General features: G+C 42.2%; 13 protein-coding genes across 34 annotated transcripts; 5 read left to right on the forward strand and 8 right to left on the reverse strand.

Annotated features, from left to right (window-relative positions):
- Positions 1-9,411: 9,411 nt before the first annotated feature.
- Positions 9,412-12,166, reverse strand: chst2b (carbohydrate (N-acetylglucosamine-6-O) sulfotransferase 2b). Its single transcript, XM_080049910.1, has one exon. The coding sequence runs from the start codon at positions 11,575-11,577 to the stop codon at positions 10,180-10,182; it is 1,398 nt and encodes a 465-aa protein (XP_079906036.1). The 5' UTR covers positions 11,578-12,166; the 3' UTR covers positions 9,412-10,179.
- Positions 12,167-15,681: 3,515 nt separating this feature from the next.
- On the forward strand, positions 15,682-30,503 carry trpc1 (transient receptor potential cation channel, subfamily C, member 1; the record flags this gene model as incomplete). The annotated part of the gene is made up of 13 exons (XM_080050163.1): positions 15,682-15,862; positions 16,902-17,056; positions 17,255-17,356; positions 17,496-17,698; positions 18,609-18,740; positions 18,907-19,102; positions 20,397-20,733; positions 22,972-23,111; positions 24,159-24,308; positions 28,894-29,078; positions 29,377-29,578; positions 29,935-30,129; positions 30,276-30,503. The coding sequence occupies exons 1-13, from the start codon at positions 15,697-15,699 to the stop codon at positions 30,501-30,503; spliced, it is 2,391 nt and encodes a 796-aa protein (XP_079906289.1). The 5' UTR covers positions 15,682-15,696.
- Positions 30,504-31,119: 616 nt separating this feature from the next.
- Positions 31,120-40,738, reverse strand: pcolce2b (procollagen C-endopeptidase enhancer 2b). 2 transcript variants are annotated; one of them, XM_080049858.1, is made up of 9 exons: positions 40,535-40,738; positions 40,111-40,219; positions 39,360-39,615; positions 37,979-38,103; positions 36,837-36,973; positions 36,584-36,747; positions 35,528-35,611; positions 32,935-33,102; positions 31,120-32,554 (listed from the first exon to the last, which is right to left on the reverse strand). In XM_080049858.1, the coding sequence occupies exons 1-9, from the start codon at positions 40,669-40,671 to the stop codon at positions 32,424-32,426; spliced, it is 1,311 nt and encodes a 436-aa protein (XP_079905984.1). In that variant the 5' UTR covers positions 40,672-40,738; the 3' UTR covers positions 31,120-32,423. The 2 variants fall into 2 exon arrangements, with proteins under 2 accessions (XP_079905984.1, XP_079905983.1); XM_080049857.1 differs by having other exon boundaries at positions 31,120-32,578.
- A 1,179-nt stretch (positions 40,739-41,917) lies between these two features.
- On the forward strand, positions 41,918-51,013 carry u2surp (U2 snRNP-associated SURP domain containing). Of its 4 annotated transcripts, none has more exons than XM_080050332.1 (26): positions 41,918-41,963; positions 42,798-42,896; positions 43,025-43,139; positions 43,271-43,398; positions 43,499-43,572; positions 43,726-43,814; positions 43,971-44,006; positions 44,116-44,198; positions 44,362-44,527; positions 44,623-44,834; positions 45,241-45,284; positions 46,887-46,991; positions 47,096-47,162; positions 47,309-47,472; positions 47,631-47,793; positions 47,896-47,975; positions 48,077-48,164; positions 48,271-48,408; positions 48,534-48,723; positions 48,847-48,927; positions 49,037-49,088; positions 49,538-49,685; positions 49,803-49,913; positions 50,007-50,134; positions 50,230-50,412; positions 50,537-51,013. In XM_080050332.1, the coding sequence occupies exons 1-26, from the start codon at positions 41,919-41,921 to the stop codon at positions 50,670-50,672; spliced, it is 2,925 nt and encodes a 974-aa protein (XP_079906458.1). In that variant the 5' UTR covers position 41,918; the 3' UTR covers positions 50,673-51,013. The 4 variants fall into 4 exon arrangements, with proteins under 4 accessions (XP_079906458.1, XP_079906459.1, XP_079906460.1 ...); XM_080050333.1 differs by having other exon boundaries at positions 43,726-43,793; XM_080050334.1 differs by lacking the exon at positions 43,971-44,006.
- A 58-nt stretch (positions 51,014-51,071) lies between these two features.
- On the reverse strand, positions 51,072-67,091 carry acad11 (acyl-CoA dehydrogenase family, member 11). 3 transcript variants are annotated; one of them, XM_080050338.1, is made up of 20 exons: positions 66,802-67,091; positions 66,574-66,673; positions 66,164-66,289; positions 65,703-65,864; positions 65,437-65,601; positions 65,207-65,348; positions 64,944-65,065; positions 64,630-64,736; positions 64,044-64,155; positions 63,522-63,599; positions 63,014-63,152; positions 62,557-62,664; positions 61,639-61,737; positions 53,464-53,533; positions 52,733-52,818; positions 52,532-52,603; positions 52,109-52,263; positions 51,835-51,951; positions 51,456-51,565; positions 51,072-51,373 (listed from the first exon to the last, which is right to left on the reverse strand). In XM_080050338.1, the coding sequence occupies exons 1-20, from the start codon at positions 66,921-66,923 to the stop codon at positions 51,259-51,261; spliced, it is 2,307 nt and encodes a 768-aa protein (XP_079906464.1). In that variant the 5' UTR covers positions 66,924-67,091; the 3' UTR covers positions 51,072-51,258. The 3 variants fall into 3 exon arrangements, with proteins under 3 accessions (XP_079906464.1, XP_079906463.1, XP_079906462.1); XM_080050337.1 differs by having other exon boundaries at positions 64,944-65,068; XM_080050336.1 differs by having other exon boundaries at positions 64,944-65,071.
- Positions 55,393-58,745, forward strand: ackr4b (atypical chemokine receptor 4b). Its single transcript, XM_080050339.1, has 2 exons — positions 55,393-55,500; positions 57,508-58,745. The coding sequence occupies exons 1-2, from the start codon at positions 55,498-55,500 to the stop codon at positions 58,627-58,629; spliced, it is 1,125 nt and encodes a 374-aa protein (XP_079906465.1). The 5' UTR covers positions 55,393-55,497; the 3' UTR covers positions 58,630-58,745.
- Positions 67,092-67,240: 149 nt separating the features above from the next.
- Positions 67,241-70,663, forward strand: uba5 (ubiquitin-like modifier activating enzyme 5). The gene is made up of 12 exons (XM_080050535.1): positions 67,241-67,554; positions 67,707-67,752; positions 68,184-68,273; positions 68,387-68,496; positions 68,594-68,680; positions 68,772-68,856; positions 68,954-69,058; positions 69,210-69,337; positions 69,432-69,567; positions 69,705-69,783; positions 69,889-69,995; positions 70,134-70,663. The coding sequence occupies exons 1-12, from the start codon at positions 67,382-67,384 to the stop codon at positions 70,209-70,211; spliced, it is 1,224 nt and encodes a 407-aa protein (XP_079906661.1). The 5' UTR covers positions 67,241-67,381; the 3' UTR covers positions 70,212-70,663.
- Positions 70,664-70,856: 193 nt separating this feature from the next.
- Positions 70,857-80,791, reverse strand: nphp3 (nephronophthisis 3). 2 transcript variants are annotated; one of them, XM_080050532.1, is made up of 28 exons: positions 80,772-80,791; positions 79,725-80,115; positions 79,453-79,578; positions 79,198-79,348; positions 78,917-79,069; positions 78,655-78,788; positions 78,104-78,264; positions 77,834-77,987; positions 77,513-77,587; positions 77,210-77,380; positions 77,010-77,113; positions 76,776-76,890; positions 76,534-76,677; positions 76,306-76,403; positions 76,045-76,147; positions 75,831-75,913; positions 75,302-75,437; positions 74,795-74,959; positions 74,565-74,659; positions 74,323-74,445; positions 74,033-74,222; positions 73,639-73,880; positions 73,326-73,401; positions 73,036-73,163; positions 72,623-72,863; positions 72,387-72,512; positions 72,129-72,241; positions 70,857-72,022 (listed from the first exon to the last, which is right to left on the reverse strand). In XM_080050532.1, exons 2-28 carry the CDS (start codon positions 80,046-80,048, stop codon positions 71,854-71,856), a joined length of 3,900 nt encoding a protein of 1,299 aa, XP_079906658.1. In that variant the 5' UTR covers positions 80,049-80,115; positions 80,772-80,791; the 3' UTR covers positions 70,857-71,853. The 2 variants fall into 2 exon arrangements, with proteins under 2 accessions (XP_079906658.1, XP_079906657.1); XM_080050531.1 differs by having other exon boundaries at positions 72,129-72,244.
- A 1,404-nt stretch (positions 80,792-82,195) lies between these two features.
- LOC307267683 (uracil nucleotide/cysteinyl leukotriene receptor) lies at positions 82,196-84,345 on the reverse strand (the record flags this gene model as incomplete). The annotated part of the gene is made up of 2 exons (XM_080050066.1): positions 84,211-84,345; positions 82,196-83,156 (listed from the first exon to the last, which is right to left on the reverse strand). Exon 2 carries the CDS (start codon positions 83,129-83,131, stop codon positions 82,196-82,198), a length of 936 nt encoding a protein of 311 aa, XP_079906192.1. The 5' UTR covers positions 83,132-83,156; positions 84,211-84,345.
- A 138-nt stretch (positions 84,346-84,483) lies between these two features.
- kiaa1217 (KIAA1217 ortholog) lies at positions 84,484-192,227 on the reverse strand. 12 transcript variants are annotated; one of them, XM_080050376.1, is made up of 21 exons: positions 191,848-192,227; positions 130,279-130,565; positions 113,663-113,852; positions 110,463-110,661; positions 108,853-108,946; positions 103,688-104,544; positions 102,177-102,281; positions 101,620-101,669; positions 99,851-99,990; positions 99,561-99,736; positions 97,584-97,714; positions 96,862-97,009; positions 95,288-95,783; positions 94,695-94,896; positions 94,288-94,577; positions 93,461-93,616; positions 93,048-93,170; positions 89,682-89,762; positions 87,960-89,579; positions 87,279-87,410; positions 84,484-86,181 (listed from the first exon to the last, which is right to left on the reverse strand). In XM_080050376.1, the coding sequence occupies exons 1-21, from the start codon at positions 191,915-191,917 to the stop codon at positions 85,633-85,635; spliced, it is 6,096 nt and encodes a 2,031-aa protein (XP_079906502.1). In that variant the 5' UTR covers positions 191,918-192,227; the 3' UTR covers positions 84,484-85,632. The 12 variants fall into 12 exon arrangements, with proteins under 12 accessions (XP_079906502.1, XP_079906496.1, XP_079906495.1 ...); XM_080050370.1 differs by lacking the exon at positions 191,848-192,227 and adding an exon at positions 171,650-172,653 and having other exon boundaries at positions 89,682-89,759; XM_080050369.1 differs by lacking the exon at positions 191,848-192,227 and adding an exon at positions 171,650-172,653 and having other exon boundaries at positions 89,475-89,579.
- Positions 192,228-193,307: 1,080 nt separating this feature from the next.
- On the reverse strand, positions 193,308-195,676 carry otud1 (OTU deubiquitinase 1). Its single transcript, XM_080049870.1, has one exon. The coding sequence runs from the start codon at positions 195,464-195,466 to the stop codon at positions 194,099-194,101; it is 1,368 nt and encodes a 455-aa protein (XP_079905996.1). The 5' UTR covers positions 195,467-195,676; the 3' UTR covers positions 193,308-194,098.
- Positions 195,677-198,445: 2,769 nt separating this feature from the next.
- On the forward strand, positions 198,446-203,505 carry tgif1 (TGFB-induced factor homeobox 1). The gene is made up of 3 exons (XM_080050671.1): positions 198,446-198,717; positions 200,831-201,060; positions 201,852-203,505. The coding sequence occupies exons 1-3, from the start codon at positions 198,702-198,704 to the stop codon at positions 202,509-202,511; spliced, it is 906 nt and encodes a 301-aa protein (XP_079906797.1). The 5' UTR covers positions 198,446-198,701; the 3' UTR covers positions 202,512-203,505.
- Positions 203,506-204,764: 1,259 nt separating this feature from the next.
- Positions 204,765-248,609, reverse strand: dlgap1b (discs, large homolog-associated protein 1b; the record flags this gene model as incomplete). 4 transcript variants are annotated; one of them, XM_080050658.1, is made up of 10 exons in its annotated part: positions 204,765-207,529; positions 208,104-208,256; positions 209,127-209,218; positions 210,543-210,967; positions 214,729-214,808; positions 215,328-215,713; positions 237,391-237,646; positions 239,931-240,108; positions 245,230-245,444; positions 247,668-248,609. In XM_080050658.1, the coding sequence occupies 10 exons, from the start codon at positions 248,607-248,609 to the stop codon at positions 207,314-207,316; spliced, it is 2,943 nt and encodes a 980-aa protein (XP_079906784.1). In that variant the 3' UTR covers positions 204,765-207,313. The 4 variants fall into 4 exon arrangements, with proteins under 4 accessions (XP_079906784.1, XP_079906781.1, XP_079906783.1 ...); XM_080050655.1 differs by having other exon boundaries at positions 247,533-248,609; XM_080050657.1 differs by having other exon boundaries at positions 214,729-214,796; positions 215,316-215,713; positions 247,533-248,609.
- Between the last annotated feature and the right edge of the window lie 39,749 nt (positions 248,610-288,358).

A 288,358-nucleotide genomic window follows, 5' to 3' on the forward strand; every position in this document is an offset into this window, starting at 1 on the left:
TTCCCAGGGCCCCCAGTTTAATATTCTGTTAACACACATTACTTATTTATGTCGACAAAGACTCGTTTTCCCTGGGCACTATGTTCAACTCCATGCCATGTTAATTGAACATACCGATACATATATAACTTATCTCATAACTTGTTGGTATGATCCTCACAGTTAAGTGAATGAACTGCAAATGGAGAGAAGGGCCACATTTCACAAAGGAGTGACGGAAGAAGTAAGGAGGGAACCCACAGTCCCCATACATTGTATTTTCATATTTTTAAATATAGAGAGGTGCGAACATACGACCCTGGGAAAATAGGGAGAGGAATATAGCATTATGCAACAAAATTAATGTCAAAACCCTGTATAAATCTGTTTAGACATATAAGATATTAGTATGTGTATTACAGTTCTGGAGACTGTGATTACAGCCTCAGGTCTTTCTGGTTATTTCTACATTTACAGTACTTGATTTAGGATTAGAATTTTTTTTTAGTTAATTTTTAAATCTTATTCAAATTTAATTGGGAACATTTTGTGAACAGCTATCTATCTTCGTGCACCGTTCATTCACTTACAATGTCAAACGTTGTGAAATATTCTGGGAGAAAGGGCTTCTTCATTGTTCCTTTGCGTCCTCGCAAGTCTCAATGTCCCTGCTTCTGCTGAAAAGCCTCCTCACAACATGATGCAGCCACCACCTCCATTTTTCACAGAATGGTGTTATATGAGTTATAAACTCTGCCAAGTTTCCACCAGATACTAGGCTTCACACTACAGCTGATAAGATTTAAGCTCATCTTTGAAAATAATTGAAAAATATGTTCATATTTTTGGTTTTATATTTTGCTTAAATTAAAATGTATTTGTGAGGGAAACACTCCAGTGGTTTACATTAAAGATTGTTGGTTTCTTATCAGAGCCCATTTTCAATTCAGGCTATTAATCCACAAAATGCAGAGAAGGACCCAATTTTAATATCTTGTGAAATCCCTTCAGAGCTGCGGAACTGGATATAGCCTAACTAAATATCCTCACTGGTGCCTTTTATTTTTTATTACATGCTTTGCTGTTTGCTTTGCAGCTCCTGAGCACATTAAATCAAGCACTACTTTTCACAGAACAGACTGCTAGTTCTAGTTAATTAATGCCTAAAAGAAATTAGGAACACTTACTCTTTGCAGAAACATATTCTTAGTTAAACATTCAATGCAGTTTCAAACTGCTTACAGTGTTGTTTTCTGTCAATATATCTGATGCTACTTCAAAAATTATTTGAATCCAGTTTGCAGCAGAAGGTATAATATCACAGAAACTGTATGTCAACGTTATTCACACAAACACACACACACACACACACACACACACACACACACACACACACACACACACTGAATGACAGGAATTGAAAAACCATGTAGCCATTTGAGAGGCAGATTCTTCTTGACATTTGGGCATATTTGCTTTGCCTGTAGTTTAATGAGAAGGTTGTTTCCACATCTCATTTCCGCGCACTACATCTACAACATTAGCTTGACATAAATGCTGAAAACAGGGGGATAAAGGTAGCCGGAATCTGTATGAATGTAACAAGGTTTGGCTTAGCAATACTTAAGGTTTCATTGCTTTCAACAGAACATTGCGATCATCACCTCAGTAATTACATAAAGTGTACCTTTAGCCCCTTGCTATAGTTTAAATGTCTACATAATGGGGTGAATTTCTACATTGGACAGAATGTGTTTATGCATGTAAATGTGAGAGGGATGGAGGGGGGGGGTGATAAGAGAAGCCAGACGCAGGATGAAGGGCTCAGTCCTGGCCAATGTTTCTTATTGAGGGAGGGGGAGAGAGAGAAAGCTATAATAAAGAGGCTTTGATGTGGACCAGGTGAGAGGAGCCGCGGCCTGGATCCTGCTGCCAGGTAATTGAGCTTGGACTTGGCATGCTGCTGCTCATCTTTAAGGCATACTGCACCTCTGCTTGCTTAAACAGTTCCCCCTGTTAGCCCGGCTTTAAGGCTCATTAGGACAAACGGTTTACCCTTAAGCACTGATTTTTGACGGACATCAAAGCCCATTTGATCTTTGCTGCTGTTTGCAGACTGTGGTTTTCAGGGCTGGCAAAACCCATGTTTTTGTTTTGACTCTGGCATCTCAGAGGCCACCCGTGCTTGAGAAACCCAGGGTGGTTGCATGTATACTATTGGACTGGTATCTGCAGGAGTCTGTGGCGTGACGTTGGAGTTAAATCTCTCCATGTCACATTTTTATAGTATTATAGATACACCACAGTAGCTATAGGCATAAACAAACATGTTCATACCTTCTATGCCCACGGTGATTGGCTGAGAGAGAATGAGTCCCTAAGAGTGATTTTATGATAGAAACACTGTGGGAGATATCCATATCGTGTCGCTGTATTAAAGTAAAGAGTTTTTAAATACAATTAATGACAAGTGACACTGATTTAACATGAAACCAAGATACTGCAGGGTTTCCCACACATTCGTTCACAATTAGCCTACAATAGCGGCACATAGGCCTATTCGTTTTAAATTTTACAATGATTTGAATTGGAAAAAATATCCTCACTGAAGAGCTGGACTTTCACTGTATTTCTCTCAACGGCGGACCATGCAGCAATCGCCAGACAGCGACAAACTGGGAAATTCACCATTTAGAAACAACAGCCGGCGAAATCGTAAAGTGCATGCAGAAGGAAAAAGGCGAGACACGCAACTACTGTATACAGTAGCGGGCTGTGGAACGGACGAGATGCTGCGAAGCGCCACATATAGGCCTTCTCTAGTAGGAAATTAAACCCAAACGTGACACCAACAGTATTACTTTCAGTGCATCGTAAACCGACAGCAACTGCAGGAAACGGAGCTTAATTAATATATTTTTTTTATAGAAATATAATAAATATGTCTATACTTTCCAAATATAGCTTTACTAAGATCATTAAACCCTCACAGTTATTAAAGGTACCTTTTATAAAGCTCACTATCATTAAATCTCTCCAAAACACCATCAAATGATTGTCTGTGACTTGTTCTAAACACTTGAATGTAACTCTGATCAAATACAACATATAATTCATATTCAATAGTTAACATTCAAATGACAGATAGAACCAGTTTGATTAAAACACAGTCTGGGGGTCAGAAGTTAGGACCCTTAAGGCCAGGACACACCGGCCCAATAATCGCCGTCGTAGAGTCGGGAGGGGGCGGGGACACGAATCTGTTTGGTGTGTGCCGTGAAATCGGTCGTCATAGATGTCGTCGGGCTTCTTTTGAGCCGATTGAACATGTTCAATCTGTCAATCGGGCAGTCTTTCAGTTGGAGCAATTTGATTTGTGGAGGGCTAGCGAATCAGTGAAGCCCGGAAGTGAGGCGGGTAGCACAAACAGCTAACAACAGTTTGTGTTTGTTTGTTTCGTTCAGCGAGTACTCACATGCATCAACCCTTGTTGACTGCTCGACACCATGCTCGACACTCTCTGCTAAAAATGGTGCTCTTTATGGTCCATAAATATAAATACGTATTTCTATCTATGTTTATGGTCTAGAGAGCCGTCCCATCATTTCCGGCTTCCGTATTTTTTCGGGCCACAATACAGATTAGCGCCGCCTGCTGTTATGGAGACATTACGTCCCGCGCAAGCGCAGAGCGTACGGAAAGTCAGCAGTCGGTTTGGTGTGTTCTTTGTACTTTTTCGGCCGCGACGGGAAGACTGGAGCTCCCTGAATCGGCTGTCTCCATTTTCGGGTAGTCAGCTAGTGTCTGGGGGTCAGAGCAAAGGACAATCAGAACCAGCTAGAACAGCCTGGGACTCAGAACACAGGACTGTCTTTTTCCATCTTTTGAGTCTTTGATTTATATTTTTCTGCATTTGTTTTATTGGGATCATTCATTGAATAAAGACATATTACTTAGGGTCTATTGATGTTAAATGTCACTCTCCTGTCCCCCACATGCATACGTGCCAAACCATGCCCTTGCTGACACCCCTTCAACCATTCAACCCCCACCTCCAGCCCGCATTGTCTTTTGTCTTATTCAAACTAGTCTCCTTGCTACCTCAAATATAATGGATTCATTAAAAGAGGGCACAGACACTGTTTCACTTTACCCCACATCATTTGTCTCATTTTACCCCACTGCCTCAATTTGAGAAAAAACTACCTCTCAGCAATTCAGGCTAATCTTCAGTTAGCATCATCACATGGTTTCATATGTTGGTAGTTACAACATCACCATGAGGTCCTCTCCTTCCTGGCCAAGGGGAAATGAGAGGGCCTTGAAAACATAAATCTCACATGACCAAAATGTGTTCCGTTGCCTAGATACAGGGGGTGTCTCACATTACCCTATGTCTCACATTCCCCCGTTCTCCCCTACTATTAAAACAGCTAACGGTAGTTTATCTTAGATTAGATTATTTCATTGGTTATATTTAGTTTGTTAAATGTGAAAAAAATGTAAAAAGCCTTAAATTGGGATTTTACAGGAGGTTAGTAACCAGACTTTATTAGCCTAGTGCAGTGGCTTCCTGGAGTTTACCCTGGGTTTTCTGGCAACCAGATGAATGCATAATGATACATATCATATTGATCTTCTCATCTTTGCAAGAATGGGGAATAAGTGGGCACTATCCAAAATTATTAAGTACAAATATACCTCTAGCTTCTCATTATGAAAACTGTGATGAAGAATAGTAGTGGAGTAAATGTACCCACTTACTTTCTACTTACTTTCCCTCCACTGATAAAAGGTCAGGAAAAGGTTACATGAGGGAAGGGAGTGAGCTAACCGCAATGGAGGCTGAAGCGGCAGATTTGCTTCCAACCCCCACACAGCTACTCAGCACCTTTTCCCACACACACACACAACCACACAACCCAAAACCATTGTGGAGCAGTCTAGCAGTTCTAATTACCATCCCTGTCTAGTATTATGCCAGCGCCTAACAGGAGGACAACGCGCCAACATGAAGGCAACTCACTCCTGTAGGTCCCAAGTCATTATCCTCCCCACCCCCCCTTCCCTTTTTTCTACCTCCTAATCCCCAGCCCCCTTTCCTCTCCTTCTCTCCCTCATTTGAGACATTTCTAAATAAATCCTGTTAGCTGGCAGAATTGTGCGCATAATTCCCACCTCTTGCATATTGCTGATAACTGCACCTCTTGTTCAAGAATTGGCTCCAAATAACATATTAGATCAGTTTCCTCTTCTTTAGTTTTGTTGGTGTTCACACCAGCTGATTGTGTACTCGCCTGCCCCCCTCTAGTCTCACATTGTTCATTATAGGCTATGAGGTACAAAGGTCGCTTTGCTCCTGAAATTATAGAATGGTGAGGCCTTGTTTTGTCTTTTCTCCCAGGCACAAGGGGAGCAAAGTAGGAACACCTGCAGAAGGTGCAATTATTAATCAGATATTTTCTTTGTTCTCTATAACAGACTTGCTTTTAGTTACAATCAGGTGTCGGCTGTAATCAAGCCACTGTTTGCAGAAATCTGACCTTAAAGCAGGTCTTAGAGGGTGTGAAATGTGTCATCATCAAGTGACTACTTTCCATCACAAGAGTTTATTGAGCACACAACACCTCCAGAGGAGTTTTAAGACTTAACATGTAACATCCTACATGGGGAATTATCCCATACTATTGCCATCAACACTAATCAGAAATGTGCTTGCCTTTACCGCCTTATATCAATACATTTTCAAACCCGTTCTGACCTTGCCTCTGGTTTCAGTCAGGCCCAAAAAGACCCAAAGGTCTTTTTGTTGCATATTTTATTTTAGGGCTTTTATTACTTAAGACGACTACCCAGCCGACAAGAGCTGGTACGTGTACATTTTAAAAACGCTTACCACTACGCAGTCTGGAACTAAAATAGTACAAACACCTAAAGCCTGAATGACTAATATCCAGCTCTCTGCAATTTGTTATGTTAAAAAATGGAAAGCCACTGGCTCTGAATAACTGTATGCTGACAATGGCCTTTAAAGGGAAGTAGTATACGTGTAATATAACGGCACAGATGTTTACAATTTTTCCATTACATTATGTGGATTCAGTGCAGTGATGACAGGAATGTGAAAATGGCTGTGTCATTGTTCCAGCTCTCACTGCACTGTGCCTGGTGGAAGTGAAGCCGTCTCTTTTTTTTTGCTTGCATAGTAAAAAAAAAATGGGAAAAAAAAGAACTTGAAGTCTGGTGAGAAACAGAGTAGTTGAGTGACGTGTTGACTGATGCATATCACAGCGTGTGTTTGCACATGCATTTTGGAGATGACAAGGATCTTTCAGCAGAGAACCAGAACTGGCGTCTGAACAGTGTGTTCAAGAAAATAAAGCAAACGTTCCCGTTTCTTATGTGTAATTTCTGCGGAAAAATTACTCGCTTGAGCGTGTCTATGACCCATGATGAACATACTTAATTATGGTAATACAACTAAGATGTTATACCTTGATCTCCTGAGCCGTTGTGAACCCCCTAAAATACGGCAGTTAAGCAGTGCAATTACTCATTTTCACAAATAATTGCAAAATGTGCCCCTAGTGGGATGTACTTTGGTTCTGCTAAAATGATTAGAATTATGACTTGGTGGCATCAGGCCAAAATGGGATAGGGCTAAAAAAAACAAAGCAAACATTTTCCTCTCTTCTGTTTACCTTCATGGACACTTCCACACCTTTGCCAGCATGCCTTAACAAGGATCACATATATCTAAAGCCAATGCTGACACATTATGGACCTCCATTAACCCACTCACTGCCCCTGTGGTGCGGGGTATTTGCCAGACTCTTCGACAGGCCCCATGGGCAGGAGGTAAGACTTCCATTGTGTTGCTACATACTGGGCATATCTTCAGAGAATATGTGAGGAAATTAAACTATCAAGTATTATTTCCCGCTTGCCATTCAGGAAAAAGAGCAGCTGTGTGAGACTGAGCCAGACGACGACACGTTCCATGTGGTGAAAACAGAGCGCCAGCTTGTATCTGTGGGAGGAGCCTCTGGATCAGAGCACCAGGAAGAAGACCTGCTGGAGGGAGACCTGGGCCTTGGCACCGCTGCAGCTCTGGCCAGGGAGGCATGAAGCTCCAGGAGTCACTGCTTACCCCAAATGATTAGCCCCACTGCTGTCAGGCTAAGGCCCTGCTGTCCTCAGGCAAAGGCCTTGCCTCCCACACACAATGGGGTCAGCGGCCAGGGCATCTGAGAGTAGTCACAGTTACAAGAGCTCCCTGAAGGTTCATGCAACCCAACCCAACCCCCCCACCTCCCCGTGCCGACACAAAATATAAAGAAAAATTATCTGAAGGGGGCAAACAAACTGCTACAATGTCCATTTCTCTTTCTGTTTCTCCATTTCTGTTATTTTTCACAGCTTGTTTTTGCTCCAGCCTCAAAAATTGAATAGCTGAAAAAGAAACGGTCTACACAACCGGCAGTAAAACAGAAACTGGCCTTTATGCGCACGCAGGACATATCTCGCTCTGAGCAAAATTATAGTGCGACAGGCTTTGGGGAAAGGGCAGCAACATGTTAAGTCACACATTCATCTGCAGTTTGGCAGGCGCATGCTCATTTGGTCACATAACATGTCGTTTCCCGGCTTTAGGGAGAATTTGCTCAATACCATCTACTGTGCATGAAAGCTACTCATTTTCCTTTAATCAGCTGGATTTTGTTTGTGACGACATTCCTTTGCTTAAAGTTTTATTGCACTGTTATTTCTTCTGCAATCCTGTTAACTCATTCAAAACGTATTGCACTGAATGCGGCCCCCTCCCTCACGTCTTGCTCATCATTCTGCAGCAGGCTAGAATACCTCTAAGTATATTAACAGCATTAGGGAAAAGAGACCATCCAGCATTTGAAACTTCTTAATAGATTGCACTTTGCTGCTCTCTGAGCGCATCATTATAAATCTCAGGAACCCCTTTGTCCCTTGTGGTGTGAAGCAGTTTGTTGTGTAATGCACAAATCCAATCTGTGAAGATTAGGCTTTGTGATTATGCACACTGTTTCTCTCTCATATTGAGAAAGCCATTGTCATTGAACTAAGGGCTCTCCATCTTGTGCTGTGAACGCATGGGCGCATCTACGGAATGCTCCTCTGTTTCAGTTCTCAATTGTAGCAAAAGAAAACTCTCCTTTGTTTGCAGCGATGTTTCAATTCAGCCTTTGACCATTCAGCCTTTAGTTCTGTATCAACACAATGAACTGTTTTTTAAAAATCTAATTCAAAGTGTAATAAATGTATTATTAAATTCTAGTTTTAGTGTTATTTGCTGTACATAACCCAATGCACTGTATTACATTTGGCCAAGTCTCTTTCCACATGACTGTTCCTACTGATGCAAACCTCATTTATGAATGTTTTCATTGAGAATTCTCATTGACACTAGTTACAGCATCGACCTCGGTGCGATGAAGAACCTGCTCATAACAAGGTAATGTACACCATTTTACGTGTATTCTTGTCAGAGAAAGACACTGCCTCTTGAGCTTTCCAAGTGTCACTTTTGAGTACTTTGAGCATCAAGAACCGAATGTAACTGGGCTGATTAATGAAGTCAACTTATAACCTCAACAAATCACTTCAAAATGTTGATGGAGTAAAGGGTGGAATCAGTTTTGTTTTGGTTTTCATTGAATGTCCCTTTTATCTTATACAGATTTATACACTATTAATAATTGTGTATTTCTCTTTTTTGAGGAATTACTCTAAAGTCACTGTTAAAACGACTTCTACCGACTAAGGGATACAGTATTTTTGACTTACAAATAACCTTTTTAAGATACATACTTAGAGGTACTCTGGATTTGTTGGCCATTACTAAAGTTCTGGAGCAAGTTTTTAGCCATGGGTTCCCAATTTGTTTGTTCTCTTGCAAGAGGATAGACAGACATGTGAGGATAGACACACACATTTGAATGACGCGATACACACCTCTGCTAATGGTTTTCATAATATTCATCTGTTCTATAGGTTGAAGTTCTATGTTAACAGAAACTTTGCCTGCAAGGAACCTCCACAGGGCACTTTTAAGTTATGTAGCAAAATAGCAACAATTGTTTGAGAATATTCCAGCACAATGGTTCTCATATGGGTGGTGCATGATGCACTGAACAAATATTGCCTTAAATTACCTCATTATTAAGAACAAAATTTGAATTAATATTTTATTTTCATCTTTAGGGAGCCCTTGCCTCATGCCCCAGACATTGAGAACCATTCGTCTATAGTGCTTTTGTTTTCTATCGTGATTTTTTTCCCACACAAGTACAAAAAGTCAAGGCGGTTCAACACAGACGCATAAACATGTCTTGTTAACTGTGAACTTTACTCAATGCAATATTTCCCAGATCATGTGTTCTTATAAGAGCAAGCAATTGTAAACATTTAAAATGGTAGAACAGACCCCTTACACCGACATCCAGAGAAACTTTCCAACTCAGGAGCCACTCAACAACAGTGCATGATGCCTTCCTACAAGAATTTAGTGACAAAAACCAAAACAATCCTTTTTGTCTTCCTATCGACTGTAGAAATAGCACTATACTGCTGTTCTGATGTGGCCTACTCATCACACCTCTACCTATGGCACATCAACAAACCAATTTATTGATTGATTGTCCCTGACTTCAACCAGATCTTACAAATAAACATTAGCAATGAGATTTTTTTTTCTTAAATCAGTTGTCCTTATTTTTTTTTCTTTCATCCACTATTTTCACTTGTGTACAGACAGTATGGAGACTGAAAATATGATATTTTTTTGTACGGTTGTTGAACATTCAAAAATAACCCCAAAACATCCACTTTGTAGTGTCATCATAACAAGATACATGAATTTTACAGTTGTTGTTCATTTGTTCCCCTATCATTGCGGCTTCACTAATTAAGTCATTGTCCATTGACTTGGCATTGTCAAAAACATCCAATATTCCAGTACAAAAGGAGTGGTCCCTTCAAATACCACTGCAATTCAACTGAGGGGGGAGGGGGGACGTGATGATACATTCCAGATGTGGCCAGTGGAGCTCCTCCAACACTGATTTAAAGTAAAGCTTTAATTCCACAATAAGAGGAAACGGCACTCGTTGCAAAACAAATGAAGAACATTAAATTAAAAGGTCTTTGGTGGAGGTGAGAAGGTTTTCACAGTTTGGAGTGTGTCAGTAGTGATTTGCCCAAGTCCTTGGCCTCTCCGGCTGTTCTGACTCTTTCGTACCCCAGAACAGACATGGCGTGGTGGCAGTAGTCCTCCACTTGTTTGATCTGTTGGATGCTGAGCACTGTTCTCCATGCACTAGCAGCTTGTGTGGCATTCCTGGACGAGACTAAGAAAGGCTTGGAGGAGGAGCTGGAGCCGCTGGTCATGTTCAGCGCAAACGTCTCGATGTCGTGGTTGCCGGTGAGGTTGGCGAAGCGGTAGATGTTCCTCAAGATCTTCACAGGGTTCTCCACCAGGTCCTCGTAGCGCACGGCCATGTACTTCCCCTTCAGCCACCTGGGCGGGTTTAAGGCAGTCCTCAAAGTCCTGGAGGTGCGGTCGCAGATCACCTCCATGGCTCCTATGGAGTGGTAGTCCGAGCCGTCCTTCTTGTTGGCTTTGTGGCCGGGATCCACGAAAGGCATCCGGCGAAGTTTAGGGTCCCTGCTGCGGACCACCTGTAAGTTCTCCCGTATCAGGCCGTGTCTGGATTTGATCCTGGAGTTGGCCACCGCCCGCGGGTCTCTGACCAGGTGTACCACTTTCAGATCCAATGACGGATCCTCCATGAGCGGGGCCAGCACGTTGACGTCCAAAATGCGGACCCCTTTAATGACTATGGTGCTATATTTGAGGCACTCCTCCTCCAACAGTCTAAGGCTTTGCGGGGGGCACTTTTTACACACCTTATCATCCACCATCCCCACCACCTCTTTCCTGTAGGCTGAGCAGAGGGGGTAGGAGCACACCACTTTGTTCAGGTTGGCTCCAAATAGTCCCAGTGAGGTGAAATTCTTGCCCCCGGGGCTGTTGTAAAGTTGGAAAACGGACAGGTCGCAGCGGTACAGGGAGCTCAGCATGTCCCTGGCTGCTCCTTGGAGAGACACGGCGTCTCCAGGGTACAGTTTCTGCCAGATGTGCCACATGGGCTCATACAAGAAGAAGACTTCTGGATGTTGGTTGAAAAGTTCCCCGAAGAAGGAGGAGCCAGACCTCCAGGTGGTCAGCACATAGATGAGCTGTCTCCTTTTGGCCAGCGACGGCCTGTACAGGAAGCGAATGTCCGACCTGCCCTGGTATGTGGTGCTCCTCATCTGGTGATTGCACTGCTGTGGCTCCTTAGTCCATTTGTAATTAGCCAAGTTGAGCATGGTGAGCACCAACAGTAAGAAATAGGCCATAAATAACACAATCCTCTTCCTGCGGAGGACTTTCATCACGATCCCAGGCTGTGCTATTATCTTGGTATGATTCCTGTAGGTTTTAAGCTTCCTCCCAAAGCCAGCATCCTTCTCCCAAGGCGCTGTCAACTTCAGTGGTTGATGATATTGTTTGCCTCTCATCTGTGCCCTATAGGAGAGTGGCTCTCACCACTGGACACAGCTCCTACCACATTGTTTGTGCGAACAACACACAAAAAATGTAAACAGCCTATACTGGGGATTGATAGGCTACCCAGGTGAATGCGAGCTTATTGGGTGATGATGTTATTCACCACCAATTTCTAAATCCACAACGCGTTTTCACTGCACTGCGCAATGTTCTTCATAGGAACGACGAGGGATGAGGGGGGACGATTAAGTTGTCCATGGCGAGCGTTGCAGTGATTCTGTGGGTGGCCCCGCGATCAAAACAGAAAGGAGGAAGCCTTCATCACTGGAACAACAGACGCCCTGTTTGTCTCTGTTCCCTGTGCGCAGTTATCATCTGAGGCATCCTCCTTATAGAACGCAGCCCGCTATGGCTGGAGGAGCGTAGACAATAAACACCGTCACGAACTGGCGCGACCCGCTGCAGCTCCTCCGATCACTCCGAATCTAATATCAAGAACGAAGGAAGCGAACAGACGATTTTATCCACAGTTTAAAAAGGCGTTTGCTTGAAAGGTTTCCACCCCTCGTTCGTCCTGCTCCGCTGCTCGTCCAACTATTAGAAAACTGGACCATTTCAATCAGAAGCAAGGGGGTTTTGAAGACCCGCCCATGGAGGGAGTTCATTGGTTTGCGTCGTTGCGTCCGTGCGTCAGCGAGCCACGCCATTGGTCGAGTTGTGCGTCCGTCCCGTCCAACCCGGCTCTCCACACACACACACACACACACACACACACACACACACACACACACACACACACACATCGCAGCAATGGTAGACTGTGGGAAATGATGCTATAGTCTTGGTCAAAGGAGAGGGTCCACCTCACTATCTGCATCCTTGTAGCTACGCTCCACCCTTCATTATTTTTAAAGACTCACAGCTGCACACTACACCCACTGCAAGTATCTTTACAGGATGTTTAATGTTCGCCTTTCTTACAATTGTGAAGTGTCACAACCTCACCCAACCCTACAGACAAAAACACTGTCTCTTGCTCAGTTTTCAAGTTTTCTATTACGAGGCCCTTGCTTATAAAGCCAGTATTGTGTATGTATAGAAGCATATGTGCATGGCTAGAGAGAAAGATCAATATTTCAAATTAAGTGTATTTGTTTTTCCCACTACAGCCTCAAGAGGGTAGCCCAGGTCTATCAGAAAAGACAGCTCCCGCCCCTTTAAGGAAGAGAATCCTATTATTAATTAAGAGTAAAGGAACACATACACACATTGCAGCCATATGGTCCTGTTGGAGCACCACAGGGACAACATTTTGAGGAAAAGACTAAGTAGCCTGTAACAGGAGGTCTAAAAGAAAATCGCTTAGTTATTTTTTCTTATATTTATTTTCTTCATTGAATGAACATTGACAGACACTTTTTTCAAGATGAGTCATCTAACCATCTGGCATCTTGACAGCTGCTGAAAATAGCACAAAACAATGAAGGGACAGGCAGTTGGGGCCTTTTGACCCCTGAAGCGAACTCTTTAGGGCTATCATATCCACATTGGGATTTGATGGTAGTGTTTGGTGGATATATTCTGACCTTAATGTATTTCCAAATCATTTATTTTGCTATTTATAGGCGTCATTGGTCTGTTTGTATATTGTGGCAAAACGAAATGATTACAGTATTGCCTTGTTCTAACTAGTATGGATATAATTAAGCTGTGTGTGCTAAAAGTGCTTTTGAGAAAAAGGTTGTATTATTAGACGATAGAGCGAGTATTTGCTCTCCAGGCTCTGCTGTTAAGTGTGTGGAGATCTTTGCTATCCCATTGGTGCTCATTTTGATGTTCTCATCCATTGCGGATGGTCACAGCACAAAACCTTTGTGCACACTGCCCTCTGCTGGAGCCAAATGTTTCTCACTCAAGACAAAGAAATATAACCTTTTTGTCTCTTGTTTACACCCCAGAATTATTGACACAGGACCGCAGATATTTTTACATAACAAACAAATTCACACATCATGCATGTAAATGATCTATTTTATGAACATTAGGGCTCATGCTGACTGTTTTTCTGTCACATTTTTTCTATATTCCTCTCCTAAACTGTCTTCTTCAGTTTGGGTCTTACTGAAAACCTGATGATGTTGTACAGTATATCACCAAATAACAGTGTGTGTGTGTATCCCATCATGTTCTCTTTGTTTCTCCTCTACTTTAGTTAAGTCTGGCTCAATAGGAACATGCATTGACTAATAATAAAGTGCAGCTACGAGACCCCGTGTCTCCACTCCCAATCATAATTGCTCAGAAGTGAGGTGGATGGGTTAGAGAAGCTCATTTTTTACAATGATCATAAAAATTTAACAGCTCCTCTGTGCATGTTTAGTACCAGGGGCCACGTTTTAACTCCCCATGCACTATTTGCAGCTTTTCTCCAAACTCAGAATGGCTTTATAATATTCTGTACGGGCCTATTTTCTTTCTTTTTTTAAGGTGGATGAGGAGTCAATGCGTGCAATTACAGTGTACGCCTGTATGTGGTATAGTAAAATCCTATCAAATAATTCCGACTGTGTAATTGTAATGCAGATTTTGATTGGCATTTCTGATTACATGTTGTTCAGACTTTAAAAATAAACTTATGAGAAAAATGCTCTTGCCTTGGCTATTTTATTCATACAATTCCTCATAGACATTTTTGACATGTCAACAGTAAAAAAAAAAAGCACTGGTGCTAGTAGTGAAACTATTGATGGATTGAGTTTCTCAGGGCCCCATGGTATTATCAGTGCTGGCCTGCCCACTCTTTAATGCGATCGAGCCATTGTTAATGCTATTAGTTACACCTTTTGCTTATACTGTGACAGGACAATATGTCTTCTGTGACAAAAGGGTTATAACTCTCAGCTGATTTCTTACCATTTTCATTTTCATTATATGGCTTCATTGCCTCCCAGTACGGAAGGTTAAAAAAAAACAGAAAACAATAATTGGAGCTCATATTAAACAATTTTATTTATATAGGCCTGTTATAACATCAGATTAACAATCTCAATAACCTCAACCTTTTTCTCAAATGTGAACTGCACAGTGACTTTACTTTTCTGTGTTAAACCATTATCTGTTTCCCTGCTTTGCTGCCGTTATTTACATATGTTTTCCGGGTCTGTGACAATGTGTTACGTGCTGACTGGAAAGGCCTGAGATCGGGAGGACAGCTGTGGTTATCTCACAGCCTGTGATACTGACTATACACAGACCTGCATATCTATAGCCCCCCCCCCCCTTCTCTCTCTCTAGCCATTATCCATTTGCTATAAATCTCGACTATGCATGCCAAACAGATCAATTACATAGACATGCTCATAGCTACTACAGCAGGAGGTCGTCTGATAGTAGTCCACTAAACAGAGGCATGCACATCACTGCTAAAATATGAATTCCACCTATGTCTAATGCTTTGGTATACAATATATGGTTTTCAGTTCACATGAAAGAGCCAAGCTTAGGCTACTTAGGTTTATACAAATCTTATCTGCATGAAATATGTGCATGACATTCAGGAGTGTGCATGTTGCATGAAGAATGCTTGAGCAGACACAGAATATTTTGAATGCATACACACTCACTGAGATAAGAGCATGGGCTACAAAGCTGCACTAAATAGCCCTGTTACGTAATCAGTGAGCCGCTTTGCCCCTGCGAAATGAACGAGCCGGTGGAGAGGGGGTGCGCGTGCTGGCATGCGCAGTTGTCGCCTCGTCAGCAGCATCAGGACCAGAAAGATCCTAAGAGGAGACTGCGATGCGAGAAGATGGTGCATGTAAACACACCGAGGGAGGTGACGTTTCGTCGGACTGCAGTCGCCGCTCGCGTCCATGAAGCCCAAGTTTGAAGCCATTTAGTGAGGGGGAAATATAGACGAAAGAAGGTGATTTTTATTTTCATAATTTTTTTTAGCCAACAGAGGCGCGCAAACGGACAGAGATGCGACGGCACTTGGTGTTTTGGTTTAGTCTCATGACGACGCTGTAAGACTCTTATGAACAACAACATCAACAAAAGAATAAGAAGCAGTCCTCCGATGTCAACATATGACGGTCTTTCCTGTGTAATGGTCGCTTGTGTCTAGTGGGATGCACATCAGTGTTTGTCCGTACTCGCTCTCCGTCGTAATGGCAGCTCTGTACCAGGGCACGGACGCCTCCTCTCCGGATAAATTTCTGGCCTTGAAAGACGTGAGAGAAGTGAAAGAGGAAACGACGCTGGATGAGAAGCTCTTCTTGCTGGCATGCGAGAAAGGTTTGTTGATAAACCCCTTTTTTGTTTTTGTTTTGAATACTTATAATGCGTTTAAGGTCACAGAAAAGCTCATGTTATATTGTTCAACATTGATCAGATGTAGGTATGTTATCAGCTGACAGAATACACCATGACTAATAGCTTGATAGGTTTCCAACAGGGTCAATGCAGTAGGGCAAACTGTACAGTCACACACACACACACACACACACACACACACACACACACACACACACACACACACACACACACACACACACACACACACACACACACACACACACACACACCACATACCTCTCACAGCTGCCTACATGTTGGCCTCTGTTGAAATTTGCCCATGAGGCGTTGAGATATATCTGCTCCATCTGAAAGTTCCTCTCCCTGCTCAGCTGACTTTCCACAGCCTCCAACAAAGATACAAATAAAAAACGAAAGGAGAGAAGCTGAAGAGAAGCTGCATACAATAGCAAGCGTAAAAAAGTGTGCAAAGAGGCCACTCAGATGGGAGGAGAGTGTTTCATTGATATGTTCAGAACATTCAAACAAGCCGGTTTTGGGGGGGGGGGGAGTTTGAGGTGCATGGGACAACTGCCAGTGTGTCCATTCCATATAAAGTCTCTCTAAACATGGCCCTGCAACAGAAATTGTCCTTTGAGGGAGATGTTATTGTTACACACACGGCTGAGGTTAAGGGAGGATGGCTGGAGCTTGTCTGTTTCGAGTCTGAAGCTGCTGTGTGTGTGTGTGTGTGTGTGTGTGTGTGTGTGTGTGTGTGTGTGTGTGTGTGTGTGTGTGTGTGTGTGTGTGTGTGTGTGTGTGTGTGTGTGTGTGTGTGTGTGTGTGTGTGTGTGTGTGTGTGTGTGTGTGTGTGTGTGTGTGTGTGTGTGTGTGTGTGTGTGTGTGTGTGTGTGTGTGTGTGTGTGTGTGTGTGTGTGTGTGTGTGTGTGATAATCCTTCATCATTGTCTCTACAGATCTGTAGAGGCAATCCAAAAATGGATTCCTAACCTGCGATTCTGCTTTATTATATTCCTTAGGTGACTACTATATGGTGAAGAAGCTGCTGGAGGAGAACCGACATGGCGAGCTCAACATTAACTGCATAGACGTGCTGGGCCGAGATGCCGTCACCATCGCCATCGAGAACGAGAACCTAGACATCCTGCAGCTGCTACTGGAGCACGGCTGCCAGGTAGTAAAACACACACACACACACACCCACACACACACACACACACACACACACACACACACACACACACACACATATACATACACATACACATTCGGGGACAAAACAACAAGTGCCCAAAGCCTCTCTTACTTTCTAGGTTATTATTTGTCTAATCTTAGTGTTGCTGTGTGTTTGATTCTTTTCCCCTGCGTTTAGGCGACAGATGCCTTGCTGGTGGCCATAGACTCGGAGGTGGTGGGAGCTGTGGACATTCTCCTCAACCACAGGCCGAGGCGATCGTCCAAGCCCTCCATTGCTGTAAGTCTCCCCTCATTACATGCTAATTGTAAATCCTCTTTCAAGAAAAAAAAACACTTGTCACAAATTAAACTTCTCTCAGCTTTTTCATCCGTATATTTCTAACTTTTGTTTCTCTTTCCTTTTCCTTTTGTCTTAGAAACTGATGCAGCGGATTCAGAACCCCGAGTATTCCACCACTATGGACGTGGCTCCCGTCATCCTGGCCGCCCACAGGAACAACTACGAGATCCTGACCATGCTGTTGAAACAGGACATCTCGCTCCCCCGGCCCCATGCCGTGGGCTGCGAGTGCACGCTCTGCAACGCCAAAAACAAGAAGGACAGCTTACGACATTCCAGGTACACACTCCAGGGCCAGAAAATATGGAATAGTATAAACCTTTGTCGTCTCACCCACAGATTGGCTGCGTTATACGCTCCCGTTGACCCAAACAAGGAGAATAGTGTTGCACTGAATTACTATACTGGAATGGTCTACATCACGTTTGTCCTTCTCTATGATGCCTGTGTTATTTTACGGGACGATTGTTTTTGGCTTTGCTCTGGTATGCGGGAGCTTTAAAAGCAGCCATGAATCAGTTGGTCTGTCAAGTGAAGTGTTCAGCAAAGGGTTCCTGTGAAATATTGCAGAGCCTTGTTTGGATGATAGCATCGGCTTGAAAATGTCACCTTTAAGCATATGGGGGAAAGAAAAAAAATGTAAATCACATTGGTCGGCTTTGAGTGAATGCCTTGATGGTGTTTTTGACAGCAGCTTACAGTCCTGTCATCCACAGACTCCATCAGAGGACTCCTAACGTTCTACTGTATGTTATTACCAAGCTCTGCTTATCCAGCTATAGACTGCCATTCAGGTTTTTAATACAGTATAAAATCCCTATCCCTATAAACTTTAATTTAAGGAGAAGCTGGACAAAACAGCAACAATTCCCCTTTGAAAGTAGCGATTCTTGTTTTTTCTGACAGCATCTTAGACTTGAATATGAGATGTTGCTGTGCTCCACTGCTGGCTGGCCATTTGTGTTCTCTGTGCAGCAGGGCAGTGCAGCTTCCCACACAGTTAGCTAAATGAATCAGTCGGCAGCTCGGCTGGCAAACAACATAGGATGTCAAAGCAGGTGGACATGAAAGAGCCACAGTGGAAGGCTGAATGTTTATTTCTAGATATTCATCTCTTTGTTTGGCTTATTCCTTCACATTTCCACCCCCCTTATCTCCCCTTGCTTTTATACCTCTTGCCCCGGCTCAGGTTCCGCCTGGACATCTACCGCTGCCTGGCCAGCCCCTCTCTGATCATGCTGACGGAGGAAGATCCCATACTCAGAGCCTTTGAGCTGAGTACTGATCTCAGAGAGCTCAGCCTGGTTGAGGTGGAGTTCAGGTATGATTACTATTGGCCGTCTGCCCATCATATCGGTGCAGGTTCATCTCATTTATTTGCACTTAAAGACAGAAAAAAAGGTGTTTCACCTTCACAAACACATGTACATGGAAGTTATGGAATCGTAAACTTCCATCTGATTGGATCCGATTTTTCGTCTTTTCAGGAATGACTATGAGGCGCTGGCAAAGCAGTGCAAGATGTTTGCCAAGGACCTGCTGGCTCAGGCTCGAAACTCTCGAGAGCTAGAGGTGATCCTAAACCACACATCCAATGAGGATCATGTCAACAAGAGAGGCTTAATGGAGGAGCGCATGAACCTCAGTCGACTCAAGCTCGCCATCAAGTACAACCAAAAAGAGGTGAGATGGGCAAAGTCGGCAGCTTCAACAACAAAAGACAATCTGCAGATTAAAGGTGGAGTCAGTGATTCTGGAGAATGCTTGTTGTCAAAATCTGTGAATATCTCTCCTGGAAAAAATCCAGTTTAAATTCACCGCCTAGGCTCTGTAAAATGGTGTGTCAACAAAGTGTATGTAAACAAAGGGGTCCCACTGTTACTAGTAATATGCCCATTTACAGAGCCTTGACTGTGTACTAACACTGGATTTTTTTTCATCCTACAAACAGTATGTACAGGTAGCGGCAGCGTAGATATCCACTGATTTTGACAAAAAGTGATTTTGACAACAAGCATTCTCCAGAATCGCCGATTCCACCTCTAAGTGCGTTGAGGAAATTATTTGACATATTACTCGATGATTCAGTACAAAAAGATTTCCACAGATTAGTCGAGAGAAGACAATAACACTGTCTGATATTAATGACCTCCTATTTACTGTACAGTTTACCGTGTCAGACTTGTTTGCTCCAGCACGCCATGTGCTTGTCTTTGTGAAATATGACTTTGGCAGGATAAAGTACTTCCTCCAGGCAACAGCAGTCAAAGACAAACTAAAGCTGGACGTTTGATGCTGTAGGGAAATGTACAGCCTGGGATGGCTCAGTGTGAAGAGTTTGACTTATATATCAGAGTGCAGCTAGCAGCATACCGGTTGTTTCCTGCTGGAGCAATAACACGGCTGAGGTCCTTCTTAATGCTGCACATTAGAGAACTACTCCCTAACTCACCACTAATTTATGGTTTGTGGTTGGGTTTTTATTGCACTGAGAGCATCGATGCGTTTATAGCAGGGTCACTTTATTTTTTCATCTTTTCTCTCATCCAGTCCAATGCTTTGCAAGAAAGCAAATGAGCCTTAATTCCAACAATGTTGAACTATTCCTTTAAAGTAATGATTAAATATTATGCAAATGTTTAGGTTCAAAATTGTAATTTGGGTTTCTACTAGAAACTGTTTTCATGTGGTGGTGTCCAGAAATCCTATTTCTCACGGTGCCATTGCTGCACTCTTCAGCCTCTTCACGAGTTGCTCCGTTTTAGAGCCTGTGGCTTCTCCCCAAATGATGTCATACGTGGGGGGTTGGGTCTGACTGGTGTTTTTTGGACACAGGTTTTCAGAAAAATGGATGAAAAAAATTAATTGGTTGTTTTAATACATTACATTTTTTTTTAAATGAATTTCAACTGATTTCATGGATTCTTCGGATTCTATTCTAACGTCTTCCTCTTTTGAATGCGACCCCTCCTTGTAGTTTGTGGCTCAGTCCAACTGTCAACAGTTCCTCAACACGGTGTGGTTTGGAGAGACGGCCAGCTACCGGCGTAAACACACCTGTCTGAAGATGGCCACGGTGCTGAGCGTGGCTATGCTCTGGCCTCTGCTCTCTGTCTGCTATCTGCTGGTGCCGCGCTCCCGCGTGGGCCAGATCATACACACGCCCTTTGTCAAGTTCATCATCCACAGCGCCTCCTACTTCACCTTTCTGCTGCTGCTCAACCTCTACTCCCTGGTCTACAACGAGGGCAAGAAAAACACAATGGGCCCTGCACTGGAGATGATAGACTACCTGCTCATCCTCTGGATAATAGGTCAGTTTATTATTATTTATTTTTTTCAATCGTTTTACCCCCGCCTCAATTCATCTTTCAATCAATAAACATTATACGGATGTATGCTTGCAATGTCTAAAGTGGTATATGCTTGCAATCATGATATATAATTCAGTGCTTAGAGAATAATATAAAAGCCATTCATCTCCTAATGGACACACATTAGAACTGAAAACAAGCATAGGACTTCAATCATACCAGGCAGAATTGAATAGAATAACATGGCATATAGTGGACTGAAAACAAGAGATTGCTGTAATGGTCTGGCTAAAGTCCAGTATCCTGTATCTTTAATCCTATCAGGCCTCGCATGACAAACAGCTGTTTCTATACCAAACGACAGAAAGCCTGGCTTGACTGGATTCAATCTGTCAGTCCTGCTTTTCTAATTGAGCTCTACAGAAAGGAATTGAGCTTCTTCTTCTTCTGTCTCCCCCGTGGCACGCCTGAGTGCTGGTATATCGCCGGACTCGTCCCGCCATGCATGCAAACAACGCATTCGCTCAAAGACAAACACGTGTGGGCCATGTTTGTTTCGGATGATGCTGGATAGTGACAGTTAGAAATTGACCCTCTCTCTCTCTCTCTCTCTCTCTATCTATCTATCTATCTATCTGTCTCTCCGGGGAGAGGCCGTTCTACCTTCCTCTTCTGCCAAGAAACCATTAGCATGATCATTCAATCGCTTTAATGGCCCTGCCTTCTCAGCTGGGTTATTTGTCTCCCATGGTTGCAGCCTCCTTACCCGTCTCCAACAGACACAAAGCATCGGTCTAGGTTTTCATAGCTTTCGTCGCCGAGTTGATAGAACGTCCCAATAACTGCACCTGACAGGCTTTAAAATAACATAGAAGCAATTAACTTCTTTTTTTCAATGAAGATCGTGGGGGAAATTTGCCATTAATTCTGTATATTGCAGGAGTGAGATCAGTAGTATTAGACATTAAGCAAAATGTGAAATGGATTTTTCCCCATGGGCCGGGAAAGCCCACTAGAGGGGGAAAGATTCCTTAAGCTCAGCAATAGAGCAACATCAAAGATCCCTTTTAATAACTTAAGCATTTTTTATTTATTTATTTTTCTGCAAAAAGTGACTGAGTGATGGGGATTTTACTCTACGGGGGCTGTGCAGCATCAACAAACCACACTAGATGAGTTACATCACAAGAAATTTGATTTCTATGGCCTATGTCATCATGATGTGTAACGGAGCTGTTGGAGTAGCTACTGCGTGTCTGCAGACAGCACAAGTCAAACAGCAGCAGCATTTCATTCGTTTCGCTTTCCATTGTTCTCTCTTTCTCTATGCTACACCTCCTCCCTCCCTTTCTCTCATCTCTCTACTGTTCTCTCCATCCTGCTACTCCCCTGAGCCACATGCCTCACACTAATGGGGGAATCAGATGCTGAGAGAGAGAGAGAGAGAGAGAGAGAGAGTGTGGCTGTCTGTCTGTCTGTCTGTCTCTCTGTCTGTCTGTCTGTCTGTCTGTCTGGCTCTGTGCTTTGAGTTCGCCATTCAGACTCAAATACAAACATTCCGCAGTAAAAATACAAGATCCCACTAACCAGACAAAAATGTATAGCTTTTTTATCCAGAGGCAGATACAATTCATGTGTTAAACATCATCTAAAGGGATTTATGTGCCATAGCATTTCACCTCTATGTTACTTTCTGTCAAAACCATGACAACTATGTATAATAACTTGTGAATCGGGGAATAGACAATGTGTTACTCTTCCTTGACTTGCAGCTGCAGCAGTCAATCTTTCAGTCCTAATTGTTATTACCCCTATAATACATCAACAGAATGGATGAAATTCCACTTGGGCACCAAAAGACAGATGCCCATCTTTGTCAAGTTTCTGTACAGCTCCGTTAATCCCAAAAATGACACATTTTTAGTACATCAATCTCTCATTTATGCGTCCCATACGTTCCTGTTTCCCCCTAGGCTCCCTCTGCCAGATGACTTGTGGCTAAATCTGGAAGCTTTTTTATTTAAAATGTTGGGACGACAAAACGTTTTCCATTGGTTTGTGTTAAATGTGTGTGTGTGTGTGTGTGTGTGTGTGTGTGTGTGTGTGTGTGTGTGTGTGTGTGTGTGTGTGTGTGTGTGTGTGTGTGTGTGTGTGTGTGTGTGTGTGTGTGTGTGTGTGTGTGTGTGTGTGTGTGTGTGTGTGTGTGTGTGTGTGTGTGTGTGTGATGCTCTCCTGTAGGAATGGTGTGGTCTGATGTGAAGCGCCTGTGGTACGAGGGTCTGGAAGACTTCCTGGACGAGTCTAGGAACCAGCTGAGTTTTGTGATGAATTCCCTTTACCTCGCCACCTTTGCGCTCAAGATAGTCGCTCATAGCAAGGTATGCATACTTTAAGCACACTCTTTAGGTTTAGATATTCTTTGGTACTGTTGGATTTAAGATTAAACCATTGCTAAACACCTGATTCAGGGATTTTATTCATTTTGGTCGAAATTCCAATTTCTTTTGGGCAAACATTTGATGTTCATCATTCAGTGTAACAACGTCCCTACAAAAACCCCACACAATGTTTTCAGTTGTTCTGATTGATTAGAGTGCAGCTCAAGATGAAGCTGGCAAAAGCTGCACCGGGAATTACTGTATCTGCGGTGACTGAACTCGAGGTGTGATTTTTCCCACCTTAAAAAGACTGATGGAAGATTGAGGGGAGCTGCCAATCAAACACAGTCTGTACATGTCCACACACCCGTGAGAAAGAGGTCTAATAAGGACAAAAAACAGTGAAATATGCAGTGTGGGTGGACCATCAGTATGTACTGTAGGTTCATGAAATATGCAGAGAAAACAGTCTGTTACTCCACTTTACATCACCAACTTAAGCTTCAATAACCCAATATATCTCTAAGTAGAACCAAATATATATAAAAAAAAAAAAAGTAGCTTGGATCTGCCCAAAGGTAACTTTTTTTTAATGAATAAATGAAAAGAATCTGCTTAAAACTCATTAAATAATTATTCATACCTCATATGTTTAATCGGAAAATTTAGAAATAACATGTTTGTGATTTATGTGCCGCTGCTAGCTGTTTTCCCCTCTTTATGCTAAACTAAACTGACCGTATGCTGGCTCAAATGTTTAATTGTTTTATTTTTTAATGAAAATGATTTGAAAATGTTCAGAAGTGTTCGTTCTGAAGAAAGCAATATGTGTTAAAAAAAAATCTGCCAGTCTTGCTTGGGTTCTCCAGGGGCAGGATTTAAATCACATTCTCAAAATTGGGAACCTCAGTATGGTCTGCTACTTCTACCATGACAGAAATACCAAACAATGCTAAGCCAACATGACCTTTAATAAGAGATTATTTAGTATCGCATTAGACTGATTCAGTGCCTGTGTATCTGTGTGTGTTTGGCAATTTTTTTTAGTTCAAGAATGTGGAGGACACAGAGAGAAAGAACTGGGACGCCTTCCACCCCATCTTGGTGGCAGAGGGCCTGTTTGCCTTTGCCAACATTCTAAGTTACCTGCGACTCTTCTTCATGTACACCACCAGCTCCATACTGGGGCCCCTACAGGTAAGAACTCAGTGGTGGCACACAGTTAAAGTAGTTGCGAGCTCAGTTGACATTTTTAGAGTTTAAACTTCCTAGTGGAGCAAGACAAAAATGATCAAATTCTTCCAAAACTGCTTCCTTTTACTCTCAATCTCTCTAACGCCTCCACACACACACACACACACACACACACACACACACACACACACACACACACACACACACACACACACACACACACACACACACACACACACACACATGTACCACCCACTCTCTTCCTCTCTCAAGGACGAACCCACACTAAACATTACACCAGCTGTGCTAAGCTGTACCATAACCATCATCATAAGCATTAAGTATAAGTGCAGTGACGTGAGGCAGCAGACGGATGTGTTCTGCTGTGATAATACGCTCGCAATAAAAGCCAAAACACAATGTCATGAAGCTCGGCAGCTTAGTTTTCTTATATGCGTCAACAAATTGCGATCAACGTTTCCATCATCGGCATAAACAGCACCCCCTTCAGTTTACACAAAAAATTATTGCTCAGGCTAACTTCAGTTCAGGCTCCTCCAGCGTTATATTTAAAGCTGGAGGAGCTGACTCTGTACACCCACAGCACGTTTTCATTGGATGGATTTCTCTCACAATTTGGCACATACAGCATGTCTGATCCATTGCCATCCTTTCTAACAGCAAGTCTGGCTGCATGGGAAATGAAGTAGCAAAAAGGGAAAAGTTTACGGTCATTGCGCATAGTGGCAGTTGAATTTTTGGGGTTTATTTTAACTCTGTTTGTTTAAACTTTTCTAAATCCTGCAAAAGCGGAATTGGTTTGGCTCGATTAACCTTCAGTCTAAGCTGGCAGTGTCATTCAGAATTAGCAGACATTTTCTTATTCTCTAATTTTCTCTCTTTCTCAAATTCTTTTCACGTTTATGGAAATGCTAAGCAGTGTAGTTGTACTGGTCTGCTTTATGCTTCCAAATAAATACATTTGGTAAAAAGCAAAACTTTAAAGGCAGTCCCTAAGACTGGCTCATTTAAAAGTGCCTAAATATCTGTATGTGAACCTGGGTGTCATGTTTTAAACATTGCATTTGATCATAAACGAACATTTAACTATTGTAAGCTTGTTTAATACTTCACTACATGACATTATCTGTGCCATTTCCTAAACATGGCTGTTACGAATGTTTAGGTTTTGTTAGCTTTTTTCTGATCACTAGATTCACTATCTACCTGGTTGACATTTAAATATGCCGGTGAAAAAACCCATAGCTGCTTGGGTTCCTCTCTTTATACCAAGCAATTTCAGGTGCACATCCCAAAAATGTAACCGATAAACTTTGTAAAAAACTATTATTCAAAATACTGTTATGTCATTGGTTTTTTTTCCCACCGTCCTACACAAGCCAAAAATCTGGTTTGCACATTTTTCTACTGAGGCTCTTCAACAATGCTGTCCCTTTTATCGCATCATGATGTTGTGTATCCTGGAGCCAGCTGGCAGAGAGAGATTGTAAAAGAACCCAGCCAACGTCTTTCTTTGTGCTGGCAGAAATTCACTTTTCGCCTTGTGAGTGACTTTATAACATAAAGTTCTCTTTGGGATTGCAGTGAGCCCAGTGTATTTGTAGGGATGCCTTCCTGTCATTAAGCCGAAGGGGACATTGTTTAATGTGAATTTATTAAACAGTGATTGTGCCCCTGTATGTCATAAATCAGTAGCCTGGCACCGCCCGCCTACTACTTCCGCTCAATTTTCATTTCCCTTCAGTAGTCAGTCTGGGTGTGCAGTATATTCTTAGGTTTTCTCCGGACAGATTTCTGCCGGTCCAATCAGCGAACAGAAGGAGTGGCTCAGAAGCCGGCGCATGACATGGTTGGTTGGCAGATCCAGAGTGGCACTGGGCAGATCCAATAGTTTTAAACTTCAACAGACACCCGCCTTCAAGTGAGTTAACGTTTGTCAATTGAGCGATTCCAGACCTTCTGTACAAATGAAATGAAGTACGATGGTCTGGTAGAACCAGGCTAATAAATTAGCACATTTTCAGCAACAATCTCCTCCACCTTTCTTCCTCCATCGCTCTTGTGTACTCTCTCCCCTTTTCTCTGTCAGCCCGCTCACTGTGACATAACTGTCTGGAACTAGCAAGATGGAAAAAAAAAATATTAGCTTTGGAAATAGATGCGGCTGTGTGCTCACGCCCGTGCTCGCACTCACGTGGCAGACACACCTCCCTACTAATGCGTTGCACACGCGCCCACACATTTCCACATGCTCGTGTTTTGTGAGCGTGCAATTTGGTTGCACTCAGACGAGCTCCTGCTCACTCAAACACGCACGCGCACGCGCACACACACACACACACACACACACACACACACACACACACACACACACACACACACACACACACACACACACATACGCACGCACACACACACACACACACATGGAAACAGGCAGTGAGGCAGTGCTACGTGGGTTTACCGTAATGCAAGTTTCACTGATTCCATACTTCCTGTTAAGGGCCAGGTCACGTTTCAGCCGGGGGAGTGCCCCCTACCGAGGTTGGAAAGAGTGACTGAGAGTGTGAGTGTGTGTCTGTGTGCGCCCACTATCATCACTGTGGATACAATGGGCTCACTCATGGCCCAGACTTAACCTCACTGACAGTATTAGTAACTGATGACGCACCAGGAGGCATGTATGAGTGCGTGTGAGAGAAAAAGACATGCTGTGTCCCAGTGCCGTGCTGCATACAAATTCTAATCAACTTCTGAGCATTTATCGTACAGTGCGTCCACACTGCAAAAGTGTAAAATACCTTATTTAACTTAACACTAAATTTGCTTGACTTGTAAGTGTGTTACAAGTCTTGTGGTGTTGGTGTATGCTATCATACCACAATGCATTGCAAAAAGAGCCTCACAGCTGGGATAAATTCAAAACAAATTGAGAGAGTTTTAGGAACATCTTGCTAAACAAAAACTTAGATCAATATAAAATCTGTTTGCCTTCTGGTCGCTGAATTGTGTGGGAAATCAGTCGGTTTAGTTGTAGAAAATATAACATTATAAAAGCAGAAATTGGAAATGTATGTAAAAAAATATATTTTTTTTAAATGCTGGAAGTACATTGTTCCATGACATTGGTGCACATTTTCTGTTATTCCTTGTTAGAATACAATACTAAAGTATATCATTTCTTAAAACAGCCATACCAGTACTGCATACTTACTGTATATGCTTTATTGGGGTTATGTAGAGCTTTGTTTGTTTGCGTGTATATTTATGGATTTGAGGTACCTCAAATACCCTCCCCCTCCACTGGAGGTTAAGAGCTCCTGACCTGCTGCATTCCTGCTCTGCTTGTACAGTAACCACGCTATCCTACCTGTCAGGCTGGGAGAGCAGAGGAACACACTCAGCTCCAAAATCAGATGTGTACAAAGTGGATTCAGACTTGACAAGATAATGAATCGCCCAAATAGACGAGCCCTTCTCCTCAAACAAGATGCCTTGGGTTTGAGTGCAAACACCCCCGGTCGCCATTCACCTTGAGGTGCAAGGAAAGCGATCATCCGTCACACTGTACACTGTGTGCATGTTTGTGTTCTGCAAGGGGCCAGCTTGTACTGGCCTGTTTGAGAATCTATAGGTGCTAGTAAACAGATAAGCCACTCAGGTCTATAAAAAGTCAGTTTCCAAATGGCTGAAGAAGACTTTCTCTGTCTTGGAGGGCTCTTTTTGGCTCCTGTGTTTGTCTGTCCTCCCTTGGGTAGGGTGAGGGCGCTACAACTGCCACAACATGTTGCTTTTTCCACTTTCTCAAATAACTGCTAAATAAAAACAGAGGGGCGCATACGCTACAAGTGGTTAGAAAGTTTACTTATACCAAAGTGTTGCAAAAATACCAAAATATCACACTCATGTAGAAATACAGCAAAAATGTTTAAATTAATTTAAAAGTAAAGACCATAAAATGTAACTAATTCTGGTCTAAAAAATTATACACAGTACTTAATGCCAAATGTACTAGAGATAAGATTTTTTTTTAAATACCAGGTAACCTTACCTGAATCATTGTTATTCTACAAAACCATTTCATTGTGTATGTTTCCCACACACTTTTAAAAGTAAGAGAGGAATTTATATTGCACCTTGTATCCTGTCTGAAATGTTATTCTTTAATTAAGTCTATGACAAACCTTAAGTGAAATAAAAATTGTAATTGGATAACTGCCAGGCTACACTAATATTGCTTTGCTGTTAGCAGTCTAAAAGGCTGCTAATCTAAGCTAAAATGAACTAGTGGAAACTACAATTAAACAGACTAAAACAATAAATGTTGTATTATATTATTTTTTTTTCTTTATAAGCCTACAAGAAGAATTTGTAACATCAACTCTGCAAACCAAGTTGCCAAGACATCCATGCATGCTATACATTTACCGTATAAACGTCTCTATCAATGATCTATCACATTTTGTAAGGATAAGACAAACATCCTGACAAACTGACTATGATCATAATTTGAATGTCTACTTGCCTCGATCAGATCATTAACTGACTAATATGAATATGTCCCCAGATCTCCATGGGTCAGATGCTGCAGGAGTTTGGAAAGTTTTTGGGCCTCTTCCTTCTGGTGTTATTCTCCTTCACCATTGGACTGACCCAGCTTTATGGAAAGGACAGGAAAAACCCAGACAAAGACCCACCCAAGGACTGTGAGGGCATCTTCTGCCAGCAACAGAGCAATGATGCATTCCACACGTACGGTCCAACCTTAATCTGTCATTTTGGGACGTCGATGGTGACATTGATAAATGTTCAGAATGCTTGTTGGGAGATCTTAAGAGATTATATATGGGTCTTGTAAAATACAGCTGTTATAATTATATAGGATTTATTTCTGATTTATAATTTAAATGCAACGAATCATGGTATTGCTGTAAATAAGAAGTAATTATGAAAAGAAAATTGTTATATTTTTAAATATATCTCACAGATATGTTGCCTAAGCCATCTGACATCTTCCAATTTACCAACCCTAACCCTTCCATTTCAATAGGTTTATGGGGACCTGCTATGCCCTATTCTGGTACATCTTCTCCCTGGCACACGTTGCACTGTTCGTCACCCGCATCACCTACACAGAGGAGCTGCGCTCTTTCGTGGGTGCCATGATCATAGGCACCTACAACATTGTGGTTGTTATTGTGCTGACCAAGCTGCTGGTGGCCATGCTCCATAAAAGCTTCAGACAGATTGCTGTAAGTATAAAAAGCCTTTGGCACAGGATGTTTCTCATTGCTGTCGAGGGCAATTTCAGTTCAGCTCGGAACCCCAAGCTGCAACCGTTTAAATGTACTGTTAAGATAAGATTTAGTTTTTTGATTTCTCAAATTCACCCTGAAATGTGACACAGGTGTAACATTTTCTTTACGTTGGAACCCAGCTGCACATGTTTATATTTCCTTTGAACGGCTATTTGATTTTGATTATGCTAGTCCATAAAAAATCCGGTTTTGCATTTGTAGAATTCCTCTCTAAACGGAGAACAGTGTGAAAGCTAATTTTCACATTCCTGTGCTTTCATGCTCTCTGTTGTTCTTTTTGGCTCCCGTAGAATCACGAGGATCAGGAGTGGAAGTTTGCCCGGGCCAAACTGTGGCTCAGCTATTTTGACGACAAGTGCACCATGCCTCCGCCGTTCAATATCCTTCCCTCTCCAAAGACTGTGTGCTACCTGGTGACCAGCATGAGCAAGTGGATCTGTTCGCACACCTCAAAGGGCAAAGTGAAAAGACAGAACAGCCTCAAGGTTAGACAAATCATTTTCATGCGAAGATTGCCACTCTTAGGAAGGTTAAATCTAGGGTTAAAACCAACTCCCTAATCTTGATCAAAATGGCCGCCAGTGGCTTTCTTCTTCCAGTCTTGTCATTGATCTGAATCTCTTCCCTCCAGGAGTGGAAAAACCTGAAGCAGAAGCGTGACGAGAACTACCAGAAGATCATGTGTTGTCTGGTCCACCGATACCTGACCTCCACGCGGCAGAAGATGCAGAGCACGGACCAGGCCACGGTTGAAAATCTGAACGACTTGCGCCAAGACCTCTCCAAGTTCCGCAACGAGATGAGGGACCTGCTGGGCTTCCGGACCTCCAAATATGCCATGTTCTACCCAAGGAGCTAAAGGAAAAGAAAGACTAAGATATCTCTTCCCATCCCCCCCACCCACTCCAATGTCCTCTTGACAAAACCTCTGCTTCTTTTCGTTTATCTGGGATGCCGCGTGACCCGAGCATGTGCAAAAAGAAAACTCTCTGCTCTTTTGAATCACAGAGGCAGACTTTAAACCTGGAACTTAACTAGAAAACTACAGTATATATTCTCCACCAAAGCCTCCAGACTCAGGCCCCCATATGTATTATTCAGCTATACAACCTTTTTGTAAATAAAGAAAGCCATTGTTTTCAACAGAAAGACTAATAAAGATTTATGGAAAAAAAGTTACCTTTTAATGGCCATAAGAGCTGATTTTGCAGAGTTAAAAAAATGCTGCTTTTGAGATTATAAGTGAGTTGTTGTTTTTCTCTCCCTGAAAACAGAACTTTCCAGTGTTCTGCCAACTGCCCAGCGGTCCATTTCCACGTGAGAGTCACATAACACACACCTGATCCATTATCATGCCTAGCCGAGCATGGACCACTTGACCGCTTTCCAAAGAGCAATCCAAATATTAGTTAGTCATTCTTTGGTTTCCGGATGAAAGCTCGTGCTCAAAGAAGGACAAAAAAAGGAGGAAAATGTTAAAGTAAAGGAGTTTTATTTGGGCAGATGAAAACAATAAAATATAAATAATATTCACAGACTTTTATTATGAAAATATTTTTCATTTTAATACCTCCTACCATTAAAAAAACATTGGAAGTATAATAATGAATGCTGATGCTGGCACATGCCATCCGTAAACAAACTGAAGGTAAGAGCTTAAGCTAGGTAGGTTCTCATTTGTTCGACATAAAACCAGCATAAAAATCTCTACGCAAAAAAAAAAGAATCATATTAAATATTGCACTTTTTCTTTATCACCACTTAAAATCTTCCAAAATTTAGAAATGACAGACTATTCTCCCAGACAGATATATGTGTTATTGTTTTCTATATTGCTTGTATATAGTTCAGTTTGCTCCACAGCCTCAAAGGGAAAACACCAAAAAGTAGAATGTAGAAAATTCATAGCGCAATTATAGGATGTCAGAACAGATGTGCACTCTTGAATATTTTAAACATTCTTATTATTGCTTTCCTTATAAAACATTGTCTCTATGATTTGCTATAAGTCAATCTCCTGGTCTACTGTTACTGGCTACATTTGAATTCCCTACTAAGGTTATGACAGGAATGTGAAGAGGCAAGGGGTGAGAATAGGCGTTGAAAATTCATCAAATTCTGTTGATGAATCTGAGGTTGCCATAAGTGACCTGTCTTTTAATAGAAGACAGAGTGGGATTACTTAAAGGTGAATTATGCCGTTTCAGGGGAGGGGGATTTGTTTACATTTGCAGAGCCTGCAGTCACTTTACAAAACCTTTTTTCTATAGCCTACATGGAATTCTTAATATTGAATACTTCTATCATCATAAATCAAAACAAAGTAATGGCACCTGGAACCAAACATAGGACTAGAATATGTTCGTAAACTAAACTGTGGGCCCTGCTGCTGTAAACAACCAAAGTGAAACAGTAACTTTTAAGGTTGCTTCTAACTTTGTTCCACGGATCCAATTTTCCTGTGAGAAAATGTTGTTTAATCAGTTATGAGAATATACCTTATTACCAAATATTCACTTCTCTGACACACCAAAAGTTACATAGTGCACCTTTAATGTCTTATTGTTTAGTCCCGAAACATGTGATGTGCAAATTTAAAAAGCTAGCCCCTTATGGAATCATGCAGATCATGTTTTGAGATGGCTAACCCTGAATCCACATTCTGTTTTCTTTGCTTTGTGGAGATGGAGGTCGTTTTTCTGCGTACAGGTTTTCCATCCGTGTAGGAGCTCCTGTCACAGCTGTCTAATGGAGCTCCTCAGAGCTACTACAGTTCTGTTCAGCAGCGCTTGTTCTGCAGAACGTTGAGTCCTTTCTGGTTCTTTGTCTTGAACGCCATGACAAAGTGGTGTGGGGCGATTTTCCCCCGCCCGTCCTCGTCCACATGGCCCATGAAGATGTAGTTCAAGCCTGGTGAGGTCACACAAAAAACACCTGAATGCAGTGGCGGAAACGGCAGAGACATTCAGGGAGGCCACACATCAGAATCTCCGCACGGCAGGTCTGTATACCATATGTTTATATGCCTGCATGCATATAAACATATTCAATTGTGACTGTTTGGACAGTGAGTTCTGCCGCTCACCTCACACTTTTTGGGGGCAAGATCTATCAACTGAGCACGACGGCACAGCAAATATATAGGAGGCAAACTCAGAGCCATAGGTTATTCAAAAACAGTCAACCAGGAAGTGATTATTGGTCAATGTTGTGGTATAGTGAATTAAATGTTAAAAAAACATATTCCCAAGGACATTGAGCCAATCTTACTTCCCCGTCAGTGAACTCACCTCTCCTGATAAATGGACACTTCTTGCACAGGATGATGATCTTGGTGCTCATGGTCTTTCCCGCCTGCTGGATGGCCAAGCTGCCTTCTTTATAAACGTTGATGATAGAGATGGTGGCGTACATACTTCCTCCTTTCATCGTCGCAGTAATGACAGTCCCGGTTATCACTGTCATTGACACAGGTCAGAAGAAAATAAGAGTGCACATTAAGTACTGAAAATTACACTAGTAAAAGTAAAATAATATATGTGTGATCCCTAGCATTCAAAGTTAACAAAGCCTGCACACAATACTTCACTTTTTGATTCCTATAAACATAATAATCACTACTTTGGCAAGTGCTGTTCATGGGCTGGGGTTAGAACAAAAGCCATAGATCTAAACACGGTGACAGCTGCAGCAGCAGCAGTATAATGATACTTTGGAAAACCAACAGATTAAAAGAAGATGCCTGTGCTTAGTGTGTTAGCCAGCTGCTAACATCTGCTAATTAGCACTAAGCAACAAACTGATGGTAAATTGACAGAATATCACAAGTTTGCATTAGCAAAGACTGTATAAAGGTGTTTAGCCATAAACCATAGACAGACTAAGAAATGTTGACCTTTGGTGATGGTGCTACATGGAAAGTCTTATTCATAATGAAGGGGGCATTAATGTCAGTACCAAATGTCATGTCAGTCTTTGTGAGACATGGGAACCTTTTTATTTTAATGATCACTTGTCTGGTAGATCTTGAGATATTTCACAGGACAAGCAAAAACTTTGACCTGCTAATGGCAGATTAAAGGCAATCCGGCTAATAGTATGTTGAGATATGGCAGTCTGGACCAAAGGGGTGGACTGACAGCGCCAGCCCATTTCAAGCCATGCTTAAAATGTCAAGTGTGGCACTTTGGTCTATGATACTGCAGTCGGGCGTAAAGATAAGTCTCTGTCAGCATATAACTTAGAAATGTACTGTACAGCCAATAGGTACAACGTGGGGAATTTACAGCAAGTGTTTCAACATCAGAGGAAAAAGGGGGAGCCTGCTTCACATCGGGGGATTTAAAACCTGTAGTAAAAGAAAATCTTTTTTTTATCATCATCATAAATTACCCAAATGTGAACAATGTGTGTCCTGCTACTTTCCAACTGTTGTCCATTAAGTGCAGCAGGTCTGTTGAGATGTCATGATGAATTAACAGCGTAGCATCTCAGCATTTCCTTTCAAGCTTTCAAAACTCCAACCCCCCCCCACCCTTTGACCTTTCTACGGTTCCCCTCATCCATCCATGAGATAATCCAAACCTCATCAAGGGTATCATTTACTGTCATTATAAAACGTTCAAAGAAAGGCTGCGGGATATGGCCCTGTCTGTGAAGAGGTCAGGTAAAATGAGTGACAGCATGATTGTCCAGAAGACAGCTCAAACATTGAGCATTTGATTCAGTTGAACAGAGGTGTTAAAAAAAATTGAAATCATCTGAAAGGTTAATTGACCAGAATACAGATTTGCTTCCTACTGTCTCTTACAGTTCTTTGTTGTGTGTGTTATATTGCTAAAAACAAATGTGGAAAATGTGCAGGGTAACGTTTCAGTCATTTCCTGTTTAGTCTGACCAGGTCTCCAAAAAGCACAATAAGTAATCTAGTTTTCTTTGTTTGAAGTTGCTTCCCATAGAAAGAGAGCCGACATTTAGCGGTGGCCGCAGAGTGATAGTGGAATCGAGTCTCATCCAGAATGAGCAAGACTGTTTACGCTGATGGAACCAATATGTCTGGACTTCACATGCTGCCTGTTTCATTTCCTGACAGGGACGAGTGTAGCCAGAGGACCGCCCGTTTCAGTAGCCTGCTACATAAACTCAGTGAACTGTTTTTGACAATACAAAGTGCATATACGTCACTAGATTAGACCAAACTGGCAGCTAGGGACTTCAAGTGTTGATTCGAAAAACTGTTTCCCAGTCTAATGTCTCGCCACTTCATTAAATAAAATTGTGTCACCACATAACACAGGCGATATCCCCCCCCCCCCCCCCACAAGAGTCACCACCAATGTGTCTTGACTTTTCCTCAGTTCCTGCTGAAAATCCAAGTGAACTCTTTGAAATGCCAATCTAACACATGTGGTAAACATCTCAGAGAGGGAAACATCAGAGGGCGGGAGTGTGGCAAACAGAGGCTGAGTCTGAATCACCACATTTGTGTACCAACGGTTTACCCACAGTCGAGGCTGTGTGTGTGTGTGTGTGTGTGTGTGTGTGTGTGTGTGTGTGTGTTTACCCTGGAGGTAACTGTGTCCTACTGTATGAACTACTTCACTTGCTGACGGGCTATCAAGGAAGTCTTTGAGATGCGCGGTGAGAAATCAGAGGAGCAAAGGGTAGTGACATGATCTGGACTGTAAACTGCTTCTAAGGAGATATTTGGCTTCCGATGCTGATGTGAGCTGTGTTGACTTAAATCTTCTAAGTATCAGTGCTATGCAGGTTTGAACATTTTTAGGATTAGTATGACAGTAATAACCCGAGCAAAGCCAGAAAGTGACGCTCAATGCAGTTTACGTGTTTCAAACAAATTGCAATAAGCAATAACGTTCTTACCGAAATTGCTGGAGCAGTAACTGGCCTCGAGCGTTCCTCGTCTTTTACATTTTTGCTGGCACAGGGCTACAGAGTACTTAAGAGCTGCGGAGACAAACACCCAAACACAAACACACATACATAAGAACAATTCCAACTCTGTAATTTTGCCTGTCAGTGATGCAGACGTGTAAGTTATAGATGCATCTGTTCCCACTGTGGTTTGTTTACAGTATGTTCTCAGTGTCTCCGAAATGAATGGCTGTCAGCCTCAGAGACAATGTGCAGTGTGTAAATTAACTAGATCGAGTGACAAGTGAACATCTGTTTCGTGAGTCGTGGGATTGTAAAGAGTCTATGTAGGAATGAACCAAGACAATACAAGCTGTCTAAATATTGTCTTTTTACTGGCGAGGGGAAGGTCGGGAACGATACGCCAACCAGAGAGCATTATCACAGTATGACATCATGCCGGGGGAGGCGCCAAAATAACCTGGATTGACTTTGGGGGAAAAAACAACAGTGATTGGGAATGGAAGTTTGAGTTTGAAAAATGAGCTATGGTTGTGGGGGCAGACACATGCCCTCGCTGTATAACTTAACTTGCATACGTACGGTTTTGCACACAAGAAATGTGAGGATTAGACTACATTTAAGCACAAGCTGTGTCTTCATTCGAACTGTGAAGATCTACTGATTAGTTTGACCTTTTTTGCTTTTACGGACCACTTGGATCCATTGAAAACAGAGTATTTGTTATTGTGTTATTCTCATTTACTGTAAAGCAACTCTGATTCAGATTTCTTAACCACAGACAGTGTGCAGATGACTCTTCGAGGAGTGAACTCTTTACTCACTCAAGCAGTACACTTCACTTACACACTGAAACTTTTTTTTTCTTGCCAGGATCTGTTATCAGAAGCAGATTGCAGATTCTCCCGTCCGTGTTTAATGGTAAAAGATAAACCCCACATGTTCGCAAGACAATCCTATAGTCCGAAGCCAGTGTGTGTCGCATAGCTACATCAACCAATACAGATGTTTGGAGGCTTTTATTGGATAAAAGTTGCTACCTACGTATTGGCCTGGTGGTGACTGGCTGTGTGGTAGTGGTGGGTGGTACGGTGGTGGTGGGAAATTTCTTTGGTCTGAACTTGTAGTGTCCAATGAAGCCGTCTGCGGTGAGACTGAGATCAGACAGGAACTGGATCAGGAGCTGGTTCCCGTCTGAGAACACAGGCCTGCGGAGGAGACGCAGACAGGGGTGTAAAAAAGAGAGGGACTCACATGATCGACATTTTGGTGAAACTTGAAAGCTTGAGTCACCTACGCTGGGGGGCTGTCTCCACAGTATTTGCCGATCCTCTTGGCGTCGTTGATTTCCGGCCCGTTGAAAATGGAGACGTGGTCGTAGCGGCAGTAGTTGTCCCTTTCCACGTCAAACTTCTCAAACTTGATTTCGATAATCTGAGGCAGAAGACAAATGGTGAGGAAACTGCTCTTATAATCAAGCAAAAGCTTGCAATGAGACTATCAGGGCAGGCCGTTTGATTCGAAGGGTATATCATTGGTCGGATGATGTCATCATCTTGTTCCACACCCAATGCACATTAAGACATCACAAGAAAATAGATTACTCCACTGATTTAGCATTGTACTACCATAACAATGCTTAAATCAATGCAGGGAAACCCGAGACATCACCCCTTTTTCCCACACATTCCTCTTCCTCACCAAAACCTGAAGACTACTTCACCCACCAACCCAACCGCCAATCAACAATTTGGTTAGAGATTCAGGGTTGCTGGTGGCCAATGTGGCCAATGTCGCCTCGAGCCTGTAGCTTTAGGCAAAAATTAGAAACTACAGAAATCTGGAAAGCTCACTTATTTCTAACTCCACATCCCCAGATTGTTAACAGATAGGCTCTTCAACAGGCCAATTTCCCTATCTGTTTTACATTAAAAGTGACTGCGAGGAACTTTCAGCTTTTATTGATTCTAGTGGTCCCTTTGGAAAAAAAGTGGTAGTGTTGTTTTTACAAGACCAGCGCGCCTGCTGTCAAAATATATTTGCTAGTGCGTACCGATGGCGAGTGCATTTGTTTTGGAAGTGAGTGAAAGAGAGACCGCAGAATGCACTGCGATGAGGTTATGTATTGATGTGACTGTCAGATTAATAATGGCAATATGATGATGGTGAAGTAAAGTAAACTTTAGACTAAGTACCGTTCAAGAAACACAAGCGTTTCTGGTCTCCCTGGCATAAATAGTTTCATATTGGTTGGCGGGTAATTTGACCAGAGCAAAGGCATAAATATTATCTACAATATATAACAATAGAGTTATTTTCACTGATTGCTGTCACGGGTAATTAATCATCAGAGGGAACAATTAGACGGGTTCATAAACATTTAAAAGTTCTTCGTAGTCACTTGAACACATAAAACCAATTCATTTTGAACATTCTGACCTGGTTCTTTGGTGCAACTATGTGCCAGGAGCAGGTGACCCCGGCTGGGTAGTCCTTTTCAGGCCAGTTGGGTGTTTTGAAGGTCCCTGAGGGTTTGTCCAATCGGCCTCCACAGTACTGTTCCCCTGCGGCGTACAGATTCAAAATTAATCGTGGGTAGACCTCATGAAATAATATGCAAAAATAACGATCCATTATGTCCAAGTCTTATTCATTATTTCATCTATAGGCAGGAGCATAATATGATCCCGCAATCAACCACTTTCCTTCTGTGATGGAAGCTCTCATCGGCTTTGTCATTAAAAAAGTGAGTCACTCATCAGTCCTGTTTAGTGGACAGTTTAGAAAGAAAACAACAACATGCTTCTGACTTTGTCGAGCATCTGGGAAACATCAGCTGGATAACCGCACAAGCTGTTCGGACTGTCAAAGGACTGTGTTTTTCTTTGTAATGTACACTCTGATTGATGCTTTCTTCCCCACATGTCTAAAGAAGAAGTGCAATTAAGCACACTTGACAATAATCAAAAGGACATGTTGCGCTGTGAACTTCTGGCAACACTCAAAAGCAGAATGGAAACAGTTTATCTGACTGCCTCCATCCATTGTGTAAGGGTCAGAGGGGCAGGTTAATACACATTGCCCTTTACAGCTGTCATCTCTCTTTTTTGGGTACAGAGAACCAACCATTAAAATTCCAGGAAAAAAACACAGCAGATGAGATTCTTCAGGAAGAGGGCTCACTTAACTCTAAGTGATACTTCTGACCTGCACCTTCTACTCAAGTGGTCAAAAGAAGAAGAAAAACGTCTGTAAGAAATTCCACATCACACTGCGAGAAGTGTTAAGATATTCCTCCCTTTTTGTCCACACGCCGGGAACCTTAATACCCATAGTAGCCTTGCCTCAGAACATATGAAACCCCCAAAAGGTCACTGGTTTTTATACCTCTGTTTTACTGTGTGTCTGCATGGCTTGGAAGTGATTCACGCTATTATCCAAATGAACTCCACTTAAGGAGGTGCATTTTTTCCTCTCCCAGTCTGGGCATTGTGGTATACAGTATCATGCAATGATACCTCACTAAAGCCACTCGTGTTAAAGAGGCCTTGCTAATTTGCTTTTTAAAAGACTGACCGTCTGCCCAAACAAACACGCTCCCAGGGCCAGTATCAGATTCCTTTATGGGCTGGTGAAGTCATGGAAGGCTGAGGCACAGTCCCACGTGGCTGCATTACATGCTTGGGTAGCGGCAAGATATTCTCCACACAGCTGCTGCTACCCTTTTTGCCTGACAGGCATACATAGGGCAGCGACATCAAGAGCAAGCATGCCAAAAACTATTCTCCATTCCCCTTCTTCTTTCCATGTTTTTGCCTACCTCTCTCGTGTGGATGGGCTGCAGAGAAAACAGCCAGGAAGCCACTCCCGGCAGTGTTGGCATCAGACACCATCTGCATGAGCATCTTGTTGCCCGTGGAAACCAGTGCTCCAGGCTTGAAGGTCCCGCAGAAGCGACCCAGCCTCTGCCCGCTGGCGTGGCCGCTGTAAACGTCCACATAGTCGTAGCGGCACAGGTTGTCGTTCTCCAGGTCAATGGAGCGGAATGACAGGACCACCACCTTTCCCTCAGGGACCTGAAGTTGGGGAATTTCCAGAGGGGCATTTTAATTTCACAGAGTTATCTTTATTACTGCAGTGCAATAAAGTAGCTATTTGCCCCCAAGGGTATAAGAAGATTTTAGCTTGTTACTTTAATGAGATCCAGTAAAAATAATAACAATGTTTTCCAGATGTGATTGCAGACACTAAGAATATATTTTTAAACAGAGAGTCTGACTTGGTCCAGACATACTATTAGCTTGACTGTAACAGTACAAATATACAGTAATGTAAAGGAGCCAGTCAGCAAAAAAACTGACTGGATGCTGGATGTGGTTAAGTATTTCATTTTTAGAATGAAATTAGGAGTTTGGGGTTAGTGAAAGAGTATCATATTATTATATTGTAGGACAGCTTGTTTGATGTGTTTTTCATTTAAAATGCATCAATGTTATCATTATCTTTATCCAAGCCCAGACTATGGTTGGAAAGCAAAAACATCTGAATATGTATGAAATTGGGTAACTCACTGTGATTCTCCACACACATTTGGTATTTGGAGGGTAAACTCCTGGGTAGCCCTGGCTCCCGATTACCCCAGATTCCCCAGTGATGTTTCCTCCGCACGTGAAGGTTGGTCTGATGAGAAGAGGAGGGGGAGAGAGAGAGACAGAGAATGTTTTTCTGAAATAAAAAATCAAATGCTGATGCTGTATAAACTTCAAAAATTTATAACTACACTTTAAAGACAGCCCTGCGATGGATTTAACACATATTTATTCCAATGCGCCATATGTCTGCTGCCTGCATCAATACTGCGTAGTATACTCTGAATAAAACTCTACTCCACTCATTGACACTAGTCGGATATATAAGACCCTTGACACCTTGCTCACTCATAAGGCTTTCAAAAAAAATAAAAATAAAAAATAAAAGTGTTAAAAAAAAACGTACCTCCGCTGAGACTGCGCACAGACATCTGTTAAGAACAGTAGACTCCATGCGCAAAAAATACTGCATGTTCTCCACATAGTTGGGTTAACGGAGCCGGTGGCGCTTCGCCTGTTTTCGCCCCGTGGCATGAATGGCATTGTGTTCAAGCAGCTCACACGGTGTGGAAAAGTGCTACCCAGGAGTTCCTGCGGGAGTTTCAGTGACTGCAAGCTGGAGCAGATGAATATAGCGTTTGTTCTGCGTAGTAGGAGGGACTGAGCACTGGCGGCTGCTGCCCCCCCCCCCCCCCCCAAAAAAAAAGTAGGGAAAAAAGAAGTGCAGGGAGGGTGAAGGTCTCACATTATGAGTGACTTATTAGTTGTATGTGACCTGAAAAGAGGTGGCAACTTGACCCACGCCAGGAGTCCCCCATGAATGGTTTGAAATCCAGTAGGCTATATGGACATTATAGCCTATGGCAGAGGATGGATATATAGCCTACCAAAGATCACACAACTCAGCTAGATACATCATAATCAGAATCAGAATCAGAATCAGAAAGGATTTTATTGCCAAGAAGGGTTTTACACCAACAAGGAATTTGTCTTGGTGAATAAGGTGCATACAGATAGACAATAAACAATGAACGAACAGTGACTGTAATATATACAATATAACACAATATATAAACAAGTGATAAGTTAAAATAGTATAAAATAGAATAAAAACTAAGGTAGGCTACATATAGGCCTACTTAAAATTTGGGCATAGGCCTATAGGCTTCTGACCAGAGGTGTAGTAGCCTACCAGACATAGCCTGTGTTACTAACATGAATGTACCCAAGTTGACAAATCATTAAAAACAAGTGTTTAAAATCTCATTTTAAATCACCGTTGGCTGTGGCTTGTCACATTCATTCACAGGGAAGAACGGATTGACTACCACGCACTATGCTACCAACAGAGATAGAATGAGAGCAAGAGCACCATCTACTGGAGTAAATACGGTAGGCTTACCTGCTTGTAATTTAGTAGTTAAATATTCCGTATTTTTAATTTAACTGTACAAAATAAATAACTGCATATTTAGTCAGACTTTTCGTTGTTTGTGAAGCTAATACAAATCATTAGGCCTAGGCCTACATGAACAACACCGTTGAAAAGAGTGTTTTAATCGAAGACATAAAACGAAATATTTTGTTTTCGTCTTTCGCAATTATTGCAAAAGTCACACATGGCCCCAGCACTGGTTTTATTTGCATGTAAATATCTAAATATGCCAACAAAAGAACAGAGGATATAAGTTTAGTCATCGCTGATTCAGTGATCGACTGTGTCGCCTGGAGCTTCACATTTGCCGCTATCTTCTAAATCGACGCTCGATTTTGTTTTAGTTCCAGAAAAGATGGCGGACCGAACGCCTGGTGGCTCTCAAAAAGCTAGCGCTAAGGTGAATTTAATGTCTTTACTAGCGTTATCTAGGTCTTATCTGTTGCAATGAAAATAACGTAAATAATAGTGTGTCCGAACAACCATAGCCATTTTAATATTTGCAGCCCCCAGGAGACCGAGGTTACAAGTGTGCGCAACGTTAGTTAGCAAACTCCTAACGCGCGGAAGCTAACCTTCGCCTCCCTGGCTACACTGGCTAATTTATTCGAGCTAAGCTAACGGGTTAGCCACCGCCAACAGGAACAGTCAAAACAGTTAACGCAGAAAAGGGCATTGTTCTCACAGCTAACACGCTGGTATCGACATGTAAAGTATTGAGAACACATTTTCGTTGATATGTTTGTTTTGTAGAAGATGTAACTTCAGTATATTCATACTGGGGCCTAACATATTTCAGCCTTAGCTCCTTGCAACAGTCATGCGCCGCGAAATGCACTCAGTCTGAGGTGCTGCTGCAGATACCAGCCAGCTCGTAAGGCCTCTGGCTAATATTGTTCAGTTGTAGCTTCTGGCTAATATTGTTCAGTTGTAGCTTCTCCCTGATGCCCATCTGCGACAAAGTAGAAAACATGCAACAGATGCAACTTACAGAAAAGCCATCCATGTTTTTGTAGATGAACTACGAGTGGATACTTTGTGTGTTAACGGTATCGATCCTCTTTAGCTAAACTAGCTGTCTCTTGAGCAATCACCTGAATAATAATATGCTCAGACTGGAGCAGTAGTGGTCTCTGTGATGGCTTAGTGTGTTACATGAACACCAACTTCGAGTTATGTCGCTCGATTGTGAGATATCTGTTGAAAGCCAACCATGCTGTGTTTACATCGACAGGCGCTGCTTGAGAGCAAACTGAAGTCGTTCAGCATTGGCAAAATGGCAGTGGGGAAGAGGACGCTAAGCAAGAAGGAACAAGATGAAATAAAGAAAAAAGTAAGTCATGGCTATTTGACTTCCATTTAGAGAATATCTGTATTAACTGGGCATACCTTTTGTACAGATGCCCCTCTGTAATTTGATATGTATTATTTATTTTCTTTGGATCTGATTTCTCTGTTCAGGAGGATGAGCGGGCAGCAGCAGAGATTTATGAGGAGTTTCTTGCCGCTTTTGAAGGAGGAGGGGACGGCAAAGTGAAGGCCTTCGTTCGTGGTGGTATCGCAAATGCAACAAAAGGTACACCATTTCCATTATTATTCATGTATTTTCCTAAATGGATCGCATGATGTGTTGTGTTTAAGGCACATTTGAAATGCTATTGTAATTTATTGTGAAATTAAGCAAAAATGCACTCATTCTCTTTTCAGAGGAGACAGAAGCTGATGATAAGAAAGGGAAGTTGTACAAGCCCAAGTCACGTTTTGAGACCCCAGCAAAAAGCAACTTCTTGCCTTTGGACACCCCACCTCAGTTTTTAGCATTGGACAAAAGACATGTAAGTACAATCACACTCAACAAGAAGCCCATATTTTCACTGCTGTAATAAATACTGCTGTTTTTACTGTGCTGACAATATTTCCACATCTTTATTACAGTCGTCTTTGAAGAAAAATACTGAAAAGGAAAAGAAGAAGAGCAACTTGGAGCTATTCAAAGAAGAACTTAAGCAGTAAGTTTCAACACAGAAATCTAATATTGAAATTGTTAAAGGGTGGTGGAAATGAGTTGTTTTCTGGGTAAATGTTGTGGTTCTGAAAGAACCAAGCTATTAGTGAATTGAACCTAGGTCGTACTTAATTGTACTTTATGCTGTTTCCTGCAGAATACAGGAGGAACGGGATGAAAGGCACAAGCTGAAAGGACGCGTCAGTAGATTTGAACCCCTTACAGGTGCGGATGGAAGACGCTCGTGTAAGTGTCTTCAGGTTGCATGTCTGTGTGTCCCTTGTACTAACTTGGTCTGAAATGGCCCTTTCCCGCACGCCTTACTCAATTGCCCCCACACCCGCCCCCAATATCCACCTTTGCCCTGAAACAAAATTTATACTGCTTTTCTGCTTCTTTTAGCGGATGGTTCCTCAAGAAGAAACCGTCCGTCCAGTGGTAATTTTGACCTAATATAGTGGCTGTGAATATGTTCATCATGCTGAGAAAAACAGGTTGTCCTGTCAGACAGCAGTAGGAAATCCTGTTCTCTTTTCTGTCTCTGCAGTTCTGGATGATTGTGCACCAGGCTCCCACGACGTTGGCGACCCGTCCACTACTAACTTGTATCTGGGAAACATCAATCCTCAGGTGGGTCTTCATCCAAACATTCATGAAATGGAAAAGTAAGACACCGAAGACCTGATTGAGATGACTTTTCTGTGAACAGGAGGTCTTGATGTGACCCTGATCACTTTGCTCATGGCTGACTCTAAATTCCAAGTGTCAATGTGCTTTTTTTAAAATGTTGTAGATGAATGAAGAGATGCTGTGTCAAGAGTTTGGCCGCTATGGCCCACTGGCCAGTGTGAAGATCATGTGGCCAAGGACAGATGAGGAAAGGGCTCGGGAGAGGAACTGTGGCTTTGTGGCCTTCATGAATAGGAGGGATGCTGAGCGTGCACTCAAGAACCTAAATGGTACAAAATGCTATTTATTTAAATTTTATATTTTTATGTATATATATATATTTTTTTTTCAGTCATTAATGTATATATTTTTATTCCTGTCACAGGAAAGATGATAATGAACTTTGAGATGAAATTAGGATGGGGCAAAGGTGTGCCCATTCCCCCCCACCCCATCTACATCCCTCCTTCCATGATGGAGCACACACTCCCCCCGCCTCCCTCCGGCCTACCCTTCAACGCACAGCCCCGCGAGAGGCTAAAGAACCCCAATGCTCCCATGCTTCCTCCACCCAAAAACAAGGAGGAGTTTGAGAAGGTAACTCAGCATGTCAGTTTAGGATTTTTAAATGGTAGTTGGCAGTGTTTTGTTAAGTCAGCTGGTAAGATGTTAGCCCTCATACTATGCAGTCAGCACAGGTTTTAATCAAGTTTCTAAAAGTGATAGTTTGTCTTATTGACTGAATTACATTAATTTTGAACTGTATATAATTGTGGGTAAAATGAATTGTTAGCATGTGGGAAAATGCTCAGTATTGCAGAGAGGTGTTTATGGTTAATGAATACAGTGTCAGGGGTGTTTGGCCTTTTTAGTAAAACTGAAAGCAGTAAAGGAAAGTTGTTGTCTATTTGCACTATTAAATGCATTTTTTATATTTTTCACTTGTTGCCTTTTAACAATACTCACATTCTATGTCTATTATCTGATGTGACTTCATATACAGACTCTGTCGCAAGCCATAGTCAAAGTGGTTATCCCAACAGAAAGGTACATGTTTTTCTTTTTTTAAATTGGTGTACAAACGTAGACAAAAAAAAACATCCCTTAATGAAGCTAAAAGTTTGATCACTTGATCACTGCATGCTACAGGGGCTGGTCAGTAAGGGTGAGCAATGGTTGAGGCTATTGTACAGTCCCATCATACCGGTAGATAGAATCATAACGACTGACATGTTTGTTTTATACCTTGCTCTTTAACACTCCACCATCATGCATATTTCCTTTAAAAACATGTAGAAAAAACATAATTTTACTGCTTATTTATATTCAATGTGCTGCTTAGAGCCAATCATCACAATTTAAGACTATCAAAGTTCCACTCATACATAATTAAATTATTTTAATTATCTTTATTTTTTATTTTTTATTTTTTACTTTAGTGATATGTTACTCTGCCGCATACATTTGACTGATTCTAGATCTGTAGTTGTGAAATCCTGCTCTCTGGCCATTGCTCACTCAGACCGTCTACCTCCTTGGCCTCTGTCACTCTATTGGGCGCTCAGTAAATCTGGCCCCTGCCAACCAATCCAATCCAAACCTGCCACTACTAGTTTAGATATGACCTTTGACATTGGCCTTGGTGAGCAGCACAAGTTGAACTGTCTGCAGCAGCGAGGGACCTGAAAAGCCTCATGGGATGGATTGGGAAAGTATACTGAATTTTACCCCGCCATTGGTACGATCGGCTCCAATACAAGTAAATGTGATCTGTGTTGTCAAATGAAAGACATCCTTTGTCTTGTTGGCCACTTTAGGCAAATTGTATGTAGCCCTCACCATGTATCTCCCCCAAATTATCACTGAAGAACTTAAGCGGTCCCATTTGCACTGTATTCAGTCATTACCAACTCCACCAGTAGATAACATGTTTATAGCCTATTTAGCCCAACAATCCTATACTGCTTTGGTTCTTCCTGATTTCACATTAGCCAGGAGATGAGTGGGAGTTGAACGCACTGTACTGATGACTTTTCAGTTAATACAGTGTCTTTCAATGTCCCGCTCTTACTTTTCAAAGTTCTTCAGCTTCAATCTTTGTGACATTTTAATCTGAAGAAGATTTCAAAGAAAGGGTCCAGGCAGTGCAGTGCAATTTAATTAAAACAGTTTGCACTGCGGCCTTTAAGAATACGGGCATGAACACGTAACAATTTACACAAAATTTAAAAATAAACTAGTAACCTTATTAGTTGATTTTTTTTTTTTTTAGTTCATTAAGTAATATGAATGTTTAATTGTAACAGTTACTGTTATCTAAAGTTTTTGGCAGCATATATGTATTGATGTCTTATATAGGCCCAGAGGCATAGTCATAGTCATTTAATTAATGCTTGGTCACGTGACACTCATTGACAGTTGTCTCTATTGAGATTTCTCACATTCTTCAGAGTACATTGGTAATACATAGTTATTATTGTAAATATTTGAGTCATTTAAGTGACATCTTATGTCAGCTACATTAGAGCAGGTAGTAACAACAGTCCCAGAGTGTAATACCGCCAAGCATAAATTAAACAGACAGGCTTTTTGTAGTGGTCAAGTCTGGCCAGTCTGAATCTGTTTGCTTTAACTGTGTTTTTCTTGTAGGAATTTGCTCTCCCTCATCCACCGAATGATCGAGTTTGTGGTGCGTGAAGGCCCAATGTTTGAAGCCATGATCATGAACAGAGAGATCAACAACCCCATGTACAGGTCAGTGCCAAGTGCACATCGGTTAAGGATCACCATTTATCATTTTATTAAGTTTTGTGTTTTAAATGATGATGTGTATTCTCATGTTTGATGTCTTCTTCCAGGTTTCTATTTGAGAACCAGAGTCCAGCACATGTATACTACCGGTGGAAACTCTACACCATATTACAGGTTTGTTTTCTGTGTTGAAAAGTTATTGGAGTACAACGATGGCACACTATTGCAGTGGATCAGATTTGAATTGAATAAAAACCTAAACTTCTGTCCAGTGCAGCAGGCTTAGTTTTGACATTATCTGTAAATTCTTTCTTGCTCAGGGTGAAGCACCAGTCAAATGGAAGACAGAGGACTTTAGGATGTTTAAGAACGGCTCTTTGTGGCGTCCGCCTCCTCTTAATCCATACCTCCATGGTCCCTATGACGACGGGGAGGAAGAAGAGGAAGAGGAAGACGGCTCCAGGAAAGGCAATTTGAAAGAAGAGTAAGACCATTTCTTTATGAATTTTGGAATAGAATTCATATCAACGTTAAGGCATAAACTGTATCACCTCTTTATTCATCCAACTGTGTTAAAATTCCGTGCTATAAGTTAACCTGCAGTTCAATGTATTTACACTATATAATATGTAATCTCTGTAGTGAGCGAGACAAACTAGAAGAGATGCTGCGTGGTATGACTCCCAGGAGGGCAGACATAGCAGAAGCCATGTTGTTCTGTCTGGGCCGCGCTGAAGCAGCTGAAGAGATTGTGGAGTGTATCACAGAGTCTCTCTCCATCCTCAAGACCCCTCTCCCCAAGAAGGCAAGATATTACTACGCTCACAATCTGCCAAGGAAATGACCAAAAAGTCAAATTTTGTGCCAGACATTCTAAGAAATTGAATTCATATTTTTTTCATTTCAGATTGCAAGGCTGTATCTAGTTTCTGACGTGCTGTACAACTCTTCTGCCAAAGTAACCAATGCGTCTTACTACAGAAAATTGTAAGTTTATTATTGGTACACAAACACTGTCAATTTAAGATTTATATTATCCGAGTCACTGTTTCCAATTTACATTAATTCTCAAACCGTCCTCTCCACAGTTTTGAGGCAAAGCTCTGCCAGATATTTTCCGACCTCAACGCTACATACAAAGCGATACAGGGCCATCTTCAGTCTGAGAACTTTAAGGTACTAAACATCTAAATCACACTAAGAAAAGTAAACACTTCAACAATCACTTTCTCACCTACAGTCAGTAACCCAACCATCCTGGTCTTGTTTTCTTCTGTGGCAGCAACGAGTAATGTCCTGTTTCCGGGCGTGGGAGGACTGGGCTGTGTACCCGGACCCTTTCCTTATCAAGCTGCAGAACATCTTCCTTGGCTTAGTGAATCTTGCTGTAGAGAAGGAACCCGTGGTCCTCATTGTGGAGGTAAATGATGCAGCCATACTTAACCATTGTAATATCTTGTACAATAATTTTTTTTATATTAGCTTGACTTTCAAAAGCGGTTACTAATGCCTAGCTGGAATTTGTCTGTCCTGTCTTTGGTCCAGCCTGAGCCAGCAGAAGACATTGATGGGGCTCCGATAGGGGAGTACGTAGATGGCTGTCCGCTGGAGGATGTGGATGGGGTGCCGATAGACGCAGGGCCCATTGACGGGGCCCCTATTGACGGAGCCCCCCTGGATGACCTAGATGGTGTTCCCATCAAGCCCATGGAAGAAGACATAGATGGAATACCTTGTAAGTGACTTTGCATGGGTTGACGATTTGAGATGGTTTTAAACGATGATCCCGCTCCAAAGGTTCTACTGTATGCAGCTTTTCGCACAGTTACTCAATTTCTTATTTTCCTGGTTTTTAAAGTGGATCAGTCCAAGGAAGCAGCCTTCAAGGTAGCACCCTCCAAATGGGAAGCAGTGGATGAGTCAGAGTTGGAATCTCAAGGTGAGACCTCTTTTAAATGGTATAAATGTAAAGTTTGAATAAATTCGGCACATAAGTTCTGTTCAATGCATTCTTACTTTCATGGATGTTTTATTGTTTTGCTTCTTAGCTGTGACAACTTCAAAATGGGAGGTCTTTGAGCAGCCAGGAGAAACAAAGAAGTGAGTGTTGTGTGCACACTCTCTTTCGTTGATAATGCTCCGTTGTATTCTGTAATGCAGGGGTCACCAACCTTTTTGAACCTGAGGGCTACTTCATGGGTACTGAGTCATACGAAGGGCACCCAGTTTGATACACTCTTCTGAAACAACACATTTGCTCAGTTTGCCTTTAGTTATATATTATTATTATTAATGATTAATGATACTCATCTATGTGAAGACACTGATCATATTAAAGATTTCTCACAATAATTATCAACAATAACTTAAAAAAGGTAGGAAACTTTATAAGATTATTATACTATTTTTAGAACAGGCCTGAGGGCGCCTCATATGGTCCCTGCGGGCTACCTGGTGCCCGCGGGCACTGTGTTGGTGACCCCTGCTGTAATGTATATGCATTGGTGCTATCTTAACCCTTTTATATTAAACTGTTTCTATGTCTGAAGGAATGAGGATGACAGTGATGACGAGGACAGGAGCCCTCGCTCAGACGATAATCAGAGCTACTCCAACCCCATCAGAGATGACTCTGATATTAAGGGCAGGATGTCTGAAATGAACGAGGAGAAACGCACCAAGCTCAGAGAGATAGAGGTACTTAATAACTACTATCACACACTCCCACATTCTACATGCACTAGCAATAGGTGACTACATTGAAGGAAATTAAATTAATTGTTGACTATTTTCACTGTTTCATTGAACACCCAGGTTAAGGTCATGAAGTTCCAAGATGAGCTGGAGTCTGGGAAAAGGCCCAAGAAGTCTGGGCAGAGTATTCAGGAGCAGGTGGAGCATTACAGAGACAAACTACTACAAAAGGTATTGAAGGAGTTTTTGAGGATATTCACCTTTAGATATCATCAAATTGAAATTCAGGATTGGAGTCATTCATTGTGTTCCTTTTTACTGCAGGAAAAAGAAAAGGAGAAACTGGAACGGGAGAAAGAGAGGGAGAAGAAAGAGAAGGAGAAAGCTGAGTCACGGTTAAAAGAATTGAAGAAGGAAAAAGAGAAGGATGACACACCAACCAGGAAAGAGAGGTGAGGAACAATAGGCGGTGTTGCATCTGGTTCAATAAAAGGTGTAGTTCTAGTACTTCATAAAACAGTGACATATTTTGCCCTCTGGTTAATAGGAAGCGACGTCACAGTAATTCACCCAGCCCCACGCGGAGCAGCAGACGAGGTCGCTCACCGTCGCCTCGTTCAGAGCGCTCAGAAAGATCAGAGCGCTCCGACCGCTCATACTCTAAAGACGTCATTTCCCGATCTGCCCATAAAGACTCGCCGCGAACCAGCACCAAAAAATCATCCAAGAGGTAAGGCTATCTGTCCAGTACTTATAACGCTGTAAGCGCTGCTTTTTACCGTACAATCACTATTTCTCGAATATGGGCACATTTAGAAGTGTTAAAAATATCGTTTTCCCCCCCCCTGCACTAGATCGCCCTCACCTCGCACACCCAAACGATCCAAGAGGTCGCGCTCCAGGACGCCCAAGAAATCTGCTAAGAAGTCCCGCTCTAAATCACGGTCACCTCACCGGTCTCACAAAAAATCAAAGAAGAGCAAACACTGACGTCTTTATTTTCCTTTCAACCTCCAAACCAGCCTCCCTCCCTCCCCAGTCTTCCCTTTTCTGCACCGTGTTGTATAAAAGAATGACTGAATGATTTGGCAGCAGAAGATCTCTGCCTAAACGTTTATATATAGATACTGAAGAGTGGAGGGTGTTGCATGAGTTTCCATCTGGTGTATCAAATGGATGGAGCCATTGCTGTTTTATATTGTACAAAAAAATAATGTGCTTATGTGTCCTGATTCCCAAATCACCTCCCAATGGAAATCATCCATGTGGTAGACCACTCCCATAAAGAGTGTGATGACAATAGTCATATTCATGCTGTCATTTTCTGTTTTTGTAGTTCACATTAAAAGGAATTCCTAATAAACAAGGGTCATTTTTAATTCAAATGTGTACAATCAATCTTTTAATGGAATTATGTTCAGTCATATCTACAGCTACAGTAATATAAATCATTTATTTACATGTAGTTTTGGTAGCAAAATCTCACAAAATGCTGATTAGAAATTGCTTCCCACCTAGCAATTAGTTAATGGGAAGTGAAACTAGTGTTTAAGGCAGTTAAGTGAAGTCCACTATTTCAGAGCTTGGCCTGTGCCTTCCTTAGCTGATCCCTCAGTTCAAGATGAGCAATGGAAGACAGGTGCACCTCATCGGGCCCATCAGCAATGCGTAGAGTCCGCACGTATGAATACCTGAGGAAGAATCGTCGTATAGGCATCAGGAAGGAGATTAATTTAATGTTCCTTTTATTCATGTGTTAAAAAACAAACTTACATTTGTGCTAGTGGGACGTCTCCAGACACACCTGCCCCTCCATACACCTGTATGGCACAGTCCACCACCTTACAGGACATCCTGGCTGCTGCCACCTTGATCATTGCAATCTAGGAAGCAGACCAGCAACAGTTAAAAAAAAGTTCTAAATCCATACCACATACATTCTAAGTGGGTATGCTTATAAATTTTTTTCTGTTATTGGTAGGACAAGTAGGGTATACTTTTATATGGGTGTAAATCTATTTTTTGGATACTAACTTCAAAAACCTTACACTATTAAGTTAAGTATGTAGTATTTTTACTGTTGAAAACTAGTATGATTTGAGACACAGCATGTAACTAATCTAACTATGTCCAAAACTGACTGAAGTTTCACCTGTTTGCGAGCCACCCGGCTGCCCAGTGTATCCAGGGCGTGAGCAGCATGCAGAGTCAGCAGGCGAGTCTGTTCTATCATGAGACGACAATCTGCAATCCAGTGAGCAACAACTTCCTACACACACAACAGAGGACGGAGATCATGACTTCTCAAGTTGTAGCTACAACATCTCTCCACTAGGTGTCAACAGCAGGCTAGAGCTCAACACGTGCTTCGGTACACTCGCCCTGAAAAATAAAATGTAAGGAATCTGGGGTCAATATTCACGTACATGTTGGTACAGTTTCTTTCCAAATGTACTCCTGGAGGCGGCACGCTGACAGAGCAGCTCCAGTGCGAACTCTGCCAGACCCACAGCTCTCATACAGTGGTGCAGCCTGCCCGGCCCAAGGCGACCCTGGGCTATCTCAAATCCCCTGCCCTCTCCTGGAAACAATAACACAGGTGGGACACAACACAGACACAACACAGGAAGAGATACCATGAATTCTCACAGAAGGGAGATTATTATTATCTTTGACTTTGTGAGCTCAAACATAATTGTCAAACCAATATCACTTTCAAAACATAATAAAAGGAATGATAAGGATTAATATATTTGTATGACTTAATAGGGGTTGCGTGCTTCTTAAGAACACTAAGTGTGAGTAAATATGTGAAAGGCGGAAACAGACACCAATACGTTTTCTCTTACCCAGGATAATGTAGGAGGAAGGGACCTGCACATTTTCAAAGTGCACTTCAAAGTGGCCACCATGGATGGCGTCTGAGTACAGAAACAAAACAGAAATGTTCAGGAAAGCTCATTTGTCATGAATGTTTGCATGCTAAAAATACATTCATAAAATACATGGAAAAAACATTCACACATGAAAATGTAATGACATAATCCTACCATCCTGTCCAAACACAGTGAGCGGTCGGACGAGCTTTACACCTGGTGTGTCCATAGGGACGAGGATCATACTGTGTTGGCCATGCCTAAGAAAAAAGTAAATAACCAAAGTTTACACCAACAACAATTTGACTGTTTTCCTTACATCTAAAATTCCACAACCACCATGTAAAATAGTGTCATGCTGCCAGTGAGAATGCCTTTAATTTGACTCCCTTTTGCAAACAAGATTGGGTGTGTACTGACAGAACAAGGATAAAGTGTATTACATATCTTGGGTGTGGGACATTTTTTATTGTTTTGTTTAGTTTTCCTTTCATGAACATCTTAAATGTTGTCACTATTGAGCGTTATATTACAAGATTGTTTCCAATTACACACAAACCACAAGATTTAGGTGGGAACAACTGCCAGCCAGATAAACCTGATACGTTTTTATGTCATGTGAATCAGGCCGCTAGACAGGGGAGTTAAGATTCAGGTGCATTCTGGGAAAGTACGCCCTGTTACCTAGCCAAAGTCCATTTCAATCATAATAGTAGTGCAGAGGATGACGAATCAGAAAAATAGCATGAGGTGCAAAAGCCACACTGACAAGCACAAAGTCATTCAAATATAATATGCATAGAAACAGGAGTGAAACATTCATTTTTTAAAAATATATACTTCCACTCACTACAATAGGAAAAAGACGTGTCAATATTATTCATAACACCAACTATTTTACTGACCTGCTGCCGGCATGCTGAGAACCGCTCCTGCACATCACAATGGCCACCTTGCATTTAGGATTGCCGGCCCCTGGTGGAAAACAGTCAGAGCAGCTGTGGTTCATTTGTATTCATGCTTTGTTGCAGTCTGGTGGTGTGACAAACAATGGGACTAGCAACTTTTCACTGTCCAACTCTGTCCTTGGCCACTCCACGACCTGCTTCGGAAAACCATGTGTGTGTGTGTGTGTGTGTCGTTTACTTAGAAGTGCTAAACATGGATGTGACCAGTAACTGAGTTATGTCACGAAAATGGCCAACTGAGAAAGCCATGGGACGATTAACATTTCCTGATGTCGATTTGAGTAACATTTAATTTGTCATATCGCCATCTTGTATGTTTGGGAGAAACTAAACTTGATTATTTGCTGTTGAAATGCTTATTTTAGGGCAGTAAAAACATACAAAACACCCACTAGAGGGCAACATAATATAGATACTTTTTTACACAAACTCATAACAGTGAAAACAAAGTGATGATGAGAAATGTTTGATGACAACATAGTTAAGAGTGGCCATGAGTGATACTGACCAAATTCAAAAAAATATTTGGAATTTCCCTGGTTGGGAGTCTTCTTTCAGACAAACTGTCTCCCTTGCGGCCCTGGATCCCTAGGGCGCACAGATTGACCAATAGTCTGCCTTCCTGTCTATACTCCTGTCCCAAGTGGCAAACCTGTCCACGGAGGACTGGACACATGGACACCAGGCAGCAACAGACGTGCCATCAACGGTCTGAATATTCACAGCATGAGTGCATTGTGGACTATCGTACAAACACAATCTGACAGATGTTTAGTGTTTCAACACAGGCTCTGATTGCAGAAATCTAAACAGACACATGCAATGATTATGCTCGCACTGTAACTAAGTACAAAAAAATTAACACCAGACTCCACTCAACAAAAAAAACAAAAAACAGACACATTTCTAAGGAAAGCCCGTTTGGCTCGGGGGCAGGTTGGGTTTCCCCGTGAGTCTTGTGATCCATAATACAAGGTGAGCACTGCTGGCATGTGACAGTCGTGCCCAAACATGTCCCATCACCTCTGGAATGAAAAATAAACCTTCCCAACCCAGCAACGCGTCCTCCTGAGAATTGACATTCCACATCTTTTGTTATGAGGCTTTTTTCAACTTTCATGTCAGTATGACAAACGTGAATAAACAAATGCTGAATGTTAAAAAAAGAAATAAGAATAATTTGTATATTTTCTGTTCCCAATTCCATTTGCATTGTTGATTTTTAATGAATTGATTTATCAACAGACACATAAAGAGGGACAGAGAGGGATTAAAAAACAAGGACAGAGAGGGATTAAAAAACAATTTTTGAGGAAGCTGAAATTCCAGTCGTGAAAAACCAAAAGGAAACCCAAACCGTTCATAAATTACAAGTTAAAAGTATTTCGCGCAGAAAGCTTTCATTAAGTCCAGTGATTTATTGCTTCTGTGACTGAGGTTGTTAAACAATGTTTACAACACAATGTAATAAACCAATAACTGATCCCAGGAAAACCACAATAAGCTGTGTAAATAGTGCAATGTGGTATGTTATTTATTTTATATCCTAATTTTTTTCTTAAAATAAACAGAGGGCAGCCACCAAGACACTCCTTCTTTGAGAGATTAAGTTCACAACTTATATGAAGTTGAAAAATGGCTTCTCTTTAAACACATATTCTTTGCACAGTACTGCATACAAAGACAGTAAGGAATTTTTATTTATCTGTTTATCCTACAATAACACACACACACACACACACACACACACACACACACACGGACACACACACACGCACGCATGGAGAGCTACGTGGAAAAGAGAGTGTGTCAGCAGGGCAGGGAGTGGGGCGGGCTGAGGCACACCAACAGTCACTTCAGTCCTGTGGTGCATACAGCATTTCTCCACAGGATTCATAGAAACTGTTAGGTGTGTGATTTAAGAAGGATTTATATCGTCAACTGCTCAAATCCCACACAAGGAACAGACACATGGTAAGACCTTTATGTCAACTCTACCTACCACTTCATTTAAGATTTTGTGACTTTTTACTACTACCAAACAGGTATTTGAATGTTTTCATTCTACAAAAATGAATTGCATATGGAGTACTGTTTGGACCTAACATGTTATGCTATTCTATTTGTTTTTATTGTTAACTTGAAGTCAATCAACAAGCTCAGTGCATTTTACATTTCCTAACTGCACCATGATTTATACTGAAATGTGTTGTACTTTGTTTTTCCTGATAGTCAGAGGTTCACTTACTGTAAGAGTGAGTGGAACAGTCAAAGTCCTGCCCAGAGGATCTTTTATGACATTATTAAAACAAGAGTGAGGTAATGATAACAAGCTAAACTTAGTCTGTTCCCTTCGGTTTGCCTGTTTACAGTCATCTCTGCAGAGTCTCTCTAAAACATGTGACATATATGACTAAAGCTTGTCATCATTATTCATATTTAAATTATTATTATACTAATTGTTATCATTATGAGTAATTTTGGTGTAGTAATTAACCAAGGCTTTGTCTTTATATGTAATAGGAGAATTCAAAATGATTTGTTTTTTTGATGTTAAAAGTAATTTTTTTAATTTTTACATCAGTAATGTTTAAACAAACAGCAGTGAAACAAGGCTATATTTAATTATGATCCATTACTGACAAAAAAGTATTACTAGTACTACTACTATTAGTAGTAGTAAAAGTATTACTATTCATTGCATTATTAAACTATTAAATAAATACCCAAATATACATATCTTGGCCTTCAACTAGATTTTATCTCAAATTAGCTTGTGATGACCAAACCACCACATTTAATTACATAAAAACACGTATAAACCTATTACGCTGCACTAACCGATGAAGCAATGCTATTGACAGCACTGGAATTCTTGGCATTTTTGTGCATGTTCCGATGAACATCTGTTTAACTACCTTCTGCTTCTCCCATACCGGGGATAATTATCCATTATATAAAAAACTTGGACACTTTTCATAAACAGCTGTTGTAATCTTAGCAGTGACAGTGATTTAAAAAAAAATATGCCACGCATGATATTCTGATTCTCACTCAGCCATATCTTTATGTGAACTTCCAACCAAAACTATCAACTCAGTTTGTTCAAGTTTAGGAGATATTTTTCAAAGCAACAAGAATGATCTGTGCTTTAGATGAGAGCCAGAAAGAGTCACTGCGTACCCCCACGTACAACACCACCATGTTTTCACAAAAGCTCATAAGACAGGACATCTCCATTTGGAGGGAACAACTGGGGATGAAAGTGTACTTCAAGGGGATGTCCTGTGAAGCCAGTCAATACCCCATAGAGTAAAAGCAACATCCTGGGTTTGAATATGTCAAGAGACCTTGTTTGCTATTTCGTGTCATCCTCTTCCCTCCCTCAACACATTTCCTGTCGTTCCCCACTTTGACCAAATCCTACAGACAAATTTACATGTATCATTGAAAGAAGGAAAATACATTGGAAGTGTATCTATACAGAGAAAAAGCACTACCCATAATACTTAGTAGATGTTATCAGTTTTTAAGTGCAGCTGTTATGCATTTGGGACAGCTTTACTGATCTTTTTACATATAAAATAAAATAATTTAATAAAAAGCTATTGTGATTAAAGAAGTAGTGAACCAAATGCTGCCATTTCTTAGTCCATACATCACTTAGTATCCAACAGAATACAAACGGTAATTAGTTGCAAGTCTCCTGTCCGCTTTTTTCCCTTTGTGTTCACTGGGGTTATTCAAGCCCACACACAGTTCAGACAGACAGGGCTTAAGCCATTAGGGAAACCATGCAGGACAGATTCCTTAGTTTGATACAATGCAGAAAGAGCTCCTTTTTCCTGTTTCTGGTGAAAAGCAGCTAATGGTTAACAACTGCACTCCATTTCTAATTGCACAACAGTGCTGTGTATAAGAGGGTCATTTGTGTGTTATTTAAATTCTCTAAATTGTTCTATGTTTTGTTTTTTTGTACAGAAAAGAATGGATGAGTTCTATTATCCCGACGATATGGACGCCAGCTTCAATGAGAGTTACGAATACGAATACGACTATGAACACAGCGTTTGTGACAAGGAGGCAGTGCGCTCCTTTGCCGGCGTCTTCCTGCCAGTGATCTATGGCCTGGCTCTGGTGCTGGGCCTGGCTGGTAACGCTCTGGTGGTGGTGGTCTACGTGTCAAAGCTGCGCCTACGGACCCTGACCGACATGTGCATCCTCCACCTGGCCGTGTCCGACCTGCTGCTGCTCTTCACTCTGCCGTTCTGGGCCGCCGACGCCGTCCACGGCTGGAAGCTGGGCCCGGCCGCCTGCAAGCTCACCTCCTTCCTCTACAGCACCAACTTCAGCTGTGGCATGCTGCTGCTGGCCTGCATCAGCGTGGATCGCTACCGGGCCGTAGCCCAACTACCAGGGGGAAGCACATGTCTCCAGGGAAGGAGGCGCTGGCTCCTGGTGTGCGCGGTGCTCTGGGCTGTAGCCGGCTTCCTCGGCCTTCCTGAACTGGTCTTCTCTACGGTGAAGCATTCCCATCACAGGACGGCCTGTACGTCTGTTTACCCAGCCAGCATGGGCCGACCTGCCAAAGCCTCTCTGGAGCTGCTGGAGGTGACCCTTAGGTTCCTGCTGCCTCTGTTGGTCATGGTGGTGTGCTACTGTCGGGTGGGCCGGGCGCTGAGCCGGGCGGACGGCTTGCGGAGGGACAGGAAGTGGCGTGCCTTGAGGGTCTTGCTGGCTGTGGTGGCTGTGTTCCTACTCACCCAGCTGCCCTACACCGTGGTCAAACTGTGTCGAGCAATGGACACCATCTACCACCTGGTGACCGACTGCGAGGTCAGCAAGGGCCTGGATCGGGCTATGCAAGTGACGGAGAGCCTGGCGCTGACCCACGCCTGCATCAACCCCGTCCTCTACGCCTTCATAGGGTCCTCCTTTAGGGGACACGTCCTCAAGGCCGCAAAGCATCTCGGGCAGCGCCTCGGGAGACACCCAAGACATGTCAACGAGGAGCCAGCAGTGGAGATTGCACTCAAAACGTGCACTCAAACGCAATCCCAGTCTGGTTCAGAAGACCAAGCCACCAGCACCTTTACTATTTAAGACTCAAAACGTGTATCTATTGTTCCTGTAAACAACTTTACAAAAATTATATTTCTATGTATATATATTTTCACATCGTGCAAGATAGACATCATTAACCAGAAATATTGATTCTTAGGTGTCATAAATATGTGTGTACAGTTAAGTGATATGCACTAAGCAAAGTATTTTGTATAACTTATGTTTTTTGTTAAATAAAAGAATAAAGATTTTTAAAAGACCAACATATGTTGCAATTATGCAGTTGAAGCTCAAGAGGCTCTGAGGGCTTCTACAACAAAACCAATTCAATTCAACAGTCTGCCTTTCACGAGATCATCTGCATCTTGTTTGAATACATCCCGTGCCTTTGGGTGGGGAAAAGTGTCGGCTAGATTGAACAGTGGGTAACCCATTAAGGCGAAAAAACATTTGGCAAACAAACACAGAGCAGCAAACAGCAGGAATGACCGCTCCGTGCCATAAACATGGGAAGCGGCATGTTCCTTAGAAGAGCCAAAAGCGTAACTGGTGTTTTTCTTTCTACCTTGGAAGAATAAATGGTTTGTAGTGGAGCACAATTCAGAATTCTATTTAACTAACTTAACTCCATTACTTTAATCAAGCTGGTACACACTGCAGCTATGACAAAACATCCCGACCAGATCCAACACAGATAACTCATAAAGATGTTTAGAGGTAAAACCTTTCGTTGTTTACCATTTTTTCCATCTGCAGTACACGTTAGTCATCCTCTTTCCACTGTAACAGCTTGGATGCGTGTCTGACTAGAGACAATAGTTTAGGCTACAGTTTCAATAGTCTCCAAGTACAGTTAGGTTGCATGTTGCAAAACTAAACAAAAGGTAAACACACAGGATGCTTTCATTTGAGCATAACCTTTCATAGTTGTGTCTCAATAAGCCATTGTGGAATTCTGCATCTACAATCTGCCTTTCATTTAAATGTATGGGCGGACCCAGATGTACATCAGGCTTTTCTTACAGAGTAAAGGAACAAGTCATTTGTTTTCAGACATTTTGTGTCCTAACATTATGGACTGTAACACCAAATCATGTCGTTGTTTGACTTAAGGATCCTAACTTGACCTGAAGGGAATCAAAACATAATGACTCGTATGATGATTCAATTCCACCAGCATTTATAATGTTAAACACCCGTACAGTCGCCTTCGCTTGCGTGAGTGTTTATGCAAATACAAAAGGCCTATGGCTTTAGGATACAAGAATGCAGGTCTGGGAATCATTTTGGTACATTATCATGCCCATGGGACAGTGCTACATAGATCCAACGTCACAGTGACTGATCGGCAACATCCACAGACCCGCCCATCTAGCTACTCAACCAAGAAGAACATAAGAAGAAAGAAAGAAGAAAACGCCATCTTTCTGGAGTGCATGTGGATTACAATGTGATTATTTCCAGTAGGTTTAACTTCAGTTTGGAAGGTAAGTCCATAATAGGTAGCGGTCATTCAAAAACAAGCCAAAGTTGAAACTGCTATTGTGTAATCATAATGAAATACAGCAAAGAAGTGTTACATTTCAGTCCTCTATTGTGCAAAAATAAACAAATCCACAGATCCTCCTTTAGGGGACAAGTTGGCCGACAACTTATTATGACACACCCATGATGTCAGCCACACTAAATACGATACCATTAGCAACACAACATCCTTTCACCCAATTAACACAACATTGTCTAAATTTACTTTCCCTTTTGTTGTTATGACAACCTCTGTTGTTATGACTCGTTGCATAGCTTAAAAGCACTATTCACTCTTGAATGGTTTGCCACAAACGCACCTACAGGTCATAGAATGTATGGTAGTTGCTATCAACCTATCAGCAGAGAGATATATTCATTCAGGAATGTGTTCTCTGAACCCCAGAGGATTTTGTCTACTGATGGAAATTTCCCTTCCAGGAAATAGAAAAACAGTAAGGGAGCTAATGACCTATCAAAACACTATAAACCTTTATGACAGGTAGGACCATGCACTAAACAAAAACAATAATTTTTAAATGGAAATTCTGCTCGTTTTCGGTGAACCAAAACGCTTCAAATTTTCGAGGGCAACTAGTATAATGTGCAGTTTTGAAAAAAACAACAAGCCACCGTTTTCCTTCAAACTGGAAGTCAAAACCTCAGACCGCATCTGTCTCAGAGGAAACATCTGGAATATCTTTTGGTTCTGTGATTGAGGAGGTGTCCAACAAACATCTAAAAACCCTAATATGAGTTGAGGACATAAAGAAATAACTGTTTCTTAAATCCTAAAGACTTAATTCATAGTTTATATTGTTGAACTAAAAAGTATTTATAGTGGTAATCAAAGTTTGAGGTCATAGCACTATAAACCAGTAACATACTGACTCACACACGAATCACAGATAAGTCTTAATGTCTCAATTCAGTGTAGCGTCAACAGTTTGGAGGCATTTACAGTTACACTAACATGTATACAATGGGCATTTAGTGATCTTTGTCACCTTGAATCATCACACTGACTCCAAGTTGTGTTTTGAAACCATGCCCTTTTACTGGTCCAACCGGCTGGCAAACTGAAGCCACTCTTAAAAATATTTTCCAGAATGAAATGGATTTTGTATTTTTAGCTGGAAACCATGTTGTATAATACTACTTGTATGAGTCATCACCACTGCTTCTTTGTTGTCCATATGTTAGCAGTTTGGGTAAGTATTTATCTCTATCGTGCTTTGTTACGGTAACATCTTGATTACATCTAAAATATCTTGAGTACTTAATGGGCAGTAACTTTATTTCAGTTCGACCCTTTTAAAAACATTCTTTGATTTAAGGGGACTTGCTGACTTAATTGATGATTTAAAGCAAGGAAAACAAGACAGATATACACCACTCCCTGCTGTGTGTTGACTTGTGTCTAATGGCATATTTGGTACTAAATGGAGCAGAAAACTATTCATTGCTCTTGGTGGGATAAAATAAATCTTCTTATATAAATATTAGAAATGGAAATGGACATACCACTGCTCCACCATTTCTTTCCATTTATGACGTAGTTGTCCTCATCCCTGCAAAGAGTGCACTCCATGTTGGTTGCATCACTGGAGGCCACATCGGGCTCTGTGGATGGGAGCACAGGTTATCTTAAAAATCACAAAAAATTATATTCTAAATTATCTAAAAGATAATAAAAAAATTAAATAAATAAGACTGAACTTAAGTCTGTAATAAGTTGCACATCTCCAGTCCCCTGCATTTGCTTTTAGTTCTAACTTTTTCCAAAATTCCAGCCCAAACCACAAGCAGAGGCATTTTCATACTTGAACTTTACAAAAACAATTACATCCAAAAACGTCAAAAGTACCCATTGTTTCTCTTCAAAAGCTAGAGGTTTCTGTTTCTTATAATTCAACCAAACTGGGGACAAAAAACAGCCTGAAACACCTCTTATTAACATCTGTTATTACGAAAAACCATAGGGGAGGTTCACACCCACTGTAATCATCGCTGGCAACCTAATGTCGCTGTTTCCAAGCAATGTGGACAGCAGAGGAGAGAACACAGGGAGATATTACTCATAGAGAGCTAGTGTTTGCTGTTGGAATGTAGAATTTCCAAACAAATAGTTTTTTACAGTAGTTGGTAGCAGCCGGGCAGCAGTCTAACCTGTCTCATTTAACACCAGAACCATCAAATGGAATGTTTGGCAGAAAACCTCAGCAAATATTTGAGTTCTGAACATAAGCAGGACATTTGCTCTTGGATTATTACAGCAAGTGTTCCAAGAAGCTCCCTAAATAATTTTATTTCTTCATTTACAAGCCCTACACTTTCATCACTTACGTATATCTCCACTGCTTCTAGAGAATGTGGTGTGTTTACTTTGTCCAGTATTTGGTATGCTCAGTAACATACAGCATGAAGCACATATTTAAATACCTGTCATACAGAAACAGGAGCGGATCTCTCCTCTGAGCAGAGGCTCCAGCCATTTCTTCTTCTGCTCCTCACTGCCAAACATGTGGAGCACCTCCATATTGCCTGTGTCTGTGGCGAAACACCATATCACAAACACAGACACACACAGTAAGTTTGAAAATAAAATGTCCTCCAGGACTTGAATTACAATGTTTTACCTGATTTGACAAAAACAAAAATCTTAAAAAACGTCAGTTTGGGGTATTTGTATGTTCAAAAAATCCAAAATGAATGGTTATGATAAAAAGTTGCCATTGGATAGGATTTTACCTGACTATGCAAGATATTATGCAGAACATGAGGAAATGTAATCTATGTTGAATCTACAGTATATAAAGTGCAAGGTCATGTTTTAAGTATTACATTGTCTATGGCCTCTTAATGATGTCTAAATCTAACACCATGTGGGATGTTTTACCAGGAGCCTGGCAGTTGAAGACTTCGGGGGCAAAGAGGCAGCGTCCAGTTTCCTCTGCAATATAAGCGTAGTCCAACTGACTGAGACCACTAACTGCAGGCAGGAACAGGTTCCAAAGCCCTGCCTCCCTGGCTTTCACCTGGGGACACACACATATACACACATTATTCGGAAATACAAAGTTTTTATGTACTGAAAAGAAAACTGAACGCTTGTTTAATAAATAGATGGATTTGGAATGGATTCTTTGTTTATTGAAACTTGAAATGATGGACTGCAATGTGTGGCTGACTCAGAAGGGAGGAGCCCTGTATAAACATGTTTTAAACAAACTTGGCCTTTGAAAATGATGGATAGATGTTTTGAAGTAGCACTTTATTGAAGTTATTTTATGGATGCTTTTCTTTTGCTCTGTATTGTTGGTTGTATATGCTTTTGAAAAGGAAATGTAGCCACCAAATTAAATAAAAAAAAAACATTTAAAAAAATATTTTAATTTTTTACATACCTTTAGTTCTTCTATTATTTGGGGTGTGTGCCACCTCTGTGGAGACTGAGCATGTTGGGAGTAGTACTCTGCGACTTTCTGGAGAAAACCATTTTTGACACGATTGTTAACATTGAACCATTTTCTTTTGAAGTCTATACTCACGTAATTACTGAGAAGCTGTACCATAAAAAATAGATAGTCTTCCTACTTTACAGTGTGTCAATGTAGTTATTTCTGCAGTTGTTTTCTATAGGAGGAACACATTGGTATACACAATCTGTCTCAAACAGGATTTAGAAACGCAGCTATTTATCTGCTGCACTGCATTAAGACTGATATGATGCCCTGCCAATGTTGATGATTCTGCTTGCAATATAATTTCTGTTATCAATAGACTCCTTGTGCTTTCGCTGGAATGAGTGATTCCTGACTGCATGAATGATTTGGTGTGCTGTGACAAATCCGTTCATGTGCAAGTTAAAAGTCCATCGGGGCAAAACAAATGTCTCTTTTGTGTCTCTGGCGCCTCTTGGCACTGACCTCCTGAGCAGGAAGCACGTATTGTCCCATGAAGTCTTTGACCTGTTGGAGAACGGCCTGGCCTTTAGCTGTCTGCAGAAACAGACTGTCTTCTGTCAGACATGGGACAGACCTGGAAAGAAAACACACCTCACAAGTCAACAGAGAATATTAGAAGCAGCAGCTGGATGCCAAATTCCCATTTATGCTGGCTACAGTTGAGTCAGCAGGTGGAATTAATCTTGTTACTTGTAGACAATAACATTGAGTTTGGACACTTTTCTATTCTATTCTATTCTATACTATGAATGCTGACTATATCAAGTTATTATTCATTATATTAGCACATATCAATAACATTAATAGCTGCAAAACAGTCAATGACTTTCAAAAACTTCTATCAACGTCAGTGGTCATCTGTGACAACTTCTGGATAGAACGACACCAGCAAAGTACATTTGAGTCAGAGAGCCATTGACATCAAAGAACCAACACAAACATCCACTCAGAAGTAACTGTCGAGTCACTGTGTTTTTCCAACGTCCCATGTTAAAAACCTCCAAAAATATATTCTCATGTAGCTTTAGTAGCCTTTACTTGAACCAACCTCTGTGCAAGCTGCAAGGCAACCTTAGCCAAGGGCTCCACACAGTGGCCGAACTCAGCAGCATTGGGAGCACTGGCATTACCCATCAGGTGGCGTGCATAGACCCCCTGATGGATAATAAAGGTGAATAAAAGGAAATTGACAAATATTAGATTCAAATCTACACAGTGTAATTAACCAGCAATAGCAATCCAATATTAGACATTTTAAGTATCCCAACTTGGGAGGATCTTATACCGCAGTTAGAATTTCAAATCTGTATTTCACTAATACATTTGTTGTAAAACTTGTTATGTATAAGTGTATGTACAGACCTGGGCAATCCCTGCCATTTTAAAGACAGACAGTGCCATGTAGAAATTCAACTGTGGCAAAGCAGATGGAATTCCCCGGCACTGGCAGTATATAGAGATCAAGTCATCAACAGTTGGGATACCTTCTCCTCAGCAGCAGAGACAAGGCGACATAAAAGGTACAAAAATTAATGGGATAGAGACCAAGTTAAGACAATGTATGTTGTAAATTTACAGTAAGAACACAATGCTATTCAGAGTTGATCATTCTTTGCCATTATTACCTTCTATCCCTTTTAAGCTACTAATTGTGCTCATGACATTGAAGCTCTTGGGCAAGTTGTGAGGCATGAGGAAGTAAGCCAAATCAGCAAAGGGCTGCCCAGTGGTAGACAGTTCCCAGTCCAAAACTGCTATCACACGTGCCTAATGACATTAAAAGCACTCTGTAAAGCGCCACAGCCACGTGAAGCATATAGATAATAATTATAATTTTTTGAAAAGACGTACGTACCTCTGTCGGATGGAATATCAAGTTGTCCAATCGGAAATCTCCATGGACAAGCGTCACCTGGTTATCGTCGGCTGGCAAATTACTCATCAACCACTCAGACAGTTCATTCATGGCAGGGATGTCTCTGTGGGCCGCTGCAGTGTACTGCTTTGTCCAGGTGGACACCTTTATACAAGGGGAAAAAACACTTCGGAATGCTACAGAAGTAAATGTGTAGAACATGGGTATTGTTATTTTGATTAAACGGTTGCTGTGTGTTATCTCACTTGTCTCTTGCAGTAGCCTGATCCTTTCCCGTACCCTTGAAGGTTCAGTGATGCAAGGTCCAGTGTGTGTAGCTTTGCCAACACTTCCGCTGCAGCCACATAGAGAGCCGTTTTCTCTGCTGCACTCACTCCAGGGAGACGCAAATCCCTAAATATACGCCCCTGTAATAGGAACGGATAAACAAGAGGATCCGTCAAAATATGTATATTTTCATTTAGCAATTATCTGTTTGAAAAGTACATGTTTAGAACCTTGGCATAAGTTAGCGTGTGTGTGTGTGTGTGTGTGTGTGTGTGTGTGTGTGTGTGTGTGTGTGTGTGTGTGTGTGTGTGTGTCCACAAGCACACACACAGGTGAGTCCAATCTGATCTTTTTATCATTAGAATATAGAGTAAAGGTCAAGCAAATAGATGCCAGGACTTTATACTCATGTGAAATTTGGCCTTGCAAGCTCACATACCTTCACATGCTCCATCAGGTAGAACTCTGTTCCAATGACTTCAGCATCAGAGCAGTGCAAGACAGGCTGAGGTACAGGGAAGCAGGCAGAGAACAGGGCCATCTGCACCCGATACTCCCTGTCCATCTGAATACAGAGTCACAAAGATCCACCATTCTTTACTTAAAGATCACCCATACACTAACACTAGGCCTAAAGATATTCTCTTCACACCTTCATACTTTCGGAACAAGTTAAATTTATTAAATAACTATACCAAATTACATAGGCCTACTTCCATTCTTTGAAGGAAACTTTTTTTTTACATTGTTTTTAGAAAGCTGTAGATTTAATTAAAATGTATTAACTCAACAGTGCTGAAAAATAAAAACAGAAGAACAGAAAAAAACATACATTTTACCAAACCTCACCTTGTGAGCCCCTGGCAGCAGCTGTCCTGGGGGTTTCTTCCTGAGGACATAGCTTCTACGTGGTGTTTGAATCAGGAAGGTTGGGTTGGACTGACCAGCACTGGTAAAAGAGACAACAGGCAAAGCTTTTTAGCTCGTTATATGTTGACACTTCTTGTACAACATTAGCTTCCAGAGAAACTGTAAAAACAAACGAAACAAAACAAAAATAAAAGCTATACGGCATACCTATACTGTCTGACAGTGAGTGTGTCATTATTTGACACCAGTGACTTGACAGACAGATATCGCTGAAGTCTGCCAACGTCGAATTCATGTTGCTTTCGAACAGGAGTTGTCTGCTCTTCCATGTCTTCTTAGACGAGTAAATTAATAATTACCAGGTGCATTCTGTTGTTTTACCACTTTTGATAGTGGTGGGAGCGTTTTACGGCTGCGCACACCAACGTAACATCCTCAATAAAAAACAAACAATTATATTTATCGTAATTTATCTTACAGAAATGCAGCAGTTTGAATACTCAATTAAAGGAAATATTCTACGGTCGACTCAAATCACCGAAAGACGTGTGAAACAGAAAAAATACTCCTATAATAATGTAGGAACATATCGATGTGTGTGTTCCGTTTTCCGCACGGACAATGTTTACAGGAACACACATCCTGACAGCTGATGTTAGTTGTGAAGACGTGTACTTCTGAACACATTTAGCCGTCTACATTAGTTTCTCGGTCAGCGCATTCCTTTACAACGTTATATTTCGTCCGCATTGTTTGGGGATATATATTTTTTGACCACGCAGCATAAATGGCGACGGTGGAGGAGCTGAAGTTGCGCGTGAGAGAGTTGGAAAATGAATTGATAAAGTGTAAGCAGAAGCAGCATTGTTCCGCTGCGGAGGATGCTGCTCAAAGCAGCGAACTTCACAGACCCAAAATTGACAAAATGAGCTCCGAGGTTGTGGATTCCAACCCGTACAGGTTATTATTATAATTTATTTTTTTATTGAGTCTTTCGCCTGATTTTTCAGGGCTGTTCATAGCGCTGACTGAGAGGCGACGCCTTATGACTCACTCATCCCATATGGTGCTATTTCATTGGTCAACATCTCAGCTGTGTTTTTATTTTTCAGTCGTCTGATGGCTTTGAAGAGAATGGGCATCGTGGAAGAATATGAGGTATGCTCTGCTGTTTTGCAATGTAGTACTGTATCTGGGTATGTGCTTGAAGAAACCATAATAATAGGCCTATTCTTAATAAGAAATACTCAAGGTTTGGAAATAACTGAAATTGTTCTTAAAGCCATATATAAAAAAATGTCCCATAGTTGTCAACTGCTTTATGCATTTTACTTGGCTGTGTCTTAATTTATGTTTATTATGTTGGAACTCGGAAGTTTTTCTTCAAAATACTTTTTTGCAATTAATTTAAAAAAAACTTGAACTTCCCTAATTCTTGATTAAAGACATTGATAAAGTTAATTCCAAAGATGGCCATATAATCACACTGACAAAATAGGTTTTGTATATGTATAGCTCACAAATCCTCTAATGTATGGATGGTTTTATCACTGGGAAGGATAGATAATCATCTTCAAATTTCTTGACAGAAAATCCGGACATTCACAGTGGCTGTGGTTGGTGTTGGGGGAGTTGGCAGTGTGACGGCTGAAATGCTCACTAGATGTGGCATTGGTAAGGTAATGCCAAACGTTTTACTCTTACTCTTACATTGTGTTCTACATGTCCACCTTGTTCAGAAGACTGTCTGCCTGTGCTCACGCTGATCTCGTCTACGCTTGCTCCATCACAGCTGCTGCTCTTTGACTACGACAAAGTGGAGCTGGCCAATATGAACAGGCTGTTCTTCCAGCCTCACCAGGCAGGCCTCAGTAAAGTGGAAGCAGCAGAACACACACTCAGGTATACTGTTGTTTATAGTATTCTACGTTTCCCCCTAAAAGAAAGAGAGAGACATTTGGTATCTTTTTGCTTACATGTTCCTCAATTTGTTCAACAGGAGCATCAACCCAGATGTGACATTTGAGACCCATAACTACAATATCACCACAATGGACAATTTTACACATTTTATGGAGCGCATCAGGTGGGTATTCCTCCTTACCTTGTTCTAGATTTACTTTTCTCTCTCCTCAGTGTTACATACCTTCATAACAAATTCTCCTGTGTCTTCTCAGTCACGGGGCGCTAGAGGAAGGGAAGCCGGTGGATTTGATCCTGTGCTGTGTGGACAACTTTGAGGCCAGAATGGCCATTAATACAGTAAGTGCATCACTGTCCCACCAAATGGGCGTTGGGCGGTTCATGTTATACACTGTGCTTAGTACATATTGTAATAATTGTGTCTTGTTTGTCTTAGGCCTGCAATGAACTGGGTCAGATCTGGATGGAGTCTGGCGTCAGTGAGAACGCGGTGTCAGGACACATCCAGCTCATCATTCCTGGAGAGACGGCGTGCTTCGCTGTATGTCCACACACAAATAACATCCTTTGCTGACCCTTTCAAATTTGACCTTTTTTGCACTGAAAATATGACTAAAATACTTTAGCAACATTGCCATGTAAGGGGGGAACACGTGTTTAAATTTGAATGCAGTGTCATATCCTTTTGTCAGTGTGCTCCTCCTCTGGTGGTGGCGGCCAACATCGATGAGAAGACCCTGAAAAGGGAGGGGGTTTGTGCTGCAAGCTTACCAACAACAATGGGCGTGGTCGCAGGCCTTCTGGTGCAAAATGTCCTCAAGTAAGTTACCCAATATTTATAGGAAATGGGACATCTAAAGGTGTGAGATTTTACATATTATATATAAATATTTTATAAACTATTTTGTTTTCAGGTATTTGTTAAAGTTTGGCACCGTCAGTTATTACCTTGGCTACAACGCCATGCAGGACTTCTTCCCCACCATGCACATGAAAGCCAACAACCAGTGTAATGACCGCTACTGCAGGAGTCAACAGGAGGAGTACAAGGTGTGTGCTTGCTATTTTGTTTTTCAATTATTAGGATGTAGGATCCCCAAAATCATCATTGCAAAAAAATTATTTGTATATGGTGCTGTGCCAGTTTGGAAAGCTAATGGTATCTGTCTGTGAATGTTTCCCGTCAGAAGAGAGAAGCGGAGCGGCCAAAGGTTGAAGTTGTACAGGAAGTGGAGGAGGAGGTGGTACACGAGGACAACAACTGGGGTGAGCAACAAAAAACAACTCCGGCTAACAGTGTCAGATCTACAATAGCTAGCTGGGATTTGTCACTGTTTTCAACATATTAACTCACATGATTCTGCTGTGCAGGTATTGAACTAGTATCAGAGGTGACTGACGCAGAGTTAAAGGCTGCATCGGGCGCCATGCCTGACCTCCCAGAAGGCATCACTGTGGCTTACACCATTCCAGCTGAGGTGAAATATTTAAATATGACTTTATTGTTGATCATGATGCTGAGGAAATTAGACAGCATTAATGTAACGTATAGACTCTTATTTTGAAAATATGTTTTGTTGACTGGCTTTTATTTTTCTTTCTTGTGTTTGAACCAGAGTGCACCAAGTGGGGATACAGTGGATGATACGGAACAGAGTCTAGCGGACCTGATGGCTCAGATGAGAAAGTTGTAGGCAAAATCTGAAGAAGCATTTCTGCTATTCAGATAAGACTCACATTTTCTCATGTGTCTATTCTATTGCTTTTCTTTGATAACAAGCATCCTTATGAAAAGACCAATTAATATCGAATAAACAATCAATTCTTCTAACGGCTAAAGAGAGAAAATGCATGTTAAAGTGCTGCTGATGGCATTTTGCTCAACACGCAAAATAAATAAATAAGATGCAGATGCAGTCTGATGTGTAATTTGCTGACACATTGACATGTTTAGCACTTACGAATTGGTAGTGTCTCTGATGAAATGTCTATAAACCCAGAGACTGTAACTGTTAGTGCATTAACATGTATTAGTGTGTATTTCTACGGTTTTGATTAGTGAATGAGGGTCCTTACCTTTTGAAATGTATCTGCTCTGCCATTCACTCAGCTTTAAGGAAACATGCTGCAACAATACTGAAAAACAATATGTAAGTTGTCTCAATAAAGTATTTATTAGATGGAATGCAATTTCGATATATTTGAAGTGACTTTTGTTGTTGCTCTGTACACATTTTACATTTAACATTAATACATGAGTATATAAAAATACTTAGAAATATATTTGGCAATAAGATAATAGTTTTTTGTACTATGTATTTTTTGAAATGACATACATTCACTGAGACAAAAAACCTAGAAACCATCATGGGTTTAGCTGATCCCTTGAAATACTTTACGCAAATGACATTTAGTTTTGCATAGACACAGCATCAAGTCAGTACCAGAGGGGATTCTTTCATTAAACATATAATCTAGGCTTGTATTTGTACACTTCTTCTTATGTTCTATATTTTCGGATTACATACTTAATACCAGTTGGTAAATACTTGGACTGTAAACAAACAATATAACAGCATTTACACGTACCATTAAAAAAAAAAGTATATTAAGAATATAATTTTATGTGTGCACATTCATTTTACTAAGTACCTCTTTAAAATCCTTCATTCAAAGCAACAGGAATGTCTTACTTGGTAACAAAAAACACACTTAAAAAAACAGCATGTTTAGACTAGAGTTATTGAAATGTTTTACAGTTAATACATTTACACTTATTCATTTAAAATCAAACAAAGAATAATTCATTGGGTTTATCCCATATTCACAAAAGATGAACGTTTGTGGAGAAAGTGCATAGAGTCGTATCAACTGAATGTGTGTTATTAATCATGTTTTATGGGTTATGATATACTTCACCCACATGGCAATCCTTGGCAGCAAATTAATCTTTGCTGGTGTTTTGATGATATACACTTTAAAGCCATGTAAACGGGAAGTGTTTTGAGGCTGAAACATAAGAGTTCCAGGCCCATAAAAAAATAATGATTTAACAGAACTTCAAAAAGGTTCTCACAAAAATGACTAGGTTAGAAATATTAATAAATACTTGGCAAAATACGCCGGTTTCACAGACTAATATTTGGCAGACTTCATAATCATAAGTGGAAGACACAGCATATTCAACAACACCCTAAAACCTCCCTGTAGACATCAATCACAGTACTGAGCAGGAGGGTTCCCTTTTTGATGAAAACTGTGGGGTCTGACATTTTTTGTTTTTCTATGCTAGTTAACAGTCTTCATTGTTTGGTGGTACAAAGTGGCTGAACAGAGTCACCTCATGGCGTTTGGAAGGGGAGCAGGTCCCCTCAGACTGAATGTGTCCCCACCAGAGGAGTGGCGGGACGGGGCGTTCCCGCACACCAACGATGGCTCGGCCTCCTTTATCTCCATTGCACGCTTGTAAAGCTCTGCTGCCTTCTCAAAGTCACCCTCTTCATAGCTTTTGGCAGAAGAAATAAAAAAAACAAGGAGAAAAATTATTTTTTCAAATATAATAAAACTTTCATGATTAAACCACATGTCAAATGTAACCTCAACTACTGTACCTTAGCACAGCCAGGTTTTTTAGGGTCTCTCCGACCCGTGGGTGTGAGCGCCCCAGACTGTCCTCATACACTTTCAGGGCTCGTTCATAAAGAGGCAAGGCATCACTGTGATTCTTCTGCCAAAGACAGAGAAACTCACAGTTAGCTTTACTCATTACAGCAATTCAAATAAAAAACTATTATTTTATAAATAGTTCTAAAGAAATATAAAAGTCAGGAATACGTGATACAGACTTAATAAAGCATGAACATTCTCACTAGTTGGCAGTAGAGTACAGCCAGGTTGACCAGCGCTGTTGCCACACTCGGGTGTTTGGGCCCAAAACTTTTTTCCCTGATATCCAGAGACAGCTCATACAGTGGCACAGCCTTTTCCAGCTTCCCCTATACAACGCAAACAAACAAACACACACACACCTTCAAATCAGATCCCTTAACCAAAGACAAACTAAGAATAGGCTTTTCAACAGGAAAAATATTAAGGTGTTTCTGACCCTGCGTTTATAGAGCATGGCCAGGTGTTTGAGTGTGTATGCCAGTGAGGGGTGATCCGGGGACAGGGCTCTCTTGCGGATGTCCAGCGCCCTCTCGTACATGTCCTCGGCCGTCTCGTACTCCCTCCTCTCTGTGTGCAGTGCAGCCAGGTTGTTGAGGGACTGAGCGCAGTCCGGGTGATCTGGACCCAGCACACGCTGACGCATCTCCAGCGACCGCGTCAAGAATATCTTGGCTGCACTGGAGAGGGAAAGGAAAAGGGATTTTAGATATTTTGACAAACAAATAAGGAGAAAAAGAAAAAAATAAATGTTGTGCAATTTGAGGTAGACCGGTATAAAATATTTAATGTTGATGATGCAGAGAGTGTTACGTGTCTGTGTGCATGCCAGCTGCAACACGTGTGCCTTACTCCAGGTTGTTTTGGAGGTAGTACAGAACTCCCAGTTCATTTAGTGTCTTGGAACAGTCTGCCGTGTCTTTTCCCAGAGTCAGCTCTTCAAGCTGTAGAGCTCTGCGCCTCAACAAAGTGAAGCCGTACTAAAGAGAGGAGGAGACAAAAGGCATACAACTGATGAAGTGAGTTTGACTTAAGCCTTAAACAATACAATAATAAAAAAAAATGCATCAACAGGAGTCAGCCCTAGTGACTCCTGCACTGATAAGGCCGCCAAGCACTTTAATCTGCGTGACTTTACTTACCATATGACCTTTTTGGCGAGCGTTCTTCTGACGTATCTTCACAGACGTCTTCCTGAGCTTTTCTGCTTGTTCATACCTGATTGTAAAAACACCAGGTGCAAGCCATTACATGTGTAGTTTAAGTGTTACTCGGTGTTTTAGTAAATCTTAACTTTTAATGAGATCACAAAAAGATCATCGACACATGTAAAATAAAAAATAAAAAAACTTCTTTGTTAACGCATTGCTTGGCAGCTACATCAAATAAACTATACCACATCAAAACAATTCTAAATAACATTTTGTGTGCAGAGACCGAGAGAGAACCATTTACTTGTTTTGTTTCTGGTAGAGCATGGCAAGTGACTCCAGCTCTCGGGCCACGCTGGCGTGCTCAGCTCCATAGGCGTTCTCACTTATCTCCAGGGCCTGCTTGTACAGCTGCTCCGCGTTGCCATACTTCTTCCACTGAACATAAACCCCGGCCAGTTGGTGCAGGGAGCGGGCTACGCTGGGATGGTCCGGGTCCAAGGCTGTCTCCCTTATCTCAAGAGACCTTTGTAAAGGCGCTACGGCCTAGAAACACACACGGACCAAATAAACATATAATGTATCATTGGTTATATGTGCACTTTCCTATAAGGAAACGTGATAACGCTATGTATGAAAGCAAATGAACCATACAAGGAAAGGCAAAAATATGTTATTTTTTTGTTATGAATACTCACTTGACTGGGGAGGCCAAGGTCTTTGAGGAAACGTCCCAAGGTCTCATACAGGTTTGCCAGCTTGGTCATGCTGTCTTCATTATCACAGCTCTTTTCATAGTGTTTCAATGAGTCAAAATACTCAGTGGCCATGGAGCTTTTGTCTTTGCCCACATATTGCCAATAGGCTAGCAGCTCAGAGAAGTGACCCCTAGGAAAAGAAAACAACAAACACCTGTTAAGACAATGGCTAAATAAAACAGGTGGCCTTTGTAATTACAGCGTGTGTGTGTAATGTGCATGTTCTGTACCTCTTGTAGAGGTTTTGGGAGACAAAGAGGTTCAATAAGCTAAGTTGGAGTTTAGTCCTGTCCTCCTGCTGCTGGAGCAGCCAGGGCAGCTCATCCGCGACACGCCAAGTCACACGATCCTGGCTACACACACACACACACACACACACAGACGCACACACACACACACGAGACAGAAGAATGTGAGTTGTGTTGACAGAAGAATGTGAGTTGTGTTGTATAATGAAAATATGACTACCCACCTGAGTTGCTGACTAAAGTAATGTATGAGTTTCTCTCTGTAAGCAGCAGAGTTGCTTCCTCCACCCAGGAACTCCAACCTCACAGCTTCCCTAGCCTGAAATACAAACACACAGACAATAAGTCAATTTTTTTCTTTATCATAATAAATGCAACGTAATTTGATGTATTTTCTTTTTTGCGCTTTTTAATATTCTGATTTTTAATATTCTGCTGGCAAAAGTCCAACTACCTGCAGGTGTTGAAACCTGATGAGCCCACATCGGATGGCAACAATGCAGAGTCTGTTCAGATGGTAAAGCAGAGAGGACAGGACTGGCAACCCCACTTCTGGGAAAAGGTCTAGTAGCTCTGGTTCACTCACTCCATTATGGCTGGCACATACAAGGCACAATATCTAAGGATAGACAAAAAGTAAAACAAACACATAATTCTCTGCTATATAGAGAACAAAATGTCACACTCAAGACAACATAAATGGAGGCTGTTGTATGAACACTTGTGAGGCGTATATTAAACCCCAAAGACAAACAGCAACAAATATGATGCAGTTTTTCAAACGAATCAAAGGAAAGTGTGTGTATTCCATTTGTTTGTTTGTTTGAGTATCATAAGAACACAATACTGTATATCCTGCTGATTAGGTCAAAAGTCGCAGCAACTTTTTCAATTTAAACCAATAATGAGACCAAAATAGGGGAGAGAGAAGTTACTGTCATTTTGTCTGGACAGTGGTTACCTCTCTCATAATGTGTCGCTCTCTGTCTGTCTTGAGGGAGGTCAGCATCATCTTGAGTGCCAGGCGGTAGAGTGACATGGTATCCTGACAGAGTAGACACTGCTCCAGACTCGTCTCCGGGGTCAAACATGATGTGCTGTAGGGCGGTAACAAAAACACTGTATAGGCTGTTGACTGTACAGTCAACAAAATGAGAACATTTAGACTTAAGAAGGGTAAAACATTTTAACTCTTAATTCATTTACTCTCCTCTAGAAAATGTCACAACAACCTTACCATTATTACTGTACATTTTAATTGCAATGAAAAGAGTTTTTCCTGGTACTTTTTCCTTAAAAAGTGGTGAAAATATACAAGAAATGAGGGTGAAAAAGCTGAAAGAAAGGGGTCAATCAGGTTCGTAGAAAATGCTTTTCAACTAACTCCCCCTTTATTTAAGCCTTTGATCCATCCAAGGCTGTATGGGAAGACTTTTTTTTTTTTTTTTTTTTTTTTTTTTTAAACCTTTTTGAATTGTAAAGTGGCTAACCTGATGGTAATCCTTGCCAGGAGAGTGACATACAATGCATTGCAGGTTGATGCAGAGCGACAGTGCCTTTCCAGCTTCTTCTCCTGGAACAAATATACAAGAGTGGCATTATCACAAAAAAAATATACTGTACGTGAGCTTATGATCCCAAATAGTTATTTATAAAAAATTAAAAATAAATTAAAAAAAGGGTAATGTTCGGATGATAACTGACCTGGTCCTTGGTAAATTTCAGATCCATGTTCTGGCACTCTGCATTAACAACGCTCCTGACCTCTCTGGGACTCAGTGGGTCTAAGTGCAGTGTGGGCCACAACCTATACAGACAGGGTCAATTAATTGGAAAATGGCAGTACTACAAGACCACATTTAGAAATATGTACGTAGGCATGTTAAGTAAACTCATTTAAACCAATACAGCACATATCCAGTAAATCCACTTGGATATTTAGAATTCAAGCTGTTTTTTTCTCACCTCCAAGCTTGAGGACACGTCTCTACATTTACAGACACCACCACTCTGACGTTGACAGGGAGAGGGTCAATCAGCCACTTCATGTGTCTTTCTGCTTGCTGGGAAAAAAAGGAGAAAAACTGTAGCATTAGTAGAGTTATTCTGGAAAAAGAGAATTATACTTAAGGTGATTTGGACAAACATGAACTGTATACGTCTAATTTGGGGTAGAAAAGAGAGGTGGTGTACCTGTATTTGGTCAATGGAGTCAATGATGATGATGATGTTCCCTTGATGGCGTGAGGATAGCCTTTCAAGCCAGCGGGGAAACTCCTCCAAGATCTTACTGGGCTCCATGGACAAGCCAGAAATGGACCAGAAGTGCTGCAGCAGCTATGTGACGGACAGAGACACAGAAAAGCACATTCAGCAGTTAATCAGGAAGAAGAGTGTGTCTTTACTGGAAGAGTAAACGAGACAGGTCCCCTTACTTTGACTGTGAGGCGTTTGATAATCAGAACTGGCTCTGCGCTGGTGGAAAGCGGGCGACCGACAAAGTGATAAAGGAACAAAGTGTTGGGGGACTGCTTCTGCTGCTGCTCCATCCTGAAGAGGGTTTTTAAACTGTTAGCAAAGTAGACAAAACTGGACACGTCTTGCCACGTGATGATCAGTTCCACCATTAAAGACAACTGACATATTTTCTACTTGATTATGTCTCTCACCATTTGGAGAGCAGAAGAGACTTCCCTGAGCCTGGACCACCAGAAACAAGCAGAGGAGGGGTGGGAGGGGGGGCAGCTATCATGTCATTCAAACGATCTATATACTGAGGGGGACATCAGAAACGAAGCAGAAAATTAGGCAAATTAAAGAACAAATTATTAGAATTGGAACACAGGATTAAGATTTAGAATTGCTTTACCTTCTGGAAGCCTAACTGAGACGTTGTGCTGCTACAGGCCTGCTGGTAGGACTCGATTTGTTCCTGCTCATCGTGCAGGTCCCACAGCACATCTCCAGAGTCTTCCTCACGTCCCTCCTCCATACCAGAGTCCTTACAGTCCACCTCTGCTGCTTCAAGACCCAGCAACTCCTACGTGGAGAAGGTAGATGTCAGTTAGAAAGCTGTCGGTGGTGAACATAAATCACTGTATAGTACATAACACTGTAGGCTATGCATTGATTTAGACAGAATACATATGCTATTTAAAGGGACAGCCTGTACCTGCTTGATGACTTTTTCCAGTTGAGCATAAATCAGGCCAGCACCTTCCTCTACTGAACCGCTATGCTCCACCACCTGCGTACAAAAGTTAAAAACATGTCAGCACAAGCGCTTTGTGGAATCTAGCAACCAGAAGAAGAAAAAAACACAAATTCAATAACTTTTGCCCCCAGTTACTAATGTGAAACTACTCTGGATACTCTAGTGAAGGTTATTTATCAAAAGGCACGACTTCAAATGTCATACATTTTGAAAGGACACGCTATGTTAAATATCTCCTTCTCTCCTGTTACTTTCTCTCCTGTTACTTGTTACACAAACCTTGACTTTAGCAGCCTTGTCTGCAGCGTTGACCCTTTCAAGCAGTTGCCTGGCTGGTCCGGTCAAATTGTCTCCTTCGCTCCTGAGGTAGAGCACGAGTGGATGGCCGTCTGGATTCTTCACAAAGGCCTCCTCACAATCCTCCACCACACAGCTACACACGTGCATGAATATCAGAAGTAACGGTTTGATATATATTTAGGAATCTAAGTATAACTCATGTACAATCTTAACTTATCCTTGTGTGGATCGGTATAGGATTTACTGTACCTAGTGACAGTAGATTTGAGTAGCAGCACACACACAGAGCTCCTTTCAATCTCCTGACTGCGCTCCGCGGCGTACGAGGCAGCGTCCTCCTCTGGGAAGCAGACGTTTAGGTAGAAATGGCCGAGACCCTCACACATTCTCCGCAACGCAGGAGAGTGTTTCTGTATTCAAAAACACAAAGCACAATACTTAATTTAGGGTATGACATTCACAATAGTCTTAGATTGACCAAACTAATTTCCTGAAGGTAGATTAAAGGTGATACAAGACTAAATTATGATGTAAATAAACCTCTATGAGTAAGTTTAACTTCAGATTAGATCTGTCCTACAATAACAAATTGATTATTTTGTCTATTTCAGTAAAGACCAGTGAGAGCCTAATTCTTCTTGACACGAGCTTGCACCTCAGTAATTTTGAATAATAGTCAGGTAATATATCAACAAAACTTAGAAACCACCCCATATAGAGAAATGATATAATAGAGCCACAATATCCCATGTGAAGAGAATGTTTATATTTTGATGACCTACAGTTACCATCTAACCAACCTTAATAAAGATATCAAGCTCAGCTTTGGTGTCCAGTGTAGAGATTAGGTAGCAGCGCACTGTGTTACTCCATAAAGCCTGGGGCACGTGTGGGGACACCTGAAGGAGACTGGCCACTGCAGCATCCCAGTCATCTGGAGAAAAGTTGTGTGAAAAAAGAAATTATAAGATAAGTGAATGCGTACATCAAAAAACTTCCTGTATACAAACATAATGCTAGTTTATAAAGTTACATTAAGTTTGTAATGGATGTTTCACATACCTCTGCTAACATTTGCAAAGGGTCCCTCCACATCTATCAAACTGTGGGCAAACTCGGGTCCACGGAAGGTCTGCTGCAACTGCATCATGCTGCCCATAGAGGGCTCACTCCCCAGCACACCACCAGACCAGTACTCACACTGTGTCCCCGCAGCTAAAGTCATGCAGTGAACACATAATACAACTAGTATTCGAGAATTTCTATCATACAAAACAAGACCGGTTTTGTAGTGGAAAACTAATAATGAATGGATGAGGTCCCAACATTGTCTGGCGTCTTACCAGTGACAGTGGTTTGGTTGTCATCAGAGTCAGAGTCATTTAGGTCATAGACCTGGATGCCCTGAGCCTGCAACTGTTGCAATTTGGCCTCCAAGTCCCTCTTGGCCCGCAGAAGATCCTGAATTTCCTTTTCTTTAGTCTCCCGGAAAATCTGGTGGTCATTTTGCCAACCGATTAGTGCTTCAATTACAGTATGGTTACAGTGGAGAATGCTAAACAAACTACTATTACACAAACATGTGTGGTGTGGTTTACCTTAAACTGTCGTTTTACTTTATCCCTGTCGTGCTCAAAGGTAGCAGCCCTCTCCATTGCTTGGTACTTTGCCTCGAGAGCACTCTCCTTTTCTCTCAGGATCTTCTGATACGTCTTCTGCAGAGCCTGTTGTCAAATTGGGAATGAGGAAGAACACTGTTATTTATACGAGCTGTTAAAACATCCACAAAGCGTAAATGTTGTAGCCAATCCCTTTGTGCCATGAGAATCTGAACCCTCTGGGCCTTAGCAGTCTCAAGTAAAGGCATTACCTGTAGCTCCGCTCTCAGCCTCTTGTTCTCCTCATCCAGCTTGGCCTCCTTCTTTTGCATGGACGATATCTCGTTGTTCTTGCTCACACGGAAGATCTCGTACTCTTTGCGGAGTCGTTCGTACTCGGCAGCGTACTCCAGATCCACTGAGCCAGTGGATTTGAAACTGGCCCCAATCACGCGCGGTGCTCTGCGGAAGGAACTGCGCAGGAGCCTGGCTTTGGGCTTCACCTCCACGGGGATCTCACAGGCCTCCCCGCCCTCGCCCCCATACCCGTCTTCGATCACCTCTCCTGGGCTGACCAAAGAGGAGGCGGTGCCCATGGTGGCAGCCTGAGAGCCTACACTGTGGAAAAAGCTACTCAGCCTTTTAGGATGCCCATAGCTGCTCCTGTGCAAAGAGAGAAAAAGCATGTGACAGCTTTTGAAACGGTCTCATCATCCGAGGAAAAATTATTGTGATTGGCATTTATGGCAGGTATTGGCAAACACCTCCTCTTCAATGTAACCAAGACTGGTCTGGAAAGGTGACATGCTGGAGGATGTTAACAGGGAGGGAGAGAGCAGACTCTACTTCTTGAGGAAGTCTTGGCAATGTGTGCAACAATATGTCACTATCTATCTATCTATCTATCTATCTATCTATCTATCTATCTATCTATCTATCTATCTATCTGTCTGTCTGCCGTATAGTTGGAGCCACAAAGCTAACTTGTTTTTTTTAGTTTTACAAAAGCAACAGCCGGCTGATTTTAAACGAGCGCCTTCAGCAACTACAAAGAAACACGTTTGCGGATACCAGCCAATTTTTTATAACTGAACAACAATGGAGAAGACAGCTTGACTTAGTTAGCTAACGTCACATAACAGAAATAGCTTCTCAACGCGCTCGTCCACGACATTTAGGCTACTGGCGTCAAAGCCTGGAGGAATGACAATATAACTTCTGTACATATTGTTTTAGCGTCACAAACATGTTGGCTGAAGAACCATGTCTTGGTGAAAACACAAGAAGCTCCGATAAACAAACAAACAAAAAACACTCACGGTCCGCTCCCTTCGCAGCTTCTTCCTGGCTGCCTTGGTAACAAGTCGATAATACGGGTGCTCGCGCAAGTCAAACTATGGGAGTCACTTTTTTCTGTAAAGTTATGTAGCCTAAGTATAGGCCTAGTTTACAATTTGTAAACTATACTTAGGCTACATAACTTTGTAAATTACAAAGCGCACTTTGCAGCTAGGTATTGTAGGGTAATGATGATGGTAAGTGTCAATTCGTGCCTTTGACAAATGTCCTATAATTATTATGCTTACTGAGGTGTGACATTGACTTTTCACATGCAGAAAGTTTTCATCAAATGCAGTTAAAGGTGAAATGTATTCATTGTCCTCGAGTAACAGCACCCTCGTTTGCATAATGCCGCAGCAATGCACACTGAAATGTGAAAAGCACACTCAGAAATAAATAGGTTTGGCACATAAAAAGGGAGTGGAAATTTCAATGGAAAATAACCCAGACATATAGGCCTACATTAATAGATCAATTAAATATAAATAGGCCTAAATCAAAATTGATACATAAAACTGAAATGGAAGTGTGAAAGTAGCCTAAATATGTATAGCCTAAAGGAATAAATGCAAAGGTAGCTATACAGAATCAAATTAAACAAGAAATATAATTTTTGTCACTTTTATCATTCATTATTGCAACATTAATATCTTATTTATTTTTTGGAACATTGAATGTCATATTAAACCATTTATTATAGTAATTTATTTAGTTAAGCTCTATATTTATATTTGATTAGGGCAGGTACGTCCTTTATAGTAAAGGAGTCCCATAAGATGCATGTATTGTAAAGGGCAATCTACTGTTTTTTTCCAAGTTTAAAGAGATTCAGCCCCATTCTTTACAGAAACATTAGGCCACTAGGCCAATATGGTTTGGAGGAGTAGCTGTGCAGATGAAGTGAGTGTAAAGAGGAATGTGGTTTTTACTTCCTAGAAACGTTTAGTGATCTAAAAATGGGAAAAAAAAGTCGTCACTGTTTCACATCACAAGTTGAGTGTGTCACATATGAAAGTAGAAGCTCTGTATGTTGTCTTTGGCAAACCAAATAACAAAGAGAAACAGACACCCAAATTACACACAAAAATGTTTTGTCCTAAACTAATCTGTGTCCCACAAACCAACCAGAGGAGTATCTTTGACCTACTCAGATTATCCAGACAGCAGGTTTAAGTTGAGCTGCACTCACCTCCATTTACTCAGAATACAAGATTTAAGAAGATATATATGTACTGTCTGTGAATTTCCTTTGATGACATTGTAACCCTACATTTTAGAGCTAACATGAATGTGTTAACCCAATGGTTCAATGCATTTATGTCTTAATGCCACTCTAAAAATTATACAAAAGGAACATTTGTTTTAAAATATTTATTTTTACATGACATTTGTTGCTTTTTGATTATGTCACCCTGCCTTTACAAAACAGCTGTCGCAGTTTGTCCCTGTATGCACGGTTAAGGAAGAAATACATCACTGGATCCAGTACACCACTAACACAGGTCAGTGCAGATGTGACCCGATTGGCTATTCTCAGTGACTCATTGCTGGCTGCAGTCATGTGTGCCAGACTGTGGCTTTGGATGTAAATTACCCTGCTCACATGGTAGGGCACAAATGCAAACAGGAAGTTCATCACGATGAGGATGATCATTTTCATAGCTTTGTCTTTGACTGGCTGCTTTTCCTGTTGCTTGAGTGTCCTTAGTTTCAGCAGAATCATGATGTAGGAAACCACTATGGTGGTGAGAGGAATGACAAATGCAACAACAGTGGAAACCAAAGCATTGGGTGATGTCTCTTCTAAGTACAGCTTGTTGCAGATGCCGGATGTGTTGTTATTGTGGTTGGTGTCATTCTTTTTAGAGAAAAGTATTGGACTCATAGACACAATAACTATCAGCCAAAGTATGCCAACAATTACCTTTGCATACAAAGCTTTCCTGAGTGACAGCGATTTTATAGGTAGAACCACGGCCAGAAATCTGTCCAGGCTGATGATACTCATTAAGTATAGACTGCAGTACATGTTAAGGTAAAAGAGGAAGCCTGCTAGTTGACAGGCTACATGTCCAAAAGGCCAGTGGCTGTCCGATAGGTGGTAAACGATACGCATGGGTAAAATGAGGATATAGGAAATGTCTGCAACAGACAGGTGCCTCAGGAAGACCTTGGATGTAGACGTGCTGTTCTGACGAAAGAAAGCCCACAGCGCCAAGCAGTTCCCAGGTACAGCGGTGATGAAAATCAGGAAGTAGAATGCAGAGAATAGAATGTTCTCTAGGTGGTGGGAGTCACTTCCATACAAGCCCTGCCTCTGGTCCTCAGAGATGTTCATTGTGGTTGCCGAAAGAAGGGTAAGCCTAGTGCAGCACAGACACAAAGAACCTGTTATGATGATTTGCAGCTCAGTGCCAGCCCCATGTCAAATGACGTCAGTGATTCATCAACGTTATATCAAAACAAAACTAAGGCTGCATGATGTGCGTGTGACAAAAAGATGACTGGTATGATAAATGTATTTATTAGAAACAGGAACAGTCTTATCTTAGTGTAACCAGAAGACACACTGGAAATTGTAATCTATTTTTCTATAACTTAAGTATTGATACCTACATAGCCTACTAGGTTTCCTCTTGTTTTTATGGCGAAAAATGTCTAAGTTACATGTAACTTTAATTTTCATACCGATAAGTTTTATATAGTTCAGAACACACTATCCAATCAGCAATTGATCATTTACAACTAGCATTTAACAACCTACAATGTGCACTGTTTGATCTTAAAAGTGTTTTAAATAGCCTACGGATAAAACAAAATACACGGTATTCTCCAGAGCCTAAAAATTTGAGAGAAATCTTCAGATATGCAATCTAAATGGTACACATATAAGAAGCCCCTCACTACAAATACTTGGGCAGTCCGATTGATTACAAACTAAAACCCATATCGATAACATAAGTCAGAATCAAAGGGTGAAACTATGTTTTCTGTATAGAAACCGGTATTGTTTCACATTTTATTTTAGAAAACGGATCGTAAAAGCAACATTTCACTCTTTCCTAGATTATGCTGATATTATTCATAAGCAAGCTCCCATCCCAACTTAAAATATTAAGATTCTGTCTACCACTCAGGTTTAAGATGTATTAATGGGGACCCGTATTAATTTGTCATGTCAATATTTTCTTATTTTCATTTGAATGTATTTCTGTATTTTATTCTATTTTCAGGTGCCACTTGCACATGGGATCTTCCTCTTAATGTGACTAAACCTAACCCTTAAATTGATTTGATGAACTTCACAAAATACACCATACAGTGTATGTAGCTGTCATCACCAACTTATATTGAACAAATCACTAAACATGCATTGGATTATATTATTAGATAATAAAGTAGTATTAATTTTCTTACCTGTAATTTTGGTGATACAGAATGAATAATTACACTATATGTATATTTACTATCAGCAGGAAACATTAGAGGGAATAGGAAACCTAAGAAGTTGAAGTGAGAACTAAAGAGCTTCTCTGTAGTGTCGTGTGTTTCCACTTCATATTTATACACATGTGCACAGAAAGGCAAGAACACTGTCTGCCACCCACCGACACACCCACACACTGTGAAGTAAACTCAATCATGCAGGAATTGAACAGGGAGCCACAAAGAGAAAATAAAAACATTAAATCTCAATGCATTACAAGCATGCAAGTCTTTATTTTTGCTACTCCAACACAGTTTGTCTTTACCACATTGCTCCTTTATAGTATGATTTAAAGCTTTACAAAAACGAGAGAAAACCAGATATTTACAAAATCTATCTGTGCAAACATAATTCTTCTTTAACAACACTCTCCTAAAGTATTTGAAAGGCATGCATACAAATAAACTTTGGTATGTTAAAAAAACTACTTATTTTCTTAGTAGAAGCGTCTATGTACATGTGGTACAACCGATTCATCACTTCTGTTTTTAGTACAGTTTACATTTAAACAACAACACATGTTAACTTAACCAACCTAGACCAGCAGCAAAATACTGAGGTCCACACTTCAGCCATCAAACCGCAACAGAGTGCATATAAATTCCCCTAAATATCGTGATTGGGTTAGGCCTGAAGTGAGTCATTGTACAACAACTTTGGCAAATAGGCACACCAAAATGAAAACTTTTATTACTCATGATACCAGTTTTACATATCTGTAAAATAAATTGGCAGTTCGTATGGGTGAAAAATGAGAAAAATACTCTTAGAAAACAGAAGTCAATAATAGGTTTAACTTTAAAATGTCTGTATACATTATGTATACATCCATACAAGGCATTTTTACAAGGGCTGTGTTGAATGTCTGGCAACATAGGAAATATAGAAGATTAAATATACTATGGGTTATTCAATCTCTGGTTGAAAAATAAAATGAAATTTTACATGGTACATTGTGATTGTACATCAACTCTATATTCATAGCTAAAGCAAGAAAAATAGATATTTTTTTAACACCAAGAGAACCTTCCACTTCAACTATAAAGTGGCAAAAACTAAACACTTTTGAGTTCCATTATAAAATATTTTTTCAGAACATCTGGTACACACCTTTAAGAAAGAATCTGAATCCACGTTAAGTACTTTGCAGAATTGATTTAAAAAAATGCAACTCAAAGGAGATAAAAGCAATGGTTTGAGAATGCCAGTGTCAAATAAAACATGAATCGGAGGAGTGTATCACTTGATGATATTACAAAAAAAAACAACAATCAGCAAAACCAAAACTTTATTATAACACCAGGTCTACCTGCTATATGCGGGTAAAGCCAGAGAAGGGCTATAATGGGGCTCTAGGTAGTGTCCTTAGCCGCGGTGGCTGTTGGGATGCAGGATTTGCCGCTGCTGCCGTTGTGGGACCTGTAGCTGGTGAAGCTGGGGGTGTGTATGGTGCGGATGCTCTTTCCGCCCGGGCCCAAAGGTGTGGGCGACAGAGGGGAGGGGGAGGAGGAGGAGGAGGAGGAAGAGGAGGAGTATGAAGAGGAGGAGTGCACTCGACCATTCTGAGTCTGCGATGGGGAGAACGACAGAGCTTTACCTGTGTGCTGTAAGTTTGCGGGGAGTTTGAGGGAACCGTTAGACAGGGAGGGGATGTGTGAGGAGGGCAGGGAACCGGAACGAAGGGCGTGAGAGGACAGGTTGGAGGGCTTTGTAACAGAGGAGGAGGAGGAGGAGAGGGGGGAGGAGGAGGAAGGGTTATTGGGATTAGTAGCGTCTGAGTTATGTGCAGACTGGGAGCTGCCTTTAGCAGAGCTAGGATAAAAAGCAGGGATTTTAGAGGTGGGTATAGCAGGGGAAGTAGTTTTATGATCCCCTCCCACTCTTTTAGCACTTCCGTTAGCCTGCAAAGATGCCAAAACAGATACTGGTTGTCAGAAACGAAAAATCTTTGTCAAATTATACACATAAAAAAAGGTGAGACGATTGTTGGAAAAAACTACAAGTTAAAGACATAGAAACACAGGCTATGACTACACAAACATTGATATGACTGAGACACAACTAAAAGACACCAAAACAACATACACAGAAGCTCTGTTTTTATAGGTTACATGAAAGGTGAGACGCATTAGACATGTTACCAAGAAACAGAACACTGTAAAGGTTAGACAGCGAGGTGGCAGGCAGGAGAGGGGCATCTCTACAGACTGCCGGTCTTAGAGGGATTGTTAGGCGTTGTAAAGGGGCTGTGGGTTGGCATTGGTAAGGCAGAGATGCATAGGAAGGCTGGAGAGAATTAGACAACAGGGTTAGGAGTACAAAGAGTGGGAGCAAACAGGGGAAATGTGGGCCAGTGTTTTTGGCTGGAAAGTCACTGTGCAAGGTGGTGAGTGGTGGCGAAGTCTTCAGGGGGAAGGAAATACATCACCGTGTGGGGTTAGGAAGCTATGCAGTAATGTTGGGTTTGAGAAGAGGTGCATTGTGAGAAGGGAGGAGCATAGCCAAAAATGTCAGTTAGGGGTTTGTATTATTTGTTTAACGTAGCCATAAGCATCCTGGGAGTTGGCAACACTGTTTTGGAACTCAGCTGTGATGGAAAACTGGAGATGTGATGACAAGTCAGGTGATGACAGGATAGGATTCCACGGTCCTTTGCCATTTTTCTACGTTTTTTTTTTTTTTTTTTTTTGTCAAGAAGCCAACACAGTGAAACCATGAGCAGTGTGGACATGCAAAAGCATACAGTACAGTGATGTTATGGGGTAACAGTCAAGAGTCAAGCATGCCTTCTTGTCAGAGCAGACTCGAGAGAAACATTAACAGATCCACAGTCGCCACCGTGGTGACTTTATTCATTTTCTTTCCTTTTCAAAACACTTGAAATCTCACAGCTTTGGTAGTCTTTTTTTTTTACTCCCTAATAATACATGCCTCATGTTTTTCGATTCCCTATATATTCGTTTCCACTAGTCTTGGTAAGACCCTACAGTAAAACTACCTGTCGAAACTGCCTCTGAGCGTCCTGCAGTTTTTGCTGTTTTCCTGCTTTGTCAGTAACCGGCGACTGCCTGGACTTCGCAGACAAAGGGACGGGCATCCGACTAGTGGGGGACGCGACACTGGTGGTGTTCTGCAAGGGGATCCAAACGAAAAACAAAACAAGAAATAAAACAAAAGAAAGGAAAAACACACACACACACCATATAAGAAGTTTGAAAAAAATTAAGGCACTAACAGGTAAAAGAACCTCATTAAAAACACCAGTCCAAGATCATGCACCCAGTGAGACTGTTAACATCAAAGACAATACACAGTGGTACAGTACACATGCAGTCAAGAATAAGGAGATATCAGAGCTTATAGTCATCATGACAGTGTCTTTGATGATGAATTTGCCACTTGCTGAAAACCCCTCAGAGTTTTAGCAATGAGAACTGAAGGAGAAACATGGTAGCCAGAAACCCAACAAAATGACACCCCAACCCAAAAATCATGACACCATGATTTCACAGAGGGAGAAAGCCCACGAGGGACATTTCCAAGATTTCCAAGCACCTGTGGAGTGGATTAATGATTTTGGTAATTTCAGTGGTTAGGGTTGGAGTGAGGATAGGTTGTAAACTGAAAAATAAAAAGAAGGACCCAAAGCTTCCCGGAGCAACAAAAGCTAGAGTGAGACCTGTTGTACGGTGGTGGGGGCACTGGGGACTGTGGTGGTGGTAGTAGTAGGGACGACTACGGGGCGCGGAAGCAGCTGAGGTTTAGTCTTCTTCTGCAATGCATTTTTGCTGGGTACCTTAAGGCCTGAGCCTCTGGAGGTAGGGAGAGAGGAAGACCTCTTCAGCCCCGCTCCCTCTGAGCTTTTCCCATTCCCTGTCTTAGCTTCTTCTGCGTCGTCCGGTTCTCCCGGGGAGCAAGGTCCCATCTCGCTGATGGTGTTCTCCAGCTGCTTGATGGTCTGCTCTAGGCTGTCTAGTGTCTTGTAGGTGTTCTTCCTGATCTCGTTTGTTCTGCCGACGGATTCGGAGCCCTGCCTCTTAATAAGCCCTGTCGAGGCTGTTTCCTTGGGAGGGTCTGCTAAGGCTTTGGAGCGCGCAATCTCAAACCTCTTGGCCTCTTTGTGCTGCCTGATGGTACCGTCGCACTCTTCCTCGTCCTCGTATACGACCACCTGCAGAGTCTTCTTGCCCGTCTTGGTACCCGTGCGGATGGCCTGGGTGAGCGCCGCCAGCTGCTTCTTGGGGAACTTGAACTTGAACTTCTTCTTACCGCCGTCCTGCTTGGCGGCACCGTTTGACTCCGAGTTCACCCCGCCGTCCATCAGCTCACTGATGGAAGACGAAGATGACGACGATAAGCTGGTGCGGTCCCCGGCCACCTGTGAAGAGCTGACCTTCTTGCCGTCTAGCGTCTCAGCTGTCCCTGCTTTGACCTGTAGCCAACCACCCTTCTCCCCGTCGGACTCCTCGCTCTCCTCGTCGATGCGCTCCGCCGACAGCATCCTGTCCATTTCCTCCTCGCATTCGAAGACTGTGGACAGGCGCTTGTAGGCCGAACGGATGTCCATGGGCTCGTCGAATATGATGATGACGGGCTTCTTGTTGTTGAAGCCGTTGTCCTGTGGCATATTGTGGTGCCCTGTGGTCCTCCCCTGGTTGCATACGGTAACCGTCTGGACATTTCCCTTCTTGGCATTGACCAGATCCTGGTACTCACCACAGGACAGGGCCTGGACTTTGCTGTGGGTGATCATAAATGCTATGTTGTCAGGGGGAGGGGGTGCCTCTTCTCCAGGTAAGTCCTGACTAAGACTAGCCTCATCGTTAACATCCTCACTATACTCAATGGGAGGTGGAGCAACGATACGTTTAGGCACCCCTTTCAAGGTAATGGCCATTGTGGTTGCCTCAGGCTCAGGTATTATATTCTTACTCATCGAAACGTGTTGTTGCTGGATGACTTTACTTTTCTTTTCGGTGTTAATTTTGTTGAGTATTTTTCCCTTTTCCATTTCTGCACTGGACTTCAAGGATTCTGAGCGCTTGACTTGCTTCCTTGGAAGTTTGAATCCTTTCAGGCCCACAGGCTTGGGTGATATGGGTGGAGGTGTTATTGGTGATTTGGGTGGCGAAGACAGTGGCTGCTGCTGCTGTTGCTGGCTTGGAGAATTGTCATTAACATTGACATTTGACACCTGTGATGGAGGCTGTGTGGGCTCTTGGTGGTGTTCATGGGTTTGGTCCGCTCCTGACGAAGATGGATGCTCCTTGGGAATCTGGCCAGTCACATAGTATATGACCTGAGAAATGAAGATGTGGATGTTAAAAAATCTTTAAAATTCCAGAACATATTACCTTGATTATACATTAATGGAATGTTAAGTATAGGATGGTATTCGTACCCCTTGGCTCTGTCGGACAGTAGTATTCCCATTTTCATCTGTGTCTGGATCTTTATCCACTCGACTGGGCTCTGAGCTCTGCTAGAACAGTGTGCGAGGGAATAATATTACAGCGAACTGGTGTGTCAGGTGGTTGTGGATTAACTGTGAATTCACATACAATATTGCAGTAGCATCCATGGTGTCAACACTGCATTGGGCAGTTACTGTCAATATGTACCTACAGGTCCTTCTCATATAATCATCATATTGTGATAAAGTTGATTATTTTCCATAATGTAATGATAATAATTGAACTTTCATATATTTTAGATTAATTGCACACCAACTGAAATATTTCAGGTCTTTTGTTGTTTTAATACTGATGATTTTGGCATACAGCTCATGAAAACCCCAAATTCCTATCTCAAAAAATTAGCATATCATGAAAAAGTACTCTAAACGAGCTCTTAACCTAATCATCTGAATCAACTAATTAACTCTAAACACCTGCAAAAGATTCCTGAGGCTTTTAAAAACTCCCAGCCTGGTTCATTACTCAAAACCGCAATCATGGGTAAGACTGCCGACCTGACTGCTGTCCAGAAGGCCATCATTGACACCCTCAAGCAAGAGGGTAAGACACAGAAAGAAATTTCTGAGCGAATAGGCTGTTCCCAGAGTGGTGTATCAAGGCACCTCAGTGGGAAGTCTGTGGGAAGGAAAAAGTGTGGCAGAAAACGCTGCACAACCAGAAGAGGTGACCGGACCCTGAGGAGGATTGTGGAGAAGGGCCAATTCCAGACCTTGGGGGACCTGCGGAAGCAGTGGATTGAGTCTGGAGTAGACACATCCAGAGCCACCGTGCACCGTGCACTTTTGAACCAGAAACAGCGGCAGAAGCGCCTGACCTGGGCTACAGAGAAGCAGCACTGGACTGTTGCTCAGTGGTCCAAAGTACTTTTTTCGGATGAAAGCAAATTTTGCATGCCATTCGGAAATCAAGGTGCCAGAGTCTGGAGGAAGACTGGGGAGAAGGAAATGCCAAAATGCCTGAAGTCCAGTGTCAAGTACCCACAGTCAGTGATGGTCTGGGGTGCCATGTCAGCTGCTGGTGTTGGTCCACTGTGTTTTATCAAAGGCAGGGTCAATGCAGCTAGCTATCAGGAGATTTTGGAGCACTTCATGCTTCCATCTGCTGAAAAGCTTTATGGAGATGAAGATTTCATTTTTCAACAAGACCTGGCACCTGCTCACAGTGCCAAAACCACTGGTAAATGGTTTACTGACCATGGTATTACTGTGCTCAATTGGCCTGCCAACTCTCCTGACCTGAACCCCATAGAGAATCTGTGGGATATTGTGAAGAGGAAGTTGAGAGACACCAGACCCAACACTGTGGATGAGCTTAAGGCCGCTATCGAAGCATCCTGGGCCTCCATAACACCTCAGCAGTGCCACAGGCTGATTGCCTCCATGCCACGCCGCATTGAAGCAGTCATTTCTGCGAAAGGATTCCCGACCAAGTATTGAGTGCATAACTGAACATAATTATTTGAAGGTTGACTTTTTTGTATTAAAAACACTTTTCTTTTATTGGTCGGATGAAATATGCTATTTTTTTGAGATAGGGATTTTTGGTTTTTCTTTACTTTTTTGCCAAAATCATCAATATTAAAACAATAAAAGGCTTGACCTACTTCAGTTGTGTGTATGAATCTAAAATATATGAAAGTCTAATGTTTATCAGTACATTACAGAAAATATTGAACTTTATCACAATATGCTAATTATATGAGAAGGACCTGTAAAGTACTGCTGTGACTGATTCAAGATATATACCAAGTGTTGTCAAATGTATATCTTGTTCTACATTTCGTTGCATTGTAACCTGTTGCTGTGTAATGACAATAAAGTGAATCTAATCTAATCTTATATAAAATGCTGAATTTTTAAAATGCATGAAGGCAAAATGTATAAATATTACTGTTTAAAAAGCTGAGACTATAAGCCGCATGAAACCTCTTTTAGGACTTGGTAACCATGTGTTAGTAAGCAGCTTCATGTTAGCTAGCTGTTATAACAGCCAAATCAGCTCATAATTGATGGTTCAACCCTGTCTGTCCAGCCTTTTTTTGTTGTTGTTGTGCTTCCACGGTTGCTAATATAGCAATAAAGTTACATTTTTCTGTGTTTCAAGACACTGTGTCTCCTTCTGGTTTGTATAGTGCATTGTAGTGTGTAATGTATGTTCTTCATGTTATGTCTGTCGGTGTCTGATGTATGGACTATCTGTTTGTGTCATTTGTCTGATGTCATATCATGAAGTGCGACTGTGCCGCAAACCCAACTGCCCCACGGGGACAATAAAGTTTTCTACTACTATTAATTCTCCTATGAACCTTTATGCAGACTCTCTTGTTCATGCAGTATGCACTGTTGACACTATACAAATCACTTCTCAAACTACGTTGACTTCAGCAAAATACTTTGGGCTATAAGCTAATTAGCTATATGTCTTTATTTACAGTAACTAGCTTAACATGCATTCATACACCTCTAATTTCAATTAGAGTTATATGAGAGCTGATTTTATACAAACAAAAATTACAAGGCAACTTGAACATACCTGTCCTCTTTGTCACATTGATTGAAAAAATCATATTAAACAAATGTATTGCTAACCTAAATGTGAAAAAATTATTAGTTTGTGTTTGTTATTTAGGTGTAAAGCTGGGAAAGCAAACCGAAGTGAGGTTGTGCACAGAGAAAGAGAAACAGAAAAGTAATTCCTCAGAAAAGTATAAGTTAGGGGGAGAGTAGCATGCAAAGTCGCCAGTCTGACCTCTAGTGAACCAAGTCTGCAAAAACAGGTTGTGCCTATACCAGGTGAGTTTTCAATACGTTGCTTCTCTCAATTGTCTATCAATTTTAGAAAATATTTGGTCTGTGGATTTCGTAAGATGACATGGTTTTAAAGAAAGACACAAGACGATTGAATTGCCTGTAAAATACAGTGCCGAGGGTCTTTATTGTTTTAGAGAAAAAAACAAAACAAGTGATAGAATTAAACCAGTCGCAAAACACATTGTTGTCTGGTCCCGACGCACAAAAGACACATAGCATCTTTTCAGAGGCTTCATTTTATGCAGACTTAATCCTGACATATTCAAGCTGTCATATCCAGCAGATTCACGAGAAAGGAAGAAAACTGAGGCAGCAGGGAAAGGAGTTTTTTTGGAGGCAGCTGTTACAGGTTTCTCTCGAGCCAAAGCAAGGGGAGTGCAAGAGTTGTAGAAGGGGGTTAAGACACAGCCATTGATTGTATCAGACAGTTGGCAGAGGCAGGCAGTTAGCTGGGAGGCTGCGCGGCGAAATATATTTTACCTTTTTCTCTTTGAGGGGCAATAAGGGCCCCGGTCTTAGTTCTCTGATTTGGGGTTCAATTCGGGTAGAGGGTTCTACCAAATTTTTCACCCCTACATCCTTAACTGTGCACATCTGGAAAACCTAAAGAGTGGAGAAAAGTGAAGGGGGAAAACGGGGGAACAAAGATTTTGAGGAAGTAGGAAGGGTCGAGTGTTTAACCACCACCATTTACCACCACACGTGAGAAAGCTGGATTCAAAGTCAAGGAGTTAAGAAAGGCCAACCACCATGGGAAAAAATAATACGCCACCACCCCACTTCCGCAATGCATAGATCAGCAAATTCCAGCAGACGTTACACCTATTGATTGTTTTTGTTCACATTTTTAAGGAATGTGTGTGTGTGTGTGTGTGTGTGTGTGTGTATCTTACCTGGAGCTCTGCCATGATCTTGTCCCCTTCATCCTCCTCTTCCCTGGCAGTAGAAGCATTGACAGGGGTCGGGCTGGCCGGCTTGGGCTTGGTCTCTGGGGGAACCTTTGCGGGCTTGTTTAGGGGAGAGGGAGGTGGAGCGTCCTCTTCACCCTCCTTCGGATTTAAAGAGGGGAAAATTATTGAGTCATTTATTTTCCAAAGCCTTACAGCAGAACAACAAATCCTCTCCTAAAGCTCCCTGTAAAACCTCCTCTTGTATTTTTCACATTACTGTTTGTTTACAATAATTAGTGAGCTTTAGAGGCTGTCTATTTCTCTGGTTACAGTGTTTATGCTAAGCAAAGCTAATCGCCCCCTGGCTCTGGTCTGCTTCATAATTATTTCATACTAATGTTATCAATATTCTTATCTTACTCTCGGGGGAAAAAAGCTAAACAAATACATTTCCCAAAATGGTGAACTGTTATTTCAATTACATCATATATTGGGTTTTTCACAGGCTATCATAAAAGGGATAGTACCGTATTTTTGAAGTGGGTTTGTATGTGGTACTTTTGCATAGTTAGTCTGTAACTTTATGGAGATGGCGATCGGAGCAGTCACTTTAAAGAGTTTGGGGGAGACGACGCTGTAGCGGAAGTCAACGTTGTACTGTGGCATTGTACTGAATCTATCAGAATCTAAAACGGCTCACTGAGAGATCTCCACTGTTACCAATATGGTATTTGCAATTTTAGAATGAGAAAAGTTAAGGAGAGTTTTTATTTCTCAATAACAAATGTATCTGAAAACATTTGAGAGAACCTGCGTGGGATCAGACTAACCTGAGCTGAGAAGGACTCCTTCCTGCTGGTGTACACCACCTCTCCAGTGCGTGTGGTGGTCATGCCTGAGCTGGTGCTGGGGTAGCTTTTCCTGGGTGGAGGCGGCGGTGGGGACTTGCTGGCCTTCTCAGAGCCCTGCCTGGTTAAACCTTCAGTGGGGGCTGCTTTGGTGGCAGTTTTGGAGGGTTTCTCCAGGGCAGGTTTGGCTGGTTTCTCCGGCAGAGGCTTCGGGAGTCTCTCGGGCCCCTTCTTGGCTGCTTTGTCCGAGGCAGGCTCGGACTGGGGCTCTTCTGCCATAAAAAAAAAAAGTAATATAAAGTTTTATTTTTTATGGTTCTTAAAAGTGTTGTGTGTTATTCATAGCCCATATTTGTGTCTTAATGTCACTTTTATGTTAAGATTTGTACCTGATGGTGACTCCACAGTATTTTGGATGTGGGCTTGTTCTCCAGTAGTAGCAGCAGGGGGCAGTGCTGGGTTCTCTTCCATCCCTTGATTGGGCATGCCCTTCATCATGTTGACCTGGGCCTCCTGTAGGATCTTCTCAAACTCTTTTCCATCATATTGAGTCAAGTTCTGCCTCCTCTCCTCCCACTCCTTCTCTGCTGCCTACACAGAGAAAAGAAAAAAAATTATGGGATTTTTTAAACTGAATCAACTAAATGCATAATGGGAGCATCGAAATATCACCATATAGCTTAAAGTTTAAGCTATATGGTGATATAAAGGCTCTGTAAACTGGCATGCTATGGTGGGCCCCTTTTGTTGACAATACGCTTTTTTTACATATCAGTTGACAGAGGCAGAGCCTAGACTGTGTATTAATTCCAAAATAAATTTCAGTGCACATACAGTAAATACAGGTAGCGGATCATTAATCTTTAACAACAAGTTTTTTTTAACAACAGGCGTTCTCCAGAATCACTGACTCCACCTTTTAACTATATGGGATCAAAATAAATCAAGTCACCAAATAATGATTGGAAGGAGACTAACATACCTCGATGTGCATAGCTCGATTTTTGCTCTTGTCCTTGCTGCTCTGGAGCTCCTCTATGACAAGACCCGGGCTGGCGGTGCCGTTGCCATTATTCACCGGGTTCCCGTTGGTCTTTTTTAGGCAGGCGGGACTCGGTGGATCGGAGGTGGCCGCCCCTTTGGGAGATTCCCGGCCTTGACTCTTGCCTGGGTTGTGACCAGGGATGTGAGAGGGGTTGAGAGTGGGGGTGGGGGTGAGCGGGGGACTGGGAGTAACTGTCAGGGCTGCAGACTGCTGGGACTGCTGCATGTGGACCGGGGAGCTCTGCACATGATGGATGACCACCGGAGAGGAAGGCATCACCTCTGATTTGATGGTGGAGTTCTGGGGCTCCGGCGGGGCTGACCCTGCTGAGGAGGCTTCCACTGGGGCTTCTGCTGCTGCTGCTGAAGGGCTGTTGTTCACCGGGACAGGAGCAGAAGGTTCAGGTCCTTTCTGAGGGCCTTCAGCGGTGCCTCTGCAGAGAGGAAGGAAAGTATGGGATAAGAAGATGAAAGTTAGTTGTACAATAAACGGTGCGCTTGCTAATAACATTTGGGGACTATTTATTTCACACGCCAGAATAACCACTTGATTTTATGTCTTAACGACATGTATAGTGTTTTGGATTGAATTTTACTTGATTTTTTTATTATCGTACTTGAATCTTATTTTTATTTTTGTTTTGTTTCTTTATTTCATTATGTATTGTCTTTTGTTCTCTCTTTTTTATTTAACGCCATACTTGACACCGTTTTGACACTTCATACTACTTTTTAAAATGTGTATGTCACTGAAAATGCAATAAACAAAAAAAGAAATAGAATGGGATACTCTGTAAAAAAATAACTAGATTTGTACTACATTTGGTCACTCATTTATAAGTCATTGTTTAAATAAAATAAATAAATAAAAATAATAATAAAATAATAAAAATACATTGATAGAAAAATGTGTATTCATGGTCTTTTTGATTTCTCCTCCAGATTGAAAATACATCAAATCCCATTATAAAGTGGACAACATTTTAGGATTAGCTCTGACATGAGGAGTAAAAACACTATCAAAAGCTATGATGATCTTCTGGTTTGGCGACTGGGTATGTTTTGGGTCATAGAGTGAGAGAAAAAGTCTGGAGCGAATTTGGTATCTGTGACATATTAAAATGGAAATGAGCCGCCGCAGTGTGTCTGTCCACCAAATTAATTCACTCTTTGCTTCAGTGAAGGCGATGGAAGTTAATCAACACACTACTCTATCCACACGGAATGACATCTTTGATGGGATGGAAACCTGCTTGCAGATAAAATCTAACAGTGCAATCTCCCACATCATGGACCCCTGTGAGAAGCCCAGCAGAGTGCTCTTTTATTGTTTTCATCTCAAGTTCCCCCCACTTTCTCTCTCTCTCTCTCTGTCTGTCTCTCTCTCCTTCTCTCTCTCTCTCTCTCTCTCTCTCTCCTTCTCTCTCTCTCTGTCTGTATCTCTCTCTCTCTAAGCCCCTCATACCAAAGCACACTTTTCTACTGGTTCCTTCTCTCCATTTTTCCCTCTACCTTCTCAGACCGCTGAGTGAGTCGGTCAGGCCCTTGACCCGTTTCAGCATGCTGTCCAGCTTATGAGGCTCCTCCTTCAAGAACTTGACAGCTTCCACTTCCACCCGGAGCACAGACCGCATTCTGGTCTGCAGGGCTGGGAACTCTCCTGAGAACACACACACACAGATGGAGAAAATTGCACATATATTTTTTGACCAATTCCTTGACCCCTAAAATGTTATTGCTGTGCAAAAGCCACATGCCAGCACTACAAGTTTTCAGAGAAACTCATATTGGTAACGTTGAAAAGATTAACAGCTGTTCAATGGGACACATGCATTACTTTGAAAAAAAAATATATGCAAAAAAATAAAAACTACGGTAATTAAAATAACTACATGGCCTCTGGTAGTAGTACAGTTTCATGGTTAGGTTTTCTACATAGAGGGTGGTCTGTAAATAAGGGCAGAGGATGTCCAAATTAATAATGAAACGATAATTCATAATGAGCAACATAAATTGCTTTGAACTTAGTATGATATTAAAAAATAGCCCAATTACCTATAGATCCATTGGCATGTATCCAATATTTGAGAAGACGCCTGTGCTATCCCGATATAATAGAAGATCCACATTTTACTAGTAGATTTATTTTATTAATCATAGTAACTATTAAGCTAACTAAAACAATTTGTAACAGGGTTTTGCAGCATATTGTTCCTAGTAGGAGTAAGTCTCACCTTTGAGCCCCGCCAGAGATTCTCCCACCTTCCTCAGAGTCATGGCTCCCTCCTCCACGTCCTTCAGGGTCACCACTCTGCGTGTTGCTGCCGAGTCTTTCTGCAGAGAGCCGACGTACTTCTCCAGCTCACTGCGGAGACAAAACAAAGAATTTAAGAGTTGAGAGATCGAATCCAACTTCTCCTGCAGCAATCTGTAATGACACATAATGGGGAATTTTTCTTCGACGAATATGTTTAACGGCAGAATTGGAAACTTGTCATCAGATGTTGCATTGCATGTATATAATTCCATTTTACGAAAGATTTTCTTCTGTGACACAGAGAAGAATAGATTTTCACACACACACCACAATTCACATTTTATTAACTCTTCTCCAACACTAGGGGGCAGGACACAATTATTTATCTTAACGATCACATTTATCCTGATGATGGCGAGAGCAGGCTATAGATACCAGATCCATTAAAAACAATCATAGGTGAAAGGATTAACTGCGACAATAAACATTTCCACTGCGCAGTCCATTCCCCTGTCTCAATTAGAACGCTTTGTCTAGATTGGATTGGAACTCCTCACAAAACTACAAATGTTTACATGCTGACTATACATATCCTCACATAGACAAAACCCATCACGCTGCTTCACAGGTCCTCCAAGGGCTCGAGAAAAATGGCCACTCCGCTGGGAAATGTGCCGAACGATAACATTGTGTGCAGTGGTGGATAGCATGCAGGGGACTAAAACAGTGTTTCATAGTGGCCGAGTACCTTTGAGAAACACTCTTTTATGGAACTTCCCAACAAGGACAATAAAAAACACAGACTTTCCCCTTTTATCAAGCCTCCCACCAACAATAACAGATAGAGCACGTCTCAAAAATGTTAGACTATAACGAAGCATCCTATACAGATCAGGTTATAAAGATTGCATTTGCTGGAGAAATCCTCATGCACTTTTTGCTATTCTCTTTTTATATACTGTAAATATACTGTAATAAACTTCATATTTCAAAATGGGCTCCCAAACAATAGCCTAAAATACTCTAGCTGTAATGATTAAAACACACTTACAAGACAGTTCCTGGCACACTACTTAGATTAACAGTATCTCTGCTCTGTTGCAGCTTTGTCATGTTATTTTCGCCTGCTTTTTAAAGTATTCCTGTCCGTGGATCACTTGACAAACTATTCCACATAGTACCACTTTTTGTAATTTAAAGTTACTGAGCATTTTCTGTTGCCCCAGAGCTATAAAATGTAACAAAATATGCCCTCAGGTCGTGATAGATTTAGTTCTCCTCTTCAGAGGGCAGAGCTTTTTCACAACACATTCCCCTACTGGTCTTAAGGCCAAGCAGCCCTAATTACCAAGCCTTATTTAAAGTGCCAGCAGCCCTGTTTCGCTGACTCACGACTGGCTGGATACCAAGGGTAACAGTGAGCTCAATCCAAGGTTTCCGCCTGTTCATATCCCAGTGTCCATGAGCTGCTATCATTGTGTTTATTAGGACAAAGGTGTTTGACCTTGCCTGTAAATATAGAAATTAAATTATTTTATTGCTGCTCCCTGTTGGCGACACAAGAGAAGTGAATTAAAATAAGAGCAGAGTAGCGAGTGCTTACACCATAGTTGGGTCCATTGTTGCAGACTCCTGTCTCTCAGAGGCAGAGGCAGAGCTAGCCTGTATAAACCTGTGGGCTGTAATTTGGAGGGTGTTGGCTTGCCAAAGAGTTTAGGAGTGAATAGCCCAGGTGAGCTGGTAAAAATACAAACTTTTGGGGATTTCCTATAAATGGAAGAACCTCGCCTGGAGCTCCGTGGGTGTGTGCTGAATCGTCTCTTAATACTGCCATGAAAAGAGTTAAAACCCCAAACAAAAAAAACTGAAGTAATGAATGCAAACAAACAAAACTGTCCATCTTACGACAGGATACGACGACTTGTCACGGAAAGTCATTCAGGTGAACTCTTACCCGAGTTGTGTGAGGACACGCTCCTCCAAGCCCAAGTACTTGTGCCTGTCCTCCTCTACCAAAGCTCTTTGCCTCTGGACAGGATCCTCCAGACCGCGCATGGCCTCTGCCAGTTTAACACTGATCTCCTGCTCTGCCCGCTTCAGCTGGACTCTCAATGCCTCCTGGTTCTGGAGCTGTGGGGGATCAACACAGCGGGAATGAGATATTAAGAGACAGAACTGCATACCAGGAAGCCATCGTGGACACTAAAACACTTGAAATGAATTAAAAGGACAAAGAGGTCTTGCCTGCAGCTGCCTCATCTGATGGAGTTGCATCCTGAGGTCAGAGACATTCTTCCTGAACTGCAGGAGGTTGACTTTGAGAGGAACTGAACCCTTGTCTGACAGGGCTGCACTGCTCTTGAGAGCCAATACTGGGGAACCACCTGTATCAGTGAGGAAAGGGGGGAAATCAAGTTATAGCTTGTTGTTCCTTAAATAATATATCATCATGCTTTATTATTGCTCTTGTCATTATACTAAAGTAAACATGACACCTTAAACTATTTAACAGGCACATAAAAGTAAAAAATATAGTTTTCCCCTTACAGGGAGTAGACAGAGTTTTTATTTTCCATATACCCGTCCTGTCTGACTCTACCCGACAAATTATTGGTTAGATTGAACATGTCTGCAAAACACATTTTCTCTGGCAATGCAGTGGTTTGTTCCTAATGTTGAGTAATGATTGACTGAACTCTCCGTGGCTGTCTTTTTCCCCACTGCACAAATAAACACACATATACTGGCACTCATATTGGCTGCACCTCTGAAATGTCTGTCAACTAATTTCGGCCTTTTAGTTAAATGGAAAAAAGCTAGAAAAACCATGGAAACCAAAGGAGCTAATGTTTGTGGTTTGAGCGAGGTTGTCCCACATGGTCAACAACAATAATATTTCAAATCGATCTTTTCTCAAAACTCCAAGCATGAGTTTGGACTCTAATGACCTTTATGTATTCATATATTTTCAATCTTTTTTTAATCAGAAACAGGGGACAGTCAATCGAACGAGACCTGATTGAATTAAATATCAGTTTATAATTGGATCCAAGTAAGTTTTTCCTCGGAGCAAGTTGAATTGAAGACTTCACCATTAATAGGGTTGCTTTTACTCAAATTGCAAAAGAACATTTTCTCACTAACCCCTATTAAAGGTTTTCGTAAAAGTTTAAATTGTGTCCCAGTCTGTGAGTTACACAATTGGCCAGGGAATGTTCAGCGTGCAGTCTAAGCTCCCTTGGTGCAGAGTCTCACCCTCTGTTGAGGGAAGTAAAAGAACAAACTTTTGTCTTCATAATCCCAAACAGCTATTCCTCACATAACTGACAGCTGCCTAGACCTGAAGTACAAGTTACAATGTCCACAGCTTGTTTTGTTTTGGGCCTATGGGACACAATGTCCATCATAAGAAGTGCAGGCTGTGAATTTGAGGGATGGCAAACAAAGAAAGAGCCACTGGTTTCTCATGTATGATGTAAAGACAGTCTGGTCCGAGCTGTAACTATTTTGATGTTTTGGAGATTCACAACATGACAAGTAAATCCCCCCGAAAGCTAAATAATATAATGTGTCATGGGACATGAGATTAGCTCTCCAGACACATTGTGCTTTCTCCATGCCACTGCAGAGGTTGCAGATATTTTTTTATCCAAACAGGATCTGGCCACGGGCAGCTGCCGAGCCGAGATTGAATCGCTGAATCATCGTGGCAGGCTTGAGAAGTAATAGCGTCTTGTTTTAGGTTGAGGAGCTCGCGTTAGCTCTGCTAGTTTATATCTCTTATCTCCTATTAAACTGGATGTACTGGGTGGGGGAGGGTTGTAAGGAGATATGAACCGATGACAAGTAAAGAAACCCGACTTTGTTTTCCCTCCCTCCAAAAGTGCTCATTGCCGACTGTTGACTGACACTGATGTGTGGGCTTGTCTGCACAAGACATTATGACGCTAAATCTCTTGTTTAGAAAAAAGAAAAGGAGTAATCAAATGGAACAGAATAACAGTGATACTAACCTGAGCTATGTGTGCTGTGGGCTGGCGATGATATTTTCGGTGGCCTCTCACTGTAGCCAGAGAAAATTTCATTAGAGAATCGCCCAAAGAAAAATCAACAGCAGCATTTTGGGGGCACTTTATATTCATAGGTTAGTATTAGTCAAAACAAACACATTGCAACCAATTATGATGGGAAAGACAGAGAGGTTAAGTGATGTTAATGATGTTAACAAGTGTTCAATACAGCCTAGAAACATACAAAGTAATTGCCATCACAGACCTTTTAGACTAACGGTCAAACACATATAGGGAAGATCGAAAAGCAAAGAGTTGAGATGCAGCCCGATAGACCATACATAGTGGCCATTTATGTAGACAGCAAATGACTTCAATATCAGATTCACAGTCAATGCTATTTCCTCTTTACCAGATGCTATTGAACCTGAGTGTTTGATATGGCCATCACAGAGGGGATTCTTTATTCTTTCCTGCTTTGGCTGGATGGCCAGGCTTGCCATTTGAAACTTCATTTCCCCCTGCTGCCTAGCTCTCTGTCCTATACTGTGGTTGCTTACCTTGGAGGCTCCTTGGTGCCACTAGTGTTTGGCCCCTTTAAAAGTGCATGCTGAACAAGACCAGTCAAGCTGGCAATCTGTTGCTCCATTTCCTTCATTCGCTTTCTGCAGAAACATCAAAAAATTCTACTTTCAACACTGAGGCCTGTTGGATATAACAGCTGCCACTGGAGCAAACTTTAGCTCAGAATGCAAACGGAAGGGCTGTAACAGAATAATCAATTGTTTGTAATTAGCTGACCATGATTCCTTTTTGGTATTTTATTGGGTTACACCATTTTTTGCAAATGATTAACAATTATGTCCTGAGTAAATATTGACTCTGGATTAAATAAAAGGTTTCTGAATTACAACAGTGCAGTCTTCTCACAGAAAGAAAAAGCATGAGTCCAAAGGGAATAAACAAGATGGACGATTGAAGACAAGAAAAAGAACCCTGAGGTTGACACAGAGTCGTATTATTGTTAAAATAAAACATGAGTAGTGGCCGCTCAGAAGACAATCAAGGACAATTGGAAGATTGTCCTGCCTTAAGAAAGCCCTTTATGCTGAGATTGCTTGGTGTGCTTTGAGGTTGGAAAAGAGAGTTTGTTTTCAGATGTCCTCATTTATCTTGAGGTAGGATATCGCACCAGCAGAGGACACAAGGGGGATTTTTATTTTATTTTTTTAATAGCTGTGCTGTAGACAATAGACCCAGGGTCTATGTGAAGACAACAATGCCTAAACTCCATGTCATACAGAATATTTCAAATCGTTAAATTATATGACAACTTCAGAGGAGTGAGTGTCTGGACTGTGTTTATTTTGAAAGTTAAGTACAGTACTTTCCCCATTCAAATTCCTACACTCTTCCCCAGATTCCCAGGCCACTTCTGATGGGGTGTTTTTGTACTACCCAGGTGGTCCATTCTGATCTGTTTGACTGATTGGTTCATTCAAATACTTATTCAACCTGGTCAATATTTTCTTTGGTTTACCTAAGTACGCATATAGTCTGTAACCTCCCCTTTTTGATAAAAGAAACACTGGCTAAGTGGCCAGCATCCCTCTTGCTCTCTTTCTATGTTTTATGTTCCTTCCGTCAGAGTGGACAAACCTAACCCAGGTACCAAAATGGCTGCTGGATTATCCAAACTGAAAAGACTCTATAGAGGGACTGCTGTTAAAACAATAGTCACAGAGTAACGGAAAAATTTAAAGTGGGCTAATGGGGTCTCCGACAGCTATCTTGTTTCAGTGGTGGTAGTCTGGGTCTGGGTCTACAATACTGTAAAAACAATGGTCGGATAAGCCGGACTGGTTTTGTACATAAACCAAACTGATGCATTAGTCTGCTGTTATTTATGTGCATATCTTGACGTTCAAGTCATGGATGATGAAACGTCAGAGCCAGGAACCAGCAGCTCATTGTTAGGGTGAAACTGGGATGCAGAATTAGTCCATGCTCCCATGCAATGTCTTAATCATAATTGTATCAATCACATCAGCCCCAGTCCCCTGGTGCTTACCGTGTCTGATGGTCATTGGCAGGTGGGATGGGCCCCTGCACGGGCCCCTGGAGGTCGGCAACTACAGGTGACCCCATGTTGTTCCGGGGCTTGGTCCCTGCTACTTCCTCCTTCCTGAAGGACTGGCGAACTGGCGAGCCTCTCTCCATGGGAACACCATGGGGTGGCAAGCCATGTGGTGGCACGCCATGTGGTGACACGCCATGTGGTGGCACACCATGTGGTGGCATGCCATGAGGAGGCCCGCCATGGATGTCAATCATCCGTACCTCAGCCATCCGGTGAGGGGATGGAGGAGGAGTCTTGGAGCCCAAAGTAGGCAGCTGGCTGTTTCTAGACTTCTGCCTGTACAGAGATGGATGATCCATAGTATCTGTTGGGCTGGGCCCGCCGTAAGAGCTTGTGGAGCGGATGGAGGCACGGTGAAATCCCCCCATACCATGTTCTGGACCGTCCATCCCAGGGTTGGGGTGTGGTCCATGGGCAGTAACCATGGCCATTCTGCCCTCTTGGAGCAAGTATGGGTCTGCATACAACCCCTCATTTCCCCTGGCTAGACTGTGGCTTTTACCACCCATGTCCTCATCTGGCTTAACATCCCGTCTCTCCAGAATGGCGCTGGGACAGGGTGAGATAGAGCGGGCTGGAGGGGTGGCAGAAGACAGTCGTTCCCTTGGGATAGTGGCGCTGCCAGGTATAGAGCCCTGCCTTGGGCCGAATGGGATTCTGGATGGGGATGGGGGCATGGAGTGGGGAGGCGGGGACATCGCTCCCTGCATGGGGTGGTGCGGTGAAGGACCTGGCTGTCGCAGTGGGTGCGGGCCATCACGACCGGCATGTGCCATCTCAGCGTGTATCTGAAAAAAGCACAAAAGCAGATTTTAATACATGAAAACTGGAGTCACTTTTTTTCATATCAACAGGTCAAGAAAAAAATCTATCTAAGGTAAGTCCAGAAAACTACATTATTCTGCCCGCTGAAGAGCTGCAGTTTATTTTTTAACTGTATATGTCCTGTAGGCTATGTTTAGACTGAAGTCGCCCTTGAAACAAAAACATCCATCTAACTCAGTTTACACTGTTGTTTCTCAAGGAAAATGGACTGTCAGCAATTTTTCCAGCAGCAGAAAATAGTTACTAGCAAGGCTACAATCTTTGGCTACAAAGTACAGAATTTCCCTCAGCCCTGGATGTTATACCCACAGGCTTTCATAAAACAATATTACAATGCATGAATACAATATTTAAAAAAAAAAAAATTCCAACTTCAAGTATTCCTCTCTTGAAGATAGCATTGGGGCTTTATAAAGAGTAAAGTGCACCTCCAGCAGGTTAGCATAATCTTTTTAAGCAATCAGCTCACTGTTCTTTAGCCTTACCATCCATAAAATGTAACTACAGTGAGTTTTCGGGTTAAGGGGAGTGCTCAAGATGTAGGTGGTAAAACTACAAAGTAGGAGTAGAAGTCTTACAGGTTAACAGTAGGCTAAAGCGAAAGGGGAATCTGGGTAATATGGTGAGCCACCTGCGTGACTGTGAGTATGACACAGCATCACTTCCTCTACTTAACTCTCATACTGACTGGTTGCTTAAAGCGATACTTTTAAAATGAAGAAATAACACATTCCTCAGAAATATAAAGTTGAACTCATTAGCAGCAAAACAAACTTTTGCTCAAACAAACACAATTGGAGATTTTGCTGCTAGGCCTACGGTAGTTTACGGAGGCTAATGGTGGCTAACATTAGCTAAAGTTAGCTTACTTAACTTTATTCTAAGAAAAAAGAACGAAAACCGAACCAGCTTTGAACCAACAAGCAAAACTAAGATATTGTGAGTTTATTTAGCCTGCTGGAGTTCATTTTCAGTAGAAGTAAACATTCACTGTGCTAACAAACTAAAATGTAGTGTGTTCGTGTGTTCAGTATAACCCTTGGATTAACTATGTGATGTGCTGAGTAGGCTACGATAACACAGTGCTGAGGAGTGTCAAACACAGGGCTGAAACCAATCCATCTCTGTCCCAGTTTTAACTTTCAACTCCTGTCAAACAAACAAGCTGTTGTTCTGTCGAGCTATGACTCATGGGTTACACCTACAGAGGAAGACAAGTCAAAACCTAATGCAAGGTTTTTTTCAAAAGCTTCAGGTACAGCTTTTGTTGTGTCGTCTGTATTTAGGCTATATTTTTCCCTTAAGTTCCGGTACATACTGATACAGATTAACATACCATAGAAAAACAATAGAATGGGTCTGTTACGTGAAATGGATGTATGTGTGTGTGTGTGTGAACGAGCCTTGAAAACAACAACTGCTCAGCGTACAATAACAAAGGGGCTTGGCTGCGATAACAAAGGGGGGAGATGAAAACTTGGCAGTGAAAGTGCACACAGCCCATAAATATTGCAACAAGTGACCAAACAACACAACATATAGTAGGAAATCCAAGAAGCCAAAGCAACTGCAGCCCATCATCAAAACCTGATGATTTTCACCTTCCAAGGTGTCTGTACAGCAAACATAAAATGAAAAGTGGCAAGCTGACTACCTTGCCAATTTCAGCACCTAGCCCTATAGGATTTTTTTTTGCCAAAATAGGCTACAGCACTTGTCCTAAATCCCCAAACACACATTAGGCTACACCTTTGGTAAACTAACTATTCTCAAAATATCCTTAAAAAGGCATCAACCTTGTGAAGACAGCCTGTACATGTCAGTAAAACATGGTATAATACATTGAGACAACAACAAACAAAAAAAGGGGGGTTAAGGCTTGTAAAATAAAACCACAAGCGGCCATGTCAGGCAAATGAGAGGGTGGGTTGAGAAAGATTTGGTTTGAGTTTGACGGATGGACTCTTGTCTTTGTTTCCACCATGTACCTAAGCTTCCAATAATGAGGGCAGTATCTGGCAGGCCGCCAACATATCGTGCCGTGTTGGAGAATGGATAGCGTTCAGAGGAAGCCCAGCTAAACAGTTAAAGAGTTAAAGAAGAGCAGTGCTTGGATGGTCATATTGAAATGTGTCAATGGTAAAAATAGCTGGCTCTATGGCCGGACAACAAGACAATCATTACATTTTACATTTCTGAATATGTACCAAAAGAACACGATTGCCCTGAGGAGAAAAGCTGAACCTCTGTTTACAAAATATCTCCTCCAGCTATGTGTACATAACACCAGTTCTGACAGCCAATGTTGACTAATCTATGAAGACAAAGCAACACTTTGGGCACTATCCTTTCATAAGAACATAATAGATTTAAAAATATTTGCTGATTTTTTTTCATTGGGCAAAACACGACCAAAGATATGCTTTCAATATGAAATACCTCTTTATTCCATCAGTCTGCTGTGTATTTTGCTTATCAAGTTACTTATCAGTAACAGTGTATGTCTGTCCACCTTTAACCAATTACCCACATGAAAAAGAGTGCCGCATTCATAACCAGAGACAGCTCTATTTGGGCAGAAAGCCTCGATCAGTAACTAGGTAACTTCAGATGATACTTTTATGTCTGATCCGATGGCCTGGCATTCCTGCAGGTCAAGAAGACAATTAATAGCCCATTAGCTGTGAAGTAGATCCCTGCCCCCTCCTTACTTATTGTTTGAACAGGTGTACAGCTCATTAGGTTGCAGTTGTTGTCCTATAGCCTTGATCGCCAGTGTGTGTACTTCATTATTAAAAGAAGAAGAAAATAAATAAACCCCTTATCAAAACAAACAAAACATCTTCAGTCCTGTTTACAGCAGCCAATAATAAAGCTGACGCTTAAGACTACCATGTTTGTGTGTCTGTTCAAACTTGCCAGCATGGTAAAGATCAGCTGGCCATACATTTGCAATAGGAATATACATTTTCGAATGAATGCAACACATGTCATTTAATTTCTTTTAAAGGCCCTTTCCTGCATCATTCAACCAACTTGGCCTCCACACTCCAGAAGCCAATATTCTGTATCTGTGTCAATTGGCTCCTTGGTTAAACAGTGACAGACCAATAAATGACAACAATCTACATGTCATATCTCGAATCCATGCCTAGATTTCACAATGTTTACACAAGAGCTCCTTGTAACGTTGCCTTGCTCCTCGTTGCTTAATATGTTTCAGTTCGCCCAGTACGTACTATTTTTCAACCCTGCTGATTCAGCAAGTGCCAGAGTTGTAAAATGGACAATTTAGTAAAAAAAACACAAACAACTATGACAAAAATGTTCCCACAATATGAATGGCTGCTGCGGGTTTGCAGCCTTCCCTGCTTGCTTTTAAAAATGCTTGCGCTATTAAATTCCCAATTCACTTTTTCAATTGCATCTTGGGTTGTCAACTTTTTATCTTAAGTGTCATTTGTTCACTTCCCCTTGGACCCCGTCACGGAGAGCAAGCCGCAGCTACCTCACGCTGTCAGCGGCAGAAAAAATTAAAAACATACTTTCTAAAGCACCTCAAAGTCATCACGCCATCTGCACCAATACCTCTTTAAAGGCATCATCGTGTTTACCTCATCATTCATTTAAAACCTTATCAATTTTATTTTGCTCTAATGCGGCACATACAGTATGCTGCAATAGGATTATTATAGCTAAGGTTAATCGCATTTTTTTCGTTGTTGCAGTATTACAATGTTGCAGCACCGGTGCCTGGAAATCTGCGGCCGGCAAAAGAGAGGAGCAGCAGTTTAGGATAAAGGGTCAGGGCGGATTAGAGCGCTGGATTTGAGGAGGATCATTTGAGGAAACTCTTCGGCTCTTTTTAAGGGCTTTAGTATTGTTACATCAGGAGGAAAACAAACATGCTGGAATCAGAACGAGGGAGGAAGAGATTAGCGCCGACATTGGGGGGAAGAATGAATGAGGGAAATCGGTCCTGAGATTTGAATTCAATTGTCCCTTTAAGCAAGCAGCACCAGAGCGTATAGAGACGAGGCCCCCGGGAGAACAATATGAGACCCCCCTCTAAACAGATTAAGAAGAGGCAGGGCAGGGGGACATTCCTTCTCTTAACCGCAAACAGGATGTGAGAATGAGAAGAATTGGGAGGCTGGGCTATTCTATATGCAACAGGTCTGACTGGGGTGTCTCAATTTTCGCCTGCAGCAAGACAATCCTTTTCACTTGTTGTGTCAGCAGCCATGGGTTGTCTGAGAAGTAGTACTCACCCTGGCATCGCCATTGGTAGGTCTTGGCCCGTGGCTGAACGCCTGTGCTGGATCTTTGTGGTAGACCTTCAGGCAGGAGTGATCTGTAATGTTCCTGTAAGGGGAAGAAGGGGTGTCCCGTTGTAAATAGGCAGCCCATTTATCACCATCAGACCATGGCCGCTCCTGCCTCAGCCCAGTTCTCTTCATGAGCTCTGCCAAGGGATTGTACCTTGACAGAGGCTCAGACAGTCCTCTGTTATATGACATTTCTCCTTTGATCTCTAAAGTCTATTTAAAACATCGACTAATACCGCGTTGAAACATGGCTCGAGTACATGAAACGAAAGAGGGAATCCACACTCGTTCTTTTCCTGGTGTCACTCCCTCATTACACTGTTGCACCCTGGACACCTGTAACCACCTACAGGAATCACATGAGTATTTTTTTTTTTACAGCCCTGATAAAGAATTAGTCACAAGGTACACATCGCGCTTAAGGCGGGAACTCTGGAGACAACGGGGCAAAGTTTCTTCAAAGGGCAATGTTTTTTTTTTCTTTTCCTTTTGCAAAACAACTGGAAAACAAATGGCTGCATACTGTGTCACACACAGAATCTGATGTATTATTCATAAGACATGCTGGTGAATACCAAACCAGGCAGGTACATTCAAGGAGCGAGAGAAGAAAGCAGTGAGCTAGTATATTTGTGTTTTTGTGGGCCTGTAAATGATACACACAACACTGTGCAGAATACCTTAGAAACTACACTCTGGATAGCATAAAAATACCTCAAGAAATGAAAAAAAAAGTAAAATTTTAATTGCTCAAACTTTTTTTTATAGATTTCTTTTAACAGAGGAGAGAGGACAACTGTAAAGAAAGTAACAGATGTTTTTTGGGGGGTTTATCCAAGACATTGTGCCAAAGGGCGTCACCTGCAGTTAACTTTCTTCCTACTAGCTTTTAGCATGGCTGTAAAAGGAAGGAAGTGGACACTTTCCTGGCCAGTGACGCTTCCTGTACAGAGGAAGTTTAGACAGGAAGTGCTAAGGGAACGGAAAAAAGGAAAAGACCTTCACCAAGAATACACATTATTCCATGATATTTGGTATGGTAGAAAAATATTTAGGATGTCCCAAAGCTCAGGTCAGATTCAGCATGCGTAAAAATACCTGGAGGCCCTACTACTGTACATCGGGTCAGGATTTTTAGAGTGGAAATCAGCATTTTTTTGGGCTGATTCCGGCCCACAATCCACTGTGCACCGAAAGTGACATCACATTGACGGAGCCTCCTATTGAAAACAACCAGCAATGCAACGGATATACAATCAAAAGGTAAGTTCAAGGTGCGATATTATAATGAAATCAATAAGTAAAAGTATGTCCCAATTGTATGCCAAATGGATGCTTACTACTACATACTTTTAGGATCAGCTGTAGTATGTAGAATAGAAAAAAGAAAAAGCATGCGATTTGGAACGCAGGGTGAAACTATGGAGAATGAAAAACCTTATTCCGTCCAATACACAACCATTACATTGTATCCCAGTTTGTTACACACACACACACACACACACACACACACACACACACACACACACACACACACACACACACAACTCTACCTGACGTCGGTGAGCTCGTAGTACATATTCCTCATGTCGTCTTTGACATAGACGGCGACGCTGGGCGACTCTAGGACCTTCATGTTGAGCTGCTGGGAGAAGGCACTGACAAACAGAGCTCTGATGGTGTCGATGCTGGTGATCTCGTTGGGCATGCGGATCTGTTTGGTCTCGTCCCCGTACTGCAGATACAGTACGCCTGTAGGCAGAAAGCAAAGGGCAGCGGGGTTATAACAGCCCGGAAGAGAATATCTTTCCCACGGCATAGAGCAAGGCATGTGATTTCTTGCAAGATGAGACCACTGTTTTGTTTCTCTCCCTGGTTTTGTGGTCTCCAGGTTTTTCTCATGCTAAGAACAATAATTCTATCGTCCTTGCAGTGTTAATCTGTTGACAAGACACTTCATTCAGTTTCTACTTAACAGGAAAAACCTTCAAAAGCAGTAGCTTTAAAGTCTGCACAAAGTATTTGACAAAGCGTGTTAACGACTGATTGCTAAGAATTAAAAAGGATAGATGGATGAACTAGGTTAATATTGGTAATAACAAAACAATTAACAAGTTTTATCTGGTGTACCATCGCATATACCAACATTTGAACTTTATAAAAACGTATAAAAACGGTGTATGCTCCCACTTTCAGTAGCAAATGATATTGATAATAACACATTATATAGATAACATGTGGAAGTTTTGTTAACTCCTCTCCACGTTACACATGTCCAGACAAATTACTTTTGATAATTAGAAAGTGGGCTGGGGGGCAGGATTAGGGAAGGGGGTGGGCAGAAGCATGGCTGTGTTCTTAGGGGTTGGAACTGCACAAGCTTTGCATCAAAAAGACCAAAGCCTGAACCTCTGTCTGAACCATGGGTGTGGCTTCTGTACTGCACTTCAGAAAAACAGATGTCTCCCCCCGCAAAATGTACGGACACGCCCACGCCGCACACTTGTATAAACTATGCCAGGGGGAAAGGAAAAAAATATATTCCCCTTTGTCTGATTCATTGCTCAAAACAGCATGGCACTGATTGTTTTTTTTATTTCAGATGTTACCTGTTGCAGCAATAGAACTAAAATGAAAAGAACAAAGGAGGTACAGTATATACGTTTGGGTTTCTGTTCTTATGTTGTGTCACATATCTCATGAGAATCCTTCAGAGCTGCTGAAACAAACGACTTGTTGTGACACACATACTGTAAATCAATCATTTCAATGTCACTTTTTACATTCGCTTCACTGGAAAATATCTGGTTTTGAAAAAAAAAGGAGGTATGGTTTTTAGTTGGTGTAACTCCATAAAAGGAGTGAACCAGTAAAAGCTACCAGATGTTGGTGAAATATTATACAAGATCCTACATGCTCCACAAGACAGACTGAGACAGAGAGAGAGAGAGAGAGGGAGAGAGAGAGAGGGCAAATCCAGGAAATAAAAACTGCTGAGTCTATCGTTGCTCTCTCTGGTCTGTCTGGGTTCCTCCTAGGCAGGAATAACATATCAAAGTGCCCTTTTGCAGAATAACCTCATCTTTACCCCCCCCCCCCCCCCCCCCCGGAGCTTTTAGGTTAACAGTCGGCTAGTTTTCATCCAGATGTTATCAATTAAAGCAAATGAGTTTGAAGACAAAGCACCATTGATTGGGCGTGCATTATGAACATTTGAATTCTTTAACATCAGTTTTTTTTTTGCTGCAACAATTCTGAATAGCACGGTTTTAACAAAGAGTCGTGTTACATTCCTGAGCGCCTGCTTTCACTCAGGAGTGGAAAGCAAATGGCCAGTGGGTTTCCTGACCAAATGGGCACATAGTTCTGCAGACTCGACTGAGCTTGAAAAGTTTTCCACATTTCTCCAGCGAGACACGCACGTTATCATTCTGCACCCGTTTGAAATGCAATGAAAAAGAGCGGAACAACACTACATTAAAACCACAGAATGAAATGCCATGAAATGCAATACCCTTGATCCCACACTCTAGATTAAATCTGATACTCACATAAGGATTTCCTGATTTCTGCTGAGTCGTATGATGCTGTGGAAAAGACCACGCGGCAGGCAACTCGTACAGCACAAGCTCAAGATACAAAGCCAAGAAGAAGCCCCCAAAATGCCCACTGGGACCCGGCAAAGTGTGTTTGTGTGTGTGTGTGTGGCTGTGTGTTTGTGTGTGTGTGCATGTGAGACTGTGGGAGGGACACTGTAGTTAAGTGGTGCCCCTTTTTCTCTCCTCCCCTTTCATCACACCATAACCCCCCACTGTCACAACGCTTTGTCCTGATGTTTTTGAAAGGGAGAAAGAACAAGGTGAACCATGGGAGCTCCGTATGTGCATGCGGCCATGGAAGAGCATGTTTCTTAAGAAGTGTTTTTGAACAGGTTTTTTGCATTTTCTGCAAAGAAATAGGCGCTTCTGGCACCAAAATTCACTTTTGATCAAAAGGTGTGCCACTCAGATGCTTTCGCTATTATCTGGCAGCTGAACTACCTCTGAAGACTTTCCTCCTTGGCACTTTGTTTGGGGGAGTTCTCAAACTCCTTCCACCACTTTCACCCTATAATGCAGCAAACTAATTCTACAACATTCACAGCGTTTTCCTGCATATGGATGCAAATGAAGCGGCATGTGTGCTGATAAGACGGCCCATTTTGAATCCTGTCAATAACACCACGGCATATTGTGGACGGCTTCCCTAATCTTTCCCTACACAGGAAAGGAATTCTAATTAAAACAGAGCTGTGAGCTGAGGTGGAGAGAGAGGGAGGGAGGGGGGGAAGGGGGAGGGGGAGAGAAGAGAAGATAGACGGAGAGTGAGAGGGAGAAGACTTGGACTGGGTGAAACTGGGAGATCACGCTGTTATTTCACAGAGTTCTAAAGTTATGCTGAGAGCATCAGCTCAAACCACAGCAAAAAAAAAGTGTTGTTTATTAAAGCGGATTAATGTCTATTCACTTTCACCTCAGTCTAAGTCAATCTAAGATTTGAGATGGAGCCTTTATCATCAATAAGATATGAAGAAATTAAGAAGAATTTCTCTGTGGGGACGAGATTGACGATTTGATTTTGAGTGAGAAACAGAATTGGAAGACACCTGATTGACACATTTTGGGCAAAACTAAACTTGATCCAAATACAAAGACATTTTTCTCAACTGACTGTATCTTTGTTAGCCCCAAAAAAGCCTGATAACACAGCGTACCTAGCGAGCGGTCCTTTGTCTGGTTGGTGGATCGCACCACAGGGAGGCTGGCTCGAATGCGGCTGCCTCGGGTGAAGGCTGAGGGGGCGTCGGCTTCAGACATGGTGTCCAATGACTCCAGGGAGGCCAGGGATAGGTGGTCAACCTGATCACCCACGCCGGGATGTGGACCGTGCTTTGGGCTTCTGCTCTGGAAGAGGAAGGCACATGGAAATATAACACGTTAAAGGTGACACCATGGACAATATATATATATATATATATATATATATATATATATATATATATATATATATATATGCACACGTTTTTGTATTGTTAAAATGCCACAACAAAGCCTTCTAATTTGTGTCAAACATACTCTCTAAAACATGATGCATTTGGTGAGGGGTTAGAAAATAACAGAGCAATTATCTTTTTCCATTCTTTGGTGAGCCGGAGTGAAGCACGTTTGAAGTTGACTTTGAACTCGATTCTGGCACAACGACTTAATAAACCAAAAGAGAGCAGTCATCATGCAAAAGTGCAGAGATGAGTTAATACTGTATGTCAGCGATACATGCTCACTCTTGTGCAGTACTGTCCCACCAGAACATCACAGCGCTTACAAGTTATCAAGCTTGAGGAAGCTTCTAAATCATACTTCATGGGTCGCAACTTTTGAATTCCGAGGTCTGATTAAATAATGATGGAAACAGTGTGTGAGAGATGTTTTGTTTTTTTTAAAGATCAAACCTTGCATGAGGACATACTGAAATAGATTAAACAGAATGCCTACAAGAGAAATTAAGGGTGAAGACTTGTATTGTCAAAAGTTGATGAAGATGACAGAAGATGATGGCTACTCTGTAATCTGATCTGTATGACATGGCATCGTCAAGCCACGGTTACAAAAAGACCCATGTGTGACGAGGCCACAAAAAGCCATTGAGCTATTATGCGGTGCTGTAAGGTGATCTGTTCCATGGGGACAAGGCGGGACTTAAACCGAGGGGGGTCAGAGAACACTGGGCTCTTTATGAAATGCCCGTCGTCATCCCTTGAGTATGTGTGGTGCCGTGAAGCTAATGCACCTGGAGACACAAGGACTGGTCCACCAGGTTATCTTCCAACACACCTGCATGCACACGCTGCTGCTGCTGCTGTTCTCCTACACTCGTACAGGCACGGGCAAATAAAGAATTTAAGCTTTTTATATTGAGTGAGGTTGACATTTTGTGGGAGAATTTTCAGGGCCAGAACTGGTTGAGCCTGACAGCCAAGTGTGCTTTGGCAGGCACAAGACAGGGCAGAAGCTAAGAGACAAGGGGGCACAAGGGTTGGTTTAAGCGGTCACACAGCAGACGCTAGTAAAGGATGCAAACACGGCCCCACACACTGACACACGCACACACACACACACACACACACACACACACACACACACACACACACACACACACACACACACACACACACACAGGCATGATGCAGATAAGATAAAAGGCCGACTAACTCTGTGGGGCAATTGGATTTTCATCAAGTACCTCTGAATGTCAAGCTCAGAGTGAAGGGAGGAGAGCATGCCCTGTAAAGACTGGAGGGAGAAAAGGAAGAGAGAAGGAGAAAAACAAAAAGACTAAAGACATGCCAGTGGGAGCGTGAGATGGAAAAAGAAATGGTCATCAAACTAAACAGAGGAACCATGGAAACAACTCAATCTCAATGGCAGTCAAAAGAAAAGTTTAAAGAAGGCTAAAAGGAGAGATGCAAAGGGTATCTTCAACACAATCTAAAAGCAGTTTGTTTACAACTACATGCCACTTTTATTTTAGTTTTATCGAGACACTGACATAGAAATCCAGCCAGGAAACCCCACCCAGTAATTATTTCTACAGCTCCATTAAAATACATTGTTAATATTATACAATATGTCCCAAGCATTTCCCCCATCATCGGTGTTTCTCATCTCTGTGTGATATTTGCTGAGTCAAAAGTGTGCACGCGTGATGCACCTTCACAGCAGCAGGCAAAAGTGCTGAGCCATCACTCAACTCCTGTAATTCCATTAAAATATGCTAAGGCTGCAACACCCAGAGATTTAAAAAAAATACATGAATAAAGAAGGGCCCTTATACTGTTAATACATGATGATAGTCACCCTTAAATTTTTTTTAATCAAACAGGAGGGTCATGTGGAGTTGACATGTCACCTGAAACCAGACATGTGTTGGGAAATTTTATCCGAACACTGAATGATTTATGAGCGTATTCAGTGTTGGTGGTGGTGGGTCTGAACAGCCCTCCCACACCGCTGTTCTAACTTCTCATTCGCTACTGTGTCACCCTTGGGAGTGTCGGATAATGTTGGCTGCCTCATCACCTGTAGGTAGTAATTATGTCAGAGCGCTCTGGCAGTGTAATCCAATATTTTCTGAAATACCAAAGCCGGAGGAAGAAGAACCCTCATTAAGTATCATGTTTTATGCATTGATAGTATTTTTTGTATAGAAATAAAAAGGGTTTATTTTATCGCGAATGAAGTAAGAATGACAAATTTGAGAGGAAGATTGTGTACTTCTAGTTTTAATAAGTTACATCTAGTCTAAGTTTGATCATTTAAAATGGTCACTCCTGCCACATTTCAGGAAACCTTCACACAACGTGACAGCTGGAGAAGAATGGCACAGGAGAAAAGGAGATAGTCAAGGAGGAAGCAGTGGCATATAAAAGTAGAGAACGTTGCAAATGAGACCTTCTGCCTTCCTGTGGAAAGGAAGGAGTAATTAAGTTGAAACAGTCCACATCTGACAAATGAGGTGTCCCCTCCAAAAGGTCAATGATTTAGTTCAGTTAAACTCCTCTGTCCTCCCTTCTCTACCATGCGCTGTGCACACACACAGAGATCATTATACAGACAGCGGCTACGTGTGATGTGGTCGTTTTGGCTTTTGCGATGGAAAGCTACTTCCTGTCCCCGGCTAACCACTTCCCCCTTTAGGGTCCAGATGTGGTAAATAAAAACGCAGGCAGACCGCTGATTATCACCGTAGAAACCTGCTTCAACCTGCTAACACCTACAGCACATTTCACATCAGTTACTCCACCACCTGCCACCCCAAGGTGCGCGCACGCACACACACAGACACACACACACACACAAACACGCATGCACGCACACACACACACACATGGACACACACACACACGCACTGACACACACACGCACGCACGCATACACACACGCACACACACACACACACACAAGGAGGCACATACATGGAGACACACACACACACACACACACACACACACACACACACACACACACACACACCGCATTTGCTCTGACAGCTTTGATGAATGTGAGAAACCCGACATTAGCTTATACAAAGGAATACGACTGAGTTATGAAAATCATTCAAAAGAACCCCTTAAGAAGGAGCTGGTCTACAGAATAGATCTTGAGGGTGTCAAAGAAATCATACTACAAAGATGGTAGGTCATCTGTGAATGTCAGTGGTTTTGGTTTGAGACCTGTGTGAAATATTCCAACTGATTTGAGTGTGTTGCAGGCTGCAGCAAACATTTTCTTTGCTACTACAACATTCTATATCCTAAGGGCTCTAATTGTTTTGAACATGGCTAGCAGCGGCTTTACATTAAAGGGATGTCAAGTGTTATGTAATGAGGACAAGTGATAATCGGGCAAACAACAGTGCTCGCAGATTTAAAAATAAATAAATAAATGATACAAAAAAAATAAGTAGTTAAAATGTGTCCTGCCTGTGTGTTGTGTGAATATGTGTTTGAAAGAGAGAGAGGGGATACGAAGCGGGATTGAGTGCGTGCATGAGTGAGTCAGGCCATTGTTCCAGAAAATCTGACCCGAACCCAGGACATCCTGAAAACATTTATGCAACAGTGGCCTGACAAACAGTATGCGGTCATTAAAAATGAAGCTCAGCTCCGTTTGTGTGCGCCTGCTGCCTTCCCAAAATATGTCATACTCTAACCTTTGAGGTCAATGGTATTACATGTAATACAACAGTTCATTTTGTACTCGGTCAAGATTTGACTTATTTTCACTGTGTCTGCACCTTGTGAGCATGCACTCATGGCTACATTGCATTGCTACCGGTTACCTGTCTTGAATATTAAAAAGCAATTTCGAACTGAAGGGACAATTTCACCAAGCAGAACCGATTCTGTTATATAATGCGGCCACAGTGTTAGCAGGCTGACAGACAGGCTGACATGCCGAGCCGAGATGGGGCGATTAAAGTAAATGACGATTGTTAGGAATAATGGCAGCACAGAAACAGGAGTCTGCTGTGTCACTCATGGAGATTTAAGTATAGACATCGCCTCGAAAACTGACAGAGCCTAATGGACCACACCTGCTGCCAGCCTACACAAAGCCCACTGATTGGTACTTTCTTTTATAATCAACCTAGTTGGGGTTATACTAGCTTTTTTATAACATAGGCTGGCTTTTACCTTTAAAAACAACATGGTAATAATGTCTTGACATATCTTAAATTATTTCAATCCATCGCTGCATTCACTATAACTTTCACAAGTCAAACCGGGAGGCAAAAGACAACTTTTATGTCGATGTATTTACCGTCAACGACAACCACTGCCGTGCATTCACGCATCATCTTTTATTCAGCCTACACAAACAGAGCAAACACACACACAGGTAACTTGAAAAACAAGTTCCATTCACTTGTTTCATATTACCATTCCAGAATGTAAACACCAGCATGGAAGTTGGAGCTTCTGTGGCTTTTAAGCACAAACCCCAGTGTTTTGTGAGCACGGTTTTCCACTTAAGATGCTAATTTGGCCCCGGCTCTGGGGAGCGGAAATGAAGCTAACTGTAATTACCTGGCCCAATCTGTATTGGAAACACATAAAACAGAAGACAGTGGCTGTGCAGACTGTTAACCCCTTACTTAAACTTGTCTCTTCTCTGACACGTAATTCCACTTAGCGCACCGAGTCTGGCTATTTGATGTGGTTAGTGTCATATCTGACTAAGATGCTTTCAGTGTTTGTGTCCTCAGGCAAAAACAATAAATCAGTAGCGTGCTGTCCTCCCTTTTAGTATTGTCTTAAAAAGTTGACGTGTGTCACAGCGTTTGAATAAAATTGTTTCAAAAGCAGGATCACAAACACTGCAAGAGCTTATTGAAAAACACGTGAGTCGAAAAAGTCAGTGCCACTGCAGTTCTGCTCCACTTTGAAGCATAAAGCCCCCCGTCAATCTACCAGTCAGCGCTCAGGCCGTATGCCGTCTATGGACAGACCACCATCCTTTTGTCTCCCCTGGCCTTAATGACATTATACCGAAATCCCCTAGTCATCCATTCCCATTCATTGCTTCAGCATCCCTCTCTCCCTCCCTCCTGTGATGCATTCCTCCTCTAATCCCTTCATCCAAATCCCCAGATGACCTTTCAGAGATGGGCTCGCTGGTTAATTGGTGTGTTAAAAGACAGTGACTTTATAGTATCCACAGTCAAGGCTGACTGTGATGAAGGTGAAGCACAGTTCTGAAGTAGTGGAAGAGCCCAAGACGCTTCATCTTCCAAGTCTACAATCAAAAGACAATGCCGAAAAAAACAATAACCAGAACTGACGCCATCTCATTAATAAAACTGCATTGGCAAGTGAAATGTAAATCAAACAGATCTGTCATTCAGACAGCAAATGAAGTGCGTAATCGCAGCAGACACACAATACTGTGGCTGTTGACCCGGTGCATAGAGGAGGAAAGATGACTATCTCTTCCGCCACTTGTGACATTTCAAACAAAACCAGCCACACCGTCCAATTGATTTCATCTACTCACGCATACATCACGGTTATCACCAGCAGACATCAAGCCCTCCTCTGAATGAGCGAGGTTACAAAAGTCAACTTTGTGGAACCATCAGATATATCGGCACATGGGAGTTTGTGGAGTAGAAAAACGCCGTCTCTATCCGGTTCTGACTCATGTATTATATAAATATAATAGCAACATTTAATCCAAACTTAAAACGATTTAAAGCCACATGTTCTAAATTGTCCTTAAAAAACAAAACATAAATGCAGTATTTACCATATTACACCAGTAGCGTTCTCCTTCCAGCAGTGATTCCATGTTAGACTGGAAACTCCCTGGTCTTAGGGAAACGGTGTCTCTCTTCCTCCACTGTTATTTCAGCCCTGTAGCACTTGCTCTGTATGACTGTGCTGTCCTGCTGCCTTCCCTTTCTGCTCTACCCTACAGCGGATGCCTCTTCATCCGATGCACACACCTCCCCACATCCCACAACTACAGTATATCCAACGCCACAATACACACAAGCACACACTCACTCACTCCACAACCGGCGGCCAGCAGGGGGAAAAGTCATTGTTTTGTATGTGTGTGTATTGCATTCGTCCACAATTATGTGAGACAGAGACTGTGGTAGACAGACAGAGATAGAAGGATTGTCAAATATTCTGTCCTGTTTCGCAGCCTAAGAGTAAAACTAAATCTGATCTCCAGAAGGGCTTTACAACTCTATCAAGTGTCCATAGTGTGGTAAGAAATACATTTTATCCTTAACTGGCAGCTCCAACATTAATCCCCATATCCAATCTTTTAGCTTCCATCTCACTGCCCTGAGGCTTTACCCTCAGGGATCCTGGGAGCCTATGCAAGATATACTCAGTCAGCAGCATACCCTCTTCCTACGGACAGGACACATACAAGATAAGACACACACTCACAACTCCAAATACCAATGCATTTACATTATGCATGGTTGGTCACCATGCTGAAATATCCCCGGTTTGCTTTCTGAGCCAGTTTTAATATCATAACAGTTTGGGCGACGATTGCCATTTGTTTTGCCAGGTGCACACTGTCTTCCTGGCACCTGTGTTGTGGTTTATGCCACGCATTCAAGTCAATGTGTTACATAAGTTTACAGGTCCAGACTTAGACCAAGACTGGCAGATTTACTAGTCGTGCATGTATACAATGATTTGCACGCACATACGAGTGTGCACACATTAAGCATCTTACCCGTTCCCCGCTCATTGTCTCTCCTAGCAAACAAACACACGCAAACTATTTGCTGACGGGGCTGCAGAGTCATGATCTGTCCAGACTTGCTCTTTAAGATCACAACATTTTACAGCTCCAAAGACTTACAGCATCCCAGAATCATGCAATAAAAGTTTGATTAACACAAACAGAGGATCCCTCTAGTCTATAGTCAAACACAAAGGGAGCACCCATCCATAGAGGCGCGGTGGACAAAGCCATTTATTTGACACGTCCTCACACGAACCTGGTCCGTCTCCAGTGAGCGTCTCTCCCGAGGTAAAATAAAGTTGGGCCTCTGTGGCTGCATATCTGAGAATGTGTGTGTGTGTGTGTGTGTGTGTGTGGCTCCAGGTCTGTGGTCACCAAGACAAAGAGGGCTTTCTTCTCTCCAGAGTAATCCGAGTCCTGCATCCTCCACTTCATGTTGCACACATATAAACTCACATACAAATCTAATGCGATCAAAGGGGCAGAGTTCCAAGTAGTGCCGAAGCTAAATTAATTTGTTTGCAGCTGTATTCACTAACAATAACTTGGAAGTCTCGGCTGGTTTCAAAATCACTGTATTATGTCAAGTGTCAAGACTCCTTCTCATTCTATGGAAGTGGCCTTGATAATCGCTTTGCTGTTTATGCCTAATTTACAAGTCACAGAGGAACACATACTGTATGCTCCTACACTGAGCCTTAGATGTATTACACCCGCACTCCAAGTGGAGACTTTCTCTGTGTGGCTGTTTGTGTGTAGAAAAATGGTCAGATAATCAGTGATAAACTGAAGTGTTTCTGCATTTCCAAGATAATACATGACCCATTGCACATTACTGTAAATAGTTTCTGCTCCACTATTCTCTTTGCTTATCTGCCATGCTTATTTTCATCTCTGTCCATTGTATTTTTCCTCCCAATGACTTGCTGTAATGCATTTTCCACTGACCCTATAGTGACCAGTTTTTGACCTCAGAGAGACACAATTGAAAACACTGCTCACACACACAGACACAGAGTCTTGAGCTCTCATCTCGAGGGTATATGAGATAAGTTGTAAAACTCCGGCTCGCAATGTCAATAAAAAAATGCAATCAAGTTTTCCTAAAAGTTGTCTAAACTAAACACAGTGAGCTGTGTGCTCTGAGTTGCATTGTATATCATGGGAATACATTGTATATGGTAAACATGAGCCATAGCAAGCTGAGGTAGATTACGGGTGTCAACTTCAGGTGGAGGTGCTTTGACAAACTGCAGCACATGCTCCACTTCTGTCAAATAAAATTCTGTCTTTAATTTATTACTCCAGTGCATTAGTTACTGATGCCCGAAATATATACTTTACCCATGCACTGTATAGTTACTCATGTTCCAGGTGTTCACTACCATCCATGTCGTCTTGTTTGAAAAAAAAGTTTAAAATGTATTTTAAAAGTAAGTCTTTCTGACTTTGAGCCAAGTTGCTGCCATGCATTTCTCTGTCCCACGCCCACACTCCACCCCTTTATCCTCACTGTAAAAGGCAGATTGGAAATAAAGCACAGGAGATCAACATAAGGTATGAGCATCGACATATAAGGGGTATGAACCAGATGCTTGGAGCTGGTGGTGTCAGTGGTGAAATCATCTTGGTGTGCCTCTCTCATTCTGCTCTCTCCCTCTCTCTCTATCTCTCTCTCTGACTCTGCTCTCTCTCTCTCTCTCTCTCTCTCTCTCTCTCTCTCTCTCTGACTCTGCTCTCTCTCTCTGGCTTTTGAAGTGAGGTTTAAACCTTTGGCCCAAGTTGGATATCCAGATGTCGGGCTGCATGCAAAGACTTTCAAAGCAAAAGGTACAGACAGACAAAACAAGGTGAAACATCCCTCCAGCATGCTCCACTTTTGGTTCTGGTGCTCATAAAGCTTGAACTCTATTTGATAATAATATATCCAAAAATATTGTGCCTGTAATTATGGTCCAATTTTCATAAAAAATTGCATCTATCTTACCATGGCTAAAGACAGGCCCAAACACGCAACAGCATGTGCATTTCATCAGACTGACTGTTGACTACATGACATCATTTCAATTAGCTAAGTTACTCCTCGAGGCAATTCATTTGTCAATCTATTTCGATGACTGGCATCATCATCTTGTCAAAAAAAAAAACAGAACACCAGTGCCAACAAGAGATGAAAAATGCCAAGACACCTGCAGCCAAGTGCTTTCTTAGAGTACAAAGTCAAAGTAATGACCAAACAGGTGACAACATCTGGGAAAGATGTGACATGTGAGGGCGGAGACCTTTGCTGTTCAGTCAACGACAATGAGCTGAATGTGTCCTATTAGTTGGCCTACTATAAATCATCTCTGGTATGAATAGGTTTAAAGCTAAGGTGTGTTTCTCAAATACATTATGCTGACGTGCAGCCACATAGCTCTGCATTGGCAACAGCGACTAGAAACTACTGTTGTAACAACTATCATTACTGTTTTGAGTACTTCAAATGTGAAATTAACAAAAAAATATTAAAATGGACTTTGTGAAAATGTTTGCCGTCTCTGTTGCTGCAGTTTTGTATATTAGTAGTTTTGCTAGACCAAGGAGTGGTCCTCAGGAGAAGCTCCTCAGGGTGCGACTGCTGTATTGACAAATGGTCTGAATTGTAGCAGAAGGAATGTAAGGGCGTCAGGTTAACGAGGTCCAGGACATTTCACCTGCATTCTCTGCAAATCTGTCAAGACAATCTTTCAGAAGCTTTTTTAAGCGGATACTATTAGCGTTGAACCGGAGGAGCGACAAGTATTGGAGATGAAGACTGCTCTTGTTGACTCAAGCCTGCGCTGCGACAGCTCTGTTATGATGTGGAATAGTACACTGAAAAGAGCTCAGACCTGATTAGCTGGTCCGATTATCACAATGGCATTGTGCTCGAGACAGTGTGTAAAATTCTGTCTGGCTTGACTCATTATCAGCAGTGATCAGAGGAAGGTCCATCAGGGCCTTCTGTCAGAGAGGCTTAAGCCCCACCCCACCCCCCCCCCCCCCCCCCCCCCCACACACACACAACCCCTCACAACACTTGGGATTAGACACAGCCTTGGCGCCAAACCATGGACCGCTTGTCCTCTCAGTTGGGGGTGCCTCCTCTGCACCCCTAAAAACAATATAACCCCTGTTAACTGGCAGGTCAACGCATGGCCGTCATTAACCTTGTGCTTCTTGTTTGTGTTACTTAAGGTTAGCACTCACAGTGTTGCTTCATGCGGAGGTGGCAGAAGCTATTAAAAGCCATCCAGCTCCTGATGGTCAGTGGAGGGGGTGGCGGCGATTAAAAACAGATGTTTCAACGCAGACCTGCTGCTGCACACAGTGTCTGATTGTGTGAGTTGGGCTCAAGGTGCACTATAAAAACAACATGACATGAGAAGTGTTATGTGAAGAATATAACATTGGTTTCAACCTGCGTGTGTGTGCTTATAGCAGATTATCTCTGTTAACCCTGGTGATCTTATCGTAACCATAGCAGGAATACTGCGCCAGGAGTGGAATACAATGCTCTTTGTGCAGTTTAGTTCAAAAACAGGAACTATCTTCTCCACTCCCTATTCTTTTTTTTTCCCACTGATCACTTTGGTTTAGATCTCTTGCAGGGAGTTGTTTGGTGCCAGCATTATCTAGTCGACCTTGGTTCTGAGGAGCAAGAGTGTAGCAGGGCCAGGAGCCCACAGAGAGAAGTATGTGGGGGATCGGCCCAATGTTGCAATGCCTCCAAAAGACTCAGAGGGAGAATTTACAGAACATTCACTGTCTATAATGACAAACGAGCAGTAGACACACAGGGCCTTGTTCAACGTGATATTGGTGGGACGGTGCAGATATTGTGAACCACTGTTGATGATGGTGTTGCTAGATGCAGCATTTTTACCATTGCTTAATAATATCACTAATCTGCAGATTTTAAAAAGGGCTCTCTTCCTGTGTGTTCCTTTAACAGGACTCCTCCTAGTTTTTTCGTTTCCATTGAAAGTTTCAGACCTTTGGACAAAAGGATATTATGTATAAGTATTATCATCGTCATCAATTTATTTTGCGATAAAGCTCCGACTTGGCCAACATGTTGCAAACGTTTGACGGATTAAGGGAATAAAGGTCATCACCACACCATCGAGTAACATTTGGAGATTTTTGATAACATCAGCTACAAACACGCTGTTTTCCCTTTGCTTGTTGGCAAACTTTTTTTCCTGCTGACCATGACTCTCTCTCTCTCTCTCTCTCTCTCTGAGAAAACAAATCAAAAGAGGATCTGCCTGTTTGAACACAACATACATCTGGATATGAATGGAGTTAGGTACTTACAGGGGTAGGGAGTCATAACATAACACACTAGAAAATACAGCCATGATAAGTTGCCAACAATAACCAATAAATGATGGCTTACAAGACAGTCAACTGCAGTAGTTCATGTTATTCCTAATGGAAAGAAAAACATACTGTTAGCATTTTAAAAACAGATGGAGGACATGTTTTGTGCGTCGAGTGGTGTGTTTTCAATGTCAAAAGTTGCACAGTGATTTGGCTTCTTGGAACTCAGTGACGCATACATGTTCTTAATGTGTGTCAAACAAATAGTAATAAATTGACAAATCACATGGAGTTAAATGCCTGGAGCAAACACAAGCCACAACTCTGGCACAGAAGCACAGAACACAAAGCGATAATGATGCCAATGTCTTTGAAATGTTGCACAAGAGAATGTAATTTGATGTATTACAAAACTGTCCCACCCTTTTCCTTCTCTAAAATTGAATTCAATTCCCATATCCTTCAATTCTGGTTGGCACATACAAATACCTGACATCACCTTTTTTTTTAGCAACACAGCCTACTTAAGATAAGAGAAGATAATCCTTTATTAGTCCCACAGTGGGGAAGTGTACACTGCTACAGCAACATTACTCTAGTGTACACAAACTGTCAAAAACAGCACTGGTCATTATGATCTGTACCCTCATCAGCCAATGGATTAGCACTGTTTGGGAATAACAGACCTGTCTCTCTATCTGTCTGTCTGCTGCCCACAGCTAGCTGACTGTCCTAACATGGCTGCTCCACTCTGTAGAAAATACCGTTGGCCTAGCAAGTCACAGCTCATCACACACAGACACTGACACACTGGCGGAAGAAGGGGGAATTGGGTGTGCATGCGTGGGTGTGTAAGTGTATCGGTGGTCGGTCAAGCGGGTCAGTTTGCGCTCGTTCTCTGGGCAGACAGAGAAAGAAAGGGAGAGAGGGAGAGAGAGAGAGAGAGAGTTGAGAGGATGGGTGGCGGTCCAGCCAGTGGTATATTATCTCATCTCCCCTGGGTGGGATCCAGGAGGAAATTAAACCACTCGCTTTTGTTGTGGGTTTAAGGATCACAGGAGGAGACGGGAAAGGAGGAATTGAGGAGATACCTTGTACAAGAATTAAGTTCCGTGCGTACGTGCGTGTGTGTGTGTGCATGTGTGTGTGTGTGTGTGTGTGCGTGTGTGTTTCCGCGTGGGCGTAGTCTGGAGTGGGGTCGTCGACTCGTCGCACACTTTTTCAGACCAAAGCGATCTCATCTTCCCCTTCCCTACCTCTGTTTGACCTTGATCAAAATCGGCCCTTTGTAACTCAAAACCTCTGCGCAGACAATTGTTTCTCACCTCCCAAAGCATGCACTGTTGACAGTGATGTTGCCTTTCCTGTACGGTCACGTCTGTGTCAAACATTTTCCCACACATTTGACGGTTGAGTGACGCAGTTTTTTTTTTCTCTTGCTGTTTTTCCATCAAAGCAGAATTTTAGATTTAATTATATGCACAGGTTATTATTGTGCCTCGGCAGGACACCAGATGAGGAACGCTTCAATAGACTTCTTGTCATTTTTGTTTTCTTTCTATTTAGAATTGATCTGCTGTTTATTTTAGCAGAAACAAAAATTATGATCAATCACAATCCTCATGACATCCCAAATTAGATTATGACAAATTTGGGCCTTCAATCATCTTTCTTTTTTTTCTTTGTTTAACCAGCACTATGCTTATTTGCCAAAAAAGTCATGCTCAAACCAGTCTGCTCTGTCTGACAGCATCTTGTATCCCCCCCCTTGACATATGATAAATTACAATCTCACTCTCAACATCTGAATAACATATGAGAGGAATCATTCCAAAAATCTCCTTCAAAAGTGCCAAGTCTTATAAAAACTGACTATCTGCATTGAACAGATCATATCTCCCATGTTATTTCAGCAGCTTTAGGAAGCACTTCAAAGTGTTACATAATAACACAATTTGTAGTAAAACGTATGCAAATCTATACCAATAAGGAAGCGCATCAGATAACACCCTGCTAATAAGGACAGCAATATTCAAACTCAATTATCTTCATGACCCCACTATCAACCTCAACAGAGATTTCTATAGTTTGCACACAAGCAAAGGAAACTGTCTTTCTAGCTGCATTCAATAATCCTACAACAGCATGTATAACCATGAGTTGGCCTTATAGATACATCTGGCATTTGGTGAATGCCAGGAGTGAGACAGTGAAGATGCAACATAAACATAATGGCCATTCAACAGGAGCCTTTAAGTTCTACTGAAATTAAACTATGCCAATATCCACTATCCACTAAAGCCTATCCAATGTCGAAGTCAGTCTAGATCCTTGAAAATATTTAAAAAATTTAAAATTTAAAAATTACCCAAGCTTAGACATTTGGTTGAAAATGTTGATTCTTCATTCAAACCTTATGGCATTGCACAAAACTTGCAGTAGCAACAAACAGCAAAGCAAGGAATTATCACCAGCTGCACGAACCACAGGCCTACAGCTTATTTTTTGTATAGATTTTGGTTATGCATATACAATCAATATCAATATCTTAGATGCATATCAAGATATCATGTTTTTTTTTTACTAAATAAACCATAACTTCCGTTCACAACATACCTTCCATGTCGTTAAGATTGTGGGGGAGATAAAGCCAGGTGAATGTGCCTATTATGGATGATTTACTAACCAACGGCGCCCGCCTCACTAAACATAAGAGCACTCAGTAGGCTACACTCAGACAGACTTCTCGTACGATGTTTCGTCCCCCCCCCCCAAAGTTCTGCATTCGCTTATTAAAAAAGTTTGCAACACCTGACGACGTGCTGCAGCGTAAACATTGTGTGCGTTAGCGGCAGTAGTAGTAGGCTAGGCTAAAACTCACAATGGCACAGAACACTGTTTTTGAATGTGCTGTAAACGCACCGACACAACAAGACATGTTTTCGATCACGACCTACCTGTATCGCCTCCGCAGAGACTGAAGGCGCCGATGCGACAAGTGTATTCCGTGCACGTATAAAAAGTTGTTATTTATTTTCTTTTTCTTTTATTCCTGTGCAGATCTCGCGCACAGAGAGCCGTGCCTCCGTACGATCTTCAGATCCATCGCCTGTTCAGTGGAGGAGCGGCGTTCTTGCACTCCACACACACACACACACATGCATACACACACGGCTCTCTCACAGCCAGCCAGTTCGCTCTAGCAGGCACCTACAAGTAAACTGAGCCCCCTCCAGCCAGCGGTGACATCACACAGTCTCTATGGCAACTCTGACTCCACCCCGGTCCGGAGCTGAACTTACCTGTCTGACTACCTACCTAACATTTCACAACAAACTCTTTCCTCCTTATACTAAGCCCAGTGTTACTGTTCAATAACAACACATGCATAGGCATACAGGGCTTTCATAGCTAAACAATCTGTTGACGATACATTTGCACACATTCACCCATAAAAACAAACACACACACACACACACACACGCACACACGCACACGCACACACACGGACACACACGGACAGGCAGACACACACACACACACACACACACACACGCACACACACACACACACGGACAGGCAGACACACACACACACACACACAATTACACACACATTATTACCAAGTTGATTCTCTTAGCACAACATACAGTAACATCGTCTTCCCAGCTGACTGATATTACCTATGCAAATGGCCAGGGTTCACGATCAGTGCAGTGGATAGGAGTTTACTTTGCATGAGGGTACGGCCGTCTGAAGAGAGCACACAAGAAAAATCCCTCTTGCACAATAATGCCTTGGCTCGTACTCGTACCATGGCCTGGAGCTCCCCTGTGGCTCAGTGCCAGTGTCATCATTAACTCGATTGTTTTGGCCACAAAGCCTAGCTTGCCCCTCCCTTTTGTCTCCCGTGACCCGGAGCAAACAAACAGACAATGGCAAAGGTGAGCCAAATGTCCACCTATGTAATCCCTCCCCCTGTGTCGCTCGCCCTCCCCCACGCACAAGGAAACTTTATTTTCTTTAAAAAGCTCCCGAAAAAACGCACAAATGTATCCTTTATACCACTGCAGTTTTGAATACACACAAACAAGTCTGATGCAATAAGGAAGTCCAGTTATGGTGATCAAAAAACTAAGGCTGCATAGAGTGTAAGGGCAATTCAAGCTGTTTTAGGTATTTTTCTACACAGACTCACTATTTCACAGCAGCTGTGGGAGGGAATATGTGACAGGCAGATTTATAGTAGAGGCTCTTCACATACAACCTGCGGCACAAAAACTACAACAAGAAAAAAGGAGGAGGAAATAGTTTTGCTTTTGCTCCGTCGCCTCAGTCTTCAAAGGAAAAAACTAAAATACCTGCGGCCTATAAAGAGTGGACCAAGAGTACTTAAGAAGTTCACATGTCATTATGTCAGCATAAGAACCTAACTGTTCACATGGTAATGTAATGTATTCTGTCACCTCTGTTTTACCGCTGTTGTTATGCTGGCTCCAGCTACATCTTTAGCATATACTGTATATACATGAGAATAGTAATGATCTCATCGAAAAAAAAATAAGAAAAAAAATAAGCATTTACCAAAATATCAAAGTATCCCTTAACGAATATGCGTAGCAGCTTATTTAAGTTACCAAATTTAGGTTGAATTTTAATTACAATTTTGATTACATTGAACTCAAATATGAAGTGAAGGCAAATATAGATGCTTCCGGAGATGATACAATTGACAGTACAAATGCATAGATTTTTTTTTTTTTTTAAGATATCTTTTTGGCATTTTTATGCTTTATTGACAGTGCAGAGAGACAGAGGTGAAATGGGGCAGAGAGGGGAGTGACATGCAGAGAACGACCGCGGGCGGGAATCGAACCCGGGTCTGCTGCTGGGCCCGGCCTGGGGGGCGGGACGACGACGACGCCCTACCTAAGGGCGCCTCATACATTTTTTAGATTTTGGTTTCTTAGAGGTAAAAACCCTAAAGTCTAAAAATGATCTCCTACTGGGAACAAGGTGTACCAGTTTTCAGCCCCTGAAAACAACTTTAATTCTCTGTGGTTTTGGCACTTTTTTCATACCACTTAGTGCAGCTTCATAATTAATGTACTGCAATGTCTCAAATACAATTCTGATAATCTCAACGTGAGCCTAACACATTATAACAACATTGCACACACCCTAGCCTCAGCTGCCTCAACCCACTGACCTGCTCTCTCAGCCTCTCCTGGTGGCCCATGATGGCTGATGCGTGATGGGGGTATTTCTGCTTCAGATGCTCCAGGAAGGCCTCCCTCTTCTTGTCCATGTCTGGCGGCTGCATGGCGAGGATCTCTCGGGAGCCGCGTGCCCCCCCTAACGTGTGCCTTCGTGGGACTGTGCGGCTGCCTTTGGCGTCCCCTTTTGAAGGAGCCGTCCCATTTGGCGAGGCCTGTCTGCGGCTCACGTGTTCGCCGTCCGCTGGCGACGTCACCTTCAGGTTGCTTTTGGTTTGTTCTGAAAGGGGGGACAGAGGGGACAAAGGGTCAAGGGGGAGAACATGTGCTCTGCCGATGTTTTGACATCAACAACTAGTGCGTGAGTGTGTGTGTGTGTTGTTCATCCCACAGGTCATGACAAGAGCATGTCAGCGCCAGGTCAACTATACAAGACAGTCAACCATATTGAAGAAATGTAGATCTCTTTTGATAGTACATCCTGCAAGTGAGAAAGTGAAGATAATGGAAAACTGACCGACCTGACCTCACATACAAAACTATTTTAATATTCTCTCCAGAAGTAACACTGATATAAACATTGTGTTGTGCATTTAGCCAAGCTCGATATGTATGCATGCTGTTTTACCATTCAGCATCAAATCCACAATGTAACGTGACGGACAAAATATTGGAGATGAAAACACTGAACTAATACAGCTGCACTGGCATCTTTGCTTTTTTGTTATAAAAAAGAAAAAAGCCAAGGCTATTCATTAATGTAAGGAGGCCCAAATGGAGAAACTTGGACAACGATATCCGGAGCATCTGTTTATACAACCTCAGCTTTTCAAAATTAATTAATTCCAAAAATATTAGGAGGAAATGTATTTTTTTCCAGTTCGGATGACGTGCTCCACTGAACACAATGGATGTGTATAGTTTGCTCACGGCATTATATCCACAGTGACATGACATTAAGCATGTTTCTGATTGAAAGCACACTCTTTTTCTTTTCCCCCCTCCATAACTATGCAGTGTTTTTTACAGTGGCCTGGGCAGTATTTGTTATGCAATTTGCAGATGTTTACCCTTTTTATCACACATGGTAAAACTTTCAACAACAACACAGAACGTGATGAGATATATGATTTTAAGGGCAGACTGGGAAAACCCAGCATCCTCTTTGCACTTTGTTATCTTGTCTTAAATCAAACCTGGGGAATACAATTAGAATCCATCAATCGGAAAGCTATCCCGTGAGATTATCCGAAGAGAAGAGAAGAGAAGAGAAGAGAAGAGAAGAGAAGAGAAGAGAAGAGAAGAGAAGAGAAGAGAAGAGAAGAGAAGAGAAGAGAAGAGAAGAGAAGAGAAGAGAAGAGAAGAGAAGAGAAGAGAAGAGAAGAGAAGAGAAGAGAAGAGGGGGAAATTAAGGAGAGAATTCTGGATGGTAGCAAACCAAAGAGAGATGCCCGCTCATGTGTGAAAACAGAGGGGGAAATAAAACGCAATACCGCAAGCTGATCTGCTGCCTTGTTTTCTAGACAGGCACAGGTAGAGCCATAACGAGTACCTTTCAGAGAGGGTAATGGCGGAAAATAAAGGACCTCTTATGGAGTTCAGCTCTTCAACGGTTGAACCAGGATGCTTCGAGTGATTTGCCACTATTTGGTGGGTGCTTTAATATGGCTGGCCTTCCTTTTGCTTCTTTTGAAAGTTTGCTGTGAGCCATGGATGGAAAAGGATTTTTTCGTGTGAGCCTCTCAAAGTGTGAGACAGAACTACCTTCCTGGATTTAACTAGTGCAACAATTGGGTATGGAAAAACACAAACACACACACACACACACACACACACACACACACACACACACACACACACACACACACACACACACACACACACACACACACACACACACACACACACACACACACACACACACACACACACACACACACACACACACACACACACACACAAAGAAACAACAAAAACATACCAAAAAAGCGGGCATAGTTTTAAAAAAAATAAATAAGAAGTGGCGGTCAAGCCCTTTCCACCATCACACCAAACCCCCACCCTGCTCAAGCTGATAGCAGCAGTAGTCTCATGTACTTCCAGTCCTATTTTTAACTCCCAAACACAGTTGCCCCCACTCACTGCTAACCAAATGACACACAGCAGACACAGAAAAGAATCAAACCTCCGAAGGTTCTGGAGTCATTTGCGGGTGGCATGTCAGAACGCTCATCATTACTTTCCCCAAGTGAACGATCTTTGTCTTCATCTGCTATTTCCTCTTCCATTGGACTTTAGGATCAACACACACAAACACACGCACACACACACACCCACACAGAGAGAGAGAGAGACACACAGTGGCAGTGAAAGAGTGAGGCTGGGTAGAAATTGACTAACTGCTTGCTTGGAGATTCCAGACGTGGCTCACGTGGAAAAAGGGGGGCTTGAGATAGGCCCTGCCCTCACTGCCCCAGGATAGACTGGTGGGGATTTAGAAAGTCAACTGCATTCCAGGACACAGAGAGCGACTAGCCTAGCCCCCACTCACCCTCCGGCTAAAGGCTTTTCTGCTACTGTGGAGTGGTCGTAGGCTGAATATAAATGTCTGTAAGAAAGAGAGAAAGTATGTAGAGTTGTAAAGAAAAAAGGATGCTGACGAGAAACACATTCTCTCCTACCTAAAACTGGACCCTTAGAATAACAGGTGTCAATCACACTGTCTGACACACAAACAGACAGACAGACAGACAGACAGACAGACACACACACACACACACACACACACACACACACACACACACACACAGACACACAGATATATATACACAAAGTCTGTTCTTTATCAGGACTTTGTATGCAAGCGTCTCTGCTTTCACTCTCTGTTCCCGCAAAAGGGGGCGCCCACCAGACGCCAGCGTGCATCCAAATGTGTCATATAACCCACTTCTTCTGAGCCACATCCAGACTGCTCTGGGCGCACGGCAGGCGGCTAATATGTGATGGAGTTATCTGATCAACACGACGACGACACATTAAGACAAGCACCAGTCCTGCAGGCAGCGGTGTTTCCAATTAGGTCCCCCCCCCCCCCCGCCCCCCTCACCCCTCACCCCACCCCTCTTAGCAGACACAACAAGTCTTTGTTTAAGCTTCTGCTCTGGAGTCTATGAAAAGCAAAACTCTGTCCCCATTTGCCTGACGGACAGCACACACTCCTCGGCAGCGTCATACACTGGGCAAACATGTGCATGTCTATGGCCCACATATGTGTATGTTTAAGTTAAGGCCAGAGAATGGGGGATGGTGGGCTGTGATCATTTCTTTGCAGCTGCTGATGTATGTGAGTGACCCGATCTTAATGATCAATATGAAGTGGGCAAATTGGCATACCTTACCAGAAGAACGTGAGGGGATCAATGGCCTATAGCCTGTGGGCCATGTAATTGAAAGTGGTGCGGCGAGTGCATGAGCAAACACAATGCAACAGCTGACGGCTGACATATGGAGACAAGTCCAGTTTCAGCCCACTTTCTGTCTGCTTCCACATTACTGCTCAGCCACAATAAGCAAGCAGAAAGTTAGCGGGGCCAATAGACGATGGGTCACGTCATTTAATCATCAAACATGGAGTTACCTTCATGCTATGCCAGTACTCCCTCACACCGTTCTCTATGATGTTCACTCAATTCCAAGAGTTGTTTTGTTGTTTTCTTTTTCTTCTTGCACAAACTTTACAACAAGCTGCCTCATCTGCTTCGGCATAAATGAGTGATTTCCTGTGCATCCCAGAGTTGTACACCACAACCCCTCCAAAAACAGGCTGGAGCACGTAGCCTGCAGTGGTGTCTATATGAGCAGATGGTGAGAGCAAGAGCTATAGCATAGTTAGAATGATATTTCATCCTTTTTCTGATAGATTTCTCCTTGTATGATCGCTTAAAGCCTTACTTAACCTACAACGCTGAATCTTAAAACTTTAAATATCTACAACCACAGAAAGGTTCTTTGAAAATATATGTGTTATGCTTTATTGACTGAAATACAACTCATTTGACACAGGGCAAACCTCAACTTTGATATGCAATCAGTTTTTGTTTTGCTCTTCCTTTAACATTTATATTAAATAAATAACATTATCTGATCCAAAAAGGTTTGTCATATATGGTCTTTTGCACTAGGAGTTAGTGTCACACAAATCATTACACCTAACCAACAGGTCTGCTGCCTTTGCCAAGCCAAAGTCATAATCAAACCAACAATAACATTCCTGCCTCCCTGCACTTTCACTGTCACCATTCCGGGGCTAAATAAAGAAATGACCACCTTCTTCTTGCAAAGTGTCACAAGGGATCTGCAAGTGAAATGTGTCTCGCCTCTGACAGTTCAAGAATTCCGCCCTTTCTTTTTCACAGCTGCCTGTGTTGAGTAAATGATGGTCCTTCACCGTTGAAAGACATTAAACACTTGCCTATGAACACCCAGGTCTTGCGAGGAGCGGGGGGCCTCTTGCTGTCTGCACTTTGCTTTCTGCCTGTCACTTATTTATGGAGGAATGTACCCCTGAGCGCACTCCCACTCTCCCCTACTATTACTGTCCCCATAACTATGCAGTTAGATACAAAGCCCTGTTGTGCACAATAAAAGCAGGGCTCACATAGCACTATTATGAAGCCATGCACAGTGTATACACACATGAGAGCAAAGGTCCAATGTTGAGCAGCATATGACAGTATCTTTTTATTATGTAAAAGTTATCGTCAGGAAATGAGACGATGCGTTCATGTGGAACCTAGCTCAGTGTACCAAAATGATCTTATTTAAATATGATTAGAATAAATCAAGCCGCGAACGAACACGCTGCAATAATATCCATGTTGAAAGTTATCTGGACTATTACTGTTTTAGTGATAATGCAGGAGGGCTAGATCAGTAGGTATGAATAGCATCCAGGAATGGTGCACCGATCAGAGTGCAAGGAATGATGATGATGAGACGTAGCTTTCTTTAGACTATATTATTTTCAGCCGTATTTATTTAAATCCTCTGTATTGTCTTCCAGTTTTATTTTCATGAACTCAATACAGGAGAATTAAACAATAAGGCAGGTAACAGAGGGACGATGAGCCACCTGCTGGTATGCGCTCGCATCAATCACTCTCTCGGACTAACTGTCAGAAAACGAAATTTAACTTATACACTATAGACAGGGAGCAACTGCTCTTAAAGCGACAGTAACCATTCATCTCAGAGCCTTTTATACAATTACTGAAGCTTAAAAAACGTTTGTAAAAAGCTGCCAGTTGGGCTGATTTTATAATGGCCCATTTAGTCATATATTCACTTCAGCAATGTAAGCAGGCTCACGTTTTAAAACCAAGATGGTGACCATTGAAAACCATCTGCCCGCTGCTAATGTCAGCACATTAGCATTGTCTTTGTAAGCATTAGTGTGCTGATTTTAGCATTTAGGTCAAAGCAATTATGTCGGCCTCAAAGACTGTGTGGCTGTAGACTTATTTTATAATGGCAATGTTCTAAAAACATTGAAACAATTTGGTGAGCAAATTGTAATAAAGTGATAGAGTAACATTTTAAAGACCCCAAAGTAGACCGATATGGCTGAGGAAAAGGGATAATTGCTGACAACATGTTTTTTTCCAAAGCTACAGTAAACAGCTTGTGTGAGAGTCTGTGGAGGTGACCCCATCACAACAGACCACAGAGAAAATTTGATTCCTGTACACCAACTTGTCACTTGATTGCTGATCCGACAGATAAGCTCTATCTACAGGTAACTGACACCAGAATACAATGCCCCCCGCAATGCAGCCCGGCCACATTCTTCACACCAAACTCTCACACACACACACACACACACACACACACACACACACACACACACACACACACACACACACCCACACGCACTAACATCTCACATGGAGGAAATATTTGACTTCCTATCTGAGTATCTGTTTCACTGACTACATGCTCAAGTCATAGGAACTACATTCTTCAGGCTTGTCAACACTTCTTTTTTCTTGCACACAATGGGAAAAACATGCTTGCACCAAAAGTGATTACTTACAAAAAAAAGAGAGAAGAGGGGAAATATAAGGCTTTCATAAATAGGAGGTATTTCACTTTTAGTATGGCCCGAGGCTGGCTGCCAAAGAAAATTGTCCACACATGAGATCCACCAATCAGAGAGACCATTGTGAGTGAGCTGACCTTTGCCCCCCCCCACCCCCCCAAGTCCTTACCCCCCATTGGCTGTGGATCAGTGCTGCTTTGTTTTGATATGGTAGGTTGACTATATGAGTTTCATACAGGTCAGTGTGTCACGATTCCTGGATAACTACAGCTGTTATGACAATTACCTCCACTTCTTCTTCATGCTCTCTTGGCGCAGAAATAAATGGACAATTGAGTTCAATATGGTGTTATTGAGTTTTTTTTTTAGATATTTCACCAATTCTTGTATGCTTTTTTGAAACCTTTTTATTTTCTTTATTTTTAGCCTCTCCCCTCTGTGTGTTTGTGTCCATAATGCTCGCTTATTGCTGAGCATCTGCCCTTAGCCGGGCTGTCTATTTCTTCTTATTATTATTCGGTAAACTGGCACATTGTCATACTGTAAAACAACAGTTTACAGCCAACTGATATCATTGTTTCCCTATGGCTCTCTTCCCCATTAAAATAAGCAGCTGTCCCGTCCCCCTACTTCAGGAATAGAATACTGTTAAATAAAGCACCACATATGAATTATACATATGAAGCTGACAAATGAAACTTCATTACTGGCTCCAAAAAAGTCACTAGGCTTTTTGATGCCAGATCGTTCTCCTGAACTTTTGCTACGTAATCTGGCAACCGGATTTTCCACACGCACACACACGCACACGCGCACGCACACGCACACGCACACGCACACGCACACGCACACGCACACGCACACGCACACGCACACGCACACGCACACGCACACGCACACGCACACACACACACACACACACACACACACACACACACACACACACACACACACACACACACACACACACACACACACACACACACACACACACACACACACACTCCTATCTCTCACCTAATGAGGCATCTCCCAGCTGGCGCACCAACGTTAATGAACACCAGTCCCCACCCTGTTAAATAAGACCACTGCAGCATCTGTCTCAGCTCACACTTGCAGACAGCCCAGAGCTCTGCTGTACACACACTGATTGCGCTGCACCTTTCAATTAAGATACATTTGTGTATGAGTGGATAAGTACAAAACCCAAGTGTGTGTGGGTGTGTGTGTGTGTGTGTGTGTGTGTGTGTGTGTGTGTGTGTGTGTAGTAGTAGTATTCACAGTCCCGTCCAGCTTTTCCGCTCTGGTGAAGCCTTATAAACAGACCCGTGGCCTGCCAACCTGACAGGCAGTGGTCCAAAAGATATGAATTACAGACATGTGGTCTGGTGGTGCGAGTGTGGGTGTCAGCGCTGGGAATAGTAACAGTGGTGGTGGGTTGGGGGTGAGCGGATGTGATATCAAAACAGCTATGGAGCAGCATAGAGTTTACACGGCTTAACGTTGCTAAAAAAAAGGGTTAAATATATAACACTAGGCCTATATCACGCAGGGGACTCCAAGTGTATTGGAGTGAGGCTCTTCACTGTTTGTAGCCGGACTCAATGACGCGTGGCAAATTGATTTTTACCGCTGCTTTACCTCCGAGTGGGATTGCTTGTCCTGAGTGGGCGAGACTTGTAGATCCTTAACTCAAGTGAAACAATGTTAATACCCTGCCCACTGAGTGGACTGCGAGTTCGATATAGTCTAACTGGGTCTTTATGGAATACGCAGAGAGCCTTTGAATGAGGCTGTACCACTGCTCTCGTTAAAGTAATACTGCTAAAAGCCTGAGTTAAATCCCTATTCGCACACATTTTGCCCTCCGTCTTCTCTCTCCCACCCTTGTAAGACAAACGAGGAAAACAAGCAGAGGAGAGTATTGAGGGAGCAGCAGGCCAGGTAGTTCAGACTCTTCCCTCCAAGGCAGAGAGCCAGAGGACAACTCAAACAAACAGCTCTGTTTATTGGCTGGCTCCGCTCATCGGCACAAACACTGTGTCTCTGTGCTGCCTGCTGCGCCTCTCTGACACACATAAGCGGCGGATCAATCCAAAGCAAATAACCAATCATTGCCTCTTTGCTAAACAAGTTGCTGCTACTTTTGGAGGTGCACTGCATTTTCATCACACCAGGCGGTGCTGTTGAACATGTAGCCTATAGGTACCAGGCATGTTAGTTGTGCAATGGTCCGGAGGGAAATTACAGAGTGACTGAGTGAGTGAGTGAGTGAGTGAGTGAGTGAGTGAGTGAGTGAGTGAGTGAGTGAGTGAGTGAGTGAGTGAGTGAGTGAGGATGTGAGTGTGTGACAGAGGAAATAAGGAGACGGTGTCTGTGTGCCCACATGGAAAAAGCGCTAGAATATGTCCCCTGTCATTTATTAACTGAGACACTAAGTGCTGCTTAATGAACCGGCGTGTTTATTAGTGTATCTCTCTGTGCAGGTGTGTGTGTGTGTGTGTGTGTGTGTGTGTGTGTGTGTGTGTGTGCGTGTGTGAACAGAGAGAGCACACGTGTTTGCCAGTAAAAACCTCCAGCAGTGTGTGTACACTTCATTAACTCGCGGCTAGGGTAGGTTTAAGTCAACCTAGCCACCGGCCCCCGGATGTGTGCTGGTCTCCCGTGACAACCATCTCTGGGCCAACAGTGAGGCCGGTGGCGTCCTGAGAAGGGGGGGGGGGGGGAATGGAGAAATGGAGAGATGCTGAGAACAGCTGTGGCTCGGAAGGAGGAAGAGAAGGACGTCAAACCCAGGAGCCACAGAGGAGCAATGTGCTACTTCCTATCCCCCTGATAAGACAAACTTTTTTTCTTTTTCAATCAAAAATCACTCTGGGTTGACCGTGCCGCAACCCACCCAGAGGACCAGGCTCTCCTGAGGAGATCCGGCCTCAACTACTCTCCCCCTGGATGAAAGCATTAAGAGTGCACCAGGCTGGAAAATATTTCATTGCAGTACATTTAATCACACTAAAAACACAGCCCCCAGTTTGGCTTTAAAGGCGAGACAGGGCAGGCAAAGACATTGTTTTTTTTTTTCAAGCATTGGTCAATTTTGAGATTTTTGACCATTTTGCTTCTGTAATATGTCCTTCATACTAATATAAAAAAAGGAACAAAAAGTATATTAAAGATCTCCTATTATACTACTTCTCTGGTCTTAATTTCTCATTAATGACTCCTATAGAGCAACGAATCACAGCAGAGACACGAATCACAGCACAAAAAACTATGTAGATTTTCGGGAAACTCTTCCTCTCATCTGGGCGTTTTAGCATTCTCTGTCAACACTTGGCTTCGTCCTTCTCCGCCCCCTCGGCCCCCTCCTGCCAACCCCACTCCTTTGTGATTGGTTACCTTCCGGAAGACTTTCAGCGGCGCGTGGGCAGATTTTAACAGGCAGGTGGGGGCATGGCAGGAGCGTGCCTGAGCACGTTGCAGCATTACCATACATGGAAAATCCGGATTGATCTAAGTAGATAAATCCCGGAAATTGTGAATCGCGACCGGCGTTCCTAGTGTTTAGCGCTCTGCACAGCCACCTCAAACGGTCAGCAGGGAATACGTCTAGATGCATGTAAGTCATTATTTGACACTTTAGTATGGTTAAACATGACTATAAATCATCATAACAACGTTTATAGGTCATACAAGTTGAAAAAGCATAATAGGTGCTCTTTAAGGTGTATATTTTATAAACCTTGTCCGTTTATTTATCCTACACAACCATGCTAAACAGTCGTTGTCTATGGCCATCTATCCATGAGGAGATTTTAAAGTAAAGCTCTCCTAAGCTCTCTAAAACTGTTTCAAGAAAAACTGGACATTCTTGTAGGGCTTCATGTCGACATCAGTCGTTTAGGCTAGGTGGCCCTAATAACCTAGCAGCTGGCTTTTCTTTCATTCTTTTGGTGTGACATGAGCCTTTAGGCCAGTTGCTGCGTAGGACTCCACCCTGGCCGTGCTAAACTCTGGCCATTTGATGATCATTTCACTGTGGACATCAGGTTTGCCAACAGAGTTTCACTGTAAAACATCCTGCAGAATGTCGCCAGTTACGGTGCTGCAACAGGAACTTTATCAAGTGAGAAAAAGTCAGCCACCCTCAAACTGTGTGTGCATGTTGATAAGCTATCTCTTATCTGTTCTGGAAAGTTTTCCTGTGTCAACAAATGCATGCAGCGGAAATGCACTACACAAACAAACACATGTACACACATACAGACACATGTACACACAAACCACACACAGGCACAAGAAGCACAAGCACACCTGCAGTACAGTAAATAAACGCTATAGCTTATTTCCCACACAGCACCTGTTCTTCTTTTCTGGGGATAATTACATGGAGACACATTCTAAGACAGATGTAGTTGAAGAAGCACAAAGAATATCACAGCAAAGTCCTCAAAGCCAACGAAAGCAACTTTTTTAGTCCCATTTGGTGCAGCGAGTTAACTATGCGTTCAGCCTGCACATGGCTTCCATTTGAATATGTCTTGCAATGCACCGGCTCTCTCACAAGTTTATTAAAAAGTGATTGCGCTGCAACTGACTCTCTTCACACAGTGATAAGCAGCTTAGTGCCCCAGACTTTGCCAGTCAGTCAATCATGTGTTCCTCACGCTCCCCTCTGCACTGCGCATCTCTCTTCCGCTCTCTCTCTCTCTCTCACCCTTTTTCTCTGCTTGCTAGCACAGCGTAACCAACCTAAACTTAAAGCTTATTACACGAAGGAGTGCTATGAAAATGAAATGTGTTACTTCAATCAAATGCTACCAAAATCAGCATTTCTCACACAGTAAAACATAGTATGACGGAGCGGGCTTGAGGATAAGGTGTATCACTCCTCAAAACTACAGGGGGGTTTACGTTCTATTCTCCAATTGGATAAAGCTAAGAGTTCACATCTGTGTGTGTGTGTGTGTGTGTGTGTGTGTCAGAGAGCTGATGAGGCTGAGTCGCTCCATCCTGCTTTGGAGAGGTGAGTGCTGCAGGTGGTGGAGGGAAGTGTATAGGCCCCATGGAGGGGGCAAGCCGCTCAGTGAATCCTGGGAACACTAGCTCCTCTGTGCCGGTGTTGATCTCTGAAACCGGCTGTGTGTGTGTGTGTGTGTGTGTGTGTGTGTGTGTGTGTGTGTGTGTGTGTGTGTGTGTGTGTGTGTGACTGTGTGTGTGTGTGTGTGTGTGTGTGCTGTCTGTAATGTGTGTACGTGTGGGTCAGTGTGGATGGACTGCGGCCAAGCTCCAAACTCTGTGGACTGTGCACATGGGGCTGGAAGGTTTGTGAATGTGGACAAGCTTGGCCAGACCTTTTCAGTGGGAGGGAGAAAAACAAACGCCTTGAAAGCATGAACGTGCATAAACGCTTGCAATGCAGGCTAAGTGCATTCCTTCCCCTCAGTGCTCTGTGGGACTGTACTTACCTTGAAACACAAAACAATAGTGTATATGCAAATATTTTGGAGAACTGTAAAAGGAGAGTTAGTGGAATGAATCAGATGACCGACACAAGGGGAGGTAGAAGAAACAACACATGCCTTACACTAGTGTTGTTGCAGCAGCAGAAATGTTGCAGTTTTCCCGTGGGAGGGAGGAGGAGAAAAAGTAAGCGCCCGCAAAGTTTAATAGCTTCACCACAGTGGGACTATAATAATGTACAGCCAGGCGGGGATCATGTCATGGGTTGTGGAGGAGTTTCTAAGTGGGTACAATGCTAACTGCCAGTGCCAGAGACTTATTCTAGCCTACTAGAACTTTACTTACTTTTTTGGATCTTTTTCACAACTCGGTATCAGCTGTTTGTTTCCAGATGCAGCCGGTAGTTGTTTACAGTAAAGTGAAAATGAAAAGACACTGGTTTTGCATTGAGGTGATAAGAAGCACATTTTGAACAGTGAATTATGCATGTATTAGCGCTGGCATCTTAGCTGTGCAATAGGCCACTGTCACAGTATTTTAAGACAACAGTCAAAGTGAATTTAAAATGTCCCTGGCATGCCGCCGTCCGTGTCTTGACATGGATGCTTCGCACTGCATGGTCCGTACCAAACACGCTAAATAAGAAAACTGTTCTATTCATGTGGACAGGCACAAAGCAGTTCCTTCATGTGCAATTAAGTTTGTTAAATGCTAATTCCCTTAGGGCTATATGTACAAGGCTCTCTCCTGTTTTGGAGAGTCAGTCCCGCTTATCATTGTGCTCCGTGGTATAGGCAAGAACATGCAGGTCTGAAATATATTTGTTTGAACGCAAGTCCAAAAATAACTGGAGGAAAATGCACACGAGATCCAAAGGCTCTGTGACTTGAGAGGAGAAAAAGACATTTTCAGATATCCTACTTTTTCAGCCTCAGGAGCTGGCCAGACTGAACCAGCCCCCCGAGTTCTCTGATTGGTTATTAATGACATCATCCCCAGGGCCAGCCCACCCCCCAGACGATGTCATCAGTTCTGAAGCATCTCAGTGATGTAATGCAGGGAGGACCTTGACAAACACTCAAGTATAGCACCCCTTCTTTCTTCACAGACCTTCCTCTCTTTCCTTCTCTCTTCATATTCATCTTTTCTACATTACGCCCCTCTTCCACTCATCAGCTACAGTACATCCACCTTAAAAAGCCCAATTCCCAACTGTTAATTAGCACTCGAGTGTGGGACACAGAGATTTGCAGTTAAGCCCACAGCTATTAAGAGCTTTTAAATGGCTCCTCAAAAGATGAGAGGATATGACAGAAGCAGATCATCGTCATTTCCTAATCCTCTCTGTGTCCTTTGGCTGTAATTAAAATATAGATCAGAGATCATGTCCGTTTTTAGTTTTAGTTTTTTTTCCGACAAAGTATGAGTAAAACATTGAAAACCCAGGTGGGCAATGGGCATGACATCATTTGTAGTTTGAACAACTCTGGACTAAGAGCGCAGGCGCTAATCTGTCCACTGTCACCACAGCTGCAACCTTGAACTCACAAAAAGTAGCACAACAAATGTGTAGTCCTACATGCGAGTGTTATGTCAGTTTGACCCCCTTTGATTTATTCAGACCATATTATCTTCTTGGCTAGGCATTCACATCTGTTTTTTAATCACACTTTGTATGTGTGTGTGTGTGTGTGTGTGTGTGTGTGTGTGTGTGTGTGTGTGTGTGTGTGTGTGTGTGTTTGAGTGAGTGTGGTGTACATACGTGTCCTGGGCAAACATCCAGAGCTCAAGCGGATTATTGAGGGGACTCTACCCTGATCAAAGCAGCACAGAATCCAGCTTACTGCGGACGCACTGTGTAACACACAGTATTCCCCCCACGGAAAAATGATATTGTATACGCCGCAAACCCATAGACCAACAACTGCAGTGCAGCACAGACCCTTTGAAAAAAGGAACAATTTAAGAGATCTTGTATGCCCCTTTTCATCATCTACATGAATGAATCAGAGGAAATCTTAGAACTGACACTCAGAATAAGTGCTGTCATCAAGTGTGGAGTATGCAGCTGCTCCATTGAAACTTTACTGGTTCATAGTCCAAAGGGAATCTTTTGGTTGGAAACGCAAAGACGAGAGATTGATCATGGAGCCAAAATAATAGAATAAAGCAAAAATTCAAATGTTCTCTGGATCGACAAAGTCATTTATAGAAAGGACACATGCCAGCCATGAACAGATCATGTTAGAAACACAGTGGGTTTGCAGAATGTACACAAGAATAAATGTTGTAGAGGTATGTTCCGTGGCTGGTACAATATATATAGTATTTAAATGTAAATTAAAAATGTATTTATATTTCTCAGAGCAGTTTTTATAGTTTACAATGTGTTGTATGAACCATGACTATGAATAATGTGAAAGGAGTCAATTGTAGTGACAAATCCAAAGAGAACTTTCCACCTCACCTCCAGTTCTCCTCATCTTTTCGGATAACACTCTAAGCATCTTTAACCTCCTTTGTTTTGTTTTTTTAACGGCCCGACAATTTTACCATCTCATTACCCCTCATCAACCCTGTTTCTAGCCAGCTGTGATCAAACCCCAAAGACAGAACACTTCTTGTCCGGAACCAAACAGTGGACGGACAATGTAAGGGACCAGATGGTGAACATGGTGGAGCGCGTAGCAGCCAAGGAGCCAGATAAATCCCTCAGGAGTTGTGTGTGGACAGAGCTAAAAGAGAGTGAATGTTGGACTAGCATGCGTCAGGTGGCCGGAAGCACTAATTAATGCTAATGTTGCTGTGTGCCTTCTGGATGTGTAGGTTTTCCAGTGCATGTAGGTCAGGAGGTTAAATTGCATTTCGCAGGGCATAATTCAGAATTTTGGAGATTAAAGTCTATTCCACATATTAGAACCGAGTATAAAACAATACAATTGATTATAGATACAACATAAAAAAGTCCTTAAGTTGCGGTGAAAATCGTAGTTCTGTCAAGATTATTGGTGGACTCTAATTGGGGCACGCTGATACCAAGTAAGACATGCATTATGGATGCACTACCAGAGAATTCAGATTGAGATAGTGGCTGTAATTAAGTCATTCTCCGGGCTTCACCGAGACTCCTCCATCAAACTGTCTGAGCTTGACTGAGAGACCAAATGGGATGTGTCTGAGTCTAATAATAAAAGGCCTCTTCAACCGTGGCCGGGATCTGTCTGCCTGAACGGATAACTGAGCAGCATCCGGCTAGATTCACAGGAAGGCTTTAACACGAGGTAATATGAATTGATATCTTAATATGTGAACGAGGCATACAAGACGTGTCCGTCCTTTTGAGAGGCCTGTTGCTGGTTGGACAGGCAACGAACATGCCACATTTCAACACAGTCGCACGTGCAAACACGAAAGTGCCCCCATTCCTTCCCTCGGCTTCATTATGTACGAAGCGAGGTTGGTTGTTTTGCGATGCCTCTGTGGCTAACCACCGTCATCCGAACGCCTAATGGCTTTAGCATGTGCCTCACAGCCCATTGGCTCCAGCGCTCTCAGAAATCTTGGAGAGCCTGAAATGAAGCAGGGCATTGTTGTGCTGCTGCCGGCGACGATATACACTCTCTTGTGAAACTGGAAAACCTGACGGGAAGGAAACTTCGAAACAAAGTGCTAAGAAAAAAGGTGACAAAGGGCACAGGGGGGATAGAACTGTGTCGGTGTGTTTGTGTGTGTGTGTGTGTGTGTGTGTGACAGGGCCGTTTCCACTCTTCCTGCCATTAAAAGAAATCAATGGAAATGTTCAGAACTTCGTGGAATGTCCTGTGGTCTTGAGTTTTTTAGGTAGAGAAATGAGCGGGATCTTGGGGGAATAGAAAACTCTAAGCAAACCCATTATTGGCCATAGTTTTCCCCCCCACTTATGGGAAACATAATGATAGATTGGTGAAGCTTATGAATGCCCGGCAATGTGGATATTATCTGTGATCTGAGATGAGCTTTAAAACATAACGTTTCCCACCATGTCTGTGAAGGAGCCTTCAAAGCTCAGACGAGGAAGCCTGTCACTGCTGGGCAAGCTCAGATGGAAAATACCTAACGTCTATTTTGATTTTCACCTGTAAAGAGTGCTAAAATATTATAAAGAATTGTTTCACACCGGGGACACATTTAGCTGGTTATTAACACTAGGAATGCCATTGAAATCTATTCAGGGTACTGATGTGAAGGAGAATGGTAAAAGACTTATTCACAACTTTGAAAATGTCAGGTTTTACAAGATAGCTTTCATTGCTGTGAGGGGAGCCTGAGTTGGAAAAGCTCACTGGCACAGAGAGTGCAGTCTGGACCAGAGGCTATAGAATAAGAGAGAAAAAAAACATTCTCCAATGATTTATTAACAGAGAGGATTCTTATTAAAAGTAACACATATGATAGAATATTGTGTCTGGTGATATTTTATATTATTCTTCAACCAATCAAATGGAAAGACTAAATCAATGATACAACAAATTAATCAAAAGTAAAATATTGTCTGTGTAACCAAAGACCCCACAAAAACCTTATTCACCCCTGTTTAAGAAATGTTCGCTAAATACTAAAGTGCACAGCTGTTTTAGCTATTAAAGTATATATTAATAACTTGAGAAGATTGAAGTCTACAACGGCTATGATTTGGGCTTTGAGAGCCACAGGCAGGCTGGGTATTAAGCCTTCAGAAACTAGTGCAGAAACTGCAGCTGCAAGACTTCCCTGTCCCCAACATGTGGCAATAGCACGTGTGACAAAATCTGTTATCAACTCCAGCATGGATTTGATGTTAAGAAGTGTCACACTTGTGTAAGCCTTCTACTGCTACTTAAATAAAGTCCTCAGAGTAAATTTTTTTGTTATACTGGTCCTTTACATATCATTACACTGTGCAAAAAAAAATAGCAACTCTCTCTGTGCATCTGTTATTACATTTAGCCTGAAACGGTTTTCATTTGATGCTCATTAAACCTTTCGGCTGGGCCTCTTTCCACTATTTACATGGCCTACTGTATTTATCAGTGGGAGCAGGAAGGAGTTATTTAAACAGACCAAAACGGACCATGTAGAAACATTTCTACTTCCAGAGCTAAGGTAGCCGCTGCTCCTAGAATAGCCCAGCTTAAGGAAAAACATCCTGTGTGTCACAGGAGAACACTAGGAAATAGGGCTTTTTATAAGCTCAAGCGTGGCTAATCGAGAGTGGACAGAGTTTTTCGGGCAGAGGCGTAATTATGAAATCATGCCACGATAATGACTCATTAGCAAGCGGTCAATTCGGTCAATAGAGAATATAAAAAAGCTAACTTCTGAGGGAAAAAAGGGCAAGACACAGCAGGGTTGTTAAATAGGGCTCAGGACAGAAATCTCATCTATATTTATTGGGATTATGCAGCTTTAATACTCAAATTTAGACTTTGCCTAATTAACAAACTTTCTGAAGACAGAAAACCTGCAGTGCTTTATAAACCAACAAAGAATGAGAATCACGTTTTCAAGCTTGATACATAGGGGCATTTTATATATTTGTAACAAATTATACTATTTTTATTACTCCATACAGCACATTGTTATTGCATTTCATCTTCACTCTGATATCAACCTGGCCTCATTTGAATACGCTTTTTATCTAAGGATCAATTCTGTCTGGAGATCAATTTTCCCAGAGGGCAGGGACGGTTGTAGCTCGACTGACAGAAAACATACAATTCCTGTTTGTGTGTACACAAAGCCTGTCCGTCACCGGACAAAAACAGCCCTGGTATGTTCCTGTGTGTTTTGGGAGGCACCACGTCAAACCAAATGCCTGAAGGAGTAGACGGATGTGAGAGGCGGAGGGATGTTTACTCTGGGAGAAAGGAGCTTGTGTGGGGGCTGGACGGGGTTAATAGTGAATGAAGAGCATCGGAACAGTGTCTGCTGCAGCCTCTGAGCCTGTGGGGAGGGAACATTTGTCTTACCACCCTTCCCATTATTGCCACAGACAGAGGAGATTGTCAAACAAATGACTTCGCTGAGAAGGTGGAGTCAATTGAAGTATGTGAGTATGTCAAGAGGGATTGAAGAGTGGGGAAAAGCTTGTTTCTTTTTAAACATTTGTGTGTTTAAGTAGGGCACTTTTACAAAAATGAAGACATACTTCCTCAATGAAATAAAATACAGTTTTATGACGAATAACCAGATGTTTAACAGTGTTCTTCTTACTGCAGCTCCACCCATATGTAGCTTGACCTTAAGTGACTTTTTCAACATGCTCTTTGCATCGAGGCCTACAAACAATCCAATTTTGTGTTTTGGCAAATTTTCCATTGGCTACCCCCTAGCATCTGACATCACAATAGGAAGCATGATTTTCTCTCTCTGTGGATAATCCTTGTCACAGCAAAGCACACAGCAGTGACGCCGACGTCTAATATAAGCCTCCCGACAACAGAACAATGAAAGACAACATCAGGGAAAACATATTTGCAACATCACTGCCTCCTCTATTGTGCCCACTTTTCAAAACTCTGCAGGGCTTATATATTTTTTTTTTGCATCTCAAGGCGTTTCTTTGGAGCCTACAGTAACTACTTTAGATTCCTTCCACTAGTTGCAACAATCACTCAATTCCATTCAGACCAATTATGAATACCAAAGAAAAAGGGGAGAGAGACACAACCACTTATACATCATTACTAGTGTATAATAGAAAATGGCTTATCTTGTGCTCCTATACGGTGTGGCAAGATAAGGTGTGAAACTCTACTTTCTTACCTTCGTTGCAGAAATAAAAGACTTTCAAATGAGTGCCTTCCGCAGTAAATGATTTGGCTCAAAATGAGGTCAATTTACAACGCAAAGAAGTCAATTAGCGCGATAATGATTTTTGTCTGATTACACCTTGCAATCATCGCCACCTCTATTATAGACTCAAGTTGTTTGTGGCCATGAGGACAGCTTCTGGTCTAAGCTGCTGAAACAATATAAAATCTTCCTCGGTAATGAGATCAGTTATTCGTGGCTAATGGAGAATAAAATGTGATCTTGAATCTTATTGAACAAAAAAAATGAAGCAAGCAATGGACACTTTACTGTCCCCAAAAAGCTGTGAGGTGACCCTAAGAAGAAGTAAGTCGGGAATCATAGAAACTTTCAAACCACGATAGTAGCCATGGGGTTAAAATTTGGACACAATTTTGAATTTGTTTGTATATTTTTTGGGTGAAATGGACCTTTAATACCCTTGTATTAAGACACAACCTATATTGAATGTCAATTCCGCTAATTTTACAAACACAATCAAACAAGCCAATGCACTTTGAGGAGCTTTGTTCACTCACTGCATATGTTTTATCATATAACTCAACCACAAACAGGAGCTGCAAAGAAAGCTCTGTAATGAGGCCTGATCAAGCACCGACACTCAATGAGACGTGGCGTGAGCTGGCTGGGGCCCCGATGAGGGATGACAGTGTAGACAGCTCACAGGAGAAACACCTGGTCAGCCCCCCACAACCCCCAACACCCCAACCCCCAACACCCCAACCCTGGCCTGAGCACCGCTCGGCCACATGCCACTGGCCCAGGTGTGTTTCCACTGAGGTCAATGGCCCGTGGCAAGCCATCAAACTTCACAGCAACAGATTTGCATCGGCTAATACATATGGCCCAGGTTAGTGCCTGATCTCTTGCTCACATCCAGACAGTGATCTGTTATGTCTGGATACAGACGCAAGAGAGCGGTCTAGCCAGGTAATCAAGTGGTCAAGACCGACGTAACCGTATAGCATCTATCTCGTAATGGTATCAGACAAAACGGAGGCATATGGTCAGAGAGGGGGCTACTGTGTGTGTGTGTGTGTGTGTGTGTGTGTGTGTGTGTGTGTGTGTGTGTGTGTGTGTGTGTGTGTGTGCCTTTTGCTTGTAAAAACATTGCCAGGATCGCAGCGCCTCATATGCTAGCACTTAAGACAAATAGCTTGGCTGAATTCAACTGGCAGCAAAAAGCACTGCCATACAGTTAATAGCAGTTTTCCTCTGGTCTGGTGAGAAATTGACAACTTGCTACATCAGCAAAAGCCCAGACAAAACTCGTGAGAGACAAGTCTAGCGCCCGTCAAAGTGCCGGAAACAAGTGATGAAGGATGAGGTTTCAGGGGGGCTTCGGGAAGGGGTGTGAGGGTGCAAGATCATTTGTCTTTCTGACGAGGCACTCCTCTATGACCTGTTTACCGTGCCTTCAGGCGGAGGAACTGAAGTTGATGAAACAGACACAACAGATCAAAACCCATCACTGAACACCTGACTATAGTAACTACTACTGCCTTATGGAACTGTAACATACCTGTATTACTCCAGAATGAAATACAACACACTGCTGCAGCTAAAGTAAAAGCTTATTGCTTTGCTGACTAGACCTACTAAGTCTTCCTGATCTGCTGTTGCTGTTTTTTTTTTAATTATTTATTGGAACGTTTTAATAAAAAAAATGTAAACAAAGTTTGACATTAAGTGAGATTCAGACCTCACACATGTGAATGGCTGTGAATTTGTTTTTCTTTATTAATTTTTCCATTTGCCTGCGCTCGGGGCAGAGCAGTCTTTTCCAGATGTAAATCTACTCAACAGCGGAAAAAGTAAGAAGAAGCAATTCCAACGGTACTGGAGAGCTCCAGACAAAAAAAAAACAGGCTTGTTAAGACAATAAAAAAACCTGAAATGCTACTTTGTTTGCAGTGTGGAGACAAACTAGTGAAATAGCAGTCACTTATACAGACAATGGCTTGCAGATAAAACCTACATGTCTTTGAAGTTGCAAACTCAAACTGACATTGATGTCCACTTTGAGAAGAGGAATGCAGCATCTCCCCAGAGGGCAAATTTAACAATCCATTTGAACCAGAGAACCATACATGGCAAACATCTACAATGAAGCTGGTATACATGCCACTGCCATCTACACATAATATTATTAATCTGGATTCTAGAAAGTGAGAATCATGTGCAAAATATTAAGAAACAGTTATGCATAGTGTGATAATTAAGGAAAACGAATGATACAAATGAGTTATTTGAAGATTTGTGTTTCCTGAAAGTGTCCATGGTGTCTTCAATTCCAACCTCTCTTGGTCTGACCCGCACTCCCCACTCATCTCTCCCCCCATTAGCTTAATTAGACACAGCCAAACACACATTAGATGCCCCCCCCTTTTTTTTTGCTTCACACACTGAATGGCTGGCTGCAGTTCAAGGCAGCACAAAAACAACTATGCAAAACAAGCAGCTCCCGGAGCCAAAGGGAAACCATCAGTAAACAGCACACACATTACTGTAAGGACACTACGAGGAGTGCCATTCGAGAAAAAATAAATACACTCTGGAATTTAAAATGACAGTGCGTATGCTACTAACAAGCCACTTCTCAAGTCATGCAAGAAGATTCGCCTCGGAATACATCAGTTTGAAGGCAGCCGCAGAGGGCAGGGGACAGTCAGGAGGATGGGAGTTGTTTGCACTCGTACGCATGTGTGGGTTTTTTAAGTTCACATCTGTGTGACAGATATACTCTATGTGTGTGTGTGTATGTGTCCTTATGAGATGCAGCTACTCACCTTCCTTTCTCTTGCAGTATAGTATGTCCAGATAGAGGAAAAAAACCCAAACCAGAGTGACACAAACTAAGACACAGTCGCGAACACCGTCGCAGTCCAAAACTTTTTTGCTCTCTCCTGGCAGATCTGCACACTTCCCCTGCTGCTCTCTCCCTTACTCCCACCCACCCTCTCTCTCTCTCCCTCTCTCTCTCTCTCTCTTACTTCAGCACTTCCTGGGCTGCTGTTTATGCTCCAATCAGGCCATCCAAGGAACTTTCCCCCCCCCCCACCCCCTGTTCCCCTTCAGCCAACAGCCATTGTTTGGTGGGGGGCTTGTCACATGTATACGTGTGTGTGTGTGTGTGTGTGTGTGTGTGTGTGTGTTGTTGACCGAGAAGGACCCCTTGCCACTAACCTGAAGTCCTATTCCCCTCAACCAGTGTGGAGAACTATATCTCCTACTACTACTACTGGCAAACTACAAGCTGAATACGGAGGATGGGAGCAAGCAAGGTATAGGTATAGTCTGAAGAAAAACATATAGGCTATGGGAGGGGGCTTCCAGGTTGACTGTCTTGCAGATTCACTTTTTCTGGCGTGGGGGGAAGAAAAACAGGGGGGGGGGGCTAACAAGCAGCGTTGACTAAAGGGTTGGGTTTGTGTGTGTGTGTCTGGAACTTTCTCTCCAAATCCAATAGCTTGTTGCTACAAACCGCAAAAAGAGGCTCGGCCCCAATCATAGGCTATAGCCCCCCGGAATACCTCTGAGCTCTGTCTCCATAACATGGCGCCTTTCCCCATGTAGTCTGCCAAACGTTTTAACCACGATAACCTCAACCCCCTTTCTCCCAATAGCCCACTGCCTCTAAAAATTCCCTGTTTTGAGCAAAGCCGGCACCATCAGCACATTAATAAGGCTAGCTCTTTTCCACGCTTTGGGGATGAATTAAAAGGTTTGGAGGGAGGTGTGATGGAAGGGGGAGGGGGGCGTATAAGGTGACGTGTGGTGGAGGAGACAGGTTTGACAGCAGCACACTGAGCTTTTGTTGGTGTTGTTAACAGTTCCGTCATCGCATGGCGCTAACACCTATAGTGTGGGGCTGTGGAAGAGTTAAGAGCAAACTGTGGACGTTCAGGTGGTGTAACTGGAAACACATGTTTTACTTGGACGCAGTTTTGTGGAAGCAGCAAAATACGTTTGGAATTTAAGCTGAATTGTTGTGCATTGTAATTAAAATGCAGCTAGAGGAGATGTGCTAAAAGGGATCATTCTGGTTCATGACAGCTCGGGGGCATTTTTTAAATATTGTACTGCAGAGATAGTCAGCGATAGACTAAGGTTAAGCAACTTCATGAGCATCATAAATGTGTGAAAGAATCCCTGAGTGCACAAGTAAATGGCACAAACAAGTACAATAGGTTTGGTAGGATAGAGTGAACCAATTAAAATGGGCAGTTTGGGTAATTGGCGTTCACTCTCTTTTTTTCTTTTAGTACCTAGTGTGAGTCTATAGTATCTAGTATCTACAAAAACACTGTATCCTACGCTATCCTATACACAAAAACGTCTTTATCACATATTTCATTATGCCCTCCATGCCTGGTAAATACCACATGCAGGCTTCCTGTCATAAATGTATAGTGTCCAGGTCCAATTAAAGATTTTTTTTTTAACGACCTCAGAAGACATTATACAAATGTTTGAACAGGCTGACTGGTCCCGCTGCTCATGGAGTTAAGTGAGGTGGATGTGTGTAATTGTTGGAGTGCCTCTGTAAAACCTTTACAACAGTCTCACTGCTTATAATTCTTACCCCGTCCGACTTCTTTTTAGCAACAATGCTTCTAAATGCTATTAAACTGGAGTTATTGCTAACCCGACGCTACTGTGTGCAATGCTAACTAAATCCCTTCTCTTCTGACTTCCTATCCACTCGACTCATTCCTTCCCCTCTCCTCTAGTATAATCTGTCCTTTTCTTCTGCTCTGAATGCGATTCATTCAAGCCACACACACACACACACACACACACGGGCAGATTGGCGTGTCTCTGTGCCAGGCTGGTTTCAGGAAACATTCATCTTGTTGTTTAGTCTGGGCACCATGTGTTTGGAGCGGGGAGCGGCCACTCTCTCCTCGGTGGACCCTTCCCCTCTTGTGCACATAAGCACAGAAAACCCCAAACTGACAGATGCCGGTCTGGTTCATTGTTTAGGGGCTCAGGTCCACGAAATAACAGCGCTTCAAAGCAGCAGTTAAAAACAGCACAGACTTGAATATAGAAAATATGCTCTGTCGCTCCCTTTGTGGCTCAGGTGTGTCAGTGTGGAGGCTTTGTGCATCAGCTTCTGGTTCTTATGCTGCTTTAAGCCACCATAAGAAAGAGAGCGAGATGTTGACTCAGCGCGCAGAGTCATTCATGGAGACAGGTGCAGTGAACTGTACTACACAGTGCTATATTTGTACAGTTGTGCATATATTAAACTGTATGTGTGCAATGTGCTCATGGTTGTGTCTTGAACCCATAATGCCATGTGAAACAGAAAATAACATCACTTTTCTTTTTCCTGCATGAAAAGTATAAACAGAATCTACTCTGACTAATCCCCTTGGTGCTAAATCCATCCATCGCTGAAAAGAGACTCAGACAACTGGAGAGTGGGGAGGCAAAATAAATCACAACATTTGGGATTTAACAGCAAGAGAGCAGGTGAGGATTACACCTGAAGCTATTCAGTTTGGAGCCTCAGCCTGTGCCAGTCTGCCATTGAGGAACCCAGTCCTGCAGTGACACAGTGAATGAGCCACCTGTGCGCTTTGAAGGAGGCTGAACTCCACTGCGCTTGTTAGGCTATGACTTGAGCAAAGGGAGTGAAAGGATGACAGGCACTTTACTTTCTGTACCACACATGTCAGTCGACTCAGGAGAAGAGATTGAAAGGCATCATAGTCTCAAAGACAGCTTTTTTTTTAAATAGAAAGAAAGAAAGAAACTCTTACATTGTAAAAAACTGGGAACAAAATAGTGCCAAGCACTAATGTCAAACTCGGTAAAGATGAGTCATCTCACAAAAGAAGAATCGCGGTTGTGACAACCTCTGTTATCCAACCTCTGTTATCCAACATGACAGCCTGTCATGTCTCATGGGGCAACTCTAATGCAGCTGTTGCATCGTTGCTGAAATATCCATAAAAATATGAATTCAAAAACATTAGGATTCCAGAGCTATCACTAAGATATCTGAGTAAAAGACAGACGTAAAATTAGCCTGGCTCCGCCCGCCCGCCTACTTTCGGACAAATTTCATTTTCCCTTCAGTAGTCAGTCTGGGTGTACAGTGCATTTCCCAGTTTTCTCCGGAGAATCTACAATCGTCCAATCAGCGAACAGAGCGAGTGGCTGAGAACGATGACGTCGAAGTCGCGCTCCAGTTTCAGTTGAATGCTGCGTTCCTTTATACTCGGAAGAAGGAGATTTCCGACTTGGTAGTTCCGAGTTCCGACCTGTCTGTGTTCCAGTGCATCTGCTCGCGAAAGTATGGACGCCTAAAACCTTTCTCGTCCATATAACTAAACGTTAGGCTCTAACAAGTTACTGTTGCCAGGTACCGGTAGATTCATAGACTACAATATGTAGTGAAGTCGGAAATTTCCGAGTTCCCTGTCCTGATTGGTTGGCTAATCCAGAGTGGCACTGGGCAGATCCAATAGTTTTAAACTTTGACAGACACCCGCCTCCAAGTGAGTGAACGTTTGCCAATTACAGCACTTCCAGACCTTCTGTACAAATGAAATGAAGTACGATGGTCTGGTTTGACCAGGCTAACGTAAAATACGATTTTCATAGCAAGTTTCATATTGTATGCAGTTTTACTGTTGTGCTGAATGTCTGCCAACATTGTAAACACGTTTACAGCTTAATTATAATAATGGGTTCCTGTTTTTGATGCTATTGTAACACTTTACCCATCACCCATTAAGCATGTATTAGCCGTATGTAAAGATAGGTTCATGTACAGTATAAGGCAATTACGTGCCATCCACCTAGATAACACTGTAGCCCCTGGACCAAACTGCCTTTTACTTAGATTCAGCCTCAAATCATCCAAAGCCTTGGTGAGCTGCTGTGCTCTATTTCAAAGCCAGTTTCGTAATCTTCAACCAGGAGGATGGAGAGTTTAGCCGATGGAAGCAACGGAGACACTGGTGTATAGTAGTGTGAGACAAACACACACAAAAAAAATCTATTATATTATTTCAATATTTAGTTGATTACTTTACCTGTTTGTCTGTCACAAGATGCTGCTTCCACTGTGCAACTAATGCTCAACACTGTGTTAGAGCTTATATTTAACCCATCACAAACACATGTGGGTCTGTACTAGAGATGCCACAACTCATGCTCATAACCTGATGTAGCAGCTTGGTGAATCTGCCTGCCATTGTGGATTTCTGGGGGGGGGGGCTGAGTTGAAGAGCTATTGATTAAATAAATTAATAACAGCCCTGAAGTAATGAGAATGCGAAGTGAGAGGTGTGAGATCAGAGCCGGGGTTGGTGAAGTGAATGTGGCACTATGAGGCCAGTCTGATTGTACTGTGTGGCCCCGCCGCAACATTGACAGAAAGGAACAATGAGACATAACTCACCCAGAGGGTCAGAGGAGAGGTCACGTGACTGTGTTTCTGTCTGCCTATTGGTGCTCTCTGTCTCCGGCTGGGCACACACACCACTGAATACAAGTGGCAGCATCCCAGATTAGTTCCTACAGAGAACGTGAGTGTATCATTCTGTGGCGAGGCACGGTCAGTGTTGATCAGCCTTCAAGTCAGACAATCTCAGAAATTCAATCTCAGACTGCAGAAAAACCAGAGTAAAGAGAGATGTTACACAAAAGTGCTTCTCTCAGTCAACAACTCTCAAGATTCCATCCAGTAGACCTGTGAGTTACTACTACAATCATTTAATTACAGAAGAAAACAAAGGACACATAATGCAGACACACAATGCCTTTACACTGAAACCAACACAATGTGCAGCTTTCTAGAAATAAGGCCCAGACTTTAATATATCACATGATGGGTGGCAGGAATGTGTTGGAATGAAACAACTCTTGTATCCTCCTGTTATGTAGACAATGGTTTATATGCACATTTTGACAACAGTATAAATGCCAACCACAGCTTTCAATAGTATAAGAATTACTCTAGAACATGCTCACAGGCAGGGCAAGAATTTTGCTATCTGACAAGTTAAGTAATCACAGATTTCAAATACATGAAATACTGAATGTCACCAGTCTGAACAAACTACTACAAATACAACACAGGCAAACAAACCTGCACACAGACCTACTCACACCTGTGTCTAAGCAATATTTGAATTGTCAACACTAAGTTTTTGCAGCTTTTGCGGCTAATATGTGATTCTAACTAATTCCCCCAAAACCGTGGGCATTTGTTCTTGGCCAGCATCTTCACAAAAGTCAATTGCATATTGCTTGACACCAGAATATTGCAGAGAGGCCAAGGTAAACATGTGGGCTGCAGTGAAGAGAGTGCAACGTCTGGAGAGTGGAGACAACAAAATATTTGGTCTGATTACTGCATGATTCGATTGATACCACACTTTAATTTCCCAGCAGACTGCAGTGTTTGGGAAGCTTTGCTTTGGTTGCAATTATTGCCTAATTGCGATTACCGGATCTACTAAAATAAAACTAGACCAGTGAGTGAGGTCACAGTATTAATAAGCAGTAATGGCAAACTAGAACAAGCTGGAAAGACCTTTTTTTTGTAAGAGCACTGAAGCTTTTGAACTGACAACAGTCTTACCTCTAACAGCTGTTGTCCTGATGTTGTTATGGACACACAGACATGCCCTCTGTGCACTTTGGCATTCAAGGTTTTCATGCTGCTAATAACAACTATGTGTTTGACGGCTACAGCTACTTTCAGGGACAATTTTAACTGTCAATAGACCCTAGACAGTGACTTTGTGTGTGTGTGTGTGTGTGTGTGTGTGTGTGTGAAAAGCTTGACAACATTGGTGCGCCACCACCAGGCTCTTCTCCTCTCCCACCTGGTTCCACATGTCCATCACTCTCTGTCTCTCTCTCTCTCTCTCTCTCTCTCTCTCTCTCTGCCACTCTTACTTCCACTCTGTTACGTAACACTTCCAAATGATTGCAAGTGCAGCCCAGCAAACCATAACTGCAAATACATGTGTTTCTGTTGTCATAGAAATGCAATTCCTAATCAGGTTTATAGACTAACTCAAAGCATTTACCTTAATTGTAGTTGGCCCATGAGTGCACTTCAGAGCCTTGTGGTGCAACAGCAGATTAAGGCCTATTGGTCTTTACATAATGCATTTACAATGGCCAAGAATAATGAGTACTAAATTTGCTGAAATATTTATCAGTCGTTTTATTTTATGTCAAAGGAAAAATGAACAAATATGCTTTTAGCCATTAACAAGGGGTTCTATAGTATAGCTAGCTGCAGTGTTGCACCTTCTTCTCAGAATATTTATTATGCAAAACAAGTCTGCAAGGAATTTGGAGATAAAGCAGCCCCAAAAGATACAAGTAATTTCCCCCATCGATAAAAGCACCCTTTATTGCTATACTCGGGGAAATGTTTCAACAATGAATAATTGATGATTGCTGGTTGCACATCACATTAACTGCCAGCTGTTGCGTTGTTGTGAACTGTGGGGCCTCCCTCAGCAACTTATCATACCCTTCTTGGCTTCTGCCATTGATATGAGAGACGCTCCCTGTCGGCCTGTCAAAAGCATTTCAGGGGATCAAACAACAACAAACAAAATGTGTTGTGAAATATGCAGCGCCGAAAAACATTTGGTCCCCGTCACAATTAAAACTCTGTCTCCAAGAGCATAAAGAAAACGAGTGGGGAGAGAGTAAAAAGAGAAATGAGGTTTGACTGCTTTCTTATTACATCTGCAGCATTCGTGTGGCTCCATATAGTCACAGTGTGAAGTCATCCGTATATACCAACAATAAATCTGTATAATTACAGACACTAGCAAAATAAGAGCCATACTGCTTTTAGTATGTTAATTACCCCGTCATTTAACTTCCATCATCTCTGTAATTAATCAAGTCATTAATTGAATTATTACAATGCTTAATGACCAAATGACACTTTTCATTCAATTGCCATTATTGTTTCTGGCAACATTTTAGTAAAATCAACTTGATTTATTTTAAAGTGCATCTCCTAATAAGCAGGCAAATGTAAATTAAGGCATAGAACACTTCACGCTGTCACAGCGAGACAAAAACAATGTCAGACTTGTAAAACTATACATCTCATGAATCATGTTCAAGTTTCTCTTAATGACATAATGTGCTTTAATTGCATGTTGTTGTTTTCCAAAGCTAGGCCCGTTTTATGAGTCAACCTTTTAAAGTTTGAGTGAGAGAGAGAGAGAGAGTGAGTGAGTGAGTGAGTGAGTGAGTGAGTGAGTGAGTGAGTGAGTGAGTGAGTGAGTGAGTGAGTGAGTGAGTGAGTGAGAGAGAGAAAGAGAGAGAGAGAGAGAGAGAGAGAGCATTGTGGATGGAACAGACTTGGACAGTATGGAGGGCTATTTCAGATATTCGAAGCGGATATTCAGTGTGCCATCACCAAAAGTCCAGTGTGTGTTCTCTGACATCAACAAGCCTGGGGCACAGATGGACCACCATTGTCACCCATGGGAACTTCCACACATTATTTGTGCAGGTACTACTATACACCTGTGTGCATGTTGTTTGATACGTACTTGCGAGATTGTGATGTATATGTTGCCAAGGTGGGAGAGGGATGAAACATACTGTATGCACATTGGAGGCCTTCTTCCCATGCAAAAGAATACACACTGCTGCCCCCAATTTCAAAATGACCCTATTCCATGTCTATCCTTGTTGTGTAACACCAGAAATGTTTTTGCCTGTTCTGCCCCCGACATTGTCTTTTTCTCAATTCCTCTCCGGTCATAGGAAATCAGCCATTACATAAGAAGGGGACGTTAGATAAGAATTTGTGACGCCTCATCAAAACCCATCTACATTCTTCTCCTGGGCGTCTTAACAAAACTGTTGGCTGGGAAGGATCATGACGATTTGGCTGAGTGTAATCCAAGGAGACATATTGCAGCCAACACACACACACACACACACACACAATTGACTTTTGCACGGCCACAATAATCTGATTAAAAAAATAAATGTCCACTTTTTCACAGAGCAGCATGAAAAGTATAGTAATAAAAGGGGATTACATATGTGTATCCTCCCATCACTTGCTTTGAATGGTCTATTAAATTTGCGCCCAATCCAGCTTCCAGCTCTGAAACAGATAACATGATGTTCACCCCCTTTGATTAATAATACTTCAAGTGGAATAAGAGTGGTGGTCAGACTAGAGGAAAAGATAAACCTCAAAACAAAACAAAAATTGAGTTTGGAGAATTGGGCTGTCACAAAATTCTCGTGCACATCCCAGTTTTTTTCTGTTGAGTATTTAAACCAGCGGACTGTTGACATAAGTTTAGCAGAAATCCCCCAACAAACCCCCCACCCCTGGCTCCCTCACTGCAGGCCCCAGCTAAAACGCTGTGTCAGTCTCATGATGGCTTTAGCTGCCTGGCTGGAAAGCATGTCTTACCAATGACTTCATCGCACTACCAAACAGTATTATTCCACCCTTTCGAAAAAATCCCCGGATTTAAGAGAGGGTGGATGGGGGGGAGCACATATGATCCCTGATTCAATGTTTCTAGTGTTTAATACTGTAAGAATGCACAAAAAAATTGTACAGTCAAGCCCATCTCGGACTTTAATATTAAGGGTGGAAAATAAACAAAACCGCATGACGCGCACGTAAACCTTTCCACGAGGACTGAAACTCCAGTGTGGGCAAAATGAATAGAGGTTCAACCTGAAATCCTATTAGCTGTACAGCTGGGGGCGCTGCTAACGTGCCATGAGCTATTGAACTCTTCAATATGGAAAGGGGAGGAACTCACCACATTTTCACCTGATGTCAATGACTTAAGTGTTGTGAGGAGGAATTCATGTGAGGTGGACACCTGCTTCCTATCAAAAAGCCTAACATGAGGGGATTCATTCCACATGTGGCCAGGAAGTCTGTTTTATTTTTAAGTACACAGTAAAGTTCTTACACCCATTGAACGGACATGTCATTTTGGTTATGCACAACGGCACACTTTCTTGGATTTGCACCATTCCGTTTTGTTTTATTTCATTTTAACTTAAATGTGTTGTTTTACCTACTTGCTGCTCTTCTATTTGCCCTGTTAATTGTGTATTCTGTATTGTTGCTGCTTTGTTTCTATTTTACTTAAATATTGCATATTTTCATGTTTCTGTCTTGGCATTCAGTCTGTGGAAAACAAAGGAAAAATGTAATTGTATGACTGAGAACATGTTTCTTATTGTGCATATGACAATAAACACTTTGAATCTTGAATTGGTTGAATGTCTGGGACTGACATATCTCAATTCTCAGGTGCTTGCCTTGCACTGATTGTCAGCGCTGCAAAAAAAGGTTGAAGAAAGCATGGGATGTAAAACTACAAATAGCTGTTGATAATAGCAGGGGCAAAGCAGAAGTAAACCTTCAGAGTCAGAGATAGAATTGAGGATACAACGGAAGAAACAGGTATCTGTGTTGTGAATTTTCCCCTCTTAGTTTTTTTTTTTAGATTGGCAGAACACACACAATCAGGAGTTTATAATTCAGTACACACGGGTCACGGTGGTCTTAATGTCTTCAGAGCAGCTCCATGGGTGTTTCTCTTTATCCAACAGTCATTATGTTAACTATGACGGGGCCGAGAGCCAGCTGAGCACGTGACAATTACCGCACAGTGTCTGTCTGTTCTGTACAAGCAAATGAGTTGCATTTAAAATTGACTCAATTATATTTTTTCAGGTTGGCATGCAGTTATTAACCGTTGGGATGTTGTAGCGCCTGATATGAGCACTGCAACCTTTCAAGAAGAAGCATTCTGTGTGCACTTTGCTGCTTTGCTGTTGATTCGGGAGCAACCGTGATATACACCCTCACTCTCTATCTTCCCGATTAATTCATTATAATTAATGTGATTACTTTGGCTTCAGGCCCTCGTAAGGATGGAGATAAGCATAGATCAGAGCTCGCTGTAATCAAATGGTAAGCAAACTGTGTTCCTGCCTCCTGGTGTACTGTATTTGTATTTTTCTGTCATTAAATGTCATTATATTCTTCGGATTGTTAATGCTAATTGTTTTTTTATGAATGTCATTCTAATGCTTTTCTTTGCCTATGTAAAGCAATTTGATGGCCCCTCAAGTTTGAATTGTAAAGCTGGCTCACCGTGCCTTGCCATAATAAAATCCAATACCATAGCATCCATATATAACACGGGCAATGAAAATACTTTCTGACGTGTCAGTTATGAATATCCTGTTCGCTGCACTTATTATCGGAGGCCCGAAGCAGCACAGCTCATAAAAACAACAACAAAAAGAAAAAGAAAAAAAAAACCTCTCTCCACTACTGCTGGCATCCATTTCTAAAAGCAAAACCACACACGAGCTAACTGAGTCTGTGCAGAAACGGGAACAGTCGCCTTTGCAAATAAACACAGCCTGGATTTTTTTTGGGGAGGGGTTGAGTAGTTTACATACTTTTTTTCAAAGGAGGGAAATGCCTGAGTTATCAGTTTCATATTTAGACAGACGTTTAAAAAAAATGGGTGGGCTTCTCTCCCGCAGAGCAACAGTTGCTTTAGAGTGGATGCAATATATGCGTCTCATCTCGCAAACCTCCCTTTGGCAAAGGAGATGCGCTCTCAGTGCTGCCCGCGCCATTACTCATAATCCATGTACTGCAGCAGCTATGGTGAACATAATGTAGGGCCTATTGTTGTGAGGAGCTTTTGTTGCGGCCGGGAAACCGATACTGTCAGATTAGACCGTAAATAAGGTCCATAACAATCACACAGGTAACTACAGCTGCGAGTACACACTCTGTTTGTTTTACGTCGCATTCCGCATTCACCTTTATTAAATACATGTTGATACATGCACCTGTCTGAAGTGCATAATGTGCTCCCAGCTATGCAATTGCAAGTCCACACGCAGACACACACACTCTGACACATAGACAAGCAGATGGACTGTGACCAATAAATGCTACTGATGCAGCTCAGAGGGGGTGGGGGAAAATATAAAAGCAATGTACGAACCAGCTCTTTTTCTGGCATTTTTTGCCCTGCAACTTTTTAATTTCTCTTCCTCATCCGTCAGCCTCCCTCTCCTTCTCCCAGGACAGAGAGAGGGAGAGACAGAGAGGGAGAGGGAGAGGGAGAGGGAGAGGGAGAGGGAGAGAGGAAGAGGGAGAGGGAGAGAGAGAAAGAGAGAGAGAGAGAGAGAGCGAGAGAGAGAGAGAGAGGGAGAGGGAGAAAGAGGCCTATACATCAGTGAGATTTAATGCCGCCTCATCCAGCTCAGCACTCGTATCACATGGTGTACAACATCAATAATCTTTACGAGCCACTGCCTTGGCTTAAACACAAGGGTAATGTGTTGCTCCAGTTGGAACCACAAACTCCCACCCTCAGGCCTCTCAGAAGTTATTTCCAGTCTTGATTTGCTCCATGTAATTGAATCACAAAATAAATGAATTCATAAAAAATTAAAAAAATTAAAAAGCCTACAGAGAATTGAATAGGTTTCCCTGGTTGAAAAAGTGATTATCAAACACAGACATCCATCTACAGTATGTATTAGATATAAGATATTATATGTGAGGTTGCAAGTATCTGGATCACGGATCAACAAAAAGTGTTGTAAAATAAATGAAGTTTCCTTGTATCCTTGTATTTTGCTGAGCTGTGTGACTGTCACACTAGATACTGCATGTTCACAAACTCTTGTCACTTTCGGGCTTTGGAAACTGGGACAGATCGGGGCAGTTTGGAAAAAGCTAAAGGCTGCAGTTGCCGCACCAAAGACAACAAGGTTTAAGTCAAGAGGAAAATCCTTAATGACCACGCTGCTTGCTTCGAGACATGCAGGATGCTTCTATTTTTGAATTTTATAAATAGCCATCTATACTGAGCAGGAAGTGAAGATGTTCTATTCGGATGTGGATAAGACACGACACTTCCCTTCATAAAGTTCAGGGATCAACCAGGAAGTCAACACAGTGTGTGCCCCCTCTATGTCCTCAGAAAATGGCATTTGTTTTCTGACCGCAAACCAAAACTACACTTTCAAAAAATGCTTTTCAAAGCTGGAATTTGTACGTCCTGTGGGAGAACTCAAAACTGTTAACACTGAGCATGACTTAAGTTATCGTTTTTTTTCTGAGGGTGACCTTAACACCATGAGGCCCTTCATTGGAGAAGGAAGTAACATTCTATATTTTCATCAAAGAGGCTGCTCAAGGTTCACAGTGAGACCCAAAGGAACATCATAAACAACTGGAGAAAGCATGTGGTTTAACTCAAACCTCTAGGTGCATTGTTGGGTGCTGGTGATTGATTTTCTCTTCTCATTGTCATCTATAGATATGATTAATACGAGGACATATAGCCACACAGTGTCAGCTAAAGGTCAGAAGGTCCTGACCTTTTTTAACCCGGGATTTCACAGCTTGCCGTTCAAGCCTTCCAATGGCTTGAGGTAATAAAACGCTTTTTTTCTCTCTCTCTCTCTCTCTCTCTCTCTCTCTCTCTCCACTCTCGTCTCTCTCTCTAAATAAAATGACAATGCATGGAAGGAAAATGAGTTCCCAGATGATGAAATTGGACATTTCTTTTGTGGTTTCGACCCAGAAAATAAAATAAATAAATAAAAAGAATAACTGTGGTTATTGGAAAGCGGGAACAGTGGGGACATTTCAGTTATGTCAAGCTTAAATATTGATCACTGATTGTAACTGCAGTGTACTTTATGTTCACCTTCCGTTCAACCCCTGTCTCCAGCCACGTCACAATTCACATGTCCTAATCATCTGACAGTGTAGTTCCCTATGAGGTAGCTTCCCCATGATTAATCATGTGCTCCACAAATACACATTCATACAGTAGGTAGACACCATAAGTCAGCTGTTGTGTTCCCTTTTCAATAAAAATGTCAACACTTTGGGACATAGGCCTAACACATATTCACATTTTTTGTGCCAATAGTCGGATGAGAAGATCAATATACTCTGTCCAGACGTCATTGAGCTAGGGCCACTAGGCAATTAGATTATCTTAAGAAAAAGAATGGAAGAAGGGGAAAACTGCTTAAGCAGGGCACTATCGAAAGTCTTCAGCTCTGAAGTTACACACTGCAAGAAAGTGAATTAGCACCTTTCCCCCCAAACTACCCTTTAAATTTCAAGCTAACCTTGAACTCAGTTCTGGTAAAACATATCTTCTAATCTTTATTCTACATTAACACAGAAATCATTTCAATGACCTCAATGGAGTATTCTTCTAGCAGATGGTTAACGCTAAATATTAATGAACGATGTTAATGAAAAATCCATTCCCCCTGAAACAGCATTGATGTGAACAAAAATAAACACAGACAGCGGGACATGCAATTTGTATCATCTGAACAACAGAGTGTGAGTACTTAACCGTTTGTGCATGCAGCCATTAGTGTGCACTCATGGCCACACACACACAGAAAAACAGACAGACCAACACACACTAGAACACACACACACACACACACACACACACACACACACACACACACACACACACACACACACACACACACACACACACACACACACACACACACACACACACACACACACACACACACACACACACACACAATAACATTGAACAAACAATTTTATAGTGAGATGTCTGGTTGAAATGGAATTTCATGCCACGTTTGCAGTATTAGTTTTGAAGACTTTGCTGTGTAATCACACCAAACTAACAGGCCACACTGGAAAGTAAATATGCAACAGCTGTAGACATCGGTTTGAATTGAACAAGTGAAAAGCCTCAGGACTTGCAGCAGTCAGGGTGGGCATTAGAGAGATTAAGCCTTTTGTTTTATCTGTAATCTGACATGGCTGAGACTGCCAATCTCCCCCACCTCTGCTGAGAGCTATACACAACATCAGGAATCAGGAAGAAGCATCATTCGCCCTAAGCTACACAACCCCCCTAAAGAAAAACACACAGCAGACCCAGCAGGAGGATTTACAATACACACTCAGTGATAGCCACATAAGCAAAGCTCTTTCTTCTTGCCCAATGGCCCGATTATTGTCTGTTTCGGTTTGAGGGATGAGTCACAGGCACTCGTTTTGTGAACACAGACCCCGAGTTCCGTGAACACACCATTAACTCACTCGACTATACACTCCTCTAGTGACTCATTGGACTTTGCTCAAGTCATCGGGCACTTATTGACAAGCCCGAGACAAAAGGTGAGTTGTCATCCGCAGCTGAGAAAGCATCAAGGCATTGTCGCTTCCTGTGTTGTGGCAATTGGATGAAAAGTTATTTTAAAAAGGTTTTAAGGGTTAACAAAAACAAATAAATGAAGGGGTTATAGGAAGTCATAATGAATGCTATGCCGTTTTTACTTTATTTTCTGTTGTTCTCATCTTACATCTACTATTGAGATAGCGTCAATAGTGTGGTGATTTCTCGTGCAACAGGTTTTGACGGATTTAATGTATTTTCTGACTCAAAGGAACAAGAACGAAAAACCCATGACATAACGGTAAGTAAATCATATCAATGCACATGCTGAAGGTCTGTGATTTCTCCATTCCAAGACAGAATGGGCTGCGTTTGCTTATAATCAACAGCCTTCTCTCAGACTTCAAATGGTCCATTCATAGAAAAAATAAGGAGAGTCTGGATAGTACAGAAAGAACTCACTCCCCCAAATTTCCCTTTTGGCAGAGTGCACTTTCAAGACACGGCACAGTGTGTCAGAAACTTGTGTGAACGATCCAATTCTGGACCAGATACTGTATGTACATAATGTAATTAACATGGATTTCTGGAGAATCAGGACATAATCATATCCATTTCTGTGGGCCAATTGATGTGGTCGGGAGAGTATTTTGTAATCTTAATAATGTTTGCAGTGTGCCTGATAGTTCTCAAAGAAGAAAAAAAAACAGAGAGAAAACTGGGGGTTTAAAGAGTCAAGAGAGGCCGCAATTAATGTAATCCTTACTCTTGGCTTTAATGTCAAATAAATGGGTGATCACATCCCAATCCTCCAAACTCATTCCCATTGCACTAAGCTGTTTTTTCAACTTTTCCCCCCCTCAAAAAGAAGTCAAAGGCAACATCTGTGAAAGTGTCTGTCATAGCTACACCAATACAACTATCAACAGGGAGTGTATGACTCGAACACAGTGATATGTGAGCATGCAGAAGCAAGTTTTGCTTATCATGCCAATGATTCACATCCATGAGCTGTTAAACACTGTAGTCAACAGGTAAAAGAACACAGATACATTAATATACCCGGGGCAACATTTCTGAAAACAAGCTGAAGCAACTCTGCACATACTGATGTAGTAACAAATCTTGAAAAAGCCAGTGCTGGTGTCTCAATAGCCCCTTTTACACAGCCAGTGAAAGCCGGGAATATGCCGGCCTTTCGGCCCTCCGCCCTGCTGTGTAAATGCGACAGTTGCGGAACGAGGGAAGAAAGGTGCGAGTGATCGTTCCGGGAATTTTACTACCTCGGGGGGTAGTAAGATTCCCGACACAATCAGTTCCGCCTCTCTGTTTAAATGCTCCAGCTTGTTGTTGCGGAACAGGGGGGCGTTTGACGTTCCATAGTCTACGTTCTAAACATGCGACCATGTTAGCAGTTGAAGGACGTGTGTTTAACATTAACCACGGCGGCCTGATGTCCCGTAAAAATCACCAAATAAAAGGAACGGTGTATAATCTATCTGATCATAAGGTCCGTTGCTCAATCCAAACCCCCGCGCTTCATTTTGCAGAGTGTATGAGTCTATTTCTGCCCAGGAGAAGTTGTACAATGGGAAAGCTAGGTTAGGCTAAGTAAGGGATAAAGTATAGCGAACGGGTCACTTGCTAGAAATAAAGACCGACAAGCTGAAGCAGGAGCCCGACGCGCAGCGGAGGGCTCTTGTTCAGCTTGAAGGTCGACCTAGTAACGGGGGAATAGTCTGCTCGCCCCGCTAGACTGTCTGCTTCAGCTGACTGAAGGCTCCGGCTCAGCTGTTAGCCACAGAGCTACTGTTTTGCTAACACATTCCGCCGCCGCTATTATTATCCTAAGTCTGAGCGTATATCCACACTTTATTTCTGTCTGATTGGCAGATCGCTGCCCTCACAAAGAGACTCGCTCACAACCAACCTGTCACACACACACACACACACACACACACACACACACACACACACACACACACACACACACACACACACACACACACACACACACACACACACACACACACACACACACACACACACACACACACACACACACACACACACACACACACACACACACACACAGAGGTGGAGCGGTCGGATTGATTTAGTCAGTTTGGTTAACTGTCCCAGTGATGTTGGACTCAGCGCGTAGCGAGATCAACTGGCACATCGTGGGGACAGTAAAATACGGCCCTCTTACTGCAAGCTCCAGCACTTCTGCTCTCAATTCACCGGCCAGTGTTGTTGTAAAGCAGCTGACCGGCGCGGCGCTAAATGTTTACGTCACACCTGACGCTGTTTACAAGCACCTCTTTCATTCCGGAGCGCTGTGTAAAAGGGGCTACTGATGCGCCAGCAGGCCGGCGTTGCTTGGTTCTGTGTAAATAACACAGAAGCAAGCAAAGCCGGCATATTGGAGTGATGTTGTTCCGTCAATATGCCGCAATCTCTGTGTAAAAGGGGCTAATGACTAAGGAAAATGCAGATGTAGCATTATGCCGCATGACGGGGCAATAGATCAAACGGTTACACAAGAGGTGAAATACTTTCAAGTTGTTCTAGACACAAAGAGTCTGGGAGGTTTTAGAGATAGCAGAGATTGATAGGAGAGCAAGCTGGAGGTTAAGTCCTTAACCGTTCCAGATGTTCTCATCTACTGGTCAGCCTTGCTCAGCTGGTGTTGTATACATAGTCTCTGTCCGATACAGGCGCTAACTTTTAAAAGCCTAAAAGTTAGCCTTTGTCGTTTCTGGAGACGCAAATAACACATTACTCCTCTTACAAATAAATACGTAAAATGAAAAAAGTTAAACGCACAAATAATCCATTCAATACACACAGGTGGTTTCAAAGTCATTTACAAATATTATTGAGCCAACTTGATCCAACTTGATCAATAAGCTTTCAATAAGCTTATTGATCAATAAGCTGATTCAAATGGTGTTTGTCAAAGAAAAAACACATATTTCATGGGACCTTTTGGACCACACAAAACCATCCATAAATTAACCTGCGTTTAGAATTTGTGGAAAAAAACTTGACTGGGATCAGCTGCACAGAGCCCTGACCTCAACCTCACCTAACAACACCCCTGGAAAGAATTTTTGCGATTGAGGTCTTATCTGCCAACATTAGTGCCTGACCCCACTGATGCCCTTGTTGCTGAATGGAAGGAAATCTTTGCAGCCAGGTTTGAAATCTTGTTGAAAGCCTTCTTAGCAGGATGGAGGCTGTTTTGGTTGTAGATATTCAAAAAGCACACACGGGGGGTAAAGTTTGGTACCATCCACATGCTGTTGCCATAACTAAACAGAACATTATACTGTAGATGATGAAAGACGCCTAACAGAAGAAGCCAAAGTGTTGCTGGGCCGTTGTTGAATGCAATGATGTCATACAATATCAAAAGAAAAGCTGAACTTGCAACTGACTTGAGACTCGTATCATTCATACCTCGCCTGGACAGAAAATGTCAAATGGATTTTTTTTCCAGGTGTGAAGCTGGCACTTTAAGACCGAAATTGGGCCCTTTGGCAAGCGGGCAGTCGGCTCTGAAGCTTTCACACAGTGGAAATGTCACCTGTCATACGCACTTATCATCTGCAAGCGCAGTGTGTCTCATCAGCTCTGTCTGACCCCGTGGGCCTCCTCTGCTTTAGCTGCTGCCGTCATGCCCTGGAACTGGCATTAGCCGGGGAGAGCAAGACCTGGCACAGTCTCAACCACCTCCACATTAAACAAGCCCTGTTTGTATACAAGCCATAAGTGGATATATGGAATATGATGAGGTGCCCATTAGCCTGCAGTGAACGGCTATTTAATTGTGTTGGCCTACTTCAAATCCAAATACTTAAGCAGCATGTTGCTCCATTCCCCTTAGTGAAGACCTTGCATGTCATGTCAAAAATAAAGTGTTATGTGTAACTTCAAAGTGACTGTCCATAACAAGAAATTTACGGCGTTCTCTCGCTAATGCTCAACTCCCACTTTAAAAAAGCACAGTAGGACAGAAGGGAACATGCAAAGAATAAGCACAGTTCACTCATTCTTTTTGATGGTCTTTTGTGAGTGTATGTATGTATGTGTACGTGTGTGTGGGCAGCAGTGGCATCTTTCAATCACTGACTCAACTGCTGTCAAGGCACCACGCTTTGAAAACATAGGGTGTTGGAGAAACAAAGGACAAAGAAACACAAGAAAGTGAGTGAAAGAAACGCCATGAGCGAAGGAGGACATGAGAAAAGATGACAAAAGAAGAAAGTTGTTGGAATATAGACAGAAGAAGAGGGTTTTTTAGGAAAGTTTTCTTAACCCCGTTTCTGTTGTTTCAAGCCACATTTAGGACCAAATGAACCAAGCTAAACTGAGCCTAAACCTTGGAGAAGTGAATCAGCACTGCTGAGAGACCATTTGTTTTCTGTTGAAGAAGAGAAGTGGAAGCAGCAGAGACAAACACATCTGGTTTCCAGTACAAACCTGCCCCCTTATAACCCATAACCTGTCTTTACTGCAGGGAGGGATTCACACACAGACACAGCTCAAGACCTGTTGATTTCCCAGCATGCACTGCTCACATTCCTGACCTCCTTCTGTCACCGTTTTCAGTTAACTCACCCCTCTTTGCCTACATCGACACACTTTAAACCCCCTCCATCCATACACTAACTCACCAGCTGCTGTCTATGAGTAAGCACCCAACAGTCAAGTGTGATTCAAGAGTGATTGACAAGAAACAGTACAAAGTTTTTTGGGGGGCCGATCGTCTGGTCTGTCAATCAGACTCTTAACAGCTGCTAATGTTTTATGTACAGAATATACAATTCATCCTATGGATAAACTCTGTCACATTGCCTTTGAGAGAGTGAGTTGACCTGACAAAACCTTGAAATCTGGGACCCTGCAGTGATGGGAATGTGCTGAGAAGGCCAAATGGGAATGATAAGAAAGCTTTCCTCAGCGTCTTGCCCCCCCCCCCCAAAAAAAAAAATCTTAATCTGCACCCCACGGAGCCCGAAGCGGTGGGATAGTGACAGAGATCCCACAAGCAGTTATTGCTCTCTCTTACATGTTCACGATGACAACACCGCTCAAGTCACAAAAATAAGCTTCCTCGTTCATTTCAATGACGAGAATCAAAATTTCAACCCCTCCCCCCCACTGAACCAACAATTCCAGTTAATTGTAGACGCTTGACTGAGCATCTCATCATTTGCCCAGGGCAAGAGGAGATAACTCAGGAAGACCTAATCCATAGAGTACACAACACGAGGAACTAGCATACCAGGAGACACACACAGGGGAGTGAACGAATCCCTACAGCATCCTGAACTGACAAACAAATGGTCGTGGTCGTTCTCTGTATGTCATTCCCCTCTATGCCCCGTTTCATTTATGTCTCTACAAAGCTATCTAATAAAGCGTAATGCCCCCCCCCCCCCCCCCCAAAAAAAAGGTGCTATATCATTACCTCATTTAGGACTTCACTAATTCGACTGTTACAGATGACAGATACAGTAAGAAGGCAAACAAACTGTATAACACTACACAGTTAAGGGGGAAAATACCTTTGCAAATCTGTTGATGCGCTGTAAACACGCATTCACATGGATCGAAAATCAAAGTTTCTCATGTGAACAGATCACTTTTTTTGTTTTTAAGAAAAAGGTAGACCAAAGGGTCATTGGAAGCACATTAGCATTCATGATAATGAAGCTTGGTTGCATTACTTACTGTGCACAGTGCCTTGCTGCTGACTGGAGGCTTTAGGTGGGCTGATCCTGCTCTTGGGAGGGACCACCATAGTCTCCATACTTTGTCCCTTCTCTCCTGGACTCCGGCTGGGGACCTGAGTCTCAGTCTGGGTCTGGATCTGGGTCTGGCCTTTTACATGGGGCACACCGACTGGTAAAGACCTCTGTCTGGGCAATGTACCACCGTCGGTACCTGCCCTCATCAGCTTTTCCCCCACGCTCACCACCCTGGCTCGGCCGGCCACCGCCACCGTGCCGGGGCCTTCCTTCCGGGCCGAGGGCAGCTTGGATCCGGCCCCTAAGGACGCGGGGCGGGCCAGCCTTGAGGCTCTGGACATCCTGCTGCAGGTCAGTAGTAGTAGAAGAGCTACCTCAGTCTTTCTCAGCCAGGGTGACTGCTGCAGCTGCGTCCCCTGGGCAATCCGTGGGGGTTTCTCAGATTCTCAGAGTGTGTGTGTGACTCTGTGACTCTCTGGCTCCAGCGTGTTGTGACTGGTGCAGGTAGACAGAGTGGGCTCCGGAGGGAGGGCACTTTTGGGAAGATAGGTGGGAGGAGAGCCAAGGGTGAGGGGGTGGGGGGGTTAACAGCTCCTTGGAAGGTGTTCTCTTCTCCTGGCGTGGCCTCCTGGGTTCATCCCTCCAAAGCAAACACTCACACAGTGTTGTGTGTGTGTGTGTGTGTGTGTGGGGGGGGGGGGGGGGGGAGGGGGCGGGTAATTGAATGTATGTGTGAACAAACCTGTGGAGTGACAGGAGTAGCTGTGCTAAATGCAAACAGCAACTCAGGTCTCCAGTGTCAGCGCATTCCGGCTTTTTTTTAATCCCCTCTCTGCTGTGTCTCTCTTTCCCTCTCCCTCCTTCTCGGTCCTTCTCCGTTTTCTAAAATGTCTCGTGCTTCTTAGTCTTCTGCACTTGCACTCATAACACGGTTGTCAACTTCACTCTCCTACCTCCTCAAGCCTAATAATTCTTTCCCACGTTATACTGTCCTCTTGCGCCTTCTCTGTCCGTCTCTCCTCTTCTCTTTTTCGCGCTCCGGTTCTTCTTTGCTGATGCTCAGCGGGTAACCATTCCAGCGCTCCTCTGGCAGGCGAAAAACCGGAGAGAGAGAAAGATTTAGAGACAGCAACAGAGGAGAGAAAAAAGAAAAGAAAAAAGAAGGGCACGAGGGAGAACGAGAAAAAGTGCCGGCAGAGGCTCCGCGGAGGAGCCCTTCTATTCAGGTGCAGCTGCTCAAGCTGTTCCAGATGTGTGTGCAGTGCTTCACGTCATCGGCCAACCGGTCACAGCCACAATCTACTATTGTTATTTGTTTTTCATCTTCTTCTCTGTCCGTCTCTTGTCCCTTTTAGTCCAGAGTCAGCCTGCGCTCACTACATGTGATCAAATGTTCAGGCAACCAGAGGCAAGAATGCACGCATGCACGTGCACACACACAGTCACACAGTCACGCACACACACAAAGTCACACAGTCACGCACACACACAAAACACATCAAGCTCTTCCCTCGCTGGAGGAATTTATAGAGAATTAAAGAGTGAAATAGGAGGGGAGGGTTACAGCGTGTGAGTTTGTGTGTACACAAGTGTGTGAGTCTGTGTCTGTCTGTGTGTATACACAAGAGATGCACAGTGGAGCTGTAATGAACTCCTGCACCGAAGGCATCGGATGTGAAAGAAAAAAAAATCCAGCAGAAGAAGTTAGTTGGGAGAGAGACGCAGCATGGAAGAGAAGATCAGAGCTCTCAGACACGTCTCCTATAGCCTGTGTCCCTAAAAGAAATACACTTCTCATTCTCACAAAAAACCTCACACTCGTGAAGCAAAATCATTTCTTCTCTTTTGACAAAGTACTCGGAACAATTGTGCGAACTGCAGAAATGTCCTATTCATTACACTGTGATCATTGCCAGACAAGCACAAAATGAACCCTAGGACAGAAAGAGCAAAAACTTTGAAACATAAAATGGCCTTTTTCTTCTTTTAAGTGAAAGTTTGCTGACACAGACTCTGGCAAGTAAACCCCAAATCCTATAAACTTGTCTAATTCCATAACTCTGCAGAGGGGTTATACTATTTTGAGCAACCAAGCCTGTGACACTCGCATAATTTGCCACGGCACGCAGAATGGACATGTGACATAAACGCACAGGGACGTCATAGCGTGCTTACCGACTAAACACCGGAAAATGGATTACAGTGAGCAAAAGGATCAACCGTGTCCAGGCAACAGGTTTTAAAAGAGCAACAATCCACACGGACTGACTGGACCATTGGCTTAGGTAAACACAGTGACTAATTTGCTCTCTGAACTGGTGCCCTGCCTGTCAGATATCCTAAAACATCCCAGTTAAAGTCCAGTATAGATTTAGTATTGTACATGTGCCGTCATGTTTTATCTACTGGTCTGTATGGAATTTCATGGCGTGCTGATAAACTGACATAGAATATGTTAGAGACATTTACGTAGGGATTCAGGAGGGAAAAAATTTACTCACATCTGTACCGAAGATTTGATCAATTCCTCAATGCCAAGCCTCCTCCCATGATTGCCTTTTAGACTACTAAGCCCCCTGGACACAATGACAGCCATGGCTGATCATGTAGATAGGAAATATGAATCATATTGCTACATTGTATCTGTATGGCTCTAGATAAAGAGCAGAGCAGATTGACCTACATACTTTGCCGATGAATAGTTTGCCGGCAAAATCGAGGGGCTAAGATACTCACGCAAACTGCTGCCTGTCTGTTGGATTTTCTGAAAGGGAGAAATGCTAAGAAGATAGAGACATTTCAATAAGATTAAATATGACAATTATGCCAGATTATATTTGGGCATCACCGCTTTGGCTGAGTTCTACTATGTTTACAGCATCGTAGTACTAAGGATTACATCAAACCTAAAAAAAAGCTGACCATAAAAAGACCATGTAGGTTACAACGAGTGAGTGAATGGTAACTTTCTCATTCTATGGTTTTATGGCTATGTGTGTGTGTGTGTGTGTGTGTGTGTGTGTGTGTGTGTGTGTGTGTGTGTGTGTGTGTGTGTGTGTGTGTGTGTGTGTGTGTACACATGCTGGGAGTAAATGAATGCCCTCTGTGTGGATTGGCTGGCTCCCAGGCTTTCAGACAGTTCTAACTGTACAGAAGGCAAATAGCGGGAACTCGGTTCAAAAGGCTTTAAATAACATAGCATTTACGGATGGATATAATTTTGAGTCTCCTAATTAAGCCTGTGATTTTGTGCAATGCGATAGATCATAAAGTATGTCTGCATATCAAATGGCAACCCCTAATGTCAACTTACTATCCGGGCATGGCATCAATTTTGTGTAGGAAAAAAAAAATGTTGAAGTGGGAAAACAACCGACCACAAGTATTTCTATTTAAAAAAAAGTGTAAGAAAGATGATTATCTGAGGAGTGGAAATTGGCGCTGACAATAAAGACCTGAATGACCAAACTGCCACCCACAGCTGTCTAGGCAGCTAGCTTGGCTAGCACCAATGCCAAAGAGCCAACTACCGTTTCAGTTTTCAAGTAGGGAGTAGGCAGTGTGGGACTGAAAAGTTGGGATGGGATGGGATGGGATGGGCGGTTATGGAAATACGATGTTGCAGAAAATCCCACAAGTTCTGGTATAGCTGTTTATGGCTCATAAGTGTGTAGAGGAGGGGCTGTTGGACCTATTTGGGAAGGATGGAAGGCATGTGGTTGTCTAAGTGCTCCTGTGGTATTTCTCTAATTAACTGACTTTTCTGACCGAGGGTTATTATCAAACATGGGGCATTGGCTGCACATGACCCTCACCTACACACTAACTGAGCTGAGACCAGTGAAGGCTGGGCTTGCTGTATGAGCTGCAAAATCTGCCTGCAGTTTTTACATTATTAATTTGGTGTCAATGCTTGCAGTCTGTCTAGCCAGGAGAAATGACTCTCAAGCCTCAATAAATGTGATATAGTTTAAAGCTGCTATAATAAATATTTCTATAAAACAAATGTTTACAAAGCTGCCTGCATGTGGAATAGATCACTCATAGTGATGTACCATCAGAGAATTATCACCTGACTCTACTGTTTACCCTCAGCACTATGGAGCTTTAAAGCATCTTTCAGCCCATTGTTTTGGTGTCCTGGCCAGCTATTTTATTGTTTGGGCTCGATGCCAGAACTCTCATCAGACGTTGTTTTCAGCTGCAGTTTGCAGCTGCATCCAGTGAAAAAGCTCCAATAAACACGCAGACCAAACAGCAAGCAGACAAAGTTAGCGACTAGCTGGAGAACACAGTGGAGCACTAGCAGCTAAAAAGCCAAGTGGTTCCCTCAGGAGTTGGAGACCAAAACCAAGCTTAAACAGAAAAGCCTGTATTGTACTTACAAATTCAGCATATGAACTTAAATCTGCAACACCTGATATTCTGGCCACCTGGGGGAAGCACTACACTAGAATCATCCAGCAAATATTGAGCAACATTAGCACGTATTTGAAGTCCTGTTTCTAGCCATGAATACAATAAATGTAATGGTCGTTCACCTTTAGCTCGGGTTTGCTCTTTACACATTCTTTAGAAAATATTGGTCTCTTCTCAGCTAAATGCTTCACTTTGTTCGCCAGCTAGTCGATAACTTTGTCTGTCTACCTTTTTTGATGGGCAGGTGGTTTACAGTGGGATTATCATGGCTTTTCCCTGGAAACATCTGCCTGGTGCAGCTAGAGAGTGAACCAAAACAGTAAAGTTGTGGAATTATGTGGCAATTAATTGTGGATTCATCACTTTGAGCAACCCCTTTCAAAGCCATTTGATCCACTAATATAAAAATTGACTTTAACAGATTCAAATACAGTGACTGGCTCTCGACACAGCTGAATTAACAAAAAGGCCAAGTTTATCCAGGGCTGTTGGGGAGGATCTGGGAAGCAATTGGGGGGGGATGGTTGAGCTGTGTACCTCTGCTGAGGAGGATTAAGGTTGAGTATGTTTTCCAAGCCCTCGGGGGTTGGTTGTTTTATTTTTCTACATTCCATCTCAGCACTCCCTTCCAACCATATCATGAGTCATTACTGACTGTAACGTTCACTCAATATCATACGCTGAATCAGTTACTGTATGCACACGCGCTTCAGAGAAATTAACACATACGCACATAGCCTTGCATATGGGGACCAGACTCCAGCAGGGTGGTGTGCCATTTAAAGTTTATCACCGATAACCCTTTCCCACAAAGGCAGTTTGAGGGAAAGGTCTCAAACCAGCATGCTTTTCGACGGAAATAGAAATAGCTCTTAAGAGTTAGAAGTGAGAATGGTGACATATACAGACATACATAAGCTAACTTATTACTTATTACAGTTCTTAGAAAGTTAAGCCAACTGTGAACTGGCACTAGCACCATCACAGAACTGCAACCAGGTTCCTGTTAAAACTTGAAAGCAGGCTACAGTTAAAATGGCATGTTCCTCCAAATATCAATTTCTCACCCTAGCAAACAATCAATATTTCATCAGAGACCTTTAAGTAGTTTCCCAGACTCATAAAGTGAACATCTGAATCAGAATCTCTATCTGGAACACACACACACACACTGTATCTTACTTGGTCATTTGTCAACAACATCAATAGTAGTGACACAAACTGTGCTTCTTCTTTCCAATATTAATTCCTTTAATCTCCTCTTCAGTTCTAGATGTTGACTGCTCCAGACGACCTGGTTGAAGAAAAGTGACTCAAAGGCAGAATAGAAGTGTACATGAGACGATGAGAATCACTGACAGTCGGGACCAATTAGTTTTAACACTCAGCCGCTCCCTGGGGAAAGCCACCCAGAAAGACACATTATCGGATGCATTATGTCACAGGAAATGCAGCACTGGCCATGGCGAAAGGGGCTGCCCCTCATTCAGCAGGTCAGAGGAGACAGTGGAGCCCAGTTGGGAGAGGTGTTGTCTGTGCCATTATCATCTACCGTCACTTAAAGAAACAAGAGTCTGGATTACCCTCACTCTCTTTAAACATGGCTTGATAGACAAGTAATTATATTTATATCCAATAAGCAATAAACTAACAAACAATGTAAATGCATGTTTCTTTCTGCCCAGGCTGCAAGATGAGAAATATCTAAATCTGTTACTCTAACATAAGGAAATGTTAAGAAGTGTTTAGTCTGGAACAGATTCGGGAACTTGATCAACATGAAATCCACATGGTGATAAATGACGAGAGGATACGTGTTGTATTATTGAACTAAGTAGCTAAGTATCAAGGAAAAACAACCACAAAAGAAAAACTATTAGATGGGTACGTATTTGTACCTTGACTCACACCCAAAACCCACTATTGTTCCATGGCCTGTTTTTTATGATTACAAAAATATGACTGAGAACATTTAAAGGAATACCTGAATTTGACTTTTGCAACAATTGATTCTCAAATCTTAGATGTTTTGAGCATTTTCGAACACGGCAAAATGTCTTACGAAATAATACTCAGTGATATTAAACAGTCATGATTTGTAGTTAACACAGAAAAAAACAATGATTATGGACACTTAGTATCACAGTATCTTCCTAAAGTGACTGTGCTCAAATGGAGGGAGGAAAAACTGCTTTACAAAGTCATGTAGTGCAGTACGCTCCTGCCCTTGAAAAAAAGCAGAACCCCTTTTTAACATGGCCCAGTATGAGGAGTATTGTAACTGATGCTGAAATAGTTCTCAACAACAGCTTTTCATAATTAACCTGTACAAAGAGTCAATATCACAGCGTCACTGAGAAGGGATTCTGCATGAAGTCACACAGTCTTTGTCACCATGAATTCTGCTCTCCTTAAGTTCTGTCTCTGGGGCCCCCCTGTGGCCTTATGAATCACTCCCGCTCTGTCCCCTCAATGGGCATGCCATCGTCATGCTCGTCTTTACATGTTTACACCTTACACACACAATATGCAAACGTCAACCTTTTAACTCATATTTTCATCCAGTTACCCCCAGAGGCGGCGGGGCCGGCATTAGGCTCACAGTCCCGTCCCTGGCCTTTACGGCTCAGCATTTTAGGGTAGTTTAGCTTCTAATCTGGACAGCCTGTCAAGTGGGTTATTGGAGGCAAACTGAATGCCTCTGCCCGGAGTGTATAAAGAGGATATGAGGAGAGACAAACCACCTCTCCATTCAGACTGATGTAAATAAAGAGGCTTCTCCATTCTCTTTATGGCCTATTGATTTTTAGTTGGATGGCTGGCTGCAGAAGCATCAGAAAGAGGGAGGGAGAGAGGGAGAGGTGTACAGGAAACACGGGGAGGAGGAGTAACCGAATTCTCAAACAGCAGCATCTTTCTGGGAACTAAAGCAGTGCCACAATTGCATGTGACCAAGTGAGAAAAAAACACATGCATTAGCACATGTACACGCATGTACACGCATGTACACGCATGTACACACACACACACACACACACACACACACACACACACACACACACGCTGCAAAATGTGTCACAATGGGAATCAATGCTAAGACAAGCAATGCAAGATAATTATATTGTCAGGATTTGAATGGTAATGAATGGATTTTTGCTGTGCCATTGTATACATAAGTAGCCAAAACAGTGAAGGAAAGGTGAAACCTTGCTGTCAGATGTGGTGGGAAAACACAAATAACTTATTCATATGTTGGGTGGAAAATATATTCTAGTATTTCAGTGACGGAATTAAGGAGATGGTGTTTCCAGACTCCATTGTCAAGTCTGGGCTGTTTTAGATTCAGCATTCCAGAGAAAATGGGCTGCTTTTGGCACACACAAAGCCAAAACATTTATATCGGCATATGGATATAAGCAGTCTTAAAAAGAACAAAATTGGCCACTGTTCTGTGCCACTAGGAGGCAGCACTATAAGAAACATGAATGGAATGATGAAACTGAAGAATTCCTGATAAACAGATCAAAATATGAAGTGCAAGAGGTGTTTCAACACATTTATGATTCAAATACAGAGAGGGAAGGGAGGGTACATGTTCCAGACAAATTTCAAACAGCTACAAATGTTTCTTTATTGTAAGAGTAACACTCTGGATTGTGCTGCTCAAGAATCTGCTCACTGAATGATATGAACTTTAATGTGGTCAAGCGTCAGCATCAGTTCCTCAGCAGTTCATTTGGTGGTTTAGAGTAAGTACTCTGTTGTTTTACAGACTCCCTTTCTACCATAGAAGCTGTAGAGTATCCAAATTTATGCTCACAACAGTTATTTCATTTTTGACCTTTAACATGTGAAAATGCCATTCTTGGGGGTAGGGTGGGGGTGTGTGTGTGTGTGAATAATCTGTGTGTGTATGTCTGTGTATACACAGACTTGCCAAGAACGTAGATTGTCATGGGAGGTTTTCATGGCGTGAGTGTCTAAATCAGGCTGACAGCTTTCAGATGACGGATCATCATTCCCATAAATCTACATACTTTACGCCGGTGAATATCATTCCACTCAACGTCACAAATGCACGATCATTATGGTTATATCATTTGTTGTAAATCAGACAGAGCTGAACTTTGTGGGTCCAATGATGGGAGTTTTATAGTGGCAAAAAATATGTCACTGATAACTTACAAAAGAGAGGCTTGTATATAGGCTCTTATAGGTTAAGTGAAAGTATGACCACATCCCCAATGAATTTTGCTTGGCCATTTAACAGAGTCTATTAAAACCAGCAATTAATTTCTTAGCTCAGTATAATCTCTTAATCATTATAACTTATGCCTGCACAGCCAAGACAGATTAGTCCAGCCAGCCAGCTATGCAATGATCTACAGATCTTCATTTAATGTGGAATTTCTTTCATTCTGTGTCGAGCATCGCTTGCGTTCCTCCACTGTAAGGCGGGAGGCTTGCCAGGATGGATGAGAGATGACAAGATGATTTTACAACAAGTCACAGAGCCATGTAAGAGTGGAGAAAGGAAACATCTGCCAAAAGCCTTTTTTTAACATATCACAAACTTTTTTGTTAAGGATTCCTTATAGTCCAAACTTCTCTTTAACTTTAGGTACTCAAGTACAATCAAGGCTAAACTTTGAAAAAGGAAACATCCTTTTTTATATTTTACATTATTATTCATTATATTTAGTAGGAGTTTAATAGTCAATATAGTACATAGATATATACAAAATATTCTGTTTCATCATGTGTCATTGTGCTAATTTTAGACTGTATTGACAGAAACTGAAGAAGCAAAATGCCCACAACTGTCACAACTTTGATTCAAATATAGATACAGTATATTCCTGCTCAGAAATAGGTGACATCACTTTTAAGCAACTAAGCCATGCCCACTTCAGACAAGTAATTCATTGTGGAAAAACTGTAAAGGGGCCACTGTTTGTTTACATATGTCTGAAATAAGCCAATATATCTACCAATACATGTCAATGATAGCATACTGTTCAGAGATATTGAGGGGTGTAGCCCTGAGATAAGAGAACAGGGATAATGAGTGTGTCTAGATCTGTGTGCCCCATTCCAAAAAGTCCCTGGTAGTGAATGAGCAACCCCCCGGGGCCAGAGCGATAAGTGAACTGCAGTGACAGCAAACACTATAGCATCCATGTCACAACACAACAGGAAGTCCTCCAACTGCACACATGAATAAAAGCAGGCAGGCACACATGCACAGCCACAGAAAAAAAAACACACAGGGCTTCAGTCAGCATTGGAGATCTGCTGAACCAACAGTGTGGTCCAGGTCCGGTGCAAACGCAGAACAGAGATAAGCATCTGACGCAAAGGGACACAATGAGATGAAGACACAAAGAAGGGGCACATGAGGGCAAAAATAGGGGTGGTGTGAAAATAAATCTAGGCTTTAAATGCTGTTGAATGGAGGACGGGGTTTGAAGAACCAGCCATGCAAGATATGAATTCCGCTCTGTAAAGCGTCTGGTCTCAGTACAAGAGATACAGAATTCTTTAGCACCACTTGTCTTCATTATGCTATGGTCCAAATGTTCCCACAGGAATAATGAGCTCCGATCTTTATGGCGTTCCTCTATGGCAATAACACGAATTAACGGTCCGGTTCCTCGGCTAGAAATAGCGTTGACTTGAGGCTAATTGTAAGAAATTGCACAAGTAATAGCTGCAGGAAATAGTTTGACAGGCCAGCCTATGGGAACCGAAGAGTTACATTTCATTTTAGTGTATACTGTCGAGTGTATTTTCATGCCACTACATCTGTCGTTTATATACATACTAACGGACCCACGATTTTTCTTAAGTGTCATTTAGAAGTGAAAGTTTCCACAGCTAAGGGCTGACACAAGTATAAGGTCGGCCAGTCCTTGCTAACAGGGAGTGCAATGGCACTACAGTCCAGTCTTTGTTTCCCAGAGTTAATTCATCAAAATATGTCTTTTCGACAGGAAAGGCAACCTAACTAAAGCACCGTCCAGCACACATGTTTTTCATTGGCCTTACATTTCAGAACTCGGGGTCAAGGATTTGTCGGGGTTCCCCCCCCCCCCCCTTCATTTGACATCTGCCCTGACCCCTTTGCCTTGTCACAGGTTTGTGTACACACGTTTCAGTGTTGGCGTCCAGGCGAGACAGAGCTGGAGGACCCCCACCGGTGTGTTTCCTGTCCTGTGTTGCCCTCTCCGTCTCCCTGGGCACACCTCCCGCTTCCCCGAGGCGCTGATGAAAGGACTTCAGAGCTGGGCTGAGGCCTCCTTAATGAACTGACGAAGTCACTCCGAGATGCAGACACACTCTGGGTGCCAGAGAGACTGATTTAAGAAAGAACGAAGAAGAAGAGAGGGGGGCTGTATAGAAGGGAAGGGAAGAGGACTGGGGAAAATCCTCCTCTCTTGAGGTACAAATGGTCCTTCAATCTCTGGTGTCCCTTTGCTCCAAGTGGGAGTCTGGAAGCGGGGGAAGGCTTTGGCCAAAAACACCGGAGTCTGATCTTCATTAAGAAGCTCAGAGAACATCAAAGGGCCGACCTCAAACCTCTATCAGTCAGGAGCACCCACGATCCCCCGTGATATTAAAACTCCCAGGCGCCATTCAGTGTCAAGTTCTGAGGCAGGCACAGGGGCTCGGGTGACTCATGAGCTGGGGGGGCTTTAAGGTCCTGAAGGTCAAAGGAAAAGTTTCTGCTAACTTCTCGTCGGCTCAGTGATTGGCTGCTGCTAAATAAGCTTTTTGCCTGGAAGGGGGAAAAGCAGGCGGCAGTGATAACCGGCAGCTGAGGGTAGATAATGGTAACTAGCAGCTGTGAGAATCTGCAAAACGTAACTGTTTAATAGTTAGGCTAAAAGGGAAAAATCAGTTTCATAAACTTTACACATTAAGTTCAATCAACAACTGTTTAGTCACATTCGCAAGGGTAACTGGTCAGCTTTGCTTTCCCGTTACATTTATTCTCTTTGAAGAGCTCTCTTTGAAGTTGTATCAAGGTCAGCCCCTCCTATGAAAGATAATCCTTTCAGCTCTCACAGTAGAGTAAAAGGCCACTTTGGTAATGAAACTTCTTCTACGGAGTTAGATTATCTAAGGTTAATCTCAGTGACTATTTTTAATGTTTTGTTTTTTTTTGTTTTTTTTTAAATCAAAAACATATGACAAATTTCTCAAGAAAGGGACATGTGCAGACGAATAATCCTTAAACAAAAGCTGAGAAATATGGGGATACACTTACAAGGTCTCTTCCAAAAAACAATGGAATTTATTGACATATTTCATAAGAAAAACACAATGAATGAATGGTTGACACTGGAACTTTAAACTTAATATTAATATCACTTTTTTTAAGTTAAAGTTTTTTTTTACTCAATATTGGTAGAGGAACAAGCTGTAAAGACAATACTGAAATAACATCACATTATGAAGTCGTTCACACATCTAAGAGGTTGCAGAGGAAATTTAACTAACTAATTAGTGCAGCTTTAAGTGAAAGATGAAAGATCAGTTGATTTCATTCAACTCCGTTTGTTTTTCCAGGGCACAATGATCTAACGGCAAAATTAATGCGAAAACGATGTGAAAATCTCTATACCACGTTGGCTTTAGTGAGTGAACTACAGAAGAACCAACAAGGAGAAAAAAGAAACCATTGTAATGAGCAATACTCAGCACACAGCAGGCATCAAACACACACCAATATCTCCTCTTTCATCTGGCCTTGTTGGGACATGAATCCAAAAAAGACGGGTTGGAACAGCCAGGCGCCTACGAGTTGTTATAGTGCAAAAACATTTGGAGATCCGTGCATGACACTACACAAATGGTCACTTAGCACCCATGCACCCACAAACACACACAGACAAAACCCCATGCTTGAGTTCATCTTTCTTAATAAACTGAAATATCAAAAGTATCATGAATCAAAACCAAATGAAAAACCTTTTTTGACAGACCAGAAACCACACCGAGCAGCATCTGGATGTTCAGCACAACAAAGTATGTTTTTGGCTGACTTACAGAGTGATTGAACAAGAGCAGCCTGGAATACAAGGACCTTGCTGACCTTGCCAGAAGGACTGACGACTGCTGCCCCCTCTTTAGTCCGCCGGGCTCGGCCATTAAATCTCTTACACAACCGCTGGCCTTTACAGTGGCTCCTGACAGCCAAGCCTGCACCATCTTGCCGTTCCGCTCCTCGTACATAACAGAGAAGAGGCGGTACATCATATTTGATTGTTAAATATCACTGAGTCTCACCTCTCACAGCAGCAGCTGGAAGAACTCTGATAAGCTAAAGTCAAAGGTCTGTTAAGCTTGGGAAGGGGTTGGGGAATTTCCACAATGTGACAAAATCATCACAGTAATCAGTTTTAACAAACGATAGGCTCTATAAAGCCATTATATATATATATAGATTTCATTTTCTAAGTGGTAAAATGTCATAATTTTTATTTTTTTAAGAAACCAGATCTATTCATTCACTTTTTAGTATCAAGAAGGCCGTCCATCACATAGAGAATGACTGGGTTTAAATGGTGGCGGGTGGCTTGATAAAAGAGAAAAGTCTTTTAATTAAAAAAAGAAAAACCTTTGTCCTCAGAGTAGTTTGCTGCTGCTTATGCCAGCACCACACACACTTATTGATAGACTTCCCAGTGAGTAAAGTGGATTAGCCCAACTTGACCTCAAAAATCTTACAGGAAGTGCCAAAGAATTGTCTTCACACAGGCACAGTGATGCCTATATTCACTTCCTCCTTTTCACGTAGGGAATGTTGCTGATAAGAAAAAGAAAGTTATTTGTGTGACAAGTTTTGCTGATAAAGCAGTAGGTTGCTGCTTATCCTGCCACTCTCTCTTCTCTTCAAAAATAGATGCAGGAAATAGTTGGAACCGTATGACTGCAGTTGAGGAAGAAGTCGCTTGTTAAAACGTGCTGTAGTATCATCACGGAACTTCTCAGAATAATGTACTCGGTACATGCTTTTTCTCTCACAGCCCCTTTCGCAGTGACTGCACCCAATCAGTGGTGTTCTTTCCACTTATAAAGCTCCCACTTGTATCCTCACACTAAACCTCCCATTTATCACATTGACAGGAGTGGCTTGCGGTTATTGCCTGGATTCTTTTCCCATCCACAAACTCAGTTATCAAACTGGATAACTGAAGTAATATTTTTGGTATGTTGATGAGGGGAGGCTTGTCTTCAGCTAAATGAGCTAACATGGCTAGTAATTGGGAATGGGGAGTCCTTATTAAATACAGTATGCTACTGAGAAAATGTGTTCTGGAGTGTGTGTTTGGATTCTCTTTTTACGTCTATCAGTTATGTTGAAATGTCTGTATGCGTCTTTGCACAGATCATGTGTCCAAACAAACACATGCTTCCCACAACGCCATGACACACACACACAAGTTGCAGCAGTGGTTATACACATTTCTTACAAAATAAAATACTAGTTTGACATTTTGGACAAAGAGTATATAAGATTTCCCCCCCCCCCCAACTTTCTAGAGTTTTTTCACTGTGATGTCACCACTCCAGGAAGTCTCTGCACCTGGCCAACATCACCGTCTTGACACTGGAAAATGTAATTTTAACACTTTATTTTTCAAATAAGTTAACAAATAAAGATATAACTTGTAAAGATATAACTTGTTAATTAGTGCGCTTTATACTTTCTAGTATAGTTACTGTACATGTTGTTAGCGAGACTCAAAACCAGCTGATTTGAAAGTGGCATAGATCACCTATCTGACTCTCGCCAAGGAAGCAAGCAAGCGTTCAAAAATGTCAAAATACTTTCTCATTAAGAAATTAAGTTAAAAATGGCTTTCACAATGGTAACAAGGGCTAAGGGTCTAAGGGCAGGGTGTCATATGGAATGTAAAGCCCACTGAGGCAAATGTCTATTTGTGATATTGGGCTATACAAACAAAACTGATTAGATTTTGATTTGAACAAAGAGGAATGCAGACACAGGAGTTATTTGTGTGTGCGTGTGAGTGAATGAGTGAGTGAGTGAGTGAGTGAGTGAGTGAATGAGTGAGTGAGTGAGTGAGTGAGTGTGTGTGTGCCTAGGCCGACCTCTGTGGCAGCGACCCAGATCTCCTGATTGATTTGTAAAGTCATTAAAACCTCAGCGTGAAGATAAGCCTTGAGATAAGCCTAATTATCAGGTGCCCGCGCGCACACACATATACATTTAACACACGCAGACACACACTTATAATATTAAGCATCAGCGCTCAACCATACCTACATAAACACTGCCTCATTTACTCCACCCACGTACCTGTTTGATATTTTCCTTTTGAACATGACCTCGCTGCAACATCAAAAGGAGAGACTATTTGACTTCTCATCTGTGTCCAAATCACTCTATTCGTTTGCTGTCCCCCCCACCCCCCCACACACACCCCCTTTAACAAAAAAAAACAATGTCATCGGAGCTGGCGTCACACATCATTACTGCTTTGGGGAGAGAGCATGCAGAGAAAGTTATTACACCCTGTATCTCAGCAGCACAGAACTACAGCCAGATTGTCCCTAATCACCAATAAAGTCGCACAGATATTTCAAGACCACTGCTCAGGGCGGGGATGAATGACAGCTGTGTGAAGTGCTCTTTATGTGTCAGTGGGAGTCATCATTTTAACAGTGCACATTGCCAAGTCCAACTGTTTGTGACATCAGGGCCTTGGATCCTTCCAGAATTGAGAGGACAATGAAGATGATAGAAGTGTTTGTTTACACCTCAGCTGATTCCACAGGCGACATAAGAGCAGTGGCAGTGGGAACAACTGAAGATGCTGTGGTGGTATATATACGGTGTGAGCCAGCTCCAGTTCAGCTGCACCAGAGAAAAAATAGGAAGCTCTAAACGAGAAGTAAGCAATATTTTTTTTTGTTAATATACGTGTTAAATCACTATATTCATACATCAATCACTTAAACAGTAAGAGCAGTTCATAACACGTCTCCCAGTTATTTAGCTTTGAAGTAATTGCCAGATAATTTTTTTTGTATTCCAACTTTTTATCCAACCATTCAGCCTTCTACGGTATAAAGAGGCGGGCGGACTCGCTGCCCTAAATCGCGGCACTATCTGATGAAGACGGCTGCGCGTTCATGTGGTGGTGACGTAGGGACCAGGGAGGGGACTGCTAACTGCAGTCACTGACAGAAAGTTAGCTATAAGGACCACATCACTTACTTTTCCTTTAAGTGCTCTTATGCTGAGATGTTCATATGTCACTAGTTGCTACAGAAACAGGTGAACTTCATTATCTCCCTATTCTACGCTTACATTACGCACTGCTTTTGGTTTGACTGCCGTTTCTGAGAGATCCCTAGATACTTCATCATGTTCTCTTCAGGAAGGAACTCCTGAAGAATGAATGGGGCAATCAATTAGGGAAAAGAAAATGAAGAAGAAAGAAGAAAACAGAAAACATCTGGTTCCTCTTCACATAGCACCAGCATCCCGCTGCCGAGGAGACAGACGTATCAGGGTGGAGGGCGGATAATTCATTGGGCACGCAACGTCTCATGATGCATAGCCATTCACTGAGACAGAGACCATGACTCAACTGGGAAATAATTCTAGACACGGCAGATCACTTCTACTGTACAGTATGTTGCACTCGACTTATAAATCTCTGCATATTTATTTTTCTTTCTTTGGTCTTTTCTAAAGTACATTCCCCCTTTGACTTCATTTCTCAAGATCGACCTTTATGCTCCTTAAGTCTCCTTTCTCACAAACGCTCGATGAAGGAACTAAATTTCAGAGTCCATTCACTCTGGTTTCGTGAGCACGTAACAGCTGGATATAGCGGGTAATGTGGCTGGAAAGATAGGAAAAGGTCAGCAGAGATATGGATGGAAAGTGAGGGTGCCAGAGATTAAACACACGCTAATACATTTCGAAAGATTGTCTATAGTTTTTTTTAGGCTGTTCCAAAATGAAAATGAAATCAAAAGAATTCATATCATATCATCAATGACCTTTACAGCACAATCGTCTCAATAAATTCAACACCTTAACATGACTACTGTATAATAGTGAATCAGCACTTTTCATTTATAAAAGCTGAAAGAAATTATATAGTACCATGCAAGCTCATGCATGCACACATGCTGTGATTCACTGATATTATGCTCAGTATTCGGGTCAAAAAACAAAGTGGATTTGAGTCAAGGTTATTACCTTATATCTGAGAGCAACTTCCCCAGTTAATGATGCAAAAACAACAGGATACCACTCTTGGGCACACTCTTTGTGTTTTAAACTCTGAGGGACCTTAAGAGCCCTTAAGGGACAGGATTTTTAATCCGCTGTGAAGACAGCTGTTAAGCGTCTCAGGGGCTTGGCTATTTCCAGAAGGAGCATCTTAAGTGTCTATCCAATGTGATTGGCATCTTCAGTGGCGCTGAAATGTGACATTTCACACCTTACCCAGAACATCCAGCAGCTCACTAATAATATTACATTAATAGCAGTGAGTGAACTATGTATAGAAGGGATGTCTTTGGAAATTAAGGTCATGCTCTATCCGCTCCTGCACAACTATTTGACATGTTTTTGTAGCAAATGTAAAGCTTCGAAGACAACATCCGCCCCTGGTTTCTGAAGCCTGAGACAGGCGCAGACGCCATCTGCATTCCTGAGCTGGTGAAGAAGCACATTCTGTGATTCTTTCAACACAGCATTTCTGGGTAATCACACAGGGACTTGTGGGTACGATAGTGGGCAACCATGTTTATCGTTTCCCAAGGAATTGAAGTCCTGATAAAAGGCACACTGATTACAGCAATGTAGTGTTCTTAACAAGGGAAAAGTAGAAACTTATCCATAGTGAGTGTTAATTGGCCAATGGATTCAGCAGCACCGTGAGGTCACCCATTAATCATAATAAACTGTTCATTAGTTTGTTTTTACCCTTTTCTTGTAGATCACTTTACAATGTTGTAAGACAAGAAACAAATAATGTGAATCGTCTGTCTATTATCCCAGAACATCTCATTAAAAGTAAAAGTCGGGCAAGGTATATCATTTGAATATGCAAATACCACTCATTGATAAAACCCCCAAGATGCCACCCAGCAGTGTTCATTTGAAGGATGTAACCACAGCATTGTTGCACATAGGCTGGCTAATGTGGTTGACGTTGGTATGCAGTTATAGATAAGATAGTTATAGTTAGAGGTAAGTATACTGTGTATACGTTCTCTCCTACTTTCCATTCAATTGTTCAGTGTCCTTGACTTTTACTGCTACAACCAAATTCTAGCCTGCAAATAGCAATTATGTTTTCGCACAAAGACACGAAATGTCCCAAAAAACTTTTTTTTATTATCAATTTATCAACTACTTAGGTCAATTGGTTGGTCTATAAAATAGTCATCTTTAATTTCTTAATTTGTCTCACCAAAAGTTTACATACAGTTTTACAATTATGTTAGATAGAAGAAAGAAAAGCAGCAAATCATTACAATTATGAAGCTGCAACTTGGGGTTAATTATTAATATAATCTCTCTTTTATAATAACATAATCTCATTCTAATGACATGCATATCCATAGAGGGCAAAGTGACGCTTCATCCCACATAGATATCTAACAGTCGGGAAGCAGATTGCTCTAAAGGAGTGCCATGTAATGATGACAGCAAAATATTTGGACTCACAACACAAGTCTATTTGAATCAGCTGGCTCGTAGACAAAGAGATGTGAGAGATTTTAAATAATGGTGAAAAGGAACCTATGGAATGAAGTAGAGTTCAGACGTCAGTTAAGAGAACTCCTTGGCAGAGAGCGCGCCGAGGAAAGCTTTGAGCTGTTCATGGTGGAGATCAAGTTAGTGATTGAGTTGGATGTTACAGTGCTCCACCCCTCTCTTCGTGGGAATTGTTACCAGACTAATGAGAAAGAAGAGACTGGTTCATTCAGCTACCCAATCAGAACTGCAAATTTCTCCAATAAGTGTTGATTTAATTTAATTTGTTCCTGATACAACTGCAATAATAGTGTGCAACAAACGTGTCCATGCCTTCAAAACCAGTACTTGTTACTGCTTTAACACAAGTACATTAAATAGCACCAACAACAGATCAGAGATTCCACTCATTGAACAACAAACTAGCCACATATACGATGGAGTATTCCCTCAAGGTGAGGCTAAGATCATTAGCTGTGAGCCACTGTTCTGTTGCTATCCAGGTGCTATTTGTATTTCATGTGTCTAATATGTTGAGTTGCTAAGAGGTTAATGAGAGGTATAGGCTTGGATGTCAAGCCCAGAGGTTGTGCATTTTGTGAAAGGTTGTGAAGTTGTAGTGGTGTGTATGTGTTTCTGATTGAGCACATCAGAGAGAGAGAGAGGTAGAGAGACAGAGAGACAGATAGGAACAGAAACTTGACCCCACTGTCACTTGCGTTCGGACAGCAGGAGTAAAGGATGGGCTGAGTCAGAATGTGCAGTTTGCTGCTGAAGCTGACACCGACCCAGCATGCACTGCAAACGACCCGAGCTGGAACTGCCCACACCATCAGCCCTTTTAACCCTGGTGCCCACATGTTACTACCAACTGACTGTGACAAAACACACAAACAAAACACATCAATCTGCCAGAGCAGCTGCCATCAAGATACAAATATATCCCAAGCTTACACAAGCACTGTCATACAGCCAGAATGTACAGATGCTCACAATTCTGGAGAGCTTTAAAGCAAACTGGCAATTTTCCATTGTGTCCTCCGCTCACTAGTCCTGTCACTCAACCTGTCACCATGGAGATGAGCTCAGCTTCTCTGTGTCTCATGCTGTGGTGCATTCACTGCAGCACACAGCAGCAGCTGTATGCAAGCACGGCTACCTGACACTGTCACATTTCACAGAATACAAATCTTCATCCATTTGTGCCATGAAAGAACTCTGCATGCACTGGTCCTATTTAACCCCCAATCATACGTTATACTTTAAGATTATACGTGGTGCTGAGAAATGGTCCCTAAATGCACCTCAAGGTGAGTGTCACCTTACTAAGCATAAGAAGTGTTACACACTGAGGATAAAAAGTTAACAGCAGCGACATAAAGGGCAAAATGTCACTTAGGATAAGTGTAAGGAGGGACTGAATGGGACCGCAGCGATGAGTGCATAGCAATAGATTGGGGGTCATCACAACCTCCACAAACCAGTCATGCATAAGGACACACAACACATATGCAGTTCTATCAGCAGCACCATACATGTCATGCAAGCAATGGAAAGATGCTATATGTTAAATACTTCTCTCCATAAATAAAAATAAGTTTTGCTTGTACATACTGTGGGACATAATTGGTGAAAACTATTCAAGAAAAGCTACACTTTAATAAGCTATACTGCAGTTTTCTCTTGATTGTATTTATAATGACAAACTATTTTGCTGTGTGGATGAGTATAATCATGTAGTCCAAGGTTTTAAGAGCACAGCTGTTTTCCTTCAGACAGTTGAGGGGTCGTGTAGAATTACCAATAAGCCAATTATGAAGAAAAAAACACTCACAATAGGCTACAATGGCAAACTATGTGAACTCTTCCTGTCTCCTCTTCAATATGAGAGTATACAAAACTATGAATACCTGGAGAAGTCAAAGCCTTTTTAAATAAGCCAAAAACTTGTTCGAGATTTCAACATAGGTAACTTCCGTTCAGCTACAACAGAAAATGTTCCTTACTGTGAAATTTGGGGCTGCCTCTGTGGTCACTCGGAGGGAGGTCCGCGAACTGTACCCGGTGTCCCGACATGTCCGACTGATAGATACCGCCTCTCTCAGGTCAGAGCCACACGACCACCGACTGTGTTCTCCCGACCGGGTTTCGTTTCCAAGTGTTCGGCAACTTCCGAGCACGCTGCCGAACTGCTTCGATGATATGAGCCGCGTCCTCGTGCGCCTTGGAGCGTGGGAATCCTTCACGAGCGCACTGTATGCCTGTACCACGCGCCGTCGGTCACTGACTTTGCCTCCTGCTCCCTCTGTGTGTCTGCGCTGACAGCGTGCCAGTACTGCGGTGAAGCAGCCCGCGAGGTCCAGTCCACTCTCACCTGCCCTCTTCTCTGGAGCCTAAGGGTTGTGATACATAGGCCTACGAGTCACGCAGTAGGCTACAGTGGGGGAGAGGCATCGTTTCTCCTCCCGCATAAAAAAAAGAAAAGAAAATACTAAACTTCTTTTTCTTCTTCCACTGTCCACAAGACTGCAGAGTTACGTCATCACTGTCAAGCTTTCACGGAAAGTGATCTACAATACCCCCCCACCCCCCTCTCCCATTATAATCAAGTGTCGGTAGGAAGTTGTGCAAATATTCTGATGAGGTTAGGGTTACAGCCCATTGTAGGATCACGTGGAATTTATTTTCCATTTGTCTAAATCAGGAAGCTGAGAATGTATTATTTTGGTGTTACTAAATATCGAAATAGCGTTGTCTACTAAATAATTAATTCAAACTTTCTAAAAAATTGTATTCCACAAAGTCTATTTCTAATCGTGATACAATTCACGTTGTTTTTAGAAGTACGAACACTATGAAGCCCATTTAGCCCAATGCAGTAGGTAAAATAATCCCACATTGTATAGCAGTATTTGAAAAGAAACAAAAGTTCCCTTTATAATATAATATTTTTCAGAGGGTATATGCGGAGGCTACAATGCCACCTAGTGGAAGAAAGGTGTAACGCCGTCAGCTGGCAGGCATCCTAACCAGCGTCAGAAAGTGGGTGTGAAAAATACCACAATAATTATTAAGAAAGTTGCCACAATTACAGTGAAAACTATTGTTTCATGAATGACATGCAGTTTCAGGAGTCACAAAATAGCTGAAATAGTTCCACTGTGGCAAAATATCATCTAGGTCTATACAGATTATCAATGTAGGCCTCTGTAACATTGAGTTATGGTATATTAAGTGTATTCGTAATGTTTAACTTTAATGTTCACTTTATTTTCTTTATTATATATACTTTTTAATCTTTATTATAATTATTATTATTAATTATTTAATTGTATTTATTAATTTTACAATTTTGGGAGTTGTATTTTATAACATTAATTATTGCATGTGCAATGACTGGGGGAAAGGTACTCTTCTGGTAGACAGCATATTCTGGTAACTTTTATTTTTTTATTTCTGAATTTTACATGAAAAAGTCGATCTGCACACAATAACCCTATCCAGGGTCACTGCATCTTCAAAACATTCCAGAAATCACTTTTCAGTACTTTATGACAGCAGGGTGGAGGTTCAATACAGCACTACACCACACAGGATGACAAAAGCTATAATTGTGACACTTAAGCCATTTCTGTAGACATGTATGCAAGGGACAGGCATGTAAATCAAACTTGAAATAATAGCAAATCAGGTTTCTTCAGCCCTTTATTTGAAATATTTTGTCCAAAAGCCCAAAGCGAACTGGAATACATTTTTTTTAAAGAACCCTTGTATTGTTCTCACAGACACAAGTCAAACTCTCTGGACTCGTCTGCTAGAACGTTTGTGCAAAAGAGAGTTGCTATACAGAACATTGTAGCAATGTAGATATAGTAAAAAATGGCACACCAAGTTTCTCTGTAATGGCCTACAAAGCATAAACAATAGAAAAATAACTGGTCTGACAACAAAAGGCAAATACATACTGTATACTCAAAAGCACAGTATTTGAACAGCATTAAAGACTTTCAATTCATGTCAACATAACCCAAACTATCAACAAGTCCAGCCTCACACACTTTTAGACACCATTGCCACTAATTTGGCACTGTGAACATATACAAAAAACCAAAGTACGTGCACTGCACTTCCTTTATCTCAGTGTAGAAATCTTATAAAAATAATTTAAAGCAAGTAGAAACCAAGCAAAATCAACAGTTCTACATTCTACTGTATCAGTGTGCGTCCATTCATTCTTGAAGACAAAGTACATTTCTTTCACGCCGATCCATTTTGCTCAATGTACATTTTGGATAACGAGGCCGCCATGGACTTTGCCAGCTCCTCGTCTCTCTTCCGTTGCATCTGGGAGTGCCTGCACCAGTCCTCGTACTCCGGGTTGGGGAGACAGTTGTCCAGAAGGACGTCGTAGTGACCGTTGCTGAGCCAACTCAGCCAGATTGCCGGTTTGGAAACGTCCTCCTCCCCGAGATAGTGCACCATGGTGGAGACGGTGGGGCTCTCCAAGCTCCCACCAGTCGTCAGGTGGACGTTGATGTTCAACATCTGGCTCATGGCCAGGAGCTCGGGGTAGCCGGCCCAGGCGCAGTCCTGCGCTGCGTTGATGAGGAACTCCCCTACGTCCCCCTCGATGATGGGGTTGAACTCGTCCAAGTGGTCGGCGATGTGGTGCACCGTCTGCTCCCTCATCTCCTTGTGTCTGGCCTGGTCTCCATACCTGGCTTTGCACACGGCTCGGTACAGGCAGTTGCCGTCTGGAATGACGTGGTACCTGTACTTCAGCCTCTCCTGGAGGTACTTGTTTTGTCTCTCCACTTCGGCCAGGTACCGGCCCACTTTATCGTTGGCGTTCTCCCTCTCTTGGGGTCTCTGTGGAGGTGACTCCTGCAGAACGCTGAGCTCAAAGGCACGTCTCTCATCCGACCCTGGGGCAGCATCTATGCCAACACTCTGATCTCTACATTCTTCCCTAGTGAGGTCTTCAGGCTCGGCTGGCCTGGAGAGAAGTAGATCCTCTTCATTTAATGAGGCCCATCCGTTGCTTCTGACAGGAGAATTGATCACTGAAAGTGTCTCATCCTCACTTGAATTTAAAACCAGTCTCTTGTTTTCTTCTGTTCTTGGTCTAGACATGGTGTTACTGCCGAAAAGGTGATTTCCAACCAGCTGTGGGCAGTCAGTAAAAAGCTCATCTGTCCCACTGCGTAGATGGTCCATGAAGTCCACAATCACATCGGAGTCATTACAGAGGATTCTTTCACCATTATGTGAAGCAGGGGAGGGTGCTTTGGTGTTGGACTCCCTCACGATATGGACAGGCACAGACCTATCCACTGCATCCGGTCTGCGGATTAATATTTCAGCAGTCGATGTGAAGTAAATTGGCCTCATGGATGAAGCTTCGTAGCACGAAAAGGCAGGCATGTTTGCGGAAGAAGCAGTCTCCCTCGCTTGATCCTCGTTGGTCGTTGAAGTTGAGCCTGGGTGTGTTGTTGACGCTGCCTTATCAGCCTCGGGGGAACTTAGTGCTGTCCCGTTCAAGCGCTCGGATCCGGACGCTAAAGTTATTGTAACTTTGCAAGACGACCTCGGGTAGTGTGTCAGCGCACTGTTGTACAGCTGCATTTTGACTGAGTCCTTTATACTGAACGCCACTGCCGCGCTGTTACGGAAAGATGACAACAATATCTAAAAATACTCTGCGTGTCATCAATAACAGCGAAGTTGTAGGTAGCGTCGCCATGGTCGTGATTCCTGTGGCCATTGACACGCAGACGAGTAGACTGTCAAGTTTAGCCGTCTTGCGTCATTTGCTGTTGGGGTGCCTCCCTAATTTTAGACTTCAAACTGTTACAGGACACTTTCTGCTCTAACAGTGTCAAGTGACAAAGAATGCCACATAGGCCTATGCGTTTCCCGATTAAATACTTTCAAAATAAAATCACTAGTGTTTAGTTTACTTTATATAGGCGTACCTAGGCCTACAATATGCTTAGGAAAATAATATTGGTATCTGCGAAAGCTATATAGCCTATTACGATCTCTGGAAAACCGTTAAATAATTTAAGTTGGGGTTTATTTGCTTATAGTTTTATTGATTTGAAAAAAAACTTAAATGTGAAGGTGAAAATACATTATCAACATAAGTGATGATAATTGGACTTCAGAAGTCACATAGCTTAACTAGTTAAATGGAGATCGACTTTTCAAAGGCACCGGAAGAGCTCCTATGAATGAAATAAATAATCAATCATCCAGTTCAATCAAATGTCAACTAAACAGAAGCACACTGACTTTATATCTTCAGTGTTACATAACTTGGACTTTTATTTCCAAAATGATGTGCACACATCACCCTTATAGACTTATTTAAAAAGGCAACATACAGTAGGCCTAGATGACTGATCCCAGAATAGGATGATAATAAAAACTTTATTTTGCCGGAAAAATAGCCTCATATCCGGTATTGTTCATGCTGTTTTTGTGCGACTTGACGCAGTTCTCCACTTTCACGTCCTCACTGAAGCAGTGCTTCAGCCTATGACCACAAGTTTAAAAAATGTGAAGAACTTGGTGTGTCATAGTCAAATAAATTGATGAAGTGTTTAACAGAAATACCCTGGAGTAATTAGCCTACATGTTCCATTGTTTCTACTTAGCCAAAACAAAATACATAATTCCTTACTTCTCAGTAATTGTTACTTAAGTTATTTCCAAGCATATGGGAAATCAAGGACAATGGAAGCAGTAGGCCCTATCCTATAGGCCTAGTGTTAAAAAAATTGAACTGTAGCCTATCTGAAACCATACATCTATTTTATACCTAGGCCTACCTCTTAAGGCATATGAACCTCCAAAGCTTGACTTATTTTGAACTTGTTGAATTCAGTCATTATTTTTGACATAAGTGAAATCAAAAGTGAAATAAATGATTTAGGCCTATTACTGGCATTTCCAGTGTAATTGTAATTTTCATTATGAAACAGGGTGTAACGCGCAGCATGTTATGACGGAACTGCCTGATATTGACTTACCGGCAACAGCAGGCTGCCGCATGCCTGAACCTAAACCTGTCTCTATTTTTAACAGTTTCAGACGGAGCGCTTGAAACAGAGTCTGACTACATTGGTAAAAATGTGAGTTCTCAATATCGAGATGACCTCAGTGGAGTCAGCGGTAAAGTTAAGCAAACTTCTAATGAATATAACACGTCGTTATTCTGTTATTTGTAGCTATGGGTTGCCGAGTTGAATGTCTAATGGTATTCTTTACAAGAATCTTTCGCATAAAGCTAAAATATTATAACATGTTTGAAGCAATTTTACAATTTACCAAAGGTATTATTGTTAATAGCCTATTTATTAATTTGTTTTCATGTGTAGATCCTTCGTTCAGCCACCAGAGGGAGTCCGAGGACCTCGTATAGCTAATTGACAGATTTAAGCGAGGTCGCGTTCAAGTAGTTCCACAAACGAACACGCGGGGGCGACATTTAGCCTAGCGTTCGCCTGTCTGGAAGAAACGCGTGTAAAAGAGACGCCGCTCCAGCAGCTGTCGCAGGGTTGTGCACCGCATACAAATGAGGGCATTGATCTTTTTTCCCTCGCTGCTCTGTTGTGTTTAGTAACCAGAACCGGTGCACTACCCCACCGGCTGGTACGAGGGTTGGCTCAACAACAACAGCCCCCTCCACTACCACCACCTTATAAAGTCAGGTGTATAGCCTATATTTTACGCATGTTCTTATTGCCTCTAGAAATTGGAGAAACAGTCCTTTATCTGATAAAGGAAATTACACAACAACAAAAAACACCATTTAGTCTCTGCATGGATGTTCTATAAACTAGGCTACTACTACAATATGTAGAGACTAGCCTACTATCAGTGTAAACCTAAACGCAGCATTTGTTGCGTACCATGAACATAATAATATAGGCTACTGTCATACACGACAATGTGGTGATAGGATAAAAATCACAATAGGATCACAACATGTGGCTCTTACAAAGCACACACATGAACGAGGAAGCAAATAAATACCACAAAAATGGCTGCACGATTTTTTTAAACACCTAAGTGATAGGCTATAAAAGGATATGAAACCACAAATGGTGGTTGGAAAACGTAAACGTATTACTCAATAAAACTATCACAAACACACGCCAAAAGTCTAAAGCGAAACAAAAGTATGGTCTGCCGCAATTGTTGTGATTTTTCATCAGGGTAAGCCTTGCTACCACGAGGTCCGCAGTGCTCTCCGCCAGCCTGTTGTTGTTGTTGTCATTGTGACTGCCCGCCTAAATCAACGCCTCCCTGCGTATCATAATGTAATACACGATGTGTTTGTCTGCCTTATTTTGTGTTGTTTTGGAGGGGGTGGAGGGGTCTGCAGCAGTGGAAGTAATAGCGAGACTGTATCCATGTCAGTGGAACAAGCCATGCTGATGTCAGAGATTTTTTTCCCCCTTCCTTTCCTTTCCCTTCCTTTCCTCTGCCCTCCACGGTGGGAGGATCTCTGTGCGTTGAGTCACGCAGCTGTCAAAGATAGCTGTCAGCCAGTCTCAGGATCAAACACACACAGTCAATGAGAAAAGGGGCTTTGAGCCGAAGGGACGCACAGATCTCAGGTAACCCTCCCTCCTCCTCTTCCCCAGCAAGTCTCCAAACTAGGACGAGCAGAAGAGGGGAAAAACTAGAATAGGGTAAATAGAAGCGAGTTTGGATGAATAAGGATTTTCGGATTCGGATACACACTGGGGATATCTGGAGAAAATAAGAAAAACACAGCGCTGACACAAAGGCGATTCTCTGCTGCTGCTGCTTCTCCTGGCGAGAAAAGAGTGGGCAATTTCGAACGGACATGAAGACGAAAAAGGGTAGGTGGGATGCTTTTTGAGAAGCCTAAAAGTAAAAAAGAAATGTTAAGATAAAGCTGTTCAGGAGCGTTAACGGTGCGATTTCGCTCGTATGCAAAACCATGCAGTCTATTGTTTCCTTTCCAGACATGACAGGGGGCTTTTTTCTGCCATGTGCTAGCGCGGTGTCAAAAGTCAATATAGCTAGGTTTTGCTCAACACTTGTGATGTTCTAGCTACGTTTTTCTTAAAGCTTTGGCACAATTACACACAACTGTTTCGCCATGTGTGTTTTTTTTCTTGTCTCGGTGTAAATAAGGCTAACTTTACATCGCACTGAAAATGTCAAGTGAATGAAACGAAGCTCCCTCCTTTTTTCTTCTTTTGTAGCTAAAACTCAAGCTAATTCAGGTGACAGACGATACATTTGTGTCAAAGTACGACATTAAAGTGCTGCTACAAGTTAAAAGTTATCCGACTATTGTGTCCTTTCAACGCTCGAGCGTTTTAAAAAAAATCGATACCTCGTTATCTTTTAACTACCTCCCGCCAACGGAAACACAGTCGGCATCTTTGAAAATGGTATCTTAATCCAAATGTAGGCTAATGTTCATCCTGACCTCATTGTGGGAAGTTGCTGTTGCCTTGTTACATTCATGGACCTCGTGGTGCAGCTCGCGCGCACACACGTACACACAATGGAAAACCTCTTACAAGTTGTTTTAAACTCACAAAACAAGTGACTCTCGGCTTTAATACCCACTTTAGGTCCACTGTGTCAACGTGTGATATTTTAGAGGGACTTGCGTTTGTGGCGAAGTCGCCGTTTGCGTGTAGAAACTTTTGAATTGCATACAAAGAAACCACGCAGCCCCAGATTCTTTTGTTTAGTCTGGAGACGCTGATTTGCAACAGGTCTCCCCTCCCCCTTCCCCTCGCTCTCCAGCCTACGTAATTACCTCATCCTGTTGGCCGCTCAGACTTGGGAACTTTCGTCTTCCTTTCCCACTAGTTTGCCCCCAGACCAAACTAGACGACGTAGGGCTGCTGGATTAAATAGGCAGTTTAAATTCTGCCTTTTTTTTCAACGTAGTCCGGGCTGCATGGCAAGCTGCTGGTTGTTCATGTGTAAAATAGGCTATTGATGATGCTTTATTCATATAGCTCTTAACAAACAAAGTGCTTTACAGGATACACAATTAAATAGGCCTACAACCATCAACAAATTATACAAAATACCAGATAAAATAGGAGAAACAGTATAGAATAGACTATAACAACAACCATATCAGGGTAGGCTCTCGGATAAAAGTAAGTTTTAAAATGGGACTTAAAAAGACAGACTCAGACAGCCTTATTTCCTCAGGCAGGGCATTCCATTATAGTGACTTAAACATCATATGAGCAAGTAACAGTATCCAAAAAGGGCAGAAAAATGCCTCTTTTTATGTTCAGGACTTTATGTTCTGGACCCTACTTTCTATAAAATGTAACATATCCTACACTGAATACTTTACTCAACGTCTAATCAAACTAGGTTTTACAGGCAGGTGTAGTTTTCTTGAAACACTTCAGATTCAAAGGTTCAAATCTTGTTTGATCATGATTGACTTTGATGAGACATGCCTAAAACGCTGCATCAAATAAGAAAAGAAAAAGGAAAGCAACTCTGTAATCTTTGCAAATACACTGTTGCCTTCCTTCAAAACAAATATCTGCTTTGCATGCACTGATTGTTCTTGTGGTCAGCCCAGCAGTGTGCTTTACTCATCCGAGCATGCAAGGTGTGCTCTCTGTCCGTGCTGTAGACCTGGCTTGTATTTGTCGAGGCAGGTTTTATAACTGCCAGAGCATCAGACCGGCCTTTGTGACGTCCCCCCTCTTCCTCCTGCTCTCCCTCCCTCCTTCTTCTCCTCCTCACACCCTCCCTCCCTCGCTCCTTATATGAATCACATGGCTTAACTTGACAGCTTGCTTCTGACACATCAGCTGCCTCCCAGACAGCTTGCGCTTGGTAAACGGCTGCAGCAAAGCGGCTGGGAGTCTGCCAGCGGGGTGGCTGACATAAGAGGATACGTATTATTTTAGTTTTTCTCATACGCTCCCTCTCTCTCTCTCCTCCCGGCTTGCGCAGGTTTGATGATGCTCTCGGGCAGCGAGACCGATGATGATGACAGTGTTGACGCCCCTCTGGATCTGTCGTCTAGCGCGGGCAGCGGCGGGAAGAGGAAACGGCGAGGGAATCTGCCCAAAGAATCTGTCCAGACACTCCGGGACTGGCTGTATGAGCACCGCTACAACGCTTACCCCTCGGAACAAGAGAAAGCCCTCCTTTCCAAGCAGACTCAGCTCTCCACACTGCAGGTATGGACACAGACAAGATAAGCTCAGCAGTTAAAGCCCTAAAGAGTGTTTAAAAAGTAAAGAGGAAGCAAGTGTCAGTCCCCGGCTGAATCATTTCCTGTCTAGATGGCAAACAAAACATGACACATAAACAGTGAATGGAAGGTCATCCAAAAGCAGCTCGATGTTGAAACGTTAAAAGCGTGAGACAACGTGAGTAAACTCAACTCCCTGTGTGTGCTGTGGGGCTTGGCTGAGGCTCCGGGACAGGAATTTCCCTCCCGCCAGCCCCTTTCCATCCCAGCTGTCTGGGAACAATGCAGAGTCATTTACATGGTTGGGAGCTGCGAGTCTCCCTAAAACAGTTACGACTGGCCTGGAGGGCTGAAGAGGGATGGCCGTGATTACTGCTATGACAGAGGAGATTACTTTTTTTTTGTATTGTAAATACAGGATTGAGAATTCCAAAAAAAAACATTTTCAAGAAAGTTAATGTTTAGCGTCTCCTAGTGTAAAGTGAGATTATAATCTTTTGGTCTAAATCTTAGAGGTCTGTTTCTTCATTTCTGCAGTGTTGGAATGATAAACAGGAAATGCTTTTGGTGTGAAAAACACAGCCTCTGGTGCAATGTTGTGTGATGGGTGTTTCATTTTGACTTCTCTATAGAAAACACAGGTGCGGACTGCACCTGGGGATAAGCGTACCAGCAGATTGTCATCTTTTTTTGTAGCAAAAATTGCAAGGCAGAACATAAGTGAGCCACGTGATGCAGCGTTCTCATGCATGGATTTTTTTTTGTCTATCTTTCCAGGTGTGCAACTGGTTCATCAACGCGCGGCGGAGACTTCTTCCGGAGATGCTGAGGAAAGACGGCAAAGATCCCAACCAGTTCACCATATCCAGGAAAGGGAGCAAGGCCAGCGACAGCTTCTCCGACAGCTCCCAGTCCCCCAAACACAGCAGCAGTCCCAGCCCCGCCGGGGGGACGGAGGAGAGCTACGACCATCGCACCCTCCACCCCTCCAGCTTCGATCCTGCCATGCCCGGAGTCCTGAGGAAGGCGGCGTCTCCCTCCATACCCTCTCCCACCTCCATGTGCCCCTCTCCCGGGCTCATACCCAGCCGCCCCTCTGTCATCTGTCACACCACTGTCACCACGGCGATGCAGGCCACCAGCCCCACAGCCTCCCTCCCCTCCCTGCCAGGAATGAACTGCAACAGGGCGGCGGAGCTGTTGCAGTCGGCGCAGTTGCTGCTCAGGTGCAGGGATGAGGGTAGCCAGCCGTTCCACACCAACACCACCATCCTCAGCATGGAGGGCAACCTGAGCCCCCGCAGCGGGCTCTTCAACACCCCTCCCCCCACACCCCCAGACCTCACACAAGACTTCAGTGGCTTCCAGCTCCTGGTGGACGTGGCCCTCAAACGGGCTGCAGAGATGGAGATGCAGGCCAAACAGCTGGTCTCCTAAAGGGAGAGAGTGACAGCAGCAGCAGCAGCAGAAGAAGAAGAAGAGGGAAAAGAGACTGACTTTGTGTCTCGACTGTGGAACTCCTCTGAGTTCAGTGACTTGACGCGACAGAGAACAAAATCCACACGAAAGCCTGATCATTTCTATTTTTGGTATACCAATCAAATTGATGAGGATGTTTTTTATGGGGAAAAAAACTGTATCGAGGTGCCTTGGCTGTAAGTTGTTTATTCATTTCACATACATGCGTATGTATCTACATGTGTATCTTATTTGCACACAGGGACCAAAAATGTTATCAGAGAAATGCTGCCTGTTTTACGTCTTTCCATTATACTGTATATCAATTTAGAGTACGGAGCAAGCGCTAGAATCAGCCCTTCTTCACTGACAGAATGGTGGCATCCACATGTTTACTGTTACACATTTCAGAGACCGGTTCATGATTGGTCTGCCTTGTTTGTTTGCACAGTAAAAAGGCAGAGGAAGGTCATCTCAGTGTCTTAAACATACTTTGCTCTTGGCATCTATGACAAACTTATTCACTACTGTAGTTAACGTTATGTTTTTTCATGAGTATAAGTATAGTTTTGATTTTGTAATTTACTTTTAGCTATTTTAAAAGACAAAAACCTCGTATGCTTCTTTTATTTTTTACATTTTTCTTTTATTTTTGTCCCTCCTTCACCAAGGGATATTTCCGATGACCAATGTAGCAGGTTCTTAGACTGAGCCTTCATTCCATCACTCAGTGAAAAAAAAAAAAAAAACTATGGCCAGTGGACTGGAAAATATAACACTAAAGATGTCATTTCTGCATTTGCTGTTTTACAACCGGACAAAAACAGCATTTTTATTTTTTAAATCACCAAAAAGCATTTTCATGTATAATAGGACCATGTGTATAGTTAATGTGACATGATGCCCAATGATGTGATTTCTTTTCATACTGTGCAATGTTTGTGGCAAATAGGGGTCACATGGGATTCAAATAAAGTTTTGTTTTTCTACATCTCAGAATTGATCATTTGGTATTTTCGCTCCTGCGGATCACTTATATAATGCGCATTTACACAAGCTGTATTCTTCTAAATCCCACAGAACTTTGTGAAGATTACCGATTTATCCTTGAAGGATAAATAGAGTGTATTGGGTCAGAATGTTTGGTAAAGAAAAAAGGAGGGAGTACGAGATGACAGAAGTAGTGCAGCGTTCATGTCTTTCCACAGGCTACCGTTAGGCCTGGAGACACATTCCTGAGTGTGAGGTTTACAACAGCTCCAACCAATTAGCATAATCCTGCATAAATTAACACCAGCAAACGGCAGACGTCAACAGTTTCTTGCCAGCAGGGCTTTATGCGTGTCTGCACCTCAATAGAGTCAATACATAAGGCTGCTTACGACTGAGTCCACTGGCTCACTCAAGGCCACAAAGACAGCTGTTCCCTTCTGGTCTTGCTTAAGTTTTCTCCTTTGGCTTAGAAGGATTTGTTGTTTATATTCGTTCAGAAAGCCATCCTTTCATATACTCCATGTTCTCTAAAGCTCAACACAAATCTATTTTTCTGATTTGAAAGGAATTAAAACCTTTGTGAGCTAATGACTTAACTATTCTTAAAGTAATCACTTAAATACTCATTATTGCATTTGTTAGCTGTTGTGTGGAGCATTGCACCAAAAGGCCCGGTCCCTTTTGTCAGATGATGCCTGTCAAAAGTGACAGCTCTTGCAGTGGAGGAGGATGGGTCCAAACTTGTGGATGTGGGGTTTCGGACAGATCTCCATTTGTAACCCACCATGGTGTGCCATTTGAAAAGGTAGACAGACCCAGGGCCAGACTTTATACAAAGACGGCATCCACATCCGCAACCCCCTCCCACCCCTGAACTCTGGCCACCGAGGTCAGCATGCCTCCCCTTCAGCATGACTGATGTGTGAATGACGAATCACCAGAAGCTGCATGTACAGGAGTGACGGGGCTGAGCCAAGGCCAAAAGTGCTGTCTAATTATGGGGACCCGCCCCTGCGGAAGGGAAAAGCCCTAAAGACACACCACGCTGGCCTTGTAATCTCTTTAATTATATTCCAATCTGAAACACATGAGGAGAAAAGGAAAGAAATGAACACCACAAAATGATGGCAATGATATATATATATTTTTTTAATGCTGATAAGAGCTCATACACATGCCATAACACCAACAGTGTAATAACATTAATTACAAAAATGTATATCTGCTTAATATGTTATTTGATAGTTTTTTTTAAAGTTTACATTTACATAGGGAAACATTCATTTATGTACAAATGTTTATTTGAATGTTTTTTATCTTAACATAACTACATCACAAGCTTCAGAATTGCCAGGATTGCTGTAGTGTCTTCTTGAGATTAGCAATTAACCACAATCCAAACATTCTGGTTTCTACCTCCCAGCTATATCAGGAGTAATATACTGATATGTTGATATAATAAACATAAATAAGAAGGTCAATCGTTTGACAGACAGTTCAATTTGAATACAAGTAAAACATACTAAAATGAGCTTTCCTCTACATAAAATGGCATTTAATTTGAACTACCGGTATTGTTACTTTTTATGAATTCTCTCTAAAATTCATTTCGACCAACTAAAGGAAATACAAATCATACTGCACGGTTACTTCATCAATTGTGTGAGTTCCTCCACAATGAACATTTCAGGTGGCCTATCAATAGGGACACATACCAGGAATATTTCTTTACTTCTAGTTATCCAATGGCACAAAACGTCATACAGAGAATTTGACACCAAATTCCTTCTATTCTGTTAGCAATACAATTATGTGATGACGTTAAACCGGCTCAGGATTGTCTCCACGTTCAAGCAGCTGACAGAAATACCTTGTTAAGTAATTAGGGCTTTGATGTTCTATCATGGAACATCATTCAAAAGATGGCATGGATACTATTCCCTTTTTTAAGATCATCATTTTGGCTGGGGTTATGTACAGTAAGAGAGAAGCCATGGGTCACATACAGTCACATGAAGTCAGTCACACACTCACTCTCTCTTTTTTTCTCTCTCTCACACACACACGCACACACACACACACACACACACACACACACCCCCACAGACACAGACACACAAACGTCTTCCCCTGAGACTACTGTTGTGCTCGACTATCATATTAGAAATTAAGGCTGATCACTGAAACAGAAAAGACAAAAAAGGTGCTTGTCATGCAAAAGAACCAACATAAATAAAACATAAACACAGTATAAGGGCCTTGTCGTCAGTGCATCATAATAATAATAATCACAATGGCAATAAACAGTCATTGTTCTCCTAATAAATAAATTAAACATGAATACAAAATATTACAAATTGGATTTTTTTTGTATCACCTTCAAATAATTGCTTCATTCGGATGCAGAGATAGTGCACACACAGTGAGGAGAAAATAGTCCTTTTTTATCAGTCGCTTAGTCTCAATACTGTCGATATACCTCTCTTCCTATAAATGACATAATAAAATATTTACCAGTTTTGTACCAAATATCAGTATCTTAGCATCGTCTGTAACAACAAAGATTTCCAACGCAACGTGAGAAAAGGATTAATCCCATTTAGAAAAAGAGAAAAAATATCAGTTACATTGTGTCAGCATGCGTGTCCTGTCATTATGCTGTATGCTCTCTATAGAAACATGTTTTGCTCAGTTTTAAATGTGACAATACTGGTGGTTTGTTTATAATTTGCTGATACTGCTACCTCAATGTTCAATAACAACTAGGTCTCGGAACTTTTAGGCCTAGAAAAATAGGAAGCACTTTTGAAATGAACATCAGAATCATACCACTCATGTAGACCCACACACCCACACACACACACACACACACACACACACACACACACACACACACACACACACACGGTTTGTGGCATTTTTGAACAGTGAATTGCACTCTTTTCAAAAACCCCAAAATCTGCCCCTGGCTCAGCCGCTTTGCCTCACCTGGAGGAGCAAAGGCTGACCTCTTAACCTTTTGTACGGGGTCGGCCTCCTGCTGCTGGAAAGACCCATTTTTAAGACAGAGGGCGATTTGTATTTGTAACTGACACTGTAGTTAGCTGTCTGGTCTTTTCACCATTATTTTCTAATGTTTAGTCTCATTATACAAATCAAAAACATGGTTATTCATAATCAGATCGTGGGAGTTTATACAAATATAAAAATAAAATTATCCTAAATAATAAATATTGAATATGAGTCAATAGGGCTAGTCAGGTCTCTCCAATTGATTTGATACATCTGGTCTGAGAAGTTCAGATCAAATACATCACCAGTTGTGTGTTTGCATGTGTATACATACACACACTTCACATGCACATGCATGCTGCCTCCCTGTTTTTCCTCTGCTTCTCAGCATCTGAACACATAAACGTGAAACATCACTGCTCTGCTACACCTGGCTCACTTTTTAAAATCAGGTCACTTAAAAAAAATAAGGGATTTATAAGATACATCGTTGAGAGCAAGATATGTGTTGGAGGTACAGGAAAAGGAGTGACTGCTACATCAAAGCTGGGAGGAGGAAATGAGGGGGAGGATAAATAAATAAATAAATAAATACTGTAAATGTACATTTCTTGTCTAAACAATTTCCATTGTGACTGACCCCGCAGAGTGATCTGGGAAGTCGGCAAAAATGTGATAATGCTCTGTAAGCACCTTACCATTCAGTGCTATTCTGTGGCTGTGACAGTGTACTGGACATGTGTGTAGGTAGGTAGGTAACATGGGGTTTGTGTGTCTCATAGTCTGGTCTGAGCCTCGGGGATATAGATCTCGATACTGTCTGCGCTCTCGGTGGCGGAGCTCTGCCGGGCCGAGGCGGCGCGTTTGGCAGCTAGCAGGCGTTTGCGAGCCTCCAGACGCTGGCGCTCGGAGCTCTCCAATGAGCGGTCCCTAGCCAGGGGAGGGTGGCCCTTGTGGGGCTTCTTTGGCACGGGAGGGGGCATCCTTCTCTCCTGGACAGGAATGATAAATAGTCTTTAATAACGGACTACTGAGTCCTCATTGCAAGCTGCAGCTAAACACAGTAAGAAGCAACACAAGTGCAGCCAGCTTGCGTAAGGGTTAGCGAGAGCGGTGTAGCCGTTGTTGGCATGATGTCAGAGCATGCAGTTTTTGAATGAGGTTATGGTTTACAGTGGCAGCGGTTTGCGTGGGGTAAGAGAAGCACGGTGGTGGCCATTGCGTGAGGTAAATGTAACCATTGGAGGTGGACAGGCCCCAACGGTGCATGGCAGGTAGAGAAGCTTCTCAAAAGCAGCTCACTGTCAACAACAAGACACAACAAAACAAACAAGTACAAGTGGTGACGTCAGGCAGGCAACGTGACAGCAATACGCAACACACATGTGCATGCTACACCAAGCTTAACCGTGAATCATTAGGATTTACTATTCAAAGTATAACAGTAATAACAGCAGATACCATGCAGGTTAGCAAAGCATTCCAAAAGCAAAATTGAGGTTTGATGAATTTGATAATTTAAAAATGGAGTTGATTGAATTGGACATTTTCCATTTGCATCCTCACCTGAATGTCTGGTGGGGTAAGAGGTCTCCAGTTGTTGGCTTTGAGTTGGTGGAGTTCGTCAAACTTCAGGCTAATGTTCTCGATGGACAGCTGGAGCATGTCCCAGAAACCTGCCAGGTCCTGGGAGATTGGGCGTGGGTGTGCATTTGGGTTCTGAATCAAAACAATTGAATACAAACACATGTCTGCATGAACACACACACAAATACAGTATATTGTTCATTTGCTTATTACACAGTGTGGAAAGATGCTGTTGCTGGCGGATCATTTCTTTTTACAACAAATGCTATTGCAATTGACTAAAATAACAAAGATGTATTATAGAAAAATATACATACTGTAAACACTTTACATAGGAGCATTGAGCTTGTATCTAATAACATGCATTTGACATCTTGATAACCCTTTGTTTTGAATCATATATCCACTGTGGTTCAAACCACAAATATCAGTTTGCCAATATATATGTCACATACTCATCTTTCATTCAATACAGCAACACCATGAATACAAGCCTTTTTTTTCGGTTTCGTGCTTTTTTATAAAATTAATAATTAGTGTGATTTAGAGGCAGAATCATGGCAGGTTTTATTGATTTATGGCAGGTCTTATTATTATATAATGGGCATGCAAATGGGAAAAACAAAAGCAAATATATGTGCGAGAAAAAAAAAGCACAAAAAATAAGAAGCTTTTGGCTGCTTTAATTCAAAACATAAACATTGGTATCAGCATCTAAAAATATCTGTTTGTCAGGCTCTTTTTCACTCAGTGAATAATATGTTGTGTGTGTGTGTGTGTGTGTGTGTGTGTGTGTGTGTGTGTGTGTGTGTGTGTGTGTGTGTGTGTATGTGTGTGTAAGACAGTAATGGTGTGCAGATGGACACTCTACACTGGATGCATAGTAAATGAACGCTGGGCCTGGGCTGTCAGGATGATTTGTGCAGGATGATGTCAGTGTTTGGGGGGAGAGGGGGGAGGAGGAGGGGGGGGGGAGCATGCGGAGGATGAGGTGACACATACCAGATTCTCCTCACACAGCTCCCGGAACTGCTGGAACTTCTGGGACATCAGCAGCTGGGCGCTCCCCACTGCACTGCGGATCTTCCCCAGGACTGCAGAAAGACACAGAAGCACATGCATGCACACACGCAGGCGCACACACAATTCACAATGCAATTACTCACAGAACCGCCTACTGCAGGGATGTTGCAGCACCAGCAGAGAGGCTGCATTTGTAATGCAACAAAGAAAAAAAAACCCGCTAGAGTCCTCTTTTATCTGCGCCTCATTCGAGGAAGTAAAATATTTATTGAAATCCAATAAAATTTTCAAATCCAACATAAATGCTCTATAGAATAAAATAAAAACTACAGAGACACCACAATTCAAAATGCTGTGCATATACAGCACATGAGAGATGTTAAAAATTTAAAAAATATGATCATGAGCATATTGTCCCAAGAATGTCCTGTTTTATATATTTTACAAACACTGCTTGGCAGGTTGACATGAGATAAACAAGGTTGTACTGCATCACCTGAATCCCTATTCAGCCCTTTTGACTCACATGTGCCTATGGAGAGGAACTGTCAGTACATACATCAGTTTACCTCAAGGAAATGGGATCAGACATTGAGAAGGGGAATAATGAATCTGCACTACAGATACAGCTCCTTCAGGATGTGTGTGTATGTGTTTGTCTGTGTGTGGGTGTGTGCACACGGTAGCGCTGGAATGTGGGAAAACATAACCTTGAGACAGCCTCCCTGTTCTGCACGTTCTGTGAAAGAATCTCTAGCCTGGAACCAAACAGCACACTAGCTGAATAAGCAATGACATTTTCTGTAAGACAAGAAATCAGCTGCTCAGCCAGGACAGGTCTAAATACAGTGCCTACTGCCTGAGGCTTGTTTGCTCAGTCAGGTATGTGAGTGTGAGTGTGAGTGTGAGTGTGAGTGTGAGTGTGAGTGTGAGTGTGTGTGTGTGTGTGTGTGTGTGTGTGTGTGTGTGTGTGTGTGTGTGTAAAACATATTTACACATGGGTTTGCAGACCTGCACTGCAGTGTGTGCTTGTGTGTTACGTCGTCAAGATCAAATAGTTGCCTGGAAGAGCAGCGAGAGAAACTGAGAGATCATTATACAGTGAGTCTAAAGGACAGATGTATGGCCGGGCCCAGCAGCGGCACTATTGATAAGTATGCACGGTATGTCTGTGGAGGCCAGAGGGCCTGAGACAGGAACAAGCAGCTATTGTGGTCCAATACCATGAATACCAGCACTCTACCAATCAGAGGAGAGGAGAGGAGAGGAGAGGAGAGGAGAGGAGAGGAGAGGAGAGGAGAGGAGAGGAGAGGGACCTAACATCAGTGTAACAACAGACGTTCTTGTCTTCAGATCTTGGCTTCATATATTTAGGCTCATAATGACCCGACTCACTCTCATCCGGCAGCTCGTTCTCCATCTCGTGGTGGCCCATCTGTCGACACCAGCCCTCCATGCGCTCCGTCTCAGCCTGCAGCAGCTTGAGGAACCAGCGGCCGTCTCGGGGGCAGACCGAGCGCCCCACCACGGCCTCCAGAGCGTCCACCTCGGGCTCACTCACGCTGTCCATCCAGGGGACGGGCGGAGGCAGGATAGACGGGTCGAAGCCCACCTCCCCGTAGTCGTCTGCGGCACAGGCGTGGTAGTGGTTCCCTGAGCCCTGGATGCTGACGGTGGAGGAGGCAGACTCTCTGGAGGAGTGCTGGCGCGGCATGGTGGCACAGTGACGCGGCGGGGGCAGCTCCGGGCCGTCGGAGGGGTCGTCCAGGTCAGCCTGCACCGCTGTAGTCACGCTGTTGGAGCGCGCCATCCTGCGGTAACTGACACAAGGAAGGGGTGAAGAGGTGATTTTTTTATGCAAACAATTGTACATGGTTGTATTGTATGGGAATATCATACAAGTGTTCCCCTTTCTAGCAGTAAGTAGGATATTATTGTTAATGCACAGCTCTCTGAGAAACTCCTGCTATGATAACATTTAAATTATCACAGCGATCTCATCATGATAGCGATGAAAAGCTTTTGTAGTGTGGGACGTCCTTTGTGTGTTTGTGTGTGTGTGTGTGTGTGTGTGTGTGTGTGTGTATTGTCACCTGGCTCATTCAGAAGCAACAGAGTGTGCGATCATTTGTCACACCACAAGCCCTGCTATGGGGCTGATGCAAACACACAAACAGTACATGCACACACACACACACACACACACACACACACACACACACCAGGGACCCTTCACTACAGCTGGGTGTGCCATGTCGAATTTGGCTCGGAGGCTTTGTGCCGCTGTCGGGCAGCCTTTGCCAAGTCCCTCCACACTATGTGCAACAACAGACACAAACCCTTATGTGCAAAGATTAAATCAACAACAACAACACACACACACACACACACACACACACACACACACACACACACACACACACACACACACACGTTTGGCTACGTTCTATATAGCAGCACACCAGCCCAGTAATGAATGGGATGCCAGAGGGTCATTGGTGTTAGGGGGAACTGGCCAGCTAGCTGTGCAGTGATTGGAGGAGCCAGCACTTTAATCACTGCAAGATTTCAGCTCAAAGTGGTACATGTCTCAAAGCACATCTTTTATTAAGACATATAAAATGAACCACATCTTTGCTTATTCAGCAGCTTAAAAAAACCCAATAGATACACTTTGATCAGCTTACATTACATTAGAGGCCACACAGACACAGGCTGCAAATATACAAACCAGCAAAAGAGCCAATAAAAGCAGTATAGCACACATTTGAACACATCACATGCAAACCTTTCAATTCTATTTTTCAAGTATGTCTTATCCTAGGGTCAGACATGTGCAGGTTAACATTTTTTTGTCATGTCAATAAACATTTGCACATTATGATGAAGTAACAACTCTGCCAATCCAGAAAAGAGAGCCTTTAGCCTTCTAGCCGTTCACTGATAACCACAGTCCTATCACTCTGAACCTCAGCCTGACCTGCCTGCAGCACGACACACACAACAAATGATCATACCTCCATCACGTCTGCCTGGGCCCATCTCCGGACACACACTCCCACTTGACGCTACTCATTCATCTCTACCTCCCCTTTTCTTATTCATCTCTCCTCTTCCATGAACAGAAGAAAAAAACTGAGCAAGAACAAGGGAGTGGCTTCGGGTAGATCAAACACTGTGTGTATGTGCTTTATGTGTGTGTACAAGCAGCCCCCGAGTGCGAGTGAGTGTATGTGTGTATGTGTGTGTGTGTGTGTGTGTGAAGAGCAGTTAAAGAATAACTCCTCCGAGCAGGTGTTCAGTGCTAATGACCTCAGCCTGCTTTCTATCGGCCTGCTAACAACTTCCTGCAGGGGCAGGGACGGGCAAGGCCAAACACAGCCCAGACAGAAAGACAGATATATTCATAGAGAAGGCTAAAGAACAAGGAAGTACATTTAAAGAGAACATTCAACCTGGGGGAGATATGAGATAATAAAACATGAAGAAGGTATCAAAGGGAAAGAAAGTGTGTAAAAAGCAGAATGTCATTCCATACCCCATTCCTATTCCATATCCCGTTGCTTTAGGGAGACCTCTTCACCTCTAGGTCACATCTGATCAATTATTTTTTGTTGAACATTTTGTTAAAAAACAAACGCAGCCTGATGTCTAGCTTCAATATATATATATATATATATATATATATATATATATATATATATATATATATATATATTCAATATATGTCTAGCTTTCATCAGAATGTGATTCACTCTTTTTAACTAATGTTGTATTGTTGTTTGTTTTACTGGATTGCTTTACCCTGTCTGCACAAGAAATGTACCCTCCGGTACTTATAAAGAAACCTTACCTAAGGCTAATTGTTTGTTGGCCTTATGCCAGTAATGAAAAACTTTCAGTCCGTTAAGACAAAAACAAAAAAGACAGGGATGTCTGTATGTCCCAGGTTGACTTTTCAAGATGGTTGTGCATATGGTTTAGTCACTAGACAAATAAACGCAATACTGCTCTTCCCCTGTGACTGCAAAGCCATCTGGTGACCACCAACCCCAGAACCTAAACCTGCAAAGGCCTTCAAATTCATAATGTCAGATACTGGCAGTTTAAAAAAAAAAATTAAGACACGACCATAGTGAAGAATAAAAAAGATAAACACTTTAAAAGTTGACCTTTATACATTTGTATTGATGGAATGAATATGATACATTCTCTAAGTAAATAAAGACATTTGTGCAATGACAATCATGCTGTTTGTTGTGTTGAACTCTTTTACAGCTTTCCTCCACTCCCTCCCAGTTAATCCCAGTGTCAACAACAAGGTGAGGTTATGACCTGTGACTGCAGCACATAAACACAGTGACACTCTCTCTCACACACACACACACACACACAGACACAAATAAGTTAGAGCACTGGAGCAAGGTCGTAGGAGTTTGGCACTCTCACTGTCTGGGAATCCGATGAAGGAGGCAGCGTGCCCAGACCTCCCAGGTACACACACACACACGAATGCATGGATGGACCAATACACACCGATGCATGCCAACTGGTAAACAATCAGACAACAAAAATACCCTCTCACCCACTCCAAACATTAACCAGGGAAATGCACGGGCCAGCCTCAGCAGACTAGAAAGTGTCTGGGTGAGTTAATATTTGGCTTGGCATTTCAGGGAACAGAGTGCTTGGTCAGTGAGCTGAGACCTCCCCTTTCAGAAAATCCCCTCACATTCCCTGACACTGTTTAAGTGTGTGTGTGTTTCAAGTGCTTGACTCAGCCCTCGCTGTGACCTTTGATTAAAGGTGGTGTCTCTTGAAATTCCCCGGAGTGTACCTTGGCTACAGCACGTAAAAACCAGTACCGTGCCCCAAATTTGTCAGCTTTCCCCCACCAAGAAGAATGTCACTGTTTTGACAGGGGTGAACGAAGGGGGACAAAGGAACCATAAATGCCCGTGTGTCCTACCAGAGGCCTCGATAAGCCTGCCGCGATGTGAGCTAATGAAACAGCATGCACGCTAAAGCTGCTTCTCCTCAAAACTGGGAACATGTTGCAAGAATAAGAGGGCTGTAGTTGACAGCACAGCGGTCTCTCAGTGCTCTCAGAACTAAACAAACCCAATAAAACTCCCTCCTCTTTTTCTCCCTCCCTCCCTCCCTCTCTCCCTCCCTCCTTCCCTCTCTCCCTCTCTCCCTCCCTCCCTCCCACACATACACAAACACACTCTGCCTCAAAGTAGCCTGAATCACAATGACTGGAGCAACAGATGGCTGTCAACTCACCCCCTCCACCAGCCCAGCTCCCTGCACCACATCCTCTGGCCCAGCTGTCACTTGGGGGGCCCTGGGTGAGGGAGCTCCGACGCCAACCCCTTCTGAACGGGGGACAGCTGCTGTGGGGAAGCCAGTGCAGGGGGGCAAAAGCTTGCAACTGCACACTACAAAACCTCTCTCTGTCTCCCTAAGTTCTCTTCCTGCTCATGCTCATGCTATGTATATGCCTCACCCCTCCAATCAGACTCGTGCAGTTTCACTCTAACAACCTCCCTCTCCTTCTCTCTTTGGTCCGTCTACTCACCATCGCTCGTCCTCCACCTGAATTCCTATCGACTGGAATTTAGACAGCTCCTCTGTGGGCTCTTCGTCCTCTGGGTCAACCTAGCAGGAGGACAGAAACGGTTAAAACATGCATACAGCGTGTCTTATAACGTGCTCTTCAGAAATAGCATATATACTAACAAGCATATGAAAGGCCCTCCAAAGTATTGATTAATAGCGTTGTGATGTTTCAGGTTAGCAAAACTGTCTGAAAGCATGAAACCCGTGTCAACAATTGACAGTAAAAAAAACTTTTTTAGAATACGCATCCATTAGCGAAACTTTAAAGCATAAAGCCAAGTTTTCTAAATGTTTTCCGATAGTTAATATTTACCTTTGAAGACAAGTCATCAATATCGTAATACTGATCACAATCACTAAATTAAAGAAATGCAACTTTATTACATTCCGTTTTCCTTTTGGATCCTTCAATACCAAACATATAGATAAAGGCAAAATAAAAGAAATAATACTGTCGGAGCACAAGTGGGAGGTACAGTATGATATTTCCGAGGATCACCTCATGAACACAGCATGCAATATTTCATCACATCAACAGAGAAACACTCCTCCACTAACCTGGATCCCTATGGAGAGGCACTTGCGAAGCGCTTCCCTCTGCGCCTTGGTGTCGGCGGTGACATGGTGGGCTACGGCGGTGGCGGTGATGGTGATGGTGCTGTTGGTGACGTGCTGGCTGGCGGGGCCGTGCACCTGGGCGTTGGCCGCCTCGATGGCCGCGGTCAGGGCCTTCATGCTGTCGATGCTCTCGGTGGAGTTGGACAGGCCCGGCCCCGAGCTGATGCCCCCCGTCCCCCGCTGCTGACCCGAGCCCCCGTCCATGTAGGCGTCCTGGGCAGACTCCGTGCTGCTCTGGGCCGTGATGGAGATGAAGGGTTTGGACGGGGTGGTCCGTGGTGGCACCGGGGGAGGCGTCTTCTTGTAGGTGGTGATGCATGATGACACTACAGGGAAGAGAGATGTATAAGAAATTATTAAACAATGGATTATGTATCTAGAAAAGGAAATAAAAAGTGTATTTGAAAGTTTAAAAAGGGACACTGCGCCGTCTTTAGGAGGTAGGGTTGATTTGCATTGTGGGAAATGTAGGATACATTGCTTTTTTTTTTATTCGATCCACACTACGCACGTCAGTTTATCTCTATCGCTGATGCTTCAATTTGAATCACTCTCTTTCAAATCTGTCTTTTGTAAATTCCCCAACATTTACGGAAGTGTAAATGGACTCCACTTATATAGCGCTTTTCCCTGGTTTTTCACAGACACAAAGCGCTTTACATTGTTTTGTACACATTCACCCAATCACACTCACATTCATACACCGATAGCAGCAGCAGCTACCACACAGGGTGCAAGCTAACTATCGGGAGCAATTTGGGGTTCAATGTCTTGCCCAAGGACACTTCGACATGTGGCGGGTAGGCGGGGGATCGAACCTCTGACCCTGCACTCCAGAGGCGACCTCCCTGCCCACTTCGCCACTGCCGCCTGTAACACTAAACAGTTAGAATATTGATTTTATTGAAACTTTAGATTAGCAAATGAAGACAAATGATGGCTTCACATCATAGAGAATATAAATATGAATAAGACAGTGAAAAAACAGATATTAAACCAGTGCTACAATAGAAATGGCCGAGTAGAAACTTGTGAATGAACGTATGAAAAACACATGATGATGAAGAAAGCGGATGAAAATATTGTCAATCAAAACATTCTAGGTCATTAACTGCATGGGAGGGAAATGACTTTAGTGACAGCTGACACCCTGAGAGACTACCCAGAGGTCTTAGGTCCCTGTAGTGGGAGTCAAAATGCACAGTAGATTAGGGCCAACTTTAACAAATCAGAGTCTCGTAAAGTAATAGGATTAGCATGTCAGCCACTTGGCCCACTGATCTACATGGTTAAGCCCTCAACAATCGGATGGCACCAAATATAGCCCAGCATCATGCCTTAGGTGCTTTGCTGTTGTTTGCACACATAACTGCAAAGAAGGTAAATGATACTGTATTAGACAGCTAGAGAGCTCAGCACACTTCACAGGCGTTGTATTAAATCCAAGCAAATACATATTTAAAAAAAGCTTCACAAGGCTGCAAAGTAACACTCTGCCTGTTCCTGTCAGGGCTCTCTCTGGCCTCTCAGGTTACAGGTTCTGCACAGACAATGGAGCCTCTCACATACACTGACTCAGAAGGGCTGTGTATAGAAACAAGCCCACACACAAAAACATTAGTCTGTCTAAAGAAAGAAAGAAAGAAAGAAAGAAAGAAAGAAAGAAAGAAAGAAAGAAAGAAAGAAAGAAAGAAAGAAAGAAAGAAAGAAAGAAAGAAAGAAAGAAAGAAAGAAAGAAAGAAAGAAAGAAAAAAAAATAACAGCCACCTCCTAAAACTTCATTATGCCTTGGAATCTCCTTCCTGGGCCTGGTGCTGCTATCATCAAAACTAGGTCGCCCTCTCTCTCTCTCTCTCTGCTCCGCTGCAAAACTAGGACAGCGGGTTTCCTGGATCCCTTTAATCCCTACAAAAGACAAACATCCTCACCGTGCTGCTGCTGCTCTGTGTGTGCGCGGCAGACAACTGTTGCCAACCACACCCAGCACCAGCAGCCATGTCTAAAAAACTATTAGGGGGCCCGGCCGGATGTTTTCCATGCTTTGTGTCTTGAGCCATCTCCCTGACAGCTATGCAGAAGAGAGGCTAGCTTAACATATTGGGAGGTGAACAGAGGAGGGCTGACTTCATCCTATTTTGGTTTGTCAAAGTCATCTGCCGCCCTCCACCTCCCACCTCCACCTCCCTCCCGTCTCCCCAGGCAGTGATTGGATGATCCCAGACACAGATTTTGTGTCAGTCAGGTTTTGACAAGCTGGAAAGTCCTCAGACGGGAAAAAGAGTTGCCTGGAGATAAGATCGCAGTTTGCTAATATGAGTGTCTTTGATGGTGGTGTAACAAAACCACAAGAAAGACAAAAGGAGATGACTTACATCCTTCTACGGCTAAATGTTATGTGCATAACTTTTGCCTGATTTACTTTATATGCAGGGCCCTGCTGTCAAAGTCATCCTAGGCCAGGATATGCAGCGCTGTCTGGACTTGTCCACAGATGTCAAGGGAATATGATCGACATCCAGCAGGGCTAATCTTCCAAAAAGGTCACTGGGTACAGACCCACAGGAGAACAAAAAACGCACAGTGAACACACACACACACACACACACACACACACAGGGCGAGGTCCTGCCCCTATCAACAGTGGCGGTTCAAAGGATAGAATGTCAGCCCCTTTCAGAGCTTCTATCCCCTGAAGTCATCTAAAAAGTCACCTTTGTGTGTGTGCGTGCATGTTGGATGACTGTATATATTTACAGTGTTATGTGTGTTTGTGTGTGTGTTTGTTTATGCATGTGTGTATGTGTGTGCGTGAGAGTGTGTGGTGTTCGGTCAGGCCCAGAGAAGGGGGTTTAGAAATAGAAGGTTTTCATCCGCTCAATAAAGCGCAGTATGAAACAGGAGACGACGCGCCTAGGAGTCCCACCTAGCTGTCACTGCTACGGGCCAGACGTGCTGGAGAATGACAGGGGGGTTTTGAATGCTGAGACAGGTTAAGTAAACACACTCTGGGGGCCCGGGAACATGCCCGCGCACACACATGGACGCGCAACACAGGCCCTGCAGACATGCGCACGCAAAAGGCACAGAGGCACACAAATAACATTGACACAACCCAGCACAACATTTAAACTTCTCCACATCAAGGGAGAACCCACAGACTTCCTGCCACTGATATGCAATCCATCTATCATTGACTCGGGCCCATGCCAGCGACGTGGATGTGAAAAGTGTGTGTAGAGATCATCAAACATTAAGCAAAATAAATGGATTTAAGATCCTTTGTTAAAGAAACTCTAAGAAGAAAAGTAAGTGAATCTTCACCAATTCTTGCAAGTCTGACCAAAGTAATGGGAAAATAACTGACCAAAACAACTGTCCTGATAAGACAGAAGCCAAGTTTCCAGTTTGCACAGCAAACGATAAGAAAAGAGTTTGATCCTTTTGCAGCCATGAAAAGCATTAGACAGCTCCACTGGCCTGGACCTCCCACACACACAGACAGTCAAGGACAGAGTGAAGTAGGAATGTGACGTAGGATTCCATCAGGCCCTTAAGAAGGAATGTGGAAAACTCTCTTCACCAAACACAGATAAACACTGACGAGCACACTAAAGGTTTTTTTCCGCTGCTTATTCGTAATAACAGGCTAGAGGAGCATTGATCGCAGAACAAGAGAAGACATCCATCATATTTCTCCTCTGTGCAACAAGAACCAAGGAGCAACTCTCCCTTTTCTAAATGGAAGTGGAAATGTGGAATTTAATCTCCCCTTCCTCACAGAGGTAGGTGCAGCCTGCTGTGAGCATTGTCATCCCCAAAGAGAAGAGGTTGTGAATGACAAAACTCTAGTGGCTCTCTGCCAAATCCCTCTTTTGACAAATGCTTCAAAAGTTCCACGCCGACAAGTTGGTGTGAATAGCAGTTCTTCTTGGCAGAGCACTCCCCCCATCACCACCACCACCACCCCTGGGCTTGATCATATCAAAGAAAGCCCAATTCCCTCCCCAGAGACAAAGCAAAGTCTCCATTCATTTCTTCAGAGCTCAGAACAAAAACAGACTTGGTAGCCACCTCTCTATTGGCTCTGCTGACCAATGTGTCCCATGTGTGTCTGTCTTCATAGGTGTATGCTGTTTCCTTTATTTAATCAGAGTCTTCATGTTACTGGACAGATTGAAGGCGGGCAGCTGCCTTCTCTAATCTCCGATCCTATCTGTGTGATAGGCCACTTCAAAGAGCAGACGGTTGGGTTGAAGAGGCGAGCTAACAGGAACGAGCTCCCCCGTGCGGGGGCCAAGGGCAAATCCACCACCAACCAAACAAATAAAAAGGCCCCGGAAAGGGGGCGGTCAGTACGGGGGAACATTGACAGCTGAGCCCAGCTGCACTGTGTTTGGGATGAGGGTCTGCCAGAGGGGAGAGGGGAGAGAATAGTGAAGAGAGGAGAGGAGCTGAACAAGACCGAGGAGGAGGAGTGACGAGGGTGAAGCAGAGTTACTGCCTGGCTCCGTCTGCTCACTCTCTGTCCATTTGTCCGTCTCCCTCTTTCTCTGTCTGTCACACACACAAACACACACAGAGAGCCAGCTGGAGTCCTTTGTGATAGCGTCACCATGGCGACACATAGCAACATGAAGTTTGCCGGGAGGCTTGGCCGTTAAACTAGCAGCAAGCAGAACGGAGCTTATGCTGGCCATTTGTTTACCAGGACAGGGTACACTGCAGCTGCACTGACACTCCCTAAACACCAGCCAAAGGGAAAACAAAGCATGAATAATGGGGTAGCAGCTAGCATAATTAAAAAAATCTTATAAACAACAGAATTACAGCATAGGGAGAGCAACCCTGTGCCACCGTGTTGCAAATGAATATCTAATAATGTTTCTGGCCCTGAAGCGTTGGCTCTGTGCAGCTAAATACTGAACTAAACCAACCAGTTTGTTCTGGATCCTGGACAAGAAGGCTTGTCAGTGGATTTCCGGGACAGTGTCGTTATATGACAGTAACCTCAATGGTTCACACCATGTGTGATTCAACAGTGAAAACATGATACGCTGTTGTTAACAATAAGGCAGCAATACATCCTAGATGACTCAACTCGGCCTCTAGTTGACTACTGACTATGAGTAACTGTCAAGAATAATGAATAACAAAGAGCCTTGAGTTTCAAAGTGTTGGGATGTGTTAAAATAACCAAAGATAGCATTTGTTGCTAATCAGTTATTGCTGCTAATCAGCTTATACTGCAGAGACACAACACACCCTGCACACAACGTATACAATGGCCCTTTAAAAGTCCTCTGAAATTCTCCCAGAGACCCTCATGTCAGTCTACGACTCTCAGCCACAAGAGGTCAGAGGTCATCACACAGGGTTTCTGCTCTCCAGATGCCTGAACCCCCTCAGACACAATAGCTCACTGTGTGCGCCTGTGCCGTTTAAAGAAGTATATTTAGCATGTGCGAGTGCTTGTCTGGGAGGGGAGTTTTCACTGCAAACAGTACTAGCGTTGTAAACATCCTGCAATAACTGCAGCATTTGATTGTTTTATTGAGTTAAACATAAGCATGCATATCAAATCAGCACAAGGTATTTGGTAAATATGCCTCTAGTGTGCTAAGACCAACAGTGCTATCAACACAGTTGTGTGCTCAGTGTGCACTTTCTGACAGGAACCCGTGTCAACAGTGGGTAACTGCTCTGGCAGGCTGGTGTCTCCTGAATGACTAGATAAGAGCGTGTTTACAACTGTCAGCCACGGCTAAATCTGGCAGGCAGCTGCTCCCTGTTAGGCAATGGATTCACTTCACTTAACCCACTTTCCTGCGCTTCAAGTTCAAATAGAGCGGCCGGTTACCTGCAAACCTCTTTTATGGCTGTCGCTCTCCTTGCCCTGTCAATGAGTGACAGGACGGGAGAGAGACACTGCTGAGAGTCAAAAAGCAATAGGGCGGGAAATGGAAATCGAGAGTTCATTTTCAAGACATTATGTACTTTATTCACGGTCCCTACTGCCTTGGAGTTTTAGTGTTTTGAAATTCTCCCTAAAGGTAAGACATAAACTCACTATTGAAATATGTGATGGATTCTTTTGTATCCCTCCAAAAATACAAAAACTATTTAAAGCATTTTACTCTTACAGGATCTTAATTGTCATCAACACCGGAAAAGCATCTGGTTGACTTGTGTTGCATTATAAGGGACCAGGATGTGGTCTCAATATATAATCCCAAAATTCATCCTGTACAGTAGTGGAGCATGTGAGCTAATCTGTTGAAGGCTTTTCTTATGGAGGGGGGTTTCTTGTTAGACCTGCCCCGTGACGGCTTTGGGCCGTTTCCTTTGTTTTCTGCTATTCCTTGGCAAAGTTTTTACCCTGACTACTCCACAACCACATGAACAAACACATCAGTCTTTTGTCTCTATCCAAAAGACCTGCCTGCAGGGGGTTGAAAGTGAGTGCTTAGTCAGTCAACACGAGAGGAGAAGGAGAAGACATAAAGAGAGAGAGAGACATAAAGAAAGAATAATAGAAAGAGAAGGGAGAAAAAAGGGAGGAGAGAAATGGGGATGGGACAGAGGGTAAAGTTTTGCCGTAGCTGTTTCCTTCAGTTCCTGTACATTCCAGCTGCTTTGTGGGGCATAAACCTAAGCATTTAGCCCCAGCGCTAAAGCTAACACGCCCACACATCTCACGCATGCTTTCACTGCACTCACTTCCCACAGCATTGCTCACCGACTTAACAGTGAAGACTGGCTCTGTGCGGGGTGACACATTGAACAGTGAAGACTGGCTCTGTGCGGGGTGACACATTGCATGTGCCGGTAATGACAGCATGGGCAACTGTAACGAGACACGGCATACCCAAAAGCAGAATCCTGAAGCTGGTCAATTAGTCATTAAACGAAACTGGTTCTGTGATTGGTGATTGTGATAAGTCAACATGTATCTGGAAATATGTCACTTGTTTACGCCAACACACTGACAGAGTGAAGAATAAGAAGAGGACAGAATCTTGATTTTGGCATTTTGTGTTGTTAAGTTGATCATGCAGGCCACTTAGGCAATTGTCTGCTAAATTAAAAATACCCTAAACAACGCGGTCATGTTGCCACCACACTGTGTCCGAGTGCTAAACAGAGCTCTCTGATAAAACATGACATGACTTGGGGTCAGGGTTAGGGTTACCGCAAGACTGGGGTGTAATGGACTCTGGGACGGAAGAAGACACACACAGTCAGATAGACAAAAGGACAAGCAGCTGAGCTGACACACACATACACACAGCAGAATTTAGCCTTAACTGAGAGGGTTGGAATCAGCCTAATCTGAGGGGGCTGAAGCACAATGCAGATGTCATGTCATTACATGAAGGATCGCTGCTTGCTGCGGCTGCTATTTACATATAAATGCTGCAGAATGTGGTCAAAAGTTCACTGCTTTGACTTTTTTTTCTCCCTGGTTTGCATGCAACAAGTACTCTGGGCCTTAACTCCAAGTGGCCAAAAAAAAGAGTCATAAACTGATTCATAAAATGACTGGGCACAAAAAGTTACAGGAAAGCTGGCTGGCAGCTTTTTACAAGCGTTTGAGTTTATTCTTCCAGGAATGCCGTGAAACATCGGCGTCGGGTGTTGTTTCACAGTGCTGGCTTGGTTTTTCTTCCCTCTCGCATTCCTTCCCCCTTTTCCCCCTTGTTTGACGTTCTTTGTCCTGACCACTTGCACATGGAGGCGAAAGGAGACACTGGTGGCTTAATCCAGCGCCAGAGGCATGCTAAAGCCATCTGGGCCCAAACGCAAGGCCCTTTCTGCTGCTCGCCTCCTATATAGTAAGAGAGGAGGAACGGGGCAGGCGGGGGAGGACGGATGGAGAGATGGAAAAGTTAAGAGGGAGAGAGAGAGAGGAAAATGAGAGAATAAAGAGTGGGGGGAGACAAAAAGGTAGGAGGCACAAGAGGGGCTATGGTAGGGGGATTTTTGGAATAAGAACCAGGCTACACTGACGAACACTGTCTTTTGTGGTTTCCAGTCCTGACCCTCTGACCCTATACATCCTGTTAAAGGGGTGGGGGGGAGAGGGAAAGACGAGATGGCAGCTATAGGCACTGGCTGCATGGTATCATATGTGTGTGTGTCCTAAGTAGCGAGCAATGCAGACGGGGCAAGGATGAATATATATGTGTGTAGATGCTACAGAGCTCTATCTGTCCCTCAGGTGTGACTTTTCATAGCCAATGTCCCTCCTCTCTTCCTTGGTGTTTACATCCACTCCCTGCAGAATCTGGTGGGGGTGGAACAATAGTCTCTCTCCAACATTCCCACTCTCCTGCCGAGAGTACTCGTTTGTCTCCTGCATTCCTTTGCCCATTCATCTCTTTCTCTCCCCTCCTGGATAGAAAAAAACTACTCTTTACCCGGGGGAGGGGTCTGAGTGTGCGTCTTAAAAAGCCTGTGAGTGGAATCAGTCCCCCTTGAACACAACCTCCTCCTCCCCTTTTCTCCCTGTTTTACTTGGTTAGTGAAGCAGCAAAGCTCAAAGAAAAAGGGCGGAGAGAAAAGAGGAGATGCATTCTTTCGATGGCTCTCGCTGTCTCTCAGTGTGTAGCGGGGGTGAGCTGTGTCTTATTTTTAATGACTGGCTAAAAAAAAAGGGAAAAAAATTAAAGAGGGAGGGTTGGGTCTCTTTGCCACCGGCCGCTTTGCACACACAAGCTTAGTCACTAACACACACACACACACACACATAGCTGCAGCCGAGTCTGGGACTTTCACAGAGAAGTCTTTAATTTGCACTGGGGCCTGGCCTCCCACACTGCACAGCCCAAACCACCCATTCACAGCCCTGCATCGTTTCTTCAGAGTTACTCCAACATACTCCCCCCCCCCCCCCTGCCTGAACAGTGAAAGCCACATGAACTCTCAACCGCACATGATTTAGCAGTCAAGCAAAGTCGAAAAAACTTTCAATATTCTCTCAAGAGACAGAGAAAAAGCACACAGCTCGTCTTTACTTTTTTTTCCATTAAAAAGGAAAGAAAAAATCCCCTGAAGTATATTTAAATACATCCACCCATGGGCTTTTGAGTTTTTCAGGGCCCTGCCTTGCCCAGCCTTAGCATGCAGGAGCCATGAGGATCATCCACAGTCAACACTGAGGAAATCCTTTTGGGCTTTGCTTTTCCTTTGCTCCTTCTGATGCCAAAACACAGACAGGAAGAGCAAAGAGGAGGAGGAGGAGAGGGGAAGGCCTCTATACCTGACACACTGGCCCCTGTCCACTTGATCAGACACATGTGTGCTTTTTACATACAAAGTAACACCTCCAGGTAAACTAACAGATTCCTTATTTTTTAGCGTATTAATGGTCTATGTTTTCTTCTTCTCCTGCAGAGTATAGGGGGACAGCAGGGGTCCTTTGCCGCAGCCATTCTTTGTGTTTGCCATAGCCCTGTCAGCTCCTCCCTGTGTGCCCCTCTCTCTCTCTCTTTTTTCAAACTGAAAGCAGGAGGAGAGGAATGAATGTCATTCTCCCGCTTGCCCTTCCTGTGTCAAAAGATATCCAAACGCAGCTCTTCCTCCCTTGAATGGCTATAATCAAAGCATTCCAGGCCATAACAAGCCCAGGGACCAATTAAGTCGTAAGTAAACCTAAAACACCTAACAGCCAACTAACCAAAGCTTTCAGTTCCTTCAGATTGATCCTATTGACTTTTTTTTAAGAGCATACCCAGGCAGGAAATCAGTTGATCAAGGGCACGGAAATACACAATAATAACATGTGATTGATATTATGATATAGCAATTCCTGTACAAATATTCAGCAAGTGCCTACAGGTGCAATTCACGTGCAGTCGTTACATGCGATCAGTTTGTATCAGAGCAGCACCCTTTTGGGGCTGTATTCCACACTTGGACCAGTTTGCACAAATCTGACTGTGAACACGCTTCACAGCATCTGAGGCTATGATGACATCTAGTGAAAGGTTTCATATTGCAAGTACAGACGTTTCTCTTTCCCAAGCTTACATCTGGATCACAGGATCCACTTCAAATGCAATTCCACATCAGACACACTTAGATTATTAAGTTGGGCAGAAAGATCGAAGTTAAAGCAAAATCATGACACAAGACTGCATCTGTACAAGCTGTAGTTGCAGGTAGTAAAATCCACAGATGTGAAACTTTTAACTAAATGAAATTGATTTTGCATCCGCTCATCCGATGACTTAACACTATTGAAGCTGACACTGAGGCGCATGAAAGAGACGCTGAGTGTTTTTTTCTTTCTTCCCTCGTGTCAATGAAAGAGCAACAGTGCAAGTTCCCACTGGCTCGCATTCTCAGACAGTCGTGACAGGATGAAGTAATTACTGAGTGGTTTGACACACCAGCATGGCGAGGATTTATCTCCCTCAGGAAGAGAGATAGCCAAATCACAGTTTACCCACATCCAGCCTCCATCCCCGCAGCTGCATAACGGAGGAACCAACCACACACAGACACGTTTTGGCGCTGCACGGTCGGTCACACGCACTCATATGCTCAAACAGCTCTGTCGAGGTACGGCTGTGCCTGCCACGACTGGCGTATTTCTCCTCTTTTATATTCCACATGTGTGCAGTCAGTGCGTGTGCTAGAGTGTCGCCACATGCCTCAACCCGGGCCCTCATTTCCTTTCAAACACACCTACTCGCACCATCAAAGTGTGAGGGATGACAGCATTATGCAGGTGTGTGTGTGTGTGTGAGAGAGAGAGAGAGACGGATGACACCAGAGAAACACAGGTTTCTTTTTCATTTATATCCCCTCTTTGAATAATAATTCCACCTCAGAGAATGGAAGCTTTGATCCACTGACACACAGGTGTATTTCACATGCAGTGGCATACATTGCTTAGGCAGGGCTTTATCTGTCCCTGTAATTAAGCGCAGAACAGGAAATAGAGGACTATTCCAGTGTGTGTGTGTGTGTGTGTGTGTCAGGAGGGATTGATGGAGCTCAAAGGAGCATTCCTGTGCACAGTCCTCTCAGTGAACATCGTTTGATCTCCTGGTCTCTCAGGCACGTACACTACACATCAAGCAAAGCGTCAATGTCAGTCATGATATAGGGCAACAGCATCTCAGTCACTGATGACTCAATTCCATTATCTCTGTCTCTTTTGGTCACACAGAAACACATTGGTAGTGTTGATAAGGTGCATAATGTGACTAAAATAATGTCTGAGTAGTATCACAGGATCAAAATGTTTAAGTTGCCCTTATACCGAGACCCACTGCTGTGGAGAAACATCACAAGGAGATCTGGATGTATTCTAAAAGTGGGAATAAGGCTCCCTCTAGTGGTGATAAGTCAAACTAGGAACAAATGAATTAGTTATATTCAAGAGACACAATAAAATCTCCTTTTTTGTACTTATTTCATTTTTACTTAAATTTTCGGGATGAACCTGTGACCTTATATCATGGAAAGACAGACATCTTTCCATATGGTTACTTTAGTCAATTGGCAGTCACATTAGGCAACCTCGGTCAAATACGTACAAAATTAGTTTCATTTTGTTTTCTATTTTCCTTGGGAACATGCAATGCTTAGGAATAGCTTAGAGGATGAGGGGAAACGGATACAATAAGGATAAACTTAAGACTTAAGGCATGTTTTTTGTATTTGTTTTGTCAAGTGCGATAGTTATTTGAAAATGTGTTATTGCATCAGAAAAATTGGCCAGATATAAACAGCATCAGTATTAAACAAGCACATATTCAGCAAATCCCCGGAGTACTCCAAAGTGCTTAAAGAGCTTAGCGCAGTTTTAATTGAACAACCATATTTTCACTTGACCTCTTTATTTTTGTTCGTATGTCTCTGTTCTGCTTTTTATGTGGATTAGTAGAAATCTGGAGTTTAACTTTCCCCGCAGCACAGAGGAATTAAGAGGCTGATGAAAGAGGGAACGTTGAAAGACTAGAAGGGAGAAAAGAAAAAAGAGAAAGACCAAACATGCAGGGGATTTGGTGAAAAGCATTCAATCAGAAAACACTTTGGTCTGTTTAAATCATAGAGCTAAAAATACACAAACAATAACTAAACGCTGTAAATGAGTGCCTGTGTACATTGTAAATGAGTAGAGTTTTACTCTATTCTACTACAATATAATTCTAATGTTTAATTTGAGGCATCTAACAGATAGACGTTCTACTTCAGTACAACATAATGTTGCTGTATAACGCCTGACCCTAATCATTCTTACAGTTTGGTTCTGCAGTGCCCCTGGGCCAGGGAGATTGTGTTTATTAAGTTTTCTGTCATCACATCTCCATTCCCTCAGCATAAAGCTGAAAATGGGGCAGCAGTCGTCTTAGCACCTGTTAAACGTGAGTGGTGCAGTGGAAACATGACTGGATAACTGACGGGAGGGAGGGAGAGAGAGAGAGAGAGAGAGAGAGAGAGAGAGAGAGAGAGAGAGAGAGAGAGAGAGAGAGAGAGAGAGAGAGAGAGAGAGAGAGGAAAAACATTTTGAAATAATCAATTACAGAAAAATAAGCTACATAAAGAAGAGCTGTATTTAGTATGTGTATTTAACAGATTACACATTAGAAGAGAAATAGCAAAATACATTTAAGCAGTATTCCGTTTGGGTCTGCAATCAGGCAAATGTAAAATAAGATGTTGTATGGTTATATTTACAAACTGTATTGAGAAAATTGATGATAAGATAGTTGTTCAGAGAAACATATTCATTGTTGGTAATATTAACCGTTTAAACCGTTGTTATTTTAAGTGGAGACTTCAGAGAGTCACTGTAAAATAGTTGGGCACATTACCCCAAGTAAAAACAACTACTAGATCCACGTAACAATGTCAAGTAATGATTTCAGAGCCACTACTGAAGGGTTGGAACAATTTGTGAATGAAACTGAGGTAAACAAATTATTCCAGAGGGTAAGAGCAGAGAAGGAACCAAATGACTGTACCATATGAGCACAAAAGCAGGTTTACACCCCATGTAACCTTTTTCTAGCACTACTGTTTTTGTCACACTTAGTTTATTAATTGATATTGTGAAAGATTTTACATATAGATGTTATTGGCATATTGAGTTTTAATATAAGAATAACTATTATTAATTAAAAAAAACTAGACTTGTTTTAATGGCTTGATAATAAAGTCTTCCTGGATGAATGTGTCAACAGCTGAGCCTTCCCTAACATGTATTTAGGATTGAGGCCTCTGTCACATGTTACATGACAGTAATAATCGCGCATAACTAATGGCCTACGTGAATCATCATGTGTGTACAGTTAGTGTGTGTCCATGGCATGTTGATATCGGGAGGGTCCATAGAGCCTTGTCTGAAAATAGAAAGCTGGTAGGTGAACAGGCAGGCAGGCAGGCAGGCAACATCACTGGCCAGCATGAACTGAAGAGTCACATGACTCACTGTGAACAAACACAGATGGTGGATTGGACCAAACGGCCTCAGACTGCTCGTCTGTCACACAGTTGGGGCCCCTCCATCTACCCTAGCCGGCCTAAGTGGAACTCTTTTCCCAGAAGGCCTCTTGGGTTTCGGCCTCTTTCTCCACTGGCCTTCTACATGCTCACTTTAACAAGCAGAGAAGTCTGAGGTGAACCCCCCGGAAACAGTGAGTCCAGAGGGGGCCTGAGTGTGACCTAGATAACTGAACCGGGCAGAGGGGGCGTGTTGTGATGCTGTGCCAGGCGCTGCTCTGTGTGATGCAGGCCACACCTGCCGTCCTCCCATCAAGAGATATGATCCCAAAATAGATCGGGAGCTGGAAGGTGTTCAACAGTTCCCGGCCACCATGCAGCAAGACAGCATGTAGGTTAATCTAACAGTGTGCTCACATGGGGCACAGTTTGGATGGAAAAAACAAGCCGCAGAGGGCCTGGGAGATATCTTAAAGTTGATTTAATGGCAGTGCACAGAGCTGGACAGCCCTAGACAATGTATGGTCACACAAAAAGGAAAGATTGCAAACTTTAATTGTAATTCAAAGTGTATTAACGTAATTGAATGTAATGGTAAGAAATAATTTGTTTAGATATATTACAATCAAACTACATTTGTTTTTATTCTTCTTTGTATTCTGTACGATGTCAATGAAGTATAACATTGATTTCATTTGAAATGAGGTCCTGGCATTTTGTTTTATTTTATTCTGATTTAACATTAACAAAAATGTAAGGCACTTCGTCCATTTTCATTTGAAGCATGAATAAGCAGAAAGCATGGGATGGGCTCAATGGGCTCTAATAGTTTGAGTCAAGCGACTCACAATAAATACACAACTTCCGGTTGGTTCTTTCAAAGTAAAGGTTAGTGACGCACTTTACATTTCACTTGGGTGGTCCGATATCTTCGCTGTATTGAAGTCGGGTACTGAACTTCAATTGAGCGCGCTGCTGTTAATCAGTAATGCCCTTATCTGAATATTGTAGAAGGTGTTACAATTAAAATGTGTTTTGCATTGTGAGAAACAATTGAATTTTTGCCATCTCAAGTAGCCTTCTTTTTTCCTCGCTTGCTTTACTTCGAAGGGCAACATAACTTCCTCTCTGTTACTATGTAAAACGAAGCTCGCCAACGGCCATCATGCCTTACACACACGGCAGAGAAACACAGCAGCAGCGGCGGCTTTTACTCACACAGGCGAATCCAGTAGTCGCGCATGCCGAGCAGCGCGCGGTAAAAACTCTGAAGTATCGTCATGAAAACTGCGAGTCCGCAACACTGAGCCGAGATGAGATGACAGCAGGAGTCCTAGCTCCCTCTTTTCCTTCTCCACTCTGACGATATTGGATCTTATGTCAGGATGTGGACTCGCCTTGATCGCACCCCCCGCCCGCCCCGCACGAACACTTTCTAGCTCATTCAGCACTGGGTGGGACAGTCTCGTTCAGTCATTCAGAAATCTCGAATGTAAATGCCTCTGTAACTTTCCCCTCTGACTTCTTACGCTTCTGTGTTGCTCACAATTTATCAGAGATAAAATCTAACTAAGTAGCTTAAAGTAGCCTACTTCAACGCGCACACTACAACTAGGCTATGTGGGCAAATATAGCACCTTCTCATATCATATAGCCTAGCCTACTTCTTGTCCATTAATAAAGTAGGCTAAATGAGTAAATGTTCCTTTATGGTTTGATCCTACTTCTTTAGATAATTCAACTAGCCTATTTAAAACCCCACCTTGGATCAGCTGGAAAAGGTCACAAAGACGAAAACAAGGCTGTTTTTCTTGGCTCATTAAAAGTGGACTTTTTAGAGATATGTGGTTCTCACTCGAAAGCAACAATCACATACATTTATAGAATATTATGCATCGCTGGTTTACACTACCCAACAGTTAATAAAGTAGTTCAATAAAGAGTAACCTTAAACAACGAAAGCAATAAAATGTAACATGTGGATGCAGAAATATTAATCTAATACATGGACAAGACCTTTTTGTGACATAGACAAGATTTTCCCTACCACCAAAGAAAATCTGACTTGCCACAAAAACATGCAATCAATCATTTAAAATATTGAGACATTTCTGCTGTTTCTAGATTGAGGCAATATTTTGACCTATATGTCTTTTGCCTGAAATAGTCAAATTCAGAAGATATTTAGTCTAGAAAAACTTCAGCATGAGCCTTTAAAAAGTTTCTCAGTAAACTAAAGGAAGCTGGAGAGACTTTCTGTGCACCTTAAAACCCCTTATAAATATTCAGCCAAACAGAAGATGTGATTCATAGACAGGGATAGTCTAAATGATGCCACCTGGTGGTTTAGTAAAGGGTGGTGTTGATTTTGCACTGAGCATTTAGTATGGGGTTATCCCCTTGTTATTGCACACACAATGCTTATAATTAAAAATATAATTTATTGTTTTTAAAACGTTTGAGATTGGTGGAGTTTATGATCATTTTAGAGATCAGTGTGTGCTTGCTATACATGAAACAGTTTTTATAACACCAATGTAGATCAGTGTCTAATCCTTTTTTATCATGTGTTGTAGAACTGAACTTGTTGAACAATCCCCAGACAGATTACATGGCAACAAGTTAGTATTACATACTAACTTAATTGCATATTTTTCAATCGGGCGTAGATGGTTAAAGGTGAAGTAAGCAATTTATGTATGTTAATATAAGTGTTAAATCGCTCTTTATTCATACAGTGATCACTTACATAATGTGCGCGTTTCATAAAGCCGATCTCTCAGTCAGCTGCTCTGCATGTAATCGGCAAATAAATGTTTGTCATATCCCAAAATTAATATCCAATCACAAGAGAGAACGCTACAAACCGACACCCGTCTCACTCATGGTCTCACTGCCAGTGCACGCCAGAGGACAGATGGGTGAATGTTTATGCGCCCACAATGGTGGAGCAGGTAAAAATCCTTCCCAATGTCTGTTTTGATGGTTTTTAACATGTTTTATCACAATTACTTATCTGAGATGGTGCTAGATAACTCGCTGTTTAAAGACCGCAGTGCATTAATGTGGTGACGTAGGGTCGAGCGAGGGGACTGCTAACTGCAGAAACTGACAGGAAATTAGCTAAAAGAACCATTCCGCTTACAGCACCTTTAACCTTGCTGACCTTGCTCCTAACTCACCACTCTCTGTTCAGACACAACAGGCAAGCAGCTGGCTGAATCCACAGTGAGTGACTGCAGCAGCATGGCACGAAAAAGCACAGCTTCAGATCAATGTTCTTAGGACCAATAGTTCTGTCAAACCTACTGCTGCCTCAGGGGCCTATCAGTTGTGGTCCTCCTCAACCCAACGTGAGAAAGGACCTTCTCAAACACATAAGAGAAAACAAACTGGGCCCTGGAGTGACATTTTCCTTTGCTTTTATAGCATATGAGTCATCCTGACATATGAAAAACAAATTTCAGTCTAGCTCTCTGAAATGTGTGTGGGCTGGTGCTGAAGGTGTGAGGGGAGATCTGGGGGAATGCTCCACTTGATCCTGATTGGACCAGACTTGAGTGGTCTGTATCTCTGCCACTACATTCAGCACACAGGGACAACTCAAAGATATTTATTCTCAAGAGCGCTTTCAGAACAGAACTCTCGGAAAGATGCCAGTGATGTCGGTGGTTATTTGCTGTTAATTGGGTCATGCTGTCTGGTAGTTTCTTTTATCCTCCAACTCACACTGCTACTGGGAGATGAAAAGGGGAAAGAGCTGCAGTGTTGTGTGACAGTGAGCCCCTGGGGGCAGTGTTGTACAGGCTTTCTTTTCAGCCCGTACTGCTGTACTGTAGATAAGAGCTGGGAGAACACAACAGCCCTGAGAAATGCCAGTACAGTAAAGCTTGCAAACGATGCAGTGAATTTGATTGTATAAGCTGACTGCTCCAGACGAGGAGATTATTTTGAGTTCTATTAAGGCAACATACTAAGTTATGGGAAAATTTAGGTGTTTGAAAAAAATAAAAAAAGATAGTTATTTTTTGTGTTATAGGAGAAGGAGTTATATAAGACTGTATTTTAAACTCATATACACATTTGATATTGTTTTGAGTGGTAAGGATGATTGAACAGTAAGTTTCATAATAAAATATGTTTGAATTGATTAGAAGATATTTGCTGTGTACGTTCATACATAGCACTGTTTGGTGTTCTTCCCTATTCATGAAGTTACTCATCTTGGGTTGTGCTATAAACAACCTCTTCTGTATTTGTATCTGCTAATTTGCTAATTGTTGTTTATACATCTATATCTAATTCTGTATTTTGACATTTTGGTATTTCAAATTGTCAGTGAGAACAGACAGTGCCCACAGCTGAAAACTAAAGAGTTTTTTCCCCCCCACTTGTGTTTGACAAGACCATCAGCACAATGAGCCACAAGCCTTGTATGCTTTATTGAGCGCAGCGGCTCTGTTTTGGGGCTGTAGGAAATTCACAACCATTAAATTAAACATTGTCCTGTAGCCAGTAGCCTATTACAGGAGCCACTCTTTTCAGCCAATCCCTAAGCACCACTAAAAAATAGATGCTGGGAAAATGAGGCTGGATAATTGACAGCAGGTCAGCTGGCCAGAGAAACCAAAGGGGAAAAGAGAAGAAAAAAGAACAGTGGCACATTTCCCAGACTTAAGATGTGTGTGTGTGTGTGTGTGTGTGTGTGTGTATAGCCTACTCTTACTAATTGAAGGTCAATTCGTCTTTTTAGTGAAACAACAGGTTGATTTACCCACACTCCTAGCTGCTGTTGTGAAAAGGCAGGCAATCTAGCTGTTGCGTAAGAGGCCATGGGAAGGGGAAGACAAAGCCGAGTGAAGAGGTGATGAATATGGTAAGTGGAGACGACGCGGGGTGGAGGAGCAAGGGGCTTAGAGGCAGTAAAATCCTCACATTAACCGATTGCTATGGATATTCCCAGGCTTCAGAAAGGGGATCTGCTCCAGATTTTGTTAAACCGATCCAAAAAACGAGCCCATGTCTAGGCCTTAGTGGCTGTCCGAGGCAATAGAAATGTCTGTGTGAGAGGGACTGCGTGGGGTGAGCGGGTGTGTGTGTGTGTGTGTAATATCGGCAAGTTTGAGTGGGGTTAAGAAGCAAGCAATAGCAGCCACAGTCACTTGACGTTCAAAGAGGGGAGATCAAAGGACAGCCCCTTTCTTCGGTCTCCTTCCTCGGGATTAAAGAGATCATCAATAATAATGGCACACTGGGCAAACTGGAGAGGAGCATGAGCGAAAGTTGATAGGGCTCTCACCTGTGTGTTTGTGTGTGTGTGTGTGTGTGTGTGTGTGTGTGTGCGCGCGTGTCTGTGCGCGCGTGTCTGTGTGTGTGTGCGTGTGTCAGCAAGTGGGAGCAGAAACCGTAAGCGGGGAGTGTTTTTTCTGGAACTGCACCTGAACCATTCTTCTGAAACATCATGCAATATTCATTACAAGGACATGTGTTCACTTCTCACTTTGGACTTACAGCCGATTTCCTATTAAAATGAACGTATGGATGTGTGTATGTTCCTGTGAGCTTCTGCACGCATGCCTCTCCTGCATCGTGGAACAGAAAAAAAACTGTGATTGTTAACAGCCAGTGATGTGTAGTTTATATATGAGAGCGAAGAGAGAGAATATAAAAAATTATGATGTAATGCATACTGTCAAGCCTATACAAAAGAGCTAGTATTTCTATATGGGCATTGTGTGTTTGAACTTTAAGCAGCAAGCAGGCACAGCTCCGCATTCACCTCCATTATGTGTCCTTTTTATGCGACATTTACATCATGTGGGATGGAAGGTAGCAATGGAAATTATTCCCCTATTGAGACTATTGAAAATGTTGCTCTCCTTCTATGGGCAGACTTGTATTGGCACCAATTAATACTGACAAAATGGCAATGGAAAGAAACTTCAATCCTTAAATGTTTGCCAAAAGTAATGTTACCAATATAACAAAACCCTATAAATGGTTACTAACACTGAGTGAAATGTAAACACTATCACATCAGTGCATATACTATAGGCCTCAATATAGGCCTGTTTCCATTTAAATTAGCATTAAATTACCTTGAATGACTTTGGCTGCCTGACGGGATCAATGTGTGTTTGCTTGTTCAGGCACGTAGAGCGCCAAGTCGGATACTGTATATAAGAAATCCCAGTAATTGTACTTGTGACTTGTTGATGTGAACAGTTTGCAAAATGACTTATGACAATGGGGGAGGGCACACTTTAAGGACTCAATTCAAATAGCTATACAACAATACCAAACAATTAAACATCCTATGCCATTTGTTTGATCAGATAAAGAACAAATAACTGCTAACTGTCTTATTGTTTTATTCTTTACTTTGAATACATAAAGACTTGAATAGGGATATGTTTATTCCAAATGAGGCTTTTTTTCAAACCTGCAGAAGATGAGTAGGACCTAATTCAGCTTAAATTCAGAGTTTGCATTCATCAGTGAGTGCGGCATCACTTCATATCAGTGCTAGCAGTTGTATAGGCATGAGTGTATAGCTGATACGTTAGCTGTCTGATGGTCACCTTTGAAATTGTTAACATTCAGAAAACGTTTCATTCTATATGAATACAATCTAATTAGCTCAATCTTTGAAAGCCCTCAAAAATGTGATGTTGAGGTTTTCAATGGATGTTAATTAAGGTTAAGAGGTTTTAATTAAACGGTCCAAGACCACGTGTGAACCCTGTATTTACACATACAGTGTGAAAAGTGTCAAAAACAGGCAAAGTGCAGTCAGACCATGATCTTTTCCTATTCTTTTCCTCTTCCGTCACAGCCTTTCCCCCAGGAGGAGAAAAAGCAGCGGAAGCTAATTAATTACAGTGACTGACGACTCAATGGTGAAGATCTACGGAGGTGATACATTGTGTCGTAGTCCAATGATGACAGTAATCTGAAGCAATCCCCCTACCTTCACTACACACCAACCACAGTGGACTGCTCTCCACATTGCCTCATGATTTATCACTCCAGCCCACTCCCCCCCTCTGCTCGGTTTGAATCTCAGTCTTCTAGCTTCCTTCCAGTTACAATAAGGTCCGCAACTAATGCAGGTCAAGGGTCAGAAGACAGACACAGTAGCAGCAGTATAATATTGGATCATCGGTGACCACTGACTGACCACACAGCACTAACATCTCTGCTCTGTACTTCCACTACATTCATTCATCATATGACAAACTCGGGCGCAAAAAATTATGATGTTCATTCAAGTGCAGCTGTGGGGCAACTGCTGCAGACGTGTGGCAAGTCTGTGTGCCACATAACACACGTGCACAGACAAGGTGCAAACTTTACATTATCAGCAAGTAATTACGTCTCAAAATTGCACCTAGGAAATGTGTGAGAGACACTTTGACTATACAGCAGTGTGTGTGTGTGTAGCACTACCAGAGTTAATCCCTTCAACACTTCACCTGATAGATGGCCTTCATTATCTCTCTCTTCCTCAGGGAAAGCAGCTCCAAATGTCTCTCTTGATCTTTTTCTTTTTAAATCAATAACTACAAACACAATAGTAGAACCAACTGAATCCTCTATTGTCCCTTATTGTCTTGTTGCACTAAATTGACAATAGATGTGAAATGATAAAAAGTGCTGGGAAGCAACTTCATATTTTGACAGATTTCATTAACTGGAAAAGGAGATGATTGTCGAACTCTTGGGGGAAGTCAGTTGCAGCAAATATTAAACAGCATTAAATAAATGTTTGCCGAGAGTCAATTTTAAGCCATTTGAATTAAGTAGAAGTAGTTATGCTGATTTTCCAATTTGCAGTAAATGGGTTTAATTAGCTGACTGTACCACCGTGTTGGCTGGGTTTGGAAATGCTGTCTTTTAACTGGCATAATTACAAGGGATGAAGGAGAATGCCAGTGTGTGTAAGGCGTCTTTGATTCAACGTGCACAATGTAAGGGGACGACGTTTGGATTTATAGAGGGAAACATAGAAGCACCCAGTGCTGGATGCCAGTAACACTCAGCATCAATACTGCATGCAGTAATGCTGAAAGCCACGCGCTTCAGACCATGAGGCACAGAAGAGGGCTAAAATAAGACCCAGCAGCCACTGAGCTTTACAGCTCAAATACGCTCTTATGTGGGGGGGAAAAAAACAGTTCTGCATTCATCATATTGTATTTGAGGAGAAAACTGGGTCAGATGGATAATAATGCAGATGGTTCGGTTTGGGCAAAGTGAAACTACTCCCTGGTCAGCTAACCAAGGCTTTATGAAAAACACTGGCTGCTGTGCAAGACTGGCTTTCAACACAAGAGAATTATAAAGAAGAGAGTTTGATTTGATGGCCCCTTGATCCAATGTCCAATCTTTATACAAGGTGTAATCTCTCTTTGCAGTAACCGCAGTACTAAATCATTTATTTGTATTACTGTTGACACTATACACATGCTGAATAACTCACACTGCACACATATTAATTCATAATACGCTATGAATTATGTATTTTCACACATGTCCTGCCACCAACCTGTGCTGCTCTGGATGGTTCTGACGGTGGTGGTGGTGTGTGCGGGCGAGTTGTTCCTCCTGTTGCCCACCATGAGGCCGGCCTCCTCCTCCTCCTGTGAGCAGCCTTTCTCTATGGCACGCACGTAGCTGTGGCTCCGCATGCGGAAGCAGCTGGGCATGGGCAGGTCCAGGGCATCTACAGCCTGAGACTCCATCTCACTGAACACTGACTCACACACGGCCTCGATCTGCCCATTCACCTCCACCTCGCTCACCTGTAGAGGGGCGCACACACAAACACGCACACAGACATACAGTAGGTGCACGCCAAAGCAAAGGAAAAGAAAATTATGAAATAAAAAATGCACTGGCACACACACCAGTGGCCAGACAAAAGGTAAGCGAACAATATTACAATGTTTCAGAGCGACTTCGCTGATTAAAGCTTCACTAGGCAGTAATCTTATGTAAACACTTATGACACTAATTGGAAGCTGCGACAGAAGACAGTGTTCCAGCGTTCTCGTAATTTAAGGCAGGCAGATTCTCCGAATTTGCCAAAATTCAATTCTGTTGTTTTTATATGCAACACTTCTCTGCTCGTGGAGCAATAACAAACTGTGAATGGCCTTTTAAGAGAGTGTGAGAAAGCTCCTACTGACAAAAGTACACTTCTCACTTTGGCTCCCTGCCATGATTTCCTGTGGAATGAATGAATGCTGTGTGTCTGTGTGTGTGTGTGTGTGTGTGTGGTGTGTGGTGTGTGGTGTGTGTGTGTGTGTGTGTGTGTGTGTGTGTGTGTGTGTGTGTGTGTGTGTGTGTGTGTGTGTGTGTGTGTGTGTGTGTGAGAGAGTCTGCCTGCATGCTTTTCCTGCCTCTCAAATCCATTATGAAAAAGCAATCAAAATGTGACTTTGCAGTGAACTATGTTCTCAGAATAGGGTTGCAATTTTCTCTTCTTTGGTGAAGCATCACTGGTCAAGCTGTTAAACATCAGCCCACTGGGTTCACTTTAAGCATGTCACATCAGATAAATTATTTAGTATGTTATTTCAAATTGGTCAAACTTTTACCTCTTTTTACCCCCACATTGCCTTGTGAAGCTTTAAGCCATATATAGAAAAAATTAACATATATTTAAAGAAAAAGAGTGTCCATGGAGTGCAGAGGGGGAGAAATCACTGTAGGGTAAAACTTCAAAGGGCTATACAACAGACTGAAACACTACAAGTGTTGTTAGTAAAAGGTGATATTTCGAAAGTGCCAAAGCTAGAACTACTAGGGAGTTGAAATGTGGTTCAAGTAAATCTAACACCCGCATAATCAGCTACATTAGTGCAGTTGGGGTCCGAAGCAAAAAAACACACAAAAAAAAGCAGCTTGGTTAGACGAGTGTGTGTTACAGATAGGGTTGTGTGAGGGCAGGTGATGTGAAGCTCCATTCCATTCCTTGAATTAGCCCTCGTTCAGCTACTCCAAAAATAAAGAAAAGTCTGCTAGAGGGGGAAAAAACTAAGGAATGGGATGTAGCTTAAGAGACTGAAATGTTTGGTGTGGGTGTCAGTGAACAGAGAAAGTACAGTAAGATAAGTGTGAGTATGAGCTGTAAAGCTTGGAGTCAGAAAGGTTTTGGGACCTCGAATCAATCAACTGATGCTAAGCCTTTTCTTTTGTGTGTGTGTGTGTGTCGGTTCACACTCTATGCACATACAACATGAGAGTGGGACAGAGCAGCCTAGCAGCACCCCTTTAATTCACTGGTATGCCAGGTCCAGAGTGTCATTCTCCTCTAGACCTTCTCCAGGACTTGAAGGGACGTCTCAAGGGTCCATCTTTCAGCCAGAGAGGCAGACTGGTGCCCCCGGGCAAGGGAGGGGGAGTTCATATCTCCGTTACCCCAGGCAAAAAAGGTAAACCAAGCTCCCCTGTCACTGAAAGTAATGCAAGTATGAAACTGTGCTCAAAATCTAACATGACTAATATCTTATTTTGCAGCAGCAATGTCATTCTCAGACCTCCACCGAGTGTCTTCTGCCCAATTTTCCCACTTGTTCAATACATATGAAATCAAGGCAAATGCCCATTATTATTTGGAACTAATTCCATTTTTAATTGCTAATATATTCCTATGACTGCTGCTCGCTCATTCTTGTTTTTAATTTCTTACATAACAGATGCCACATTGGAGAGAACATTTTTAGCCTGTCATTTTGCCTTACAAAGTATGATGAGGAAGAAGGATTATATTAGGATAAAGGAGGGGTTTGAGGGGGGGTTTTCTGAATGCCCTACTGTTTAATTAGCCAATCTGAAATATGCCTGCAATCATCTGAGCTCCAGAAAACAGTGCACAGACGTACACACTAATTGGGAGATTGGGGGTTTTCGTACTATCTCGTTTATATTTTGCCGGATGGTGACCTGATTGTTAATTCAGGCCTCAGGACGTCTACGGATGGGATTTCCTCCCCCCTGCACGACCTTATTGTTGGACATAGCAGTGGAGGTACAGGGGGTAAGGGGCCGACGGCATGGCACGGCCCACCGGGTGCCACTAACCTGGCTGATGGTGCTCATGGCTCTCATGTAGCTCTCGTTTCGCGAGCGGAATTTAGGCGAGGCCAGCAGCCCTGCCGGGTCCAAGCTGTCCAGACTCCTATTGATGGAAACCTCACTCACCGCCCGCAGGTAGCTGTGACTCCGGATCTGTAGCTTTGGCGAATGATCGGTGGAAATCCTGCCGCAAGACAAGGAAAGAAAGAAGACAGGAGGGACAAAAAAAAGGAAAGATAAGCGATGAAACGAGAGTGAGAGAAGGTATTTTTGGAAAGTACTAGGCAGTGTGTTTGAACCCAAAGATACAGATCAATCCAAAATTGCTTCAGGAGACATCCTTATCTAATCAACAAGTGCAGTGGTAATGAGTAACACTCGCAGTAGCTTAGGTTGTCTGTCCTTGAAGCACCTCAAAGCATTTTCTGAAACACCCAATGGTAAAACCACCCATTTACAAACTGTATGCCACGGGAGGTTGTGTGTGTGTGTGTGTGTGTGTGTGTGTGTGTGTGTGTGTGTGTGTGTGTGTGTGTGAGGTAATAGTCAATCTAAAGACTTTCACAAAAACACAGCTATAATGTGGACACAATAACACACGCACATTCCAAAACACTTCCCCGTCTCCAAGGTAGATGAATAGGTGTCTCATTAGTTCTCACCTGCCTCCAATCCCATCGCTCAGCATGCTTCACGCCTACGTGCAGGTGTGTGAGTGTGTGTGTGTGTGTGTTTGAGTGCATGTGGAAAAAGTGTTTGTGCAGGTTACGCAGCCGTTGGATGCCAGCTAAACAATTCATTAATCAGGGGAAATAAAACCTAAAAAGCTGACTCGTGTTCCCTTTGAATGAACATCGCGGCCTACTAAACTAAACTTTGAGGAAACTTAACAGTGCACAGGGACAAATGAATACAACTCACATTTAAAAGTTTAGACTGAACTTTTATTCTAACCGAGGAGCAATATGCCCTATTTATTTCACACTCGGTTTTCTCAATTTAGCTTGTGGTTGTATAAAGCATTTACAAACAAACACTGTATACACACACAACTATTATGACCATTTGCCCCTAGTTGAGGTCTGCTTAAATAATGTATTATCTTTCTTAGAATAGCGCAGGCACCATGGCAAAGCAAACTCGATTAGTCATTCTTGAGGGGAAAATGTAGGCGGGAGGACAGTGGGTGTAATGACAGGACAGATAAGCAATTGAGATTGGAATAAAGGTGATGATTTTGGAAAAACAGTCACTCATTTTTAAATATGTCCCTATTTTGTCACATTGTCCCCCACACTTTTTTACTACTGAGCACAATCGAAAGCTACTGTGTCAAAATCTTTCTGTGAGCAGCCTTACTCACAGCAGTTTGTTTTATCTACACAGTTCATTCTTTTTTAATCTGAGGGTTTCCCATAGAGGTGTTGTAGTAGCAGCGTAGATGTGCTGTGCTTCTGATGCATATTTTAACCATTGTTTCTCTGTCTGAGGGCTTGTCAGGAACAAGCAGGAGGTGGTTTGTTGTTACAGATTTGTAGTCAAAATACAAGTTTGGTTGTCAGCTGTTGACTGTGGGTTGGGTGGTACAAATGAAGCAATCTGAATAATACATTTAGTCAAGAGAGTAATTGTAAGAATATAATTATGTGATGTGGTTATGTCTCCTTTGGTGATGTTTACTAAAAACGACAAAAGGTTTCACGTGGTTATCATTGAATTCTTTTTATTCCAAATAATGAAATTTAAAGCCGAAAAGAAGCAAGGAACGACACTTATCACTTCCTTTAGAAGCAGGGATGTTTTTATAGCAAGAATTAACAGGAGGAGTGATTAAAGAAAGCTATACAAATGGTTTGAATGTCCATATTAGCATCTGGCTATTGTTTTGACATAGCTATACTATAAAAATATGTATATATTATTTTACTATTCCCTTTTTTCACAAGTCTTTATGTACTATGTTTATTGTTTATCTGTATGTAACATTTCCCATTGTCCTCACAGTATCTCAAAGTATTGGCAATTTTCTTTCTGGGCCTCAGGGAAATTGATGATAGAAATGAGAAGGTACGTCATTCATGATCTAAATGTACATCAAAGAATCTCTGAGATGGTATTACTCATCCCTGTCAGGTAGCTGGTGAATGTGGATAATGCACAAGGGAATAAATCCACAGACTAATCTACCACCACCATTATTCCTATCCACATTTCCTCTTGAGTTTCCTGTGGGGCTGATTATAGCAAGAACTAATGGTGTCTATTGTGGCGATTTGAATGGCAGACCATAGCCCGTAATCAGTACCAACTACGGGTGAAAGTTCAGCGTCTCCCAGGGTGACCCTCTCCGGAACAAGAGACATTAATGAACACACGTTGCTCTCTGCTAGTCAGAAAATCAGGGCTGGCTCAACCTGATTTCATCAGAGTTGTTGTCTCCTACTTCTTCTTCCCAATCGTCTCACTTTCATCCCTCGTTTATAGAGCCTGACCGATTAAACTGCCAGACGATTATTGCCTATCTGAGAATCATCATTGGCCAAAAGATGATGATGTTAACACCTTTATTTTTCCTAATAAAATGCAGGGAATGTGTCAGTTTGGTTTTACTTAGAAATGGGTTTCCAGTGACTGTACTTAATATGTTACTTGCTTATACACATACCTATTACCTGCATATAAAGATAATAATAAATTCATCATTTGTAAATATAAGCTATATTCATGTTTGCCTTGAAAGACAAATGCCTAATGTCTGAGTTTCACCATGCCCCAGGTAACGTTAGACATATTTTTAACTCTATTTATTTATTTTTTCCTCTTTGATTATGTGCGAATAAAAGCCTGAAGAGTAATGTCGGACGTTTGAGGGATGAAAGGACAAAAAGATGGAGATGTGATTTACTGCAACCCTTTTATTCAGGATGTGTGGTTGAGGCATAAAAAATAAACACTGTCAAATCTAGGCCAAGAATAAATGAATTTTGCGACAACAAGAAAGACGACTGTTAGTGATTGTGGGAAACAAAGAAGGTTGATATTTACTCCTATGCCTGCTGTTCTCTCAGGAATAATCCTAGCCATTTAAACATATGTTTTATCTGTGCGCTGTGTGTTTTAATAAGGAAGAAGGTTAGCATTGGGTCAAGGGTAAACAAATCCCACAACTTCTCAGGAGAAATATATGACCAGTCACAGAATGTCATATAATGGGATTTTTGAGCACATGAAAGACCAAAGCCGATTATTTAATCACTGCGGAGTGTGACAACAGACTTGTGCCAGCTCCCAAAAGCACAGTGTGAAAACAAGACGTCAGCTGCTCCCGCGTCTTTCTCCATTTCCAATGTGCAGCACTGCAGCTTAGTTTGTTCCACTGGGTTCCATCAGATGATGATGGCATTCCCCGGGCCAAATTCAAGTCATTAGTGGGCCCCCAAGCTGTGCCACTTGCACTTACATAAGCATGTGAGTGTGTGTGTGTGTGTGTGTGTGTGTGTGTGTGTGTGTGTGTGTGTGTGCGTGCGTGCAGCCACTAACAGTGACTGAGCACCCACTGGTGTTCTTCTCATTTCTGTAATCTGTATATTACACAGCTAATAAGTCACAGCCCTGTGCTGCAACATAAGACTTGTGTGCCCAAATTTGTCACTGTTTCAAGATAGTATGATGGAAATTCTTTTGAATGTTTATGAGTTTTTTTTTACAATATTCAGAGGGTTAGTTCATGTCCAGAAATTTTAAAAAAAAGTTGGAAGGCCATATGTAATGATACACCAATGGAAATGCATACTTTAGTATAACTTTTTTGTTAACACATTCACATCATTTTTAAAGTCACAGCCATCATTTCTGACAGTTACGATGATATTGTACTCAGCACAGTAATAGGGACAAGGCGACACCACTAGAATGACGTCAGTGAAACAAGATGATTGACACCACATCGGTTTGAGATCAAACCTAAGGAGACCCGATCTGAAATGTCAACAATAATCCTTCATTGCACAAAATATATGTGCACGGAACGCACAATTATGGCAAGTCGTTTTTCTTGTTCTAGCCTTATTGGACGTCTTTGTAGTTGTGTTGCAGCATTCCCAGATGTCAGCAATGAGCTTGTTCAGGACAATGCTAATACTACTCATTGAAACATGAGCTTAAATAACAAAGAAAAAAAACTTCTAATGTGAACTCTAATTAACTTAATTGTGGACAATGTCGTCAGCTTAAAGTCAGAAATTGTCCTGGTAGGATGAATATTTCTGAATACATTATGAGCTCACAGTGTGATAATATGCTGCTGAGCGGAGGAGGCTTCATGCAACAAGAAACAACTTCATCAAAATCTTCAAATGATGAAGCTCAGCTTTTGAAATCAGCTATTTAAAAAAATAGTTGGTTTGGGAGAAAGACAATATTTCCGACATGTTCTCCACCCACAATGCATTTCTTGAGAACATGGCATTTATTTTTGAAGAGACTTCCTTCTGCACATTAACCGGCATCATGTATTTTCAATTAAGGCGCAGTCTGTTCAATATGTGTGTGTGTTTGTGTGTGTGTGTGTGTGTGTGTGGAGATACTGAGGGCAGCTATGAAGGTATTACTGTGTGTATAAGTTGTAAACACAGACTAATGAAGCTGTGGCCATTGAGTCAGGGACACAGTGTACGTCAGACTGCTGCCGAGCCGACGCATGAGTAACACTGACTGCCTTCATCTCCTTCTGTCTGTCCACTTCTCGATTTTTCGTTCATTTCAGTCAGCCTCACTGATACTGTCCACAGTGAGTTGACATTTGAACACACTGTTTAGAAGCATATACTGTATTCAAACATAATATACATACAGGCCTACACCATACATGAACACACATCAATACTGATACAATAAAAGTTGGAGTCAGCGATTCTGGAGAATGCTAGTTTTTAATATATTTTTTACGTCAAAACCAGTGAATTCCTCCTCACAATCTGCTACCTGTTCGTACTGTGTGTGGGCTGAAAAAGAGATACAGTATCAATGCACAGCGTAGGCTCTGTCAACTGGTATGTAAACAAAGGATATGATATGAAAAAATAAAAATAAATAAGAAAAAATAAAGAAAACAAAGATGGGGGCCACCGTAGCTAGCAACATGCCCATTTACAGAGCCTAACCTGTAAAGGCACACACACAGTACAGACAGGTAGCGCATCGTGATATTCACTGATGTTGACAACAAGCATTTTCCAGAATCACTGACTCCACCTTTAACTTAAGATAATACTTTTCTAATGCTAATTGCTAAACACACACTCACTTGAGCGTGGTCATCTCCGTGAGGGATGGCTGTGTGGCCTTCAGGTAGCTGGCTCTTCGTGCCTGGACCTTGGGCGAGGGTTTGGGGCTGCAGTCCGAGTCGCCGCTGTCTTCTTCTGCCATGGCCTTGATGTAGCTTCCGCTCCGCATCCGCCGGCATGGGATCTCGTCATCCTTCCCCAGTGGAGAGAAACCGCCCCAGTCATCCTGAGGCACCTGTAAAGAAGAGGTGGGAAAGGGTAAAGAGGGAGCGAATACTGGCCATCCTCCATACATCAGAGCTCATACAGATTCACTCACACATGAACAAAACACCGGAACATTCTGCTACCTCAGGCTGATATAAATACCCATATCACACGGTGCATATCACACAGTGCATTAAAAATGTTGGGTAGTAACAGTATCAATACATCTGCCTTGATCGTACCATAAGGTTGTAAGTGCCGCAGGCCTTCTTTTGTCTGTCCTGTGTTGCATGCAGCATAGCAAATGCAGGAAATTAATTGTTTTGACAAAAACCTTGCAGGAGCTTGGCCTCTGTCTGCTCACACACTAATGAAGGTAAAAAAAAAATGTTGAGCTATCTCCCAGCCCTAATCTAAAAGAGAGCAAGTCAAAGATGGTGGAGAGAGAGAGAGAGAGAGAGAGAGAGAGAGAGAAAACAAAGGGGGTTTTGTTCAGCAGAACCACTGCAGTCCCAACGTGAGTGGCTGTTAGGGCACCAGCTCTGAAGTCAAAGAAATGAGATACAGAGCGAGAAAAGAAGTGCACAAGGATCATTCAACAGACTGGTGCGTATCTAGGAGACCAAGCTCACTCTGATGTCAGGGGCAACTACAGAATGTGTTAACATATTGTCAAGGACCAGGAGATGACGTCAAAATGATTGAAATGAAAATGCAATACATTCTTTTATGAAAATCATACTTTTTAATGCTAGTTCCCTCACAGTTCATAGCAGTGCACCATATTCAAAATGTTCTAACCTGTCAATGTTGCAAAAGTGCATGAATGGTCTAAACCTTTTCTTTTTTACTGTGACACAACAGACTAACACTACAGGATCCCAAACCAGCAGGTGAAGCAGAGAACAAGTCATCTTTATAATTTAAGAATTAAAGAAAAAGCAGCTGCAGGCTAACTTGTCAGGCTGCTCTCCTTGAAATAACAGTGTTTCCCCTTCTGTCAGTCTTTCTAAAAAGAAAAAAATCATTGCTCTTTCAGGCTGGGAGAAATGTTGCCGTGCTGCAGTGAAAACATCCCTCCATAATCTGCTCTCTCTGTTCTCCAGGCTGTTAAAAATGCACAGCCACACAGACCTTTCTCACCGTCTTTTATTCTCACTCACTCTTGCTTACTGCCTTTTACTTCCTCTCTATCTTTCTCTCCTCCGGGTTATATTTGCGGCTCACCCTCTGAAATGTATGCAATTTGAAACACTTTTATCTTTTTCAATACAGAGGGAATATGAGCAGGATGGGGCAGGTTGACTTGTCTGACTGTGTGTGTTTCTCTGTGTATCTGTGTGTGTGTGTGTGTGTGTGTGTGTGTGTGTGTGTGTGGGACCATTTGGCTTAGGGACTACAGAAAACCACATCTTTTCCCTTTCATTTCTTTGTCTGTTTACCTGTGGCTCCCTCTGATCTAATAGTAGTACCTTACTCCCGCACTGTGAATAAGATATACACACGCTCACTTACACACACTGCCATGACTGACAACCACCAGTGCAGACTGAGCAGATATAGATCCATGTGCTATTTACGCTCTGACACAGATCAGATTTTTGTTTCTGGTCTATTTTCTTGTGTTTCTCTATTGTAAAAAAAATAAATAAAAAGAAAAGCTTGGTCAGGGTTTTAGTACACCCTGAGCCGTCAAAATAATCAATATAAAATTCAGCCTACTGCATTATTTCTCTTGTTGAACTAAGTATACTATCTGACACTACAGAACATCACATACGTAGTGACATACTCATGTACATGCTCACATATGAACTTTTCCATTCACACAGACACAGAGGAGTAGACAGGATTTGTGATGACTTTGAAGCGTAGTATGATGATGCCAGGGACAATATCAATATTAGACCAAAAATGATTTGAGGGGCACATGGGGCATGAAAGTATGAGGGTCGGGGCCACTGCTTCCCCTCCACGGGCACACACAAACAAACAAACAAAGAAAGGAACAGGTACATGCAAAAATAGCAGAAGAATGGAGGAGCAGCTGGCACCGCAGAATGCATGATGAGGCATGACATGCGAGAGGTGGGGGTCACTGATGTAACAGTCCTACCTGTAGGAAGTGGCAGGTGCGTCCCTGCTCGGCTTTCACTAGAGCCTTATCTAGGTTGACCGAGGCCTTTTGGTAGACCTCTCTTGCTCTGCTCACCGTCAGAGTAGAAGACCACAAGCTCTTTTTCAGCTGCACTTGGCCGTCCAGCGCGCTCACCAACGGCATGGCTCCGCCGTTTCCGCTGGAGCACGTGGAGCACTTGACGTCGTTGTTGCTGCGCGACGTCTTGAGGGAGTGGGCGCTGATGGTGTTGTAGGACTCCATGAAGTACTGCGACTGGGATTTGTCCGGGTGGCGCCCCATAGTCATGACCCCAGAGGGCATGCCTCCACCGCCCCCTCCTTGGTGGTGGTGGTAGAGGCACATCTCCCGGTCCAGCATGTCGTCTGAGCTCCAGTAGCCCGAGATGGCAGAACGCATTTTAGGCTCCGACCTGGAGCGGTCTTTGCTCTTGCTGCGCTTGCTGTGCTTCAGGGTGCCAGAATGGGAGGGCGGGTCGTCGGGACTGGATTTGCTGCCGTTCATCCTCCCGCTCCCTCCTCCACCATTCCCCGAGGGCCCCTCCAGGGAGTGGGACTTGGTGAAAAGCTTCTGAACAGAATGAACTAGGTGGCGGATTCGTCCTGGGCTGTCACTCCGTTGATGTTCTACTGCAGTGCGCTTGTACTGCAGTGTGTGGTAGCCTTCGCGCCGTACCGGTGCCTGCCGTTCAAACTGCTCTAGCAGGTTGGTGGGGATGCGGTTGTTGTTTCCACCACCACCTCCTCCACTTGCCTTACTACTACTCCCTGTGGGCCCTGTATAAGGCACCACGGCACCACACTCTTCCTTCAGCTCATGGTGAGAGCTGTAGTGTCTGCGAGGGAAGGTGCAGCTGGCCATGTCAGGGTAGGCACTGCTCTCAGACTGGAAGGAGTTGCGCTGGTTGTAGCAAGGCTGGTCCGCTGAATGAGCCTCCCCGGGGTTGAGGAAGTAGGACCGACGATCCGAGTGCCCCAGGGTCATGGAGTTGTAAGAGGGGTCGCAGGTCACCGCGTGGTGGTGACTGCGGCTGCTGGACAGGCCTTTCATTGTCATGGTGGCCGGGTCAATGTGCACATCCAACTGCTGCCACGGGAAGTTTGCACAGGCCCCAAAACTAGCTCTACAAAGAAACACACGACCATGAGGAAGACCAGACAAACAAGAAGAAAGACAGAAAAGATCATTTTAAATATCTCGTATTTGCAGACACTCAAGGCAAAGTGCAATAAGTGCATCTTCAAGAAAATGCTTTTTGACACTTTTTGTCACAAAGGAGAAAAGCTGATAATGTTGATGGGATTTAAGGTATTCTTTGATTTTTGCCCTTCAAAACTTCAGGAGGAGGATCTCTAAATATAGCAGGCACTTGGCATTTGGTCGCAGACATCCAAATCTATCCTCAAGCTTCCGCTTCCACTTCTCTGGTAGATTTCAGTGAGAAAGTGACAGGGGATCGGGAAAACAGAGAGGAACAAAGGAAGAAGAGGTATCAAGAAGAGTTCAGATCTATTTTCAACTATACTGTGTGTGCTATATTTGTTCAAGGGTACTGTTGGAGAGGAAACTCAAAAAATAGTATAGAAATAGGCAGTGGTAATACAGACACATAGGAATAGTCTGCACTGATTTTTAATCCCTCATATTATTCGACAGATGATGTGACAGACCAGGTATTAATCAAAAGGTACATTTATTTTTCCTTCACAGTACAACTGCTCAGTGTGCACGCCTGAACATCCCCCCACCCACAAACACAAACAATTATCACAGCCTGAATCTACACTTTTCTTCTATTCCTCTAGTTCTACTCTACGGGTAAACTAATTGGCCAGTAAAACCCAGTTGACAACTTTGAGGCAAGCAGCAATAAACAACCTTTCCCTTTCATGGTGACATGAAAACAATGGCATCCGTCAGCGCCCTTAAACTGCCTTCCTTATCCATCTGGGGCTGTGGCTGGCTAGCCACACTATTTCCAATGGATTGGAGGTGAAGCTAACAAGACAATAATAAGAGCCCACGCACCTTGGTGTAATACTGTGACAGCAGTGTGGCCAAGACTGTATGGGGAATTCATTACTGCAATTTATAATGTGCTACCAAAGGCTACTGTGGTAAAGGGAAAAAAGGGAAAAGTAAGGAGGGAGAGGATAAGAAAAACATTGAGGAAGACATAGCGGCAAAATGTGATGTGTTAGTTCCACACATAACTAGAGGACACTGTGTGGGGCACATGTATTTATGTGCATGAATAAACGTACTATTTATTACTCTCTTTGACGTGGATGTAAACTGGCTGCTGGATTAATTGAAAAAAAGAGTAAATTATTCATGCAATTTCCTTGTCTGTACTAAACCCGAGTCAAAATCAAATCACTCTAGGGGAAAATGAAGCTAATATATTACTCTGGTGGTGTTAGAGTGGAAACATACAGTAGATATAATATAGAGTGCTCAATCCCTACAGCCATCTGCATTATACTCACAAGAGTGAACTCAACCAAAGCACAATATAGCACACAGACACGCATGGTGTCCGCTTCTTGCAGGGCACTTAAAAAGTGGTCTGTGTCCAACTAAAGGTATTCATTGCAGTTGACAGAGATCCCTTCTGTTGGCCGCTGGAGCACAGAATGTGACCTAAATAAAAGGTCCTCCCGGTGATCCACAGCAGCGTGTTTGTGGCACAGCTGTCTGCAGCACTGCACTAAAGCTGAAAAGCTGAAGTCGGGTCACGCTGGCTCTCTGCCTGCTAGCCACACATACATACACATTGACATACAAATACTATAGTGTTTTTGACAGGCTGCGTATCCATGCTGGATTCTGATACTGCTAACTTGCAAAGTTCAGTTTATCAACCAGGAGAATAGGATCTGCCATGTCTGCCATGTAGGGCCCATGGTGACATGAGGAAAGCTCATAGACGGCTGTGGTTATGCATTATGCTATATGTCCATCGCAGCTGACTGACCCAGTTGTGTCTCTACCTGTCTTGTCAAGTCAACATCAGTATAGCAACAACTGGACAGGCTATATTACAAATATTACAATAGTGATAAAATATTTCGGTCGAGATACGCAAGTAAAAAAATTTGGATTGAATTGTCTTTCCATGCATGTAGTTAATTGGTTGTTTGGTCATTTCCCTCTAATGTTGCTATGTAGTGTTTCTGCTAAGTTAAGCATAACCAGCTTACACAGTGGGCGAATATTAGCATGTCATGATCAACCTTGCAAACTACTGTAGTAATTGTTTTACTAACTCCTACTCCTAGCCATGCTAATGCTTGATTACTGCTGTAGGTTGTAAGCTAATACGCCTGACATGCTAATGATTGAAGTTTGGGGTGGAACAGCCTTTATAGGCAGAACATTGATCTTATTAGAGTTGTGTGGACATGTAACATAGGCGAAATCGAAGCCTTGACAATTGTATTGTTCCGTTACAAGTAATATATGGTTGCTAAAAGCCCTGTTTCCAAATAACAAAAGCAAACAATTAAAAAACATCAAGAAGTCCCTAACAACCTGCTCCTTTTAATTGTGTGAAAAGGTTCCTAACACCACGGAGACTTCATTACATTTAATGTGATGAACAGCAAGGTGTGCAAACAAAATGCAGAAGTAGACAAAACGGGTCAGGCTACCAATGTTAATGCCCATTAGCACCTACTCTGCATCAGCACAGCGGGCTAAATTCTATTTAGATGCCATGGTTCTTTGGGCTCAGATGAGATAAATGGAAAATAGATTTTTCTGTTCTCTATCTAACACAGAAGGCAATCTTAGACACAGAGATTTAATCTACGCTTAACTTTCTTTACTTCACCCTTAGCTTTGAGAAAGCAAACAAACAAAAGTGGTATGAAAATGCAAAATAACATCGACTGCATACCGTCTTGGCGGGAAGTGGGGAAATCAATATGCCTTAGTGTGAGAAAGCCACGGCTTCTTTAGCTGGTAAAATAAAAGGCTGCTGTACGGATTGAAGTTAGTCTAATCTTCCTCAATCAACATCAAACGCTGGTTGCAAGACGGAGCTCTGGACTTATACGGAACCTCTGTGGGGCCTTCAGAGGCCACAAGGCTGCATAAGGTATCTTCTCTCAAACCTGGCTGGGATTTATCCAGAGGTTGAAAACATTTACAATCTCCTCTCCACAGGGGATCCAATCACCTCAGTGGATGAGGCTCATCTTATGTGTGTACGTGTGACTGTATGTGTGTGTGGAACAAACAGAAGAAAGAGACATAGCACAACAAATGCACGCTATTTTTCAGCTTAAGCCTTTGATCTGGCAAGCCTTTGCAGTCCCAGGCTGTTGCGTGGTATCACTTCACATACTCGATGTAAGTGTGACGTTATTGTGCACACATAAATGTGTACTGTATATTATGGATTCCTATGTTGGTAGAGGATTGCAGTAGGCAAAACACGTTTGATTGTTTTCTTAACTCAACCTGTACTTAAATACAGGCAAACAAAACCAGTATACTCCTGCAATATCAATGAACATTTAGAATTGTTTCACTCTACAAATCTACATTTTCACGCATACTTATATTTATTTGTATGTTCAAGTTTGTAAATGAATAAGAAAAGGTTCTAGCCATTCAGATATAGGTTTGGTTTAATTTGCTCAGGTTTTAAAACATCTGCCTCTGGCAATTCTGCTGCAACAAAAGTGGTGAAGAGAATTTTGTTTGTGGTTTTTAAAGCATTTAAAGATGATAAAAAGCTAGATGGTAATGTGCTTTTCCAGAAAACAATTTCCCGTTACTGGGAACAGTCCACAGACGGTACTGAGATGACTCATGAAACATAACTAAATCCTATTTGTGTCCACTTTAATGGGTCATGGCATAAGCAGCGACTAAGACTCAAAACCTTGTAAAATAAAAATGTGGTTGAACTGACCATTTAAAAATAAAGATCAACAAAAAACATTAAGCATGGTGTTCTAGAATGAATATAATTAGCATTTGGCTTTTCTGAGCGGTAGAGGTTAATTTAGAGGAAACGTTTTCTATTATTCGTAACTATTGAGGAACATACAGTTAAAAAAAACATTAATTGCTTTGCCTTGCTGCACACACACATCTAGGTATATTCAATTATTCTGTGGAGCCACTAACAGACACATTCACACACACACACACACACACACACACACACACACACACACACACACACACACACACACACACACACACACACACACACACACACACACACACACACACACACACACACACACACACACACACACACACACAAGATATTTAGCTACCAAAGAAGTAGACACAGGCAGAAAGGATGTTCTAATTGTTAATGTGTGAAAAGTGCCTTTAAAGAAATCCCCCAGAGAATGATGTTGTAGAACATTTTAGAGACAGCCAAGGGCCAAAGAGACGTTGAGGGAACTGGTAATTTTTTGTGTTTCCGGATTATGTAAAAGGAGCTTTTAGGGATGTCAGGAGAGGCTGAGAAGCACTAACTAAAATGTCTGACAGTTAAAATCCTCTTAAATGATAGATTACATTCTCCCTTGAATGTCTTGTCTGGCTGCAACAAGGCAAAACTTCACTTTTTTTGCTTTTGGTTTATATGATATAAAATAAATATCACTTGTCTATAAAACGTCTATGTCGGCGCGTGAATATGCTTGATGAAATAAGATGGACATTTATTTATTTACATTTCCTATTTTTATAGGTGTTGCAAAATGTAAGCCAAGGAAGACATGAATCCAGACAATATTAGGACAGATCAATAAAAGACAGATTATGCAACATTATTCCATTGTATGCAGGTTGTATTCAAACACTGAAAAAAAGCTTGATATTTCAACAAACCACTACTCATTTTCTTCACATCTTAAAAGAATTTATTTTTTTTAAACGAAAAGATCATCAGACCTTGTAGTAGATGCATTTTCAAGCGATGCCTGATAAGCATGTTTCTTCTCACTGTATTTGCCGCATTATGAAAACACATGCCTTCATGGATGGATTGATGTACCCAGTTTCCACCAGACAGCTCCTTTGTCACACAACCAAACTAATTAGGTAGAATGTCAGGGCTCTCATTGACAAATGGAGTGACTATGTTGAGTTATAGCTCAGGACCTGCCAAGCGCATTCTGGAGACAAATTCCTCTAGTGATGAGGTCTATTTGACCAAGGTAAACAAATTAACAGAGGCATTAAGTCTATGGGATTGTCTAGTTTTGTTTGTCTCAATCAGAGCTGCCACTGAGAGGCTCATGCTCCACAGAAATGTGTACGGACTGAAATTACAGCAAAGGAGGCAACCCGTTATGAGATTTAAGGGTTAATTTAACAAATTAAATGTATATAAAAATTACGCAAGTATTTGATGTGTCATGTGATCTTGATTTTAGTTTATATTTGATTCCATGAACATATTTAATTTACTTTGTTTTACATTGTACAAGGAGTCGCTCAATCCCAATGTGACATCTCACATGATGGTTTCATGCAGACACTACGTGTAGAAATACCGCCATAAAATATTAGAAATGTTCAGACCAAAAGATTGCTGTGCTGAAAAGCCTGCTTCCTTTTCTATACAGATGACTGCATTCATTTACTGACCTCTTGATCTTTAAAAGGGAAAAGATTGAACTGGATCTGACACTTTGCCTCATAACAAAAGGCAGTGACTCTCCTGAGATTGCTATTGTATGGCTTAAGGTCAAATCCATCATGGGCCTGCATGCAGTGGGAAGCAGGGTTAAAGAAAGCAGCTCCTATCTGTTCACCTGAGTACCATTTACGGATACAGAATGTATGATAACAATAATATAAAGCTGTCATGTGATCTGTGAGGATTCAACGAAAAGTCTGAGCTTATTTTACAGAGGTGATGTTAAAATGTCACAATGTATTTAAGATAGGATAAGATAAGATATACTTTATTCATCCCAGCAGGGAAATGTAGGTGTTCCAGCAGCCAGCATACATAAACACACAACACAACACAACACAACACATAAAGATACATATCCCACCCATACAAAAAACATGAGCCCATAATACATAGCCCAGATTTAAAAAGGTGGTATGGATGGTCCATGTGCATAAGTAGCTGTTACTTGTAGATAACAGTACAAAAAGACTAGCTCTGCCAGTGCATCGTATGATAGATAAATAAAAATTATAAAAAAGCAATCAAGTTTGCAAATATACAGGTGCAAAAATACAAATGATATGCAACTCTGGCTACAGTTTAAAAGTGTTAATGTCATCTATCCTTACTTAAAGGAGAGTCATTATAAAGTGCAATTGCAGTAGGTAAAAAAAGTGTTTTTGAATCTGTCCTTCTTGCAGCTTAGCTGCCGTAGCGTCCCACTAAAAACACTCTTCTGTTTACACACAAGACTGTGTAAGGGATGCATGTTATTGTCCATAATGTTCAACAGTTTCTGTAACATTCTTCTCCCCATTACCACCTTCAGGGGCTCAACAGCAGCTTCCAGCCCAGTTTATTGTTCATGTGAACCCCCAAGTATTTATAGGACTCCACTACCTGCACCTTATCCCCAAGGATAGAGATGGTGCTTAGCTCAGGCCTGGCCTAAAGTCCACTACCATTTCCTTGGTCTTTGTGACATTTAAAACCAGGTTGTTCTTCCCACTCCATGCAACAAAGTTATCCACCATCATCCTCCATTTTTTTCCTCTCATACTTTTTTAAATATATATTGCATTTCTACATTATTAGTTATGTTACGTAATTGTTATGTATAAAATGACTGCTTTTATGCTTATTTTACATGCCACTTTTTATCAAGAATAGTTTTTCTAGGGATGGAAAGGAGTTTGTTCTGAAGAACAAAAATGTCAATAATGCTATCCATAAAAAGCAGCCAAGGAAATTGGACAAGGGAGGACAGCATCACCATGGAAACAAATGTTTTTTTTCTGGTGGAAAACAATGTGTTTTCACCCCAGCTAATGAGAACTCGTATATGTCAACCGCTCTGGGACCAAATGTGTACAGCGACAGAAGTGGCCATTTCTTGTGCTATCTTCATTAATTACACTTCATTCCTATATAATCATGTTTCCACAGGGGATGTAAGGAAAAGGTGAAAAATGACCAAACCCCATTCTTGTCATCTATTTTTTCAATCAATTGTACACAAAACAAAGGTTTAAAAGATACGTGTGGTCTTAATTGTAATGTAAAAAAAAAATGCTAAAGTAATAAAACGGGATGCTACTGAATTTGTAAAGTCATCCATATGCATTACTGACTGTTCATGTACAATTGGTATGCAGGGCTGGATTTTTCCCACATTAATTGTCCTGAACTGTCCAGTATGAACAAATGAAAAGTTACTGAAAATAAAACCTATACAGTATGTACCAAAGAAATCAGATTAAAGATAAATAAATCTGAATACTAACAAGCAATGAATAGCGTGGCTTTATCTTGTTGTGGGGGGCATTTTTATGGTTTTGGGTCAGTTTAAGGAAGGGTCACTAAAAATGAGGAATTAAGTTAATCCTATGATGAAATGTGTATCCTCATGAGAGTCTTATCCAGGCTGACAATACTACTATCTACAGGGCACATCGGGTCACTGAATAGTTTGATGATTGCATATGAAAGTTATGTAAATCATATGCTGTGGCATTCCCAAACCACAAGATCTGATCCCAAACAACCACCTAAGGGAGATTTCAGACCTGGCGTGTTATGGTCTCACAGTATGTCTTTCACTTGTGGTCCATTGCCTTTCTAACACCCTGTGTGGGTGAGTAGAAAACGTGAGATTTACGAATGATCCCTTAATAGTTTATGGGTTTGGGCTACAATGCCAAAATATACACTCACCGGCCACTTTATTAGGTACAGCGGTTCATTTTCTTGTTAACAAATATAACTAATCAACCAATCCCATGTTAGCAACTCAATGCATTTGGGCATGTAGACCTGGACGGGACAACTTATTGAGGTTGAAACCAAGCAACAGAATGGGGAAGAAAGAGGTTTTAAGTGACTTTGAACATGGCAATGTTGAGCGTGCCAGGAGGGCTGGTATTAGTATTTCAGAAACTGCTGATCTACTGGGTATTTCACTCCAAACCATCTCTAGGGTTTACAGAGAATGGTCCGAAAAAGAAAAAATATCCAGTGAGCGGCATTTGTGTTAATAAAATGCCTTGTTGAAGTCAGAGGTCAGTGGAGGATACTGGTTTGAGATGCATAGAAAGGCAACAGTAACTCAAATAACCACTTGTTACAACCAGGGTATGCAGAATACCATCTCTGAACGCAAAACACAACCAACCTTGAAGCAGATGGGCTACAGCTACAGAAGACCCCAGCGGGTGCCACTCCTGTCAGCTAAAAACTGGAAAATGAGGCTACAATTCTCACAGAATCACCAATATTGGACAAAATAAGATTGAAAAATCATGCCTGGTCTGATGAGTCTTGATTTCAGTTGCGACATTCAGATGGCAGGTTCAGAATTTGGCGTAAACAACATGAAAGTATGGAACCATCCTGCCGTGCACCATCAACCATGACACGTTCAAAGTCACTTAAACCCCCTTTCTTCCCCATTCTGATGCTCGGTTTGACTTCAGTACATTGTCTTGACCACGTCTAAATGCATAAATGCATAAAATTGCTGCCATGTGATTGGCTGAATAGCTTTTTGTTTTTATAAGCCATTGAACAGGTGTACCTAATAAAGTGGCCGGTGAGTGTATATATGTATATATATATTTTTACTTTATATGGTTTGGAAATAAAGTGCTTCAATCCTTTTTCTCGATATGCATTTGATTACATTTCCTCTAAAAGTGGGAAACCATTACATTCAAAAAACAAAAAAACAAAAGCATCCACCTATGTTTGGATAAACACGTTTTCTTCTACACTCACACAGAATACTAACCTTCATGAATCATGTTTATATTCTCTCTTAAGAGCTGTGAAATATGGGGGCCTAATCCTGTACTGTACCAGGAAGTGGCATATTGATGTGACGGTGATAACTAAATAATCCTGTAGAGTCAGGCTGTGTGTTCGTGCATCTTTGTGTATGTTCTACATAACACACTGCAGCCTCCTCCATTAGCAGCGGCCATGACCCACATGTGAACAAGTTGCTAACTCTGCTAATGTCAGAGTAAGACTTGTAATGGCTTTCTCCTTGTGGCATACAGCTGATAATACGAGTGCAGCTGCTAATTCATTTTAGTTGTGATTTACAGTCAGGCAGTTGGTTGTAAGCAGCACAAGTAAACTGAATAGACAATTAAACTTCACTAAACGAGCTGTGCGTCTTCAGCCGCCTCCCTGTGTGTTTCATGTGATGATTGTGTTTTAATCCTCTGCCTATTCATAAAAAAAACGTAAATACCTACATTCATTGCTGGAACAAGCATTGTTGTTGTGCACATGCACTTTGAATGTACAGTATGCACAGTACAGTCACTTGCCTATATCAGGCAGCACAAGCATCACACTGTTGCCAGAGGCATCCAGAGTGTAAGGTGATTTCATATAACCATTCCATAGTTAATTACATGTCAGGAAACAGGCTGACCTTAAGTGTACAAAGCTAATGTGTTAATACGCTTTTAGCTGACGTAGTCTGGATTCACTACTGTTGTCCTTTGCTTAACAATTTGTCATCTTAGAAAATATGATCTAAATATAAAAAATAAACATTGTATTAACAAAGTGCCAGTGGAGCCTAATACTAAACAATAATTTGTGATATGCATATAATAAAATAATTATAAATTATAATATTATTATTATTATCAAAAGAAGTCTGCAAAACTGCCAATGTAGCGTCTGTTTCTGTTAAAAGAAAACTTTACATAAAGGGCTAATGGCCAACTGAAGCCTTTTGATGAGATTACCTTGACTCCATCACTAAGACTAATGCAAGGCTATCTGCTTAAGTATGGCAGGAAGAGGTCACAGGCCGGTTATATGAGCTACTTGGGGGGAGAAAAAGCAGGATGATTTGTGCCTCTCCGGAACTGTGGGTGGCACGTCACATCGAGGGCACGTCAACAGACGCCTGACGGATCTGGGAGTGAGATCCAACTGAGCAAGTTGGGTGGAGTGGGGGGGTCCAACCCGCTGTCTTCTCGCATGAGTGCTGGTGGAAGCATATCCAATGCGACACACGCGTACAGAAGGAAAGCAATCACAAATACAGATATGACGCTATGCCTACACACACACACACACACTAGAAATACACACACAAACTCACCCAGGGGCTAGGATGCATACTTCCAGCTCCCAGTGCACACTGTGGAGATTTGAGCCTTAACCAAACATGCTGCATGCCCAGAGAGCAGGTGTCAGACCAGGTGAGCGCTGTGCGCTGATGGTTAGCAGCTAGCTCCTGGCTGACCTCACATCAAAAGTTGGCGACACAGTTACTGCATGAAAATTCCAAACTAAATAGAATCAGCAAGGCTTCTGTCATCAAAATGGACTCAATTATGTCTCCTGTCAACCCTGGTTTACCCAATGTCTATCAAAGACTCAAGAGTGGAGCATTGTTGCTTAACCCAGATTACACCAGGAACTCACTAGATGTGGTCAGGGGGTCATCCCTATGTTCCCCGGGTCCTATGTTCCCCGTTTTTCCCAAAAAGTGTCCTATGTTCCACAGTTGTAATACATACCGGGGAACATAGGACCCGGGGAACCTAGGTACGCTCCCGTGGTCAGCTTGTAATGTCCATAATTATTAACATCACATTAAAATGGAGTAAGAAAAATACATAATTAAGAGAGAATCCTGAGATAAGAAAACAGAGTAATGCATACAAAGCTGGCACAGCATGGACTTGTTTTTCAGAGGCATGTTCATGCCTGCCTCTCCTTTGTTTAAGATTAATTCTGGCTGGACACAGTTACACAAGCCAATTGCCTAAAAGCAAAACAACTTACACTTAAGATATACCATGTTATTGTTGCATTCCAAGGTCAGTTAAATCAATATTTTATGCAAGTAAAAACCTCCCTCCTCAAGCAGTAAACAAAGGAGTGCTTCCACAAAAAAGTGATTTTTCAGGGAAATTCCACCGTTTCAAAAATATTAATTCAACACAGTTCAGAAAGTTCTGTTCTGTTCTGAGTAAGTGAGTGCAACTAACAAGATATTATAGACAGGGGTATGATAGGCAGGTTTTCCATGAAGACTGAAGATCAAATAAAATAAAATCAGTTTTATTTGTATAGCCCAATATCACAAATAGGCATTTGCCTCAGTGGGCTTTACATTCCATACAATATGACACCCTGCCCTTAGACCCTTAGCTAAAGAGTACTTCACAGGTCAAGCTAAAGTCAACAAGTGTTTAAAACACCAGTAAGTGATTTGATTAAATTAAAAGCTTATCTCCTACTCAGCTGAGATGAAGGAACCTAAGTGGGCTTGTCTAAAGTGCAAAGCCGAATATTATGCATTTTCATATACTTAAACAGTGGAACTGTTTAAAACCTTATTCATGTCAATACAGTATGTTCACTAAGTGGCAGTTTTGTTATACAGCGAGCTAAAAACTACATAAAAAAAAGTTTTTTTTCTCAGCCGCCCCAGCACTGTTGCAAGCGTTGCAATGAGAAACAAAGTGTTTCTGTTGAGTGTATCATGAACTGCCAAATGAACTGTAAAATGTGCTGCTTATTGAGCAAGTTAAATTAGCTTTCCATTATATAATTTCCTAAAAAGGTACACACGGATAACAGCCTCCAACTTACTGGAATACTAAGGTGACACACATTAGATTAAAATAACTTAATTCAGTTTTTGATTATTAGATGTTGTTATCAGGGGGGACTCTCAAGACGTGAACCACGGTCAAGGACTCGCATTTTCTCAGCAAAGCGATATCATCTCAAATTAGTCTTTGGAAAGGTAGAAAAAAAGAATAAAAATGTAGTTTGCAAAAGTGTTATTATGAAATAATGAACTGGGGAAGATCAAAGATAAGGAAGTTATAGCTGATGCTATATATTTAAATATATTACACCTTCATTAATGCCTTAATCATAAAAACATTTTAAGCCAATGAACCATTCATAGAGTTGCTGAAAGCTATAAATATTTGTAATTACTACCACTTAAAAGTTCCTATTTACATTTATTAATCCCAATATTGTGTACAAAGCTTTGTTTGAATGGTCACTGCTTTAGGATCACATCATACTGTTACACACAGTCTGCCTTAGAAACCATACCATCTACTGCACTCTATTCACACTACTGTCTTTTCTCTATTAACCTCTTCTTTGGTTGCCTGCAGTGGAAGAAATAAATAAATTAATCACAACAGCTAACCCGAAAGCTTCATACCTCCTGAACAAATGTGTTACTGGCATGCTGATGACAATATTGGCTCAGTCTAAAAGGTTTATTGTTAATCTTGAAATATCTATGACGAGCACCCTTGAGTGAGTGCATTATGAGGAGAAGCTCTCATATACTGTATGTCCACACTGTCAGTAGTGTTGAAGGAGCCTTTCCAGTCACCTTTCCTTTCTCCCCTCTCTACCTAACCTACACAACCCTTCTCCATTCTTTGATCAGTCCTATTCTATTACTAGCCGACCCCGGGTGTCGGATCTTTGCTGTTGTGATTGCCAGTATCGGGACCATGGCTCTCCTCCCTTTGGTCAAGATTTACCTCATTCGATGGTCCCTAAATAGACTCACTCTCTAACTAATCTCCATGAGCAAGCACTGCAGAAAACCAATGTTTGATGTTGGCACAAGATTACATCAAGATTCCGGTATTTGAAAATAAAAAGGTTAAATTGAAGAGTGTGGCTGCACTGCAGGAATTCTTTGATACAGCCTCAGCTATCAGGCGGTTTATCCCACTGCCTGCCGATTCCTTCCCTCCCTCTCTGAGCCTCACTGGGACACAGAGCCCACTGGCTTAGAGTCTGTTTGTAAACTACATTACTTCTTTTCAAAAGCCTTCCATGATGACCTGAGCCAGTGCATTGATACGTTTTCAAATGGTAAGCTGTGCTAGTGGTAAATCCAATGTTTTGGCAGTGGCCCCTCAGGCCTTAGGGTTCATGGTTGGCTCGTCTGAGAGCTGAGCCTGAGATGGGATCTCATGCGTGAGTATACATAAACCACTCATGGCAATGATGATTCACCATTTCCATCTAAATTCAGCTTCAGCTGCTGTAATTATTATGAACACACCATTTTCTCCCTGAAACATTTACATTTCATTAAAACACATTTGTTCCCCATATTACAGCCTTACAATCAGAAACATTAGCCTTCACTTCCCTTCTGGCAAGACGCCGTAGTTTACTTATGTGGAAATCCCCTAACCCCCCTTCTATTCCAATCTGGCTCAAAGATGTAATGTTCTTTTTAAAATTAGAAAAAATTAAATTAACAGTGAAAGGCAGCACTAATAAATTTGGCAAAAAATGGGATTCTTTTATAGCTTATTTTAATTCATTACCAACCCTGGCCCAGGACTACCCCCCCCCCCCCCCCCAACTTTATTTAGTCGCTACTTTTTTATTATTATTATTATTTATTTATTTTCATGTGTATTTGTACATATCTGTATCCTATTATGTTTTGTATGATGCATTTTGATCTTTTTCATACCCGGAGACACCTGTTCTTTATGTGTGTTTGTTGTTTTAAAAAATTAAAAACCCAATAAATAGATTAAACAACAAAAAAACACATTTGTTTTTCCAAAGTATAACATCTATGTACGTTGCATTAGCTCAGCCCACAAATCAGACCATTGTCAGGAGCAGTCTGTTGTTTTTAGAACAGATTCCAATGAAAAAGCAAGTATGTTGAATATGCAAACCAGTTGAATTGTGCACCAATTGCAGTGAACACTTGGCAAGCAGCAAAAGTAGCATTAACCAGGAACGACACTGGGCACCTGAGCAGGGCGCAGGGGTACGTAGCAGTGTGTTACGTTTTGACCAGCTACACCGGCCACGTCTGTGTCATGGACCACCATTTTCGGCTTTGTTTAGTGCAAGGGAGGAAACAATCTTCTGCAGTTTTCCATGTTTTTGGTGGCTTCAACATAACGTCGGCTTTGTGGCACAAATTAACACAGACCCCCAGAACTGCTTGGGGCTGATTTACCACAAACATGGCTATTAAGCATTTTTAACCCATTTTTTAAAACTGTTGTCACTACAGCCATCTGCTCTGTCACCATATATTATTACACAAACATGAAGAAACATTTCATCTAAACAGCTTCTTTGTTAGCGCCTTTTCATTCCGTCTGTTCGTCTCATCTCCGCATCTTTCTGCTATCGCTCTTTTTCCTGCCATCCGCCCCTCTGTCACTCTCTGTTCAGCGTTTGTGTTGCTCTCCGTCTCATTTCTGCTGCCCTCGATGATAGGCTGTCAACCTTGACAGATGTGTGTCTAAGAGTGCACTAAAAGGTTATAGCTGGCGCACGGAGAGCTACATTCAAAACGCCAAAGGTGAATTCCGAGGCTTCCCTAACATCATTTACTATTATCAAGGTTTTTACTTTATATACTGCTTTACCTCATTTAAACCTACTTTATAGGCCCTCACTGACCTGTGTGCATCAATAAAAGTTGCATCCAAAGCTACTTATAGAGGAAATGTAGGTGGCATACTGATCATGTGGAGAAAAAAACTTGCAGGAGTGCGACTCACCTTCTTTATTGTTTCATCTTCGGCATGGTTTCTGTCCTGTGCTTATTTCCAGGCTCCTCGTCCTCCATGTGTGCACATTTCTCCACCTTTAGGTGTACAAAGACAGAGTCCATTGTTGGAAATTCATCACAACATTTCTTAAACACTCATGTGGAGCCCTGGTGGCTAATGCGCTGGTCCATGTGCCATGTGCTCACGCTGTGCTGTGGCTCCCTGCGCTTTTTCCCCGAGTGTTGCAATTACTGATGGTGACATGCTGGGGGATGGTGGAGGGCACAATTATTCTTTGGAAGAAAATATACAAACCCCTTCCTGCTTTTTAAGTAGACCCCAGAAGAAAAATAGGAAACTTTGATCTTCATTGACCAGAAAGGGTTGGAATAAAAGACATTAAAATGGCTGTGTGCACTGTGCATAATCGGCTAAGGAGTTCTCTCTGGCTGTATAATCACAGCACCAACATGTTGGTTTTGATCCAAAACCTCTAGGGAAGCAATATCTCAGGGAAAAGGGCAGGAAACGAGGAGAGAGGGAACGTGCAGAATTCATTGCAGACAAGAAAAAAAAGAAATTCATTTTAAGCCTATTTGAGCTTCTTTAAATCTAGCGTGTTAAGTCCTTGAGGTGTTTTGAGGGAGTCTTTGTCTCAGGGCCATGACTCACACTGCTTGACAATTAAGCAGATCACCAACATTCTGCTCCCATTTCCTAAAGCACACAGCAGTGGCCTGTCATTTTGTTGAGGATTTCTTTTGCTCACAAGAAAGGGGCTTATGTAAGACACGTCCAGCTCTGAGACCCATCTTAGATAATTATCCCTTGTAATAACAAACAAACCAGACTCTTTATTGAGAATTTGCTGACATGAGTTTTCCAGATAGCATTCATTTCCCGATATACCATGAAGGTGATGAAGAGGAGGTGGCAGGTAGTTCAATGTGGGGGCACTGAACAGATGGTGGTCTGTCCAAAGCTCGCCAGGTGGGACTTGGTTGGGACAGGTTGCAAACACACATACACACAGGGCAGAGGGAGGGCGCTGATATTCCAGGGGGGGGGGGGGCATTAGGTCCCTTTCACAATGACAAGGATGCAGGGATACCAAATGAAAAACAAAGTCTTGCAATGTAAAGTTTGTGCAAAGTTGGAATCCGAGTAAATGCCGCTTCAGATTCATCTGATGCTAACCCTGAAATTTAAACGAGTTCTCAGGATTAAAAAGGTACTATCTGCAACTCCCTGGATCTTAAAATAATATCTGAAGGTATTTTTGAATAATAACAGAAAACTTCACAGCGTATTTACAATATTATGAAAAGTTTTAACTTAAGTAAAATATTTGATTTCACATCTCATTTGTCCTCTCCTCTCTCTGACAATCATGCATGTCTCCTCTGCACGGGAGAATTTCAAGCATGCACGCACACACACGCACACACACACACACACACACACACAACCGCTCTCAGTGAAAGCAAGCAGCATACGGTATACCCACAGCATTCCCAATGGCCATTTCCTTAAATATTTTATTTTTTATTTTACAATTCTATAACAGTAACAAGACACAAACAGAACAGAAAATGTCACCACATACTCAACAGCAGTCAAACGCACATACTAACAGAGAATGAGATAAAACCTTTATAAAAATCTTTCAATTCATTTTTGAGTCTATCCAATCAGAGATAGCGTTAGTAGCAGGTAGATTTTATATAATTCAACAAAGGAAGACAAGAGCAGCTACACGTGTCAACATTGGACCCGAAGAAGTTGTGCTGAGTGTCCGTCTCCACTAAGCTTCCTGAAAGTCAACTGCAGATCTCAGATTCACAGTATTCACTCAGCAGCTGTCTGAACAATTCAAGAGTGAACAATAATTAGCGCAAAAAAAAAAGAAGAAAAAAATGATCTGGCTAAAGGAGAAATTACTTTGACCTTCTATGGAAAATGAGTGGAAGTCAGAAGAGTGATACGCAGGAACAGGAACAGGAGAAAATAATGTGAGGGAAAAGAAGTAAGAGCTGTAGAAATTAAAGAAAAATGTCCTCGCATAAAAAAAATAAACTTCCCCATATGCTGCCGTGTGATACGGAAATAGGTCCCTCTGTATTCATGAATCTCTTAGAGCGCAATCAATGGGGTAAGCAATACATAAAAGATGAGGCCGCGTTTGACCTGTGCACTGAGGGGGAGGGGAAGTGTTCTGCAGGGCCTGGCACGGAGGATATGTCGATTTAGACTCTGTCAGGGCATCCTTTGAAGTTTTGGCAGATGAAGACGGACTGTGGATCAGCCCGTTGGCCCTGCTGCATTAACCCCCCAAGCCCCAGCTATACTTGCACTGAGTCAGCAGCAGCACCAGCGGGTTGCCTGCCTGGCCAGCAGCATCATGCATAATCTTTACACTGGTGTGGTGTAGCACAGCTCCATTATTATACACAGCCATTATTCAAAGTTAAGCAGTGATTATCTCCATACTGTTATTACGTTTTCACAGCAGCACGACTTCACACAAGTCGGCAGCGGATCTGCTGTTGATGCCTATTTTTGGACAAAGATGGATTTCGTGGAACAAGTGCCCATGACATCAACTCAGAAATTCCCTTATCTGCACAGAGAAACGCACACACACACACACACACACACACACACACACACACACACACACACACACACACACACACACACACACACACACACACACACACACACACACACACACACACACACACACACACACACACACACACACACACACACACACACACACACACACACACACACACACACACACACCTTTATCTTGAAGATCAAGATCAGTAAAGATTGAAAGTCACACTAATGCACACAGACAAAAGGACTGTTAGCACACCTTTCCCTGATTGCCTGAGGCGTGCAGGTTATGAATAGAGGTGAGTCATTTGAGGGCATGTGAAAAAGTAGAGAAATATTGACGGAAAAGAGGAGGATTGAGATTTAGCTCTGCCAGTCCACAACAACCTCTATCCCCTCCTCCTCGGCCTGCACTCTTCATACACACACTTGCACATAAATTACTGCTGATTCAGAAGGACCATCTGAGGTCACTTCGGACTGACATTGCTCAGAAAACTATAAATCCAAACTGTAGCTCTTGCCCGACTTTTATTAAGGTTAATTTAATTAAGGTTAATCCCATCATTGTAGACCCATGCAGTTATTCTTGTGTCCCTTGAAAACCTTGAGGGCCAGACCAGTGTAATACATTATGGAAGGATGAAAACACCGCCACTGTTTCAGATGTAACTTGTAGAATCTCATTTAGCCGCAGAAAAAAACACACTAATCCGATTCCAAACGGACCCAAATCTCTGTGTGATTACAATAATTCCAGAGTTGTATGGGTGACTAACCAGGATATATCTCATCTGAGGCTACAATCTCAGTCTTTTGCTTTCCCCTGCTTTACAAAAGTCTAAAATAATCTGCTCCAGAGGACGATAGTCGCAGAGAGCTACTCAGAGCTTTTCAAGAGTGTACAAAACTCTATCTAGGACTGAGTGTGAGACAGAAAAATATGTTAAACACATCTGTGCAGTCAGGCAGAGGCATGTTGAACCTTTTGCACTGCTAAAAAAAACAACCCACCTGGCTGGTTAGACTTCCAAAGGGCACACTTGATGAATGTAGAGAACCACACACTGATGACAGGAAGTCATTTATTAAAAAAGCAGGTGCTTGTGCGTATATTTCTGTGCATTTGTGGAGGCACCGAATGTTTAAGTCAGTTTAAGAAGTTGATGGCACTGAGAAAACAGGCTGGGGATTCAGGGAATGCATTAGTTGCATCCCTTCAAAAAACTGTTAATGTTTGTTTCTTAATTACGAAAGAAACAATGCTGCGACGAAGTGTTGTTCCAATTGTAAACCCCTCTATTTTAGCATACACGTACCGTAAATACACCTGATTTGACCTATTCTGTCCAATCAAGTTGTGGGAGTTTCCCACCATTACCTTCAGTAAAGAAAAAGTATACAACAATAGAATTAAAGCAAAATAGTATGTAGATTTCTTGCTTTTGCATTGCTGATAGAACTAAAGCAGGTAACCTTTGCATGGTTAAGAATAAGCATAATGAAGATACAAAAAGAGATATGATATTTTTTTTCTATGCACATTTGTCGTCCGGACATCATTGTCAGTTTTTATTAGAGTTTGATATGGAGCAGCAGCCAAAACAATCAGATATGAGCAGCACATTTTGGCACCGAGCATGAAGGCCTGTGGTCTTAATGTAGTGGAGGAGTAAAGGAGACATATGGCACATTATGTTTGACTGTGTGAATGAGTATGCAAGTGAAATGAATATCAATATGATATAGAATCATATTAAGAACATGGGCGCATTGAGTAAAACCAATGCTGTGCTTTAAGACAAAGCGTACGCAGCCAGTGGGATCTATTAAATTGTTAAGTGTTTACTAGCTATTGACAACAGAATCCAGGCTTGCTAATGTTTGCACGGATTCCCACTTTTAGAACTGTTCATGAATACAGGCTTTTCCGGTCCGTCTGCCGTAAATGGTTTTGTCTACATTCCCAGGACATCGGACCCGAGCGAAGGCATTGATAATAAAAATAGCATCCTTTCACTGATGTTATTGTTTGCTGTTACAAGTTAGTTATGATCATTGAAGAAACAATTACACTGTTGATTTAAAAGTTCCTCATAGAAGGTTTAAATATTTGACCAACTAGCTACAAACCCCATGGATATTCAGGTATGTGCTTCTAGAAAATTTAGTTTAATTTCAGTTTGAACAGAATGTTGAATTGTAGCCTATACATATTTTAAGGCAAGACATTTCAATACAATATCAATGGAATAATAATATTATTTTACCCTATAAGCTACGGTCAGCTTTGTACTCCTGCATTTCATTGACAGTTTTGATGTTCTGTTCAGTTGGACCTTTCTCCTGTGAGAGACAGGTCTGGCAATGTGGGACTGCTTAACGCTAAAGGCTCATCTGGAGTCCATCAGAGCACCTTCATATCCAATCATTTCAGTGACTAGATGACACATCCTGAATGAATGTGCACACCCTTACAGACATATCAACAGCCACATATTTAAAGGTATAAACTAACCTGAACATGAAAGCACTAAATGATGGACGTTTCTGCATTTCAATTCCACAGAAACTACAATATTGTCTAATAAATCGAATCCCATGGGGACGCTTGCCTTCAAGGTCTGAGCCTTAAGAGGCGGAAGCAGAGAATCCACTGTTAATAGACAGTCTTGTCGAGACCATCTCCACTCCAGTGTCTCCCTCTCCACTCACATGTGTGTCCCTTATCTTCTCTCTGCTGCTTCCTCCCCAAGCATATTGCTCTCAAAATATTATTTGTGATCTTTTCTTCACTCTTTTGTTCTCTCTCATGCATAATCTGTCTTTTTCCTGTTCTCACTTTATTTCCCCTGGAGACCATCTCTCTCTCCATCTTTCCTGGGCTCCTTCTCTCACTCCATCGCTCAGTCAGAATAACAGAAGCGATATCTCTGAACCTTGTCTATAACCAGAGGGGCAATTTTCTATACCTGGCAGAGCATCAGTCTTTCACTATACTGTTCCAAGACACTGCTGTAATATAAAAGCCCTTGTAAACCCGAATCCAAAAAATCTTAACTATGTGAGCTAGTTGCATGATAGTAAGCATCGGGAAAGAGTTTGGCATATTTGTCAATCCAAATGAAAGATATTTGTCATTTAAGTTTGATAAACTTTACAGAAATTTGGTTTATATGAGGCGGGCTATGCTCACATTAAGTATTTTGCACCAATCACCTCAGTCATCTGCCGGAACGGTCAATTAAAAAAATGACCGTCACCATGGAGACCGTAAGATACGGCCACGCCCACACAGTCCTGTCAAAAGGTCTTTACAGTTTAAAAAAAGAAAAAAACATATGTTTATAGCTAAGTTTAAATTTTTTTTATCAACATTTACTTTTAATCAGAGTTTTGCAAAAGCTTATTGAGACATCCAAATCACATGATTATTTATATTGAAGACCAGGTTTCCAGAGAGGAAATCTGATTCACAAAACCCAGTGTGTATTCAGCAGCAGAAGCAGCAATGGTAAAGCAGCAACAGCCCGGGCCAGTGATTTCATGCAAATTCACAAGGTTACCATGTGCTGTTAATGACTGACATGGGCTGAGGGGAAAGGTGCATTCACATAGTGCTGCAAAGTAAGGGTGTGCTCAGTGATTAAGTAGACACACACACACGGTAGGGACTCCAATCAGGCCAAATCAATGTGAACTAATCCTGTGCCAATTAAGAAACCGTGGTTCAACGCCCAGGACCTAATTCAATTTATTTCGGAGTTCCCTCTGTGTGAAAGGATTGATTGAAAGTCCTGGACATGAGCCAGACGAATGAGAGAATGTGGTTATGAGATTTTTTTTTCCTTCTTTCTAACAGACACACATCATGGCATTCAACAATACATTGATTGTGGGTCAGACATAAAGTGTTCCATTGCATCGGCTCAATAGCTCAATGATCTACAGCATTTGAAGAGATGATAAATGGGATCCAGCTGGGAAAAGGGTGATGATGAATGAGACTGTGGCGATGTTGATATTTTTTTTCTCCAACCTGATTAGCCTTTCTTTTCCATTGCATCTTTTATCTCTCTATATTGGCCTCCTTTTGGTCCCAATCTAATTTTCAGCTTTATAATGAACCATACTGTATATTCAGAAATGTGCCTTATATATGCACAATCATGTTCTCTGCTCCTTTTGTATGTACACCACCAACTAAACAGTGAACATTGTGGCCACAATGTAGACAGACCAAAGCTCAGGGTGGATTTTCTTTGCCAAGAGAGACAGACAGTGGAGTTGGCAGAGAAATGACATGAGTGTAATAGTGCAATTTTCCAAATTGCTGTCAGATAATGGGTAGAATATCACAATACAGAAATCATTGGTTGTAAGAGAGACATCCACATTTTCTCTGACATATTGACTGGTCATGTACTCTTTACTCTTTAAGAAAATACCATTTTACCATCAATAAGCTAGATACTGTGCTCCATAAGAGCAGTAAGCCTAATATCTAGCCGGACTCATTTTTTCCTGCTTTTTTTTTAGTTTGGAGATTCAATTGATAAGACTAGGGCTTGTCTAATATAGAAGGTATTATTTTTTGTTGTGAAGAAATACTGTTCAACAGCCTACTTAACACAATCTCTGACTCTCAACCTAATGCTTGTATGGCCTTGCCAGACCACAAACAGCAAAGACTAATAAAAGACAAAGATTAATTGTTGGCTGTGTTGTTGTTGTTGTTGTTGCTGCTGTTTATGTAACTGTGTCTGAGCATCCTATGCTATTTTTTGAGACAGGGTGGTTATTTGGAAATTCCTAAATTGTTGGAATGTATAAAACTGCTTGCGTAACTGCAGCATCCTCTTGGTAAGCATAATTCACTGACATTTTCCTAACTAGAATGTTTTTTTTTAGGTTATGTAACTCGAGGTTTCAGGGGTTTTGAATAATTAACAGACATGTGTATGTGCTGTATAGAATAAAACATATGTGGCTGACTGGAGGAAGAAACAAGATAGACAGGATTCGTACAGCAAATGCAGCAATCTGAAGGAAGCAGATATCCCATTACTGAGCCAGTAAGAGTGCTAAGCTTTATCTCCAGTACAAGGAAACTACCAGAACCTTTCATAACACACACCGTTAAACTCTCACATGGACTGAAGAGGGGCAGATAGAGAGAGGGAGAGAGAACAGCCCCTAATGACATCCACAGCAAGTAGAGTGGGACTGAATGAGCATCTCAACACAGATTAGGTAAAAGGGAGAAAAACAACCTTTTGGGTGTGTGACGGTGTGAAATTCACAGAAGACATATTGAACTGATTTTTCAGAGAACTAGACTGTCTATAATTTAAAAAAAAACAAGAAGTCGGGACAAATAAGAAGGGATGACACAGGGATGTGTTTGGTTTTCAAACACAAGGAATACAACATGCAAGTATGTAAGTGCTGCCTTGTTTTGGAGCGTCATGTGACAGAAAGGTGGATCAGTACTGTCCTGAACTAAAGCATTTCTGTTATACCTACATTTTGTTCGGCTCCTTTACTTGGGAGCATGTCATCACATGTGTGATGACATACTTGGGAGCATGTCATCACACAGCTTTCCAGTCACTGGCTGGCTGAATAAAGTCAAATAAAGCAGTAAGCGCACTAGTCCACTCTTATTGTTTCCCATGCATCGATTGGTTGTCTTTCCCTCAACCTTTACAACTCAAACATACTTGAATCCGATGCTGTAAGAACAAAATAATAATGCTATAAAAACGACACAAGCATTTATATTTTATTTTGTTATCATAACCATTATAATGAACACAGGCATTTAAGAGCTCGCTGCATTGTCCAGCCAGCTAAGTCATAGATTACAATTATGTATTTTGTGAACAAGCAAGATAACCACTATTGATGTATTTCAGTATTGCAAGCATTGGTTTTGCCTATTGGTAACTAAGAGGACAGTTAAATCTATTAGCCTATTATGAATTTAAAAAAATGACTGTATTTATCTTGAATGGGCAGACTGTAGATATTTAATCTTCAATAAAGATAATAATTATCCTTAGTCTCAGTGATAAAGATAAACTGTGAGAACATTGATTTGGACATCTGAACATGACCGACAGTCCTGCCTTGGAGAAAAAAGGTTAAAAAAAATGGACGGTCAAGTAAGCAGATTAATAAAACATTAGAATCTGTCATCTGACTGTGATGAACTATGCAAATTATGCATAATGGTGTTTGTGTTTGCATAGTTTTGCACACGTCCTTGTACAGTAGCTCATTTAGCCTCAGGCACCATGTTCATGCTCCCGCTGTATTCAATAATACTCATTTAACTCACTACTTGCATTTTACTCACTTGAATGTTAATGTTATTTTGCTCTTATGCACACTGGTCACTTGCCATCCTAGCTGCAACTGTACTGTGTACCATGCTTGCTTAAATATACAGCACCAACATAAAGTTTATACTTGTACTGTATATCTACATTTATCTCACAGTGGATGATAAAGGACAGCAACATTATTTTAAATCAGAATATTATTGTTTATTGTTTGCAGAGATCGTTTCATTAGAGGAATAGTTCATAGTTAAGTGGTTAAGCTAATTGTAATTTTTTGGGGGAAATATAATTACATTTTAATATATTATACATGAATTGATGAATTGATACAGATGAACTCCTAGTGGTCACATTCACATTTTTCTTTTAATATTTTTTCATTATAAATACAGCATAAAAATTAAGAAAAAACAAATTGATTTCCTATAATATCCTGTTTTTATCGTGTTGTTTTCCAGCAGTGTCAGTTTGCAGCATAATCCATCTAATACTGCATTGCATTCACATTATGCTGCAGGGTTTAGGTCATTCTACAGAGATTTCAGCAGACATGGGATGGTGCTTGCGTAATTCTAATATTCAACTATTGCACGGAGCCTCATTAGGCTAACCCCCACCTCCCTCTCCCCTCTTTGAAATTCACAGTAGCTACCACTGAGCTGACAACTCCTGAACTTTTTCTCGATCTGACAATTTAACCATACATAAAGACGAACATGAAAGAAACCATATAAGCATTCATTTGCAGGCATGGACAGAAAAACACAGAACTGCAGACTAAACACTTACCCCTCCGTCAGGCTAACACAAGCTAGCTCTCTGAGGCAATCCCATGAGAAGCATATGAAGTCATTAAATCAGTATGTACACACTGTTTGCTAGCTCCGTTAACTTGTTACCAAATATGTAATTTTACACAAGAGTCTGTGGGTTATACGTTCAAAGCAGCGTGGGATCGCACGTGCCTAATCCGAGTCTATTGAAAAAACGTATGACTCATCAGTAAAATGAACAAATAGTGCTTGGCCCTTTTAAAGAGATTGATTCCCCGTTTATAAAGGCCAATATGACATTAACATATGTATGTGATATGAAGATTATATCCCCATGCCATAATAAATCAAATGTAATTATATTATATCGGTATTTTATGGGAGTGCTTCCATGAATGCAAAACTGATGCCTTTAAGGTTAGAATCATAAGCTCCAGTGTGTAAGTGAATACCACTGTGTATAAGTGGTGACTGCGAAAAAGGATTATATAAACACCATATGCCTTTTATTTTCTGTACAGATTTTTTGTTGATCTCTTGAACTAGTTACAAATAGTGCCTTGTGTCGTGTCTGTGTCGCCCCTACATATCTCCCTCAGCTGATCTGAGGTGAAGGCAGTCCGGCAATAAGTGGCCAATTTAAGGGGATTACACACGCTGAACTAAATAAGGCTTAGACGGAATACTATACAAACCGGTGAATGCACACATTAACTTACAATGGCCGCGTTTCCCAGATTCGATCGTTCTTTGGGACCAAAGAAGGGTCGAAAGAAGGGTTCCCCTAAGAAGGAGCGCTAAGATACGGGTGTTTCCCAGATCAGATGCCATCTTCAGTGCCTTCTTTGGAGAACGCGTAAGATGAAGCGAAAGAAGGTTCTTAGTGGGAGCTGTCCACCGCGGTGGTGCTGAAACTGAATAAATCGATGCCAGGCGAATCGATCACCCACCTCTTTATCAGCGCATAAGTCACACACAGCGCCCCGTGGTCTCCCCCACACAGGTGGAATTAGGCTACGCATGTATCGTGTGTGTGTGGGTGTGTGGGTGCAGGTGTGTGTGTGGCAACAAGTGTATCCAAGTAGTAATCAAGCACATTAGCGCATATATACCCCGTGGATATAGGCACACACATGTGAAAGTGGAAGAAAGCGGCAGCAAAAGATACAAGCGGGCACCGTCGTTTACCGTGGAGGAGATGGGCGTCTTAGTGGACGAGGTCTGGCAGCACCGGGGAGTTTTATTCGTGAGAACAAGGGGCAAAAAGAACATCACGGTGAAGAACCGTGTTAGGCAGGCCATAGCCGAAAATATGTCCCCCTCCAGCCCATGTGGCCTGCGTGACTGGCGTGCTGTGAGGAAGAAGTGGCAGGAGTTCCAGAACCAAACAAAAAGGAAGAGTGCGAAGGTTTCACTAATCAATCTCCCTTCGTTGCAGATGATGCAGACGCCCAGTAAAGACAGCGCGGAGTAACCCCTCCCCCATATGGTTTCAATAAACTATTGGTTTCTTTTCAACCATGTATTGTGTGGATAATTTTGCATTTAAATGAGGGCGTCAAACCTAGCAACAAAAAATCCCAGGCAATTTGTAATTTATCTAAGCGTAGGTTAATGACGTGTGCGTATTGTGCGCCCAACACGTCATTAACCTACGGAACAGAATTCCAGTGCCAGACTTTCAGGTAAAGCACCCGGACACTGCAGAAATAATCATAGTGTGCAGGACGTTACATGTAGCCTACATCTGCTGGTTCTGTTTATTTATTTCAGCCTTCAGGCCTGATAGTTGATATGGGTGATGTGGTGGTTTTGGGTTTATGGTTTAGTGATCAGTGCTTGCTTGGTGACTGGTGGTAAAGGGTTAGGGGCTGGGGGTTGTTGGACCTCAAAAGAGGTTGATATGTTCCTAAAAACGCAGCGCAGCCAGGAGCTGCATCTCCGGGCTGATGGCAAAATTGCAGCAGGTTGCTCTGGATGTGTGGAGACACCAGAGTGATCAGCCGTTGGATCTCCGCACGGGTACTTTGCCTGGACGGCCCGGTCTGATAGCACGTCCAGTGGGGAGAAGTGCCGACGCACGTATGCATTTATGTAAACCGTCTGGCTTCGCACACGGCGAGGCTGTTGGTTCGCAGCGAGAAGGTGTTGTATTGCAGCCATGGTTTCTCACACGCGCGGACTTTGGCAACGCCTTTATAGCAGGTGGAGCCGCTCTGGATGAGGTTCAGCTGAGGTCAATTAAATCTGTTTCCTTGATATCGGTGAAATGCTACAGAGAGTTGTTGATGTTTTTTTTTTAAGATATTTTTTGGGCATTTTTATGCTTTTATTGATAGTGTAGAGACAGAGTTGAAATGGGGCAGAGAAGGGAGTGACATGCAGAGAACGACCGCGGGCTGGAATCGAACCCGGGTCCGCTGCTGGCCGAGGCCCATGGGGGGGACGCCCTACCAACTGAGCTAAGGGCGCCCCCTGTTTTTGTATGTGTAGTAGTACTATAAACTCAAATGTGTGTGGAAAACGTAAACGTCTAATTCATTAAAAAAAAAATTCTCTACTATTAGTCTATGTTTATTGCGCCAGTGGTCCGCATTGAGCATTGTTTTATTATTTTGAAAAGTGGAGGAAATAAATTTCCCTGACGCGGCATGATCACTGACGATTTGGTCGCTAAAAGGTTGTAAGAGTGGGTCAGCTCCATCTTACACTCTCCGTCAGTGAAATAACTTATTTCGCTAAGAACGAATCTGGGAAACGCATTCTTCTTTCACAGCGTTCTTAAGAGCGCTCCAAAGAAGTACTTAGCTCCAAAGAGGCTCTTAACGAATCTGGGAAACGCGGCCAATATGTGTAAAAACACACATAATCAATTCTTTAAAAAACAGCTGTTAGTTGCATAACAAGTTGTATTAACAAAAACCCATTAGTGGAATTGTAAATACTGCATTTGTGCAGACCTGAAGTATACTTTTATAATATCACAACTAAAGTGGGTCTGACTCCACTCCAAGTTTGATGACTCAACGTCCAGGTGCTCTCTATACTAGCCCCTGTGCACTTGCCCAACTGTGCCACAGATACTGAGAGAGTTCAGAGAATTAAATTGAGTTGAGTGAAAGCAATGGTTTGCAGTAAGCACAATGATTACATCATGGACCAGGACCTACACTAGGACCTACACTAGCACCACTTTGACAGCCACGAGTCACTCCACCACCTGCGACTGCCTCTTGCAATGGAGCGTCAATCTAAATTAGGCACAAAACATGCTCACAAAACTCAAAACAAAACTCACAAAATGTGATTAAGCAACTCATACTATCAACATACATTCAGGGCTGAAATATTTGTTCACCGAGCCATGAAGGATACAGAAAATAAAGACACTGTTGTGCCGGATGGAATTCCATCAAACACAGAGATTAGTTACCGTGTTGGAGGCTAACTAAAAGTTTTAGACTTGATCTTCTATTATGTGAACAATTGTCAAAAATACATAAAATACAGGTTCAGTAAGCTAAATGGTACTTTTAGCTAACTTCCTGTCAGTGACTGCAGTTAGCAGTCCCCTCCCTCGTCCCTACGTCACCACATTAAAGCACTGCGGTCTTCAAGCAGCGAGTCATCTAGTGTCATCTCAGATCCATAAGTGCGATAAAACATGATAAAAAACATCAAAACAGACAATGGGAAGGATTTTTACCTGCTCCGCCATTGTAGGCGCATAAACATTCACCCCTCTGTCGCTCCTTGCGCGTGCACAGGCAGTGAGAGGTGCCCGTCTGTAACGTTCTCTCTTCTGATTGGATATCAGGTTGGGGGATACCCGAAAGTTTATTTATTTGAGAGACACTGAGAGACCTGTGTTATGAAGCGTGCACACTATGTAATTGATCACTGTATGAATATACTATAGCGATTTAACACGTATATTAACATAAATATATCGCTCACTTCACCTTTAAGCAATATCACATGACAGGGAGTGATGTTCTACTCTATATCAGCACGGCTGTGATTCGGTGGTAGGCATGAGGCCTGTGGCAGGGCCAGCGTGATGCTCTCACAGACCAGGAGAGAATCAAATACACAGGTAACACAGGTGCACCTCTGATGTGAGCGTACTCACCCAAAAACGTAGGTATTACTGAAAAATAACTGTATCATTTTTAACATTGAGCCGAGTCTTAAATTAGTTCAGAGCCCACGTTGTTTGCCTGGGTTATTTTTGCTCTACAATTTATTAAAGTTGGCTGATGTCATAAACACACCTGGAGGTGTGCAGTGAAGTATCTAGGCTTTCCTCCATAGCGCCCCCCTCTGATGACAATTCTTAATTTAATTGAAATGTTATCTGTGGAAATAAGTCCATATTTGGGGTGCAAAGTTTGTTGAAATACCAATGTAAACTACCGCTCATGCAACTTTGAATAGCGGCGTTTAAAACAGATATAAAGGGGAGGGATACATTTGGTTAAAAGTCATGGGGATGGTGTTCTCTATATAAGCAGTCATGAAATGCCTCTTGGCCAATCAAATTACTCGGTTGAAACTAACTGTTGTATAAAAGATATCAATCTACTCAAGCCTGTGAAACATTACTTTCTGTTTTCTTAAATAGCAAATGACCTCAGACCATGAACACTTGAGAGGACAGTATGTCACCCATGAGGAAACTACACAGCTTCTGTGGTCCAAAGTGTAACACATCTATTTCCTACCTATACTCATACCATGCCGTCAGTTAATCATTTTTATTGACGTTTGCTTTGGGGCAATCAGAGGATGTTGATGCCTCACTACAGTGTGGTCTAGTTTGTATTGGGCATGTGTATAAATCAAAAAAGACACACATTGATAGTTGGCTAGCCTATTACTCAGGCTGTATTGCTGCAGGCAAAGTTTTGGTCATTTTACAAAGATATGGCTACTCGTGTGATGAGAACAGTGATTATGCAGCTAGTGTCCTGGGCCAGGTTTCCCGAAGCCTTCCTAAAGCCTTTTTAACGCTAAGTCATTCGTAACCCGTACTTGAGTTCCTACTTAACATTTTGTGTGTTTCCCGCAACGTTCTTTGCTACAAATCACTTCCGTACGTCATACGTTTGTAGGGTTGGTCTGGAGCGCCCTTAGAGCCTTCTTAGCTCTACCGTAGTGATGTTTCAGCTCCTGACGCTAGTGAGGAGTACAAGTATTGTGAAAGCCTCAGGAGACGGCTCTGGAAGTTATTGAGGGTGGCATGGAGGAAGAACTTCCTTGCTGATGGTTGGCTGGTAGCTGAGGGATGCTTCATACCTACATAAGGAGGAAAAGTCAAGTGGCATCAAACAATTCCGGACCATCTCACTCCTCAATGTTGAAGGGAAAATCTTCTTTGGGATTCTGGCGAGGAGGCTCACCATGTTCATGTTGGACAACGAGTACATGGACACTTCAGTTCAGAAAGGTGGAGTCCCTGGAGCTCATTTATGACTTTATATTACAATAGAAATGCACGGGCAGATTTGATTAGGCAGCCTATAAAGAGAACGCTGGCGCTTCTATTGTTAAAGAAATGTTTCTGCCTAGAAGGATCTCTATAAATGTTTTATTCACAAAGACTGCAATACGTTTTATAATATAGTGCTGTCATGCACCTGCGCATGAAATGAGCATGAAATGGAAAATCGAACTCTGAGCAATTGATTTCATCACTTTCTTTCTGGACAGTATGAACGACGTAAGGAGTGTTTCTTAAGAAGACTCCTGAGAGACCGTTCGGGAACCACGACTATAGAGGTAAACAACTCTGGTAAGTCATAACATAGGAGTCTTCGTAACGTGCTAAGACCGGACGATATCGGGAAACCGGGCCCTAATCATTATCATTTCAAGACATCAGGGATTTAATTTGCTGAGAAAAAATTTGGCTACCAGTACTTTGAATTTTTTTGGCAATGACAACACTATTATAATAAATGTTTGGCAAGAATAGAAGGCTTAATTAGACCTCTAATTGCCTGGTGCAATTTTAACAGGATATCAAAAGGATTTATTCTGTGGCTGTTGACCAAATATTGCCCAAAAATTACCTGACATTTGGAAACATGAGATTCTTAAAGTAATGCCAATGTTTAAAGGGCGAGTACAGTCAAAAAGAGTGGATGACTGAGTTTTTGCCTGGCAGTCCTTCATTTAAGACTGAACTTCCCCTTTTCTTGTCTTTTCATTAGCATTACAGTATGTTCTTCACTTCGCCTGTTTAGATGCCGCACATTGAGAAGAATCAATATGTTTTTTTCAAGTGACATGGCATAAATACTTGTAAGGTATAATGACTTACACCCCTCCCCAGTACACATGAACACACACACACACACACACTCATCTTTTCCCTCCTACACACCAAATCCTTATGACAGTGACTGTTCATCCCGCCGGCTGCCTCCTCGTCAATGCTGGCCCAGATTCCATCAGATTATACAAATGACATCATCAAGTGTGCATGATTTTGGGCGTGTGTATGCATGGTTGGATTTTGACAGCACAGTATCTATTGCTTTGTGTACTGTTTCTGCACTCGTGTATATATATATATATATGATTTTATTCAGGACACATGAAGATCCATAGTACAATGTATAAAAAATGGAGTCAATACATAAATAACAACAAAAAGCACACCAATGCATGCAGATTAAAAAGAAATAAAATAAAAAAAATAAAATAAGAGATCAGCATACAACACTTGCAGTATACAAAGATGCCCTCCAATGTCTCCAGAGTGTGGATGAGAACCTGACAGAGCTGAGCCCAGGCTTGGCCAATGCCTGAATAATACTGTTTTGTGATGCTGTCACTCTACATATAAAACGATACATCAAATTCCTAATTAAAGCACGACAGGTAGGCACACCAACATTTACAAACATTTGACTGGCACTAGACCATCTCGGTATTCTGAGAAGTATCCGCATTCCGTCATTATACGCCACAGTTAGTTTTTTCATATTGCTTTTTCTGTAAGCACGCCACAAATGGGCAGTATATAGCGGGGTACAGAATGCTCTAAATAGCGCAACCTTTACAGCAGTAGAACACATGTTAAATTTACGTGCAAGCATATTAGCTTGACCATACATCTTACGACACTGTCTTTTAATGTCTTTATCATCTGACAAATCATTAACAAAATGGTGGCCTAAATACTTCACATCATCACATACTTTAAGAGCAGTACCAGATAAAAAGAAATCAGGAAATACCAATTTACTTCATACGCTCTCAAATAAAAACTAATGTTATAGAATAATCATCATATGACACATAAAAAAGGCTATAGACCGTAACATACCATCAGCATGATTGAACAGAGAGGATGATTGAACAAATGCACGGTGACAGTAGAGACACAGCTCGCGTGTCTGTCAACACAAGGAGTACATCTGTTGTTCTGCAGGCCACTGAACTTCAACAACTATAACTATGCTTCCCCTGTGATCACCATCTACAAGAGAACATCCAGGCGCTTTCACATGCAAAGAATAATCCTACTGTGCAGCAGGAAACAGGTAACGTGACTCAGTTTGACTTCAACAATACTGGAGGCACTGAGAAGGGAGGTCCCTTTTGCTGCAGCTATTGAAATATGATGGAAAACACACAATTTGATTAGGATTTATTATTTCCTAGTGGTTGCAGCCATATACACAAGGAATACAGATCAGAAAACTGTGTGTCTGTCGGATACAGTACGCTGAATGAAGGCCAATCTACACTGCATTATTAAAAAAAAATGCAAAATATAGTTTTAGTCCAATTGATATCGCAGGCTACAGTATGTTCGTATTTCCCGACTGATCTCGCAAGCTTCACACTTGACGACTATTAAACAAAAAGTAAAAATCAAATATCTCCCTTTGTAAAGGTTAAGATTTTTTCTCAAAGGAGAAGAAATTTAGAGCATTTAGAGTGCCAAGCATCTATAGCTGAAAGAAAATTATATTAAATTTCGTAATTCTTCTAATTTCCTACTGCTGTGGTTTCAAATAATCTGTAGGTGTCTTAAGAACACTACACTCTTATAAATCAAATCAAATCAGTTTTATTTGTATAGCCCAAAATCACAAATACACATGTCATACAATATGATATATGATACAATATATAACATATAACACTCCATAAAATGTATGATAATTATGGTTGACAAAAACCGTGAGGAAATTGTTTACAAAAAGATATTTTCTCACTTTTCGGAGCCTGAGAAAATGCCCTGGCTTGTCAAAGCTATCCAAGCTATTGGCTAGTGATGACCCTGACTAAGCCATTTTATGCTGCCTGTGCACTCCCCTCTCTATCTCTGCCAGAACCGCCAAGAAGATTTTGGTGTCCTCACAGATGCCAGTATTTCATGCTTTCGACACGCAGTCTTTCACTGTCTGTCTGCCTTGCAGTGTAGAAAGCAATGGGGGAGAAAAAAAAACGGCATCCTATTCCCAACAACTCGCATATTATGCTACAAGGTTTGCCTACTGTCCATAATGCATTAGATACATCTCATTTCAAAAAGGAACAATGCCTTTCATTGATTTGCTTTCTGATCTCGAATTAGAGAGTAAAATAAGTGCCTGTTGGCATTTTCCACTGGTTCTTCTTTTTGATGTGAAAAATACAGAAACAAGACAAGATTTTCTTTGAACGGGGCCATAACTTTTGAAAGTATAATCTGTGTCACATCCATCTTATCCACACTATAAAATTCAATGAAATGCCTGTCTGCATGGAGTCGAGGAAGTAAGTGAGATGGAAATGAATATTCAATTACCGTGGGGAAGAAACATCTTACAGTCCCAGATCCTCTCAGCGTTGTCAGGTAGGTGAGTGGTTTTGATCATTTACATCTTAGCAATGCATGATGGACAGTATCTGTAGAGGCCAAGCCCAAGCTTTAAGCCCCGAGATGCTGTACCGCGGAGTACCTTCTTGACGCATATTTCCTTGGTTGTTATGAATGAGAGTCAGAGTCGTATTTGCAATTAAAACCATCCGTTCGGTTTATTCTTCTTAGCAGTGATTACAAACATATTCCCTTGCTGCAGCCAAGTTGTATGGCGTGCTACGTGACTGTGCAAACTGCGGAACCACAGATTGGTTCCTACTTATATAGACCCCTGATAGGCCTTTCACACCAAAATGAACCAAGAGTCAGTTCCAGGCTGGTGTTGGGGTCAGTTCAAAACTGGTTACAGCCTTATCCCAGTTATGAACCGGTTGGTTTCACATCGACCGGAGACAGCCATGGAGCCGGCAAGAGAGCAACGGCATGACGTCACTGTAAACGTGTGTGTACGTCACCCGACGCCGCTGCTCTTGTGGCTAACGCTAAAGCTACCGCTAGCTTTAAGCACAACAACAGCGGCGAATACGTCTTATTTTTACACTTGTTGGCTCTCGCTTTGCTTTCTTAAGCAAACAGGACCCATACAGCGTATTCTCGCCGGTCAATTTGATCGCTACGTTCGGTAATTATGTTATGTTTACGTCTCGTAGTAGCGGTGTTTTTAAATATGGCGGGCATGAGGTTTGAGTTGCTCTGGTTGGTCAGGATAATCCCTCCCCCAACCGTTCGCGCAAGCAGTTCTTATCAAACCCTGCTCAATCCTGGGGTATGAGTTCCCCCAGTTTTTACGGCCCGGAGCAGGCTCTCTGGCGGTGTGAAACCAAAACACTGGCTCTAACTCCGAACAAGCCCAGAACTAGCTCCGATTTTGCGGCGGTGTGAAAGGCCTATGATTGGCTCTTACAGTATCTAAAAAGGAGCTGATGGTGAACAGCACACTGACTCAACCAGACATTCTTTTGAAGAAAATATGTCGCACGAAAATTGCCAACCAAGATACATTAGAGGTGTAAATGAGACAAACATCCCTTCATATCAAGGGCTATGAAACCACAGAGTTACATTTCTATATACTGAACACATTTTTTATGAATTAAATAAACTATATAGGCTACAGTCTGTATTTTGGAGTTCTGTTTTTGAACAAAAATATGCAATAAAAAAAGCTTAATACAGAAAGCTTGTGTCAGTGTAGGCTTAAGTACCTTCTGCTGAATTTGTAAAATGTCAAAGCAAGTTATGGAAATAAGGAGTTAAAAATTACAGGTGACTAAATTAAACTTGGTTCCTCTTGCATGCTGCCTATTTGCGTTTCCCGAGCTTATCACAAAAACTTGCTCCTCTGGTCTTTGCTGCACTGCCACATTCTTTAACCTACAAACATACATTTGTTTTAGTTAGAATTTATGTGTTAGTGTTAGTGTTAGTGTGTGTGTGTGTGTGTGTGTGTGTGTGTGTGTGTGTGTGTGTGTGGGTGGGTGGGGAACAGATGTAGTAGTGTGGCAATACAGATAAAAGAGCACTGTGATATGCACGAAGCATGGGACGCTGTCCCTGGTGCTGAAGTCACCCTCCACGCTGCACTAATTTGCTGTCAGGAACATTCAATCATCATTCTCTCTGTGTCATACACACACACACATGCACACACACACTCATCACTTATTTGAAGCCAAAACGTTATTTTTTTATATGCCTGCCAATCTGCTCTCCTGACTTCAATCCAACCCGCTTTTATATACTATACTATACATAGATTATCTATACTAAAAATGTCATGTCCCTGAAAAGGCTCAGCGGCAAACACAGGGGTAAGTTGTGACCTCAAAAAGATAGCGACCAATGAGCAGATGAGAAGTCAGCTAATTCCACAGCAGCTCCATCACTCCGCCCACAGGGCCAGACTGATGCCTGACCTCCAGCTGTCTGTCCATTTTGTGCTCAATTAGCAAATAACTCTCTCTGTCGCACATGTGCACAGATCTCCGCGCGCTTTTTACCTTTTTCATCCCCGCTAATTAAATTACAAATAAATCTAGAAACGAACGAGTGGGTTTTGAGGGCAAGAGAAGAGAAGAGCCAAAATCAAGGCGACATCCATGGAGGGATCTGCTGATTCCTGGCCAGTCTGCAGGTGGAACATTTTGGAACAGGGCTGTAGTGTTTGAGCTTGAAAAAAAAGGTACTCTTCTGAAAAAATGCAGGTTTCACACGTTGAGGCAATGATTCTTTTTAGAAGTCAATCTTTGTAAGGAAAAGGCCACATGGTGAGCATTGACAAGGCCAATCAGCAAGAACATGCAAGATGAACTCTACTCCCCATTTCTACTTTAGAAAATATGTTTGTTTTTTTCAGTCTGCATCTGGGGCGTACACTTTACCATTTCGCCGGCTGTTGTTTCTAAATGGTTTGTCGCTGTCTGACTATTGTTGCATATTCCGACGTTGAGTGAAATACAGTGAGAATGCATGGCGTGCAGCTCTTCAATGTATGAAGTACTATGTGGCACTATTGTAGGCTAATTGTGAACAAATGTGTGGGAAACACTGCAGTATATTATTGGTTTCATGTTAAAATCAGTGTCAAATCATCAATTGTATTTAAAAACTCTTTACTTTGATACAGCGACACAATATGGATATTTCCCACAGTGTTTCTATCATAAAATCACTCTTAGGGACACATTCTCTCTCATCCAATCACTGTGGGCATAGAAGGTATGAACATGACGTCATCCATAGCAACAGGGTCAACCCCGCCCTCTAGTCTTAGCTTGTGAATAGGTTTTAAGAAATAACTCTTAACTAAAAACTTTTAGTGCTCCTTAGGAGTACTCTTTGCGCTACGATAAAATGTTTTGTGAATTCGGCCCCTGGTTTAGATTCCCACAATGCTCTTTTAACGGATACAACTTTCTCACCGAAAAACAAAAGCAAAAAATGCATCCAACCAATTTTGTCTACATATTGTGCATGCACACCAAAATTAATATTATTTTCTTTCTGTGGACTTTTATGAATTTTGAGACATTTTTTAAGCCTGTAGGCTAGTTTTTTTTCATACAGTACAAAAGAAATGGAAGGAAATGGCTTCTAATGAACTCTCTTATGACTAAGCTGTATGAACTAAAATTATAATAATCATTTAAAGAGAAGGGCAAACTGGATGATTAGCCCTTAATGTGTCTCTGTCTGTCACTGCCCGACTAAGCAGATCATTATATTGAGAAGGTTTTCCCTCTCATGTCAGCTCTCCCTCCCACCTCTTCCATGCCTGCCACCTTGGCATTGGTCGTGTTTTGGCATGATACCACAGTGTCAGCCCCTCCCTCCTCTGCCTCCACTCCTGCAGTGACCAACACAACATGGCGATTTATGGTTGAACTAAAAAAAACACATAGGAGGGGCGTTTATTTCACACCACTTCCCTGACATGTTTTACGCTCGCATTCAAGGGTCTCTTGTGAAATCGTGAAAACAATGCTGACAACAATTTGTTAGCTAGTTTCTGTAATCCACATAGAATTAATTTGACAAAATGATTGTCTCTATAAAGCCAGAGATAATCCAGGAATTAATGCAAACATGACATTTGGTTAAATTCCTTTTGAATCATAGTATTAGATGGATTATTACTCCAAAAATATGAATCATTACGGAGCCTTGAATCCAGCTCAATTGAATAAAGGTAAATGATGCAAACCATCCCGGGTTCTGCAAAATCACTAGAGGATACATGGATAAACATATTTTAACACACTACAAAAAAAAATTGGTAATTACTTTTAACGGTACAATAACACTGACAATATTGTAACAAGATGTAAAAGGGTTACAAATGAATAATTCTCTGACATGTTGCTGACTAACCTAACTTAACTAAAGTGAATTTAAAACCTGCCAATAACTTCTAGGCCCTTCTTTTACCATACATTCCTATAGATTTGAATACCATATTGGTCCTACATCTACTTGTTTTGATGCAAAAACAATCCTAAGCACCAAGAACGAGCATTCAGTCGTTCACACACTGACACACACAGTCACCATCTGTCATGCTGTAGACTCCCCATGCTCGTTCTCCCTCACCGTTCTGCTGGGACACATGCTCACTTAATGATTATTCCATAACTTTGTTATCACCTCATTATGGCGGTTAGTAAGCGGCATACCTAGATTTACCAATGTGAAATGGACTAGCAGTGCAGACTCATCTGCTTGACAGCCTTATTGATTCACTGCTCCGTGACAAACAGACCGGTTGAGAACGCGTGGTAGCAATGCTGACCTCCACCTGCTCTCCAGCTACTGCCGTCATTATGTCCATCTGCCTCCCCTTCTACATCTGATTAAATACTGCACTAACAGTATTTGCATAGCATTTAAGTGAACTATGTTGTCCGTTTCTGCAGACAGTGAAAGGTTGTGTACAACCTAACAGCTTTCTGAGTTGAACCAGCTCCAGTCTCCCATACACACTGACTGATGTTTTTACACAGACGACTGCAGTTTCACACCACATGGGAAAAAATATCATAACAAATTCACTTTCAAAGAAACCAAAACAAAAGCAGAAGCCGGGATTTGGAGACTGAAATGAGAAGGGAATTGGTGCCAAACTGGCTCCTTTGCACGCTCTCAGATGATTCCGTGTGAAAGTATGGTGGCCAAGTTGCACTGTGTTATTATCTTAAATGTGCATTGTTCAATATACAATTTCTGGAGCTTACTGGAAGACCTGTGAAAGCAGCCTGTAATGGTTTCAGAGGAAGAAACACTCTCGTATTGCCAAAGGGTTTCCTTTGAATGCAGCCAGAACATTTCAACCATTGCAGCTGCTCTGCATGTTTATTTCAACCTACTGGGAAACCTCTCAGGGGGAGCACCATCAAGAAGAAAAGAGCCAATATGGAGCTCAGTAAGGACTAAACTATTCATGCAGGCTAAGCTAAAGCAGTAAGCTACTAGAGTTACAGACCCAATCAGATTAGTGAGAGGATAGAGTGAGTATATGTTGAAGTCAGGCAGAAGGGGTTAACTAGCATTAACACAAGCCTGATGACCTTTTGGTTAGTATGTGACCAGTTTGTCTCTGTATCAAGTAATCCCTGGAAAAGCTGGTCTTCCTGAGTTAACAATGGTCTCCTCCCCCACACATACAAACAGTCAACACGACTGCTGTGAGTAATGGCTTTTGCCTAAATGCACTGCTTTAATATGTTTGTGGGAGTTAATGCCTTTGCACAGCACAAAGCAGCCATAACCATTTACAAAGTCTTACCCATGATACAGGGACAAAGATGATAAACTATCACTGCATAATTCATATATCTCACATAATGCATCTTCCTCCGAAGAAAGGTATTTATTCTAAAGAGGCCTGTGATGTGATACAGTCTTTTTGACATAAACCAATGTGTTCTCTGTGTTTCATCATAGCCATCTCCTCCTTGCTCTGACACTTGCATTGCCTCCTCATTCATTGGCCCTTGTGCCTGATTTAGCCAGTGCCTTGGGCCTGCAGCAACTGGCGGTGGTATAGAGGGCCATGTAAATGTCACCGTCTCAGAGGCTGTGCTCTGCAGAGCGTGAAATGAAATCTGGCAGAGTTTTAGGACCCTGCCTTTCCTAACATGGACATTCCACAGTACGTGGGCCCTATATAAAATTCCACTGCATGTTATGATTACATCTAGACACACACACACACACACACACACACACACACACACACACACACACACACACACACACACACACACACACACACACACACACACACACACACACACACACACACACACACACACACACACACACACACACACACACACACACACACACAAATTTTCTTTATCAATCTTTTAGATATCAGGTCAAAGGTGTTTAACTCACTTCCATGTGAGAATAAATATTTTCCCAACATGATTATTGTTGGTTCAAAAACAGATTAATATTCTGTTATGGGAAACTAGATACAGTAGCTTTACTAATCCAAACTAATCCTATGGCTCATGCAGCCATATCAATATTACTACTACTACTACTACTACTACTTCATGTTATGCATACAACACATATAATAGGACAAGTTTACTTCACATCCAAGTTGCCAGGGACATATCGAGGCTATATATCGTGCCACTCCATTGTCAGTCACATAACTTGTGATAGAGGATCTCAGCTATTATTCTTTTGAAAATAAATAATAGCGGATATTCTATCACAACTTGAGGAGATAGATGAGCTGCAAGCACAGTATGCTGGCACAGAAGGACCATGAGTAGTTCATTTCACTGCAGTAAAGGTTCCCTGTAGGGTTTCTTCTACTGGCAAGATTGGCTGTATGCTTGAGGGGCTTTCTCTCAATTAAAGTCAAGAAAACAAAGTGGCTTTCAGCCTGCGCTGAAGCCATTTTGGATCCAAAACCAGTGTGTCAAACCTCCCTACTCAACCAGTTCG

The sequence above is a fragment of the Ammodytes marinus genome, assembly GCF_949987685.1.
Source record: "Ammodytes marinus genome assembly, chromosome: 21".
Taxonomy (NCBI): Eukaryota; Metazoa; Chordata; class Actinopteri; order Uranoscopiformes; family Ammodytidae; genus Ammodytes; species Ammodytes marinus.

What these genes read in the sequence shown, in the direction of transcription:
- otud1 (XM_080049870.1), bottom strand. Translation starts at nt 195,466, where the DNA reads ATGCAGCTGTACAACAGTGCGCTGACACACTACCCGAGGTCGTCTTGC.
- chst2b (XM_080049910.1), bottom strand. Translation starts at nt 11,577, where the DNA reads ATGAGAGGCAAACAATATCATCAACCACTGAAGTTGACAGCGCCTTGG.
- pcolce2b (XM_080049857.1), bottom strand. Translation starts at nt 40,671, where the DNA reads ATGCCATTCATGCCACGGGGCGAAAACAGGCGAAGCGCCACCGGCTCC. An exon ending in TGTGGAGACAGCCCCCCAGC is followed by an intron (nt 36,748 to 36,836) that starts GTAGGTGACTCA and finishes TCTCCTCCGCAG; the next exon opens with GCCTGTGTTCTCAGACGGGA. An exon ending in TTACTGCTCCAGCAATTTCG is followed by an intron (nt 33,103 to 35,527) that starts GTAAGAACGTTA and finishes TGTCAATGACAG; the next exon opens with TGATAACCGGGACTGTCATT.
- tgif1 (XM_080050671.1), top strand. An exon ending in CTCAGCTCTCCACACTGCAG is followed by an intron (nt 201,061 to 201,851) that starts GTATGGACACAG and finishes CTATCTTTCCAG; the next exon opens with GTGTGCAACTGGTTCATCAA.
- nphp3 (XM_080050531.1), bottom strand. Translation starts at nt 80,048, where the DNA reads ATGGGCACCGCCTCCTCTTTGGTCAGCCCAGGAGAGGTGATCGAAGAC. An exon ending in AAGTAAAACGACAGTTTAAG is followed by an intron (nt 79,349 to 79,452) that starts GTAAACCACACC and finishes AATGACCACCAG; the next exon opens with ATTTTCCGGGAGACTAAAGA. An exon ending in CTCGCCAAAAAGGTCATATG is followed by an intron (nt 73,164 to 73,325) that starts GTAAGTAAAGTC and finishes TCCTCTCTTTAG; the next exon opens with TACGGCTTCACTTTGTTGAG.
- kiaa1217 (XM_080050366.1), bottom strand. Translation starts at nt 172,007, where the DNA reads ATGTCCAGAGCCTCAAGGCTGGCCCGCCCCGCGTCCTTAGGGGCCGGA. An exon ending in GGCACCAAGGAGCCTCCAAG is followed by an intron (nt 101,670 to 102,176) that starts GTAAGCAACCAC and finishes CTCTGGCTACAG; the next exon opens with TGAGAGGCCACCGAAAATAT. An exon ending in CTGTCCGACAGAGCCAAGGG is followed by an intron (nt 89,580 to 89,681) that starts GTACGAATACCA and finishes TTCATTTCTCAG; the next exon opens with GTCATATACTATGTGACTGG.
- acad11 (XM_080050336.1), bottom strand. Translation starts at nt 66,923, where the DNA reads ATGGAAGAGCAGACAACTCCTGTTCGAAAGCAACATGAATTCGACGTT. An exon ending in TAGCTTAAAAGGGATAGAAG is followed by an intron (nt 65,072 to 65,206) that starts GTAATAATGGCA and finishes TCTGCTGCTGAG; the next exon opens with GAGAAGGTATCCCAACTGTT. An exon ending in AAATGGCAGGGATTGCCCAG is followed by an intron (nt 64,737 to 64,943) that starts GTCTGTACATAC and finishes ATTATCCATCAG; the next exon opens with GGGGTCTATGCACGCCACCT.
- u2surp (XM_080050332.1), top strand. Translation starts at nt 41,919, where the DNA reads ATGGCGGACCGAACGCCTGGTGGCTCTCAAAAAGCTAGCGCTAAG. An exon ending in TAGCATTGGACAAAAGACAT is followed by an intron (nt 43,399 to 43,498) that starts GTAAGTACAATC and finishes TCTTTATTACAG; the next exon opens with TCGTCTTTGAAGAAAAATAC. An exon ending in GAGACAAACTACTACAAAAG is followed by an intron (nt 49,914 to 50,006) that starts GTATTGAAGGAG and finishes TTTTTACTGCAG; the next exon opens with GAAAAAGAAAAGGAGAAACT.
- uba5 (XM_080050535.1), top strand. Translation starts at nt 67,382, where the DNA reads ATGGCGACGGTGGAGGAGCTGAAGTTGCGCGTGAGAGAGTTGGAAAAT. An exon ending in GCATCGTGGAAGAATATGAG is followed by an intron (nt 67,753 to 68,183) that starts GTATGCTCTGCT and finishes ATTTCTTGACAG; the next exon opens with AAAATCCGGACATTCACAGT. An exon ending in CTAGATGTGGCATTGGTAAG is followed by an intron (nt 68,274 to 68,386) that starts GTAATGCCAAAC and finishes GCTCCATCACAG; the next exon opens with CTGCTGCTCTTTGACTACGA.